At 43.4% G+C, this 288,358-nt stretch overlaps 1 protein-coding gene and 1 long non-coding RNA gene across 2 annotated transcripts; both read right to left on the bottom strand.

Annotated features, from left to right (window-relative positions):
• Nucleotides 1–123,601: 123,601 nt before the first annotated feature.
• LOC120928671 lies at nt 123,602–145,212 on the bottom strand. The gene is made up of 3 exons (XR_005747293.1): nt 144,798–145,212; nt 142,425–142,480; nt 123,602–123,952 (listed from the first exon to the last, which is right to left on the bottom strand). It is a non-coding gene; the product is annotated as an uncharacterized LOC120928671 (long non-coding RNA).
• A 12,232-nt stretch (nt 145,213–157,444) lies between these two features.
• On the bottom strand, nt 157,445–240,237 carry MYL10 (myosin light chain 10). Its single transcript, XM_040338417.1, has 7 exons — nt 240,148–240,237; nt 196,941–197,027; nt 194,009–194,084; nt 184,732–184,836; nt 162,964–163,042; nt 160,319–160,367; nt 157,445–157,680 (listed from the first exon to the last, which is right to left on the bottom strand). The coding sequence occupies exons 1-7, from the start codon at nt 240,148–240,150 to the stop codon at nt 157,576–157,578; spliced, it is 504 nt and encodes a 167-aa protein (XP_040194351.1). The 5' UTR covers nt 240,151–240,237; the 3' UTR covers nt 157,445–157,575.
• Between the last annotated feature and the right edge of the window lie 48,121 nt (nt 240,238–288,358).

Genomic DNA, 288,358 nt, shown 5'->3' with positions numbered 1-288,358 from the left:
GAATAGCACCTCAGGAACACAGAATGAACCCACAGTACAGCCTAGCTGAAACAGAGGCCTGATTTGTACAAATCACTTGGATGAGAGCTAACTAACTCTCTCATCCCACTTTAAATTTAGAATAGCACCTGTACTGAAAGTACACAGGCGCTACATTTACAACCCCTTTAATTGCAGTTTTTCAGACTGATGGAACATTGTATGAGTTTAGTCTTATGATGACTTGTCTAGTGGACAGATTACACAAGTGAAAGTTAGTTAATGAGATTTGGACAGCCCTGAGTCTTCTTTCTGGGGAACTGGTCTGGGTGGGCACTGACCTGAGTCACCTACACTTGTCTAGGTGACTAGTTGTTATTTAGCTTACTGTTAATTAGATAACTGTTAGCTGTTAGTTTATAGCTGTTGGTTAGCTGTGGGTTTTTTCTTACTTTAGCTGTTCATTAGGTGTATTGTTAGATGTACTAATGATATTACTGTATACAGTTTGTATTGTTTAGGATAATTTGATCAAGCTCTTATTCTGTGTGATATGCATTCTGGGTGAGTTTTCAATAAAAAGTTCCAGTTTGCACCTAAGCTAGTGTTATATAGTTCTTGGGTGCAATTCTCAGCTAGTTCCTGATTCCAGAGTGGAGGACGCTGTACCTGTATCTCAGGCGGTCCATCACACATTGCTCTTTTAAGTGCTTCAAAATAGAAAATTGACTCTAAGTCCCCGTACACACGACCAAACATGTATGCTGAAACTGGTCCGCGGACCAGTTTCAGCATACATGTTTGGTCGTGTGTAGGCGCGAGCGGGCAGATTTCCAGCAAACATTTGCCCGCCGGGCCTTTTCTCAGCAGACAAATATTCCTGGACGTGTTTTAAAACCGTCCGCTGGAATCCTGCCCGCTCGGACATGTACGGTCGTCAGTACAGACCTACCGTACATGTCCGAGCGCCCGCCGTCCCTCGCATGCATCGAATGAGTTTGACGCATGCGTGGAAGCATTTAAATGGCAGGCCCGCCCACGTCGCCGTGTCATCGCCACGACGACGACGCGGCCACGCCCCGCGTATTGTTTACGCGCGGACTTCTGTACGATGGTTAGTACAGCCATCGTACAGAAGCCCTCGGGCAGACATGTACGGTGAAAACGGTCCGACGGACTGGTTTCATCGTACATGTTTGCTCGTTAGTACCCGGCCTAAGGAACAACAGGCCACTGAAGCTAGGGAGAAGGCCTTAGGCCGCGTACACACAATCGGTCAAACCGATGAGAACGGTCTGATGGACCATTTTCATCGGACCAAACTGGCCCCATCGATTATTTATCCATAGGTTTAAATTTAACCGATGGATACCTAACCGATAGAAAAAAAAAATGATCGTTTGTAGGCACGTCCATCAGTTAATAATCCACGCATGCTCAGAATCAAGTCGACGCATTCTTGGAAGCATTGAACTTTTTTTTTTTCAGCACGTCGTTGTTTTTTTACATCACCACGTTCTGACACAATCGTTTTTTAACCGATGGTGTGTAGGCATGACTGACCATCAGTCAGCTTAATCGGTTAACCGATGAAAACGGTCCATCAGACCATTTTCATCGGATGGACCAATTGTGTGTACAGGGCTTAAGCAAAATGGGTTGTGCGCACCAGATTACCAGTCAGACTGATCTGCTGCTCTATGCTGTTTGGGGGGATCCCCTGCCTAGGTCTTCTGCAGAGTTTTGAAATAAATAAAAAAACTGTCTGCTTTGATGTGGATGATGCTTCTTCCACTTCCTGTGATTTTTATACTCTCCTTTTCCACATCATCTTAAGAGTCAGACAGTTCCTCATCTTGTGTGTGGGCGATGTGGATTTTCTTATGGCACAGGCATACTCATCTGCCTTTTGAAGTAGTTCCTGAATATTATCATCAGCCACATCAACAAGGGTTTCACAGATAGTAGGGTTGACAAAACAAGCAGCTGCTGCATTTGGCAAAAACATTTCATCAGTTGGATTTAAGAATAAAGCAAAAAGCTGGTTCACATTCCCTTTCATTCTCTGTGCAATTCTGGCAACTGTTGGTAGCTAGTGTTCTGTTTAAAGTCCTCAAGGTGGCTGAGTAGATCAAAGAGGACAAGGACAGCCAGGGACATGCACATGGTATCACTGGAGGGTTTTAGTATGTTCTACAATAGGCAGCAGTAGGTCATGGAATGATGTGAGCTTTTGCCATTCACTAGGGAGCAAGCTGTCTCATCCCATGTTGTTTGTGTTTTGGCAACTCTTTCAGTCTGAGGAGTTTAGGGATCATGTTGAATGTACTACTTGACCAGCGTGTGTGGCAGTCATTTAAAAGAGTTAGGCCTCGTACAGACGACCGAACATGTCTGCTGAAACTGGTCCGCGGATATATATTTTTTTCAATAGAAAAATGCAAAATATGCAAGGATAGTCAAGATGCCAGGGCTATGCGACCGCATCATTATAAGTGGGAATAGAGGGCGCTCAATACTAAACACAAAACTTAATTAGTGCTAAAGTGTCAAAATCCAAAATCAGCAACCTGATCCGTGATTAGATAATAATTAAATCAACGTATGTGAACAATATAAATAAATTATAGGATTGTCTAAAAAATAATTAATAAATAAATTCCCAAAATATTGCAGACAGCGCTGCGCATTAATGAAAATGTGATTCAAAGTGATCAAAGATAAAGAGTCTTTTAAAAGTCCCAAACGTAAAAAGGAAGAAAATTGTCCAGAACTCTTCAATTAAAGTGATCTTCTTAAAAGGGAAGAAAAGGAAGGGTGCCACCACCACATTTATATCTTCAATTCCACCCAAGGTGTAAGTATATAGATTGCTCTTACCAGAGCTTGTTGACCACTTTAGTGAAAAAGATGGTCACACAAGCTTATGCAGGATTGTGCCTGCGCACATGAGGATAAGGGAAAACCGATAGTAGATCCAGGAGCTCCAAATAGGATATATGTATAAAAGGAAAACCAGAGGAGATGCCAATAGCATGATAACGTTTAATTAAAAATACATTAAAAACATGGAAAACAGCCAAATGGCCTCTTACTTAAAAGGGTGCCCACCCGGCACTGAGGCTGCAGACTTGCTACTGCCAATATGCGGTTCGAATTACCGGCTCAAGGGGAGGAAGCTGCCGCCGTCACACCACCATGGAAACCTCGCTGTCAACACTCTAGAGCGGGGGGACGTCATGTGACCAGGACCGCCTCCGACGTACGTTTCGTTGTGAGAACGTCTTCAGGGGGGCTGGACCGTGGGACAGGTGAGTGTCTGTTTATTAAAAGTCAGCAGCTACACTTTTTGTAGTTGCCACTTTTAAATGAGTGGAACTCCGCTTTAAGGCAGGTTTCGCAAACTGTTTTGGCAGGAAGTGTAACAGCTCTGGTGAATGGAGTGAACCACAACTGCGGTTAGCAAGGATTTCAATGCACTTCTTTATGTGAGAATTCAGTATTGGACCCCAGGCATCACTCCACGCAAACAGGAGTTTGGGGGTTCTCTACATCATCTCTCTCTCACCTAAATAAAGGTGTTGAGCTACTATGCCTGGAGGCATTACAACATGGGATCAGAGGTTAGTGTTTAAAATTATAATATACACTTGGAGATTCCAATGCACAACTGTATGCAAGTGATTATCAGTTAAACATAGCATCGTGCATTAGGCTACTAAGGGAGGAGGTATAAAATATGTCAACCCTTAGCATAGAAAGTTTAGGCGAACATGTTCAGCAACTTAGGGCATAGGCCCATAAACAAGTAGCACTTATGTCAAGCACATAGTAAATAGGAGTTGTAGAGACAACTAATAGTTGCATAAGAGTGGCAAATATAGCACAGGTATTTTGAGAGTGTATGTCCCTTTAAGATACTCCACAGCTACAGCTAAAGACAGACCAGCCAGTCCCAAGAAGTATGTTAATAATTAGCAAGCCAAAATAATTACAATAATTGTTTAAGAGCAATTATATGTAGCAAGTTTTCCTGTAGAACTACAAGTGAAAGAATTGCTACTTATCCATTTGCAGACGCTGAGTCTTGTTTGTTCAGCTGCTATGGGATTCCGTGATGTAGGGATCCAAGAAGGAAGGTATCTTTAGGGTGTGCAGCGCAGATGCAGGAGAGGATGGTTTCCAGCCTAGGATTGCTGATACCTGTAGTTCGTTGTAGCCCTAATAGTGGGATACCTCCAGGTCCAGGGAAGTATGGTAGCCTAGCCAGCTACGGCTGACAATAATAGAACACTGTTTCTATGAACAGTGAATGCCTTTATAGGCAAGGGAGAGGTGCAGTGCATTAGCACTGATTCGAAGCAGGTGTATGGAGAACAGCCGTACACCACGGCGCACTTCCGCGTTCCAAGCTGGAATGCACTCGGCGCTGGGCAATGACGTCATTGCGCGAGCGCCATATGCGTTCCAGCATGGAACGCATTACGGCGCTGAAAGTGCCTGTTACTACAGGAAACAAAAGGCGCGCAGAGTGCCTGTTACAGGAAGTGACTCCTTTGGACAAGCCCAGCACATCTGGATCCAAGCTTGAGAATGGTGAGATGGGCTTCGGGTCCTCACAGGGGAGCTGGACCTCGATCGGGTCGGTCTCTTGACCTTTCTCTGGGCTGGTTACCCCTGGATCTAGAGCAGTACTCTTGTTCTGAATAGCCTCTCTCTGAGCAGGGAGATGAATGGTGTCTTGATGAGCTGGCGGAAATATATATATTTTTTAAATAAGTGTAAAAAACATCCCACGTAGCGGTGGGTGAGCCTCTTACCTTCTCGGCATACACTGGTCTTTTGGGGTTGGCATTATCTCATCTGCAGCGATAGGGGATGCAAGCTGTTGAGGAAGCACAGGAAGACAGGTCATCTATTGTTCACATAGCCCACAAACTCTGCAGCAGGCACCCCTGACTACCACACTTTCCTGCTTGCAATCACAGCAGCGCTAGCACTGGTTCTGACAAGACAGAATCATACTGAACCTCCACCAGCTTAAATCCTGTAGCAAGACGTCTGGCCCCTTCCCCGCGACATCTGATTGGTCACTAACCTCATACATGCTCTGTCCACCCGACTTCCTGGAACTACTGTGGAATGCAACATCTTTAGTATGCTGTGCCCAGGATTCCCTCTGCCTAACACCCGGACACCAGTACCATGGGGCCTCCTGTAGGGGCCCCAGCACACAGGGGGACCCGGACAGCAGGGGGATCGAAGCAGAGGACGGGGGCAATTACAGAGCAATCAAAACATAAGGGAGAAAGAGAGGCGACAGGCAGCTGCTGGTGCGGAAGTTTTTAATAAAATAAATTCCTCCAGCAATTTAGTGAAACAGCAGCATGGATCGAGGGGAGAATGGGACATCGGAGTGAGTGGATTGTTTTTAAACATTTATTTTATTAAAAATTTCCGCACTAGCAGCTGCCTGTCGCCTCTCTCTCTCCCTTATGTTTTGACTCCTCTGTATTTGCCTCCCCCCTCCTCTGTATTTGTACCCCCCCTCCTCTGTAATTGCCCCCCATCTCTGTAATTATCCCTCCTCTGTAATTGCCCCCCACGCCCGCCGCTCCGATCCCCCTGCTGTCTGGGCCCTCCTGTGTGCTGGGGCCCTGTGGTACCCCCTGCTGGCTGCCATAAGGGTATTGGAGGGGTGCTGGTAGGGAAAGAAGATTTGTAATAGGAGGGGATGGGGATAATGGCACACCAATCGTGAAGCAAAACTTCATTTGGGTGACATGCATCACACGATTCTGTTTACGTGATTCATGCCTTGCGCCGCTAAAGTGTTTGGGTTTGGCTTGAAGAAAAGGTGGCAACCTTAATTGCTGTTCAAAATAAATTGCCACCCTATGCACATATAGTACTTTATACTGTATATATATATATATATATATATATATATATATATATATATATATATATACTGTATAGTGTAGGACATTGCATTGACAGTTTATTTAAAATTAATGTTGCCTTTACTGCATAGAGGCAGACAAAGTGCAATGGTGATTTATCTAGCAGAGCAATGCAAAAAGACAGTCAATATTAAAACCTATTTACAGTACTAGAATGTTTTAGCTTGATTTATAAATTCCTCCCTCTGCTGCTCAAAAGTAGAACTGCACCAGTAAAAAAAAAAACATACTGTTGAGTTCTTATTATTTTATTTGAGTTTTTCGGTAAAAACCTTTTCGGATCTTTGCAGAATTGCCTCAAAAATGTGTTAGTTGGCTGTCCGGGGCTGCAGCCCCAGAGGTTGCAAATATACATGCTTGATAATAAGTTTAATAATGCTCTCTTTCCTGTTCTGCTAAGAGACTGAGGAATTTTTGCCTTCACTTTTAAAGAAGAACTATCATTAAAAAATGTTTAATGTTATTTTACTTCCCATGGGACCAAGTGCATATAGCACCTGGTTCTGTTCAAATGTGTCCCTTAGTTTCTAAGCAGCTTGGTAGGACAGGTTTCCACCCGCTGTCAAACGACACGGATTTGTGAGTAACAACTCTACTCTCTGTCAGAATGCGCTTATGTGGCATAAACCACCTGGGGCCCTTTTTAAAAAAAGCAGAGGTTAATAGTTTATTACTGCTTTAAAGGTACTTGTCAGGAATATCATATGAAAGTGCACACAAAGATGTGCACGTGGATGCACAGGTACATCCACCACAGATACTGGTCCTTAGAGGGCTATTAAAACCACGTCTCTGCATGAGGTCACTGCTGAATGGTCTTTTAGCTTAAGTTTCTATTATCCCTGATCTTGAATTTGCTTGACCATATTGAACCAGCTTTCATCTGATCTGCTTCTGAATAACCCTGGCCTGTGTAGCACCCTCTAGTTAGGTAGGTGCTATAGTGAGGATTTTTTTGGAGAGTAGGAAAAGTTAGGCAGGCCAAGCTGGTGGCTAGGCCTGTTTGTTTTCATTCTGGGCTGGGAACGGCCTAGGGCAGGGCTGGGTGACTCATAGGTTGCATCACTGTCGCCTCCCTCTTCTTTCTCATGAGTGCTAGAACTGAAGGAAAGGAGGAGAGGTGGAGCTGCCTGGGTTTTTTTTTTATGAGCCTTGACCACTCCCCAACTTGGCCTCAATAACCACTTAAGGACCGGAAGGATTTGCCCCCTTAATGACCAGAGAATTTTTTACAATTTGGCACTGCGCTGCTTTAACTGGTAATTGCGCGGTCATGCATATTGTACCCAAATGCAATTTGCATCCTTTTTTCCCACACATAGAGCTTTCTTATGGTAGTATTTGATCACCTCTGGGATTTTTATTTTTTGCGATATAAAATAAATAAATTATATTTTCTACTTTTTGTTATAAAAAAAAAACAATAAACTCAATTTTAGTCATACATTTAGGCCAAAATGTATTCAGCCAACTGTCAATAAGCATATATTTATTGGATTGTGCAAAAGTTATAGCGTTTACAAACTATGGTACATTTTCTGGAATTTATGCAGCTTTTAGTTTATGACTGCCTATCTCATTGATTGAGGTGTTAAAATGGCAAAGCAGTACAAAACCCCCCAAATGACCCAATTTTGGAATGTAGACACCCCAAGGAAATTGCTGAGAGGCTTGTTGAGCCCATTCAATATTTTATGTTCTTGTCACAAATGATTGAAAATTTACAAAGATTTTTAATTTTTTTTACTCAAAGTTGTCACTAAATGATATATTGCTCACACATGCCATGGGTATATGTGAAAAAATAGTGAATTTGCCTTTGTTAGCCAACAAGACTGTCTGTTGATCCCATTCCCATATACATATACTACAAAACAGTTTTCCTCAGAAAAGTGGGACTTTGAAAGGATCACAGACAGAAAATATATAGAAATATATATTGAAATGTTATTACATAAATAAACAAATCATGATGACAGGCATGATACATAACATTGGATAAAACCAAAACATATGACTGAAAAACATGAAGTTAAAAAACAATTAAGAACCAAAGCCCAGAAGCTGTCAGGATGACAGACATTCCAACGCGTTTCGAAAAACACTCATGGTTTATATCTTCTTCAGGGATTAAACCAGGCTTCATTTTTCAAACCTGAAAGTTGGATCGCCGTTAAGAGTGTTTCATCAACCCAAATACGATAATTCACTTAGGAGTAGAGGATCAGAGGAGAATATCCATCGATCACATACATGTGTATGTTAAATTGTCACACACCCAGGGGGGATTTTCTCCCTATGTAGAAGCTATTGCAAGACCTTTTGGGGATGTTTCTGCCAGCTTTGCACATCTCGAGAGTGACATGTTTGCCCATTCTTCTTTGCAAAATAGCTCAAGCTCTGTCAGGTTGGATGAAGAGTGTCTGGGAACAGCAATTTTCAAGTCTTGCCACAGAATCTCAATTGAATTTAGTTCTGACTGGGCCATTCTAACACATGAACATGCTTTGATCTAAACCATTCTATTGTAGCTTTGGCTGTATGTTTAGGGTCGTTGTCCTGCTGGAAGGTGAACCTCCGCCCCAATCTCAAGTCTTTTGCAGACTCTGACAGGTTTTCCTCTAAGATTGACCTTTGTTTGACTCAATCCATCTTCCCATCAACTTTGATCAGCTTCCCTGTCCCTGCTAAAGAAAAGCATCCCCAAAACATGATGCTGCCACCACCATGTTTCACAATGGGAATGGTGTGTTCAGGGTGTTTCAACAATGGCTTTCTTCTTGCCACTCTTCCATAAAGGCCAGATTTGTGGAGTGCATGACTAATAGTTGTCTTGTTCACAAATTCTCCCACCTGAGCTGTGGGTCTCTGAAGCTACTCCAGAGTTACCACATGCCTCTTGGCTGCTTCTCTGATTAATGCTCTTCTTGCCTGGCCTGCCAGTTTGGGTGGACTAAAATGTCTTGATAGGTTTTCAGTTGTGTCATACTCTTTCCATTTTCATATGATGGATTGAACAGTGCTTTGTGAGAGGTTCAAAGCTTGGGATATTTTTTTATAATCTAACCCAGCTTTAAACTTCTCCACAACTTCATCCCTGACCTGTCTGGTGTGTTCCTTGGCCTTCATGATGCTATTTGTTCACTAAGGCTCTCTAACAAACCGCTGAAGGCTTCACAGAACAGCTGTATATATATATATATATACTGATATTAACCTCCCTGGCGGTATGATTCTGTCAGAAAAAACATGCTAAAAGCGGTACCATTATTTGCAAGGAAATTTGGCGTTTTATATTGTAGGTCTGTAATTTTTAGAAATAACTCACTTAAATCTGACCAAACAAGATTCTAATAGGCATCCCAGGTATGACATTTTTTTAAAAACAAAATTATAAATTATAATATAATAAATAATTATAAATAATTATAACAAATAATAATATAATTATAATAAAAATTATTCAATAATGTAATCAAATCAAAATCACTGAAATTTGCTCAGTTGCAGAATTGTTGCTGTCATTATTTTTTTTTTTTATGACGAATTTCCCCACAAATCGCTATCGCACAATTCTGCAAGTGATTATAATTTATTATCGCTGTTTTTTAGCTGATCTAAAACTATTTTTGACATAAAGGGACACTTTTGGTTGCTATGGACAATCTACAGTTTGCAGGGAGAAAGAAACGTTTTTATTATATAAAATGACATGCATGACACAGGACAGACCACTAGGGACAAGGGGGGTGTGTTTTTTTTACATACAGTACTGTAATCTATAAGATTACAGTATACTGTATGTAAGGTGTTTGTTTACTTTTTTGAATTTGGCGCCGTTCTCCGTCCCCGTGCGTCGTAACGTCGCAGGGAACGGAGATCGGCGTCACACGGAGGCACTGTGTGAATCGAGCGAGGTTCCACTCGCTCACACAGCGCGGTGGCATCGCTGGATCCAGGGACAAGGTAAGTAACTTGTGCCTGTGGATCTAGCGAGGCAAGCCCGAGTCTGACTCGGGGTTTCCGCTCGCAGCAGGAAAATCTAACCCCGAGTCAGACTCGGGAAGACCGCCAGGCAGGTTAAATTACACACAGTCTATTTACTAATTAGGTAACTTCTAAAGGCAACTGGTTCCACTAGATTTTAGTTAGGGGTATCAGAGTAAAGGGGGGATGAATACAAATGCACGCCACACTTTTCAGATATTTATTTGTAAAAAATGTTGAAAAACATTTATCATTCTCCTTCCACTTCACAAATACAGTAATGGCCAAAATTGTTGGCACCCCATACATTTTTCCATAAAATCAAGTATTTCTCGTGGAGAAGTATTGCAGTAACACATGTTTTGCTATACACATGTTTATTCCCTTTGTGTGTATTGAAACAAAACAAAAAAAGGGAGGAAAAAAAGCAAATTGGACATAATGTCACACAAAACTCCAAAAATGGGCTGGTCAAAATTCTTGGCACCCTTAACTTAATATTTGGTTGCACACCCTTTGGAAAAAATAACTGAAATCAGTCGCTCCCTATAACCATCAAAAAGCTTCTTAGACCTCTCACCTGGAATTTTGGACCACTTTTCCTTTGCAAACTGCTCCAGGTCGCTTTTATTGGAAGGGCGCCTTTTCGCAACAGCAATTTTAAGATATTTTGACAGGTGTTCAATGGGATTAAGATCTGGACTCATTGCTGGCCACTTTAGAACTCTCCAGCGCTTTGTTGCCATCCATTTATGGGTGCTTTTTGATGTATGTTTGGGGTCATTGTCCTGCTGGAAGACCCAAGATCTCAGAAACCCAGCTTTCTGACACTGGGCTTTACAGTGCGACCCAAAATCCTTTGGTAACCCTCAGGCCCCGTACACACGTCCAAGGAACTCGACATGCCAAACACATCGAGTTCCTCGTCGAGTTCAGTGTGAGAAGCCGCCGAGATCTCGGCGGGCCGACTTTCCTCATTGAACAACGAGGAAATAGAGAACATGTTCTCTTTTCGGCCCGACGAATTCCTCGTCGGCTTCCTCGCTGAAAAGTGTACACATGACCGAGTTTCTCGGCAGAATCCAGCTCCGACCGAGTTTCTGGCTGAATTCTGCCGAGAAACTCGGTCGTGTGTACGGGGCCTCAGATTTCATGACGCCTTGCACACATTCAAGGCACCCAGTGCCAGAGACAGAAAAACAACCCCAAAACATCATTGAACCTCCACCATATATCACTGTAGGTACTGTGTTCTTTTCTTTGTAGGCTTCATTCCGTTTTCGGTAAACAGTAGAATGATGTGCTTTACCAAAAAGCTCTATCTTGGTCTCATCTGTCCACAAGACGTTTTCCAAGAAGGATTTTGGCTTACTTAAGTACATTTTCACAAACTGTAGTCTTGCTTTTTTATGTCTCTGTCTCAGCAGTGGGGTCCTCCTGGGTCTCCTGCCATAGCGCTTAATTTCATTTAAATGTTGACGGATAGTTTGCGCTGACACTGATGCTCCCTGAGCCTGCAGGACAGCCTGAATGTCTTTGGAACTTGTTTGGGGCAGCTTATCCACCATCCAGACTATCTTGCGTTGCAACCTTTCATCAATTTTTCTTTTCCATCCATGCCCAGAGAGATTAGCTACAGTGCCATGGGTTGCAAACTTCTTAATAATGTTGCGCACTGTGGACAAAGGCAAATCTAGATCTCTGGAGATGGACTCCTCAGACGGTTCTCTTCTGCTCTTTCTGTTGTCCATGCTTAAGCCCCATACACACCATCAGATTTTCTGCAGATTTTTGTCTTCAGATTTACCAAAACCATATAATATGAGGTCAAACCTTAACAGGCACTGCGTATACTCCTAGGATTGTTCCTTCTCAGCTCCGGTCTCTACTGATCATTATCTGGAAGGAGGGAGGTGTTTTTTCTTGGTTTACAAGAACATTATCTATGCACTCTTGTTTATTTATATGCACATATCTTACATATTTATTTCACATTGCACTGGATTGATACTGTTATCCTATTTGGGTGCTATTTGGCACATGTTATTTACTGTATTTAAGGGCAACAAATGTTGGTACTAGCGCATCACTTATATTTTCATTCACTGTTTTGGTTTTGTAAACCTTATGTGTATGCAGCTTTTACCATTTGGTTATTTTTGTTGTATGTGTTTTTTTCTGATTTAGTAGTAGCGCTGTAGTACCACTTCACTTATATCACACTGAGACTGTCCTCAGTTTGATGATACTCTCTTTATTAGTTCCGGGTACATGGGGGTTTTATAGATAAGCTACTAAGGCGGTGAGCAAATGTATCATTAGCATTATGTTATCTAGGTATTAGTAGTTTGTGATTGGTTGTGTCTGTGTAAGGTGAACTTCCTCCAGGATCTGGCCGTCCCCAAGTCGGGCATAGTCCTGGTCGAAGGCGTCATGTTTTAGCTACATTTTTGACTCGATGGGAGGGGGTGTTACTAGCGGCCATTTTGAGCAAGGAATATAAAAGCAGTTTACATGGCAAGAAAGATAATGGGGTAGATTCATAGACAAGATACGACGGCGTATCTCCAGATACGCCGTCGTATCTCTGAGTCCGGCCGGTCGTATCTATGCGCCGGATTCATAGAATCAGTTACGCATAGATTTCTATTAGATCCGACCGGCGTAAGTCTCTTACGCCGTCGGATCGTAACTGCATTTTTCCGCTGACCGCTAGGGGCGTGTATGCTGATTTATGCGTTGAAATATGTAAATCAGCAAGATACGCGAAATCACGAACGTATGCCCGGCCAGCGCAGTACATTTACGCCGTTTACGTTAGGCTTTTCCCGGCGTATAGTTACCCCTGCTATATGGTGGCGTAAGTGCGGCGTACCAATGTTAAGTATGGCCGTCGTTCCCGCGTCGAATTTTGATTTGTTTACGTTGTTTGCGTAATTCGTCCGTGAATGGGGCTGGACATCATTTACGTTCACGTCGAAACCACTGACGTCCTTGCGGCATACTTTGGAGCAATGCACACTGGGAAATTTCACGGACGGCGCATGCGCCGTTCGGGAAAAACGTCAATCACGTCAGGTCAAGCCTAATTTACATAACACACGCCCACCTCTTCACTATTTGAATTAGGCGGGCTTACGCCGGCAACTTTCTTTTAAGAATACGGCACTTGCCTGTAAAAGTTGCGGAGGCGTAACGTAAATAGGATACGTTACGCCCGCACAAAGAAACGCCAATCTACGTGAATCTACCCCATAGACTTTATAGTATAGAAAAAGATGAATAGAAAATGGGCAGTTTACCTAATCCATCACAGTTGATGTTTTTGAGAAAAAAGTGGCTGATACTCTCACTCCTCATCGAGATTATGATTGTCCTAGTGAATTGGTACCAGGGGCTCCAATACCTTATGGCAGAACATATCGTCTTTCAGAGTCTGAAATACAAGTTTTGAAAGAATACATTGATGGAAGTTTAAAGAAGGTTTTTTTTACCTAATTTAAAACCTATGTAACACACCAGGCTGACCTGGCATATGCAATGGTGACTCCAATCTTAGGAAATTTCAGTATCCAATCAGACTCACTCACAATGGTCACCGAGAGCCCATTTCAGAGGAAAATGTAGTCCTCTGTCAGATTCCAACTAGGACCAGAGATAAGCATCATACACATGATCGCTGTGTTTACTTCTGGCTTTAACCTGCGAATCACTGTTCACTGTTAATGCTTTTATTGTTAGTCTTATCACTGTTCACAGCAGCACCCTCCTACAATGTCATAAAGTTAAAGGGGTTGTAAAGGTAAAAAATGTTTTCCCTAAATAGCTTCCTTTACCTTAGGACAGTCTTCCTTCACTTACCACATCCTTCGATTTTGCTTTTAAATGTCCTTATTTCTTCTGAGAAATCCTCACTTCCTGTTCTTCTGTCTTTAACTATACACAGTAATGCAACACTTTCTCCCTGGTGTGGAGGGGGAGAGCAGGAGGGTCAGGATGCTATCTACTTTGCAGATAGAGAAAGGAGGTGTCTGTTAGTGGGCATCCTGACACAGGAAGTGAGGATTTCTCAGAAGAAATAAGGACAACCCCTTTAAGTCAGAACTTCTAATTGGAGTGGTTTAAAAAGCACTAAAGCCCCTGGATCATCATGAAAACCAGGGAAATTGTATTTTCAGAATAAGAAATGTTGCCTTTAATATTTGGATTACTTGGGGTCGGGAGTAAATTATGCTGATTTTATGTACATACACATGCAGCTACCAGATTGAATTTTGACAGGTATTGACAGAGTTTGGACATCAAAACACATAAATATGGGCTTGAGTGTTTCATATGCCAAAGCTGCCTTTCATTGCTAGTTTGTCTCAGATTTTTTTGTTTCAGACGTTTGGATATTATTCACCCATAATTAGAAATATCCTTCATAGATTAGGTCTAAACCAGCCTAAACAGCTATTGTAACCACTCCCTGTAGGCTTCCTTTGGTTCAGAAAATCCGCTAGTAAAAGCTATAAGTTCGGCATTACAAAAATAAACATCATTCACTTGCAGCCACCAAAGGTCTCTCAGGAGTAATCATCCACCTGAAAGGTAAACAGAACCTCCCTTAAACATTACATAGTCCACTAGGTGCAGGTAAAATATTTTGACTGAGAGCATTGCATCAGCGAATGACTCATGTGTGTCAGTCCTTTTATAGGTGTAAATGGTTATTCAGCTGGAGCACACCATTTCTTTATACATTTACACACTCTATATTATTTGCCGTTACTTCCTCTACAGTGCAAACACTTGACGGCAGCCCCTTCCCCCATACACTTTTCCCTCCCCCCCCTGCATTACTCAAGTGTAATTTATCATTTGTGACAAGTCCCAGATGGCTTTTTCTACATTATACACTGCTGACGATACAGTAATGCTTAAGGATTTAGAATATTGAATAATAATATTTCCATTGAATTAACTTATCACTGTCAATAAATTATGAAGACTTAACACAGTGCCTTTGACAATGAGATAATTTTGCTATCATTCTGTCAATCAGATAAATGATGATCAAGCAAAGAAAAGTCTGAAAGAAGAACTCTAAAAATCGACACTGTAATATAACATAACTCAGATGTATTTTTAGAATAATACATCTCATTGTGTTAAAAACAAACATATGGCGTTCCCACGGATCGCACAAACATACACATGTAGTAGTTTGTGTGCGACCACTTCTTCTCCACCTCAGCACGTCATACCTGTCAGTGTTAGGGATGCGCACAGGTAATACATTACTCTGTGTATATGTAAAGGAAATTTGTAAGTTCTGTATATAATTGTATTCTATTTTGTATGTATTGCACACTGCCTTCACTGTGCACACAGCACTAATAATGTTTTCATTACATGTTTGCATTCTTTCGAGTCCTGATTAGAATTAGTCTGCCTATGTTACGCCACTTGTTACCGTAAACGTACAATTGTAATATTAATGTGATACCTACATAATTGTATATAAAAACCTTCAATTGCATCATAATAAAGCAGAACAGTTATTTGGAAAGATGCGGAGTGTATCTTTTGTGTCTGTTCTCTACTGCAGTAGTTATTCACTTGGAACCACTAATCAATATGAGGATAGGAGTTGCCTATCTATAAAATTTCAGGTCAGTATTTAATTTACAGTAAGAGATCAGGTAAGGAAACGGGAGGAGCAAAATAATTTGCTCCGCCCACCTATGGGGACGGGGCAGACTACGGATTAAATGACAGTTATGTTTTAAATAAAAATGTTTAAATATTATTAACTAAAAAGCTAGTCACATGATAATAGGGCACAAGCTAGCCATTATATAAAGAATTAAAGCTGCGTAGGTGAATCTGACAGCGGCGGATCAGCAGAAGAAGAAGGAACATTCCGACCTCCCTCCCATCGTCAAGGCCCTTATTATGTGGTTTGGTCCTTTTCTCACGAAAAGGGACAGTTATAGAGATATTGAACTGGTTATAGTATTAAAGGAACACTAATAGCTGGATTCACGTAGGGCGGCGTATTTTTGAGCCGGCGTAGCGTATCGTATTTACGCTATGCCGCTGTAAGTCAGAGAGGCAAGTGCTGTATTCACAAAGCACTTGCCTCCTAAGTTACGGCGGCGTAGCGTAAATGGGCCGGCGTAAGCGCGCCTAATTCAAATTGTGAAGAGGTTGGTGTGTTTTATGTAAATAAACCATGACCCGACGTGATTGACGTTTTTAACGAACGGCGCATGCACCGTCCGCGGACATATCCCAGTGTGCATTGCTCCAAAGTACGCCGCAAGGACTTATTGGTTTCGACGTGAACGTAAATTATGTCCAGCCCCATTCACGGACGACTTACGCAAACGACGTAACATTTTCAAAATTCGATGCGGGAACGACGTCCATACTTAACATTGGTTAGGCCAGCTTTTTGTTCGACTAACTTTACGCCTGAAAACGCCTTACGTAAACGGCGTATCTTTACGGGCAAGCGTACGTTCGTGAATAGGCGTATCTCGCTGATTTACGCATTCTAGGCGTAAATCAGCGTTCACGCCCCTAGCGGCCGGCGGAACTAGACTGCTAAGATACGACGGCGCAGGCAGTGGTATCTTAGCTACATTTAAGTGTATCTCAATTTGAGAATACACTAAATGTACGACGGCTTAGATTCAGAGTTAGGACGGCGTATCTACTGATACGCCGGCGTAAACCTCTCTGAATCTGGCTATAAAGGTTTGTTTTTTATTAAATCAATTGATTGCTGTAAGCAAGAGCATTTAAATATTACTTACCTCGTTTTTCCTTTTGACCTCCAAAATACAGTAATCCAGGTTTGAAAATGCCATTTCCTGTCACTCCTCTTCTTGCTTTCCACCAGCATCTGAGCTGTTTTGCATGGTGGAAAGCAGAATGTGCTCACCCCCTCCCTATGACTACAGCCCTGCGTGAAGATGCTCTCTTATCCCTCACAGGCATGGAGGCTAAGCCTAATGGGAACTGTAGTTCCCATTAGGCCGTGATATAGCAAGAATGAATGTTCACCGCAAACCAGGAAGTCAGTGAGAATAATGATTCAGGAGTGACGGAGGTGAATAAAACAGCTAGATTTCAACAGGTATCAAACTAGTTATAATGCAAAACATTACTTTTTACTTTATTAGCTACTGTCAGACTTTAATTTAAGAGAAAAATATTTTTGTCTTTACAACCCCTTTAACTCGAGCTGTCATGGCTGAGTTAAAGTGATTGTTTATTGTAAGTTGTAAGTTGATAAATAAATATAATACCAATAATAAAGGGCCCCGGCCATTCAAATCCATTGTTAAAGTTTTAAATAAAATGTTTTAAATATTAATATATTGGTTTATTATTGATTATTATTGTAAATGTAATTGTTCTGCAAACGGTCCCATATAGTATTATCAGCTTTGTGAACATCAGAATCTTAAAAAAATGTTGATAGGTTTTATTTAGAGATATTTCATGGAATACCTATTTACTCACCAAGCTCAGATGCATGTGCAGGCCAATTTAACTTCTTTTCCCTTATCTTCCTGGGTTCATAGACATGCCCAGTGAAGATAAGTTTCTGCTTTCCTCCCTCAGCAGCTCAGAATGGCCACACCCAGTGAGGCAGAGATAGCCGGGCAAGTGATCTGCAGCCAAGTAAGAGGCCCTCCACTTCAGAACTGGCATGCTGGCAGGCCAAAGTCTGATTACATGAAGCTTCTCCAAAAGACCCAGGTACTGTGGGAAGCCTTTCCCTGATTGCTACCAGAATACTTGAATTCCAACGAGGTGGTACTTCATCTATGAGTCTTGAATACCTCTAGCTAATCATCTGTGTTACCATAGCTACCCTGGACTTTGCTGTGAGGGACATAAAGTCTTATGGAAACATAGAAAAGTGATGGCAGAAAAAGACTGAGTAGTCCATCAAGTCTGCCCATTTTTTTTTTTTTTTACTTTATTGTCTGACTATAGATCTGTTTGTCCCAAGCATGTTTGAAGTGATTTACTGCTGACTGTCTCACTACCTCTGTTGGAAGTTTATTCCAAGCATCATCTACCCTTCCAGTAAATAATGCTTTCTAAGATTAGAAAAGAATAGAAAGTCTTATGGAGACTATGCTATACAGCTGCATGTTATACTGAGTCTATGTTTGCACAGATTTTTTATGTTTGTGGAACTTCAATTTTTTGCATGGTATGCATGTATTTGCCATGCTGGGCTTGTTTTGCATTATTGTTTCTAACTTTGCAGCTATTTAGTAAACTGCAAGTAAATCTCTGTCTGATCATTTGGCCAATTTCCAATCTGTGGTCATTGGTGTCACAAATAGGATCAGAGTGGTACAACAGCAGTGCTCAGTAGTAGTACTCAAGTGGAAAGCATGGAGCCTCCTGTCCCTGCAAAATTAAGGCCTTATTTCTGGGAGAATTCCTGCCCCAAGAAATACCCAAGAACAAAGGGACAGGTCAGGACTTGGGAGATGGGGCCAAGTGATTGTGGGGTCTGAGTCAACCATATGCTAAATTGGCTGCTCAACAGGCAGAACTGGCTTTAGAGAGGAAAGCAAAAAGCTTAAAGCCAAAGTGTAACACATTTTTTTTTTAAATCATCACAAGGGAAATACTTTAACTGGTCATACTATAGCTACTATTAATGAAACACTGGTCATACTATAGCTACTATTAATGAAACACTATCTAAGAATGGAAGACAATCACATGATTAATAGTGATAATTTGCCGCCTCCATTTATAGATCACATTTCATTCATAGAAACGGTAGTACTGGCTTCCATGAATGGAGAAGCTGCATGTGACAGCCCCTTAGTTGTATTAACCCTTGCTGCAACAGGGGGAATGGACAGAGGAGGATTTCAACTAAAAGAATAGGCATCAGCACAAGGGGTACATCCTACTTACTGTAAGGCCCGGTACACACGAGCAAACATGTACGATGAAAGTGGTCCGTCGGACCGTTTTCACCGTACATGTCTGCCAGAGGGCTTCTGTACGATGGTTGTACTAACCATCGTACAGAAGTCCGCGAGGAAACAATACGCGGGGGCGTGTCCGCGTCGTCGCCGCGACGATGACGCGGCGATGACGCAGAGACGTGGGCGGGCCTGCCATTTAAAGGCTTCCACACATGCGTCGAAGTCATTCGACGCATGCGAGGACCGGCGGGCGCCTGGACATGTACGGTAGGTCTGTACTGACGACCGTACATGTCCGAGCGGGCAGGATTCCAGCGGACGGTTTTAAAACACGTCCACGAATATTTGCCCGCTGGGAAAAGGCCCGGCGGGCAAATGTTTGCTGGAATTCGGCCCGCTCGCGCCTACACACGACCGAACATGTATGCTGAAACTGGTCCGCGGACCAGTTTCAGCATACATGTTTGGTCGTGTGTACGGGGCCTAAGTTATGTCCCTTGTGTTGAATTCTCAGTTTTTTTTATTTTGGCTGCACTTAAGCTTTAATCATGCATTTAACTGCTTAGAAGTGGTATATAGCCAAATGGCAATTTTTTTTTTTACCTCAAGGTCCATTTCATCAGCATAAAACAGAGAGTGTGTGAGTACATTTTGCAATATGCATCAGGACTGCAAGACATAGCAGCAGAGATTAGCCATAGGGAAATGTCCTGGTGAGGACAAATGGCTGAAGGAACATTATATAGGCTGTCCAACAAGGTTAAATAAACTGGGTTGTCCTCAAAATATTTACCTGGATCAAGAGAAGACTTGTGTGGGGGTCTGTTCCAGTTGGTTGAGCAAGTCTACTGAAATTGTGTGGTGTGTTCAGTGTCAAAGGTTGCAAGACGGATAGCATCATGTTCTAGCCATGGTTGATCACTTTACCAAGTTTTCCGTGGCAGTGCCGACCCAAGACCTGACTTCCAGGACCACCTCTTACAAGATGTGGAAGCTTTTTCTGCCTTCCTTCTGGCTTCCTCAGAAAATAAATTTAGACTAGGGACCCTGTTTCAAAAGCAAGTTCTTCCAAGAATGGTGCCACTCAATAGGCATTACAAAGTCACACAGTTTCCTGTACCACACACAAGGCAATGGGACATGTGAAAGGTTCAATCGCACACTGATACAATTGCTGAGAGGCTCATTACTTAGCCACAATGGTCTGGGAATACAATCATACCGTATACAATCCTCGAAAGGCTGCTCAACTTACCATGTTATGTTTGGCTGTACTCTCTGGGGGCCCACAGGCCTATGGGCCACAGTGCCCACAAAAGAACTTGAACACACTCGGACTTCCTGAATTTGGAAATGGAAACGACACCTGTCGGACGTGCATGCTGGAAAAGCCAATGGCAGAAAGTGCTGATCGGAGTGTTCTGGCAGGAAGGCCGCCCTCCTGTCAGAACACAACAGCTCAGTGGGGGATATCACTGCAAATATTTTGCGCTGCCCTCGATTCACGGAGCAGTAGCTCCGTAAATTGCGAGGGCGCGCCGGCAAAATTGCCCGGCGTAAGCACGCGCAATGTAAATGATCCCGCCGGGGGCGGAAATCATTTATATTAGGCGCGCTCCCGCGCCGAGCGTACAGCGCATGCTCCGCCGGGAAACTTTCCCGACGTGCATTGCGGCAAATGACGTCGCAAGGACGTCATTTGCTTCAAAGTGAACGTGAATGGCATCCAGCGCCATTCACGAATCACTTACGCAAACGACGTGAAATTCAAATTTCACGTCGCGGGAGCGGCAGCTATACTTTAGCATTGGCTGCCCCTACTATTAGAAGGGGCAGCCTTGCGCTAAAGTTGCCGTACGGAAACTCCGTACCTGGCTTGCGCAGGGCCCGCGCAAGTTTGTGAATCAGTGGTAGTATGCAATTTGCATACTACACGCTGATCACAATGGGAGCGCCCCCTAGCGGCCCACGCAAGAATGCAGCCTAAAATCTGCGTGGCATAAGAGCCTTATGCCGCGCAGATTTTAGGCTGCAGTCGGTGTAACGAGGTTCCTGAATCAGGAGCATTCGTTATAACGGCGCAAGTAAGCAATTGCGCCGTGTAACCTATGGTTACACGGGCGCAATTGCTTCTTGAATCTGGGCCAGTGTCTCTGACCGGAGCTGACAGTTTTTTTTTTCATGCAACCCAACGGGTTGAGTGTACCAGGCTTTCGGGGCAGAATTTTATAGTGCAAGCATGTTTTTAATGAAAGGATTGGCTGAGAGCGCTGATTGGGATGGTGGGCTGCTGGTTTTGCAGGATGCACGTCCGACAGAGGCTTTCTGAACGTCGGCTTCTATCGTTCAGTTGTACAGGCTTAGCAACTGCCGATGACTGGAACACCAGTGGTTCCAGCCGGAGGTATTTTCAGTATACATGCCTCAGAAATCTGAAGGAGGGCTCTTTTTGCTCTTGGGGAAAAGGTCTTAGAATCATCTCTGATCTAAATTCTACAATTAATTCTGTTCCATTCACAAAAGTTATTTTTTAAGTTAGTGGTAAAATATAGACAGAGGTGGTGAAAGTTACTCTTTTCTAGTATAAAAATATAGATGTTACTCTGACAAATGTAAGCACTACTGGATAAGGTCTGTAAAATGACCTGAAAACCGCAATTCTCTAGATGGCTATAATGTCTAAATTAAAAACATTCCTTACATTTAAGATCAATGTCTCACCACCTCATTTCCTTTACTTTCAGAAAGGTCTTTTACATAATATATTTTCCAATAAAATATGTCAGTATAAAGTAATAAACAGCTGTAACACAAAACAGGACCTAGGTTTAGTACAAAGTCAACACTGTTATTGCAGCTAGACCCACAAAACTGGCTGGGTGCTTTTGAAAATCTGTGGATGGTGTTGTAAAGGAACCATAAAATCAACCATCTATATCCCCACTCTCTTTTCTCACCTTCACACAAGCCAATAAATCTGTCTTTAGAAACCTGTTTAGAATTTTTCAATACATGTATGTGCCTTTTCATCGCCTCCAACAATACAACTGTAGAATGCAAAAAATGTAATTTCCCAAGCAATTGTATTAGTTTTGTTGGTCAAAATTATGTGGCTATATGGTGGCATTCGATAATTTTCACCTGTAGTCTACTTATTGTTTGTGGCCACAAAAGTGCATATAATATATATAATTGTGTGTGTGTGTGTGTGTGTGTGTGTGTATATATATATATATATATATATATATATATATACACACAGTATCTCACAAAAGTGAGTACACCCCTCAGATTTTTGTAAATATTTTATTATATGTTTTCATGTGACAACACTGAAGAAATTACACTTTGCAACAATGTAAAGTAGTGAGTGTACAACTTGTATAACAGTATAAATTTGCTGTCCCCTCAAAATAATTCAACACACAGCCATTAATGGCAACAAAAGTAACAACATCCCTAAGTGAAAATGTCCAAATTGGGCCCAAAGTCTTAATATTTTGTGTGGTCACCATTATTTTCCATCACTGCCTTAACTCTTGGGCATGGAGTTCACCAGAGCTTCACAGGTTTCCACTGGAATTCTCATCCACTCCTCCATGATGACATCACGGAGCTGGTGGATGTTAGAGACCTTGCGCTCTTCCACTTTCCATTTGAGGATGCCCCACAGATGCTCAATAGGGTTTAGGTCTGGGGCCAGTCCATCACCTTTACCCTCAGTTTCTTTAGCAAAGCAGTGGTCATCTTGGAGGTGTGTTTGGGGTTGTTATCATGTTGGAATACTGCCCTGTGGCCCAGGGGATCATGTATATCACAGTACACGTTGGCATTCATGGTTCCCTCAATGAACTGTAGCTCCCCAGTGCCAGCAGCACTCATGCAGCCCCAGGCCATGACACTCCCACCATGCTTGACTGTAAGCAAGACACACTTGTCTTTGTACTCTTCACCTGGTTGCCGCCACACACGCTTGACACCATCTGAACCAAATACGTTTATCTTGGTTCCAGTAATCCATGTCCTTAGTCTGCTTGTCTTCAGCAAACTGTTTGCAGGCTTTCTTGTGCATCATCTTTGGAAGAGGCTTCCTTCTGGGACGACAGCCATGCAGACCAATTTGATGGAGAGTGTGGCATATGGTCTGAGCACTGACAGGCTGACCCCCAACCCCTTCAACTTCTGCAGCAATGCTGGCAGCACTCATACATCTATTTTCCAAAGACAACCTCTGGTCATGCCTGTGCACTCAAGTTCTTTGGTCGACCATGGCAAGGCCTGTTCTGAGTGGAACCTGTCCTGTTAAACCGCTGTATGGTCTTGGCCACCACGCTACAGCTCAGTTTCAGGGTCCTTGCAATCTTCTTACAGTCTAGGCCAGTGATGGCGAACCTTGGCACCCCAGATGTTTTGGAACTACATTTCCCATGATGCTCTTGCATTTTGCAGTGTAGTTGAGCATCATGGGAAATGTAATTCCAAAACATCTGGGGTGCCAAGGTTCACCATCACTGGTCTAGGCCACCTTTATGTAGAGCAACAATTCTTTTTTTCAGATCCTCAGAGAGTTATTTGCCATGAGGTGCCATTTTGAACTTCCAGTGACCAGTATGAGAGAGCGAGAGCAATAACACCAAATTTAACACACCTGCTCCCCATTCACATTTGAAACCTTGTAACATTAATAAGTCACATGACACTGGGAGGGAAAATTAATAATTGGGCCTAATTTGGATATTTTCACTTAGGGGTGTACTCACTTTTGTTGCCAGTGGTTTAGACATTAATGGCTGTGTTGAGTTATTTTAAGGGGACAGCGAATTTACACTGTTATACAAGCTGTGCACTCACTGCTTTACATTGTAGCAAAGTGTAATTTCTTCAGTGTTGTCACATGAAAAGATATAATAAAAAATAAAAAAAACGTGAGGGTGTACTCACTTTTGCGCGATAATGTATATACTCTACGTGTGTGTTTAGGATGTGGATAAGCAGGCAAGCATGCATCAGAGGATTGTATACCAAGACCACCTCTGAAACTCTAAACAGGTAACCTGTAAAAAAGCGTTGCCTATGGAGATTTTTGAGTACCGAAGTTTGGCGCCATTTCACGAGCGAGCGCAACTTTCAAGCATGACATATTAGGTATCTATTTACTTGGCGTAACATCATCTTTCACATTATATTAAAAAAATTGGGCTAACTGTAGTGTTTTTTTAAATTCATGAAACAGTTTTTTTTTTAAATGCGTTTGAAAAATTGCTGCACAAATACCATGTGACATAAAAAGTTGTAACAGCCGCCATTTTATTCCCTAGGGTCTCTGCTAAAAAAAAATATATAATATTTGGGGGTTCTGAGTAATTTTCTACCAAAATAATTATGATTTTTGCATGTAGGAGTGAAGTACCAGAATTGGCCCAAGTGGGATATAGTAAATTTACAGTATTTGCATGACAATTTATTACACAGTGATTTATATTTATCCATTCCTTAGTTTCTGTTTCCTGAAGGAATTTTCAATGTCATATCTCCTCCACACTTTGAACAATTTCAGAAGAAGCCAACTAACCTACCAGAAGCATCCGGAGAAAACACATGAGAACACAGGGTGGACATACAAACTCTATACAGATATTGTGCAAAATGGGGTTTAACCCTGAAACCCAGAAGGTAAGAATGCTAACCAGTTATCAACCAGGCTGACCGCTCTATAGATTTTGAAACAATAAGACCAAAATCTTTCCCTGTGTAGTTATGAGTCATTTCAAATGCAGGTCTGATAATTTATGTGCTCATACCCTTCAAGTTTTAATTGACTGCAAACTGAGGCAGAGTGTGCTAGTAGATCAATAAACAGAAATGTACGTTTCCACAAAAATTCCAAACGTTCTAATTAGACTGTTACCCCTAAATGATGGTTCCCTTTCGTACAGCTGCCAATGTTGTATTAGGCCTAGTACACACGAGAGGATTTATCCGCGGATACGGTCCACCGGACCGTTTCCGCGGATAAATCCTCTTGAGGATTTCCAAGGATTTTGATCCGATGGAGTGTACTCACCATCGGATCGAAATCCGCGCCGAAATCCCATCGCGATGACGTGTCGCGCCGTCGCCGCGATGATGACGCGGCGACGTGCGCGACGCTGTCATATAGGGAATTCCACGCATGCGTCGAATCATTACGACGCATGCGGGGGATTCATTCGGACGGATTGATCCGGTGAGTCTGTACAGACCAGCGGATCAATCCGTTGGGATGGATTCAAGCGGATAGATTTTAAAGCATGTCTTAAAATTTTTATCCGCTGGAAATCCATCCCAGGGGATAAAAATCCGCGGAAACAGATCCGCTGGATTGTACACACCAGGGGATCTATTCGCTGGAGCCGGTCCGCGGATCAATTCCAGCGGATGGATCCTCTCGTGTGTACGGGGCCTAACAGTATAGTTATTCTAAAGGTCCCCCTAAACTTATTGAAGTTACAATTGTGGAGACAACAGGCATGTTTTCTCTTGGTTACATCCATTTATTTGGATAAGTACCATGGTACCAGCAGTTGTTCTTTTTATTTTGTAAAAATAATTACTTCAATCAATATATGTCCTGCACACCACACTTGGGCCACACTATGAAAATGTGGAAATCCATGAACCATGTACCAACTACCCAATATTGTTCTCCTTCATGTCATTTGCCAGACTTATTAGGGCTGATCCATTAAAATTGGAGAAAAGGAGCAGCAAAATGGAGTTTTTGTCAATAGCAACCAATCAGGGTTTATCTATCATGCTGCGGACATGAAACTACATTTCTGATTGAGAGTTACACATTGTATAAGCAAAAAATACACTCGTTTTCTGAATTTTCTTTTTCTCAAGTTTTACAAATCAATCCCAATCCTGTGATAAGTAGAACGACTTCCAATCCAATTTTTCCCTATGACTTCATGTCCGACCTCCATGCGACTTCAATGAATGGGATCCGAATTTGATCTTACCATACCAGGCCCTTTGAGTCTGGTATGAATCTTGACGAAAAACCCACTCCAAAAAAAAAGCATGGCGCCCCCGCCCAAAATCCATACCAGACCCTTATCTGAGCACGCAGCCCAGCATGTCAGGAAAAAAGGGAAGGCGAGCGAGCGTTCCAAGCCCACATGCCCACAACATGGGGGGGTGGGAGCTTTGGGGAAAGGGGGGCTCTGCGCCCCCCCCATCCCAAAGCACCTTGCCCCCATGTGGATGGGTACAGGGGTCTCTTCCCAACAACCCTGGGTGGTGGTTGTGGGGTTCTGTGGGCAGGGGGCTTATCAGAGTCTGGATGCCCCCTTTAACAATGGATCGAAGGGTCTGGTATGGTCTTGGTGGGGTCCCACACCACTTTTTTATTTTTATTTTGCCGTGGGGTTCCCCTTCAAGATCTTTAGAGCACAAGTCGCATGCCACAATTTGGATCAGTTAAGATGATGATCGGACATAGATGCACTGAGATTCAAATCAATTGGCTGAAATCATGCCCAAGTCAGACCAAAGTAGTGCAGGAACCTTTTTCACAGTCCAACTGACATGTCGGACCAATTAAGATGGCTCTTATAGGGAACCATTGATTTACACTCGTCATGCGTCACGTGTTTCCGAAGTCGGAGCCTTTGTCACATCAGTGTGAACCGGGCCTCAAAGAGTGTAGCTTTCACACTGGCCTTGGTATCCTGTATTTAACCACTTAAGGACCAGCCCATGTACATATACGTCCACAATATGGCACGTACAGGCACATGGGCGTATGGGTACGTCCTCGCCTATTAGCGGGTGGGGGGTCCGATCGGGACCCCCCCCGCTACATGCGGAGGTCGGGTCCGCTCGGGGAGCGATCCGGGACCACGGCGCGGCTATTTGTTTATAGCCGCTCCGTCGCGATCGCTCCCCGGAGCTGAAGAACGAGGAGAGCCGTGTGTAAACACGGCTTCCCCGTCCTTCACTATGGCGGCGCATCGATCGCGTCATTCCCTTTATAGGGAAGACACGATCGATGACGTCATTCCTACAGCCACACCCCCAAACAGTTGTAAACACATACTAGGTGCACCCTAACTCCTACAGCGCCCCCTGTGGTTAACTCCCAAACTGCAACTGTCATTTTCACAATAAAGAATGCAATTTAAATGCATTTTTTGCTGTGAAAATGACAATGGTCCCAAAAATGTGTCAAAATTGTCCGAAGTGTCCGCCATAATGTCGCAGTCACGAAAAAAATTGCTGATCGCCGCCATTAGTAGTAAAAAAATAAAAAAAAATAAAAATGCAATAAAACTATCCCCTATTTTGTAAACACTATAAATTTTGCGCAAACCAATCGATAAACGCTTATTGCGATTTTTTTTACTAAAAATAGGTAGAAGAATACGTATCGGCCTAAACTGAGGAAAAAAAATGTTTTTATATATGTTTTTGGGGGATATTTATTACAGCAAAAAGTAAAAAATATTGCTTTTTTTTCAAAATTGTCGCTCTATTTTTGTTTATAGCGCAAAAACTAAAAACCGCAGATGTGATCAAATACCACCAAAAGAAAGCTCTATTTGTGGGGAAAAAAGGACGCCAATTTTGTTTGGGAGCCACGTCGCACGACCGCGCAATTGTCTGTTAAAGCGACGCAGTCCCGAACTGTAAAAACCCCTTGGGTCTTTAGGCTGCATATTGGTCCGGGGCTTAAGTGGTTAAACAATACATGACTTAAAGAGCTTATTTTTTTTTTTTTATTATTAAGCTGATAATTGCTTTAGAGTTTTGTGACTTGCATATCATTAACAAAGTACCCTTTCCATGTGGAAAGCATGTGGCCTGGTATGTTTGTAGGAGCTGGAGCAAAGGGGGATACGCTCTTACCTCCTCTTCTTTCCTGTCTTTCTGGGCTGCATACTCAGATAAGGGCCTGGTATGGATTTTGGACACCCTATGCTTTTTTCTATGTTTTTTGCATGGGGTTCTCCATTCACATCCATACTAGACCATCATTAAGGATAAGGGTCTGGTATGTATTTTTAGGGGAAACTCCACACCTTTTTGTTTTTTGTGTGGAGTGCCTGATTAATATCTAGGATAAGGGTCTGGCATAGATGAAGGGAATCCCTGGCTGTTTGGTTACAGTAGATAGAATTTTTTTCTTTGTAAATGTTAGCTCTGCTGTAGTAGGTTGTGTAGACATGTTCAGGGCAACCACCTCGTATGTTATTTAAAGGAATTTTGCATTTTATTTTGTTTCATTTAACCAGTATTAAAATCAATGTTCCCTGCAAAACAACATTTTCAACTTTTTTACATTGGGACAATGTCCAACCCCCCCCCCCCCCCCCTTGCCATTTGTTTGACAACCCTTTACCTATTAGACTAGAAAATGTCCATTGCCGATTTGTAAAATTAGTCTCTCGTTAATTTCAGTGAGGTTTGCATTTGGCATCCCAACTTTGATTAATTTTCAGTAAACCCACCCTGAACCAAGCCCAGGTATGTTTGGTTTATCAATATTCAAAACAAAAAAAAAAACATGTTTTTTACATTTACCTTCATGTGTATAAAGACATATATATTTTTGTTTTGGAGAGAATTGGGTGCTTAAGACACCTAGCAGTTTTTTGTTTTAACATCTGTGTCCCATCGGGAAGATTTTCCTTATCTTCCTTATCTTTCCTTATCTTATCGTCTGAGAGTGAACAGGAAGAGAAATCTCTCAAAAGCAAGGGGAGACCATCTTGACAAGCAATAGGCCATGGGATCCTATATTTCAAGAGTGAATCATATGGTTAGATGCATTGACACTATAAATACAGGGTATTGCCTAACTCAGTGTTTCTTAACTCATGTCCTAAGGCACCCCAACAGGTCATGTTTTCAGGCTTTCCATTATTTTGCAAAGGTGATTTAATCAGTTTCACCTCCGTAGTAAATTCCACAGCCATTTCATCAGAGGGAAATCCTGAAAACATGACCTGTTGGTGCACAGTTGAGAAACACTGGCTTAACTTTATGAGCAGCTATGGCAATATAGGAAATAAGGATGTGGTGCTTTGGTGTACTTAAAGCAGATTTCCACCCAAAAGTGAAACTTCCGCTCATTTGTCTCCTTTCCCCCTCCGGTGCCACAATTGGCACCATTTGGGGGGAGGGGGACAGGTATCCTGTTCCCACTTACGGGAGTCCGCGGTCCATGACGTTACAGAAGGGGCTCCCTCCTCCTCCCTTTTTTTTTGGCGGACCTCCGATTTAACAATGATGTGATTTGGTGCATCACATGGCTGACCCCGAAAATAAAAAAAGGCCCTAACAAAATTATATTACAAAAATTACATCTAAACACTAAGACTTAAGTGCCAGTTCACACTACAGCGACTTGGGATCCGACTTGTGTCGCCCCAAGTCGCGCGACATGAGAAATTCCATTGAAATGAATGAGAGCCGTCTTAATGTACACTACTGAAGTCGCTCCAACTTCAGAAAGGGTTCCTGTACTACTTCAAGGCGACTTCTAGGCAACTTGTAGGCAACTTGTACTCATTGATTTCAATAGAAGTTGCCTCCAAAGTCGGATCACTGTCTTAACTGAAGCAACTTTACAGGAGAAGAAAATAGTTTACTCAGGCAAACCCCTCCCTCCCACAGAGCAGATTATTCTGGCAGCCGCTAAATAGCAAGAACTGCAAAGTTTTTTTGACGAGATAAATCAAAATCCATGTGGCATTACGTTCACAGGCACCTGGAGCAAAGAAAGCATAGATTACCTTGACCTCCAAGTATACAAAAATAATGGATATCTAAACACTAAAACTTTTTCAAGAAAACAGACAGAAACGGTTACATTCCAACGAAAAGCTGCCACCACCCGCAGTGGTAACATACCCAAAGGGCAACTTATGCGAGTGTACAGGAACTGCAGTAATTTGAAGGAATATGAACAACAAGCAGATACCATCATCAAAAGATTCATAGCAAAAGGATATAAAGAGAGAGAATTACTAATACTGAAAGAAAAAATCAAGAACATGAATAGAACCACCATGATAGAAGGTACCACTGATACCAAAAAGTGTAAAAATAAGAACCTTGATATTGCCTTTCTCACAGGCTTCAACAGACAACACAAAACCTTTGAGAGGGTCATAAAGAAACATTGGCCAATCCTCCAATCTGACAAAATTCTGAGAACTATCCTACCATCAAAACCCTCTTTCATTTATCGCAAAGCACCGAATTTAAGGAATAAACTGGTGCACAATGCACTGGACCCACCAAAACAAATTAAGATTCTCAAGAATCTAAAAGGATTTTTCAAATGTGGGCAATGCCTTCCCTGTAGGATTATTAAAAAAACGAATAAGAAAACATCAAAATTCACTTTAACAACCAACGGTTCTGAGCATAACATAAAATAATTAATAACCTGCCATAGTACACATGTAACGTATGTCATAGAGTGTCCATGCCACAAACAGTACGTCGGGAGAACCACTAGAGAACTGCATGTTAGAATAAGAGAACATATAAACAATATTAAGAAAGGTTTCCCAAAACACAGTGGGCCGGATTCAAATAGGAGATACGACGGCGTATGTGTCTTACACCGTTGTATCTTAGGCTGCATTATCACGCTGGCCGCTAGGTGGCGCTTCCGTATAGTTGCGCGAGGAATATGCAAATTAGGTAGTTACGCCGATTCAGAAACCTACGCATTTTTTTACGTCGTTTACGTTAGGCTTTTTTCAGCGTATAGTTACCCCTGCTATATGAGGCGTAGCTAATGTTAAGTATGGCCATCGTTCCCGCGTCGAGTTTTGAAAATTTTACGTTGTTTGCGTAAGTCGTTCGCGAATAGGGCTGGACGTAATTTACGCTTACGTCGAAAGCAATGACGTTTTCCGCCGGATTTTTGAGCATGCGCACTGGGTTTTTTTCACGAACGGCGCATGCGCCGTTAAAAAAATACGTAAAATACGTGGGGTCAACTCAAATTTGAATAAAACACGCCCCCAACATCCCCATTTGAATTAGGCGAGCTTACGCCGCCACACATACGTTACGCCGCCGTAACTAAGGGCGCAAATTCTTTCTGAATACAGAACTTGCGCCCAAAGTTACAGAGGCTTAACTAATCTTAGATACGTTACGCCGGGCGGACAGATAGACCATTCTATCTGAATCCGGCCCAGTGTCTCAAGTAGGGGTGCAACGGATCGTCACCGATCTGTGATCCGAACGGGTCACCCTGTTCCGATCGGCACACCCCGCAATCCGCGGAGCGCTCCCGAGCCTAGGCCTAGGAAAGTCCCCGGCTTCGGCCTAGCTCCGGAGCGGCGGCCATCTTCCTCCACCCAGTCTGCTTGCCAGAGCCCAGCGTGACACGCCTCCCCGGGGAGGCGTGTCACACTGTGCACTGGGCTCTGGCAAGCAGACTTGGAGAGGGAATGTTAGTGAAGCACTGGTGTGAGAGGAGGGGAAAAAAAAAAGAGCACAGTAGCAATTTACAAGGGTGGATTAAAGAGGCTGTTTGGACAGGACTTGTTAAAAGTACAATCTTGCTGTTTTTACAGCAAGATTATTTACTACTACTGCATGTTATTTCCCCCCCCCCCAGTTCTGACAATGACTATAAAGTGTTTGTGTGAATATATATATATATATATATATATATATATATATATATATATATATATACATATATATATAATTATAATTATTTTTTTTTGGACCGATGAAAAGGGTTTTTTTTTTTTTGCTGATCCGAAAATGATCCGATCCGTGACTCCTGATCCGAGGATCGATCCGATCCGTGAGTTTTTTGATCCGTTGCACCCCTAGTCTCAAGACATTTCAGGGACTATCATATGAAAGGACCCTCCTGCATGGTGTTCTATGGGATTGACAAAATTAAGGGCCACTGGAGAGGAGACAATAAAAGAATAAAGATTTCACAAAATGAAACAAAATGGATTTTCCAGCTTGAGACCCTCCAGCCAGCAGGAATGAATATAGATTTAGATCTGAACTGCTTCCTCACTAATTTTTAGAACATAATCATATTCATATCACAAGTCATTTTTAGTATTCTATTTTAGACTATACTCATATGTCCACTTTCATTCACCTAGTATCATTTGTCCATATACCCGTCTTCTAACGGTTCCGTACTACAGTTCATACACGTATTCCCATCTACTGCTATATTTGTTTTTAATCTTTTTTAATTACTATTTTTTTAAATACTATTTTTATTTCTATTTTATGTCTATTTTTGCATATTAAATTGTGGCATCTAAGGTTTTGTTACAAACATGGAACTCATGTGCTGCCAGACTATATCTACCCCCCTTTTTTAAACATAATTTTCATGTATTGGCTTGCATCCCCTTAAGCGGGCTCAGCAGTGTGCTGCAATTTTCTTTCTCCACGGCCGTCATGCTCCCTTTTTGGTACTAAGGTAAGAGGACTTCGGTCTCCTAAAATCCACCCTAAAATGGCCGCGTGAGTTTTTTCTCATTCACACGGACTTCGGCCTGCAAAATCTCTCCCAAAATGGCCGCCATTAATGGTTTGACCCAGTGCGCAATCACACATGAGATTCCATGAACTATATTTAGCAGAGAAGTGTAGCCTGACGTTACGCTCCCGATGACCGATGACGTCAGACAGATGAAACGCATAGGGCGAAGTCAGAGGCACATCGGTCTAACACTCCTGGTCTGGGCTGCAAACACAGTTTGTTCAGCGCCAGTTGACTTTCCTTTTTGCCTATTTTTGTTTATGTATAATGTGAGTATTCAAATGCTTTGCACATTAAACGTTATTTTTAATGGATTTACACTATGGGCATTCTTTCTTCTCCCGTATAAAACACCTTGGAGGATCGCAAGCAGCGCCTAGAGCCGGCCCCAATTATCCCCAGGTTGCTACACAGTGGCACTTATACTGTGACTGCGTCATACCCCAGGAGGGGGAGAAGTATCTGGTGAGTGCAATTTTGTACAGAGCACGGTGTGTCACGCACAGAGCAAGATCTGAAAGGTTTACCCAGCAACTTTTTAAGCACAAAGTCACTTTATCACTTTATTTGTTTTCACAAATCTTAATTTGATTCACTGGACTGAATTTTTCTGGACTCTATTTATGCATTCTAAAAGGATTTATTTATGCATTTTTTCACTTAATTTCTAATTCAAATACACGGCCGAGGGTTCAAACTAGTAAACACCCGGCAGGGGGTATATCCATTTATTCATTCATTGTGTTTGATGTTATACTTTGCTCACTGTGGTTTGTTGTCACATTCACAAACAGCATCAGTCTAGCACCTACCAACACCCGGCCGAGGGTACATTGCATCAGTAAACACCCGGCCGAGGGTCTAACACATATATACACATTTATTTTTTCATTTTTGTGTCATTCATTTTCCACGCTACACACTTCATTATATTACACATTTTTCATAGTCAATACCCAGCTGGGGGTAACACCACATTTATTTTGAATCCACTTGGATTCACCTGTCTTTCATCAGAACAACGCCATACCTACATCCCCCCCTTTTCTCTCATTCTTTTTACTCCACCTAGTGGTAGTAAATCAGTAGGGGCAGCAGTTCTCCTCCCCAGCAATCTCCACTCGCTATTGTGTGTTTGTTCTCCGCTGCGCGGATCCAACCCACACCTTTTTTCAATTAGCAATTTAAGTTATTTCTGACAGACACAAAAGGGTAATTCTGGGGTGCCTTATGAGTTCTTCAGATGTGTCTTGGGAAAATGCCTAAAAATTGCCACAAATTGCCCAAATATTGTCAAATTGTCTGCCTGTTTGTTGCACAAAGCCTCAGGTTTTTTTATTGCGCAGCATTACAACCTTGGGCACTGTGCGGGCCCATTTGTTGGCATCCTAACAATAAATGACATCATCGGTCGATAAGGAGGACATCGGGCGTCGGCACAGCATCCTTGTTTGCCCCACCACTACCCCTCTCCGTTATTACTGGGGTCATGTTAGCAGAGAGACGGAGATAAACGCTACAAAACTAGTCAATACCAGTTTGCAAAGGTATAAAACAATTTGTAAAACGATTTTTTTTAAATCTTTTATATTTTAGAATGGGGTGCCTTGAGATTGTGCATATTTTTACAGGGTGTCTTGACTGAAAACATGTTGAGGAACACTGATATATGGTCTATCTATGCACTGTCAACACATGGGGGTACATAATAATATGTAGGCCACCACACTGCAGTTCATAATAATGTAACACAATGTAGCACAGTAAACATGGGTGTGGGATATTAGACACTATGGCCCGGATTCTCAAACGAGTTACGCCGGCGTATCTCCAGATACGCCGTCGTAACTCTGAGTCCGAGCCGTTGTATCTATGCGCCTGATTCTTAGAATCAGTTACGCATAGATTTGTATTAGATCCGACCGTTGTAAGGCCGGGTACTCACGACCAAACATGTATGGTGAAAGCGGTCCGTCGGACCGTTTTCACCATACATGTCTGCCAGAGGGCTTCTGTACGATGGTTGTACACACCATCGTACAGAAGTCCGCGCGTAAACAATACGCGGGGCGTGTCCGCGGTGTCGCCGCGTCGATGACGCGGTGTCGCCGCGACAATGACGCAGCGACGTGGGCGGCCCGCCTTTAAAATGCTTCCACGCATGCGTCGAAGTCATTCGACGCATGCGAGGGACGGCGGGCGCCTGGACATGTACGGTAGGTCTGTACTGACGACCGTACATGTCCGAGCGGGCAGGATTCCAGCGGACTGTTTTAAAACAAGTCCAGGAATATTTGTCCGCTGGGAAAAGGCCCGGCGGGCAAATGTTTGCTGGAATTCGGCCCGCTCGCGCCCACACACGACCAAACATGTCTGCTGAAACTGGCCTGCGGACCAGTTTCAGCAGACATGTTTGGTCGTGAGTACGGGGCCTAAGTCTCTTACGCCGTCGTATCTTAACTGCATATTTACGCTGGCCACTAGGGGCATGTACGCTGATTTACACCTAGAAATATGTAAATCAGCTAGATACGCGAATTCACGAACATACGCCCGGCCGACGCAGTACACATACGCCGTTTACGTTAGGCTTTTCCCAGCGTAAAGTTACCCATGCTATATGAGGCGTACATGCGGCGTACCAATGTTAAGTGTGGACGTCGTTCCCGCGTCGAATTTAATTTTTTTTACGTCGTTTGCGTAAGTCGTTTGCGTCATTTACGTTCCCGTCAAAAGCATTGACTTCTTGCGGGTTAATTTGGAGCATGTGCACTGGGATACTTTCACGGACGGCACATGCGCCGTTCGTAAAAAGTGTCATTTACGTGGGGTCACATAAAATTTACATAACACACGCCCACATCTACCACATTTGAATTAGGCCGGCTTACGCCGGCCTATTTACGCTACGCCGCCGCAAATTTCGTTTGAGAATATGGCACTTGCCTGTAAAAGGTGCGGAGGCGTAACGTAAATAGGATACGTTACGCCCGCACAAAGATACGCCATTCTACGTGAATCCGGGCCTATGTAGCAATTGGAACAAAAGAAAACCCCAACATTGGCCCTTCTATGCCAGCTGACTACAGTTCAGAGGCTGTAACTGGTTGTTACAGTGTTTAGTGGGTGCAATAGTCCACCATTTTGGAGAACTGAAAACTATTTGATTTTGAGCAAACTCATATTCAACCCAAACCCACAGCTCATTCCTATTCATTAATGCCAAGCAGTTACTTAACCAATAACATAACTATATAACTAAACTTGTCCTAAAATATGCTGAGCTTCCAAATGTAATATTTTTAAGCTGAAAACAATATTATTGACCAGATCCTCCAGGGGTCTCGCACTGGATTGCGGAGGTTAATGCTGTATTGCCTTAGAGCAGACCTGGGCAAACTACGGCCCGCGGGCCATATACGGCCCAGCGGACCTTTTAATCCGGCCCCCCCCCGCCGCTGCCACGTTAATCACCGCGGCGGGGAACATTACAGACAGCGTTCGTTTGAACAGCTGTTTTCCCCGCCGCGCATAGACACTCCCCCTTGGACGGATCTGTCCAATCGCGAGCAAGGGTGAGTGTCTATGTGACTCCCCCTTGCTCGCGATTGGACAGATCCGTCCAAGGGGGAGTGTCTATGCGCAGCGGGGAAAACAGCTGTTCAAACGAACGCTGTCTGTAATGTTCCCCGCTGCGGTGATAACAGTAGGCAGGGGCGGGAGGGGTCACTGTGCCCATCACACGCAGCCACTGTGCTAACACATGCAGACACTTGTGCCAACACACGCAGCCACTGTGCCACCATAAATTGTCGCCACTGTGCCAATCACACGCAGCCACTGTGCCAATCACACGCAGCCACTGTTCCCATCAAACGCAGCCACTGTGCCAATCACACGCAGCCACTGTGCAATCAATTGTTGCCACTGTTCCCAAACGCAGCCACTGTGCCAATCACATGCAGCCACTGTGCCAATCACATGCAGCCACTGTGCCAATGACACGCAGCCACTGTGCCAATCACATGCAGCCACTGTGCCCATCAAACGCAGCCACTGTGCCAATCACACGCAGCCACTGTGCAATCAATTGTCGCCACTGTTCCCAAACGCAGCCACTGTGCCAATCACACGCAGCCACTGTGCCAATCACACGCAGCCACTGTGCCCATCAAATGCAGCCACTGTGCCCATCAAACGCAGCCACTGTGCCAATCACACGCAGCCACTGTGCCAATAACACGCAGCCACTGTGCCAATAACACGCAGCCACTGTGCCCATCAAACGCAGCCACTGTGCCAATCACACGCAGCCACTGTGCCCATCAAACGCAGCTACTGTGCCATTAAATGCAGCCACTGTGCCAACACACGTAGCCACTGTGCCATCAATTGGCGCCACTGTGCCCATCAAACGCAACCACTGTGCCATCACACGCAGCCACTGTGCCATCACATGCAGCCACTGTGTCCCCAGCCTCTGTCCCCCTCCTGTGCCATGTCCCCAGCGTCTGTCCCCCTCCTGTGCCATGTCCCCAGCGTCTGTCCCCCTCCTGTGTCATGTCCCCAGCCTCTGTCCCCCTCCTGTGTCATGTCCCCAGCGTCTGTCCCCCTCCTGTGTCATGTCCCCAGCCTCTGTCCCCCTCCTGTGTCATGTCCCCAGCCTCTGTCCCCCTCCTGTGTCATGTCCCCAGCGTCTGTCCCCCTCCTGTGTCATGTCCCCAGCCTCTGTCCCCCTCCTGTGTCATGTCCCCAGCCTCTGTCCCCCTCCTGTGTCATGTCCCCAGCCTCTGTCCCCCTCCTGTGTCATGTCCCCAGCCTCTGTCCCCCTCCTGTGTCATGTCCTCAGCCTCTGTCCCCCTCCTGTGCCATGTCCCCAGCCTCTGTCCCCCTCATGTGCCATGTCCCCAGCCTCTGTCCCCCTCCTGTGCCATGTCCCCAGCCTCTGTCCCCCTCCTGTGCCATGTCCCCAGCCTCTGTCCCCCTCCTGTGTCCTGTCCCCAGCCTCTGTCCCCCTCCTGTGTCATGTCCCCAGCCTCTGTCCCCCTCCTGTGTCCTGTCCCCAGCCTCTGTCCCCCTCCTGTGCCATGTCCCCAGCCTCTGTCCCCCTCCTGTGCCATGTCCCCAGCCTCTGTCCCCCTCCTGTGCCATGTCCCCAGCCTCTGTCCCCCTCCTGTGTCATGTCCCCAGCCTCTGTCCCCCTCCTGTGCCATGTCTATAACAAGTACTCGTACCAGCTGTCCAACAATGATATTTACTGCTTTTTATAAAGAAATACAATTGATTTTATGCAGTATTGAGTTTAGCCTTTTGGCCCGGCCCTCCAAAATATTTTTAGTTTCTCATGTGGCCCCATCGAAAAAATAATTGCCCACCCCTGCCTTAGAGTGTCCCTCCAAATCTGTCCCTGGGACAGATGGCTTAAAGCCTCTGAAACCTGTGTATAATTGGTCAGGATTTATAGTATGTTGTTCCCTTTTTAGTTTTCTTATGTTGCCTTGGTGGGAATGTGTGGGGGGGATAGGGTGGGGCCTCTGGCGACATAGTGTGCTATCATTGTGTATCATATGCCTGTTAATGGTACCGATAATGCTGACTTCTGTCTATGTATGTATCCTAGTATAATGTTGCTGTTTGATATTGCTGTAACGGAATGACCCGGGACATCCAGAGACTTTGTGAGGATGGGGGATACTCCTGTGTCAGCGTCCCTGATAAGTCTTGGGTCTGAGTCCACTCTGTGCCCTTTGGGCATGGAGTGGCAAGTGAATCATAACTCATGTATTACATGAGATGGGACATCACTGACAGTTCGTATTGCAGGATTTTGAGACACTGCAAGATGTTGGATTGTTCTGGCATGGATAGTGTTTTACAGTATATTCCTTAAAATGCCTGCAAAGAATATTCTATGATTTCTAGTGACATGCTAATTGAATCAGGGCCTGGGAGGCAGTCCATTGTCCTTGTGTAAAGGTGTTGTAACGGACAGGTGTTAATCCCAGGTCTGCTCCCAGACCTATAATTATGCATGCTAAAAACTGTTATGTGTGATAACACTGTCTCTGTATGCAGAGACGAAACGTCTGCCTAGGAGACGGAGTGGGTGAAGGTTTTGTTGTTATTAAAGAATGTTTAGTAATTAGCCTTAGTGTGTGATGAGGGGGGGGGACAGTTTTATTGTTCCTGTAAATTCTGTGACCTGTTGTACTATATAAAAAGACTGAGAGAAATCATTAAAGTGTCATTACATTTGGAACAAGCACAGAGCGTGTCTCGTCTTGATTCTGAGAAAATGGGATGCCTGCTGGTCTGTCTGTGTGTCAGATGAGCTGTTGTCGTGGATGGAAGGTCGTAAACGGTGGTGACCGTTACAATTGCTAAGAGATATTGTCATATGCATGTACCACTGCCTGACTATTCTTTTGTATGTGCTGTCTCTCTTGTTCAATAAAAAAAAGACTTTGATTTAAAAAAGAAAACAATATTATTTCAAAAATTATTCTCTCGGGCCGATAATACCACTTGTATAGCACAAAAATGTTCTTACAAACTCTAATGCCGTGTACACACCGTTTTTCATGATGTGAAAAATGCAATTTTTTAAATTGGTCATTAAAAGTGATTGTGTGTAGGCTCCAGAGAATTTTTCTCGACGTGAAAAATGGGCATTAAAAATTTAGAACATGCTCTATTTTTCTTGTTGTTTTTCATGTCGTCGTTTTTCACGTCGTGTGTAGGCTTTAACGATGGGGAAAAACGTGTATGTTCAGAAGCAAGTTATGAGAAGTGAAATTTGCATAATCTGCCCAAAGGGTGGCGCCAATCGAATGGAACTTCCCCTTTATAGTGCCGTCGTACGTGTTGTACATCACCGCGCTTTGCTCAAGCATTTTTTTTCACCATGTGTATGCAAGGCAGGCTTGACCAGAATCACGTAGAGAAAAACTTTTTCCATGACATGAAAAATGGTCGTGTGTACGCAGCTTAAAAAAGTTGTGATGAATCTCAGTGGCACATTCATAGCTATTAATCCATACACTTACTTTTTAATCACTAGTAATTACAATTATGTATGTATTCTTTACTTATTATTATATTATTCTATATGATGGGATGCATGAGACATCCCTTCCCACGTAAGCACTGTCTATGCATAATATCTATGAGAAAAAACTGTGAGAATCAATTTAGTATTGTGGGAGCATGAAAACGTATTGTCCCATGAGACAACCTATATTAACAATATGTAAACCCTTTCCCACAGCATTGGGATGTTCAGCATTTTTACTGAACAAAGTGACTGTGGATATTGCTGCACTACAGTCCATGATCTTTAAGGCCTCATGCACACCTAAAAAAACTTCTGTTTTACAGGGGTTGAAATTCGTTTTTCCTGCCTCTAAATGCCCCTTCATATTAGAATATAGGGTTGATTTACTAAAACTGGTGAGAGCAAAATCTGGCATAGCTCTGGATAGAAACCAATCAGTTTCCAGATTTTATTGTCAAAGCTTAATTGAACAAGCTGATTGGTTACCATTCACAGCTGCACCAGATTCTGAGTGCTTCAAAATTTGTAAATATAGCCCTCTGTGTCCATTTTTTTTACGCACACACATTGTCGTTTACAGGAGTTTAGGGGCAGGGAAAAAAACATCATTGTGCCTTTAAGAAAGAAGCATTTTGGCAGAAACAAAATGCCTAAACGCATCTCAGTGCACATAAACGATAGGTGTGTTTAGCACTTGAAAGGTTTTTTTTTTTTCATTTCAAAAGTCAGAACAAATTGATATTCTGGCCCATTAAATAAACAAACGTCCACTTGACACGCCTAAACATACCTAAGCGCGTTTGCCTGCTAGGAGAAGAGGGTTTTTCAAAAGTCCCAGTGTGTATGAAACCTAAAACAATGGTGCTTAACTATGTTCCTCGAGCATCCCCCCCCCCCCTGGGCGCCACCCTCTCTCTCACGCCACCACCCTATATGCATAATGGATAGATTCATGCATAGCATGAATCTATCCATTGCTGGTTCAGCCACCCCTTATTTAATGCGGCCGGCCAGCCCTTTTTCGGTCACTGAACACATGAATTACAGTGGCAGGTGATTTTTTTGAAGCACCCGATTAGAGCCAGAGGCTCTAATAGGATTTAAAATAGGGTGGGCTCGGGGTCGCAGAGCATGCGACCCAGAGCCCTCCCAGGTTTATTACAACAGAGAACGAATATTCGCTGTTGAAACACTGATCCTCAATCTGGCCTTTCAGAAGCTGGCCAGAGCCGTGAAGAGCAGGAAAACGGGAGGCCGTCAAGCAGGGACTAGCTGCCGCCGACGTGGGGAGCAGGAGACCAGGAGGCCGCCGGGCAGAGGAAACCACTGGTGATAGAGAGCACGAGAATGGAAGGCCGCCGCTGCCTAACGGGGGGAAGTCGCCGGTGATTGGGTAAGTGCAACCGACTGACACCAGCCGCCACTGCTAAGTTTCTTTTAATGACCCTTATAACTGTATTTTAAAAGAGCATAAAAGGAGAACAGAAAATATCCACACCCAAGCATTCTTTAAGGCTGATCTCCAGGCATACGGCAAATACACAGATGAAATACAACCTCCTTGTTAGCATATGAACATTGCAGTACAAATGACAGGCTCCTTTAGCTGATTCTTCATCTCCCAGTCTAGGCTTTGTTTTATAGGAGACGGCAAAAGGTTGCTATCAAATCAAATTTAAGTTCCTACAATGCTTGTGCAGCATCCCACTCAGGACATGTGGGAACTGCAAAAGTATTACTTCTTTGTCATTGCTATATTGCATGTCATTTTGCATTGCTACACCTGTGGTATCCCTGTTCATAGGCTGGTCAAGTGTGCTTCATACTTCCCACCACAAGATGGGGATAGCACCACTCTGGGATATCTATCCCAGCTCAGGTTTATCTGTGGTCAGTTGTTCAGTTCAGGAGGTCAGTGTGCAGAGAGAGAGCAGAATGTCAAGGTGAGAGAGAAGGTCAGTCCAGAGAAGGGACAAATTAGAACTGCTCAAATCAAAGGGTAAAAGCCATCAAGCGGCAGCAAAGACCTTTGAGTATAAAGGTGAAGGATTTCTTAGCCACTGGCGACCTCACCAATGTCACTGGATTCAAAAGGGACCAGAAACAAGTAAGCATTATACTGAACCACAGCCTGAGTCCAGGATTACTAAAGCCTATTAACAGTGGATCAGCAGAACTCCTCTATTTACCCGGAGACTGTATTCTAACTGGATGTTTGTACTGCAACCAAAACCAGTCACAGTAAAAGTTGTGAGTTGTATCCTACCACTGTCTACCTCCTTCTTCAACATTGCTACTACAACTGGTTGTACCAGCATTAACGGTACTGGCGTCACGACAAATACCATCAAGGGACCCAGCCGCCACAAGCACTCTAACACCCCTGTCATCACGGGCACCTCAACCACCATCTCGGCTGGCGTTTCCCTATCACAGAGCGTGCCCCGGAGGATTTCGTGCTGTCTTCCTCTTCACTGTGCGACCGGCCCAATGAGGCTTTATGCTAACCGTGAGTAAACCGTTGAACTGTATTATCGCTGTCTCTCATCGGCCCACCGTGCACCTCACGTGTTCCCCCTGTGGTTCTGGCACGTCGCACTTGTATTTAAAGTATAACTAACGACAAAACTTTTTTTTAGTTCTGGACAGAGTGGAGATTAGAACACCTACTAGGTTTTTATTGCTGTCTGTGCCCCCAATTTGAAGATTTCTCCTCACCTCTTCTTCACCTCTAAAAGTTTTGATTTTTCTTCACTTTTTTTTTTCTCAGTGGCATTGGTCACCAGTACAAATAGAGTGGTAAACTTCCCTAGTGGGGACAGTGATAAAAAGCTTGAAAGATGGTCTAATCCTTTCTTCGCATTTGCATTAATTGGTGTCTTTTTAAATACACATGGAGTATAGTATTAATTGGTGCTTGTCATTGCAGATCAGAACAGCAAAATGAACATTTGCAAAGCATTTAACATGTTTAAAGCAGTGACCATAAAATGCATGTGTGCTTTATTTGTTCGTGGCATAGCAACAAGTATACAGTATGTAAACCGCTAAAATTTCATATAGGCTTTAACATATTAGAGTTTTATAAGTCATTGTTAATATTTGTGTAGCGATGGTGGACTATAATCGTGATACAGTATGTTTCCTTGTCATTCCCTACCTGTAGTTGTGTCTCTTTAATGCTGGGTGCCCGTGACTGTCGTAATATTGGAGAGCCCAACCCATTGAATTGTAGGATTAGTAGTCTTTCTGACCAGTGATTCCATTGCCTAACCATACACCAGGACTACACATCCCAGGGATCCTTGCTACCAGTCAAGAAGACTGCTGGGGAAGCCTATAAAGGAGACCCGAGATCCACCCCACATTCTCTTCTTCCTGAGACTTGCGGAATGCACACCTTTCCGTGACAGGGAGAGAGAGGTTGTGGCCTACCACGGGGTGTCCAAGTGAATCCAGCCCGGCCTCGGAATGGCCCAACTCTGCTTACTGTTCACCAGACATCCACGCGGCACCAATTCAGCAGCTCCGCACCTAGGAACCATAGCTGGCAGTTCCATTGACGGACGTCTATTCCTGGGTCGCTGTCTGCAAGGCATCTAGTTCGGTTCAGTCGTTGGTGAGAGGGCAATCGCCCAGCTTCTGCAATGTTTTCCTGGTTACTTTATTTGAACACTGTGTACAGACACCTTTACCTACAACCATTTTCAGGAGTACCATTAGCCTGTTTAAGCCAGTCAGTCAGTTATTTCATCTCTGTGCCTTATTGGATATAATCTAATGAGCTCCAACTGATGGTGAAGACTATCAGGCCTGCACCTTGGACATTGCTGTTGTTACTATTTAAAGGGCCCTACACTATCCTTATTCTGTCTGATCTCTCAATTCGATTCAAAGGTTAAATAGGCCGGACCAGGGTCCCCCTTTAGAGTGTAACCAACTGCATTCAACATTAACCCTTTATTGTCCTACAGGTCATGCTTCAGTTGGTATCTCATTGTACATACGTGTGTTGTATCCTCTCACTGTTAGACAAGAAAACAAAAAAGGGGAAGCGCCACCTAAGTGCAATATGTCAGATACTATGTTTAATATCAAAAGAAATGCACTTACAATACACAATTACAAAACAGGCTCATCATGGTCTCATGATGCGCGGTGTAGTCCAGTCTCAGGTCCATCTAGATCTACGGATCTGCAGGCAGGGAGATAAAACCATCCTGTGGACACCAGGAAACAGCCAGGTTCAGTGTGGAGGTGCAGATGATGACGTTACCAGAGAGCGGGACCAGGGAGAGCACCGGAAGGAAGGTGAGACTAGAAACAACAGGCTATGCGCTCTGAGACAAGCTCCTTGAAGGAGTTTTGTAATTGTGTATTGTAAGTGCATTTCTTTTGAGATTAAACATAGTATCTGACATATTGCACTTAGGTGCCGCTTCCCCTTTTTTGTTTCCTTGTCTTCCCCTAACAGAGTTGGCTTTTCTCTGAGGACAGCTGCCGCCCACCATCTTCCCATCTCCTTCCTTTTTGGGACTGGTCATTTTGTACCACTATATGGACTAAACAACTGTGACTGTTTTCTAGACATATACATTGCCCGCTTTTTAAGTGTTCGGTAGTACCACCGTTTGCGCTAACAGTTTATTCCAAATTTCTGTACTCCTCTCACTGTAAAACTGTTCTTAAGCTGTCTTTGGGGGAATTCCTCTACCGAGTCTGGGCTGTTATCCAGAACTCCGTTGATCTATTGCCCTTCCTTTTCGTAAATTAATACTACTTTTCTTACTCCAGTAAAAGCTGAGATAATACAAATATATTGACTTGTATGACGTATTATTTAAAGGTGCTTGTGAAAGATGTCTGAACCCAGAGTGTCCAATGTGCATGCGCAAAAGAATGTGTGCACTCACTGGAGCACGTCCACAGTCCCCATTGGCGCCAGATGGCCTATTTAAAGGGTGCTCTGACTCCTGCTCAGTGCTGACTGGTCTTCAGCTGTTTCCTTGTGCCCTGCTTGAATCCTGCTTGATATCCATTGCTGACCTGGCTTACCACTGACCTGACCTTGGATTCTATTTTTGCTCTTGATTATCGGTTACATTTTTGGCATACTTCTGACCAGGCCCGTCGCTACAGGACAGGCAAAACAAACAACTGATTGGGGCCCCGAGCTGGCCTGGGACCCCCAACTTCCCCTTCCCAGGCTGTAGCATGGCCGAGCTCCTCTTCCTTCCTCCTGGAGTGCCGTCAGTTTGCGCACGGTACAGGAGATTTAATTTCCTGTTCCCGGCCAGACTGACAGGAAGTGCACACTGAGTGCTTACTTCCTGTCAGTCCGGCCGGGAACACAGGAAACTGAATCTCCTGTACCGCGCAGTACCAGGCCCAGGCACTATCTGATAGGGGGCTGGGGACCCATAATGATAGAACAGAGAGGAGCTCAGCCACGCTACAGCGGCAGCCTACAGGGAAGATGCGGAGGTGAGATTAAAAAAACATAGGGACAAGGCGGGGGGGGGGGGGTAGTGTAGCGCCAACGTAGGCTTTGCCTGCGGTGGGGGGGGGGTGCTTGGGGGCCCCCATTTTGCTTGGGGCCCCCAAATTCCTTCAAATGGCCCTGCCTCTGACCTTGCTCCTGTCTGATGCCCTGGTAAAACGTCTGTATTTCATGACGAGAAAACGAGAAAAAAACGACCGTGTGTAGGCTCCAGAGCATTTTTCTCGACGTGAAAAACGGGCATTAAAAATTTAGAACATGCTCTATTTTTCCTCGTCGTTTTTCACATCGTGAAAAACGGTCGTGTGTAGGCTTTAACGACGGGGAAAAAACGTGCATGCTCAGAAGCAGGTTATGAGAAGGAAAATTTGAATAATCAGCCCAAAGGATGTCGTCAATTGAATGGAACTTCCCCTTTATAGTGCCGTCGTACGTGTTATACGTCACCGCGCTTTGCTTAAGCATTTTTTTTCTCGATTGTGTGTATGCAAGGCAGTCTTGACAAGAATCACGTCGATAAAAACTTTGTTTTTTCCATGACATTAAAAACGGTCGTGTGCACGCGGCATTAGGCTTCATGCAAACAGACGCCTTTGGGCATCCAATGTAAACTGTGGTCGTATTTCCACGACCCCACAGACACAACTGCAACACACAGCCACCCATAATAATGGTCTGTATGCTAGCTGTACACGGCATGTGCCATGCATATGTAAACCCACGCATGAACATGAGCTCCCTGAACGTGAGAAAAATGGTGACGAGGAGGGAGCTCCAGCTGATTGACAGCCTCATCTCTGTTCCTGTGAGCTGTGTGAAAGGGGGTGTGTCCTTTCCCTCCAATCAGCGCTCTCCTCACTTAGATCTAGAGAGTGCAACTTCAGCTCTCCACCCCCTTTATTTAACTCTTAGACAAGCTTTATAAGTTAAGCACTTACAGAAGTATGTATATATGTATGAGAAGAAAGTGCTGCAGAGAGACATGTACAACTTTTGTAGGAGGATTTAATTCTTCTGTGTATCATCCGAGGCCAGTCACTTCACTGGGTATATGTAAAGGGTTTACAACCGCTTTAAACATCTGAGAAATTATCTAAGAAGGAAAAAGCAGACATTATGCACCTCAGACCAAGTTCTACTTATGTAAGTTTGCACACATTCATAATATCTAATCTATCCCTAGATTTATTGAATTCTATTTTCTCTAAATGCAGCTAAACTGAATGCACCCAAAGACACAGTGTAAATTATACAATTTAAAACCATTACATCCATTTATATGCATTTAGAAATGTTCTATAAGCGCATATATGTTACTACCAGTGCGAATGAGTATTTAAGATAAAATATGTCCTTGTATAAAATATTTCTTAGACATGACTTAAGTTGTGCCTTAAAGTGGTTCTAACGCCTTAAGGCGGTTTACCTTAATGCATTCTATGCAATAAGGTAAAAAACCTTCTGTGCCAGAGGATCCCCCCAGTCCCCCCTTATACTTACCTGAGCTCAATCTCGATCCAGCACTGTACAGAAGAGCAGTTGATTACTCTCTTCTCACTGGGCAGATTGATAGCAGTTAATCATTGGATTGCTATCAATCAAATTCTGTGACATGGGAGCAGAGTGTAAGGGCGAGCCGCCCCATTTGTGTCTAAAGACACAGACAGGGTAGCTCAGGATAGAGCCCATGCGATTGCCCCCATAGACAGTAGCTTTCAATAATGGGTACTCGTCAAAGAGGAGGAGCGCCAGCGGGGGACCCCAGAAAAAGAGGATTGGGGCTGCTCTGTGCAAAACCATTGCAGAGCAGGTAAGTATGATATAGTGCCTTGAAAAGGTATTCGTACCCCTTACAACCAAAAAAGTAAATGTTTTTTATTGGAATTGTATGTGATAGACCAACACAAAGTTGCACATAATTGTGAAGAGGAAGGAAAATAAGAAATGGTTTTCCAAATATTTACAAATAAATATCTGAAAAGTGTGGTGTGCATTTGTATTTAGCCCCCCTTAGTGAATACGTTGTAGAACCACCTTTTGCTGCAATTACAGCTGCAAGTCCCTTTGGGTATGTCTCTACCAGCTTTACACATCTGGAGAGTGAAATTTTTGCCCATTCTTCTTTGCAAAATAGCTCAAGCTTTGTCAGATTGGATTGAGAGTGTCTGTGAATAGCAATTTTCAAGTCTTGCCACAAATTCTCAATTTAGGTCTGGACTTTGACTGGGCGATTCTAACACATGAATATGCTTTGATCTAAACCATTCCATTGTAGCTCTGGCTGTATGTTTAGAGTCATTGTTCTGCTGGAAGGTGAACCTCCACCCCAGTCTCAAGTCTTTTGCAGACTCAAACAGGTTTACTTCTAAGATGGTCCTGCATTTGGCTCCATCCATCTTCCCATCAACTCTGACCAGCTTCCCTGTCCCTCCTGAAGAAAAGCATCCCCACAACATGATGCTACCACCACCATGTTTCACGGTGGGGATGGTGTGTTTAGGGTGATGTGCAGTGATCGTTTTCCACCACACATAGCGTTTTGCTTTTAGACCAAAAAGTTCTATTTTGGTCTCATCTGACCACAGCACCTTCTTCCACATGTTTGCTGTGTCCCCCACATGGCTTCTCACAAACTGCAAACATGACTTCTCATGGCTGTCTTTAAACAATGTCTTTCTTCTTGCTACTCTTACATAAAGGCCAGATTTGTGGAGTGCACGACAAATAGTTGTCCTGTGGACAGATTCTCCCACCTGAGCTGTGGATCTCTGCAGCTCCTCCAGAGTTACCATGGGCCTCTTCGCTGCTTCTCTGTTTAATGCTCTCCTTGCCCGGCCTGTCAGTTTAGGTGGACAGCCATATCTTGGTAGGTTTGCAGTTGTGCCATCTCTTTCCATTTTCGGATGATGGATTAAACATTGCTCCGTGAGATGTTCAAAGCTTGGGATATTTTTTTATAACCTAAGGGCCCTTTCACACGGGGCGGATCAGTAATGATCCGCCTCCGTGTGTCCGTAAGCTCAGCAGGGATCGCTCCGTATATCCCCTCTGAGCCGTCGGATGACAGGGCGGTCTCCGCACACTGTGCAGGGACCGCCCTGTCTTTTCTCCGCTCTCCCCTATGGGGGGATCGGATGAACACGGACTGTGTGTACGTGTTCATCCGATCTGATACGCAGACGGAAGAAAAAATAGGACATTCTTCCATCTGCAAAATCTGATCTTTGCAGAGGCGGGTGATTACGGGTGTCAGCGGATGTTTATGTGCTGACACCAGCAATCATATAGGGACCAATGTATGTCCCTTTTTCATCCACAAACGGATGGATGAAAAAGCGCACGTCTGAAAGGGGCCTAACTCTTCTTTAAACTTCTCCACAACTTCATCCTTGACCTGTCTGGTGTGTTTCTTGTCCTTCATGGTGCTGTTTGTTCACTAAGGTTCTCTAAAAAAAACTCTGAGAACTTCACAGAACAGCTGTATATGTATTAAAATAAATTACACAAAGGTGGACTCTACTTACTAATTAGGTGACTTCTGAAGGCAATTGGTTCCACTAGATTTTAGTTAGGGGTATCAGAGTAAAGGGGGCTGAATACAAATGCACATCACACTTTTCAAATGTTTATTTGTAAAAAAAATCAAAAACCATTTATCATTTTCCTTCCACTTCACAATTATGCGCCACTTTGTGTTGGTCTATCACATAAAATCCCAATAAAATATATTTACGTGTTTGGATGTAACATGACAAAATGTGGAAAATTTTAAGAGGTATGAATACTTTTTCAAGGCACTGTATGTTTATTAAAACAAGATTCTGAAGCTTTTCAATCACTTTAACCTACACTTTAGTTTTTTTTTAGAAAGAATTCACTTTATTTGCAGTTGTTTGCAAAATCACCACTAGATGTCAGGACCACTCTTTCACAGCCTGTTTGTGATACATAAAATATTTAACAATCGACCTTGAAATGAGCATACAATCAAACTGGTTATATAATATTCATTGTAGATACTGTGGGCTTTCTGGATAATTTTGGTGCAACAGTTTAGTCAGATTGCAATTTTATGGCAGCCATTGTTTTTTTGGTTGGGGAGGGGGGGGGGGGGGGGGGGGGGGTTGTAAATGCCAGACAGAAGTTCTTTGTACTTGAATACATTGGAGTATTGATAAACTGCATGATTTGGTATAATTATGAAGCCTGTAATAATTGTTTACAGTAATATCTTTTTACTAATGGCCTTTATACAGTCCTCCTAAATTTAACATGTTATGTACATTGGCAAATCCAATTGACAGTGGGCACCAAAACGTGGAAGAAAACACACCTGGTTTGTCACCTTTCTTTTTTGGATGCCCAAATGCAGAGATGTGCGTGCATTGCATTGCATTGCATCATGTGGGAGGTCTGGGTTGGATCTGGGGGTTCCCTGAGCATGCAGTAAGGAACATTTGCCAATCCAGCGGTAAATCACAGCACCTTATGGTGCCTGCCTCTACCTAGATAAGTAGGTTTGTACTTTCTTTTAAAATGGTAATAAAACTAAAAGCAAACATGTATTATATTTATATGTCCTCTCATTGGTAAAGATAAGTGTTTCTGATTGAAACATTACGGACTGAGGCAGTAGGTGATGCCACCAGGGTAGAGGATTTTTTGTTTTGTGCCTTCTTTGTATGGTGCTCACCCCGGAAGAGGCAGCTGGATATGTCCCTTACTTGTTCAGAGGCTGCTAGGCCCAGACACCAGTTCCCAGCACACTGACAAACACAGGCTCAGACTAGGGGTTGTCTTTTTGTTGATGTATTGCCGCAATTAACAGGAAAGAGTGGTGATGGTAAAGGATACGCCAAAACACGAAAAAGGTACAGAAGGACAGATTCTGTTACGAAACATGTCGGGAAGGACTGCTGTCGTTATTGCTACCCTGATTTTATGAGCTTGTTTTACCACTGCAAAATGTGAGTCTCTCTCTTTTTATAAATTCCTTGTTTTTTATACGGAATTATGCTATGTGTGCTTAAATAGGCAGCTTGGTGCCATTCCTGGGATTGGGCATTCACGGGCGTGTGCCAATGTGTGCTGACGAGTATGTGCATGAGGATGTGCACAAGCATTAGCTGTAAGAGTATTACTTTCCTGACACACTGGTAACAGCTGAGACCTTACTGATAAACATGATTGTTGCCTTTGAACAGATTAGTACAGTATATCTGTTGCAGCTCTATCTATATTTAACCACTTCAGCTCTCGAAGATTTACCCCCTTCATAACCAGGCCATTGCGATACGGCACTGCGTTAGTTTAACTGACAATTGCACAGTCGTGCGAAGTGTACCTAAATAAAATGTATGTCCTTTTTTTCCCCACAAATAGAGCTTTCTTTTGGTGGTATTTAATCACCTCTGCATTTTTAAATTTTTTGCACCAAGTTATATATTTTTTACTTTCTGCTATAAAACATATCCGATAAAAAACTGCGATATTGCGGCGGACGGTCGAGAAACTAACTGACACTTTTGATACTTTTTGGCGACCAGTGACACCAATACAGTGATCAGTGCTAAAAAAAAAAAAAAAAATGGGGGGCCAGCATACCCCCCAAAAGGAAGTGGTGGATCACGTACTGGATACATGATCCAGCTCAGGATAGCCACCTTACCACCTTATATATACAGTATATGGTCGGCAAGCAGTTAAAGGATCCTGTGATTCTGTTGCTAAGGGTGCTGGACTATCACAAGTGTGAATTATTATTGCTTTTATTTTATTGATTAACAATTCACTCCTGATGATTTTGTGTGGAGTTATATATATACCAGGCAGCTTTTGTATTCTTTTTGAATAATAAGTGCAAGCACGACCTAACGTTTCTTTTAGTTATAGGTTATTTGTCCTTTGTGAGGATAAGGGTATTTAAGAACACAGCTGCAAATTGTGTCTAACAAACAATGCATAACTTTTTTTTTTTTTACAATTTTTTTACAATGTTTTAACTTAAAGCGGTGGTTCACCCTATAAACAATTTCTAACACTACATCCAGCCCAGTTCTGCAAATAAAATTACACTGACCTTTTTTTTTTTTGTCGCCGTAGATAGCGTTTATCGTCAGAATTCACCGCGGCTTCCGGGTAGGGAATCCCACGGGAGTGGGCGTTCCTATTGACATGCCAATTGATTGACATGCTAAACGACCGCATACAGCGCGTCACGACTTCCCGAAAGAAGGTCGGCTCGGCTCTATTCGGCGCCTGCGCACCGGCGCCGAATAGAGCCGAGCCGACCCGAGCTTCTTTCGGGAAGTCGTGACGCGATGTATGCGCCGTCGTTTAGCATGTCAATCAATTGGCATGTCAATAGGAATGCCCACTCCCGCGGGATTCCCTACCCGGAAGCCGCGGTGAATTCTAACGATAAACGCTATCTACGGCGACAAAAAAAAAAGGTCAGTGTAGTTTTATTTGCAGAACTGGGCTGGATGTAGTGTTAGAAATTTTTTATAGGGTGAACCACCTCTTTAACATTTTTACCATTACATAGGGGACTAAAAGTCTGTGATGATTTTATGGTGAGAGGTTTTCTTTAATTAAACATCCTGGTCCAGATTCACATACATTTAGATAGGCGCAGTGTATCAGAGATACGCTACGCCGCTGTAACTTACTTTTTCATTCTTTGAATCCACAAAGAATTTGCGCCGTAAGTTACGGCGGCGTAGTGTATCTCTCGGCGCGTAATTCAAATTGGCGGGTAGGGGGCATGATTCATTTAAATGAAGCGCGTCCCCGCGCCGAATGAACTGCACATGCTCCGTTTCGAAATTTCCCGCCGTGCATTGCGCGAACTGACGTCGCAACAACGTAATTTTTTTTACTTAGACGTGACTTACGTCCAGCCCTATTCACGGATGACTTACGCAAAAAAAAAAAAATTCAAATTTCGACGCGGGAACGATGGCCATACTTAACATGGCAAGTCTAGCTATACGCCGCAAAATAGCAGCTTTAACTATACGCCGGAAAAAGCCGACTAGAGACGACGTAAGAGAATGCGACGGCCGCGAGTACGTTTGTGGATCGTCAGAAAAAGCTCATTTGCATACCCGACGCGGAAAACGATGCAAACTCCACCCAGCGGATGCCGAAGTATTGCATCTACGATCTAAAGGCGTACGAAGCCGTACGCCTGTCGGATGGAACCCAGATGCCGTCGTATCTTGGTTTGAGGATTCAAACTAAAGATACGACGCGGGTAATTTGAAAGTACGCCGGCGTATTAGTAGATACGCCGGCGTACTCTCTCTCTGGATCTGGCCCCCAGTGTCTAAAAGACCCCTGATGGCTCAACTGTCCTCCAGTAAATCTAATGCAGTGTAGATTGCACTGCATTAGATTCTTCTGAGTTTTGGTTCACATATGTGGGACATGACATGCAAATGTACCTGGCTCTCAATGGAACCGGTTCACACAGGTCTGGAGCAGCCACAGTCCACATTCCAAAAGGGTCCTGTGCATCTTTGGGTCCGGTTCAGGTGCGAGATCAGGCAAAAATTCCGACCTGATTCCGACCTGAACCGGTGAACAGGGACGCGCTGGACCCCATGCTGGCAACACGCATAGGCCAGCATGAAGAAAATTATTGGTGAAAGTTAGATGGTATGTACATAATATAAAATAAGTTTAAAAAGCTATAAACCTAAGAAAAAAGTTTACCAAAATAAGAACTAGTCCATCCTCCCTAGCCCTGCAACCCAAACTAACCTAGGAACCATTCCACCTTGCTCCTCCTCTTGAGACTGGAGGCACTCTGTGTACATCCCCTATTCAAGTTTATGGGGATCATGGCACAGAGATACACCCTGAGGATGTAAAAAAAAGAAGATGTCATTGTTGACAAGATCAGCCATGTAAGGAGCTGGGTGGGGGTGGTCTAGATTAGTTTAGGTTATGGGTCTATGGAGGGTAGACTTGTACATTTTTTTACTATAATATCACTTGTACTTTAAGACTTTAAAATACCAGAAAGTCTTGAAATGTCATATCACTTTTGCAGGATAAATAAATTAATCTTCTTCTAAAAGGTCACAACAAGTTACTTCAACCACTCGAAGAGTAAAGCGTGGTATAACAGTGGATATGTATCCGTGTACTTTGCTTTCTTGACAGCTTCAAATGCAATCCCCACTGCAACATCACTGTAAATGTTAGAGCTGAAGGCAGCAGCACAAACATAACCGTAATGTAATTTAGTTCACTTATTATCTTGAAAGACCCCAAAGTCCATCAGTACTGAAGAAGTATGGAGACTGCCACTAAGAATTCTAGTCCTCTGGTTGTAATGTTGATTCAAAGTCTACAGTAGCTTTAGGCCCCTTTCACATTGGGGCGTTTTTCATGCGGTACAGCGCTAAAAATAGCGCTGCTATACCGCATGAAAAATCATGCCCTGTAGTCTTCAATGTGAAAGCCCGAAGGCTTTCACACTGAAGCGGTGCGCTAGCAGGAATGCTCCAAAAGTCCTGCTAGCCGCATCTTTACCGCGGTATAGGAGCGGTGTGTTCACCGCTCCTATACCGCGCCTTCCCATTGAAATCAATGGGAAAGCGCGGTAATTCCGCCCGCAGCGCGGGCAGTATTAACCCTTTTTCGGCCGCTAGCGGGGGTTAAAACCTCACCGCTAGCGCCCGAATATCGCGGTAAACATGATGGTATAGCCGCGCTACAAATAGCGCGGCTATACCGTCACCGCGGCTCGACGCTGCAATGTGAAAGCAGCCTAAGTTACCGGGAAATATTGAAAGTTATGACCTCACTATGAATTTCCCAATTTGCATGCTTATTACAGGTCAGAAATTCATAAAGTACTGAAGTCACAGACAGCCATGAAACTACCACATTTAAAGGTTAGCAATGGTAGCTTCCCATGTTTCCAGGGAAGTTAAAATGTTCTACATAATAATATTAGCATATTTTCCAGACTGATATGTAAGAGGGTGTAACAGGATCTTTGCCTCTGCATCCATCACCATGGTATGACAATAGAGATTCTATTTTTTGATCAGTGAATGTTTTCCTCAATAAGACGAAGGGCATCTGTTGCTGAGATGTGAAGGTCATTTTGAACTGGCATTTAGAAAAGATACACTTTTCTTATGCTGAATGGTAGTTAAGGCATGCACACTGTGAGGACTTTATAGAGTTTGCCTGTCCTCAAGGAGCACAGGGCTGGAATCATCTTCCCCCAGGTATTTCCAGAGATTCTGGGAGCATGTGAAAGACTCTGGTGAGCAGAACTGTTAAACAGCAAGAAAGTGCACTAAACAAGTCATGTTATGGACCTTAAAGTGAGTGCCTGATCTGAGGTCCAAGATGTTATCATGTTCATGGTTCACACTTGAAGCAATTAGTAGAGCACCTAAGCATGAGAATAAAAAATGTGGCCCGGATTCACGTAGAACCGCGTATCTTTGTGCGGGCGTAACGTATCCTATTTACGTTATGCCTCCGCATTGCCGTATTGTCAAACCAAAGTTGCGGCGGCGTAGAAAAAATAGGCCGGCGTAAGCCCGCCTAATTCAAATGTGGTAGATGTGGGCGTGTGTTATGTAAATTTAATGTGACCCCACGTAAATGACGCTTTTTACGAACGGCGCATGCGCTGTCCGTGAAAGCATCCCAGTGCGCATGCTCCAAATTAACCCGCAAGAAGCCAATGCTTTCGACGTGAACGTAAATGACGCCCAGCCCTATTCGCGAACAACTTACACAAACGACGTAAAACGCGAAAAACTTGACGCTGGCCCGACGTCCATACTTAACATTGGTACGCCTCATGTACGCCTCATATAGTAGGGGTAACTTTACGCCAGGAAAAGCCTAATGTAAACGGCGTATCTGTACTGTGTCGGCCGGGCGTACGTTCGTGAATTGGCGTATCTAGCTGATTTACATATTTCTAGGCGTAAATCAGCATACACGCCCCTAGCGGCCAGCGTAAATATGCAGTTAAGATACGACGCCGTAAGAGACTTACGCCGGTCGGATCTAATACAAATCTATGCGTAACTGATTCTAAGAATCATGCGCATAGATACGACGGCTCGGACTCAGAGTTACGACGGCGTATCTGGAGATACACCGGCGTACTTCGTACGAGAATCCGGGCCTGTGTGTATACCCTGCTTTAGGACTTAAAGATGAGCTTAGGGATTGAAGGGTGAAGGCCATTGTAAGCCTTCAGAGAAAGATAAGAGGTTGAGTCCCAGATACCCCCACTCAGCCCCTGACCAACCATCTTACCATATCACACAAGACTGCCAGCTTACAAAAGACTCTCAGGCCCCGTACACACGTCCGAGGAACTCGACGTGCCAAACACATCGAGTTCCTCGTCGAGTTCAGTGTTGAAGCCGCGGAGGATCTCGGCGGGCCGACTTTCCTCATTGAACAACGAGGAAATAGAGAACATGTTCTCTATTCGCCCCTCGTCGGCTTCCTCGCTGAAAAGTGTACACACGACCGAGTTTCTCGGCAGAATCCAGCTCCGACCGAGTTTCTGGCTGAATTCTGCCGAGAAACTCGGTCGTGTGTACGGGGCCTCAAAGATTTCCAAAGTTACAGAGAGATTGCAAGTAACATAAAAATTGCTATAATTGCTTCACACAGAGCGACTGCTAGAAACCGAATTATGCAGAGATTCTGCTAGATAGAGCAGTACAGAGATTTTGTGAAAATTAGTTTATGAGAATTTCTTTAACCACGATGCACTGCATGGTCTTTGAACCATGTCCAGCAGGCTTATAAGGGCCATTAAGGGGGCTTTGGGATAAACCAGCTCCTTAAAGCGAAGGTCCGGGAAAAAAAAAATTAAAAGTCAGCAGCTACACATACTGCAGCTGCTGGCCTTTAATAAATGGACATTTACCTGTCCTGCAGTCCAGTAGCGAGTGTACCGCTCTAAGCCCTCAACCACCAGTGAATCGCTCTCTCCATGTTACACTGACAGGTGCTGGCTCTGCACTAATCCATGGAGCAAGAAAACCATCCTGGACTGCCGCACTCTGTGAAAGCGAATTTATTGCAAAAAATTACAAAAAAAATTATAAAAATGAAATCCAAACAATGCAAAGCAATGCAAAAATATCAAAGAATTAAGCAAGCATAGCCAAAGCCAAAAGTGGACATGCAGGGACAAGAACTAACTTACGCGTTTCACATCATGGTTGGATGCTTACTCATAGCTGAGGACAGCTATGAGTAAGCATCTAACCATGATGTGAAACGAGTCAGTTAATTCTTTATTTTATTTTTTTCATTTTTTGCAATAAATTCGCTTTCACAGAGTGCGTCAGTCCAGGATGGTTTTCTTGCTCCCTGTCCTGCAGTCCCTCAATGTCAGCACCGAAACTGATATTTCCATCAGCTGTCGGGTGCTGCCGCCGCCATTGCGGGTAAGGGAACCCGGCAGTGTAGCCTTTCTGCTTCATGCTGGGAACCCTACTGCACATGCATGAGGCCCCGCTCCTCTCTCCTATTAGCCCGGCGGCCAGGGAAGGAGGAAGAGTGAGCCTCGCGGTGACGTCACTGCCGCATCACGGCCACGGCCGGACTCCCGGAAGTGGGAAAGGATACCTGTCAAAGACCAAAAGTTCCACTTTATGGTGGAGCGCTGCTTTAAGCACAGAGAAGCCATAGTGTCAGTGAATTGTAAGCTGTTATAGCAAAGCTATAGTTTAGTTATTATAATTCTGATTACTAGCTTTTTGATAATCAAACTCTTTGGGGCTCTTTTGTTATTGATTTTATTTTGTGATTGATTTGTGGTCAGTATTCACTTTTTACTGCTCTTTAGCTGCATTTATTTTATAACAGAAACGAAGAAAAAAAACCCGGTGGTGAGAAAAAAACACCAAAAGCTCTACCTCCAAAAAATAATACAAATTTCATATGGGTACAGTGTTGTATGACCGTGCATTTGCGATTTAAAGTGTGACAGCGCTGAAAGCTAAAAATTGGCCTGGGCAGGAAGGGGGTAAGAGTGCCCAGTAGGCAAGTGGTTAAATTCTAAATTTAGTAAAATATGTCAGCATAAGGGACACGACTTAAAGTCAATGTGTTGTGTCTTTTGTGCTGATACCCTTGTGTTGAAACCTTCCATTCTACAATTCCCCCACCCTATGGCTGGGTTGGGGGATTGCAGCAGAGGTTAATAGACCTGGGGGGACCTGTCATATGCATCTATTGAGTGCCGATTATGCCCACCTTTCCAACCCACCTCTTCTTCCTAGGAGCCATACTACAGCTTCTATGAATGAAGAGCAATCTATGAGCGAAGAAAGTAGACCTATCATTCATCTACCCATCCTCCATTCATAGATCATTTTTCATTCATAGAAGCTACAATATGGCTTCAATGAATGGAGGAGGTGGGTGGAAAAATAAGGCATAGTCAGCACTCTTGATGAGTGCATATGACAGGTCATTTAGCTCTATTAACCCCTACTGTATTCCCCTCTCCCGCACTGTAGGGTGGGGAGATTGCAGGATGGGAGGTTTCAACCAAAGCAGCAGGCAGCAGTTTATGGGATGCATCTCATTTATAGTAATTACTGTCTCATGTGTTTTTTTCTTTAACATTTTTGACTAAACTAAGGCTTTATTTTAAAGGAGTTGTAAAGGAAAAACATGTATTTGCTGAAATGACTGTTTACAGGGTATAGAGACATAATAGTTAACTGATTCCTTTTAAAAATGATTAAAAATAGATAAAAATCAATCATATAATGTATCTACAGTTTCTAGTTTCGTTTTTGCATGTTGTTTCCTGCTTCTGTGATGTACAGAGCCACAGAGCCAATACAGGGCAGTGATGGTTTGGAAAACGAAACCGATTGGTGCTGAGGGGTTTTAGACACACAGTAACCACACCTCCTTGATTAGTGACCACAGAGAGAAAGCTCCCAGTACTGTGGTCATCAGGAAACAGACAACCAGGAAGTGTGGAGATCAGAGAAGAATTACAGAAACTTGAGTGCAAAAACGTACAATGAGGACATGAAAACAGCACTGCATTAAGGTAAAGGAAGCTATTAAGATAAAAAAAAATCCTTTACAAACCCTTTAAAGAGAGAAACTTCTTTAAAATTAGATGAAATCTATAGATGGCATCATCTAATACATGAGGCAGTTGTTGTGCTAAGTATAGTAGCACGCACAACCAAACTGCAATAAAAAAATATTCTAATATATACAGGCACCTATTTTTTGTTGCCCATTATGATTACAAAAAAAAATCTATTTAAAAATGAAAAAAAAAAGTCAACCGAAAGTTGTCTGGTATTTATCTGAAGCTGCGAGTTAAATCTGCCATGAAAAATGTACATCATAGCGATGTTATTGACAGTTACAGATTTCATTCTTAGACAGTATAATTATTCAAAGTCTCTTCTGTAAATCCTCAAATTTGACTTCACCCTTTTTCTGAAGCATTAAAGCAATGGTATATAATTATGGGAGGTAACATTTTGCTAAATCTGGCATGTTTATCTTATAGGGTTGGTGTTTTAGTGTGACACTACTAAATCTGGGACACATCAATTCATATTTATGATCACAGTTTATCTTCAACAGATCCTTGCATGTTTAATTAGTAAATTTAAAGGCTTCAGAAGTCGTTGGAGAGTCCTGGGCCACACCTTAGCCACAAACTTCCCAGGGCGAAACATAATATTTTCCTACTTTTTTATGAGGTCCACATTTTTTTCAAGAAAACAAAAGGTGATAATTATATATGCCTAACATTTTTTAAGACATTAAACAAGTATGTTACATGTTTCGCAGCATGTTGAATTTGCATAGAAATCACTTTTGCTGTTTAAATTCACCCTGCCATTATCAATGATTTGGATCACAAGACCAAGTAACTCGGTACTGAATAAAAAGGACACAAGGAGAGGGTTTAAAGCTGAAGTTTAGTTAAATTGTATTTCTTTTTAAATTAGCACAAGGGACAGTACTTTGAATGAGTAGCATCCCGATAGTACTACAGCTGGGATCTTAGACAGCAACCAGACCTGGCAAAGGCCTTCATTGAAATTACCAACTATACCCACCTGTTCCATTCATAAAAGCTGTACTGCTGTTTCCCACAATGAAAATCACTCTATGAATGGAGGAGACTGACCTTTCATTCATACACCCATCCTCCTTTAATCTTGGGAAATGATAGTACAGCTTTTAAGAATGGAGCACAGGGTGGAAAAGTGGGCATAAAGAGGACTTTTGATGAGTGCCTGTGACAAAGAGTATGAGATCAGAGGAATGAAAATTTCATTTTACCAAACAGAGCAAGGGAAACTTCTCAATTAATGTAAGTTCTATCCCTTGTGCTGTTTACAGAAAATTTTAACTTAAAGTGGAGGTAAACCTGCGAGACAAAAGCATAATGAGCTAGTATGCATAGCATACTAGCTCATTATGAATTACTTACCTTAGATCGAAGCCCCACAGCAGTCCTCGTCCCCCCTCCAGTGGCGACATCTCTCCCGGGGGTTACTTCCGGGTATCGCGGCTCCAGAAATGTGATTAGCCAGAGCCGCGATGACGCCACTCCTGCGCATACGCAAGGGAGCTGTCCGTAACGGCACACAGACTGAAGCAATGGCACATAGGGATCATTGCTTCAGTTTGCCCCAGTGCGCATGTACCAATGACATTGGCACATGCAGGGGACAGGGGGATATCTCCTAAACCGTGTAGGTTTAGGAGAAATCCTGGGTAGCTACAAGTAAGCCTAATACAAGCTTACCTGTAGCATACAGTGTTTGTAAAGGGTTTACAACCACTTTAAGCTTTAACGGTAAAGGGATCTGCTGCCTATGCCACCGGTTTTCACTTTCACAAGGAGCTAAACCTGACGAAGAGTCGTCAGCAACCAACACTTGTTCGCCATTGCATGTTTTAGTTGCTTCTGATATCCTCAACATCTCCACTGTGTCCTTTAGTGAAATAGTAGTTGGTGTAAGGAACCAAAAAGCGCACAGAAGGATCCGGGCCTTTTAAGTCTAGATCACCACAGGATCACTGGGTACCAGAGAACTCTAAAATACAAGCAGCAATCTACTTTGGTGGTCTCTATCTTTGGTCAGGCCCTTTCCACACCTCGTTATTGGTTAGTGAGACTGTGTTTTACATTGTTGGGCCAGTACTAAGGTGCTGGTGAACCAGAACCAGGAAGCTGATTGATGTTTAAACATTATTTCGACTATTCAGGGGTCCCAGAGTGCTGTGATGATGAAGACAGCTATCATACAGGCTCCTGAAAGTCTCTGCAACACAAGGTAAATATACATTTTTATTCATCCACAGGTTTACTTGAAAGAATGTAATGATTTTCTTTGAAGTTTGTAAAATAATCATTTATCGCACAGTGAATCATGTACAATAATTCCTCACAGCCTGTGCTCAAGTATTAAAGGATACTGTACTGTCCTGATGGTTAATAGATGTCAAAAGTACCTTCACATGTTTAAAAAAGAAGTGAAAAGTTAGGCAATGCTGCCCTCCAGCTCTGCCTGGACTTGATAAATCACCAAACAACACTAAGGCCGCATACACACGATCAGTCCATCCGATGAGAACGGTCCGAAGGACCGTTCTCATCGGTTAACCAATGAACCTGACCGATGGTCCGTCGCGCCTACACACCATCGGTTAAAAAAACTATCGTGTCAGAACGCGGTGACGTAAAACACGACGTGCTTAAAAAAAACTGAAGTTCAATGCTTCCAAGCATGCGTCGACTTGATTCTGAGCATGCGCGGATTTTTAACCGATGCTTTTGCATACTAACGATCGGTTTTGATCTATCGATTAGGCGTCCATCGGTTAAATTTTAAAGCAAGTTCTCATTTTTTTGACCGAAGGTTAACTGACCGATGGGGCCCACACACGATCGGTTTGGACCGATGAAAAGGTCCTTCAGTCCGTTTTCATCGGTTTTTACCGATCGTGTGTACGCGGCCTTAAAGACAAAAGGAAAGCACACTGGTCTTGTGCAACACTATCAATATGTTTTTATCACTTAAAATACTCACAACAGTACTAGAAAAAGCAACATTTAAAGTGGTTGTAAACCCTTACATATACCCACTGAAGTGACTAGTCTCAGGTGATACACAGAGAATAAACAAAGCCTCTCACATAAGTTGTACCTGTTTATCTGCAGCACCATTTGTTCTCTACAGTCGTTCAAATGGCATAATTTATCCAGCTTGTCTGAGATTTCAGGAAGCAGGGGGCAGGGAGCTCTTGTTGCAGATCTTAGTGAAAAGAACTCTGAAAAAAACAACACATCTCAAAAAAAGTTGGGACAGGGTCACATTTACCATGGTGTAGCATCCCCTCTTCTTTGAACACTGTAAATATCTGGGAACTGAGGAGACCAGTTGCTGGAGTTTTGGGAAAGGAATGTTGTCCCATTCTTGCTGTTATAGGATTATAACTGCTCAACAGTCTTGTGTCTTCTTTGTGGTATTTTTCCTTTCAAGATGCACCAAATATTTTCTATTGGTAAAAGTTCTGGACTGCAGGCTGGCCAGTTAAGCACCCGGACTCTTCTACTACAAAGCCATGCTGTTGTCATGGATGCAGTATGTAGTTTACTGCTGAAACATGCAAAGCCTTCCCTGAAAGATGTTGCCTGGATGGGAGCATATGCTGTGGTAAAACCTGGATATATCTTTCAGCATTGATTGTGCCTTTACTGATGTGCAATCTGCCCATTCCATATGCACTATGTACCCCCATACCATCAGAGCGGCAGGCTTTTGAGCTGAGCACTGATAACAAGCCAGAAGTTCCCTCTCCTCTTTAGTCCAGAGGATGAGGGGCCCATGGTTGCCAGAAAGAATGCCAAATTTTGATTAGTCTGTCCACAGAACAGTTTTTCCCATCGCAACAGAGCATTTTAAATGAGCTTTGGCCCAGAGTAGATGGCAGTGTTTCTGGATCATGTTCGGATATGGCTTCTTTTGTGCATGATAAAGCTTTAACTTGCATTTTTGGATGGCATGACGAACTGTCTTCAAAGACAGTGATTGCTGGAAGAATTCCTGAGCCCATGTTGTTCATCACAGAATCATGCCTGTTTTTCATGCAGTGTAATTTTACGTTGCGGAACATTATTCTGAAATCGTTCAACAATTTTTAGATGCAACTTTTTACCGATTGGTGGACCTCTGCCCATCTTTAGTTCTGATACACTCTGACTCTCTGTGATGCCCTTTTTATACACAATCATGTTACTGACATGTTGCTAATTAACCTAATTAGTTACAAAACGTCCTTCCAGTTCTTCTTTGTTTGTTGCCCCTTCCTAACATTTTTGAGACATGTTGCTGCCATACATTTTTAAAATTACCTTTTTTTAATTTTTTTTTAAATGTTCTCAGTTTAAACATTTGATTTTCTTTTCCATTTTCTATTGAGAACAAAACATAGGTTTGCAAATCATTGCATTCTGTTTTTATGTAGATTTTACACAAGGTCCCAACTATTTGGATTCGGGGTTGTATTTATTAAAGCATATTGATGATGTTGTACAAGGCAAGGACCGGTGTTCTCTCGTTTTGTCTTTTATTATGTGTAGCAAGGTCCCGGACCTCTAAAGGCCTAATGATGACCTCCAGAGTCAGGAATAGCTGGCATCTATCTTTTTATAGCTAGATTCAAGTAGACCGCTGCATCTTTGCGGCGGTCTAGCGTATCGTATTTACACTACGCCGCCGTAAGTAAGCTAGGCAAGTACTGTATTCACAAAGTACTTGCCTGCTAAGCTACGGCGGCGTAGCGCGAATAGGCCGGCGTAAGCGCGCCAAATTCAAATGAGGATGTGGGGGCGTGTTTTATGTAGATTAACTGTGACCCGACGTGATTGACGTTTTTTTCCGAACGGCGCATGCGCAGTCCGTGTACATATCTCAGTGTGCATTGCAGGAAAGTACGCCGCAAGGACGTATTGGTTTCGACGTGGACGTAAATTACGTCCAGCCCTATTCACGGACGACTTACGCAAACAACGTAAAATTTTCAAATTTCAACGTGGGAACGACGGCCATACTTAACATTACTAGTCCAGCTATTTGATGGAATAACTTTACGCCTGAAAATGCCGTACGTAAACGGCTTATCTTTTCCTGCGACGGGCGCACGTACGTTCGTGAATAGGCGTATCTAGTCATTTACATATTCTACGCCGAATGCAATGGAAGCGCCATCTAGCGGCCAGCCTAAATATTGCACCCTAAGATAGGACGGCGCATCTTAGATAGGTTTAAGTGTATCTCAGTTTGAGAATACACTTAAACTTAGGTCGGAGCAGATTCCGAGTTAGGTCGGCGTACTGATACGCCAGCCTAACTCTTTCTGAATCTAGCTATTAGAGTGGGTTACAAGGCATGTTGTGTGTGATGCAAGATGGAGTGATGGGCGCCAGACACTTTTTGAATGCAAAAGAGATTCACTGGGCCTGATTTACTATGCTATGTGCGCTGCGCTGGTTCATGCGTTAATTAGTACTCCGGGTGGAGGCTTAATTGGGCGCATGAACTCCCTATAGAAGTCTATGGGAGAAATCAAAAGTGTTCATTTTAAAGGCTAATCTGCAAGTTTTGTCCTAAAAAGTGTTTGGGGACCTCAGTCCTGTCCCAGGGAACATGTATCAATGCTTTTTTTATTTTTTAAAACGGCCGTTTTTTCGGGAGCAGTGAAATTAATAATTCTTAAAGTGAAACAATAAAAGTGAAATATTCCTTTAAATTTCGTACCTAGGGGGGGTGTAATGTCAGCATGTGAAATAGCGCATTTTTCCCGCACTTAGAACTCCCCCTGCACAAAGTGACATTCAGAAGGAAAAAAGTCATTTAAAAATTCACACGCGGCTATAATGAATTGTCGGCTCTGACAATTCTAAAGGGATTCATTCATAAAACAAACAAAAAAATGTGTAGGGGTTCCCCCAAATTAAATTACCAGGCCCTTCAGGTCTGGAATGGATATTAAGGGGAACCCCGCCGTAAAAACCAAAAAAAAAAAAGACGTGCGGTTCCCGGCAAATATCCATTCCAGGCCCTTCAGGTCTGGTGTGGATTTTAAGGGGAACTCCACCCCAAATTGAAAAAATTCAAACGCTGGGTCCGGGGAAGAAAAAGATGTGGACGAGAGGGCTGGCGGACCGAGAAGAAGACCGGAGAAGACACAAGATGCGAGGAGGCTGGCGGAAGGACGGAGAAGAAGACAGGACAAGACAACGGGCAAGATGCGTGACCAGAAGGCTGAAGGACGGACGGAGAAGATAGAAGAAGACGTCGGGCAAGATGTGGACGAGAAGACCCGAGAAAGAAGCAGCGGAAGAAACCCGAAGGAAAGAAGAAAAGAAGATTTTATTAAAAGATTTGTCAAAAACCGGCTACTGTCATTTTTAACACTTTGACATTTTTTTTGGGGTGAAATGGTAGAGGTACAATGTACCCCATTACCATTTCACATAGGGGGGGGGGCAGGATCTGGGGGTCCCCTTTGTTAAAGGGGTCTTCCAGATTCTGATAAGCCCCCCGCCCGCATACCCCCACAACCACCGGGCAAGGGTTGTGGGGATGAGACCCTTGTCCCCATCAACATGGGGACATCCTCCCCATGTTGAGGGCATGTGGCCTGGTGCGGTTCAGGAGAGGGGGGGGGCCGCACTCTGTCCCCCCCTCTTTTCTGCGGCCGGCCAGGTCAACGTGCTCGGATAAGGGTCTGGTGTGGATTTTTAGGGGGACTCCACGCCATTTTTTTTTTCAATTTGGGGTGGAGTTCCCCTTAAAATCCACACCAGACCTGAAGGGTCTGGTATGGATATTTGGGGGGACCCCACGCCATTTTTTGGGGTTTTTTTTACGGCGGGGTTCCCCTTAATATCCATTCCAGACCTGAAGGGCCTGGTAATTTAATTTGGAGGGACCCCCTTTTTTTTTTTTTTTTTTTTATGAGCAATGACTCTATTCTTTATAGCCATGAGTACTTTAACCACTTGCCCACCGGGTTAATTCTGGCACTTCTCTCCTTCATGTGAAAATCACAATTTTTTTGCTAGAAAATTAATCAGAACCCCCAAACATTATATATTTTTTTTTAGCAGACATCCTAGGGAATAAAATGGCAGTCATTGCAATACTTTTTGTCACACCGTATTTGCGCAGCGGTCTTACAAGCGCACTTTTTTGGGATAAAAATCACTTTTTTGAATTAAAAAATAAGACAACAATACATTTTGCCCAATTTTTTTATATATTTTGAAAGATAATGTTACGCCGAGTAAAATGATACCCAACATGTCACGCTTAAAAATTGCGCCCGCTCGTGGCATGGCGTCAAACTTTTACCCTTTAAAAATCTCGATAGGCGACGTTTAAAAACAGGTTGCATTTTTTGAGTTGCAGAGTAGGTCTAGGGCTAGAATTATTGCTCTCACTCTAACGATCGCGGCGATACCTCACTTGTGTGGTTTGAATACCGTTTTCATATGCGGGCGCTACTCGCGTATGCGTTTGCTTCTGTGCGCGAGCTCGTCGGGACGGGGCGCCTTAAAAATTTTTTTTGGGGTTTTCTTATTTATTTTTATTTAGTTTTATAATTTTTTACACTGAAATAAAAAAATAAAAAAAAAATGATCAGTTTTCTTCCTATTACAAGGAATGTAAACATCCCTTGTAATAGGACTAGTGTGTGACAGGTCCTCTTTATGGAGAGAGGCGGGGTCAATAAGGCTGGAAAGCATGGTATTGAAAAAAAAAATAAAAGATCTCATGCTTTCAGCTGCAATCATGTTCGTTCACCACAGTGGTGTAGTGTATAGCACTTTGACCTAGCAGCAAAAGAGTCGTTGGTTCGAATCCCGCCCGTGACAGCATCTGCATGGAGTTTGCATGTTCTCCCTGTGCCTGCGTGGGTTTCCTCCCACAATATAAAAACACGCTGTAAATCGGTTCCGGTCTAAATAAGCCCTAATATGCAGTAGTATATTTAGGTTTGGTTCTGCCCTAGGCCTGACTACATATCTGCACCTCCTAATAGAAAAATGACCCACCCCTTCCTGTCAAGGTCACACCCTGTTTTTGTATAACCCCGCCCAGTAATTTTCAGGGGACCCACACACTAGTTCTGGGGGGGCACTGGATTCCCTTAACCACTTCCATACCAGGCACTTACGCACCTTCCCGCCCAAGCCAATTTTCAGCTTTCAACACTGTCGCACTTTGAATGGCAATTGCGCGGTCATACAACACTGTACCCAAAAAAAATTGGCGTCCTTTTTTCCCCACAAATAGAGCTTTCTTTTGTTGTTATTTGATCACCTCTGCGTTTTTTTTTTTGCGCAACAACTAAAAAAAGACTGCAAATTTTGAAACAAAAAAACGTTTTTATTTTTTTAGGTTAATTTTTTTGTAAATAAGTTTTTCTCTTTCAATTACAGGCACTGATATGGCGGCACTGATGGGCACCGATGAGATGGCACTGATGGACATCGATGAGGTAGTACTGACGGGCACAGATGAGGTGGCATTGATTGGCGGCGCTGCTATGCGGCACTGATGGGCACTCATAGGCGGCACTGATGGGCACTCATGGGCGGCACAGATGGGCGGCACTTATGGGTGGCACTGATGGATACTTATGGGCGGCACTTATGGGTGGCACTGATGGATACTTATGGGTGGCACAGGTGGGCACTGATAGGTGGGCACTGTGCATGGATGGGCACTGTGGGGTGGCACTGATGGACACTGTGGGGTGGCACTGAATTTCCCAGTCAGTGCCCATTTGTGGGCACTGATTGGCATCTTTTTTCTTATTTTTTAATGCTTTTTGTTTTTTTGTTCTATATTTTTTTTGTTTTTGCACACCCTGGTGGTCCAGGGTGGGCATCCCTGGTGGTCCAGTGTGGTGATCCGAGGGGGGGCTGTGCTGATAAACAATCAGCGCGAACGCCCCCTGTCAGGAGAGCCGCCGATCGGCTCTCCTATACTCGCGTCTGTCAGACGCGAGTGAGGAAGAGCCATCGATGGCTCTTCCTGTTTACATCGTGATCAGCCGTGATTGGACACGGCTGATCACGTGGTAAAGAGTCTCCGTCTCCGTGAGAGACTCTTTACCGAGATCGGAGATGCAGGGTGTCAGACTGACACCCCGCATCACCGATCGCCGCGCTGCGTGCCCCCACAGGCGCGTGCGGCATGAAATCCTGCAGGACGTCCTGTCAGGATTGTGTAACCACTTCCCGGACGTAAATCGGCCATAGGCTGGGCGGGAAGTGGTTAATTTGCATAGTTTTTCTCTCACTTCCTGTTTGGCTATGGGGCAGGAAGTGAAGGCAAATCTCCCCAATTGGACACATATAATACAAAATAAACTGACAGGGCCTATAACCCTCCCTCACTCTATCCAAAATTAAAGAAAATAAAACTTGTTGATTATAGTTCTTGTCAGGGGCGGACTGACCATTGAGTCACTCGGGCACTGCCCGAGGGCCCCATGCCACTAGGGGGCCCCATCCGGGTTGCCAGGCTCAGTAAAACCAGGGACAGTATGTAAAAATCTGTGTTTTTTTTAGATCTGTCCCTGATATGTCCGAAAATGACATGCTTTTAATGTGAATATCCCAAGATTTTAGCTGCCCGCCTCTGCACTACCTCCTGGCGTGGTGGCCATCTGTAAGCCAGAGGGGCCCCATAATCTTCTATTGCCCGGGGGCCCCATGAGTTGTCAGTCCGCCCCTGGTTCTAGTTTAAGCACAAATTTCATAGAGTTTTATTGAGAGCCCTAAGAAAATATAACCATGCCAATAGGCCAGGATACAGCGTTGCTAATATGTAGGAATGTGTGTGTTAGAGCACCCCACCCAATGTTAACTAAAAAATTATTAATTTGCAAATAAGTATTATCTGCTCATTTTTTTGGGGATGTCTGCACCCCTGATAGTGACAACATTTGTGAGGTGTCTTCACCCTTTCTAATTCATTCACTTCCTGTCACATAGCCAAACAGGAAGTGAGGGTAAAACCTTACTAATATATTTTCTTGGGGACACAGAGATCAATCTAAATAGTTTCCCATTATGTAAATTGCACTCTAGCATTTTGCTGTGTACATCCCAAATTATTAGGGATCTTGGACTTTGGGGTCCATTTACTAAAGGCAAATCCACTTTGCACTACAAGTGCAAAGCAAGGAAGAAAGAAAACAAAACAACTTTGCTTCTACAGGATTGGATGTTAAAACCATCAGTGCTTCCTCTCTGATTTTCAGCAACTATGCTTGTACTGCAGAGTGGCTTTGCCTTTACTAAACCCCAAACTAAATAATCATTTGGGGCAGGGATCCTCAAACTACGGCCCTCCAGCTGTTGTAGAACTACACATCCCATGAGGCCTTGTAATGCACTGACATTCACAGACATGACTAGGCATGATGGGAATTGTAGTTCCTGAACAACTGGAGGGCCGTAGTTTGAAGACCCATGATTTGGGGTGTACACAACAGTGCTGGAGTGCAATTTGCTTAATGGGGACACTAGTTAGATTGACCTGTGTCCCCAAGAAATGACACTGGTAGGGTTTTAACCTCACTTCCTGTTCAGCTGTGTGACAGGAAGTGAAGCCAATTTTAAGAAAAGGGACACAAAGCTCAACACAAAATTAAAAAAATACACAAAGCAGGGGTTCTAACACTCACTTGGCTTCCCTCAAACACCCACAATTTGAATAGGATTGCCTTGCGCTAGATTTAAGCACAGTGCTGTAAATCAGCACGTCAAGCCTGTCCACCAATAGCAACCCCCCCCCCCCCCCCACAGGCCATGTTTGCAGGTTTTCCTTCATCTTGCACATGTGCTTTAAAATACAGTCTGGACAGCAATTCTTGATAAGAGAATTCCACAAAACATGTCCTGTCGGGGGTACTTGAGGGCTGAGGACCACTGCAGAAAAAATAAAATACTTACCAGTTTTTGTCTTTAAAGTCATGGAGAATAAACATGGCAAACATTTCATGATTACACACCAGGAAAGAAGCTTAGACAAAAATCACACATAATTTGTTAGGCCCTAACCTAGTTCAGCTGCAGCTGTCAACATATGTAGCATGAAAAAGTAACAAAAGACAAACTTAACAATTTTAAAGTAATTTTTATTGGTCAACAAAACAAGGAAAGCAAAAAAAGACAAACAAACAAAAATACATTTCAAAATTCTAAATAACCATAGCTTCACACATTTTTCATAAAATAAGGCCACATAGACAAATACATCAAAGTGAACATCATTTAAAAATAAACCAAAACCATTGGCAAAATAAAACAAAACCCATGCAACAAACCACATTTGTGTTTAGCAACAGCATTTCTGCCAGCCTGCCCCTTCTGAGGGCAGCTGAGGACTGATCGATCCAAGCTTTTTATAACAGTGCTAGTAATGAAGCAATTGAAATCACATGAACAAATTGCAGTCTCTAGTTTGGGTGAGCTTGTAATTGGGCACACCTGCAATTAACCCAAACCACGCTCTATGAGCATCCAATGAGTGTTTTTCACCTTTTAAAAAGAAAGGATATTTTTTTTCTAAGTGTTTGAGCATGCTCAGTTCATCACACATGTAGGAACCAAGCTGCAATGGAATGAGAGCTTTTTTTTTTTTGTTTCCCCTGATCTGATGCTTTCCAGCCTGAAGGGGAGGTGTTAAAGACAGAAGTAAACACGCACATTTAATAATCTATTTGTGTGAAAAAAAAGGTTGCCAATTTTGTTTGGGAGCCACGTCGCACGACTGCGCAATTGTCAGTTAAAGCGACGCCGCGCCGAATCACAAAAACTTGCCCGGTCATTGACCAGAAATATGGTCCGGGCTCAAGTGGTTAAAAATGAACAAAACACAAAAGTGAGCCCAATTTTTGGGGATAATGTGAAAGATGATGTTACACTGAGTAAATAGATACCTTACATGTCACGCTTTACTATTGGAAACACTCCTGCAATGGGGCCAAAATGAATTCCGTGAATATCCCCATAGGCGACCTTTTTCTTTTTTTTCCAGGTTACCAGTTTATAGTTACAAAGAAGGTCTAGTGGTAAAAGTATTGCTCTCGCTCTAACGCACGCGTCAATACCTCACATGTGTGGTTTGAACGATGTTTATATATGTGGGCGGGACTTGCGTAAGTCCCGCCCACATATGTAAAAATTATTTTTACTTTTTGCTATAATAAATATCCCCAAAAATATATATTAAAAAAACTAAAAAAAACCTCAGTTTAGGCCGATACGTATTCTACATCTTTTTGGTTCCAAAAAATCGCAAATAGCGTTTAGTGTTTGGTTTTTGCAAAAGTTATAGCGTCTACAATTTTTTTTTTTTGTTGTTTTAACTAGTTATTGGGGCGATCAGCGATTTTTATCGGTACTGCGACATTATGGCGGACACATCGAACACTTTTTTGGAACCATTGGCATTTTTCTAGCGATCAGTGCTGTAAAAAATGCATTGCTTACTCAAAAAATGCCACTGGCAGGGAAGGGGTTAACACTAGGTGCGAGGGAGGGGTTAAATATGTTCCCTGGGTGTGTTCTAACTGTAGGGGGGGGGTGGGACTGACATGTGTAAATGACAGATCGCTGTTCATGAAGGGGAACTCCAGACCCCCCAAAAAAATAAGGTGGGTTCCCTCCAGGTGCATACCAGGCTCTTAGGCTTGGTCTGGAACATAAGGGGTTAAACCCGCGCAAAAAAAAATAGCGTGGGGCCCCCCCCAAGATCCAAACCAAGCCCTTATCCCAGGCACGCAGTCTGGTCAGACAGGAATGGGGGTGGGGACGAGCGAGCGCCCCCCTCCCTCCTGAGCCATACCAGACCACATGCCCTCAACATGGGGGAGTGTGTGCTGTGGGGGAGGGGGGCACTGCCCCCCCACCCCAAAGCACTCTTGTCCCCATGTCGATAGGGACAAGAGCCTCTTCCCGACAACCCTGGCCGTTGGTTGTCGGGGTATGCGGGCGGAGAGCTTATCAGAATCTGAGAGACCCCTTTAATAAAGGGGTCCCCAGATTCCGGCCCCCCACCCTATGTGAATGAGTATGGGGTACATCGTACCTCTACCCATTCACATGGGGGAAATGTAAAGTAAAAAAAACACACCACACAGAATAAAATATTTTATTAATCTGCTCCGGAGCCCCCCCTTTCTTCTTTAGCTCTCTTAGAAGGGGGGGTTTCTTCTCTCCCGATCTTCCGCCGGGACCCTGGGCTTCGGTGATTTCTGCCGGGGGAGGGCGCCATCCCTTGGTCCTCTCCGGAGCCTTCCGCCGGATGCCCCCACCCCATTTAAGCTCTTTTTCATTAGGGAGGGGCATCCGGACTTCGGGGTCTTCTGCCGGGGGATGGCGCCTATCCCCCGGTCTTTCCGGTGCCTTCCGCCAGGGTTCCGGTCTTCCTGGTCTTCTGCCGGGGGTGCGCCAACTCCCCGGTCTTTTCTCTTCTGTCTTCTCTGCTCCCTCTTCTGCCTGGCTCCCCCGCGGAGCCAGGGCTTTCTTCCGTCTTCTTTCTTCTCTCTTCCTTCTTCTGCCTGTCTCCTCCGGGAGCACAGGGCTTGTCTCCGCTGTCTTCTTCCTTCTCTTCCATTGGATGTTGACACGACGAGGTTCCGCGCTGATATGCCGTGTCAGCGGCGGGCATGGACTTATATAGGGTAATGCCACCATGTGACCTCAACCCATGTGACATCACATTCCCTGGGCATGATGGGAATGTGATGTCACATGGGTTGAGGTCACATGGTGGCATTGCCCTATATAAGTCCATGCCCACTGCTCAGACGGCATTCCAGCGCCGGACCTCGTCGTGTCAACATCGAATGGAAGAGAAGGAAGAAGACAGCGGAGACAAGCCCTGTGCTCCGCGGAGGAGACAGGCAGAAGAAGGAAGAGAGAAGAAAGAAGACGGAAGAAAGCCCTGGCTCCGCGGGGGAGCCAGGCAGAAGAGGGAGCAGAGAAGACAGAAGAGAAAAGACCGGGGAGTTGGCGCACCCCCGGCAGAAGACCAGGAAGACCGGAACCCTGGCGGAAGGCACCGGAAAGACCGGGGGATAGGCGCCATCCCCCGGCAGAAGACCCCGAAGTCCGGATGCCCCTCCCTAATGAAAAAGAGCTTAAATGGGGTGGGGGCATCCGGCGGAAGGCTCCGGAGAGGACCGAGGGATGGCGCCCTCCCCCGGCAGCAATCACCGAAGCCCAGGGTCCCGGCGGAAGATCGGGAGAGAAGAAACCCCCCCTTCTAAGAGAGCTAAAGAAGAAAGGGGGGGCTCCGGAGCAGATTAATAAAATATTTTATTCTGTGTGGTGTTTTATTTTTCTTTACATTTCCCCCAGGTGAATGGGTAGAGGTACGATGTACCCCATACTCATTCACATAGGGTGGGGGGCCGGCATCTGGGGGCCCCCTTATTAAAGGGAGCTCGCAGATTCCGATTAGCCCCGCCCGCATACCCCGACAACCAATGGCAAGGGTTGTCGGGAAGAGGCTCTTGTCCCTATTGACATGGGGGCAAGAGTGCTGTGGGGTGGGGGGGCAGTGCCCCCCTCCCCCACAGCACACACTCCCCCATGTTGAGGGAATGCGGTCTGGTAGGGCTCAGGAGGGGGGGGGCGCTCGCTCGTCCCCTCCCCCATTCCTGTCCGGGCCAGACTGCATGCTTGGGATGAGGGCTTGGTTTGGATCTGGGGGGGACCCCCGCGCCGAAACGGCGCGGATTTAACCCCTCACGTTCCGGACCAAGCCTAAGAGCCTACTGTAGCCCTGAAGGGGGACCCGCGCCGATTTCAAGTTTGAAATTTGGCGCGGAGTTCCCCTTCAGGGCTGAAAACAGCTCGGAGATTCTCGTGCGCCGCGTCACGCAGCGCAATCACGGGTACGCCGCTTGGTATTTACCAAGATTTTCACGGCGTACTGACAAGGCGCACGGGAATCCCTGACTTTTCTCTCTGCGCATGCCCAGTATGCAAATGAACCTCCCGAGGTTCAGGCGCACTGTGCAAGCGTGCGGGGATCTGTTTTCAAAAAACACTTTCCCTTTCAATTCGGCCCGCTAAACACTTTAAAACACATGTCACTTCACTTCCCCTGCATCCCCCCACCTCCCCCCCTAATAAACTCCCGCCCAAACCCCCGCAATTTACAGTTTAATGTGCCGTGCGCCAGGTCTGTACTGGTGCACAATGCACCCTCTCCTGGGCGCACGGAGCACATTAGTAACTAGGGAAATACACTGCACTAGCAGCGTATTTCTTTAGTAAATGGCCAAACGGCTGCTACTCCGGCTTTTACTCCATGAGTCATGGAGTAAAGGCTTGGTAAATCAGGCCCACTGTCTCCTAACAGAACTGTGGGAGAGTGGGTTAGGGCCAGGACTCCCTTAGGTAGATGCAGTGATATTTGGCAAACTCCAAGACTTCCATAGGTAGACAGTTTTAAGAAAATTTTCAGGCCATTGAACTGGAAAGTTTTATGGCTTTTTCAAGATGGATATTGTTTGCCTGTATCACTCAAACAGTCACTTCATAAATATTTCAAGCTTGGCGTTCAAAAAATGGATCTGCCAATCATAAAACAGACATGTTTAACTGTGGCCAAATGAGATGACCAGTGCTTATCTAGTGATAACTGTGCTGTCAGAGCAGGTATTATCTGTCTGCAAAATGACATTTTGAATTCTGTTTCATGAGTGGTATGACAACAGGTTTAGCAGTCTATTGACACGCTGTCTACCAGTCATACTACTTCTGTCACAACCATTTTAGAATATGCATTATACACAGTGGCCCCAAACAATCACCGCAGAAGTACCAATTCATAGCATCCTGAAATTACCTAGGGTCACTTTCTTTTCCTCCACGTTGCTATTGTCTTCTTTTATCGTCTGGTCATTTGTCTTCTCCTCCGTGGTTTCGTGTCACAGCTGAACAATGTACAAAGCACAAGACCTAAGTCCTGTTTGAAAAGAACAATTGTTAGTTGTTCCATGAGTTACTTGTGTTGTAATGTCAGAACTAATCTGAACAGAGGCCATCTGTCTCACCATTACTGCCAATCCTTCAGCCTTCAGATTCTGTTATCTTTCTGAATACGGTCATTTGCTGTATGTGCCTTCTTTTGCCATTGATTGACTATCTATTGAAAAGTCAGTACATTTCTCTTAAAGATGAGCTCAAGGTGTATATAATAAAACCGTATATACTACAGCTATTAATTCTTTTACAATCTTTTGCATACAGCTAGCATATTTAGCTGATATCGGTATTGATATTGGCTTCCTGGCACAGTAGCGCTAATCACAATAAAAAGAAATCCAGAATTCGCTGAGGTTATGAGTAAGAACTAGCCACAAAGTGAAACGCATTAACTTATACTGTACCCTGCACTGTCTGTGATGACTTTTGCACAAAGGATCAATAAAGGTGAAGTGTTTTCTTTTGGTTGTTTATCTGCAGACGCGCTGTGCTAGCATCTTCACCTAAACCCTGGCTATGCTGTGGGTGGATGGCTAATGTGCTCACCTGGAGTGACTTTCTCTTTGGTGGTGAACAGTAGCGCTAATACTCAAAAAAGTAAGGACAGTGCTAGGAGACAATCAGGCTAGCATAACGTCATTATTTTCTTGTTCATAAAAGGGAAAACTATGCATTTTAAAACCGATTTGAAGAGCGTATTATATATAGATAAGACAGATATAAAAGCACATAGGGCTATAATATATATATATATATATACTGTATATATACACTCCCCCCGTATATCAGTGACCCCCCTCAGACTGGCCTGGCGGTGCTGTCACTGACCTCCTCTCAGGTGCACCTTGCAGGGCTCAGTCGGTTCCAGCTTGGTGGCTCTCGTTTTCCTATAGTCTCTTCTCCACAGTTCACACAAGTCTGACTTCTACCATGACCCCCATCCCGGCGGCGCTCCCATTCTTGACTCCTCTCCAGACTCCCTCAGAGACTGCAGACATGATATAAGACAAGAGATAGTTAGAGACTGGAGACATGATATAAGACAAGCTGGTCAGAGGTTGCGGACATGATACAAGAGATGGTTAGAGGCTGCGGGCATAGTACAGTAGATGGTCAGAGGTTGCAGACATGATACAGGAGATGTCAGAGGCTGTGGGCATGGTACAGGAGATGTCAAGATGTCAGAGGCTGCGGGCATGGTACAGGAGATGTCAAGATATCAGAGGCTGCGGGCATGGTACAGGAGATGTCAGAGTCTGCGGGCATGGTACAGGAAACTGTCAGAGGCTGCGGGCATGGTACAGGAGATGTCAGAGTCTGCGGGCATGGTACAGGAAATGTCAGAGGCCGCGGGCATGGTACAGGAGATCAATGCAGCCTCACCAGTGCCCATCAATGCAGCCTCGCTGTGCCCATCAATGCAGCCTCACTGTGCCCATCAATGCAGCCTCTCTGCCAGTCCATGCAGTCTCACTGTGCCCATCAATGCAGCCTCATTGTCCATCAATGCAGCCTCACTGTGCCCATCATTGCAGCCTCACTGTGTCCATCAATGCAGCCTCACTGTGCCCACTATTGCAGCCTTACTGTGCCCATAATTGCAGCCTCACTTTACCCATCAATGCAGCCTCACAGTGCCCATCATTGCAGCCTCACTATGCCCATAATTGCACCCTCACCGTGCCCATAATTGCAGCCTCACCATGCCCATAATTGCAGCCTTACTGTGCCCATCATTGCAGCCTTACCCTGCCCACAATTGCATACAAAAAATTGGCAAAAAAACAAAAAAACAAAAAAAAGGGACATACATTTTGTTTGGGAACAGAGTCGCACGATTGCTCAATTCTATTTTCTCCATCAGTTCATTCCCCAGTAATTACCTTTTGTATCACCTGAACGCGTCCGCGGGTCAGAGCACCAGTAAAGCCCTGCCCCCTCCCTTCCTGCACACAGACTCACCCACCTATGTGTCTACATGGCCACCTTCACCTGCTTCTCATCACTGGAGCACCCACATAGGCAGTGGCGGTGCTGCGCATGAATTGTATAATAATTGTCCTGTCTGCCCTCATTGTAAAGTGTAAAGTGCTGTGCAAACTGTTGATGAAATTATAAAACCTGTACAGTAAATAAATTGATTGGAGGGAGGGGCCGCTGGTGCTCTGACCCGCGGACGCCTCTCCCTCGGTTTAAAGTTGTTGCCGCCGCTCAGGGAAGTAGCCTGTCGCTGTCGGCAACAGGCGAGGGATCGGGACCTACCTCCAACCGTCTCCTGGCGTCGGCGACTATGCTGCTATCTCGACCTTCCCTCAGCAGGCCACGCTGCCTGTGACAAAAGTCTCGCCCTCCTCCTTGGCCAGCTCTTGTGATAGACAGAACACTGTGTCTATCACATGAGCTGGTCTAGGAAGAGGGCGGGACTTTTGTCACAGGCAGCGCGGCCAAACTTTTAACAATAAACTCCGTGCCCCAGTGCCTGCTGTGTGTGACAGGAGGAGGGAGAGGAGCGGGGCAGCCGCGGCTTAGCCTCAGAGCAGGCAGCCTACCGGGAAATCTCCCGGTATCCCGGTAGCATTTTGGATAGCTTAGGGAAGGGTTATCATCCCTGTAACATTTGTTTTGCTGTCTGTGCCCCTGTTCAGAAGATTTCACCTCACTTTCTCTCCCAGTGACAATTGGATTTTGAATATTTTGGGTTATTAGGGTAACAAGGATTGGTGATAAAGCTTCAGTGGAGACACCTTTTTCCCATATTAACTCTTACAAGAGAGAATTTTCCTTCCTATGGGGTAGATTTCCTCTCACTTCCTGTTGTCTCTGTGACGAGATCCTTCCTCGCCCAGGTCCTGCTCTCCCGACACTCCTCTGCTACCAGTGAGTCAGCTTGCAGATTGCAGCGTCTGATGGTCCAGTCATCCAAGGTTCCGGGGTCCGAACTACAGCTATGTGCCATTCAGACCCATTAAGAACAAACACCAGGCAGGCTGTATGTAAGTTCAAGCAGGACTCTTTATTTCAAGTACACAGCACACTTTTATACAGAATTTTGGAACATCCCACTCCCAACAACCGCTTTCCTATTGGTCAATTGTAAAGTATATCCAGTCTTCACTCAAGTCCTCCTTGACCATGCAAATGAGGACTTGAAATTGTCAACAGGGATTGGTCCAATAGCTTGGATAGAAAGACTTGTGTATTGAGACAGAAGCCCCAGGGGGTAATCAATGTACACAATAACCCGGTCTACTTAATTACTACCTCTGAGAGGTTACATTGCTTTAGACAATAGAATGCTAATTCAATACAGCTGACAGGAGGCTTCTGACCTTTAGAACAATAAACACATACATCTTCACACATACATTCTAGATTCAATTAACCTTCAATCCATAGTTTTTTAGCCAGACGGAGTGTCTCCGACACCCGCTCTTAGCCTGCAGAGCACAATAAAAGGTATTTCTCTAGCTGGTTCCACTTAGCATTTCAATAGCCGGTGTCCTTGCATTGAATGTCCCTCTCCTGTGTAACAGATGTCAAGTAGAAACACTTTAATATCTTAAGATCCATGACATTACTTCCCCTGGGAAACAGTCCAACAGCCGCAGTGGGACCCAAACGGGTCAACTCGAGGATGTTGGAAAAGTAGTCTTAAGGTTCCAGGACTGTCTGCCGGGATAAACCATCCGCATTCCCATTTTGAGGCCCTGGCCGATATTGTATGGTGAAATTGTACGGTTGCAAAGCCAGGCTCCATCGTAGTAATCGCCCGTTCTCTCCCGCCACCCGGTTAAGCCATATCAAAGGATTGTGGTCCGTCATGACGGTAAAAGAGCGTCCATACACGTAGGGCTGCAATTTCTTTAACGCCCAGACTAAGGCCAAACACTCCTTTTCCACAGCAGCATATCCAACTTCACGGGGTAACAACTTGCGGCTGAGATACGCCACAGGGTGCTCTTTCCCGTCATCACCAACTTGGCTTAGTACAGCTCCCAGTCCGAACATGGAGGCATCTGTATGAACGACAAAGCGTTTGTTAGCATCGGGTGCCGCCAGTATGGGAGCTTGCGTTAGGGCGGTTTTTAACTGATGAAATGCTGTCTCGCACTCCGGGGACCACAGGACCTGTTTAGGGAGAGTCTTTTTGGTCAGGTCCGTTAGGGGTTTGGCTATGTCACTATAGTGGGGTACAAACTTCCTGTAGTACCCTGCTGTCCCTAAAAATGCAAGTACCTGGGTCTTGGTTCTGGGAACCGGCCAATTTAGGACGGCCTCTATTTTTGCAGGTTCTGGCCTCTGCTTCCCACATCCCACTCTATGTCCCAGATATTGCACCTCAGACATCCCAATATTACATTTGTCTGGCTTGAGGGTCAGGTTTGCGTCTCGGATCCTATCCAGCACTATTCCCAGGTGTCTAAGATGTTCCTCCCAGGTCTGGCTATAGATTGCGATGTCGTCAAGATAGGCACATGCAAAATCTTGCAGACCATCGAGGAGTTCATCTATCATCCGCTGGAAGGTAGCCGGAGCATTCTTCATCCCAAATGGCATCACCAGAAACTGGTAAAGGCCAAACGGGGTGATGAAGGCCGACTTCGGAATTGCTTCCGCATCCAAGGCAATCTGCCAGTAGCCCTTACACAAGTCAATAGTCGTCAGATACTGTCCCTGAGCTATTTTGTCCAGCAATTCGTCCACTCGGGGGCATAGGGTAGGCATCTGTCACAGTACAGTCATTCAGTCGCCTATAGTCCACACAAAATCGGGTCGTGCCATCCCGTTTTGGGACTAATACTACAGGGGACGCCCAGGGGCTTGCTGAGGGTTCGATCACCCCTAACTCAAGCATTTCCCTAATCTCCGCTCTCATCCCTTCTTGCACTGCTCCGGGAATCCTATAGGCTGGCTGTCTCAGGGGCTTCTGCCCCGGAGTCTCTACCTTGTGCACAGCTATGTGAGTGTACCCAGGGAGTGCCGAGAACATCTCCTGTCGGTCCTGGAGTAATTCTCTGGCCTGTTCTCGTTTTTGGGATCCTAATCCGTCTCCTAGCCGTATATCCTCCACCCCCCCGGAACAGTTACTGATTTCGGGAAGCTCCAGCATCGGTAGATATTCAGAGTCCCCGGTGGCCGGAGCGCATATGGCGGCTACTGCCTCAGCCCTTTCATTAAAGGCCTTCATCATATTAATGTGGAACGTCCTCTTGATTTTTGTGTCGGCACAGCTGGCAACCACGTAGGTGGTATCGCACAGCTGTTTTACCACCTGATAGGGACCCTGCCAGGAGGCCTGTAATTTATTTTGCTTCAGGGGTTTTAGTACCAGGACTTTCTGTCCGATATAAAAGGTGCGATTCCGCGCAGCCCGATCATACCAAACCTTCTGCTGACTCTGGGCCGATTGCATATTCTCATGGACTAGATCAGTAAGGTCCCGCAGTCGCTCCCTGAGTTCCAAGACATAACTAAGGATGGGGAGGCCTTCCGGATCCTCTACCCCCTCCCACTGGGCCCTCACTAAGTCTAAGGGCCCCCTAACCCTTCGCCCGTATAACAGCTCAAATGGGGAAAACCCAGTGGACTCTTGGGGTACCTCTCTATATGCAAACAGTAGATGGGGAAGGTATTTCTCCCAATCCTTCCTACTCTCCACGAAGGACCGAAGCAGCTGCTTCAGGGTCCCGTTAAATCTCTCACACAGCCCATTAGTCTGAGGGTGGTAGGGGGCACTTTGGAGGGGTTTAATCCCACAGAGACGCCAAAGCTGTTGCGTCAGCTCAGCTGTGAACTGAGTACCCTGATCGGACAATATCTCCTGGGGAAACCCTACCCTAGTGAATACCCGCAGTAAGGCATCTGCTACTGTATCTGCCTGGATATTGGATAAGGGAATGGCCTCCGGGTAGCGGGTGGCGTAATCCACCACCGTAAGAATATACTTCTTCCCGGTGGCACTGGGGCGGGCCAGTGGGCCTATAATATCTACTGCTATGCGGCTAAAGGGTTCTCTAATAATCGGAAGGGGTTGCAGCGAGGCTTTTGGGTGATCCCCTGTCTTCCCTACTTTCTGACAAGTCTCACAGGTCCGGCAGTATTCTCGCACCTCAGCATGTAATCGGGGCCAGAAGAAAGCATGAGACAACCGACTCCGGGTCTTGGCTATCCCTAAATGTCCGGCCAAGGGGATGTCGTGAGCCAGTCGCAATAGCTCCCGTCTGTATTTCTGGGGTACAACTAGCTGTTTGTGGGGGCCCTGTCGCTTCCCAGTGCCCATTCCCTCAGTGTAACGGTAAAGAACCCCCCCTCCCACTCTATTCTGTCTTCCCCCAACCCACCTGGATCCTTGCCCGCCCTGTCCCGATAACCAGCTAAAGTTGGGTCACTCTGAGTCTCTTGCCTAACGTCAGAGGTCGAATCCCAGGACATGGTGTTGTCAGGTTGGGGTAACGTAGGAGGATTTGATCTTACCTGGGTCCCCATAGAAGTGGAGTTGCCTTGAAGTTGGCTCTGACGTCTGGTGGTGACGGCCATGGCGGCCTCTGGGGCATATGAGGAAGTTAAATGGCCCAAATCGTTCCCCAAAAGTACTTCTGCAGGTAACTCGCGTAGTAATCCCACTCGCACATGTCGCTCCCCTGAGCCCCAATCCAAGAGGACTTGGGCGGTGGATAAACGTAGCACCTTGCCCCCTGCTACCCTGACTGCAACAGTCTGGCCGGTCCGGGCTGACTGGGGAATCATGTGAGGCTGAATGAGGGTAATCGTAGCCCCGGAATCGCGGAGTCCCTGGGCTGGCTGCCCATTGACCCATACTGCCTGGCGATGGTGCTGTCGGTTATCTCCGGCAGCAGCTTGGACAGGATCCGCTTCGAAAAGTTCGCCGCACTCTTCCTGAACATCTCGATGGTTGGGCTCATTCTGGAAGCAATGAGCCGCTGGTCTGGATGGATGATTAGTCTCTCGATACCTCGTGGATTGGGTAGGACAAAATCGTTGTAGATGACCGATTCGGTTGCAGGTATAGCACTTAGGTCCGGTAGGAGGGTTGGGTCGGGCTGGGGGTCTAGAGGCGGACCACTGAGGTACTGAAGTTGGCTTAGAGGCTGGTAAACTGGGCCGAGATAGTGGATAGCGCTCATTTTCGCCTGACCTTCGAGAGTCCAGATATTCATCGGCCAAAGTAGCCGCTTGCTGTACCGTCTGGGGTTGCTTGTCTCGCACCCAATCCTGTACTACCGGAGGGGTGTGATTAAAAAACTGTTCTAATAGTACTAGCTGGGTGATGTCCTCTATGGTATTAGCGTGGCTTCCCTGGAACCAGCTCTTAAGGTTCCGCTGCAGACGATGTGCCCACTCCACGTATGTTGTGTCGGTTTGTTTCCGGGATTCTCGAAACTTAATCCGGCTGGCTTCGGGTGTAATGGCAAATCGGGCTAGCAAAGCTTCTTTTACCCGGTCATAGTCTTTAGCGTCCTCGTCCTCCAGGGCCCGATATGCATCCGCCGCCCTGCCAGTTAAATTACTCGCCAGTAAGACGACCCAATCTTGGGACAGTACTTCATGTATCTGGCATAGTCTCTCAAAGTCCTGCAGGAATGCTTCAATTTCCTCCTCTCCTTCCTTAAATAGTTTGAACGCCCGAAAGGGCAACTTACGAAAAGTCGCTGCATCTTTAGGCGTTTTCTCCGATTGCCGTATTTCTGCCATTCTCTGCTCATGTTGCCGCTCTCGTTCTCTCTCTTGTCGCTCATCCTGCAGCTTGATGTCTCCAATGGCATTCTGTATGGCGGTCTCTGATGGGTTAGCACCATATAATGCCAACCGCTCTCGAACTCGTTGCTGAAACAAGTCTTCAACTGACCGGGGTCCTGCATCACCATCCCTCTGGTCCATCTCGGCTAGCTCACTGATCAGGGTGGCCTTGTTCTTTGTCCCACCGGTCCCTCCACGGCTCTCAAGCAAGTCTTTTAGCGTGGCTCTCCTGCATGCTGCATAGCTGGTCATTTATGGTGGTGGTTTGGAGTTGTCCCAGTAACTGGAGAGCAAATCCCACCGCTGCCAACCAATGTGACGAGATCCTTCCTCGCCCAGGTCCTGCTCTCCCGACACTCCTCTGCTACCAGTGAGTCAGCTTGCAGATTGCAGCGTCTGATGGTCCAGTCATCCAAGGTTCCGGGGTCCGAACTACAGCTATGTGCCATTCAGACCCATTAAGAACAAACACCAGGCAGGCTGTATGTAAGTTCAAGCAGGACTCTTTATTTCAAGTACACAGCACACTTTTATACAGAATTTTGGAACATCCCACTCCCAACAACCGCTTTCCTATTGGTCAATTGTAAAGTATATCCAGTCTTCACTCAAGTCCTCCTTGACCATGCAAATGAGGACTTGAAATTGTCAACAGGGATTGGTCCAATAGCTTGGATAGAAAGACTTGTGTATTGAGACAGAAGCCCCAGGGGGTAATCAATGTACACAATAACCCGGTCTACTTAATTACTACCTCTGAGAGGTTACATTGCTTTAGACAATAGAATGCTAATTCAATACAGCTGACAGGAGGCTTCTGACCTTTAGAACAATAAACACATACATCTTCGCACATACATTCTAGATTCAATTAACCTTCAATCCATAGTTTTTTAGCCAGACGGAGTGTCTCCGACACCCGCTCTTAGCCTGCAGAGCACAATAAAAGGTATTTCTCTAGCTGGTTCCACTTAGCATTTCAATAGCCGGTGTCCTTGCATTGAATGTCCCTCTCCTGTGTAACAGATGTCAAGTAGAAACACTTTAATATCTTAAGATCCATGACAGTCTCCCTCCGTTTGTAAGTAGGAGTCATTTGTAAGTAGGGGACTGCCTGTACCATCAGCAGAGCATTCAGCCCTATCCAGCTGCAGCATAGTTTAGTCATAGATGTTAACAATTTACAAGCAATGGGGCTGGATGCTCCACCAATACCTCCTGAGTGGACTAAGATGACATGATTTCACTCACAGCAGCTAGAAGTCCCGTGTTTAAAGCGGAGCTCCACCAAGAAAAAAAATCAAAAATATCTCAAGTGCCTGTTGCTAGGCAGATTGTCCTAATCTGCCACTTCCTGATCCGCGGTCCATCTTCTTTCTTCTCCTCCTCGCCTGCCTCCTCGGGAATGGGGGAGCGGTGTCTTCTGGGAGCTTGTGAGTGTCCCAGGAGACATCATCCATTCACATTGCGTCGCGCGGCTCGCGCATGCGCAGTAGGGAATTGGGCGGTGAAGCCGCAAGGCTTCACTTCCTGATTCCCTCACCGAGGATGACGGGCGGGCAGCCGAGACCCGAGCGTTTGCTCGGCTTCTGCTGCTGTCATCGCGGGCACCCTGAACAGGTAAGTCTCCTTATTAAAAGTCAGCAGCTACAGTGTTAGTAGCTGCTGACTTTTAATTTTTTTTTTTTAAAACCGGACATCCGCTTTAAGTGGTTTTATTATAATATAGGAATATTGCAGCTATATATAAAGGGCCTAATTTTCAAAATATTGACAATAACTTAAAAAAAAAGAGAAAAACTCATTAACCACTTCCTGACGGCCGTACGACTATATACGGCCGCAGGGTGGTTCTACTTCTCTGGGGCGCCGTCATTTGATGTCCGCCGCTTTCCGCGCTCCCCGCGCGCGCTCCCGAGCGCGCATCGGGGAACTTCTGTGCTGGCCGTGTCCCTTGGCCACAGCCAATCACAGATCGCCGTGAACGGCCAATCGGAGTGACCGTTTGCTAGGTGATCTGTGCGGCCAATGAGAGATGATCTCATATGTTTACATATGAGATCATTTCTCATTGCTGGCTCTCACAGACAGCGGTGCTGTCAGGGAGAGAGGAGACCGATCTGTGTCTCTTGTACATAGAGACACAGATCGGTCACCTCCCCCAGGCACCCCCCTTTCCCCACAGTTAGAACACTAATTAGGGTACACATTTAACCCCTTCCTCACCCCCTAGAGTTAACCCCTTCCCTGCCAGTCACATTTATACAGTAATTAGTGCATATTTATAGCACTGATTGCAGTATAAATGTGAATGGTGCCAAAAATTGGTCAAAAGTGTCCGATGTGTCCGCCATAATGTCGCAGTCGCATTAAAAATCGCAGATCGCTGCCATTACTAGTAAAAAAAAAAAAAAAAAATTCTGTCCCTTATTTTGTAGGCGCTGTAACTTTTGCGCAAACCAGTCGCTTATTGCGATTTTTTTTTTTTACTAAAAATATGTAGAATACGTATCGGCCTAGACTGAGGATAAAAAATGTTTTTAAAAAATTGTCGCTCTCTTTTTGTTTATAGCGCAAAAAATAAAAACCGCAGAGGTGATCAAATACCACCAAAAGAAAGCTCTATTTGTGGGAAAAAAAGAACGTCAATTTTGTTTGGGAGCCATGTCGCACGACCGCGCAATTGTCAGTTAAAGCGACGCAGTGCCGAATCGCAAACAGTCCTCTGGGCAGGAAGGGGGTTTAAGTGCCCAGTAAGGAAGTGGTTAAACACATTTTTAAAAGTCTGTTATTTTTTGTAGGTACTTTTTAGTTTCTGGCAACATCTCAAGGCTGGCCCAAAAGAGGAAATGTAATGCTGATTTTAATGCTCATTTTATCCATCATCGCTACCAGAACCACCAATTCCCAGAGTGAAGACAGATTCCTCAAAGCCACTCCTTTTCTCCAACTGTGCAGCCACCCCTCTCACCGACAACATCAAGTACTATGCAGGACCACTGGCCCTACATTGTACATGATGACATCAAGGGCCAGCCCTCAAAGAGAAGAAGGTTGGCACATCAGCTCCCATGGGTCCTAAGAATAAGGTGTTACTCTTTATTGAATCCTGCCTAGACTAAGCAAACATTTTATCTTAAATATAGGAGGGACACAGCCAGCCAGTGACCAGAGTTCCGCTTTACATCTCAAGCTTCAGTGATAACCTGAACAGAGTCAGGTGCTGTTGACACTGTTCCATTGCTGTATACAGGCGTACCCTACTTTTAAGTACACAATGGGATTTATTTAATAAAGCTGGAAAGTGAAAATCAGGCTAACTTCTGCATAGAAACCAATGAGCTTCCAGGTTTTATTACCAGGTTTAATTGAACAAACTGGGGTTAGAAGCTCAATGGTTTCTATGCAGAACAGAGCCTGATTTTGTACTGTTCAGCTTTAGTAAATAAACCCCAATGTGTACTTAAAAGTGGGGTACTGTATGTTGTACTCTAGCAACTCTCCCAACTTTCTGAGATGAGAAAGAAGGACACATTTCAGTGCAAATATGTTTAGGAAAGAGACATGGCCTTACTTCACCTCATGCAGACCATGAAGAATTCATGAGCAAAAGACACATTTTTGTACATTTACTCACACTGACAATTGTTAAAATCAGCAAAAAAGGTGCTATAAAAAATAAGCTATTTAAGGGAAAAAGCTTTAACAACAAAAAAATAAATAAAAGTGACCATTCATGCTTTTTTTGCAGCAAAACGCATACCTATTACTGCGTGAAAATATATGTGATATGCAAATACTATTCATTCGATTGTGGTTAGAAACTCACTGTTCATCATTTTTAAAAACAAGGAATGTAGCATTTTTGTGTGTTTAAACACTTTAAATGGAGCTATTAAAATGAATGGTTAATGCACAAAAAAACATACATACCATTTTCTATTAACATAATCATAGACAAGGTTTACTCCTGCAATCCCCTCAATCCCTATTAATACTGTATGTAGGGCAGAATGTCTAGAGCCTGCAGCTATCTGGTTAGGTGAAGTGGATGTGATTTGCAGTTAGGTGAATATTTTGGTTGTTTTTAAATATATTTTTCTCTGTTGTCACCAGAGCTGGATTAAGAACAAACAAGGATGATAACTTTGGGTGTCCCTGCTTTCATGTTTGTCCTTAGTGCTTTAAAAATTGTCAAGATGGAGAAAAGCTTTGGTGAACAAAAGCACAGAACTGTAAATGGGGCCATAAGTGCTCCTAAAAACACTTTTTTGTGGTGCTCTGTAACACAGATACAGTGTGTTGGAGTTCATTTTAAAATTAAAGTGGGAGTAAACTCTTATGGACGATTTTTACATATAGGTAAGCCTATAGTAAAGCTTATGCCGCGTACACACGATCGGTCAAACCGATGAGAACGGTCTGATGGACCGTTTTCATCGGACCAAACCGATCGTGTGTGGGCCCCATCGGTTATTTATCCATAGGTTAAAAAAAAGCAATCTTGTTTTAAATTTAACCGGTTAAAAATCCACGCATGCTCAGAATCAAGGCGACGCATGCTTGGACACGATCGGTTTTTTAACCGATGGTGTGTAGGCACGACTGATCATCAGTCAGCTTCATCGGTTAACCGATAAAAACGGTCCATCAGACCGTTGTCATCGGATGGACCGATTGTGTGTACAGGGCTTTACCGATAGGTACAGTAAATACCTCCTAAACGTGCACCGATATTTACTTGTGAAACCGCCGGTGACATCACCAGTGCATGCAGTCTGAAGGAACGTCATACCGTGGGGTTCCTTTAGAGCCTGGGGCGTGAACATGCGTGGGAGTGACATTATCGTGGCTCATCCAATCAAAGGACCGGAGCCCACCAACCCAGAAGAAAGACCGGGTGAAGATGGAAGCCCATTGGAGGGCTTCGTTTTAAGGTAGGTTCACATTATAACTTTGCCCTGCAGGTTTCAAAAAATAAAACAACGGTTTACTACAGCTTTAATGACACCACAATGAATTAAATAATGCAGCACTACTGCCTGTTATCACAACGCAAAAGTGTGACCCTGCTCTGAAAATTTTTTGTATTTCTGGCATCACGCTTGCAGAGTCCTATATGTATATACTGTTCAATGATAGTGCCAAACATACATTCAAGAGTTTAACATTTGTATTGATGATTAAATTGATTCATAGCAGAAAAATGTAAATGAGAAAAAGACCCCCTTCATCAGTGTTCAGGATTTTGACTGTGCTTAAGTCGATATCAGACAAATCTGTATTGTGGTATTCTGCTTGCAACACTTTCAAAAGGAAGGTAATGCCAGTGTTAATAAATACAGCAAAGGCAGAATTGCTGAGCCTGGATGAAAGGGAAAGCTGTTTGGGCCCCAAAACGCATACAATTTTATGCTATAAACCAATATTATCTATTAAAACTTTGGACTCTTGGACATTTGTTTCGCATTCTCATTGGACTGCATATGCTTGAATTATGCCCCTTTTATTGTGGAGTGGTGCCAAAGTAGAGCTAGTGTTGATAATTAGTTGATAATTGATAATTCAATTGATTCATACTAAATCTTTTTTCCAGAATCAAATTTTTCTTCTGAGTGGGATATATGTGGCATTATAAAATGTTTATTCTCATGTCAGGAATAGTAAAGGATCTGGAACTGATCTGATTTGTGATTGATCTACAACAGGCATGTCCAAAGTCCGGCCCGCGTTCTGGTTTTGAACGTCACGCCTGGTTACTTGGACATATATATCTTTTGTGGCCTCCAACGATCTCCCAGCGCCAGGGCCACAAAGAAGTATATGCCTTGGAACGGGACAGGGAGGAGACGGGACGAAACAAATTTCCTGTTTACAGGCGGCCTCTGTAATAGAAAGTGCCACGCTGCCATTGGACGACTGTTCTGTCCATCAAAGGAGGTGGGATTTTCTATTAAAGAGGCCACTGTGTAACAGGAGATTCTCCTGTAATTAATCTTTGGCTATGAGTAAACACTAAAGTTAGTGTGGAACTCGTCAGCTGTCCTAGGTTCCGTTGCTGTGACTTGTAGTGCCTGTTTCCATTTTTTTACATTAAAGTTACGTTGGATTGGAGTGCGGCTGTCCTAATCATCTTTTGTTCTAAATTAATCTTTGGTGCTCGTGAGTGCATTCCTGGCAATGGTGCTGCATTCCTGGCAAAGGTGCTGCATTCCTGGTAATGATGAGTGTATTTCTGGCAATGGTGCTGCATTCCTGGCAATGGTGCTGCATTCCTGGCAATGGTGAGTGCATTCCTGGCAATATATTGTATCCATTAATCGATTGAATTATTCTGTCAAGACGTGCTTGGGAAGCCCTTTTTTGCAAATTGCAATTTAGAAAATACCAGATAAGTGCAAGCAAATCTAGTTCCACCCTGAAAAAAATCTTTCCACCAAAAAAATTAAATAAAAATAAATAAAATGAAAAAAATATATATATATATATTTTACTTACCCTAAATAGCTGTTGCTATGTGGAAGTCCCAAATCTGCCTCTTCATCTTCCGCGGTGGATTCTCTTCCTCCTCCTACACTCGGTTTCTTCTTGTGAGTGGGGCGCGCTGCATTCTGGGAACTGTGTGTATCCCAGAAAGCAGCCGGCCCATTCTCAAATGGAGTCGCTGAAGGTGTTTTACCCTGGTTCTCCTCCTTCTTGGAAAACCGATCACAAACAGTGAAACTGGGGTCTTTCACTTCTGAAAAACATACGGTGTCATGCGGAGTCCCTCAGGGATCTCCCTTGTCGCCCGTATTGTTTAATATCTATCTTCGCCCTCTCTTTGAAATTATCAGTAACCAGAAGTTACTCTACCACTCTTATGCAGATGACACACAACTGTATTTCCGTATCTGCAACAACATCATTCTCTTGGACTATAGAAATCCCTCTCTCTAATAGATAACTGGATGACATCCAGTTATCTTAAACTTAATGGTTCAAAAACAGAACTTCTTCTGTTTCGCACAAACCGGAAAAGTCACCCTGCGCCAACATGGACTCCCCCGCCCATTCTGGGCAAAACCATTACCCCCAGCACCAAAGTCAAAAGTCTCTGAGTCATTTTTGACACCTACATGACAATGGATGCACAAATAGGATCTGTAGTCAGCGGATCCCATCATCTGCTGCGCCTACTACGCCGTCTCACCCCCTTCATCCCGAAAGAGGACATTGCAGTCGTGGTGGGAACAATCATCAATTCCAGACTTGACTACGCAAATGCCCTCTATCTAGGACTCCCCAAATACCAAATCACTCGTCTGCAAGTCGTCCAAAATACGGCAGCTCGGTTAGTGACTGGCAAAAAATCATGGGAGTCAATCTCACCTTCGTTGAGATCCCTTCATTGGTTGCCAGTAAAAGACAGAATCACTTTCAAGGCACTCTGCCTAACCCATAAGTGTATTCAAGGCAACGCCCCCAAATATCTATGCGAAAAAATAAAAGCCCATAACCCCAATCGCATTCTGCGATCAACCGATCAAAACCTACTCCAAATACCCAAAACCAGATACAAGTCAAAAGGAGATAGAAGATTTGCAGTCCAGGGACCTCGACTGTGGAATGCGCTACCAAACACCATATGTCTGGAGTCGGACCACTTGGCCTTCAGGAGAAGGATTAAAACCCATCTCTTCTGAGGTCAAGGGGTTTTCCTTACCCAAGAAATGGAAACAGCGCCCAGAGGCGATTCAGTTCGCATGTGTTGCGCTTTACAAGTTTCTCACTCACTCACTCACAAAGCACCGCGCTGCTCGCACATGCGCAGTAGGAAACGGGCAGTGAAGCCGCACGGGCTTCACTGCCTGTTTCCCTTACTATGGACGGCGGCGCCTGGAGCTGCCAGGATCGAGGATCAGCCTCGGCGGGGGCTGACATTGCTGGTGACTAGGACAGGTAAGTGTCCTTATTAAAAGTCAGCAGCTACAGTGTTATCAGCTGCTGACTTTTAATCTTTTTTTTTTTTTTTTACCGGACCTCCGCTTTAATATTTAAATTACTTTTAAACATGCTTTAATTGTAAATTGTTAAGTAGTTGATGTTATTGCAAAAGCGTTAAGCATAAAAAGCTGTGACTTTTCATGGCCATTTTCCTCACTGTAGATGTCTGGTGTAAGAAGGAATGTGTTAAATCATACAGCACCATCTTATCAGCATTATTTCTCCCCTTAATAAAAACTGTTCTCCTTTACTCCCTGACATTAAGGAATTAATGGTATCGGTTAACTCATTGACATATCGGTATCATGTAGAAGGCCTGAACACAAATTCTGTGATTTACACTCCATATTGGGAGTCCATCCTGGAAGATACAGTGCCTTGAAAAAGTATTTTAACCCCTAATTATCAACATTTTGTCATGTTACAACCAACAACGTAAATATATTTTAGTGGGATATTATGTGATAGACCAACACAAAGTGGCACATAATTGTCAAGTGGAAGGAAAATTATAAAAAGAAAATCTTTTTTTTTTTACAAATAAATGTCTGAAAAATGAGGTGTGCATTTGTATTCAGCCCCCTTTACTCTGATGCCTCCCAACTAAAATCTATGGAACTAATTAATTTTAAAAGTTACCTAATTAGTAAATAGAGTCCACCTATGTGTAATTTAATCTCAGCAAAAATACAGCTGTTCTGTGAAGCCCTCAGAGGTTTGTTAGAGAACCTTAGTGAACAAATAGCATCATGAAGGCCAAGGAACACACCCGACAGGTCAGGGATAAAGTCATGGAGAAGTTTAAAGCAGGATTAAAGGAGTTGTAAAGGAAAAAAAAATGTTTGCCTAAAATTAATGTCTGCAAGGTAGACAGACAGAATAGTGTAATGATTCTGTTAAAAAACGAGTAAATACCTATTAAATTCCTTCATCTATATCACCTCCGGCATTCTAGTTTCTATTCTCTCATTCACTTCCTGGTTTGCATTGTTTGTTCATGTAAGAACTACATTTCCCAGTATGAATTGCGGCACGCCCAGTAATTCACACCTCCTTGAAGTCTCTAACACGTAGAGAGCGTCCTGCCGCACAGATGTAGTTCCCAGGAGGGGGTGAGCACATTACTGACCACCGCAGTAAAGCCTCCCATCACGGTGGTCAGTAAAATCAGACAAGCAGGAAGTGAACAGAACAGAGAAGAAATAGAGCAACTTCTGAGCAAAAATGAACAATGAGGAAGTGAAAAGAGTAATGTCTGCAGGTAAAGGATGCTTATTATGAAAAAAAAAAATTCCTTTACAACCCCTTTAAGTTATAAAAAAAATATCCCAAGCTTTGAACATCTCACGGAACACTGTTCAATCGATCATTCAAAAATGAATAGAGTATGGCACAACTGCAAACCTACCAAGACATGGCCATCCACCTAAACTGACAGGCCGGGCAAGGAGAGCATTTATCAGAGAAGCAGCCAAGAGGCCCATGGTAACTGGAGGAGCTGCAGAGATCCACGGCTCAGGTGGGGGAATCTTTCCACAGGACAACTATTAGTTGTGCCGTCCACAAATCTGGCCTTAATGGAAGAGTGGCAGGCAATCTGTTTGCGAGAAATGTGAGGAACACAGCAAACATGTGGAAGAAGGTGCTCTGGTCATCTGAGACCAAAATTGAACTTTTTGGCCTAAAAGAAAAATGCTATGTGTGGCAGAAAACTAACACTGCACATCACCCTGAACACACCATCTCCACCATGAAACATGGTGGTGGCAGCATCATGTTGTGGGGATGCTTTTCTTCAGCAGGGAAAGGGAAGTTGGTCAGAGTTGATGGGAAGATGGATGGAGCCAAATACAGGACAATCTTAGAAGAAAACCTGTAAGGCCCCATACACACGATAGAATCCATCCGCTGAAAAATCCCAGCGAATGGGTTTCAGCGGATAGATTCTATGGTGTGTACACTCCAGCGGATCTGTTTCCGCGGATATTTATCCCCTGGGATGGATTTCCAGCGGATAAATATTTGATGACATGCTATCAAATCTATCCGCTGGAATCCATCCCAGCGGATGGATCCGCTGGTCTGTACAGACTCACCGGATCCACCCGTCCGAAGGGATCCCCCGCATGCGTCGTAATGATTCGACGCATGCGTGGAATTCCTTATATGACAGCGTCGCGCACTTCGCCGCGTCATAATCATAATTATGACGCGGCGACGGCGCGACACGTCATCGCCAGAGGATTTCGGCGCGGATTTCGATTCGATGGTGAGTACACTCCATAGCATGGAAATCCGCGCAAATCCTCGAGAGGATTTATCCGCGGATACGGTCCGCTGGACCGTATCCGCGGATAAATCCTCTCGTGTGTATGGGGCCTTAGAGTCTGCAAAAGACTTGAGACTGTGGCAGAGGTTCACCTTCCAGCAGGACAATGACCCCAAACATACAGCCAATGCTACAATGGAATGGTTTAGATCAAAGCATATTCATTTGTTCGAATTTTCCAGTCAAAGTCCAGACCTAAATCCAATTGAGAATCTGTGGAAAGACTTGAAAACTGCTGTTCACAGACCTCTCCATCCAATCTGACAGAGCTTGAGCTATTTTGCAAAGAAGAATGGGCAAAAATGTCACTCTCTAGCAAAGCTGGTAGAGACAAACTTGCAGCTGTAGCAAAACGTGATTCTACGAAGTACTGACTCAGGGGGCTGAAAACAAATGCATGTCACTTTTTTCAGATATTTATTTGTAAAAAAAATTGAAGAACATTTATCATTTTCCTTCCACTTCACAATTATGGGCCACTTTGTGTTGGTCTATCACATAAAATCCCAATAAAATACATTTAAATTTTTGACAAAATGTGGAAAATTTCTAGGGTTATGAATACTTTTTCAAGGCACTGTAAGTAGCAGATGAAGACAGATGGAAGTCTTCTCCCTTTCCCACATTTGCACAAAGGTCTTGACAATAAAAGAGAGGAGTGAGGTGGTTGTGGGTTCTGCTGTCGGCAAACACCAAACACATTCCTGCGATCCACTGGTAAAGTCTCCTTAAAGTGGAGCTCCACCCTAAAGTGGAACTCCCGCTGATCGGAACCCTCCCCCCTCCGGTGTCACATTTGACACCTTTCAGAGGGGAGGGGGGTGCAGATACCTGTCTAAAGACAGGTATTTGCACCCACTTCTGGCCACACAATCTCGGGTAAACTGCGGGCATGACGTCACCTCCCGTCCCCGTCCCCCCCCCCGTTGTGTTCTGGGAACACTCAACTCCCAGTACACAGCGGGAGCCAATCGGCAGGCGTAGAGCGACTCGTGCATGCGCCGTAGGAAACCGGGCAGTGAACCTGGAGCGCTTCACTTCTTGGTTCCCTCACCGAGGATGGCGGGGGGCAGCAGAGTGACGAGCGATCGCTCGTCCTCTGCTGCGGACGGCGCTGGACTCCAGGACAGGTAAGTGTCCTAATATTAAAAGTCAGCAGCTGCAGTAAAAGTAAGTACTCACAAAATGCAACTGACAAAAGACCATCAGCACAGTGCATTAACATGCACAGAACACGGGGTACAGCTAACATGTATATAATAAATTGCTATGTAATTAAATAAATGCAACACTTGTAATACATATGATGTATAATTTTAAATTAATTGATAATTACATGATTTTGTTTTTCTGTTTGTTTCTTCTGTTAGTAGGCTTGCACTTATAAACTGGATAGCCTCCCCTGAAGAAGCCTGACATATGGGCGAAACATGTTGGGAAATCCACCTTATAGCGATGTCCTGCTAAAACTGTGATATACTGTACTTGCCAACTGTTTTTTTTTTGTTTCTCAAAATAAAAAAAAATGATGTTTAACCAGTTCCCGACCCCCGCACGTATGGCACGTACAGGCACATGGGCGTACACGTACATCCTCGCCTATTAGCGGGTGGGGGGTCCGATCGGGACTCCCCCCGCTACATGCGGAGGTCGGGTCCGCTCGGGGAGCGATCCGGGACCACGGCGCGGCTATTTGTTTATAGCCGCTCCATCGCGATCGCTCCCCGGAGCTGAAGAACGGGGAGAGCCGTATGTAAACACGGCTTCCCCGTCCTTCACTTTGGCGGCGCATCGATCGCGTCATTCCCTTTATAGGGAAGACACGATCGATGACGTCATTCCTACAGCCACACCCCCCTACAGTTGTAAACACATACTAGGTGCACCCTAACTCCTACAGCGTCACCTGTGGTTAACTCCCAAACTGCAACTGTCATTTTCACAATAAAGAATGCAATTTAAATGCATTTTTTGCTGTGAAAATGACAATGGTCCCAAAAATGTGTCAAAATTGTCCGAAGTGTCCGCCATAATGTCGCAGTCACGAAAAAAATTGCTGATCGCCGCCATTAGTAGTAAAAAAAAAACAATTAATAAAAATGCAATAAAACTATCCCCTATTTTGTAAACACTATAAATTTTGCGCAAACCAATCGATAAACGCTTATTGCGATTTTTTTTACTAAAAATAGGTAGAAGAATACGTATCGGCCTAAACTGAGGAAAAAAAATGTTTTTATATATGTTTTTGGGGGATATTTATTACAGCAAAAAGTAAAAAATATTGCATTTTTTTCAAAATTGTCGCTCTATTTTTGTTTATAGCGCAAAAACTAAAAACCGCAGATGTGATCAAATACCACCAAAAGAAAGCTCTATTTGTGGGGAAAAAAGGACGCCAATTTTGTTTGGGAGCCACGTCGCACGACCGCGCAATTGTCTGTTAAAGCGACGCAGTCCCGAACTGTAAAAACACCTTGGGTCTTTAGGCTGCATATTGGTCCGGGGCTTAACTGGTTAAATAATATATTTGATATCATTTTTGCACCTAAAAAATCCCCAAATATCTTCCCCGTTCATCTATTCAATCCAGGGATGTGGTGCCAAAATAAAGTTGGTGTGTCCACAATCAAAAAAACTTTTCTCCTTTCAAATTTGTTTTCTCCAATTACCACAACTTCACCATGATTCTTATGAGTTTATTATATACAGTAGATGGAAGCTCACCAGAAAATATTGGCATCTTACTAATAAGTGAGCCAAGAAACACTTTCCCAACTGGATTTTTGGAGCAGTCAGGATGATCAAATAAAGTTCTTGACTGGATGGATCACTTCAAAGGCACAAACTGGCTCAGTTTTTTTGCTCCACGATTTGGAGACAGGTTAGAACAAAAAATATCTCCATAGTATTGTATATTATAAACAATTGGAAAAAACTTTTAGACTATTGTATTTACAAAGCAAACTAATATCACTATCAAAAGTAGGGTCTCTTAACCACTTCTGCACTGGAAGGTTTTACCCCCCTTCATGACCAGGTAATTTGTTTGCTATTTATCACTGTGCTACTTTACCTGGCAATTGGACGGTCATACAATTGGGACTGAGAGCCTTGGGGTGGATTCAGCAAGCAATTACGCCTGCGTATCCATAGATACGCAGCGTAATTTCTAAGTAGCGCCGGCGTATCGACTTTCTGTATTCAGAAAGCTTGATACGCCGACTGTAGCCTAATGCCTAGTACACACATGAGGATTTATTCGCGGAAACGGTCTGGGGGACCGTTTCCGCGGATAAATCCTCTGGCGGATTTTGATCTCATGGTTGTACTAACCATGAGATCAAAATCCCCGCTGAATTCCGTCCGCGGTGACGTGTCGCGCCGTCGCCGCGATGATGACGCGGCGACGTGCGCGACGCTGTCATATAAGGAATTCCACGCATGCGTCGAATCATTACGACGCATGCGGGGGATGGATTCGGACGGATTGATCCGGTGAGTCTGTACAGACCAGCGGATCAATCCGTTGGAATGGATTCCAGCGGATAGATTTCTTAGCATGTCAAGACATTTTTATCCGCTGGAAATCCATCCCCGGGGACAAAAATCCGCGGAAACAGATCCGCTGGATCGTACACACCAGGGGATCTATCCGCTGGAGCCGTTCCGCGGATCAATTCCAGCTGATCGATCCTCTCGTGTGTATGGGGCCATAGATACCACTGGCATAAGGCTCTTATGCCGCCGTATCTTAGGCTGCATTCTGACGCTGGCCGCTAGGTGGCGTTCCCATAGTTGTCAGCGTAGAGTATGCAAATTGCATACTCACGCTGATTCACAAACGTACGCGCGCCCGGCGGTCATGTTTTACGTCGTTTGCGTTCGTCGCTTTCTGCGTAAGGCTGCTCCTGCTATTAGGAGGCGCAGCCAATGGTAAGTATACACGTCGTTCCCGCGTCGCGATTTTCGAAATTTACGTTGTTTGCATAAGTGAATCGTGAATGGCGCTGGACGCCATTTACGTTCACGTCGAAGCAAATGACGTCCTTGCGACGTCATTTACCGCAATGCATGTCGGGAAATTTTCCAGACGGAGCATGCGCAGTACGTTCGGTGCGGGAACACGCCTAATTTAAATGATCCACGCCCTACGGGATCATTTAAATTACGCGCCCTTACGCCGGCCACTTTTACGAAACGCCGCCGCAAATTACGGAGCAAATGCTTCGTGAATGAAGCGTAGCTCAAGTAATTTACGGAGGCATAGCGTAAAAACGGTACGCTGCGCCGCCGTAGTAGTGCGCTCCCCTACTTGAATCTACCCCCTTGAACACATAAGATTTGCCTCAAACTCAGGGTAGCAGCAAACCTGAATCTCATCTCACTGTACACTTGGTATCTTGATGTTTTGATGCAAAGAACGTCTTCTGTTTCCAAACTTCAACCACATGGCGGCACTCTTCAATTAGTCTACTGCAAATCTAATGGAGAATAGTTTATGGTAACTCTCCTCATGTTAATGTATGTATGTATATATGCCAAGCAAAAACATGCCAAGCGCTGGATAAAATATCATATATTTTACTAAACATTTACAGGAAGATAAATACACGTTAACTCCAAACCCCAAAATAAGATGTTATTTCTTTAGTATCAGTTTTCTTTCAACGGTGTTTTGCCCAGATGGTAATATGGCATCTGCAAAGCTCTGTTACTTGTTTTAAATGATTTTACACTTCTTTTTCTCAGGGCATAATTGACGTTATTATCAAGTCAGAATTTCCACAGTGCAACAGCCCTCCTCAGTCACAGGTGCAGATGGGCGCCAGCATGCTGAACAGATCAAATTTTCCATTTAAAAGGGCAGTGTAATTATAAGCGATTAAGCATACCTAAGCCAAGAAGGCCTTAGTAAAATGAAATCAATGGTGTAAATCCACTTACAGCGCACACCTATAAACCTAGTTATGACTCTGCAGAGCTCAGTGCTAAGTGCATAGTGCAGTTTACAAGGACATTAAACGTTACCGTATTTATCATCTATTAAAAATAAACTGTCATGGACAACTGATTTTGCATTTTTCTCATTAGATTTTATTTACTCGCAATGTATGGACCCATCTGCACTGAATATTGTAGGCATAATAGAGCAGTTACTTATACAGTCGGAGGGTTAGGAATTGTTTCTGGAAAACAAACAGGGCTGTGTTTATCATAATGGCACTCTTGGGCCTGTGTCTAGGGCAGCAGTTTAAAAATGAAAGTTTGTTAAAGTAAACAACTTTATTGTTACTCAGCTTTCCTCAAACTTTTTCTTCATGAAGGTCCTCGTAAAACAATTTTCAGTTCTCATGGAACCCCCACTAAAATTATTATATCTATTGGTAATGAGACATTAGCATAATCAATAGGTTGCAGAGTCGCTTAAATAAAATAAGGAATACAGTGTTTAATTAATCAACCCCCAGTCATAGAATGAAACATAAAATTTGGAGTATATAGTATAAGTATAATTATTAGAGCTCCGATGGATCGATTTACAAAAACAGGGGTTTGTTCCTTTAATTTTGTTTTTTATACCTCTGACTATAGAGTAATCCCTTCATTGGAACCTAAGTATTGTTAGAATGTAATGTACTATTAATATATGAATTTCTATATCACAATGTATTGATATTTATCTAATGTATAACATCTGATGTACCATCTACTTTTCATAATAAAATTAAACTTGATTGAAAAAAAAAAAGAATGAAACATAATTATTGTAATGGCCAAAAAAGGAACAGGCAGTAAAAATTATACTGACCCCTTATATTGGTGGTCATTTTAGAAGTGACCCTGTATATTGGGAGCAGTCAAGGAAAGAAAATGATCCTTCGCAGTGGTGGTCAGTGACGAAGAGACCCCTTACAGTGTTGGTCAGTGATCAAGAGACCCCTTACTGTGGTGGTCAGTGATGAAGTGACCCCTTACTGTGGTGGTCAGTGATGAAGTGACCCCGTACTGTGGTGGTCAGTGATGAAGAGACCCCTTACAGTGTTGGTCAGTGATCAAGAGACCCCTTACTGTGGTGGTCAGTGATGAACAGACCCCTTACTGTGGTGGTCAGTGATGAAGTGACCTCTTATTGTGGTAGTCAGTGATGAAGTGACCCCTTATTGTGGTGGTCAGTGATGAAGTGACCCCTTACATTGATGGTCAGTGATGAAGAGACCCCTTATTGTGGTGGTCAGTGATTTAGAGACCCCTTACTGTGGTGGTCAGTGATGAAGTGACCCCTTACTGTGGTGGTCAGTGCAGGCAGGAGGAGATCAATCTGTCACCAGTCTCTCCCTTAAAGAGGTTCTAAAGGCATTAAGATAAAAAATCTTTTGTATGCAGCAGCTCCCCTAATACATACCTGAGCCTATCTCAATCCAGCAATCTTGCACGTAAGCCTCGTCTGTCCGGGGAGTCTCCCTCCCCGGACAGACGAGGAGAAATTAGAGAATGCTAAGAGAAGTCAGAAGACCCCATATAGCACAAGAAAACGTGTAAACGTGTACTAAAACTGGAGAGTGTAAAATCTGGTGCTGCTGTGAATGGTAGCCAATCAGCTTCTAACTTTAGCTTGTTCAGTTAAGCTTTGACAAAAACGCCTGGAAGCTGATCGGTTTCTATGCAGAACTGCACCAGATTTTTCTCTCTGCAGTTTTAGTAAATCAACCCCAGAGTTTCCTTAACCTGTTCCGGACCAGCTCATGCAGATATACTTCGGCAGAATGGCACTCCTGAGCGAAATCCCGTACATATACGGCTTTGCTCAGGACAGCCACCAGAGGGCACGCGTCCACCCCCAGCCACGCACGGTTGTGTGCACGAGGGCCAGCACGGGGATTTACATTGTGTAAACACACAAATCTCTGTGCTGTTAGAGGAGAGGAGACAGATTGTGTGTTTCTACAAAGTAGGAACAACGATCTGTCACCTCTCCTAGTTAGTCCCCCCCACACAGTTAGAACACGGTGAGGGAAAACACAGTTGACCCCTTGATCGCCAGTGACATTTATACAGTAATCAGGACATATTTATAGCACTGATCGATCTATAATTGTCAATAGTCCCAAAAAGTGTCAATAGTGTCCGATCTGCTTGCTGCAATGTTAATACCGCTAAAAATCGCAGAACAGAACGCTATAAAAATGCCATAAATCTTTCCCATAGTTTGTATATGCTATAACTGCTGTGCAAAGCAATCAATATATGCTTATTACGATTTTTTTCTAACTTCTTGAGACCCGCGCTATAGCCGAATGACGGCTACAGCGCGGACCTGAATATCCAACTGGACGTCAATTGACGTCCGCCCCTTTGGGCGTTCCCCGCGCGCGCTCGAGAGCGCGCAGCGGGGAAACTCTGTGTTGGCCGTGTCCCTTGGACACAGCCAATCACAGATCACCGCGAACGGGCAATCAGAGTGGCCGTTAGCGATGCGATCTGTGCGGCCAATGAGAGATGATCTCATATGTAAACATATGAGATCATCTCTCATTGCCGGCTCACACAGAGACAGCGTCCTGTCTCTGGAGAGGAGACCGATCTGTATCCCTTGTACATAGGGACACAGATCGGTCACCTCCCCCAGTCACCCCCCTTCACCTACAGTTAGAACACTATGCAGGGAATACATTTAATCCCGTCCTCACCCCCTAGTGTTAACCCCTTCAATGCCAGTCACATTTATACAGTAATTAGTGCATATTTATAGCACTGATCGCAGTATAAATGTGAATGGCGCCAAAAATGTGTCAAAAGTGTCCGGTGTGTCCGCCATAACGTTGCAGTCCCAATAAAAATCGCAGATCGCCGCCATTTCTAGTAAAAAAAAAATAATAAAAAATAATAATTCTATCCCCTATTTTGTAGGCGCTATAACCTTTGCGTTTATTGCGATTTTTTTTTTTTTTACCAAAAATATGTAGAAGAATACGTATCGGCCTAAACTGAGAATTTTTTTTTTTTTTAAATTGGCATATTTATTATAGCAACAAGTAAAAAATATTGTATTTTTTTTTCAAAATTGTTGCTCTTTTTTGTTTATAGAGCAAAAATAAAAACCGCACAGGCGATCAAATACCACCAAAAGAAAGCTCTACTTGTGGGGAAAAAAGGACGTCAATTTTGTTTGGGAGCCACGTCGCATGACCGCGCAATTGTCAGTTAAAACAACGCAGTGCCGGAAGCTGAAATTTCACCTGGGCAGGAGGGGGGTATATGTGCCCAGTAAGCAAGTGGTTAAATGTGGGGGATATTTATTATAGCAAAAAGTTCAATAATGAGCTGACCCACCCTTTGCAGTCATGCAGCACTGTACCCAAATTAAATTTATGTAATTTTTTTCACACAATTAGAGCTTTCTTTTGGTGATATTTGATCACCACTAGGTTTATTATGTGTTATTTTATTTATTTTCTATTGATGAAAAAAAATAAATATTATTTTTACTTTCTGCTATAAAACATATTCAATAAAACAATTTAAAAAAATCACATTTATAAATGGCCAAAAATGTATTCTACTACACATGTCTTTGGTAAAAAAAAGAAAAATCCCAATGAAGGCAGTCCCAGAGTTACAAACATCTGAGTTACAAACAAATCGAACTTACAAACGAAGAGAGAAAAAGGAAGTGGAAATAAATCTACCCCTAGGAAGGGAAATACACTCCTCTTATGTCGCGTACACACGATCGGAAATTCCGACAAGAAAACCGTGGATTTTTTTACGACTGAATTTTGGCTCAAACTTGTCTTGCATACACACAGTCACACACAATTCTGACCATCAAGAACACGGTGATGTACAACACTACAATGAGCTGAGAAAAATGAGGTTCAATGATTCCGAGCATGCGTGATTTTTTTGCACTTTTGAATTGCATACAGACGATCGTAATTTCCGTCAAGGACTTTTCCTGTCTGAAAATTTAAGAACCAGCTCTCAAATTTTTGCTGTCGGAAATTTCTGACAGAAAAAGTCAGATGGGGCCTACACACGGTCAGAATTTCTGACCAAAAGCTCACATCAAACTTTTCTTGTCGGAAATTCCGATCGTGTATACGCGGCATAAGAGTTATCGTGGGAAAAAGGGTTTTCCACTGAAGGTTTATCATAAATCCTTGTTTCCACAACAACCCAAAATTTTCTTAATGCTATTGTTATTGGGACAGAAAGTGAGGTGACATTTTTTGAACAGGGGAACAGACAGAAAAACAAACGTTACAGGGGTGTTAACCCTTTCTTATGCTTTCCAAAAAACGTAAAAATATTTTTTTGAGCTGGAGTTACACTTAAAAAATGTACCTGTTCTAATTTACATGCAAATACGACTTAAGAACAAACCTACAGACCCTTCTTGTTATAACCCAGGGACTGCCTGTAAGTGTATATATATCGATTGGTTTGTATGAAAGTTATAGCATCTACAAACTATGGTATATATAATGGATTTTTTTGTAGTAGTAGTAATGGTGGTGATCAGTGACTCATAGTGTGACTGTGATAGTGTGGCAGAAAATCTGACACTAACTGACACTGGGTAGGAACTGACAAACTGGCACTGACATCCCCAGTGACACTAACACATTGATCAGTGATAATACTATACACGTTCACTGTACTGATGACAGATCTTGACAGGACATATGTCTAACAAATCAAACAGGTTGAAGCATTAGACTGGAGAGCCCTTTATTCAGTATAATAGAAAGTGCTCAATAAGCCAACAACAGGCACTCACAATCCAATAAGCCACTGATAGAATACCTCGGTAGAGGGTGAAAATACAATCAGAGTAGGAATGGGGCTGGAGATCCCCAAAAGTTTTCCTGGAGAACCTCAATGTATGGCAGTGTGGAACTAGTAGTGAGACTATGTGTACTAGTCTTGTAAAGAAGAATCCAACAAGACCCGACCAACAGAGCCTCCAGCCTAATGCTTAAACGTGTTTTATCCGTTAGACATATGTGCTGTCAAGATCACCCGAATATTATCTCCCGTACTGCTGCCTACGCCCTAAGCCTGCTGTTTTAATGATCTGATCTTATTTTTATGTGCAATATCCCATATGAACTATTCATTTTTTCCTTTCTCCTGAAGAAGCACAAGGCACGTAACATGTAGAGCCCAGGACATCTTTTTCATCTACAGCTGATACTTAGCCTCAGATCTGGACTTTAATATAATGATGGATTGACCCATGTTTATCTTCAAGCTTTCGTAATTGTTACCAGTGGCTTTGTACAGTATAAACTTTGTAACAGTTCTTTACTGACTTTTCAATATGGATATTTTTAATGTTTTCTTTTTGATATATGTTTAATAAAAATGTTTATACATTTAATACTCATTGGGTGGTGCCTAAAAAGTCCAAGCCTTTTTCTAAATGTTTTTGTATATTTCAAATAATAGGACGTGGCACTTATTAATTTAGAGGTATCCACAGGACCACTCTGTGTTGATACAACCTATATTGTTCAAAAAAGAAGTCTAAACACATAATTTATGAAATATGAAAATGTAATTAATTGTGCTCATCTGTAATTAAATGGTGTGGCGAGGACGGCTCCTGGAAAGCAGTGTTGGATGCTGCCCTGCCTATGTATAAACTTATGTATATTAATTGAGGCTGCCCCTGGAAATATGATAACGGTTGGTCTCCTTGGACCCCAAGCTGCTATTGACTAAACCCCTCTTTCGCCCCAACTCTTTTTTCTTTCCCCTACCCCCCCCTCTTTTTTTTTGCTTCCCCTCCATTTTTTTATTCTCTTTGCTGCCCCCTCTTTATTACCTGTTTTTACAGTCATTTTTGTTGATAGATGAATACTTCACGAGGTGTTATTTTGTCTCTCATGTGTTTGTGCAGATTTTTTGTTTTCTGTTAATGTATGTGGTATGTGCTTCATGGCATTGTATGGTTGGGTCTTGTTGACTTGCTCTTAATTGTTAATCATGTATGGCACTGTATTCTTTTTATGAGACTATTTATGCTGTATTGTCTTGTTCTTCAATAACGCACTCCTGATTTGTAACGAAGAAAGTGCAGAGTCAGGGAATATGAAGTGTTGTTTCTGGTGTTTTATTTTGTCCAATTTTTTTCCCTTTTTTGTTGTTTTTAAACATTTTATAACATTTAGTCTAAGTTTCTTTAACCTACATGTACAGTTTCACACTCCTCCCTACAGAATTGTAGTTTATACTGAAAATTAAATCAGTTCTAATTATTAGCAGTCAGTAGCAGCCATTTGCACATGCTGATGATATGCAACATATCCGCCAAAATCAGGAATGTATTAGCATCTGCAGAGTCCAAGTTTGCCCAAAAATGTTTATTCTATTTAGTACAGTTCGTGGTTTTCTAGGGAATGCAGTACATCATAATGGGCTGCAGTCATGATATGCAATCTCAGACGTAACATCATAATATCAAGGTATTGAAACTAGACTTAAGGCCCCACAGACAACTCAAAATGTGGCTGATTCCTGTTGAATCAGTTAGTGGTCTGAGGAGGCCTGTAACGCTGCAGTGTACTCTGGACTGTGGTCTCAGGCAGGTCTGAGGGATGTACTGCACAGTGCCCTGGATGCAGGTGGTCTATGGAAGCCTGTTGTAATTCTGCACAGTGCTGGAGGGATGGCCTGTAGTGCACAGTGCCCTGGATGCCACTGGCAGTGGTCAGTGGAGGACTGTAATGCTGCACAGTGCTGCATGGTGATCTGAGGGATGGCCTGTAATCCACTGTGCCCTGGATGCCACTGCCAGTGGTCAAAGGAGGCCTGTGTAATGCACACACAGTGCTCTGGATGGACAGTGGTCTGAGGGGAGACCTCAGGCTACAGTCTGCTGTAATTGTAATGTACTACACACTCACAGTCTGCGCTGCTATCTGCTCTGGACGTGGGCACCTAATGGGAGTAGGAAAGTCTTGTCAGGACTCCTAAGACCTGGCTGTAACACACAGTGTTTCTCTGGTCTCTGGCAGTCATCACGGTGCACACAGTCGCTGCCTTCAACTCGCTCACATGCTAGGAGAGGAAGCAGGCGAAGCTCCATGGAAACCGGAAGTTAGTTCACAAGGGTAAATGTCCCTTCCTCACACTTTGGTCCCATTTTGTTCGTTAACAAAAACAGATTTGATTTTCATCATAGTTTTCATCAGTGGACGAAAATGTGCTGTACTTTTTGTTTTGTTTTTGTCGCTGTAAGGGCCCTTTCACACGGGGCGGATCAGTAATGATCCGCCCCGTGAACCTCCGTTTGCACAGCGGGGATCGTTCAGTTTATCCTCGCTGAGCCGGCGGATGACAAGGCTGTCCCTGCACACTGTGCAGGGACCGCCCTGTCTTTTCTCCGCTCTCCCCTATGGGGGGATCTGATGAACACGGACCATCTGTCCGTGTTCACCCGATCTGATCCGCAGACGGAAGGAAAAATAGGGTTTTCCTCCGTCTGCAGATTCTGAGGAATGCGGAAGCGGGCGAGATCGGGTGTTTTAGTGGATGTTCATCTGCTGACACCCGCGATCTCATAGGGACCAATGTATGTCCCTTTTTCATCCGCACACGGATGGATGAAAAATCGGACATACGGTCCGCAGGTGTGAAAGGGGCCTAAAAATGGCACTGATGAAAACTTTGAATTAGGAACCACACTACTCTTGGTATTTTGGCACTTGCTCTCACTATACCTGACATGTAACAAATAATACTCTTTACAGAACCCTTTGGAATTGACAACCATGTTACCATGAATCACATTAATGGAGATTTGCACCCTTCATGAGGTCCTCATGTTGTGTGCCTTGGCGCCTACGAGTTATGCTCCCACAATTCCCAGTACAGATGTCCCCAGTTGACCCCTGTCCATTACAACATGTATCCAATCTAGAGCTGACCTGTGAGTAGTAATTTTTCCAATAGGGTTCGGTTTTCTTTTCCCTTTTGCCCTTCACTGTTTCTTGGTATACTACTAGACTACAATGTTTTTTTATATATTTTCAGTTTCGCATATTACATTTCCTCCTGAAGAAGTGGAGTATAGACCACGAAATGCGTCGAGCCCTAAGAATGTAATTTTGTATACTACCATCATGTGTTTTCTTATGAATTTTTACCTCATATATGAATTTTTACCTTTTATGAACCCACTATGTACTCTTTTTCCATCCACACGATCAGCTCTTTACTTAACATTTATGTATGATAACATGTTATGACCTAACCATTGATAAACGTGTTTTTAAACTGTATATGAATTGCTTCAATTATGGATACATGTTTTACAATTGCTGATGAGGTTTTTTAATAAAATTCTCTCTCAATATTAATTTCTACAAAATTCGCTGTGTCATGAGTCTACCTGTATGCATGTACATTTTTGTACTATTTATATATATTTCCCTATTTACCAACTGTTTGTGCACACACCTCATTTAAAGTCCCAACCTTTGCCTTTATCATACATTCATGCCTGACTTCTCATACATTGTGGCGTATACAGTAGGCATTTAAAATGAACAGGCTGCTCTAACGTAACTCCTTTTGGTCAATGGGCATATTGGGATGCCGGAAACTTTGTTTTATGACTAACTACTGTATGCAAGGCCAAGTATAACCTCACTTTTTCATTCCTTATTTTAACCCAAATAAACCAATCATAATCTTTCATTGACTTGAATACAGAAAATGTATTCCTGATTAATGCATTGCTGTAGGTTACTGCTCTTTTTGTTGCTTTTTGAACCACTTTACTAAATAAGCTTGCTTGTGTAATTGTTTTTCCACTTAATAATTTACGGGAACAGGCTATAATTTTCATGTACTTGTGAGAACAATTGTATTTAAAATGTATGCAGTGTTAAACATGATAGATTGCCATATGTGATAGGGAGAAGCTGACAGCACATTGTGTTGTAATTGATTTTCTTGCTCCACCTACGAGTGATAACCATACAATGACACGGTGTAATAAGAGCTGGGGTGGATGCTCATTTCCCAGGCACCATTGCACCAGCCATTGATGGAGATCCTGCTACTTAGAATCGATACTGTACAGTGTACAGGACGTTTCCTTCTCCTCAATGGGTCTTTCTTTGCAGACAGTTTACATCATAGGAGGGGGTGGGGTATTAAGTGACATGCATGCCTGTTCAATTTCTCTCCAGACACATTTATAGTCTATGATGCTATTAAAATGCAGTGCTAAATCTTCCAGAAAACTGCTAGTGTAATCACATTTGGGCTCCTGCCATCTTGGCAGATATGGATAAGCCTCAGGCATTCCGTTGACTATCAAACACACATAGACAACAAAATGAATGCGTTCAAACAGCAATTGGAAGCAATACCCGTGTTATCATAAATTATCCTTCCCAGTATTTCTTCAGACTTGTTACACAACTCTTGCTTATTTAAATCTTTGCTAGAATTCAAGAAAAGAACTAGGAAAACCATTATTTTAAGTGTATAATTACTCGCATGTCGCACCTGATTGTTAACAGCATTTTAAGCCGTGTTTGTGGATTACAACACACAAACAAAAAATGTAATTGTTTATGTGGCTTGACTTGTCGACCATAAAATCATTCCTAGCGAGGCTGAGACTTGTTATTTTTGGATTGTTACAAAATGAATCTAGTTGTATTTAAAATACATATAAAGCATTTATTTTTTTCGTTTTTAGAAGCTTAGGGAAGTTTTTATTTATTTATTTTTTTGGATGTGTTAGGAAATGTTATCACGGGGACAACTGGGAGATCGAAAATTATACTATGAGGAGGGAGTTTGAACCAATTCTCAGTACTGTAAAAGGTCTAAAAATATAACAATTGGTGGTTACAGTGCAAGAATGGCCCAGATTCACTGTCTGGTCTCTCCTTAGGCCGCGTACACACGATCAGTCCATCCGATGAGAACGGACTGAAGGACCGTTTCATCGGTTAACCGATGAAGCTGACTGATGGTCTGATGTGCCTACACACCATCAGTTAAATAACCGATCGCGTCAGAACGCGGTGACGTAAAACACAACGACGTGCTGAAAAAAACAAAGTTCAATGCTTCCAAGCATGCATCGACTTGATTCTGAGCATGCGCAGGTTTTTAACCGATGCTTTTGCATACTAACGATCAGTTTTGACCTATCGGTAAGGCGTCCATCGGTTCAATTTCAAAGCAAGTTCTCTTTTTTTTGACAGAAGGATAACTGACCGATGGGGCCCACACACGATTGGTTTGGACCGATGAAACGGTCCTTCAGTCCGTTTTCATCGGTTTTGACTGATCGTGTGTACGCGGCCTTACTCTTTGTTTAAAAGCCATATGTGTATCTATTTAAAGACAGATGTAATTCTTACTGGCTGCTATGGGTATGAGGGGAATCTAATTCGCCACTGGCGTAATGCAGATTTTTTTAAAGGGTTGGTTCATCTTTAAGAAAAAATCTGCCTAAGCAGATAAGGGTACCTGTGGATAAAAACAAATGGCCAGATTCAGGTACAATTACGTTGCTCCCCCGCGGCGTAACGTATCTGATTTACGTTACACCGCCGCAGGTTTACAGCGTAAGTGCCTGATTCACAAAGCTCTTACCTGTAACGTAAATCCGCTCGGCGCAAGCCCGCCTAATTCAAATGGGCGCGTTCAAATTTCAAATTTAAAAATTCAAAATTTAAATTAGGCGCGTTCCCGCGCCGAACGTTCTGCGCATGCCCCATGTTTAAATTTCCCGACGTGCTTTGCGCGAAATAACGGCACCCCGACCTTTTTTCTTGAACGGCGATGTGCATTACGGTGTTTCGTATTCCCGGACGTCTTACGCAAAAAAAAAAAATCGAAATTCAACGCGGGAACGACGCCCATACTTTAACATGGCTGATCTAAAGATAAGTCATGTTAAAGCAGGTGTAACTTTGCGACGGGAAAAAACGACTAGCGACGACGTACGAGATTGCGACGAACGTGCAGATCTTCGTGGATCGCCGTAACTAGTCATTTGCATATTCTACGCCGACCGCAATGGAATCGCCACCTAGCGGCTGGCCTAGAATTGCATCCTAAGATCCGACGGTGTAAGTCAATTACACCTGTCGGATCTTAGGGCTATCTATGCGTAACTGATTCTATGAATCAGCCGCATAGTTAGGACGGGCGGATCACAGAGATACAACGGCGTATCAGGAGATACGCCGTCGTATCTCTTCTGTGAATCTGGCCCAAACTATGCAGCTTTGACCAAAGGTAAATAATGCCCTTGGTATAGGTGTAGACCATTTAAATACTGTACTTCCCAAAGCCAGGACGAGAAAGCCCCAGAGTTGGCATTGTCTCATTCTGCCTTGTTGCTAGGATGTTGCTAAGTTTGGGAGCTATCTCCTATGATGGTGGGGCTGAGAGTGTTTTTGAATCATCCTAGTGACAGAGCAGGACAGGGGGATGCCAGCTCTGGGAGTTTTTCCACCAGGCTTCGGGAGATACCGTATTTATCGGCGTATACCGCGCACTTTTTTGCCCAGGGCAAAATCGTGGGTGCACGATATACGCCGATACCCACTTCCCGCGCCGCGTTTGAATGCCTGCGCCGACATATACCGAGCGCAGTACGCTCGGGTACATTCTGCCAGGCTCGGCTTCGCTCGTAGTCACGCTCTGTGACGTTTATGCGTGAGAGGCCGAGCCTGGCCGAATATACCCGAAAGTACCGCGCTCGGTATACGTCGGCGGAGGCTTCAAACTGAGCGCGGGAAGCGGGGATTCGACATGAAGACAGCGCGGGAGAAGCCGGGAGGACACCACCAAGGCCGCAGACGAACGCCGAACCGGACGAGGCCACTGATGGACGCCAGGCAAGACACCAAAACTGTAAGTAGTAAAATGGAATAAATTTTTTTTTTTTACAGGATTTTAGGGTCAAAATTAGGGGTGCGCGCTATACGCCAGAGTGCGCAATACCCCGATAAATACGGTACATAAATGGCCTAAACATCTAGCAAGGGCATTTTTCAACTTTAGTCAAAGCTTCACAGTTTGCTTACATCTACAGGCACCCCTTACCTGCATAGGTATTTTTTTGTTAAAGGCAAGCTAACCCTTTAAAATAGTTTGGTTGATCTTGTTTCTTGCAAGCCAAAGCTGTAAAAGGAGTGCGTGACACCACCAAATTACATCTGTTAATTGCTGTGTCTTTAGATAGATACACAGTGAGTTGGTGCAAACCCCACTTGTGTTCCTCCTCATAGTAAAGATGTTTTTTTTGGTGAACGAACCCTTTAAAGACAATTATTGAGTGTTTTGATCCTATATAAGGACAGACGGGATAGGAGCCTAGAAGGTGGCTATCAGGGATGTCAGGCTTGCGCAAAGTTGATGATTTAGAAAAATATGACAATTTGTGTTAGTTGAATATTTCATTGATGTACACAGATTTCTTTTTACGGTTTTATTCAGAGCTTCTTTTTTTTTCAGAAAATAGGTGCAGGAACTCAACCACGACCCCGTTCAGATTTCACAAACAGTAGTTGGGTCTTAAAGGGGCATTAAATACCAGAATTGCATTACATACAGAGTGCAGAGTTCAGGGGGGTTACACACAGAGTGCAGAGATGTCACTTGTAAACACAGAAACCAGACTTCGTTACAAGTGATTGTGGTTAGCAGGCACCAAAGGGTCTGAGCCAAAGGTGGTGGAACTGAGTTCCCCCAAGTTCCCCCTGAAAAAAAGCCCTGGTTTTATTACATTTGTACTAATAAAATGCAGATTATAATAATTTGAGACCAGTTGTTGTTGACCTCTTTAAAGGCTCATATAGACTTATGTACCTGTTTTTGTCTTTGTTTCTGGGGCCGTTTATACATAGGGGATGTGGAGCCTATTATTTATGGGTCCAACCACAATAAGCAATTTTACTGTTTGTGCTACATTTGGGAGATTTTCATTTACTAAATGTCCTGGGGATAAAAAAGGAAGTGAAATTAAATCTTTCCAAAGTATGAGGAAATTCCACTTTAGACAGTTGTCTCTGTAGCACCCTTGTCCCTAGAATAGGCCTACAGGTAAATTTAGTTGTGCCGGGTGGTAGCCAGCCTGGCTAATTTGTAGTGTTTAGTAAATACATGACTTATGTTTAATTCCATTCAATTGTGGCTTCTCCCTTTTGTTAGTAGATGGCACTGTTGCCTTTGACATTAATTTGATGAGCTACAGTACATTTTAGTTATGGCTAAACATACTTTTCTCAGCCATCATATTTTCTGCGATGCATGCTGGGAAAATCGATTTAATGGGAAGGAAGTCAGGTGATCAGAGTCAGTGTTCCCTCCTAGGGCTTTGGCCTGGGTGGATGTGGTTACAGTTCCTGGCTGCTAGGCCTGAAGCCTGGGGGCTATCCAGGAGGCTTATGGCTACTATGCCTATCCAAGGCCTATCCGGGTGTTCATGTTTATGCAGAGGAAAGCCTGCCAAAGATCCAGGAAACTATTCTAGAGGGACTTTTCAGGAGCTGGAGGCTATGAAATGGCTGGGAGGACTTCAGAGAGAACTCATCCAAGGAAATCAGTGTATGAAGCTGTGAGTAAAGTTCAGTTACTATAGGAGACAGCCGGTCCTACAAAGTACAGATGTGCTGGTTCACCTTAAAGGCTCTTTTTCCTGTACTGCTGTCTGCCATATCTGACCTATTGACACCAACAATGGGGCACTATTCTATTTACTATTCCTATTCCTCCAGGGCATGGTTTACTCCCACTGGACACTAGGACATTTTCTACTCCCACCGGCCCTAGTCTGGCCCTCCTAAAGCCTGAAGGACAGTAATCTGGCCCTTTACTTAGAAAGTTTGGAGACCCCTGGTTTAAAGCATAAAAGTGACTGGAGCCCAATTTCTTACTTGTTCATCAACCACCATGCCCACAAACCTGCACCCTGAGAATGTATGGCAGCCATCCCTTCCCCCAGTAGTCACCGTCAGGCATCATATTTTGAATACACGATTCAATTTTTTTACACAGGTTTAGCATTTTATGGGTACCTTTTTATTTATACGCACAACAGACTTTAAAAACTAAAAGTACACTCCCAAAACAAAAATAAAATGCCATTTTTAAAGTGCACACAGGTCAGGGAGAATAGCCTACCTGCTGCCATGTATTGGGAATTTCTCTTAGATAAAAAAAACTGTCCAAAATACCAAGCCATTGACTCTGATTTAAAGCACCTGTGCAAGATAAAGGAAAACCTGCAAACATGGCCTGTTGGGGGTACTTGAGGACTGAGGTTGAGAACCACTGATGTAGAGAACCCCTGCTTATCATATAGATTACGAAATTATAAACATACCCATTTCAGACTCATTCCTGTCTTCTGAATATGGGAAACCTTATAGAAAAATATCTACCAATCACACTTTGATCTTGGGGGTCTGAAGGTGGTGATTTGTGATACAGGAGGCTGTTACAACCAGCGGTCCTTCATTGTATATGACGTGGTAGAGGGCCCACTCGCTTTCTGGGAGCATCGGAGGAGAGTAAAGAACACCAGCCATGGAGAAAGTGAGGAATAATTAAGTACTGTGCTTATTCATTACACCAAAGACAAAACAAGTATTTAACCCATAAAGTGTGTTAACATTTTTTAAGTGCTGCAGGGAGGTCACATTACCTAGAGGGGATACTTTAATTTAGAGGAACCTTGGGAAAAGTTAAAACACAGGCATGAGATCCAGAACAAGTGTGCAGTGACTGATGTCTATTACACTCTACTTGCTCCTTGAGTGGAGTGAAAGATGGCAGCCCTGTACTTGGCACTGTATTTGTGCCATTTTGAGCAGTACAATACTATCTTAGGTATATAGATTCAGTCATTACCACATGTTTGAAATATTTCAGAAAGGTGTAAACAAATAATATTAAAGCAAACAAATGGATGTAATGACAGATGTGCTTTAAGAGAACATTTTTTAGTGTTGCTTGACAGGCCTTTAAATAATCAGCAACGTTAATAATTTTCGAGTTAAAGACATGTCGTACCAGGAATAATTATTTTCTAATTTCCAGACTACACCAGCCAAGGGGCGAAAGGCAGATAAACAATAATTAAATCAATTATAGAGAATAGTTAAGGGTGTGTTCCATTTTATTGTGTTTAGGTAACGAAATAACTTTTTTTCAATGCATGATTTCTTATATTTCAGAAGTAGCAGACTTTTTAGTCCCATAATGTACAAGAATTGCATGCCTGAATGAAAACCTCAGGAGTCAGGACAGGTACAGTGATGGGGTTTAAAGAGGAAATGAAAATACAAATCCCAATTTTTTTATACATCCACTTGCACTACAGAGCACCCCGATATAACAAATAAAAATAAAAAATGGGAAACAAATATCAGATTAGGCATTTCAATTTAGTGTTCTTGAGTTGGCTGACCATGTACTGTATGATCTCAGTGACTAACCCACCCATAGAGGTCTGCAGTATTGTGGTCAGCCAGCTTAGAACAGCTGATGTGCACGGAGCTACTGCAAGCTTCTAAAGTTAAATGCCTCACCTGAGGTCTGCATTTTTAATTAATATAGATTTTGGGAATGATAAGGGATGGACATATGTTCAAACTTAAGTTTTACTTTAGTTTCACTGCTATTAAAGGGGTTGTAACGGTAAATGTTTTTTCACCTTAATGCATCCTATGCATTAAGGGGAAAAAACATCCGACAATACCGCCCCCCCCCCCCCCAAGCCCCCGTTATACTTACCTGACCCCTCGAAAGTCCAGCGCTCACCCCGACATCCTCTTCGCCGCTCAGCCTGGCCATTGATTGGCTACACTGGATGGATTAAAAGCAGCGCAGCCATAGGCTCGCGCTGCTGTCAATCACATTCAATGATGCGGCTATGGCCGCCGGCTGTATCACGGGAGCGCGCCTGAAGGCAATCAACACCATGCAAGCTCGCATTAAGGTGTTGAGTACTTGCAGGGGTGAGGCCGAGACAGCTGCCGGGGGACCCCAGAAGACCAGACTCGGGGCCACTCTGTGCAAAACGAGCTGCACAGTGGAGGTAAGTATAACATGTTGGTTATTTAAAAAAAATATACTTTACAACCCCTTTAAGAGAAGTTGTAAGGACCTCTTTAAACCTATGCATTTTGGTAGTCACAATGCATGGCAACACACATTAGGGGGTGTTAATGTGTTGACCACCATTCATTTTCACAGACAGCAATAAAACCATTGTTAGAAGCTCTAACTCTTCCACATTCAACTAAAAGTGTATTTCTTAAAGGAGAAGTACAGCCAAAGCTTTTTTGGCCCTACGTCTATGGATCCTAGGAGTGCAGCTAATTTTTCATTCCTGTGACCCATTTTCAGCCGACAGCAGACTAAAACCCACTGTTGGCTGACGTCACTCAACCAGTCCAGGTGCTGAATCAACCCACCCAGCAGCCAGCCTGGATTGGTATCTGGCTCAGCCTTTCAGCGCACCACTAGGAGACTGATCAAGCCCCCCTGAACAACGCAGTGCTCTAGTGAGTGCTGGAGGGGCAGAGCAGAGAGCCAGTGGAATATAGTCATGGCTTTCTGCTCAGAGTAGATGGGAGAAATTAGTGATCACTCAGTTCTCAATGTAGAGGCAGCGTGGGCAGATGCAGCATTGGATCTATGCTGCATCCACCTAGGTGAGGTTTTTTTTTTGCGGCAAAGCCTCTCTTTTAATCATAGATTAAGGGACATGGGATGATGTATTCAGGTACATTGAGTTATGCTACTGTATTCAGGAGATAGGACACTGGCAAACTAAGCTGAAAAGGACAGCCCAATATAACCTCTCCTACTTTTAGCAAGCCTCAGTTTATTTCTAGTGTCTGGAACCTCTCATCATTTACAGCATCTGGGTCTGAGTTTGGAAACAGCCCTGTCAGGGTATTCTATACCCTGGACAAACTCCAGGCTTTCCATTTCCTTAGTAGGACTCTTCAATATAGGAGCCAACCAACCCTCCACCTTTGTGTTTTGGACTTAATGGGGTCCTCCTTTTGATGCAGTCACTAATGCCCTATTTCTTTTCAGATTGTTGCAACATTTTGGCAGCGTGGCATAGGAGAGTGCAGTCTCTGGATCCTCCTAATCCTCCCACCAGCAAAACCAGGCTTGCCCTGGCAAGGTGAGTCATGAGATTAACTCTGGAATCAGGGAATTCCTCCTGACGGTTTTGAATGCACGTTTATTAGACTGGGGAGGGGCCCTAGATGCTCCTCGTAGAAGCTTGTCTCCTGACCAATTCAGGGTAATACCACATTCTTTTCATTGCTGGACCTCTCGTCTGCAAGGTTATCTGACTACTATTTGGCCAATGTTAAGACAGTAGTGTCTTGCATTAACCATCAGGGAGGAATCAGTAGTTTAGTGGCTCAAAGAGAAACAGATTTGTTTCTGGCTTGGGCAGAACTTCACATTTCAGTTCGGTCTGCTTTGCACATTACATGCTTAACAAACTGTTTGTGGGAATTGTCTGGTGGAGCTCCTCAGCTTGGATTCTGGAGAATGGCTTTTTCAATCCTGAGGTGTTTCAAAATATCTGTCACAGGTGGAAGACACCAGATGTGGACCCCCTAATTTCCAGGTTCAATAACAAGCTGAATAGGTTTGTCTTCATTCAACCTAATCCATGTCTTCGCTCCTCTCAAACACCTCCCTTGCTTGCTCCAAGGAATTCAGGTGATTGGCATTCCGGTGATTCTCTCACTCCTTAGTAAAGGCTTTCATGCAGGGTGTTTCTCACATTTTTGCTGCTGTGTCAACCTAGACCTGTTGGTTCTTCAAAAAGCAGTGGTGGCTGGTGCTCAAACCTCTTGGGGAACCCCCACCCAGCCAGCCAGACACCCCCCCCCCAGCCAGCCATCCAACCACCACCAAACCCCCCTTCCAACCCCCCGTCGCTTGATCGATCACCGCTACCACTCACCACAACCCCCCCGTCGATCACTGCTACGCTCGCTTGCCATGCCCCCCCTCCAGCCCCGCTCTTACCTTCATCCCTGTGTCTCTCTTCCTGAGTCCTGGCGGTCTCCTTCCCGGCCAATCAGGAGTCCTGGAATCCGGTCAATGGGGTCTTAGGACTCCCAGCCAATCGGACCCACTTCCTGATTGGCTAGGGAGGAGAAACAGGAAGACATTAGCAATTTGCTAATGTCACACAACTGGTTAGGCCTCGGGGCACAGTGCTCTTTGCCCCAAACCCACCCTTTTTTTTAAAGCCAATTGTAGCCTCCGGCTCTTATCATGTGCATTCCCACAAAAATAAATAAATAAATACCCATTGGAATCCATGCGTCCGGCACCCTGTATGTAGATTAGGGGCCGGGCGCATAGATTAGGGGGGGCGGTGCCTCTGCGCCATGCATGAGTGGCCACCACTGTCAAAAACTATCCTTTAAACCCATCAGTGGGTTGTTTCTGGACATCCTAATGTACTTGAATTACTTTATCTTGTTTTCTTTAATGTAGGAAAATAGGAGTTTTGACATACTTTAAAATTTTGGCATGATCTATTCAGCACTGTAAACAGGCCTGGAAAACATGTCAAAATGAGCCTATAGCACCACCTGTTGGAACAATTGATATGCAACATTTTACATTTACCTAAGTAAAAACAGAATATTATTTCTTTACGTGCCGGTTCGCATCGGAAAGTTCATAGAAACACCCTGCGTGTTACACAGCAGCTGTATAACAAGGCTAGATACAGTATGTTTCTCCAAAAGCAGGTCATAGGTTATGGAAGAAGCCCTTCTCTGACTCACAGACTAAAAATTATACCCAGGGCATTATCTTAAAGCGTTTGCTACCCCAACACTTCATATTCATGATATGTGCCTGCTGTACCATGTACTTGCATGAGAAAGTATCCTGTTCTCTTTGTATTGCTCCCATTATATGAAATCCCTTCCCTTGTTTTCCTGCTAGTCCCCTTGCTTTCCTAATAAATACTGTTCACACTAAGCAGGAGAGCACATTATGGTCAATTCTCTAGCTATGCTGGGAACTCAGTGCACTCTCCTCCAATGATCAGATTTGTCCTTACTCGACCCCGCTGCACAGCCATTCACTGGGAAGTTCAATGTGTTGCTGCTTCTCCTCTCCCAGCTCTTATGCAGCTGAGAACAGAGGGAATGTGATCACTTATTTAAAAAAAAAAAGGAAAAATGGTATTTATAATGTTTTTTTATATCTATACAACAATGTTTGCCTTCCATTGTTATTTTAAACTGAATTGGTTGTTTTACAAGGTGATCGTTTACAATCACTTTACTTTTTACTGAAGCTGTTCAGATTCAACATCACTGCAACAGGACTAGAATGTGGCTTGTGAGTCTGTCAAAGGCAGCTTCAATCTGAGGTTTTTAAATATGTATATTGCTTTTTGAAAGTTATTTTTAAAATCATGTCTGTATAGATCAAATTTATGAAGCAACAAAGTTAACTAAGTGAATATAACACCTATGCAATGTAGATAGATTTGCAGTCGACTGTAGTGACAGCTGTACATATTATCCCTCAGATCAGAATAGCCTGCCATGATGACAGGTGTCTAGTATCTCAGTTTAGCCTTAAAGATTACATTGGAATCAGAAGAATGGATTTTGAACAATACTTTGTTTTTATCTGCTTCAAAATAACATTAGATGCAAATGAGCAAACATTCAAAGTATGTTAGAAGCTTTTGGTCAGCCTTTTAAGGTCTTTCGCCAGGCAAATATATTCATATGAGGAATTTGTTAACTTCAATGGAATGTTTTCTGCAGAAATTGCTAATTAATGCAGCTAAGGCAGCAATAGATATTTCACTGAACACATTTACTGGTGATTTGTACTGTGTGATGTATGTGTGCAATTAGGAAACAATTCTTCCGGATAAAGCCTATCAATAAAACGGCTTTGTTCTTTTCTTGTGCTTTCCAAATGAAATATGAAATAAATATGCCTTAACAGATTTATGAATGGAAACAATCAGATGAAATTGCTTTAATTAAACAAATTATTGAGGCTCGCTAGCAGAGGCGAGCAGGTCTTCTGAAATCTCTTTCGCTGAATTGTTTGTCGCTTTTGTCAGCCCTCTTGCTAATATGTAGTGCCTGTGTGTAATCATACCATGGTCAACTGAACTGATGAGTACATTAACTTACTGTATATCACCACGAGGTTCATATGCTTTTCCTTGGCACACAGGTTGTGCATAGTAGTAATAAACTGGTAACCAACCTTAAAGTGGATGTAAACCCTCTCCTTTACCCAGTGAAGTGAACAGCCTCAGATGATGCACAGAGATGAAACAAATCTCGTTACATAAGTTTTACATGTATATCTGCTGTCTTCAGCTTGCTAGACTCTTTAGAAAGTGCATATCATGTTAGAAATGTTTCTTTATTTCTGGTTTAGCAATAGGAGGGGAGTCTGGGCACACACTATGTGTGAGGTGATTGGAAGAAAGGCACCCCCCACATAGGCAGAGCAATGAAGAAACTTGCAGAGCTGTAGTCTGAATAGAAAAGCTCTCTGCTTATCTGTCTCTAAGTTCCCTCTCCAACACAAACTTCCTGCTGCTTTTATCTCCTGTGTCTGAGAACTTGTCAGAAGTTATAATGGTGATAACAGGGGAACGGAGCAGCAGAAAGACACAGGACTTAGAGCTTTGGAGAGATATAAGTAAACACTACAGATATGTGTGCCCAAGTCAGATTTCATGAATGGGGTTTACATCCACTTTATTTTAAATGAGACATATTGTAGATGACAAATCTACATATTGTAAATTGTTTTCATACAGTTAATGTTTTCACGTTTTTCATTGGCAAGTTGAATGTACAACAGCAATGTTGCCAGGTCAGAGCCTAAACCGTAGTATTATTTTTTGGGATCTATTCTACTTGTAGTGGGTGGTTTCTTCCAGCCAGAAAGTTGACAAACGGTCAGCATGTCTGGGACATATTTAATCACTTCAGCCCCAGGAAAATTTGACTGCTCAATGACCAGGCCATTTTTTGCGATACAGCGATGCGTCACTTTAACTGACAATTGCGTGGTCGTGCAACACTGTACCTAAACAAAATTGCAAAAATATGTAAATGGGTGCTACAGCGCTACTAGTGATCAATAATTATAGTACACAATCAATAAATAAATGATAAAGCTGCAGTTATAAACGGTGAACCAAACCAAAAAGAGCAAAAAAAAATATATATATATATAATGCGCTATATCAACTGATCATGTGAAATATCAACACACCAAAGAAATGCTGGAAAAAAGGAGATCAATATATTATGAACAATGAGTTCCGCAGTTCATATAATGCTATAATGTTCCATTGATGCTGCAATCATGGATCAGCTCAGCGACACACTCCCAAACCACACATACACTGTGTATGGGGTTAAAACGACTTGATGATTTGAAGCAGTGTAATCACAGAAATCAAGCAGTCATGTCAGAATGTGCTTTCCACCAGATATTCAATGCTCACCAGATATGCAGGGAAAAAGAGAGAGACCAACATAGTATAATACTGCAAGGATAAGGCAATATCGTTCACAGTACAAGGAATATCACTCACGAATCCCCAGTTAGTATAAGGCTGAAACGTTGTGTGCGTGTGCTGCTCAGTTTGTCAGGCTCCTCATCCGGCACATCCGTGCGTCCCGTCACTCAAGCTCCTCCCCCATGCATATCGTCACCAGTCACGTGACTTACTCATGGGTCAATGTGTGACTGAAGATGACTGAAACTATAAATAGCCAATCACACGCCCGCGAGAGCGGGAACGGACCAATGGGGAGGCACCAATGACTACATCATTGCTAGCAACAACAACACAGCAAGATCAAGTGTCATATACAATATAACAATAAATACATCCATATGATAATTTTAATCGATAAAACTACTACCTAACAATCCCCCCAAATTGGAATCAGCTTCATTCCTATTATTACTTTATACAACCATGCGATCCATGTTGCGCGGCTCTCAGCCTCTCTCGTTAACATGTATTCATATGCCACTTGGAAACGCATATATGGACTGTTATAGTGCAAACAAACAAAACAGAAGAAAAACAAAAAATCTGATTCTAGATGCCGCATATGTTGCACCAATGATACCCAGTGTATTAGAATCAGCATTACTTTTAAAATAGGAGTAAAATCACCATACCAACAAAATCCATCTGTTAATAATTAACTAATAGTCAGAAATGAAACAATTGAGATCAAAATGTTAAGGCCATTGGGCGAGAGTGATCTCATCTCATGAATCCATCTGGATTCAGCCTTACTGATCCCTCTCACCTTATGGCTTCCTCTCCAGTGGGGGCTATATTTCGGAATACCCCAAAATTTCATTCCCTTAGGGTTTTTTTGATGGCATAGCTCAAAATGACGGGAGACAGTGGGGGTTATTTACGAAAGGCAAATCCACTTTGCACTGCAAGTGCACTTGTAAGTGCACTGAAAATGCACTTGGAAGTTTAGTCGCTGTAAATCTAAGGGGGACATGCAAGAAAAATAAAAAACAGCATTTTAGCTTGCACATGATTGGATGATAAAATCAGCAGAGCTGCCTTTCATTTCAGAGCTTCCCCTCAGATCTACAGCGATCTACAGTGACTGCACTTACAAGTGCACTTTCAAGTGCACTTGCAGTGTAGAGTGGATTTCCCTTTAGTAAATCAGGCCCACTATGTTTTGGAAATGCCTTTAAAATATTCTGGACATGTTCTCTTAGGCGTTTCCAAAGTGGACGTTTGGTACGACCTATGTATTGCAAAGAGCATGGACACTCCAGAACATACACGACTCCCTCTGTTCTGCAGGTGATTAAATCTTCAATGGTGTACTCCTTCTTGGTAACGTTAGACGAAAATTTCTAACTATTAGTTAATTATTAACAGATGGATTTTGTTGGTGTGGTGATTTTACTCCTATTTTATTTTATTTTATTTTATTTTATTTTTTATGTGGATAATTATGATTGTTTTATATATATATTCCAGTGTTTATTATTCTAATAGTTCCTATTAGTTTTTGCAGCAGTTTGGTATACACATGAATGTATATACAGTGATGAAAATAAGTATTTGAACACCCTGCTATTTTGCAAGTTCTCCCACTTGGAAATCATGGAGGGGTCTGAAATTGTTATCGTAGGTGCATATCCACTGTGAGAGACATGATCAAAAAAAAAAAAATCCAGAAATCACAATGTATGATTTTTTTAACTATTTATTTGTATGATACAGCTGCAAATAAGTATTTGAACACCTGAGAAAATCAATGTTAATATTTGGTACAGTAGCCTTTGTTTGTAATTACAGAGGTCAAACGTTTCTTGTCGTTTTTCACCAGGTTTGCACACACTGGAGGAGGGATTTTGGCCCACTCCTCCACACAGATCTTCTCTAGATCAGTCAGGTTTCTGGACTGTCGCTGAGAAACACGGAGTTGGAGCTCCCTCCAAAGATTCTCTATTGGGTTTAGGTCTGGAGACTGGCTAGGCCACGCCAGAACCTTGATATGTTTCTTACAGAGCCACTCCTTGGTTATCCTGGCTGTGTGCTTCGGGTCATTGTCATGTTGGAAGACCCAGCCTCGACCCATCTTCAAAGCTCTAACTGAGGGAAGCAGGTTGTTGCCCAAAATCTCGCAATACATGGCCCCGGTCATCCTCTCCTTAATACAGTGCAGTCGCCCTGTCCCATGTGCAGAAAAACGCCCCCAAAGCATGATGCTACCACCCCCATGCTTCACAGTAGGGATGGTGTTTTTGGGATGGTACTCATCATTCTTCTTCCTCCAAACACGGTTAGTGGAATTATGACCAAAAAGTTCTATTTTGGTCTCATCTGACCACATGACTTTCTCCCATGACTCCTCTGGATCATCCAAATGGTCATTGGCAAACTTAAGACGGGCCTTGACATGTGCTGGTTTAAGCAGGGGAACCTTCCGTACCATGCATGATTTCAAACCATGACGTCTTAGTGTATTACCAACAGTAACCTTGGAAACGGTGGTCCCAGCTCTTTTCAGGTCATTGACCAGCTCCTCCCGTGTAGTCCTGGGCTGATTTCTCACCTTTCTTAGGATCATTGAGACCTCACGAGGTGAGATTTTGCATGGAGCCCCAGTCCGAGGGAGATTGACAGTCATGTTTAGCTTCTTCCATTTTCTAATGATTGCTCCAACAGTGCACATTTTTTCACCAAGCTGCTTGGCAATTTCCCCGTAGCCCTTTCCAGCCTTGTGGAGGTATACAATTTTGTCTCTAGTGTCTTTGGACAGCTCTTTGGTCTTGGCCATGTTAGTAGTTGGATTCTTACTGATTGTATGGGGTGGACAGGTGTCTTTATGCAGCTAATGACCTCAAACAGGTGCATCTAATTTAGGATAATAAATGGAGTGGAGGTGGACATTTTAAAGGCAGACTAACAGGTCTTTGAGGGTCAGAATTCTAGCTGATAGACAGGTGTTCAAATACTTATTTGCAGCTGTATCATACAAATAAATAGTTAAAAAATCATAAATTGTGATTTCTGGAATTTTTTTTTTGGATTATGTCTCTCACAGTGGACATGCACCTACGATGACAATTTCAGACCCCTTCATGATTTCCAAGTGGGAGAACTTGCAAAATAGCAGGATGTTCAAATACTTATTTTCCTCACTGTATTTTTAAAAAGTATTTTTAAAAGTATTATCATAAAAGTATATCCATGTATTTTAAAAGTAATGCTGATTCTTATACACTGGGGATCATTGGTGCAACATATGCGGCATCTAGAATCAGATTTTTTGTTTTTCTTCTGTTTTGTTTGTTTGCACTATAACAGTCCATATATGCGTTTCCAAGTGGCGTATGTATACATGTTAACGAGAGAGGCTGAGAGCCGCGCAACATGGATCGCATGGTTGTATAAAGTAATAATAGGAATGAAGCTGATTCCAATTTGGGGGGATTGTTAAGTAGTAGTTTTATCGATTAAAATTATCATATGGATGTATTTATTGTTATATTGTATATGACACTTGATCTTGCTGTGTTGTTGTTGCTAGCAATGATGTAGTCATTGGTGCCTCCCCATTGGTCCGTTCCCGCTCTCGCGGGCATGTGATTGGCTATTTATAGTTTCAGTCATCTTCAGTCACACATTGACCCATGAGTAAGTCACGTGACTAGTGACGATACGCGTGGGGGAGGAGCTTGAGTGACGGGACGCACGGATGTGCCGGATGAGGAGCCTGACAAACTGAGCAGCACACGCACACAACGTTGCAGCCTTATACTAACTGGGGATTCGTGAGTGATATTCCTTGTACTGTGAACGATATTGCCTTATCCTTGCAGTATTATACTATGTTGGTCTCTCTCTTTTTCCCTGCATATCTGGTGAGCATTGAATATCTGGTGGAAAGTACATTCTGACAAGACTGCTTGATTTCTGTGATTACACTGCTTCAAATCATCAAGTCGTTTTAACCCCATACACAGTGTATGTGTGGTTTGGGAGTGTGTCACTGAGCTGATCCACGATTGCAGCATCAATGGAACATTATATCATTATATGAACTGCGGAACTCATTGTTCATAATATACTGATCTCCTTTTTTCCAGCATTTCTTTGGTGTGTTGATATTTCACATGATCAGTTGATATAGCGCATTATATATATATATTTTTTTTTACCTAAACAAAATTGACGTCCTTTTTTTTCCAGCTTCCTTTTGGTGGTATTTGATCACCTCTGCGGTTATTTATTTTTTGCGCTATAAACAAAAGAAGAGTGACAATTTTGAAAAAAACACAATATCTTTTACTTTTTGCTATAATAAATATCCAGATTTTTTTTTAAAAAAATAATATTTTTCCTCAGTTTAGGCTGATATGTATTCTTCTACATATTTTTGGTAAAAAAAATTGCAAAGAGAGTATATTGATTGGTTTGCGCAAAAGTTATAGCGGCTACAAAATAGGTTAATGGAATTTTTATTATTATTTTTTTACTAGTGATGGCGGTGATCAGCGATTTTTATTGGGACTTCGATATTGCAGTGGACAGATCGGACACTTTTGACACATTTTACAGCGATCAGTGCTATAAAAATGCACTGATTACTGTATAAATGTCACTGGCAGGGAAGGGGTTAACACTAGGGAGTGATCAAGGGGTTAACTGTGTTCCCTAAGTGTGTTCTAACTGTGGGGGGTAGGAGTAACTAGGAGGAGAGAGAGATCGGTGGTCATACTTAGTATGAACACACGATCAGTTTCTCACCCCTGAGTGAACCGGGAACTGTGTGTTTACACACACAGATTGATAAAGATACCCCCCGGCACAACTCCAGGGCATAACCCATTCTGCCTCTGAGCCAAATTTCATGACAAAAGTAAGCCTGTAGTCTATAGACAAAATTTCAGACCACAGACCTCCATGTCTTCCGAACCACAAAGAGGCCGAACCTTTATTGGTCTCACAGCTTTATAGATAGAGTGACATAGCAATCATCATTCATATGGGTACATCTGATTCGCTAATACATATATGGTCTTCTCTTGTGACATCTCTGCTTGCCACGAGGCACACACATTCCAGGCTTTCAATCGCCATATTTGCTTCTTCGGTGGGAGGGGGACGAGTAGCAGCTGATTGGGGTGCAGTAGAAGGGGGGTTTGGAGACATCTGTTTTCACTTTATCACTCCTGAAGGGTTTTAACTCTATAATGACTTTTTTAAGGAAAATAATAGTATTGTAATACACCCATATATACATACATATATATATATATATATATATATATATATATATATATATATATATATATATATATATATATATATATATCAAGAAATAAAAGAAACAAAACAATATAACAAAGGAATGTAATATTTGAGTGGCTAGGAGAAAAATAACATAAACACAAAATAATAATTTTATTAACTCCATCACAAGATCCTGGTTCTCACTGTCATGATCGATTGCGGGTGGCTTGCGGTCATCGCGCTTGCCCGGCACTCTCATCGGCACTGGAGGCATGTGCCGCCCCCTAGTGGCCAAAGGGCGAAGCAATATAAGGTAACGTCGTTTTGTCCAGGAGAGCCAACCTGCCGCAGTAAAACTGCGGCGGCTGGTTGGAAAGGGGTTAAGTATTGACACATTGGGGTTGATTTACTAAAACTGGAGCGTGCAAAATCTGGTGCAGCTGTGCATAGAAGCCAATCAGCCGCCAGATTATTTTTTGTCAAGCTGAACTTAGAAGCTGATTGGCTAGCATGCAGAGCTGCACCAGATTTGTACTCTCCAGTTTTAGTAACTCTACCCTTCAGATTGGTCCTTACCAAAAATTCTCCTAGTGGTTCCCCTCTTAGGCCGCGTACACACGGTTGGTTCAAACCGATGAGAATGGACCGAAGTTCAGTTTCATCAGTCCAAACCGACTGTGTGTACGGCCCATCGGGCTGTTGTCCTTCGGACCAAAATTTTAAAACTTGCTTTAAAATTGAACTGATGAACCGCTGACCGATTGGTCCAAACCGATGGTTAGTACACAAAAGCATCGGTTCTAAATCCGCGCATGCTCAGAATCAATTTGACGCATGCTTGGAAGCATTGAACTTCTTTTTTTTTCAGCACGTCGTTGTGTTTTACGTCACCGCGTTCTGACCCAATCGGATTTTGAACTGATGGTGTGTACAAACATCAGACCATCAGGCCACTTCAGCGGTGGGCCGATGAAAACGGTCCGTCGGACCATTCTCGTCGGTTTGGACCGACCGTGTGTACACGGCCTTAGTCCTCTTCACTTGTTGCTGCTGACTGTACCCCACCTGCTGTTGCTAATTCTGCTGCCACCTCTTGATCATCCTTTCTGTGGACATTCATGCACACCGATGCTTGCCTTATATTTCAGGCAGGTTGTGTATTTGGATGGACGTCACTGCACATGCACTTGTGTCAGAAAGGCATTTGCATTTGTCCTGATTGGTCTGGCCTTATTTTTTAAAGACACTAAATTATTCCCCATTCTGGTTCTTCGTTGTTTTGCAGCATGTGATTGTATGTTTTCTGGAGGACCTTGTTGTTTACCATGCTTGCCCTGGTTAAGGTCTACCTTCCTGGACCTCACAGTACTTCCTGCTAACCCTTTGTGTATCATCCTATTGAAAGATAGATTGCACATCTCATCCAAATATTGCCTGATGTATAAAATGCACCCTCATTGGCAACAACAAGAAGAACAAGTCTATAGTTTCCACAAGTAACCTGAAAGCCCAATGATGCAGGTTATTTGTAGAAAATAAAACTGTGCTTTCTGCAGTGTAGTACTGCCTTGTCCAGCTCCACGATTGCTTGCGCACTAGCAGATAATAGCACTCACAATGGTTGGTGCACAAAACTGCAAAGACTGTTCACTATTCAACAATCTAAACTCTAAATGCTTGTAACACTATTGAGCGTTATATCACTGCGTCCTACTCCCTGTGTGATTCATGATTAGACTTTATCAGGAAATGAATGGGTTTTGAGTATTAGGCATGGTATTAATATTGAAAATGGTATTGCCATTCCTAGGATTCAGTTTAATGGCTTGGAAAAAAGTGGATCTGAACACTTAAGACTGGCCATAGACAGTTCGAATCTCAAACCATGTGTGGGCAGGCTGAATGTACCATGCTGGTCGATCAATCAACTTGGGTACAACCAGCTTGCTGGGTTTTACATGTGATTATCGCTAGCGGCTGCTATCGCCACTAGCAATAATCACCGTCTTCTCCTGGCAAGGATGACTTTCTCCAAGCCCCACTGGGACAATACAATGGCTTGGCGGGAAGGATTACCCTGTCAACACTGTCTGTGTTGATGGGGGAATCAAACGAATTTCTTCAAAATCAAAAGAAATTTGCTCCGTGTATGGTCTGTATAAGTCTGTATTGCTGGAAGTCCCAAATATACTTGCACTTGGCACTTGTGACCTGCTCTATTAATGAGAAGGCATACAGTATCTTGCATGAGTTTTTGTCCATTTAAAGGTGAAGGATTGTGGTTGTGCCGGTGAAATTAATTAATTTGATTCACTTGGAGAACAGAAGCCATGAATACATACCCGTTTTTTTGTTGACACATATACAGTACATAGTGATATTCAGATACTTAAAAAAAAAAAAAAAACACTATATTTTGTTATGTGTTCTCAATCACACAGCATACCTAAAATATATATATATTTTTTAAACTTACCTTTTAAGCTGTTTATGTGAAACAGGCCTCAGGCAGACAAGCTACTCTGAACAATTTTAAATGAGAGGAAACTTAAAGCGGTGTTCCAGCCTCCCCCTCCAAAAATTAAAAATCAGCAGCTACACATACTGTAGCTGCTGACTTTTAATATTGGGGCACTTACCTGTCCTGGAATTCAGCGATGTCGGCACCCCAGCTGCAGTTTCCATTGGCTGTCGAGTGCTGCTGCCCCCATTGGCGGCACAGCCAGGTCCTTACTGGCCCGGAATGAGGAGGGAGGAGGGGGCTGAACTTCTGACGTAACTTGTCGCGGCAAGGTCTGACAAAAGTGGGGACAGGGTACCTAAGGTGCCAAATGTTGTACCCGAGGGGGGAGGAATCAGATAAGCGAAAGTTTCACTTTTGGGCGGAACTCTGCTTTAATCCTCACTGAAGGAGGGACACACTGAGTTTTCCATCATTAATACAGAATTCAGAAGCCCAGCATTTAGATCAATGACCCTTAGTTAGGGTAGACAATGTTCAATCCAGTTTACAACTGATAATGAGATCTACCCCACAGTACAAACAGAGATAATTATAGTCAACATTAACCTCCCAGCCCCCTCTGCATAGCAGAGGGTTTTCAGAAAAGAGCAAGTAAAATGTAAGTAACCATTTTCATTTTGTTTAAGTTAAAGGGGTTGTAAAGGTTCCTTTTTTTTTTTAAATAACAAACATGTCATACTTACCTCCACTGTGCAGCTCGTTTTGCACAGAGTGGCCCTGTTCCTCCTTTTTCTGGGGTCCCTCGGCAGGTGTCTCGGCTCCTCCCCGCAAGAGCTACTCCCCCTCTGGCAAGCGTTCTCCCAAGGGGGTTAGCTTGCAGGCGCGCACCCGTGATAGAGTCGGCGGCTATGGCCGCTGACTGTATCACTCGGCCCCCCGGCATGCCACGTCGTTGATTTGATTGACAGCAGTGGGAGCCAATGGCTGCGCTGCTATCAATCATCCAATGAAGAGCCGAGAAGCTAGCGTGTTTACGTCGCAGGACTTTTGAGGGCTCAGGTTAGTAAACGGGGGGCTGGGGGGGCCTGTAAGCATCAGATGTTTTTTTACCTTTATGCATAGAACAAATTAAGGTGAAAAAACGTGATGCTTTACCACCCCTTTAAGCTATGTGAATGAGAACATGTAACAAATATAAGTAAGCTGTTTTCCCAATTTGGCTGTAGAAATGGAAATATATTTTAAAGTGGTTCTAATGCTAAACCTACTCACAGCCACATTCTAAACCTTCTCTATCTAGCCCTGTAAAGAAGAGATCGCTATACTTACCTATTCTGCAGCCGCTCCGGTCTGGTCCCGCGCTTAACTGTCAGCAGAGGCTTCAATGGGAGAGTGCAGGAAAGGCAGCCGACAACAGAAGCCCCATAGTAAGTCTATGGGTGATGTCACTTCCTATTCATTTCACAGCCATTGTAGGCTTTCTCTCTGTACACAACAGCCACCGCTGGAGACCTTACTGGATCAGCTTCAGAAAGGCAAGTATAGTGAGTTTTTTCTTTAAAGGGTTAGATAGATTAGGTTTAGATTGTGGCTGAGAGTAGAATTTGGCCCCTTTCACACGGTCGGACCGTTGTCGGTGGACCTGAACTGCCACTCCATGCAATCCTATGGAGCGTCGGATGTCAGCGGAGACATGTCCGCTGACATCTGACCTGATCCAATCTGCTAAAATCAGACTATGGCGATACTTACCCACCTGTCCATGGCGAATCAGATCAGGTGAGATCTGATGAAAACGGACATGCTGTGTGTTTTCATCAGATCTCTCCACAGGAGGCCGTGCTGCACAAGCCCCTCCCCGCTCAGTGAGCAGAGAGGGACCTGTCATCCGCTGGCTCAGCAGAGATCAGCGGAGAGATCTCCCGCTGAGCTGGCGGGAGCTGGCGGAGTCCGCCTCATGTGAAAGAGACCTTAGGTTTTTGCTGAACTTCTGTATTTCTTTTATTTGTTTTATTGGCATATATAACGATTTGACCAATTGCATACGATTTTGACACAAATTTTCCAGTGGGTGGAATAATTTTTGCACTGTACTTGTATTTTTGTATAATTCAGTGAAGCATGAAACTGTATGTTTCAACTGGCTACCTCAGCATACCTTAGTATAAATTCTTACAGCTGGCATATGATATAATAAATACATTATAGACCGGTTGGTGAAATCCAGTTACACTTCTGTGTCAAATGCTGAGCCTCTTAAAGATTCATCCTAGTCCTACTTGTTCTCTGTGACATGCAGTAATAAATTGTGGGGTTCCTTTTACATCCCTTCTCATTTAGGTCAATAAATCCTTATTGAGGGATCATATACATCAATCTTTCTATGTGGTATACAAGTACATATTGGGGTGTTTATGCTAAAAGCGATACATTGATGAAATTTAAATTTTATTAACTCCAATCAGATGTCCATTTCTGAACCATTTTGAAAAATTAGAACATTCTGAGAACCACTTACAATATATAGTAATTGATCATATTCTTTCTCTTTATCGGCTGGGAATAATACACTTAGGCTAAGAAACAAAGACTTTAAATGGATTTACAGACCAGACACATTTCCATGGTATGAATTATGATAATTTATTTTTGTTCCTGTGAACCCTTGCTATTTTGATGCAAATACTTACATTATTCTTTGCAGATGTGTATTTGCTTACATACATGTAAACATAAGAGGATGTTTGTAGAACTGAATTAATTTTACAGTATGCCATTGTTTTGCAGTGCTTATCCAGGCCCAATTACATGCAATGATTCTGAGAATGTCATTATGGTTATTGTATGCTGGTTGTGCTGCATGTTGCTTTGGTTACACTTATTTTTTTATTTTTACATTTAATTCACAAGGGTCACTTAACTTATTCAAAAAGAAATTCCAGGCAACAAGTAAAATTCAGTATTTATTAGACATGTGCACACTGAAATATTTCATTTCGGAATTTTGTTTTCGTTTTTTCGTTTCGTGTTTTTAGTTACTCCCGAAATTCGTTTTTATTTATTTAATTTCGTTAAAAAATGCATTTGTCCGAAAATCCGAATTAATTAAGGTCGAATCTGCCATTGAAGGCTTATGGTGTCTGTAGAATGTTCTAAGAAGATTTGACGGAGCAGCTAAACTGTACGACGCCACAATTGTACATTTCCGGTCGAATGTTCTGCCTACAAGCTATAGTAGAATTCTAATGTTGTATGACTAGTAATAATTATGGGCCAGATTCTCGTAGAATCGGCGTTGGCGTAGTGTAAGCCATTTACACTACACCACCGCAACTTACTGGAGCAAGTGCCGTATTCTCCAAGCACTTGCTCTGTAATTTGCGGCGGCGTAGTGTAAATGGGCCGGCGTATGGCCACGTAATTCAAAGGGGGCGGCTTGTATTCAAATTAAGTGCGCCCCCGCGCCGATTGAACTGCACATGCGCCGGGCTGAAAAATAGCCCAGTGCGCATGCTCCAGCTCACGATGGAAAACGTCAATGACGCGGACGTGAGTGTCATTGACGTAAAGTCGTATTCAAGAACGACTTAGGAAAACGACGTAACCGACGGAAAAAGACGACGCGGACCCGACGCCATACTTAACATGGCATACGGCGGACTGGCGTAAGGTTACCCCTCATATAGCAGGGGTAACCTTACGCTTACGGAAACTATGTAAACGACGAGTACATGACGCAAATTCGTTCGGGAATCGGCGTATCAGGCTCATTAGTCAAATGAGACCTGAACGTAAACGCCACCTAGCGGTCAGCGTTGTATTGCATTTAGGATCCGACGGTGTAAGTGACTTACACCAGTCGGATCCTAGCCTAATTCCCGTGTATCTTGTTTTGAGAATACAAAACAATGATACGCCAGCGGGAATTTCGAATTACGCCGGTGTATCAGTAGATACACCGGCGTAACTCTTTTGAGAATCTGGCCCTATATTTATAAACTATTATTACTAGTCGACTGTAACGGTCACCACCGTTTACGATATTCCCATTCCATCGCCTCACGACAGCTTATCCGACAGTCCGACAGACATCAGACACGATCCATCTAATTTCCCAGAATAACGAGGCCGTCAAGCTCTGTTACTGGTTTCAAAATGTATGAATGAATCTTTAATGGTACACTCTCAGCTTTTTATGCAGTTACAGGCATGTTACAGTAATCAAAGGAACAAAGACACACTCCACCCACACATCACACAATGGGGCTTCAATCACATTCTTTTAGACAATGACATTCAGTTGAGTAATTATGAGTCATCCCCCAGACGTCCTATCTCTGCAATAATATATTCACTGCTACATAATGCACATTCCTTTGTAGACGTAGTTGACATGCTAATCTATTACACCTGAAAAGAGACGTCTGACCTTTAGAGACTTAATTAGTACAATAGACACAGAATGTAATCACAGCAAGATACTTTAACATCCCATAATGGCCAGCCAGGCTAACTCTCAGCTTCAATCCACCTCACCACAGTAGCAGACTTAGTTAGCATCTCAACAGTGATTGAAGGTCTCTTATTGACAGGTTGTGGGTCAGCATGAAAATCACCTGTATTATGTCCAGATCTCCTGCAATACATGAATTATTATTTCTCAGTCACCCTATGCCCAAAAGGGGCACAGGGTGACCATAGACCCAAGAGTCATCAGTGGCGCTGGAACAGGAGTACCCCACATCCTTCAAATGTCTCTGGGTGTCACGGGCCATTCCATTACATCGACCAACATTCAAATTCTTCTATAGCCTATGGGCCGAGCATTTGATCGGAAATGTACAATTGCGGCATTGTACAGTTTAGGTAATTATTGAATCTTCTTAGAACTTTCAACAGACACCATAAGCCTTCAATGACAGATTTGACGTTTGTATGTTTTTCGCTGCTTCGTCGAATCTTCGTCGTTCATGTTGAATTGTCTACCCCAACACTGTCTCTATAATGTCAAATATTTCCTCTCTATGTAGAATAATCTTAGACTAATATAGTTAAGGTTAGGCACATTCGACCACAGGTTCGATAGACACAGATTGCTATTGTCAGCGTCATGTCGAATCTTCTATCTATATTGAACTGTTGTAGCAACAAAAACGAAAATAAACCCTTTTTTTATGTCAGATCTTTTGGATTTCGGATTCTGCGCGTTCGTTTTCGTTTGTTAAAACGATAACGAAAATACCCAAAGTTCGGATGAAAATGCATTCGAACGAAAACTAATGCACATGTCTAGTATTTATTTGGTCCTGACAGCCAGGGAACACTAAAGGTGCACATAAATGAGAAAGACCACCATTCTTCTGTAAACCCATTTTTTAATATCCTTTCTAACTTTATGCAAAACCATTTACAGACACATAAATTATAGTAATACTTGAATGAATACACAGGCCCTATACATGGGTAAGGTGTTTCATTGATTAGCCTCAAAGCTAAAAGCAGAACTCCAAGCAATTATTTGAAAAACAAAACAAAAAAAACACACATGCTATTTTATGAGTGTCAACAAAGGGTTAATAAACCACTTCAAACACAATAGGGTGCTATAAATCCCCTAAAAAAGTGTAAACATTATAAGCAGTCAACCCATAAGTCAAATATATACAAATTATATAGACATAATGATAAACATACTATGGGGTTGATTCACTAAAACTGGAGAGTGCAAAATCTGGTACAACTGTGCAAGGTAGCCAATCAGCTTCTATTTTCTTTTTTTTTTGTCAAAGCTTAAAGTGGATGTAAACCATACAGCAAGTGAAGTGAACAGCCTCAAATGATACACAGGGATGAACCAAATCTCCCTACAAAGGTTTTACATGTATATCTGCTGTCTTCACATTTATATACTGTTTAGAAAGTTGAGATCGTGTTAGGAGATTTTCTCTTCCTGTTTAACACAGAGTGTGATGTTCGGGCATACAGCCAAGATAGCTAAAATTGCTGATTGGAGGAAAGGCACACACCCCCTCTCATCATAGGCAGAGACTCTCAGAGGTGTTTTGTAATAGGGCCTGCTCCCCGCTAATCTATTTTTTTCAGAAGATTTAGGCTGCTTTTGTCTAACATGTCAGAGAATTTGTCAGGAGTTATCAGGCTGATAGGAATGGTTCAGGAGAGAGCTACGGGACTTAGCTCATTGAAGAGAGATAACAAAATACTGCAGATATATCTGCCCAGCTCAAATTTCATGAATCAGGCTTACATCCACTATAATTAAACAAGCTGAAGTTAGAAGCTGATTGGCACAGCTGCACCAGATTTTGCACTCTCACGTTTTAGTAAAGCAACCGTACTGTGTATAACATAGTCCAATATTAAGTGTTCAAATACATTCCCTTAGAGCCCATTCACACAGGGCCACACGACTTCTAGCATGACTTTTAGAGGCAACTTGGACACGACTTGAGTATGAATCATCAGGCAACTTACAAGGCAACCTCAAGTCGCCTCCAGGACAGGAGGCTTTCCAGGGGCCAATCAAACAACAATCAGCTCTGTGGGAGGGAGGGGGAGGGGGGGGTTTGCCTGAGAAATGTATGTTATCTTCCTGTATTGTTGCTTCAGTTAAGACAGTGATCCGACTTCTGAGGCGACTTCCATTGAAATCAATGGGTACAAGTTGCCTACAAGTCGCCTAGAATTTGGATTGAAGTAGTACAGGAACCTTTTCTGAAGTCGGAGCGACTTCAGTAGTGTACATTAAGACGGTTCCCATTCACTTCCATTCATTTTCTCGACTGCGCGACTTGGGGCGACTTGAAGTCGGATCCCAGGTCGCCCCAGTGTGAACCGGCTCTTAGGAATAGAAACAAAATTGTCAAAATATTAGTAAACAGTCACAGTGATCTTCTACCCTCTCTGTTGAAGATGAAATACAATTACCTCCAGTTCACAAAACTCTTCTTAAACCAACGTTCTCTGTACAATCATCTTGTGCGTCTCACCACCACACTGATGGACATGCACTTACTAGATTTGTTTACCAATCTGTCTCAAGACAGGCAAACTACACTTCAAAATGCTTCCCTTGATGATCCTTCTCTCATTAATAGAAACTGCTCTCAAGCTCAAGACAGGAAATCTTCATCCATATGCACATGCCCACCGCAAAAAGAGACCCATATACAGTAGTGTAATATGCTTGTCTAAAAACATTTATTAACCACTTGCTTACTGGGCACATAAACCCCCTTCGTGCCCAGGCGAAATTTCAGCTTCCGGCACTGTGTCGCTTTAACTGACATTTGTGTGGTCGCGCGACGTGGCTCCCAAACAAAATTGACGTCCTTTTTTCCCCACAAATAGAGCTTTATTTTGGTGATATTTGATCACCTCTGCGGTTTTTATTTTTTGCGCTATTAACAAAAAAAGAGCGACAATTTAAAAAAATATATATATTTTTCACTTGTTGCTATAATAAAATATCCAAATTTAAAAAAAAAAAAAAAAAAAAAAAATTCTCAGTTAAGGCCGATACGTATTTTTCTACGTATTTTTGTAAAAAATAAAAATAGATTCGCAAATAGAAAGCGCAAAAGTTATAGCGCCTACAAAATGGGGAACAGAATTATGATTTTTTTTATTATTTGTTTTTTACTAGTAATGGCGGCGATCTGCGATTTTTATTGGGACTGCGATATTGCGGCGGACCTATCGGACACTTTTGACACAAATTTGGGACCATTCACATTTATACAGCGAACAGTGCTAAAAAATTTACTAATTACTGTATAAATGTGACTGGCAGGGAAGGGGTTAACACTAGGGGGTGAGGAAGGGGTTAAATGTGTAGCCTGGGTGTGTTCTAACTGTGTGGGGGGAGGGGGGTGACTGAGGGAGGTGACTGATGCTGTGTCCCTATGTACAAAGGACACAGATCGGTCTCCTCTCCTCTGACAGCACGTGGAGCTCTGTGTTTACACACAGAGCTCCACGTCCCTGCTGTGTTCCCGAAGATTGCGTGTACCCGGGGGACATCGCGGCCGCCAGGTACACGCATCGGCTCTTCAGCGATGCGCCGGGACAGTGTTTACCCGCTGCGCGCCGCCAAGAGGCGCGCGCGGGTAATTCACATAAAAGGATGTCTAAAGACGTCCACTTGGCACTTGAGAGCCGCGCTGTTGACGTCTTTTGTCAATAGCGCGGGTCTCAAGTGGTTAAACACCATCTCCATATGCTCACATTTTTCCCATAATAAGTAAACTCATTCCTAAAAGGTCAGAGCAGTCTCCCCCTAGAATCTCCAGCGCTCTTCGGATTGATGCAAACATAGCTGGCTGTGCTCTGTGTCAGTATCACTGAACAATCGCAATAATCCCTAAGTACACGTTCATGGAAATAATGCTGGGTGCTGTAATGACGACAGACTGGAAACCACCGACAATCTGAATAGAGAAATGTCATCAGCACATCAAGGATTCCTCAGAAGGGTCCAAAGCTTTATTTACATGGTCACAAGGTACACATACTTCAATGTTTCAGAGCCACGCAGCGTAGGACCTCTTCATCAGGTCACTTGCCTGACGAAGAGGCCCTGCGTGGCTCTGAAACGTTGCCGTATGTGTACCTTGTGACAATGTAAATAAAGCTCCATTCAGTATCACTGAACACTCTCCGGGATGCCACTCTGTCATTTGACTTATACAAACACCATCTAACCCCACCTCAACATGTTTCGTCGCAGTGGCGACTTTTTCAAGGTTAGGGGGTATGTGTGTTGCTATTATTTATGCACTAAAATAGCAACCCCCAAGATGGCAATGGCACAAAGAGGGAATCCTACTGAAGTCAGAGATGATGTAAGGGGGGGGGGGGGGTTTGGGGTTGGGGTTTACTTAGTAAGGGAAAATAGAGAGTTGCATTCTGCAAGGGAATTTGCTCCAGAACTTAGTAAAAAGGGGAAGCTCTGCTGACTTCCATTATCGAATCATGTGCAAGCAAAAATACTGTTATTTTAATTCTCCATTCATGTGATTGAGTATTCTTTGCAAAGTGAAATTTCACGTTTACTAATCTCTGCAGCAAATGCCCTTGCAGGGTGCAACTGCACTTGCAAAGTGCAAATTCTGTTTGCCTTTAGTTTAGTCGATCAAAAAACATTTTTGGATTTACAAAAACTGAAGAGTGCAACATCTGGTGCAGTTGTGCATGGTGGCCAATCAGCTTCTAACTTCAGTTTCTTCAATTAAGCTTTGCCAAAAAAAAATCAGATTGGTTTTCTTGAAAGGCTGCACCAGATTCTACACTCACCCGTTTTAGTAAATCGGCCCCAGTACTATCAAATGTTCTGTAGCAAGATAGAAGCTGATCAATTCAGTTGTTGGGCAAAAAGCAATAGTGAACCCAAAAACAACATATATTACCAAATATATTACCGCTTACCAATCCGTAAATGTGTTGGCTGCATCAGTTTTCTTTTTTTAGTTTTTTTTTCTTCTTTATTTTCACCTGGTGATCCGGCTGGTAATACACATTCTGTCTTCGTTTGTGATTGAGGTTCAATGAAGACACCATTGGAAAACATAATTTTTCATTTGGGGAGAGGGTAGTGTTAGATGCACTAGCAGATTTAGACATAACTAACAAATCTGAACACAAAGCCGAACTCCAGCTAATGCCTGTTAAGCGGTTACAGAAAATGTTTATTTTACTTTGCGATAAAGGTTTTGCATAAGTCATTAAAAGCTGACAATTGTAAGCACCCATGTCTGCAGTAATTGGTTTGTCTCAACCCTCTACCTGTTACTTTTACTGGTTAACTTGGTCTGGAGATTGAAAAATAACAGACTTATTGGCCAAATAAGGTTAAAACAGAAGCCTAAAAAAAAGAACTAATGTAGCCACCACATCTAATTAAATTGGTAATGCTTTATAATAAATTTTATTTTTTGAGTTTATTACCTCTTTAACACTGGACCCAGGCTGTCTTAGACTGAAAAAATAACTCCCATTGCTACAGTCACTTATGCCTAGTATCCTTTTTTAGAAGCACAAGTTGGATAGAAGGAATGCTAGTGCCATACAATAATAAAATGGCACCCGGGAAGTAAATGGTTAAACTGCTGTGGACACTATGAGAAAATAGCTACTACCAAATGTATCACTGTACTATATATAGGCACTGTTTCATTTGAATACATATATGCAGGTTTTCTCTGCACTGAAATAGCTAAAATGTGACCACATAACCCATTGGATATGAATTTTATGTCATATTATGATACATCCAAGTATGATAATGTATGGAATACACTGGATCTACTTTCATATCCTTTTAAAGACTTTGTCATACAAGTACTCTGGACCAAACATTTTACAGAGCATGAAGTCAGATTTATGGCTTCACTGATTTAGACCCTTAGTTATTTCCACATCTGTGTAACAACGATGACTATTTGAGGTCATTCCTTTTTACATTTCCCACAAGTTAGGTATTTTCTGTTAGATTTATGTTCCAATCTATCACATGACTTTGGACTGGTTGAGGAAAAACAATTAAAATATTTGCAGAGTTAGACTATTTTTTTTTTTTTTTTAAGTAATTTCTCTTCGCATACCTTCTGCATTTAGGATTCATTTACACTGTGGTCAAGGTGTTATTATCATAGATTATAAATTAACTAAAACTAATCAGACTCAGCTTTGTTGCATTTCAGATACAATTTATGTAAATATGTAAATGTAATCTATGTAGCTTGTTTCTGAAATTGCTAAAGGAGAACTGAGTTTGACACAGTAATGGGAATAATAGAGGTATCAACTGCTACCAGGCCTATGACCCCCCTGAAGCCAAACTTTGTGGCAGACTATGTAAAGCCACCCTCTTGTCCTTTAATTTAATTTATGATAGCAATGTCATGGAGTTTCGTTAGCCACGAGAACCTTTCATGTTTGCAAGCGCCAACACTTCGTGTAGTACTTGTACTGTATGTCCTGTAGAATAATTTTAGGCTTGGTACCTATCTATAAGTTGTGCATTCCTGCTGCAAGCCACGCAGCATTGGCCATTGTAATTATTGGCTGTTGTGAGAAAGGGTAAGTGTCACCAAGGCTAGGGTTCTTATCTATACAGGTTAAGGGGCAAAGGATGAAAATGGATGTGTAATGTCCTGAGTCTCCAGTCCTTGGATTATGTTCAGCTAGTACCCAGCACCATAAAGGGGTATGTGTGCACAGTCCTTATAAATCGGGTGTATGAAACAATTCAGGGATCCTCCCTTTCCAAAGTACCTGTGTGACTGCAGATGAAGGATCTGAGTGGACGGAGATAGCAAGGAGGTTGAATCTAAACACTCCTGTGAGAGTAACTTTGGTCTGAGCACTGACAGGCTGACCCTTCACCCCTTCAACCTCTGCAGCAATGCTGGCAGCACTCATACATCTATTTTCCAAAGACAACTTCTGCATATGACGCTGAGAGCATGCACTCAACCTCTTTGGTTCGACCATGGTGAGGCCTGTTCTGAGGGGAACCTGTCCTGTTAAAACGCTGTATGGTCTTGGCCACCGTGCTGCAGCTCAAGTTTTAGGGTCTTGCCAATTTAGGCCATCTTTATGTAGAGCAACAATTCTTTTTTTTCAGCTCCTAACAGAGTTCTTTGCCATGCGGTGCCATGTTAAACTTCCAGTGACCAGTATGAGAGAGTAAGAGCGATAACACCAAACTTAACACAAGTGCTTCCCATTTACACTTGAAGCCTCGTACCCACGACCGAGAAACTCGACGGGCGAAACACATCGTTTTGCTCGTCAAGTTCCTTGTTAGGCTGTCGAGGATCTCGGCGAGCCAAATTTCTCCATTCCCGTCGAGGAAAAAGAAGACATGCTCTCTTTTTGGCTCGACGAGATCCTCGTCAGTTTCCTCGTCGAAAAGTATACACACGACCGGTTTCCTCGACAAAAAAAAACCCCAGCAAGTTTCTTGGTTTTTGCAGAGAAACTCGGTCGTGTGTACGAGGCCTGAGATGTTGTAACACTAACAAGTCACATGACACTGGGGAGGGAAAATGGCTAATTGGGCCCAATTTGGAAATTTTCACTTGGGGTGTACTCACTTTCCTTGCCAGCAGTTTAGACACTAATGGCTGTGTGTTGAGTTATTTTGAGGGGCCAGCAAATGTACACTGTTATACAAGCTGTACAGTTACTACTTTACATTGTAGCAACAAAAATATTTACAAAAATGTGAGGGGTGTACTCACTTTTGTGAGATACTGTATATGACTAACAGTTATTTACCATGTTAAAACTTTTTTTTTTGGGGGGGGGTGTATATCTCTGTAAAGAATGTCATTTTTTCCTGACTGAGCTGTGCTAAGAACAGACTTTCTGTAGGTTATGCAGAATGGACACTTCTGCTAAGAGAGAGAATTATGGACATAAAACAGTTCCTGTTGGGTTTTTGATTGATGAAAATTGGTGACTGGTTCTTTTTAGGACTGGGTTCACATATGTGCGAATTGGATGCAGGAATCCCCGCTTCCAATTTTCATGACATGACAGTCCTATGTGTGTTTGGGTCTGGTTCAAATGCAAATTCAAGCAAAATTCAAACCTGAATTGCACCTGAACCGGTGAACATGCATACACTTGACCCGCGGCCACACATATATGAACCCGGCCTAAAAGGATGTACTTCAGCACTTGATAGCCAATTATTGTAAGGGTTCATTGAACACACACACAGGGGTTAATTTACTAAAACTGGAGAGTACAAAGTCTGGTACTGCTGTGCATGGTTGCCAATAAGCTTCTAACTTCAGCTTTTTCAATTAAGCTTTGACATACAAACTTGGAAGGTGCAGAGCTGCACAAGATTTTGCACTTTCCAGTTATTATTATACAGGATTTATTCCAGTTTTAGTAAATCCACCCCTCACTCTCAGTAGAGATGTATAATCTACATATACTCTAATGACAGAAAGTATACTGTAGGAGCCACCCTGTGATTGCTAAATGCACTATCTAATGATAGACAATCTACCCCATAACTCCCAGGCCTAGGGGAACTGTACATATCAGTGTGCAGGAGGGGACACAGGAGAATAGAGTGGTTGCCTGTCCCATCACTCAATACATTATATCATAGGATTTTTATTATTGCTTATTATTGGTTTGACTTTTGCATGCCTCAATATGGTCGAGGTTATAAGGTGCACCAGCAACAAAACTATAATATGTGGAAGAAAAGCCCAGATGGGGCCCTTTGGATTCCTGAAAGCATACTTTGGTGCAGGTTTCAGTTTTCAGGTAAAATGTATTTCTGCACAGGCTCTTTGGGGAACAGGAGAGGTGCTACTAGCGAGTGAAAGGAAACTTTTCCAATCTCCCAGCCTATAAACATAATGGTAATTTACTCCACTAACTGGTTAAGGTTAAAGTTTTTATAAAACTTAAATTTGAACCACTTCCCTGACATCTGCAGAGAGAAGTGACACAGAAAAAAAGCCAATGGGGTTAATTTACTAAAAATGGAGAGTGCAAAATCAGGTGCAACTCTGTATAAGAACCAATCAGCTTCTAATTTCAACTTGTCCAGTTAAGCTTTGACCAAAAAAAATCTGAAAGCTTATTGGTTTCTATGCAGAGCTGCACCATATTTTGCATTCTCCAGTTTTAGTAAATCAACCCCAATGTTTTTTTGTTGTGTTTGCCCTTATGGACAACCTGGCCTCAAATTCATTATGCTCAACAAGAAGCAAGATGCCGACTTTCCGTTAACCACTTAACGCCCGCCCACTGTATATATACGTCCTGTTTTTAAAGATGGATATCTCAGTAACGGCAGCAGCTGCTGCCACAACTGAGGTATCCATCTTTACAGTGGGCGGCCGTGTAAACGATAAAGGCGGTCTCCGTGGCGGATTCGTCGCGAGATCGCAGTTATCGGTGGTGGGAGAGGGGCCCCCCCTCCCGCCGCTCTTCCGCGCCCTCCGCCGCTTACCGGAGCCGTCGGTAGCGGCGGAGGAGAGTGAGAGCCAGCTCGTGTGTGAGGACTTGAGTGAGGGCAAGATGGCCCCCACCCGTCCTCATAGCCCTGCTGGGCGGAAGTGACGTCAAAACGTCAGTCCCGCCCAGCCTCTTAAAGAGACAATTTTTTTGTTGTCAATTTTTTAAATGACAAATTTTCCCTTTTTTTTTTTTTTTGCTTTTAAGTCTAAATATGAGATCTGAGGTCTTTTTGACCCCAGATCTCATATTTAAGAGGACATGTCATGCTTTTTTCTATTACAAGGGATGTTTACATTCCTTTTAAGAGGAATAAAAGTGATATTTTTTTTTTTATTTCAGTGTAAAAAATAATAAAATCAATAAAAATAAATAATAAAACAAAAAAAAAATGTTTTTAAAGCGCCCCGTCCCGACCAGCTCGCGCGCAGAAGCGAACGCATACGCGAGTAGCGCCGGCATATGAAAACGGTATTCAAACCACACAAGTGTGGTATCGCCACGATCGTTAGAGCGAGAGCAATAATTATAGCCCTAGAGCTACTCTGTAGCTCAAAAAATGCAACCTATAGAATTTTTTAAACGTCGCCTATCGAGATTTTTAAGGGTAAAAGTTTGACGCCATGCCACGAGCGGGCGCAATTTTAAAGCGTGACATGTTGGGTATCATTTTACTCGGCGTAACATTATCTTTCACAATATATAAAAAAATTGGGCCAAATTTATTGTTGTCTTATTTTTTAATTAAAAAAAGTGAATTTTTTTCAAAAAAAGTGCGCTTGTAAGACCGCTGCGCAAATACGGTGTTACAAAATGTATTGTGATGACCGTCATTTTATTCTCTAGGGTATTAGAAAAAAATATATATATAATGTTTGGGGGTTTTAAGTAATTTTCTAGCAAAAAAAACTGTTTTAGTCTTGTAAACACCGAATCTGAAAAACACCTTCTGTCCTTAAAGCGGGGGTTCACCCTTAGAGGGCACTTTTTCCCCTTAGCTTCCTGCTCGTTTTCTCTAGGGGAATCGGCTATTTGTATTAAAATATGTGCAGTACTTACCCGTTTTCGAGCTGCATCTTCTTCCGTCGCTTCCGGGTATGGGCTTCGGGAATGGGCGTTCCTTCTTGATTGACAGTCTTCCGAGAGGCTTCCGACGGTCGCATCCATCGCGTCACGATTTTCCGAAAGAAGCCGAACGTCGGTGCGCAGGCGCAGTATAGAGCCGCACCGACGTTCGGCTTCTTTCGGCTACGAGTGACGCGATGGATGCGACCGTCGGAAGCCTCTCGGAAGAATGTCAATCAAGAAGGAACGCCCGCTCCCGAAGACCCATACCCGGAAGCGACGGAAGAAGATGCAGCTCGAAAACGGGTAAGTACTGCTCATATTTTAATACAAATAGCCGATTCCCCTAGACCGAACGAGCAGGAATCTAGGGGAAGAAATTTTTTTTTTTTTAGAAATGGGTGAACTCCCGCTTTAAGTGGTTAAGGAATAACTTGGTCTCTAGGAAAAACTGGAACAGAGTTTTTGTTCTTTGGCTAGGCAAAGGTGTGTTTTTATATGCCTAATAAGCCATAACTGGATGAGGTTTCTGTAAACAATGGCAATGGAAAGGGTTGCTTTAAAGCACATCTCTAGGCAAAAATTTGATTCCCTCCACCTCTCCCTCCTACCCTGCTTTATCCCTCTGTGTCTTTTTTTTTAATCTTTTAAATACCTTGTAGCAAAGATCTACTCACTTAAAGTACAACTTTACCCATAACAACTTGATAAAAATGAATGTTCTTTAACAACTACCAACATTACTGTGTGCTGTGCATTGCCTCCAGCATTGCTCCTGTTTCTTCTTGCTGGAGACTGCCATTTTGCTGAAGCCCAGAGCCCCTAAACAGCAGTAAATCATAAAGCGGAACTAAACTTGACGATTTTAATGGTTTAAAAAATGGATACATTTCTGGAACGCCGGGATTGCTAATTGTCATATTTGCTTGTGTCCTCAACCAAACCTAAGACAGAAAGTGTGTTACTGGCAGAATCACCAGGTGAAATAAAGGAAAAAATAAAAGTAATTCAAGCACCACATCCAAGAATTGGTAAACTGCATTATAGTACATTTTGGTTTTTATTACCACTTTAGACAATGGGAAATGTCCAATATGCTAGCAATTTGCTGACAATGTTTTATTGATGTAGGTATTCTTGACTGTAATAATGACATACACATGTAAAGCCTATCATACAAGATTATTTATTGCTTGCCTTGCTAAAAAAATAAAAATATGCATCCAGTGCCAGTATAACTGGCATGGAGAATCTTTTATGCTTTGGTTCTCATGTATCGAACAAAGGTTACATTGGGCAACAGGGGTTCCTTATATAAAATATATCACATATATTTAACCTCAAAATTATTTAATGTGAAACATTAGTCAACCATTTCCAAATAGCTTTCAGCCAAGAAAACATCCCTCTGCACTCGCTAAAAGAACTCATGAGGGTAAGTTGATAACCAGCATGGGAATTCACACTCATGCGTTGCAATGCTGATGAAAAGGCCTTTAAACATATTGTAGAGTTTCACGTTTTGTTATCCTAGTGCTGAGGAACGATATATCATGCAATGGAAAAATCAAAGCATTAATAGGACAATTGTTTTTTTGTTTCTGTTTATACTTTATTGCCCTTTGTTCTTGTCTTCAATGAGTCACATGTGCCGCTATTGAACATTCCTTTTCAGCATGGCACTTATTACACGGCAACATTTTCACAGCAGAGAACACATCAATTGATGTGGCGATTCTGTTGTTTAATTGAAAAATCAAAACCTTCCTGTTATGTTTGTTTTACAAGGACTGACTTCTGAAAGTTGTTTGCCTTCCAAAGCAATGGAATAAATATTTTCATAAAGACAGAAAGTTGGAATTTGCCAGTCTGGAATATAGGCCTGTTTTCGATCATTTTGTTTACTATAGCTATTTTCTCTTGTTTATTTCTCCAGGTATGTAAAGGTTAAAGGTTTCTCAAAGTGGAAATTCTGTTGTTTATCCAATCAGATGTGATATATGTAGCTATATAGGTGACATTATTGTGCAAAGATGATTGTGAATTCAATTAAATTGTTTTTATTTCATTGGTGTCTTATTGCCCGATTCACAAAGAGTTACGCCGGCGTATCAGTAGATATGCCGTCGTAACTCGGAATCTAAGCCGTTGTATGTTTAAGTGTATGCTCAAACTGAGATACACTTAAACCTAGCTAAGATACGACGGCCTGCGCCGTCGTATCTTAGCTGTCTAGTTCCGCCGGCCACTAGGGACGTGAACGCTGATTTACGCCTAGAATGCGTAAATCAGCGAGATACGCCGATTCACGAACGTACGTGCGCCCGTCGCAGTAAAGATACGCCGTTTACGTAAGGGGTTTTCCGGCGTAAAGTTAGTCGAACAAATAGCTGACCTAGTCAATGTTAAGTATGGCCGTCGTTCCCGCATCGAAATTTGACAATTTTACATTGTTTGCGTAAGTCGTCCGTGAATGGGGCTGGATGTAATTTATGTTCACGTCAAAACCAATACGTCCTTGCGGCGTACTTTGGAGCAATGCACACTGGGATATGTCCACGGACGGCGCATGCGCCGTCCGTAAAAAATGTCAATCACGTCGGGTCACGAGTAATTTACATAAAACACGCCACCCTGTTCCTCATTTGAATTAGGCGCACTTATGCCGGCCCATTCACACTACGCCGCCGTAACTTAGGAGGCAAGTGCTTTGTGAATACAGCACTTGCCTCTCTGACTTACGGCGGCGTAGCGTATATGCAATACGCTACGCCTGCCTAACGTTGCGCCCGCCTATGTGAATCTGGCTAATAAAGTGGAAGTCCAGGCAAAAAATAACTAACTCTAAATATGCTCACACTCGGGGAATACCGCTAAGAAGATTAAATAAAAAGTTAAAATTTCAAAAGGCCTAGTTGTTGTGTATTATTTTTATGTATAACACTGCAGATTCTGCTTCCTACTTTACAGTGCTATCCCATGTTTCTACTTTACAGCTTCTTCTCATAATGTAAGTCTATGGGACTGATTTACTAAAAGGAAATGCAGGAAAGCAGGGAGAAAATTGTTATTTCATACTTGTGTGGCAAATTCTCATTAGTGTGTGTATATCGAGAGAATACAATTGCTTAAAGCATATGTAAATCATATTGCTAAAAAATAATTAGTAACATACTTACCAGTGCTTTTATGTTCCTTCATATAAAATAAAACGTATAAATACTTATTTCCCAATTTTATTAGCAGTAGTGTGACTGTTACCTTCTCTCCTCAGCTCCGAGCTACAAGGGTTGTGGGCAGAGATTAATATTGGTGCTCAGCGACCTGTACAGTTACTGACTGACTACAGGAATGTTGTTCATCAGCACGGCATCCTGTAGTGAGATGAAGGAGTGCGCTTGGCAGGCTAACAATGCGACCAAATAAATTGGACCCTATAAATAGCATTGTCACCTGCAAGCAGAAGATACTGGCAAGATCAACCGATATTTCAAGGTACTAATTACTCACCCATAAAAAAATCTTGCTATTATATATATGTAACATAATGAAAGGGACCAAGTTTTGAGGTTTACAAACAATAGCTTAGACTTATAATCAGTACGTATGTTGTAGTCTCCATTTTGCAATGTGAACTGAATGTTAAAATAGTGCTTTCAATGCAGATAAGTTGAATTAGGTAAAATAATGTATATGTTAAAGCGGAGCTCCGCCGTAAAAAAAAAAATATATATATTAAAAGCCAGCAGCTATAAATACTGCAGCTGCTGACTTTTAATAAATGGACACATACCTGTCCTGGAGTCCATTGACGTCGGCAGCAGAAGACGAGCAATCGCTCGTCTCTCGGCTGCCCCCACCGCCATCATCGGTGAGGGAATCAGGAAGTGAAGCATTGCGGCTTTACTGCCCGGTTCCCTACTGTGCATGCGCGAGTCGTGCTGCGCTGTCCTCACTGTTCCCTGCTGTGTTCTGCAGGCTCTATGCCCGGAAGTGGGTGCAAATACCTGTCTTAGACAGGTATCTGCACCCCCTCCCTCCTGAAAGGTGCCAATTATGGCACCGGAGGGGGGGAGGAATCCAATGAGCGAAAGTTCAACTTTAGGGTGGAATGAATAAATGAATGAATGAAAAACTTATATAGCGCGGCACATGCGAACTGAATCGCCTCTGGGCGCTTGATGTTTCGTGTCTCATGACATCAAAAGAGCAGAGTTTTAATCTGTCTTCTGAAAGTCAGGTGGTTTTCCTCCAACCGAATGCTGGTTGGTAAAGCGTTCCATAGTCTCGGACCTTGAAAAGCAAACCTTCTTTCTCCTTTGGACTTGTATTTGGTTTTTGGCACCTTGACCAGATTTTGGTCAGTGGATCGCAGAACGCGATTAGTATTGTGAGGTTCTATCTTGTCGCAAAGATATTGCGGCGCCTTCCCATGGATGCACTTATGTGTCAGGCAGAGTGCTTTAAATACAATTCTGTCTTTTACTGGCAACCAGTGAAGGGTTCTCAGCGAAGGTGAGATTGATTCCCATGTCCTTTTCCCAGTCACCAGTCTGGCGGCCGTATTCTGTACGACTTGCAGACGAGAGATTTGGTACTTTGGGAGCCCGAGGTAAAGGGCATTTGCATAGTCCAGTCTGGAATTCACGATTGTTCCCACCACGACTGCTACATCTTCTTTGGGGATAAATGGAATAAGTCTGCGTAGTAGGCGCAACAAATGGTGCGATCCGCTGTCTACTGACCCTATTTGTGCGTCCATTGTCATGAAGGTGTCAAAAATGACTCCAAGACTTTTGACTTTGGAGCTAGGGGTGATGCTTTGGCCCAGAATGGGCGGCGGTGTCCAGGTTGTTGCCAGTTGACTCTTTCGGCTGGCGTGAAACATAAGAAGTTCTGTTTTGGAACTGTTGAGTTTAAGATAACTCTTAGTCATCCAGTTTTCTATCGAAGAGAGACATTTCTCTAAACTGAGATGATGATCCTTTTTGTTGCAGATGCGAAAATACAATTGCGTATCGTCTGCATAAGAGTGATAAAGTAGTTCTTGGCTACTGATAATATCAAAGAGAGGGCGAAGATAGATGTTGAACAGTACCGGTGACAGGGGGGATCCTTGGGGGACTCCACATGGCACTGTGCGTTTTTCCGACGTGAAAGATCCCAGTTTCACTGTTTGTGATCGGTTTTCAAGAAAGGAGGAAAACCATGGTAAATCACCTTCTGCGATTCTGGCTACCTCGGCCAGTCGCATCAGTAACATTTTGTGGTCTACTGTGTCAAAGGCTGCGCTTAGGTCTAGCAGAACCAGGAGACAGGATTCTCCCTCGTCTGCGGCCTCGAGGGCATCGTCCCATATTTTGAGTAAGGCCGTTTCTGTCCCGTGTCCGGGACGGAAACCTGATTGAAATGGATCGAGTAGATTGTGGGTATCCAGATGCTGTTGCAGCTGTTGTACCACTATTTTCTCCATTATCTTGGAGAGAATATTTAGGCCTGTTATGGGGCGGCGGTGAGTTGGGTCCTTGGGATCCAAGTTAGGTTTTTTCAAGATGGGCTGGATTGTGCCCTCTTTCAGCAGGGATGGCACTATGCCTTCCTTAAATGACTGATTTATAAGCTGTGTGATGGGAGGCGCCAGAATGTCGGCGCATTCCTTCAGCAGCTTGGTGGGAATGATGTCATTGGGTGCTGTGCTGTTCCGCAACGCACCAATGATATTTTTGGTGGTATCGATGGAGATGGGTTCCAGAGTGAACTTAGTTGATTGTAGAAGGTTTCTGTTGGTGTTTTGTAGTTGATTGAAGAGGGGGCTGAGGGGGGTACTATTTTGCAGAATACTTACCCGGATTCTTTCGATTTTGTCGATGAAGAAATCCGATAGTTCATTACAGAACTCTTGGGTGTCTGAATTGGGGACTTCAAGACATCCCGGATTCATGGTCTGGGTGACCATCTTGAAGAGTTCTCGGGGGCGGTTCATGGCGCTGTTAATCGTCATAGAAAAATGATGTTTCTTGGCTTTGAAGATTTCTTTATGATATTGTGTTGTTATTGCTTTGTAGATGATGAGGTGATCTTCTGAAGGGCTTCTTTTCCAGGCGGCTTCCGCTCTTCTGCGCTCTTGCTTCAGTAGGGACAGCTGGTTGTTGAACCAGCCGGACTTTTTTTTCCGGATGCGGACTTTGCGTTTCGGTGCTACTAAGTCGGCTGATTGTAGCAGAGCTGCATTTATGGCATCCAGTGTATCTGAGGCTGTTAACTGAGAATGAATAGTTTCGATTCGGTTTCCCAAGGTAGATTTGAAGAGTTCCGAATGGAGCTTCTTCTGAGATCTAGCCCAGTGTATTGTCACCGGCTTGGGTGCTTTTATAACTGGTGGAATTTTGGAAATTATGAAACTAATTGCATGGTGGTCTGTCCATGGCAAAGGTTCATTTCCCAAAATGTTTATTTTCAGATTTTGTCTGAAAATTAGGTCAAGTGTGTGACCTGAAGCATGCGTGGGTCCGCATATAAGTTGCTGTAGTCCTAATCCTTCCAGGTGATCGATGCAGGCATCCGCAATGGGATCCTGTGAGGAGTTGGCCCACAGATTGAAGTCCCCGAGCAGCAAAAGGTGTTTGCTGTTAAGGGTATAAGTGGATATGAACTCCGTTAAAGATGGTAGAAGCTGCGATTTTGGCCCAGGTGGCCTATAGCAGAGGAGAATGTGAACAGTCTCCTGGGGGGAAGTTTGAAGTTGAAGAGTAAGGGTTTCCATAAATGGAAGAGGATTTTGAAGGACTGGCTTAGTGATTGTAATATGAAACTTGTGGATCACCGCCAGGCCTCCTCCTCTTTGCCCTATTCTGTTTTCCGTTATAATTCGATAATTTTCTGGCACCAATTCTCCAAGAATGGTGTTGCAGTCGTCTGAAAGCCAGCTTTCTGTGATAAAGAGGCAGTCTAGATCGTTTTGTAGTAAGAAATCGTGGATTTCTGATCAGTGTTTTACTGCCGATCTTGTGTTGATCAAAGCACATGATGTGTGCTTGAGCTGGGTTAAATGGTTGAAATTTTTGATGGTCGATCGTTGATCGAATCTCAAAAGTTGGTCTATTTTTAAGGCCTTTTTGGTGACGGCTGGTAATACTGTTGCGAATTGTCTCAGACCCCAAATCGTTTCTGCAGAGTATCGCAGTTTAACCATTGTTGCCAGTCACCCGGGGGGGGGGTAGTTGCAATAGAGGGAAGATTCGCTGAATCCTCTCGCTTGGCCTTGGTCCAGAGGAAGGCAAAAAAACCCTGGCAATGCTAAGCCAATGTGCTGCCGCAGGGAAAGAAATTCCTTCCTGATCCCTGAAAGGCGATCGGACGAAACCCTGGATCAAGTACTGTTTGGAATGGGGGGGGGGGGGGAAGAAGGGTGTCACTGTAGCTGAGGAGTACCAAGATGCCCGCCGACCGGGCCACAGGCCTCAGGTTTGGGGGCTGTTTGGCTTGGTGGGTATGAGCTGGTTGTTAATCCAGGGGAGGATGGGATCCTCCAGGGATAGGGGGATGATCCCTGACAATTCCAGGAAAATTTCCAGGCTGTCAGTGCTCCTTTTTGCGGCGCGCCGCTAGGCCGCGGCTGAAGCCGCGGTCTTTCCTAATTGCGGCGGCCGCGAATAAGGCCTGGTCTGGCGCGGATGCGGGAAAGAGCCGCAGATCGCCAGAAAAAAACGCTGCTATGCGCGGCGGGTGGCCGGGGTGATTATGGGTGACTGATTGGGGTGCATGCGGCTCTAAGAGAAGGTAAACAGCCGCAATTTGGATCGCTGGAGTGGCTGTCCTGAAAAGGACGGTCACTAGCGATTCCTGGGGGTGGAAAGATGGCCCTGAAAGACAGGGTCTTACCTGAAGAGAGGGGCCCACGAAGGGAAGGAAGGAGCCGGTCCTATGGGCTGCAAGTTGATTCATGCAGCAAAGATTGTAGGAGCCTGCCTGCCTGTCTGCGGTGTCTAGCTGGCTATCTGTCTGGTCCCTGGAGAGAGCAGACTCGTCGGGAAGCGTCCTACTCCCTCACTGAACTGACACTGACTGATTATCCAGCTAAGCCTTGTCAGCTGTTGTTGTGGAGCTCCGCTTTAAGATTCTACCCTATAAAAACAAATGATAATGTGACACCATGTTTACTCATTTTAGCTTTCCATCAATTAAAAGCAATATACACTTAGCAAAATTATAAACGCAACACGTTTGTGTTTGCCCCTATTTATTATGAGCTGAACCTAAAAGATCTATGACTTTTTCTATGTACACAAAAGGCCTATTTCTCTCAAATATTGTTCACAAACATGCTGATTAGACAGTATGATTATTGTAAAGGTGTGCCTTAGGCTGGCCACACTAAAAGTCCACTCTAAAATATGCAGTATTACTGTATTAGGTATCGGGGGCCCGAAAACCATTCATTATCTGGTGAGACCACCATTAGCCTCATGCAGTGCAGCACATCTCCTTCGCATATAGTTGATGAGGTTGTTGATTGTGGCCGGTGGAATGTTGGTCCATTCCTCTTCAATGGCTGTGCGAAGTTGCTGGATATTATCAGGAACTGGAACACGCTGTCGTATACGCCGATCCAGAGCATCCCAAAAATGTTCAATGGGTGACATGTATGCTGGCCATGCAAGAACTGGGATGTTTTCAGCTTCCGGGAATTGTGTACAGAACCTTGTAACATGGGGCCATGCATTATCATGCTGCAACATGAGGTGATGGTCGTGGATGAATGGCACAGCAATGGGCCTCAGGATCTTGTCACTGTATCTCTGTGCATTCAAAATCCCATCAATAAAATGCACCTGTGTTGGTTGTCCATAGCATACGCCTGCCCATACCATAACCCCACCGCCACCATGGGCCACTTGATCCACAACATTGACATCAGCACACTTCTCACCCACACAACGCCATACATGCTGTCTGCCATCTGTCCTGTACAGTGAAAACTGGGATTCATCCGTGAAGAGAACACCTCTCTAAAGTGCCAGACACCATTGTATGTGAGCATTTGCCCACTCAAGTGTTAGTGTGGGCACCCAGCCGTGACAGCTTTTGGCTTCCTGGCCAGGCACTCACTGCGCATGCACAAGCGGCGCTGCCCCTGTGATTGGTCATGCGATCGCCTGGGACCTGTCACGTGTCCCAGGCGATCGCCTACAGGGAGGGGCCTCCAAAAGGCGATATGACATATCGCCTAAGCAGTCCCTGGACGGAAGGAGGAAGTGGGACAGGATGTTTCACTCCTCCTGAAGCCCCCCCCCCCAAAAAAAAATTACATGCCAAATGTGGCATGTCAGGGGGCAAAGAGTGGATTAAACAGAAGTTCCATTAGAGCTGATGGATTGAGAGCTGATTGGCTAGAGCGGATGGATTGAGAGCAGCGCAGCCATTGGCTGGCGCTGCTGTCAATCACATCCAGTGACGCGGCGCGCCGAGGGGCGGGGCTGAGTGATACAGTGAACGGCTATGTCTGCTCGCTGTATCACAGGAGCGCGCCCGCAATTACTCACCACCATGCGAGTTCTCTCGCATGACTGTGGTCAGTACTTGCGGGGAGGACCAGAGACAGCCGCCGAGGGACCCCAGAAGACGTGGATCAGGGCCACTCTGTGCAAAACAAACTGCACAGTGGAGGTAAGTATAACATGTTTGTTATTTTTTTTTTTTTAATGTTTGTTATTTTAAAGGAAAAAAAAATTCCTTTACTAACCCTTTAAGGTATGACAAGGCACATGGGCAAAACAAAGAAGCAGATCCAAGAAACCACTACCCCATACTCTTGACAATACATAAGGCAGTGTAACTATGTGCATTCATGATTACAACAAGCATTATCAAGCCTTGTAAATACTATGACAATATGATTGTTTTTCAGCCTGGTTCGCTGACTTATCAATCCAATAGCATACAAGCAAATCCCTTTAGTAAATCTGACCCTATGAGTTGCTTGACCCTTTGCAAGCAATGCTTGTGTGTCTTGATATTTTATCTCAACACCAGAGGTGTAACTAGAAACTTCAGGGCCCCGGTGCAAGAAACCATAAAAGCCCCCCCCCCCGACACCCTTACATCACAGTCCGCAGCGTTCCCATTTACATCAGAGCTCTCCCTTACATCAGGGTCTGTAGCATTCCCCTTTATGTCAGAGTTCCCCTTTAGATCAGGGTCTGCAGAGTTCCCCTTTACATCAGATTCCATAATTCCCCTTTACATCACAGTCCACAAAGTTCTCCCTTCCATCAGAGTCTGCAGGGTTCCCCCTTACAGTGTACCCTGATGAAGATGAGAGCTCTGTGGATCCTGATGTAAAGGGGAACTCTGATGTAAAGGGGAATGCTGCGGACCATGATGTAAAGGGCACTGCTGTAGCCTGCAGATGTAGATGTAAGCACTAGCAGGGCTCTGATGACCATGGTCCCCAGCATTCCCCTTTACATCACAGTTCCCCTTTACACCAAGTCTGCAGGGTTTCCCATTACAGTGTAAGGTAGAACTCTGCAGGCCCTGATGTAAAGAGGAGCTCTGATGTAAAGGAGAATGTTGCGAACTCAAGTGTAAAGGGAAACTCTGATGTAAGGTGGCCCGTCCCGTTAGATCAGAGTCAACAACGTTCCCTTTTGCATCATGGTCCACAGCATTCCCCTTGACATCGGAGTACCCCTTTACATCAAGGTCCACATAGTTCTCCCTTGAACTGGGGGTAATATTTCAGACTTTGATGTAAAGGGTATGATGTGAAGGGGGACTCTGGTGACCACAGTGACCCCCCCCCATAGACTCTGTGTGAACTGGCTGGGGCTGTCAAACTGACCTCACCTCCTCCATTGCTCGGGTGCAGGACAGGCTCAGACAGACCTTGACTTTGATCTTTGATCCTCTTCTCTTCTCCTCCCAGCTCTCCCACTCCCCCTCTTCATAGCACCCGTCCGTTCAGTGTAGTTTGTCTCGTTCACAAATAACATTTGTCCCATAGTGGTGGGTTTTGGGCGCCATTTTGTTGAAGACCAACTACACGCTGTGTATATGGGCAAACAAAATGGCTCCGGCAATGAACACATTTGCTTGGCAGGGGGGCGGGCTCCAGCTGATGGAGAGCTGAGGGGAGATGTCCCGTCCATCCGGAGTGTGACTCTGCAGACGAACTGCAGGATTGGTGTGTTGGCATCCTCCTCCTCCCCGAAACGTCACCACGTGGCCGTCCCGCCCCCTGAGTCTGTCCAAACCCAAGCACTATTTGGCCGTCCTGGGGCCCCCCACAGCGGCTGAATGACAGGGCCCAGTTGCGGGGGCAACTGTTGGCGACCCTGATAATTCCGCCACTGCTCAACACTTATTTAATCAAGACAGAGTGATTGCATGAAAACACAGTGTTCCCCTTCATGCTTAATCTACAAAGCATTTAACACAATTAAAAAAACTTAAGTGGAAGCATGTAAAAATGTAAAAGCCATATCAAGATATATTTAAAGCTGGACATCGGGCAGATACAGAAATAAAACAGCAAATAACACAGATATGTATTCATTAAAATAATTTTTATTTTTATTTTTTTAAACAGATACATGAATTTGACTTGGTATGAGCTTATTACTATTCCCTATACAGCGGCACCCAGACCAAGAAATAGTGGGGCAACGCGAGGAGCCAATCAGGTGTTCTTTAAGGCATATGGTGGGTTATTTACTAAAGGCAAATCCACTTTTGCACTACAAGTGCAAAGTGCACTTGAAATTGCACTTGGAATTGCTGTCACTGTAAATCTGATGAGTAGATCTGAAATGAGGGGAAGCTCCGCTGATTTTATCATCCAATCATGTGCAAGCTAAAATGCAAGCTAAAATGCTGTTTTTTATTTTCCTTGCATGTCCCCCTCGGATCTACAGCGACTGCACTTCCAAGTGCACTTTCACTGCAATTTCAAGTTGTAGTTTGCACTTGTAGTGCAAAGTAGATTTGCCTTTAGTAAATAACCCCCAGTGGCTGCCAAGTAACATTCTGACAGGGAGATAGAGCAGAGTAGCAGAAGAAAGACTCATCATTGTCCAAGGTGACCGTGCTGTACTGCTTAACTTCAATAGAGAGAATTTAGGTCACCATCTTGACTCTGCTGCCTCCTAAAACTGTGCATTTTAGGACTGGATAGGCAGAATGAACCTTTTGAAAGATAAAACAGCTCCCATGTCTGCATTTGAACTGTTAAGCCCTGTTCACGCATATTGCAGTGACCTGCATTTTACCACATACAGAAAACAATTGTGTTCTATGTGTCCTATTCATACCGCAACGCATGTCATGTTGTGTTAAATTGCTACATCTATGCATTTTAACGTAACACAATGCATGTAAATACATATGCATGCATATTAAGGCACTGCCCATATGGCATTGGCAGGCTGACAGCCACCTTAGAGGTGAAATAGAGAGTGTGCAGTGAAAAGCTTGTTACAGAGATGTCTCAATGGCAGGGTTTATGAAATAGATAAGTGACTGTTATGGTAACTATCTTATTTACCAATGTCTCCATTTTTCTCTTTCTCGCTCCTTCCCTCAACCCACAAATAGGAAAAAAGGTGTGATGTCAGAGGAAAAAAACTGCAAATTGCATAGCAAGTTAACATGCATAAAAATGAGTGTCAACGCACATCAATGGAAGGAAATGTACATCCAGTTTCAAGCATTTTTATGCATTTTAATGCACATTTATGTGTGAAAAGGACATAAATGAAACATGAATTGCAGTTTTAATGTAGACACTGCAATATTAGTTGAAAATATGTGCTAACTGAAAATACTGCTCACTTTCAGTGTAAATTTAGTTTCTGTTGAATAGAAAGTCAAAGCACAATTCTAAATCATGTCATAATGTGATGCACAGATCAAATGTGCAACTATTTACCACTATATTGATGCTTTAGTATTAACTTCCCTGGCGGTATGATTCTTTCAGAAAAAAGGTGCTGAAAGCGGTACCATTATTTTGCAAGGAAATTTGGTGATTTGTACTGTAGGCCTGTAATTCTTAGGAATAACTCACTTAAATCTGACCAAATAAGAGTCTAGTAGACATCCCGGGTATGAATTTTTTTTAAAAACAAACTTATAAATTATAATATAATAAATAATTATAAATAATTATAACAAATAATAATATAATTATAATACAAATTATTCAATAATGTAATCAACTCAAAATCGCTGAAATTTGCTCAGTTGCAGAATTGTCGCTGTCATTACTTTTATTTTTTTATGACGAATTTCCCCACAAATCGCTATCGCACAATTCTGCAAGTGATTATAATTTATTATCGCTGTTTTCTAGCTGCTCTAAAACCATTTTTGACATAAAGGGACACTTTTGGTTGCTATGGACAATCTACAGTTTGCAGGCAGAAAGAACAGTTATTATTATATAAAAGTACATGTAGGGCACTGGGCAGACCACTAGGGACAAGGGGTGTGTGTATTTTTTTACATACAGTACTGTAATCTATACGATTACAGTATATTGTATGTATTGTGTTTGTTTACCTTTTTTAATTTGGCGCTGTTCTCCGCTCCCGTGCGTCGTAACGTTGCACGGAACGGAGATCGGCAGCACAGGAGGACACTGTGTGAATCGAGCGAGGTCCTGCTCGCTCACACAGCGCGGTGGCATCGCTGGATCCAGGGACAAGGTAAGTAAACCAAGCCTGTGGATTCAGCGAGGCGAGCCCGAGTCTGACTCTGGGTTACCGATCGTAGCCAAAAAATCTCACCCCGAGTCAGACTCGGGAACACCGCCAGGGGGGTTAAAGAAGAAGTTTAGCCAAAACTTGTTTAGCTATATTTCTCTCATAGGTCACAGGAGTGCAGTTTGTTCTGCTAAAGTCTGCTGTCGGATGATATTACTCAGTTGGTCCAGGCTCTGAAAAGATCCTGACCATTTCATCAGGATCTACCTAGAACCCTGGATCAGCACCTGGCTCAGCCTTTCGGTGATTCGCGAGAGCCTGAGCCAGCCTCTCCTGACCCCTCCATAGCTCAGTGCTCCAGTGACCGCTAGAGGAGAGAGCAGAGAGCCGAGAGCAGAGAGCCAGTGACTGATGGTCCCAGCTCTCTGCTCAGAGCAGAGGGGGATAACTGAGTGATCAGTTGAATTTAATCACTCACTACAGAGCCAGCAGGGACAGATGCAGAATTGGATCAATACAAAATCCACCTAGGTGAGTATAAATCTTTATTTCAAGTTCAAACTTCTCTTTCAAATACTGGGCCTCCCCTTTGAACTTTCTTCTCTTTTTTTGCTTTAGGCCTCGTACACACGGCCGAGTTTCTTGGCAAAAACCAGCAAGAAGCTTGCTGGGTTTTTTTTTTTGCAGAGGAAACCGGTCGTGTGTACACTTTTCGACGAGGAAACCGACGAGGATCTCGTCGAGCCAAAAAGAGAACATGTTCTCTATTTCCTTGACGACAATGGGAAAATTTGGCTCGCCGAGATCCTCGGCGGCTTCACAAGGAACTCGACGAGCAAAACTATGTGTTTTGCCTGTCGAGTTTCTCGGCCGTGTGTACGCAGCCTTACATTTGTGTCTTTTTTCCTTGCTGTGACAGCACTTTCTGTCCTGTTCAGCCATAATTTGTAAGTAAGGCATTCACAAATCATGCCAGTGGTGCGTGCTGACTAATGTCACCTCTGGGACCAGCTTTCTGGCCCCCTGATATGTTCTGAACGATATGAGAAAAATGTGGCTTCTCAGAAAGTAAACAAATAATCCAGAATTTTTCTCACATCAGATTTAATATTTTCAGAAAAGATTGGCACAGATTTCCTTGTATCTCAGTGTAGTAAAGAGATGATAATATGAACCATTTCACTTGAGGCTTAATTTTACAGCATATGATAACGAAAATGAATTCATTAATAAGGCACTAACAGAGGACGTACTGTGCAACCAACAATTCATGTCACTCCATTCCCCTAAAATAGGTTGCAGTCTAATGTCCCTGCCATGTTCATATACACACATATAGGGCAAATTCAGTTAAACACCAGCTAAACTAAAGTACAGTATAATATTTAACAGATTCTGGTGTCATACATCAACCATATCAACTTCATCGGTATTCAGAAGTATGAGATATATCTTCTACTTAATGCTCTGTATTTACTAGAAAATAGTTGAAGCTTTAGGGCCCTTTAACACTGGGCGCATCAGTGATGATCCGCCCCGTGAACCTCCGCTTGCTCAGCGGGGATCGCTCCATTGATCCCCGCTGAGCCGGAGGATGACAGGGCTTGTAGGGGGCGCTGAAGGGGTTAAGTGTTTCCTAGGGAGTGATTACTACTGTTTGGGGGCGTGGCTGGGTGTGTGACGTTACTGATCCTCTTTCCCTATGACAGGGAACAGACAATCAGTGACACTCACACTAGGATGAACGGGGGAAAGGTTTATTTACACTTACCTCTCCCCGTTCTTCAGCTCTGTGACCCGATCGCGGGACACCGGCGGCGATCGGGTCCCGCGGGCATGGTCATGGAGCTCAGGACCGGATCGCAGCACGCACGCGACCCACAGCTGGGCTCTTAAGGGGCAATGTACCTGTACATGCTTATGCCCAGCCGTGCCGCTCTGCCGACATATATCGGCGTGAGGCAGTCCTTAAGTGGTTACTTGGTATTTGTAACCCCTTAATATTGTAAAGTTATAAACTGCAGATGGCACTGTCCCTAAATAATTTTTTTGAGTTTTGTCTATTTTATGCTCTAAAGGAGATGCCTCTGACTGTGTAAATTCTATTGGTGTGAACAATTTTTGTGCCTTAAACCTGTCAACTTCCGAATACACCAGTTAGAACATGTTAAACTCTGAACAAACACGCAATGACAATGCAAACACTGGCAGTGAATAGTTGTTTTTATTACTGAGACAGTTAAAAACAATTTAGGCACTTTGATCATCACAGTAAATTAGGCAACATGTTGAAATGTTGTTCCCGTTGTAGAAGCTCTGTCTTTAATTGTGTCATCTTACTCCTGGTCCTTCTCTTCACCATGGGTGATAACATAACATAGATTCTTGTAATCCAAGTTCCCAGCAACATCTGGGGGGAAGGCATGGAACATCTGGCTGATCTATGACAGGAACACAATATAAGGTTACATCAGATCTCAATAAAATCCCAGTAATATCTTTTTTTCATGATTTCAGCATTTTCTCTTGTGCAACATGTGGCAATGTGGTACACACATGTGACGTTGGCAAGAATTGTTTGTGTTGCTTTGTTCAAAGGGATATTTGTCTGGCACCAGCCTTAATAACCAAAAAATCTGATTTTACCATCTTGCTGAGAGAGCAAAAAAAAGAAAAAATCCTCAGAATTATAATGATCATCAAACACTAGAAAATTCAGCGAAATGTGATGCGAAAGCTAGTCTTGTTTTTAAAATAATTCCTTGGGCCTCGAAGGTGCTAAATCTGATATTTTTGGAGCATATTACAGTCAGTAGACACTATGGAGTTGATTTACAAATAGACAGTTCAATTTGCAAGGGAATGTTTTTCTTTACAAGAAAATATCCCTTAGTTTAGTAAATGTGAACATTTGTGGGATGTGGTGAAAATATAAAATATTATTATTTTTTTTTTGCTTGCACATGATCAGATGATGAAAGTCAAGTGTTTTTTTAAATGAATTCATTAAAATTTAGAAAAATGTCAATTAAATTATTTGCAGAGTTGTGGCATTGGACTGGATCCACAGAGGATGCAATCACAAAAACTAAAGCTAGTGGTACTGGTGATGCCAATAATGGTGCTGAAGCAGTAAATGGTGACAGGTGATTGTAATAGAGACACAATGGGGGTGCAAACAAAAACTTGAAATTGCACTGAAAGTGCACTTGGGGTGAAGCAGGCATAGCCTAGAGGTTAAGTACTCTTGACGGTCAAAGAAACCATGGGAGACTTCCTGAACGACGTGGGTTCTAATCCCCATGTCTGCCTTTCACCAGTGAAGGGGCCACCACTCGCAGGTTAAGTACTCTGAAGGCCAGTGTAGCCATGGGAGACTTCCTGAAAGGCGTTGGATGTTATTCTAGCGTCGGCTCCTTGTGACCTTGGACAAGTCACTTTATCACACTGTGTCCCAGCTCTCAATCCTAAGATTGTAGGGAATAATATACTTGTGTTGCTGCTGAAGGCATGTAGAAGATTCTACTTCTATATAAAAAAAAAAGAAAAAAAAAAAAAAAGAAAGTGCACTTGGAAGTGCAATCGCTGTAGATCCGAGGGGGACATGCAAGGAAAAAAACCCTGCATTTTAGCTTGCACATGATTGGATGACAAAATCAGCAGAGCTTCCCCTCATTTCAGATCTACCCCTCAGATTGCTCAAATGATCATCTTTTTGAGGGTTCCTAATGTTCAACATTAGCTTAAGTTAAATAGATGAGTGGGTGGGCTAAGAGAAATATAGGGCCTGATCCACAAAAGGGATACGCCGGCGTATCTACTGATACGCCGCTGTATCCCTGTTTCTATCTATGGAACTGATCCACAGAAACAGTTTCTCATAGATAGGCAGAAGATCTGACATGTGTAAGGGACTTACACTGTCGGATCTTAGGATGCAGTACCGCAGCCGCCGCTGGGGGCATTTCTCGTCTAAATCCAGCGTCGGGTATGCAAATTAGCACTTACGGAGATCCACAAAGCTTTTACGCTTCGTTTTTTCTCCGTAAGTATTAGTTTGCCGTCGCAAAATTAGGGCTGCTTTTACAAAGTGTAAAGTTAGTACACCTTGTAAAAGTAGACCCTTCTTTCCCGCGACGCTGTCCAATTTTTTTTAAAAAAAAAAATTTCCCCGCTGCATCTCTTTTTTTTCCCGACGCAACTTTTTTTACCCGGCGCGATTCACAAAACTCGGCGTAACGTAACTTCGCGCAAAGCACGTCGGAAAAATCGCGTCGGGAGCAAGCGCAGTACGTCCGGCGCGGGAGCGCGCCTAATTTAAATGGGACTCGCCCCATTAGATTGGGCACGCCTTGCCGGACAGATTTAAGTTACACAGCCGAAAATGTCTAGGTAAGTGCTTTGTGGATCGGGCACTTAGGTAGAGATTTTGCGGCGGTGTAACTTAAATCCCAAAAATTAAGTTGCGCCCGCTGTACGTGGATCTGGCCCATAGTGTGGGGTTGTTTAGATATATCATATATAACCAGGCTGACTTTGTATTTTTTTAACTGTTTGGTTATCCATGTACAACCTGACTTTTGCTAGCTGTAACAATGATACCTGGACCCTATAGAGCAGTGGACTTGGGGACGACTTTGTATGCAGGATTGATTGAAAAGTTTTCCTGCAAAAGTGGGAAAATCTCTTGCAAAAAATGTTCTTTTGCTTATACTGTAAGTGAGTACAATTGCAACAAGCTTGAACAGCAAAGAAAGCATAAGTCAGAAGGGATTTTTCTGGTGGTGACGAGCAGTGGGCAGTTCCTTCAGGGACCTACTCTATTATTTAACTGCCTTCAATAGTGCAACATCTGGCTTTAGAATGGACAAATAAATCAAATCAGCTTACATTTTACCCGTGACATTTCTCATGGATATTGTGAACAAACCTGGGTAGCAGGAGTTCTTATTTGCTAATTAGACCTACCTAGATGAAAGCAATGCAACCCATGTGTCTTGCACCATAAAACAAATAAGTCTATACTGGTTTAACCATGGTTAATTTTTTGCAAATTACAAGATAAATAAGCATTCATACCTCTTCTTGGCTGAATCTGTCCGCTTGAGTTGTTAGCATTTCCCTGATGCTGTTACATAAATGAATACAAAAATTAGATCTGTTGTTATAGTATATATACATCAGATATACAGTACAGACCAAAAGTTTGGACACACCTTCTCATTCAAAGAGTTTTCTTTATTTTCATGACTATAAAAATTGTAGATTCACACTGAAGGCATTAAAACTATGAATTAACACATGTGGAATTATACATAACAAAAAAGTGTGAAACAACTGAAAATATATTTCATATTCTAGGTTCTTCAAAGTAGCCACCTTTTGCTTTGATTACTGCTTTGCACACTCTTGGTATTCTCTTGATGAGCTTCAAGAGGTAGTCTCCTGGCGCAGCACTCCATCACTCTCCTTCTTGGTCAAATAGCCCTTACACAGCCTGGAGGTGTGTTTGGGGTCATAGTCCTGTTGAAAAATAAATGATGGTCCAACTAAACGCAAACCGGATGGAATAGCATGCCGCTGCAAGATGCTGTGGTAGCCATGCTGGTTCAGTATGCCTTCAATTTTGAATAAATCCCCAACAGTGTCACCAGCAAATCACCCCCACACCATCACACCCCCTGCTCCATGCTTCACGGTGGGAATCAGGCATCCGTTCACCTTTTCTGCGTCGCACAAAGACACGGGGGTTGGAACCAAAGATCTCAAGTTTGGACTCATCAGACCAAAGCACAGATTTCCACTGGTCTAATGTCCATTCCTTGTGTTCTTTAGACCAAACAAGTCTCTTCTGCTTGTTGCCTTTCTTTAGCAGTGGTTTCCTAGCAGATATTCTACCATGGAGGCCTGATTCACATAGTCTCCTCTTAACAGTTCTAGAGATGTGTCTGCTGCAAAAGGTGGCTACTTTGAAGAACCTAGAATAAGAAATATATTTTCAGTTGTTTCACACTTTTTTGTTAGGTATAATTCCACATGTGTTCATTCATAGTTTTGAAGCCTTCAGTGTGAATCTACAATTTTCATAGTCATGGAAATAAAGAAAACTCTTTGAATGAGAAGGTGTGTCCAAACTTTTGGTCTGTACTGTATAAATCAATAATGCAATACTTAGGGCCCAAAGTTATAAAGATCGCTGACTCAGGTCTTTAAGACTATTATATTTCAGTACTGAAAAGAAAATGTCTTTACATGTTTTTTTGTAGTTTGCATTTCAGAAAGTAGCTACACAATAGTGGAGGTGCAAAGTAAAGTTAAAATAAAAAACATGATTACATACATACATTTTAACTGCATACATACAATTAAAAGTGGCAAAAGCATCTAGACCTTTTACATCATAATGCATACATGCTAAACTTAACTAGAAAAGTGTTTTTTTTTAGATAGCAATGATGACGTGTGACCTACAGTTTTCTATGTTTCTAATAGTTTTGCCTGGTGGATGGGACACTTGTGAAAGCATCGCACCCATGAAGTGCTCTTTGAAGATCAATCTTAGACTACTTAGATTAAAAAAATATAATTTGTTTTAGGCATGGTATCTCAGTAGCTAATACTTTTTCTCATTCCCTGGCTTTTTTCAATAGTAGGATCTCACGATCTTTTGAAACCTTCTGTTGCATTCTCCATAATATAAAATTATTGAAACATTCCCCAGGGAGAGTGAGAAACCCGCCATAATGGCCATAGAAGGTGTACAAATCCAAAAACCCAAGTGCAAACATCTCACCAGTAGAATAAGATAGTGTTAACTGACTCAACTTTTCAGCATCTACAAGAACCTTGGTATTCAGTTTTGGGTAGCCTAAGGCCTCGTACACACGACCGAGTTTCTCTGCAAAAACCAGCAAGAAACTTGCTGGGAGATATTTTTTGCCGAGGAAACCGGTCGTGGGTACATTTTCGCCAAAGAAACTGTCGAGAAACTCGACGAGCCAAAAAGAGAGCAAGTTCTCTCTTTCCTCGACGGGAATGGAGAAACTTGCCTTGTCGAGTTCCTCGACAGCCTAACAAGGAACTCAACGAGGAAAACTATGTGTTTCGCCCGTCGAGTTCCTCGGTCGTGTGTACGAGGCTTAAGCCTTTGAAGACAAAATGACACCTTACCTAGGCAAGGAAAAGTGACAGTGTATACAGCCCTGGATGGCTGTATGTTTACATTTAAGTGGGTGGTTGGGGGGGGGGGACTTGTTTGGAAAAATCATGGTTTAACCACCTGTTTTAACTGCCCACCCTGCCTCCCATTTGTACAAGGCCTAAAGATGTGAGATCTGATTGCTAAATTAGAGTTATAGAAGGCTAAATTGTATTTATATTGTGTCAGGAGCTCCCACGCAGTTGTGTTCTCTCTTCCCAGGGACAAGCAAAAAAACAGCAAATGGGCAATATTCACAATATTCACAAGGTGGAATGAGTTTCAATGAGTTTCATGAAGTGGAATGAGTTTCTTCATTATAAATGTATTTTTGCAAAAGTGCATTCCCTTTTAATATTTCCTAAATCCTGAGATGAATACATAACTACCCAAACAGCCAATATTGATATGCTACCTTTAACCTAAAACTGTACATAGATGCACATTGAAAATAACCCTTAATGCATAAAAATTGATTGGTTACTATTAATTTATTAAAATAATGTTATAAAAATGATATACTTACTAATCTGCTTTTATATGGCCTTTTGCATCAGGATCAAAAATCTTGAAAGCATTTAGAATAGTTTCTTCTGGGTCTGTGCCTAGAACAGACATAATTCATAAAACATCTGTCTTCATTCACATCATTTTTAATGCGAGGCAAGTCAGTTCCATATTTAACTATCTCCCTAGATGTCTTAATAAATGATGAGTTATCTTTAACATTCTACTCATTCCCTGCTATACTGAAGAGTCCACTACCAGAAACTCCTTTAGCACCTTGCAAAGTTTAAATTACTAAGAGAGTGACAGGGCCTGGGGGAGAGCTGTCAAGCTCTGCTGAGTGATAAGAGCCTATTAGACAGTGCCATCATTGATGTCTCACTCAATATTTGCAACAAAGTACATTACTGTTTGTTACCTGGAGGCTAATATCGTTATTACATTTTCTTTGCTGGACACAGATAAATGTACTGGAGGGGTCAAGGAGTCAAATGTTCTACTGAGATTCCTTTTCTTAGAAAACTAATAATGTACAAGAATGGCTATAATTTTTAGATGGTCTCTATGATATATCTATTATGTTACAATATATAATAACAACGGGCAATCTTCCATTAAATTGAAGTTACCGGTTATATACAATTTTTTCTGATCAACAATGGTTAAGGTTTTTTTTATTTTTCTTTGATATAAAAAGTAACTAATTTAAAAGAGAACGTCAGCTGCAAGTTGATTTTGGAAGGAACTTTGAAAGTGGAAGTTGAATACATTAAGTGATTTAACTATTGATTGTGGCTTCAACACACATCTCAGCTTGATCATATACCTCAGAGGTCAGCAACTTTTTCCACAAGTGTTAATTTACAAGCATTTAGCAAATGGCACGTCGGTGAAAAATAGCATCCTGAGACCTCAGTATCAATTCTTGCACCTCCAGACCTCAGATCAGATGCAATACATGCACCCCAGACCTCAGATCAGACTCAATACATACTCCTCCAGACCTCAGATCTTCTATAATTCCTGAAATTTTAATCCCCAGATCAGACCCAGTTCCTGCACCTTCAGTCCTCAGATCAGATCCAATTCCTGCAAGTTAAGATTCAGATCATCTCCAATTCCTGTGCCTTCAGACCTGAGATCAGGTTCAATTCCTGCACCTTCAGAGTATCTTTAAAAAGATAATTAGCATCCGCCTGGGTATGCATACTTCTAATAACCTGAATTATTATCTACTAATGCTTCAGGTGTCAGAGCACTATCTAAATCTATCTTTCTCATTTTGAATTTTTTTTTTACATTTTTGAAAAAAAAAACTTTTTTCTTAGCTTTTGTTGTAAAACGTAGCATATTTTCAAAAGGCCTACATTTTCAGCCGTTGTTTACTGTCTATCTCATTTCTTGAAGCTCTAAAATGCCAGGATAGTACAAAAACGCTGGAAAGTAGACAGTCCACAGCATTTAGTAAAAATGCATTGTGAGGTTTTTTTTATTATTCTTAATTGACACCAAAAAACAAAACAAGGCAGACACCCAGTCTAACAAGTCAACATACCACACAGCTAGGCAGTACATATAAATACAGTCCACATTTCAAATCCAGTTTATAATATTCTCGCAAAATTGGTATATTTGCTAAGTAGTGCGACCAGAAACATAAAAAGTTAAAATTTACTGATGTCTTCCTTGACACGGTCTGATTTAGAGCTTTATGGGGGGAAGGGCAGAAAATGAAATATAGTAAAATTGTAAAAAAGGGGGGGGGTGGGGTATTTATCCCCGCTAAGTTAGAAAGGAACGATTTAAAAAGTCCCATGTACTGTATGTACTCCCCTCAGGGAGCATGGTGAGTTGTCTGAAGTTATGGAGTTATTTGAAGATAACATTTGTTGACACAAGTATTTGGAAAATGCTTAAAGTGGTAGTAAACTCTGTACTACCACTTTAGGTAAGCCTATAATAAGGCTTATCTGTAGGTATAAAGAATATCTCCTAAACCTGACTGCAGCGGCGCATGCGCAGCGGGGATCCTCGGCTAAAGGGCCGGCAGCCGCTGGACCTTGCCGGAGAGAAGTCTCTCGCGCGCATGCACGGGAGTGATGACATCGCCACTCCAGCCAATCACATCGCTGGAGCGGCGATACCCAGGAATACACACCGAGGAAAGATGACATCTCCATAGGCGTGGACCAGATAAGTTCCTCTCACCTCGTTCCAAGGTAAGTATTTCATAATCATTTGGTATGAAGTGCATACTAGCTGATTATGGCTTTTGCTTTTCAGGGTATACAACCGCTTTAAGATATTTCTCAAACACAACATAGTTACTTAGGGCCAGATTCACAGAAGAAGTACGCCGGAGTATCTACTGATACTCTGGCGTACTTTCAAATTTGCCGTGTCGTATCTTTAGTTTGAATCCTCAAACCAAGATACGACGGCTTTTGGCTTCGATCCGACAGGCGTACGGCTTCGTACGCCTTCAGATCGTAATACTTTGCGCGGGAATGCGCCTAATTTAAATGATCCACGCCCCCTACCCGGATCATTTGAATTAGGCGGGCTTGCGCGGGAGGGATTTACGCTACGCCGCCGCAACTTTACAGGCAAGTGCTTTGTGAATCAAGCACTTGCCCGTAAAACTTGCGGCGGTGTAACGTAAATGCGATACATTATGCCGCCGTAAATGTACCTGAATCTGGCCCTTAGTACTTAGATTTCCACCCAAAAACACATTCTACACTTTTACCAAGTATGGTATCTAACCATAAGTGTAGGCGGGACTTAGGCCCAAGGCACCCAATCAGTAAGTGACCACATACAATCCTTTTGTAGTAATTATCTTGTATCTTGTAAATAGTGGTAATGAATCATGAATAATACCAGATCTTATAGGAGTTAAGATATTCACACAGTATTACCAGGTTTGGGCCTGTATACTGCTGGAGGGGTGGCAGTTTGCAATGTACCAGTCCAGGACAGCCCTGTAATACTGCTGGGAAGAGCCCCACATTACTATTCTGGATATCAGGATATTTCCTCTAGGCAGGCGGTGTACTTATTCTGTCCCTACTCGCCAAGAACCTCTGCGTGCGCTAAATACTTTCCCTCACCAGTAAGCAACCTCTGCCCCTGACCTACCACTTGCTCCAGGCATGCCTGCTTGACATAAGTATATTATATATTATATTATATGGGGTCCCACACCAAGATGGCCGACTTCAATCTTGAGAGATAACAGCTTCCATTTGGACAACTGGTCTCTCTGAGAGCCCGATGGAGTCCATGCGGGGACAATTCCCCTAACAGACTGCTCTTCACCTACATGTAAGCAGGTGCTTCCAAGGGGTTACTCTGTGTTGTGTGTTTATTTCAGATGTTTTAATCATTGTAGTTTTGGTTGCTTGTTTAAATTTCTGTGTGCAACTGAATATTCTAATGTGAGTATATTTGCATTGCTAAGTTATATTTGTATATTTGTCTGGCTGAGGTGTACTCCCTGAGAGGTAAGGGTTAACACTGCTGTACTTTTGAGGGAAGTACCACCCCCTACCTGAGCAAACATAAAAAATGGAGAGGGGACCACCTCTTAGGGTGCCATAATTAGCAAGACAGCCGAAGGTTGGTTCCAGACTGGGAGTTTGAGTGAAGGAAAAAGAATAAGCACGGATGTAGTTCAGCTTCCTAGTTTTCATGATAAACATGAAAACTGGGAGTGAGGTGACAGCTTACTGGGCTGGTGGAATCTGGTACAGGCTCAGCAGTACTGGCTCAAAATGCCGCACAACTTAAGTGAATGAGGAATTATGATGTGTATTGAAGAAATATTGTCTGGAGTGCATGGAGTTAATTATGTATACTTGCAGAGAAGCGTTGCTTTAAGTTGAAGGGCTGCCTTCAACACCAGCCTTGTGTTGTTTGGCAGCTCCAGCCTGCCTTTTGGGGGCACTAGTGAGTGCTTACTCTGGGTCTCCACTTGGGTTTAGTAAGTTCCGCCAACATACAGGACAGAGGGAAACCTTCATGTGCCTTCATATGTTTTATGTTTTTTTTTTTTTAATTAAGGCTTGTAACTTGTACAGTATAGGATTTCATGTCATCTGTGCCAAGTCTTGCACGGAGAGTTAATCCAGCTCTGAGCAATCCTCTTATCTTTTTTCAGTGAGATAAAAATGGACAGAGAAATAGCAGTCAGTTCTTCCCCCGTGCTGTGAGTGACAGGTGATTTACATATCTCATGCACCAGCCTTAGGCCCCGTACACATGGTCGGTTTGGTCCGATGAGAATGAACCGAAGTTCATTTTCATTGGACCAAATCGACCGTGTGTATATGCTATCGGTCTGTTTTCCTTCGGTCCAAAATGTTAAAACATGCTTCAAAACCGAACCGATGGACCGCTGCCCCATCGGACCAAACCAATGGTTAGTACAGAAAAGCATCGGTTCAAAACCCGCGCATGCTCAGAATCAAGTCGACGCATGCATGGAAGCATTGAACTTCGATTTATTCAGCACGTCGTGTGTTTTACGTCACCGCGTTCTGACCCGATCGGATTTTGAACTGATGGTGTGTACACACATCAGAACGTATGGCCACTTCAGAGGTGAACCGATGAAACCGGGCCGTCGGACCATTCTCATCGGTTTTGTCCGACCGTGTGTACGGGGCCTTAGAGAGGCATTATGCGTAATTCCCATTCCCCCTCCTTTCTTCTTCAGCTCTCCCAGGATTGGCTGTAGGTCTATAGAATTGCCCTATGTAGACTGCGAAGTATGTGCACATGCGCAGGAGTGACATATGCACTCTGCTTCTTCACAGAAAACGCTCTGCCACTCCTGTGCGTGCACTTTAGTCTCCAATGTTGTGAAGCTCGTCCTCGCAATGGAGTGTAGTGATGGGAGGAGGAGTTCTCTGATGCGCCCACAGATTCGGGAATATTGTGTGGCTCCACTAAGCTAAAGGGGTGAATTATGACAGGTAAGAATACATGCAGGAGGCATGTATATCCTTCTAGATATGCACTATGTTATTAAATTAGAAACGATGACAGTGGGTTTACATCCACTTTAAATTCAACCCAATACATCAACATTAAAGGGCATTGGTAATAACAACTTAGCCATCAATCTTCTTGTGTACACTGATAAACAGCTGTAAATTGCTATAACTAGAAGACCTCGCACTTCATGTAGGCAACCTGTTAATAGTGAAAGGCCATAATAGTAAATAGGTGGGGTAAGGGTAATAGTAAATCGAGTAAAATACTGTATGCGTTGCCAAATGCTGTGCTATGTCTATAATAATTTTAATAAGAACAACCAATTAAAACTTACATTATAAAATGTGAATTAAGTGTCTGTTTAAGTTTATCCTAAATATGCTCTATTTTTTTTTTTTTTTTCATGCCAAGTTGATAAAGCAAATGTTTTTTTCCCTGGGATTTACTTGTTCAGTAGCCAAGTGCATCACTTAAGTTTCACTTGAGCAGACTGTCGATAAAGGAAATAAAAATCTCCTGAAATATACTTAAGGGCAGAAAGATGCATTATTGTAGTTTGAAGATTGTGTTCTGTGTGCCTTCAAGGGATCACTGAGCGTCTTTCCTTTTCAATCAATATCTCTTTACGCTCAGTTCCCTATTGTCAATCATACTGCCGGTGGCAAACACAAGGCAGTTCACAAAGCTCGGGCTCCCACCATTTCATACAGTGTTCTACATTTGTCTCTCGCTATTTCTCCAGGCTTTGTCTGAAACAATGTCATATATAACTCATCCTTTATTGATTAGCTGGTAAATAAAGTGGTCCTTTTGATGTGTATCAAAGGTATTTTCTCCACAAGCTGTAAATGCATTTTTCTAGCACTCAATAGAAGAACACCATGCGGTTAATATTACATAAATAGTTTCTGATATGAGTTTTGGCATAACAAATCTTCTTGCAAGCTTCTACAGCTTCGCTACTTTAGTTACTGCTTACAATAAAAATCCACCAGTCTCCATTTTTATATTGTTTGGTTCTATAACAGTTAGTAGAGTATGACAAAGACGTTACAGTCTATGTAAATACTGGACATTATACTACTGATGTCAGCTTTAGAATTTGTAATGCTAAAATCTGCAACAAACGCGTATAAATAAAGGTTTCCCAATATCACAGACATTGGCGTCCTCTGAATTTTTTTCAGGGGGGGGGGGGGGGCGCTTCGTAAGCGACAATACACAGTCACATTTAACCCTGTGTTTAAACCCCCCCTCTAGCGGCCGAATAAGATGGATGGTGTCAGTAGGGCAGTGGACGGTGTCAGTAGTTTTTTTATAATTTTTTTTTACAAATGTATTTATTTAAAAAAAATATTTAACAGTCTTGTTGGGGGGCTTTGGTGAAATACCAGGGGACTAAACAGACCCCTGATAGTCCCTTTCTATTTTTCAAAAGTGAGCTGAGTGTGAATTCTCTAGTTGCTTTCTCTGAGAAATAATAAACATAGTAAATTGGAACAAATATACTCTCTGGGCCGGATGAGCGCATCTTTCTTCCGGTGTAACGTATCTCCGATACGTTACGCCGCTGTAACTTTGGGCGCAAGTTCTGTATTCTGAAAGAACTTGCCCCCTTAGTTACGGCGGCGCAACGTATGTGTGGCGGCGTAAGCCCGCCTAATTCAAATAGGGATGTTGGGGGCGTGTTTTATTTAAATTTTACTTGACCCAACGATTTTGACGTTTTTTTTTAACGGCGCATGCGGCGTCCGTAAAATATCCCAGTGTGCATTGCTCTAAAGTACGCCGCAAGGATGTATTGGATTCGAAGTGAACGTAAATGACGTACGGCCCTATTTGCGAACGACTTACGCAAATGACATAAAATTTCAAAACTCGGCGCGGGAACGACGGCCATACTTAACATTAGCTACGCCTCATATAGCAGGGGTAACTATACGCCGAAACGTAAACAACGTAAAAAATTGCGCCAGCCGAACGTACGTTTCTGAATCGCCGTATCCACCTAATTAGCATATTCCTTGCGTAAACATACGGAAGCGCTACCTAGCGGCCAGCCTGAAAATGCAGCCTAAGATACGACGGTGTAAGACACTTATACCTGTCAGATCTTAGGGAAATCTATGCGTAACTGATTCTCTGAATCAGGTGCATAGATACGACGGCCCGCACTCAGAGATACGACGGCACTTCATCATCCTCATTATACCATACAGGGTTAATGTTCCTGTATGGTATGCAATGATGCTGAGGCTTTGGGTTGAGGAGGAGAGCAGTACAGCTGGCTGGAACATGGAAACATAGAAGTAAAAGTGGTAATTTCCCCCCAGCAGTGCAAGGGTGGACTTTTCCCTTTCCTGGAGGTGGGCTGTATTTTGTATGTCTCTTTATACTCATGACAATGTCAGGAATATACTGGGACTTTTCAGGTTCTACATGGAAAGTATTCCACATTAATTAAAATAATAATTTTTAATAAGATATTGTGTGTGTGTCTGTGGAATGCATCCATGTGGAGCCTGAAAAGTGCAGTCCACTCTGAATTCCAGGGGGGGGCAATTGACCCCCCTTGCCCTATGGAGCAGACGCCCATGATCACAGACATTTACAATAGTCTTTTAGTGGAAGAAAATCTTAACTATAACTATTCTTAAAAATGTTCCTCATTTCTAGGAATAGTTATAGTCAGGCTTTTCTTCCACTCTAAGGGGCAAATCCACAAAGCAGATGCGCCGACTTAACTCGAGATTTCTAATTTTACTCCGCGCGTATCTTTGCGCCCGATCCTCAAAACGAAAAATCCGGTTTTTCCGTCCTACTTAAAATAATTACTCTGGCGCATCCTCTGACGCAAATTACGCTAGTCACGCCGCTTTATTTGATAGGCAGAGATGCAAATGAGGGAGATAGGGCGATCCTCAAAATTAAGTGTGTGCGCCGTAGATTACGCCCTGTGCGCCGTAGATAACGCCCTGTGCGCACCTGTTAGTTTTCTGGAGCAAAATTAGACTTTATAAAAGCAGCCCTAATTTTACACCAGCCCTGTAAAGGTCTGCTGAAGCAACACCATTTAGGAAGAGCTGCCAACACTTCTTTGCTTGACTTCATTGTGACTGCCAAAATGCCTGGGCCATCAATGATTATAACGGCACTCGCAACTTTACAGGCGCAGAGAAGGAGGAGGGCACAGAGGAGGAGGAGGAGGGCACAGGAGAGGATATACCGCCCACGCCAAGATCTCTTTGGCATGACTGCGTCTGAGGTCATTGGCAACTTCAGATTTAACCAGGAAGCCATCCTGGACTTAACCAGGATCCTGCAGGATGATCTGAACACCCCAACCCAACGATCCCATGCCCTGCCAGCTCACATTAAAGTTATGGCCACCCTGCATTTTCTGGCCACTGGGTCTTTTCAGAGAACATGTGGAGGTCTGGCTGGGATGGTACAGTCCTCGATGAGCAGGTGTGTGCACCAGGTTGTCCCTGCAATACTGAGACGCATGGGCAGTCAATTTGAAAAGCCCACCCAGGAGGACCAGCGAATGAAGAGCATGGCTGATTTCTATCAGATTGCACGATTCCCACGGACCATCGGGGCCATTGACTGTACCCATGTGGCACTACAGCCCCCCCATGATACAGAGCACCTGTTCAGGAATCGCAAAAACTGGCATTCCATCAATGTCCAGGTAATCGTGGATGCCCATGGCCTCATCTGGCATGTGTGTGCCAAATTTCCAGGTTCGTGCCATGACAGCTACATCTTTAGGCAGACCAACATAGCACGTCAATTGGAGCAGAACGTGTATGGAGACAGCTGGCTGGTTGGTGAGTGACATGTGTGTCAGGTATGACTGTCCCCCCCCATGATGCAGACATCACATGGGGCACATGCATGACTAATATCCTCCTGTCTTTTCCCTTCCAGGTGACTCTGGATATGCCCTGGGCCCTCACATGATGACCCCATTCAGGAACCCCCAAACCCCAGGAGAGCAACGCTACAACGAGGCTCATATTCGCACCCGGGCAGTAGTGGAGCGTACATTTGGCCTGCTGAAGTCCCGCTTCAGATGCCTGGACAAGACTGGGGGTACACTGCTGTATTCCCCAGACTTTGTGTGCCAAATAATAGGGGCTTGTTGCATTCTTCATAACTTTGCAACGAGAAGGGGACTGGAGATTAACTTACGTGCTGACCTGACCCCCCACCCAGGCAATCCCCCCCTAGCCCACTCTACCCGGTCTACTGAGGGCACAGTAGCCAGGAGACGCCTCGCAGAAGGCATCTTTTCTCAGTAAATGGCCAGAAATCATGTCACAATGTTATTATTTGTTTTCAATGCAAACGCACATGAATTATGTGACAATGTTATTATTTGTTTTCACTGCAAACGCACATGAATTATGTGACAATGAGAATGTTGCTTTGCACAGTAAACGCACATGTTTAATGACACATTGAGAATGTTTTTGTCTCTGGAAACGCACATGATTTATGTCACAATGAGAATGCATGAATGCACACCACTGTGGTCCCTAGCACAAACACATCACATGCACATCGAATTGGATTAGATCCAAGTACCCCCCCCCCCCTTTGGTACTTGGGAGCAGTAACGCCCCGCCACGGCTCCAATTATGTCACTGTGCATTCATACACCATTCAGGAACCTAGGATGACTTCTCCCTGGTCCTGGGGATCCCTTCTCCACCAAAACTGAGGGTGACACCCTTATTTTGTCAGGAATGCCACCCCCCCACATTCACACATCATTCACACACATAAACCAAATCATAAGTACAGTATAATAACCAAAATTTTAAAAGAAAAAAAAAAAAAAAGTACCCCTGGTATTTAAGTCCGGCGGCGAGTGCTCCGTCTAGGCTGCCCACAGGCAGGGGCACGGCCACGGCCACGGGCACCTGGAGGATCTTCACGGGGGGGGAGCAGGGGAGGGAGTATCTTCATTGGGGGGGGGAGCAGGGGAGGGAGTATCTTCATTGGGGGGGGGAGCAGGGGAGGGAGGAGCCTCCCCTGGTGTCTGACCTCCGGCTGGCCTGCCCTCCAAGGCCACTGCTATCCTGGTCAGGCAGTCAGTGATGGCAGCCGTATTGGCCTGGCCAGCCCGTGTGTTCTCCTGCACAGCCCGGGTGTTGTCCTGCACAGCCCGGGTGAGGGCAGTCACCTCCTGGCGGTATGCAGGGACCACAAACAGGTGATGACACCCAATGAATTGGTGGCCACATCACTGAGTGACTCCCTCATTACATCCAGGCTGTGCTCCATCTTGGCCATAGTTTTTTTGATGTCACCCAGACTGCGGGTCTGCTTGGCATTGTCCCTCAGCAGACTGGCCGGCATATGCTCAGACCCCACCCTGGTGTCCTGGGTCGCCATCCTGCCTGCCCCTGAGGCTTGTGGCCAGGTAGGAGGGGATAGAGTGACCCTTGTGGGTTGCGGCATGTTGTGGGAGGAGTGGGAGGGGCTACCCCTGATGGTGGCCTGACTGGTGCCAGCCTCTGGGGGATCCTCTGGGGTAGCCTCAAGGGGAGCCTCTGGGGTAGCCTCAAGGGGAGCCTCAAGGCTAGCCTCAAGGGTATCGTCAAATGTCATCAGATCTGTGGCAATAATGATTTCCCGGCCAATCTGGAGATCTTCTTCCTCCTCCCCCTCATCCTCCTCCCCCTCATCCTCCTCCCCCTCAGCCTCCTCATGAGGGGAGGTTTGGCCACTCCCCTCCCCTGGGGACTCCTCAGCAGCCTCCTGTCTTTGGGGTGGTGCAGCAGCCTGGCCTGATGGCCCAGCAATCTCCTGGTCATCTGTGGAAGACACCAAACAATCACAGGTTTGAGGATCCACACACTTGGCACATGTTCCCTTCCCCCACCCACACATGCTAATCACCAAATCCAAAAAAAAAAAAACCTTACCTGGCCTCACAGGAACATCAGACTGATAACCAGGCAGGCCCACCACCTGCTCTGGCTCGAAACACCGGGCCACTGCCCATTCCTCCTCAGTCAGCCGGATGGGGCATGGTCCCCCTCCTCCAGTGCCCCTCCTATGCGCAGTGAGCTTGGCCACCTTATTGCGGACCACGCTCCTCAGATCATTGATCTTTTTCTTAATGCCAGCGGGGGTCCTCGTCTCCCCTCCCCCCGCCGCATTTATGTGATCTGTTATTTTGGCATAGATCCTCTTCCTTTGGGCCGGGGAGGTGTTCCGGCTATCAGGCCCATGTAAATATCTTCCATATTGGATGATATACCTGGCAAGGATTTGCTTTTCAACATGTGAAAAATTCAGCTTCCTGCGTTTGGGGGCCATCACAGACACCACCCAGCAACAAGAAGCCAAACAGGACAAACACACAAAAATACACACACAAGCAGACAGCTACTACAAAGTCAAATACAAACACACAAAAATACACACCAAACAAATACACCAAAATACACACAGAAGCAGACAGCTACTACAAAGTCAAATACAAACACACAAAAATACACACCAAACAAATACACCAAAATACACACAGAAGCAGACAGCTACTACAAAGTCAAATACAAACACACAAAAACCAAACACAAAATCCAAGCAGAAAAAAAACAAACAAAAAAATTAGCAGAAACAATCAAACAAAAATTACACTTATCACAAACAAACAACAACTACTATCTACTACTCCTCCAACACTTCTCTATCAAACACAACTTACCAACAAACACTGACAAACTAAGAGCAGAAGCAAATTGCTCATGGAAGGGAACACAGGGAAATACTTTTGCAAATGAAGTGTGTTTGACTGGAGCTAGTTAAGCACAGTGCGATCCTCAAACTAAGTACACTTGGCCTTTTACCTATCTCACTGATTGCGCCAAGCAAAGTTCTGCACATGCGCAGTGAGCAGCAGATTGGTGCGCGCATGCGCAGTACGGCCGGACCTTCATTTGCATGGGGTCACGGCTCATTACAATGAAGCACGCCCACTTCCTTCCCACTTGCCATAACCCCGCCTTACGCCTCCGAATTTACGTTACGGCAGGCGCACTTTTGTGCGCAAATGCGCTGTGGATACGGCAATTACGACACCAACTTAGGGCGCCGTAACTTAAATGACATAAGTTAGAAAAAACTTATTTTGCGCCGCTGGCTGTGGATTTGGCCCTAAGTGCTTAAAACCTTATTCTTTTGTTTGGATGCAGTATGTTTTTTCAATTTGTATTGCTGTCTGTGTTACTGTTGAGAAGATTCCCCCCTTTCCTGTATGAAAACTAGAACAGGAAGTGGAGCAAAAATTTCTCAAGATGAATACAGCAATAATAGACTAGAGATTCTAATTTTTAGAATCTATTCAATTCAAAAGATCTATTCAATACAAAATACAAAGGATTGGTGTCTTACTTTAACCACTTGACTACTGGGCACTTAAACCCCCTTAATAACCAGACCAATTTTCAACTTTCGGTGCTCTCACATTTTGAATGACAATTACTCACATGGTCCCGGAACCAGGAACTCTGCGTGGCACGCACACCCCGACCCGGTAGGCCATAACGCTGGGGCCCCGTGGTGCAGACACCCTAAAGGTGGATGCCGCACTTGAAGAATACCCAGAACCAATAGCTTCTGCCCCATAAATACCCTCTCCCAGCATGCACAGTGAGGCTCAACCCTCCTGTTTCGCTGCTGGGGAAGAGCAACCAACTGCTCCACTGCTGCCACCTACTGTCCTGGGGTGGGAAGAACACCCCAGTAACAACAGAATAAGCCCACAGCACAGCCAAGCTGAGACAGAGAGCCAAATTTGAACACATTAACAAGATCAGAGTTTAACTAACACTCTGATCTCCCTCTAAATTTAAATAGCACTGGTACTTTGAAGTAACCAGGCGCTACACATGTAAGGAAGTGAAGGTGTGGGTTAGGTTAGGTTAAGTCGCAGTCAGGAAACACACAGTCCAATTTCGGCAGAAACAGTATATTGTAGAACAATTCTGCAAAATAACAGGCTAAGCGCACACCCAACAGGAGCCACTTACAACTGAGACAGCGGTGGACCCACACAATGCAGAATGGAAGATGCCGTCAGCGTCTGCCACAGAGAAACGGAATGCAGCCTGGCTGGGCCACACCAGAATGGGAAGGCTTCCTGGAAGGTAGTTTTAGTCCCTGCACTGTCCCTTCTTCTCTGGAACCTGTCCCTATGTCTAGTACTGTCCCTGACAGATGGGGTTCCTTTCCCTAAGCTAGGCACTCACATAAAACGAGCCAAGCCTGGGAGCCAGGGCCTTAAATTGCTCTGCTACCCCATCCTATATCCTGCTGACCTGTATCCTCTGCCCTGCTGACCCTGTTCACAGCCCCGCTGTCCCTTTCCTCAACCCCGCTGACCCTTGTCCTTTGCCCTGCTGACCCCTGTCCTATGTTTTGCTGACCCCTGTCCTATGCCATGTTCATCCCTGTCCTATGTCCTGCTGACTTCTGTCCTATGCCCGCTGACCCCATCCTATGCCCTACTGATGCCCTCCCATGCCCTGCTGACCACTGTCCTTCCCTTCCGGCCCCTATCCTATGCCACACTGACTCCATTCTATGCCCCTCTAACTGCTGCCCTATGCCCTGCTGATGCTATCCTATGCCCAGCTGACCCTGTCCAATGCCTCTCTGACCTCTGTCCTATGTCCTTGTGACCCCTGTCTTATGCCTTGCTGATGCCATCCTATGCCCCGCTGACCCCTGTCCTATGTCCTGCTTTCCCCTGTCCTATGCCCCACTGACCTCTTTCCCATGCCCTGCTACCCTATCCTGTATCCTGCTGACCTGCATCCTCTGCCCTGCTGACCCTGTTCTCAGTCCCGCTGACCCTGTCATTAGCCCCACTGACCCTTGTCCTCTGCCCTGCTGCCCCCCTGTCCTATGTATTGCTGACCCCTGTCCTTTGCCCTGTTCATCCCTGTCCTATGTCCTGCTGACTTCTGTCATATGCCCTGCTGACGTCGTCCTATGCCCTGCTGACCCCTGTAGATTTCCCTGCTGACCCCATCCTATGCCCAGCTGACTCCATCCTTTGCCATGCTAACACCTGTCTTATTCCCTGCTAATGTCATGCTATGCCCTGCAGACCCCTGTCCTCTTTCCTGCTGACCCTGTCCTATGCCCTTATGACCCCTGTCCTATGTCCTGCTGACCCCTGTCCTATGCCTTTCTGATGCCATCCTATGCCCCTCTGACCCCTGTCCTATGCCCTGCTACCCTGCTACCCTGCTACCCGATTGGCTGCTTGATTCTGCTTGGCAGTTGGCTCACACGCACAATGGCACATGATGATAATCAAAATCAAGATCAAGAAGTATGTTCCCCGTCATCCATTCCTTCTCTGGTCTCTTCTCCTGCTCCTCACGTCACAGTCCCCGCACCAGGGAGAGAGAAGATGTTTCCGCGCAGTGGAGGGTAGGCGGAGCATTAGGCTCCGCCTCCAGCAGTTACCCTATCCTACATGGACCCCGTCTGCCCAGTTGTCATCGGCCATCATGGGGGTGCCTTTCGCTCTTCTCCCCAGGCCAAGTAACTATAAGCAAGTGCCAAGCTGGTGCCGCGCTCCAGCAGGCTGGCCGCGGCAGGGAAGCGGCCACGAGAGCCAAGGGTGGCCGCCGGAGGATGGCCGCTTTTTTTTGGGGGGGGGCAGCTTTTTTGTAGCCCCCCCATGGTGCCAATGGCACTTGAAATGGCTGCCATACTTTAGATACGCCACTGTGTGACAGTGCATATTTTTAAGCACTGATCACTGTATTACAGTCCTGATCAAAAGTTTAAGACCACTTGAAAAATGGCAAAAAATCATATTTTACATTGTTGGATCTTAACAAGGTTCCAAGTAGAGCTTCAACATGCAACAAGAAGAAATGAGAGTGAGACAAAACATTTTTTGAGCATTCAATTAGTTGAAAATAACGATTAAACTGAAACAGGCTGTTTTTCAGCTGATCAAAAGTTTAGGACCACATGCCTTTAAAAGGCCAAATCTGTGCAAAGATGTGGATTCATTGTCATTTTCTGTCAGGTAGTCACTCTCCCTTTTTGAACGTGGTCAGGTTGCTGAACTGCATAAGCAGGGTCTCTCATCAAGACACTGGACGATCCTCGACCCAAATTAAGGCCCTTACTGGTGCTGACTGCAGCCCCATAACCATCAGACGGCATCTGAGACTGAAGGGCTTCAAAAACAAAAAACGTCTTCAAAAACCTTGTCTCCTTGAACGCCACAGAACTGCTCGTTTGGACTTTGCAAAAGAGCACCAAACATGGGACATTCAAAGGTGGAAGAAAGTTTTATTCTCTGATGAGAAAAAATTTAACCTTGATGGTCCTGATGGTTTCCAACGTTACTGGCATGACAAGCAGATCCCACCTGAGATGTTTTCTACGCGCCACAGTGGAGGGGGCGCCATAATGGTTTGGGGTGCTTTTTCCTTCAGTGGAACAATGGAGCTTCAGGAAGTGCAGGGGTGTCAAATGGCCGCTGGCTATGTCCAGATGTTGCAGAGAGCATTCCCCATGACTGAGGGCCCTCGTCTGTGTGGTAATGACTGGGTTTTTCAACAGGACAACGCTACAGTACACAATGCCCGCAGGACAAGGGACTTCTTCCAGGAGAATAACATCACTCTTTTGGCCCATCTTGCGTGTTCCCCTGATCTAAATACAACTGAGAACCTTTGGGGATGGATGGCAAGGGAAGTTTACAAAAATGGACAACAGTTCCAGACAGTAGATGGCCTTTGTGCATCTGTCTTCACCACTTGGAGAAATGTTCCCACTCACCTCATGGAAACGCTTGCATCAAGCATGCCAAAACAAAATTTTGAAGTGGTCAACAATAACGGCGGAGCTACTCATTACTGAGTTCATGTTTGGAAGTTGGATTTCTGTTTTGGGGGGGTTTAGGTCTTTTTTGGAGGTGTGGTCCTAAACTTTTGATCAGCTGAAAAACAGCCTGTTTCAGTTTATTCGTTGTTTTCATTAAATTGAATGCTCAAAAAATGTTTTGTCTCACTCTCATTTCTTCTTGTTGTATGTTGAAGCTCTACTTGGAACTTTGATAAGATCAAACAATGTAAAATATGATTTTTTGCCATTTTTCAAGTGGTCTTAAACTTTTGATCAGGATTGTATTTTTACTGGTCCCCAAAAAGGGTCAAAAGTGTTGAGTGATTGGACTTAACTCCTCCCAGACACAAACATAATAGGCGCTAGATAATGCAGGCTTACCAAGTAGCAGCACAGCAAGAGGGGGAATAGAGAAAAGTATATTTTTTTATATACTATATATACAGAGTATATATGGATCAACCGTGAAGTGAGCAGCACAAGTATTGGCTGTAATTGATGGAATGGCCCTCAGGGATCCACTCTTTTATAATGATATACAGGAATCAATAGAACAGATGTACAACAAAGGCAACAGTTTTAGGCCAGTAACCTTGCCCACAAGCAAAAAACATAAATGCATGAGTTTTTATTTTTGAGGTTCTTCGGCAAAATCAAAAATATACCATCATTGGATGTTATTTAATTTATTATTCTTTCATGGACTGTTGGTAGGTTTATTTGGTTATTGGACAAGGTGTGATTCCTGTATTATACTGCTGACACGCAGACATGTTTATCACTAGAGGGCTTGTAGAAGAGTTGGGCTACTAGCCTTAAACTATCACACGTGTGGTATCCCCTTGTATCTAATTCATATACTACATTTGAAGCTATTGGAGTAATGCTATGATCCCTGTAGATATATAAACTTATATAAAAATATATACAATATACTGTGTATATATATATATATATATATATATATATATATATATATATATATACACACACACATCATGCTATATATAATTATATAAATAAGAATTATGATCATTTATGCATTATATTATCTTCTATCTGCTTTAAAAAGATCTCTGCCAAATCTGTGGGAAGTTAATGATCTGTGTTAAATCATGTAAGAAGATTACATAACAAGCTTCTTACATTAGATGCAGAAATGACAAAACAAAGCTGGATCAAACCAAAAACACCTGTCTCGGCTTCACTCCCATACTGGTAAATGTAAGTTATTTGTTTAAATAGAAGCAAAATTCCTTCACAATGCTTTTATTCTATGCACATAATAGAGGCATATCACTAAGAAAAAGTGGTCCCAGACGTCCAGTACTGGCAATAGAACTTGCCCTGATGATAGTCAGTCTGTGGGACAATCTAGGCCTCAGTCAGAAACCTCATGTGATAAAAGTCGATGGTGCAAGGTCAAGTCAGGACTGCACAGCAGGACAGGTGATGCCAGACTGCATAGTCTGTAGTTTTGTCTTGTCGTGATGCTTCCAGATAGTCCTCATTTTACACCATAGTCAATGAGCAACATAAAGGTACCCATGGGCGACACTGGTACAGGTTTTATATAATCATCAGGATAGACGTCAGTCCCTGTATCCTGTTAATTAATAAATGTAAATAAAACATGACTTTACAAGCATCATCCAAGTATGGATATACAGTATAAATTAAGTAATTCCAGCCATACAGTAGGGTGACCTGACATTCATGATTTCTGGGGACTGTCCTTGATTTTAAGGAGGATGTTGTGGTTCCACGTGTGTCCCCTGCTGTAGCTTTGGCAAGCAGCCTCTTTAAGGTTTGGGCACCACTCAATCCAGGCATAGTGGCTGTGAATAAGGATCCCTCTCTTCTGGCACAGTGGCGTTTCTTCCTTCCCCACCATTATCAGTATTTTGCGAGTGCAAGGACTGCGGCATATGGATGCAGTGTGTTCAACAAATAGGCACAGGTTCCATTTTATCACCCCCTTTAGGCCGCTCCTACCATCAGCTACAATCCTGTCATACCCACTATTTATCACACTTGGTGCACAACAAAACTAGTTTCTGGAATCAATCCCAGGATGCCCCAGGTGTTTCTTAATCCTAGTGGTTCTCACTTGTCACATTTTTTCAACTTTATAACTTAAAGCTAGGCAGATTGCCCAGATTACCCCTATGGGTATTGTTAAAGGGGTTGTAAAGATTTGTTTGTTTTTCTAAATAGGTTCCTTTAAGCTAGTGCATTGTTGGTTCACTTACCTTTTCCTTCGATTTCCCTTGTTTGTCTGAATTTCTCACCTCCTGTTCCTCTTCAGTAAGCTTGCCCCCATCATCCGAGCTGTTCTGGCTGGGGGTTAGTCAGCGTGCTCGCCCCTCCCTTGGGACTACATCCCTGCTAGGAGACGCTGTGAATACAGTATCTTCCCGGAGGGATGTTGTCCCAAGGGAGGGGGCTAGCACGCTGAATAACCCCCAGCCAGAACGGCTTGGATGATGGTGGCAAGCGCAGTGCCTTATCGCAAAAAGGGGTTTTGTTATTTTATGGGGCAAATCTTTCCAGGGCTGAAGTGGTTAAGTAGACTATTAGACGGACAAAGCTCTTCAGGACACCAGCCAATGTTCCCTTTAACTAAACCTATAGCTGACTCTCTAGCACCTGAGAGGTAGCAACAGTACAAAGGTCCACAAGATACCTTATAAGCATCTGTACTCACACAAAGACCCAAGGCCAGCTGATTGCCTCCTTCCAACTTCCAAGCGACACCGTACTCCGGTGATACCATACCAGATCTTCAGTGGACAGTCCTCCTCAGTCAGCTCCCTTTAGTTCCAGGGTCTCAGCATGCAGGCCCTCAGGTCACCCACCTGAGGCCTTATGACAAGAGACATAGCAGCATTGCCTAGAAGGGCAGCGTGTCCTCCAGGCCAGACTTCTTCTCAGGGGTGTCAAACTCAATTTAATCATGGGCCACATCAACTTTGTGCTTTCCCTCAAAGGGCCCGTTGTATCTGCCATGGTGTTCTGTCTGAGCAGTCTCCATTAAAGTTTCTTGTGGATAATACCAGCAGTGTGTGGCCCTCCTGTTCAACTGGCATTGAATGTTATTATTCTCATAATTATAAACAGATGTCCAGAACACCTCCTCAACTTACATTAGATGTCAAGAAGAGTCCCCCACACTCCCTTACATCACATTGCACCTTCTTTATTATGTGCTGGAGCTGGGGATGGAGCTGGAAAGCAGAAAGTGTAGGGTCTCGAGGAGGACCAGAGGAGGACTGGAGTCAGTTTTGACACTTTACTGAGACCAGGGGAGGTGGAGATGAGGGGGTACTGCTTTTGCACAGAGAGGTGCAGTATATGTAGGAGGAGTTCTGTCCTCCTCTTTGCTGCCGATTGCTGAGGGGCAGAGACGTGTGGGAGTGGTGCAGGAGAGGTGCAAGAGTCACTTGTGTTTGACACATGGGCTCTACTTGAAAAGACCCCAAACTAAGTGTGCTCACAGAATATACTGTATACTGTCTCCCAGCATGCCTTCAGAGCTGTAACGCCACACTAGTAACTTTGCACTAAGTACTACTACAGTTGCTTCTTCCCACACAGCTGCCATCCGTCTCTCTGAATATCCTCTCACTTCCTCTGCAGCCGTGTGCTCCACGCTGGTTGCGGAGGTGCGCCACCTAGCTGCACTTCCTGATGCGCTCCTGCGTGGCCTATTTAAACCCCCAGCACTGACAGTATGGGTTCCTCTATTCTGTCAGGATGCCACTGTCAGCTGGGGTTCCACTCTCACCTGTACTGTCCAACCATCCTCCTTAACTGGACCACCAGGATTCCTAGCAGAGCGCAACCGCTTACATCAACCAGGTCCAGACCCCAGGACGCTCATCCGTTCCCATCAACCTGTAAACCGCAAGTACACTGCTAATGATACCAATTACTTTGCACCGCTCTCCATGCCTGATGCTTTGCTCTCATGCCTGTGTTCATTGCTAATGTTACCAAGTATTATGGAGCTCTCCTAAAGCCTGAACTACAGCTCTCATGTCTATGTTCACTGCTAATGATACCAATTACTATGCAGCGCTCTCCATGCCTGATGCTTTGCTCTCATGCCTGTGTTCACTGCTAATGTTACCAAGTATTATGGAGCTCTCCTAAAGCCTGAACTACAGCTCTCATCTCTATGTTTACTACTAACCATACTAAGTATTACGGAGCCCTCCTCAAGCCTAATGTACAACCCTCATGTCTGTCATTACTGCTAATGATTCCAAGTATTAAAAAGCGCTCTCCATGCCTGATCCTTCCCTGTCATGTCGCTGTGCACTGCTAGTATATCTAAGTAATGTGGACTGCATCTCATGCCTACTCAGTATCTTAAATGCTACTAACCTCTACTAAAGTATCTAACTATTCTGGACTGCATCTCATGTCTACTCAGTTCCTTACATGCTATTAATCTCTACTACAGAAACTAACTATTGAGGATTGCTTCTCATGCCTTACATGCCATATATACTGAGATACACCTATCCCTTCCTCAGTAATTCATCCCATTGAGCTCTGCCAATGGTGTCAGTTATACTTGTATACATTCATGGCAGCCATGTACTGACTGCCAACCAATCAACTACGATGCTCAGACCAATCAGTCCATAAGGACCCCATATCAGTCCAAACAATACGCACACCACTGAACTCACTCTCCCAGGTCAGAGAGACCCCTAGTGTGCAGTCCTGGTACTGCGACTACTCAAAACCCCTTTACCTTATTCATGTCTTTGTTACCAAGATATACTTTAATGTCGCTTATGCTGGAATAAGCGCCATAAACCTTACTGAGGCTGTGATGATAGAACCCAAACTCTCAACATAGTTAAGAGTGAAACCTGGGTTCGAACCTGAGAAGTCTCCGCAGTTGCGATCCATAGATCTAAACCCAATTTGGCGTATCGTTACAAGAGCTTGCCTCTCTGGGATAGGCCAGGGCTGCATCAATATTCATGATGCCATCTGCATAGCTCCACACCTATCATCTAGAAACTTTCAAGTTCTCTGGATGAAGATGGCGTGATTAGACTGGCAGCTAACCTGACCAGCAGAATGCAGCTACATTGAATAAAGTAAGCAAACTATGCTTTTACCTAACAATCACAGCCACACTGGCTACACGGTGACAACTAAATTTACCAAAAACACATACTAAATCTCACTAACTAAACCAAGAACCTATCTAAGAGGGTATGTATATGTTTTAAAATAGCAACTTGCATTATGCAGTAGGGTGGAAAAATTACATCAATATACTGTATACTTTGCTACATCCTTGATTTATTTCATGCTTTAGTTGTCTGCCTTTGTACTTAAAGTGGTTGTAAACCCTCTCATATACCCAGGGAAGTGAACAGCCTCAGATGATACACAGGGATATAACAAATCCTCCTACATTAGTTTTAATTGTTTATCTGTAGTCTTCTGCTGTTCTAAATAGAAAAGCTCCATTCTGAGCTCTTCCTACCCGTCCCGACTGAGACAAATGTATCTCATGTGTTTGGAAAACATCTCAGAAGTTTAATGCTGATAACAGAGGAACAAAGCACCAGAGAAAAACGACACTTGAAGATATGGAGAGAGATAACAAAACACTGAATATATATGTGCTTAGTTCAAATTCCATGACTGAGGTTTAGAACCACTTTAAGTGAACAATCTCATCTAATCACAGTAAACAGCAGATTTCTATTATTTATAGATCTGTGGAACAGACAGGTGGATATGGTAAACAGACCCATACTGTACTACATAAATATCATCACCGACAGTCTTTCATTTTTAGTATTAACCTTGTCCTTCAGTTAGGTGGTCTATATGAAAGTACATCAGTCCATACCTTTCAGTTTTTCTCCAAACATTGTAAGAAAGATAGTGAAGTTGATAGGCCCTGGTGCTTCCTTAACCATGTCATCAAGCTCTTCAGATTTCACATTGATCCTCCCTGTGACAGAAAGACATAGGACATGTATAAATTAGCCAACCAACTATATGTGTCTAAATTCCCTTTTTGTCATGTTGTAGGAAGCTAACAGCTTTGCTTAGCTTGACTGTATGTGTCTGTTGGGCCCCTTTCACATTGAGGCGTTTTTCACGCGGTACAGCGCTAAAAATAGCGCTGTTATACCGCATGAAAAAACCTGCCCTGTAGTGTTCAATGTGAAAGCCCGAAGGCTTTCACACTGAAGCGGTGCGCTAGCAGGAGCGCTCCAAAAGTCCTGCTAGCCGCATCTTTACTGCGGTATAGGAGCAGTGTGTTCACCGCTCCTATACCACGCCTTCCCATTGAAATCAATGGGAAAGCGCGGTAATACCCTTTTTTAACCCTTCTTCGGCCGCTAGCGGGGGTTAAAACCTCACCGCTAGCGCCCGAATATCGCGGTAAATACGACGGTATAGCCGCGCTACAAATAGCGCGGCTATACCGTCACCGCGGCTCCACGCCTCAATGTGAAAGAGGTCTTAGTGTTCTCTCAGCATGGAGTATAGTATCACTTGCTATTTGAGCTGGCTCCAGAAGTGAGTGCTAGAATTGACATTCTGTGTTATGGATATTCGATGATCAATAAGAAAGGCTTGGGGAGGCCTGGTTTGCTGGCTGGGAAGACATTTAATATTTGAGACCCTTCTTGGCATGTGGTCTATTTCCTAGACTTTATTCTGGTAAGGTCACTACTATAACAACCATCTTTCTCCAAGGACTTAAGGCCTAAGGATTGGTGTGCTGTAAGAATCTCTCTTCTGAGTAGGAGCCCTTGAAGATGTTGGCTGCCATTTCCAGAGGTTTTTGGTCTAGTGCAAGCATACTGATGTTAGTGACTGGCTGTTGAAAGTGAAATACAGGAACCTTTCCTGTCCTGCATTGGAACATAAAAGAGGAGCTACCTCTTGAATCTTTAAGCTACATTCTAAATTTAAGTGTCCAGTCAGCCAGAGGCGTCGTTAGGGCGGGGCTTGGGGGGCTGGAGCCCCGAATGGGTCCCCGAAAAGCCCCGAGTCTATGCAGCATTGCAGTAAATTGTTAGCCCCGAGTGTCTGGCGAAAAGTGGCCGAGTGCGGCCAAGTGCCGCCAGTGCCGAGCCACTGGCCATTCCGGGCGCCGGTCATTAGTCCCACCCCTAAGCCAGCTTCTCAATGGCTCCCTAGTTACCTGTCATGAAGTTCCAACTTCTTGGGAGACGAGGCAATGCCGAGGGAGCAGCGACGGCCGGCCGTGATTGGTCGGGTGACAGGCCCGCCCCCAGGGGTGGACTGACCATTCAGGCTCTCAGGCTGAGTACACGTGGGCCGAGGCAAGTAGAGGGAACTATGGATCCGGACTGGGCAGGATGGATTCGGCCGTGGGATGCATGGCATGAACGGGCTCCTGGTCCTGAGAGGAGAGAGGGACCGAGAGAGCCCGGGAAGGAGGACACTTCCTGGACTGAATTAATTGCTGACTGTAACGGTGGGAGGAGGGACAGGCGAGCAGCGAAGAACTGGAGTGTGACAGCCCGCCTACACGGAGAAGGGTGAGTCCACTCTGAGAGGAAACCTGTGTATATGTGTGCAGGATCTGTACTGTGCTTAAAAAATAAAAAAGTTGTAAAATGCCAAGTCCTACAGTATGCATTGCCCCCATGTGTCATGCTTTCTTTATTGAATGCCATGCTACAATCTGGGCAGACTTCACTTACAATCCTTTCCTTTGCTGTAACAATTTTATGAAGCATTCCTGTTCTGTATAATGGTGGGAGTGGGACATACATAGCAGACATACTGATCAACCCACCCTCTTTCTCTCAACCTCCCTCTACCTACACCCCCTCCCTCACTACCCCCCCCCCCCACTTCCTTACACCCCTCTCTCACTACCCCCCCCACTTTCTACACCCATCTCTCACTACCCCCCACTTCCTACACCCCTCTCTCACTACCCCCCTCTCACTACCCCCCACTTCCTACACCCCTCTCTCACTACCCCCCCCCACTTCCTACACCCCTCTCTCACTACCCCCCCACTTCCTACACCCCCCTCTCACTACCCCCCACTTCCTACACCCCTCTCTCACTACCCCCCCACTTTCTACACCCTCTCTCTACCCCCCCCCCACTTCCTACACCCCTCTCACTACCCCCCCACTTCCTACACCCCTCTCTCACTACCCCCCCACTTCCTACACCCCTCTCTCACTACCCCCCCACTTCCTACACCCCTCTCTCACTACCCCCCCACTTCCTACACCCCCCTCTCACTACCCCCCACTTCCTACACCCCTCTCTCACTACCCCCCCACTTTCTACACCCTCTCTCTACCCCCCCCCCCCCCCACTTCCTACACCCCTCTCACTACCCCCCACTTCCTACACCCCTCTCTCACTACCCCCCCACTTCCTACACCCCTCTCACTACCCCCCACTTCCTACACCCCTCTCTCACTACCCTCTACTTCCTACACCCATCTCTCACTACCCCCCACTTCCTACACCCCTCTCTCACTACCCCCCACTTCCTACACCCCTCTCTCACTACCCCCCACTTCCTACACCCCTCTCACTACCCCCCCACTTCCTACACCCCTCTCTCACTACCCCCCACTTCCTACACCCCTCTCTCACTACCCCTCTCTCCCTCCCCTGACCTAAAGCCCCTTGTCTTACACTCCCTTGCTCACCCTCCCTCTACTTCTCCCTCCCTATCTCTCTTACCCCCCTTGTTTCCCCTCCCTCTCTCTCCTACTTTCCCATCTCCCTATCTCTTACTCCATCCTAGACATAGTGTATGTACGACAGGTCAGTGTATGTAGGACAGGTCACTGTATGTAGGACAGGTCAGTGTAGGCAGGTTAGTGTTTGTAGGACAGGTCACTGTATGTAGGACATGTCAGTGTAGGCAGGTTAGTGTATGTAGGACAGGTCAGTGGGTCAGGTCACTGTATGTAGGACAGGTCAGTGTAGGCAGGTTAGTGTTTGTAGGACAGGTCAGTGGGTCAGGCCAGTGTATGTAGGACAGGTCACTGTATGTAGGACAGGTCAGTGTAGGCAGGTTAGTGTATGCAGGTCAGTGTATGCAGGTCAGGTCAGTGTATGTAGGTCAGGTCAGTGTATGTAGGACAGGTCAGTGTAGGCAGGTTAGTGTTTGTAGGACAGGTCAGTGGGTCAGGCCAGTGTATGTAGGACAGGTCACTGTATGTAGGACAGGTCAGTGTAGGCAGGTTAGTGTATGCAGGTCAGGTCAGTGTATGTAGGACAGGTCAGTGTAGGCAGGTTAGTGTTTGTAGGACAGGTCAGTGGGTCAGGCCAGTGTATGTAGGACAGGTCAGTGTAGGCAGGTTAGTGTATGCAGGTCAGGTCAGTGTATGCAGGTCAGGTCAGTGTATGTAGGACAGGTCAGTGTATGTAGGACAGGCCAGTGGGTCAGGTCAGTGTATGTAGGACAGGTCAGTGTAGGCAGGTTAGTGTATGTAGGACAGGTCACTGTATGTAGGACAGGTCAGTGTAGGCAGGTTAGTGTTTGTAGGATAGGTCACTGTATGTAGGACATGTCAGTGTAGGCAGGTTAGTGTATGCAGGACAGGTCAGTGGGTCAGGTCACTGTATGTAGGACAGGTCAGTGTAGGCAGGTTAGTGTATGTAGGACAGGTCAGTGGGTCAGGTCAGTGTATGTAGGACAGGTCACTGTATGTAGGACAGGTCAGTGGGTCAGGTCACTGTATGTAGGACAGGTCAGTGTAGGCAGGTTAGTGTTTGTAGGACAGGTCAGTGGGTCAGGCCAGTGTATGTAGGACAGGTCACTGTATGTAGGACAGGTCAGTGTAGGCAGGTTAGTGTATGCAGGTCAGTGTATGCAGGTCAGGTCAGTGTATGTAGGTCAGGTCAGTGTATGTAGGACAGGTCAGTGTATGTAGGACAGGCCAGTGGGTCAGGTCAGTGTATGTAGGACAGGTCAGTGTAGGCAGGTTAGTGTTTGTAGGACAGGTCAGTGGGTCAGGCCAGTGTATGTAGGACAGGTCACTGTATGTAGGACAGGTCAGTGTAGGCAGGTTAGTGTATGCAGGTCAGTGTATGTAGGACAGGTCAGTGTATGTAGGACAGGCCAGTGGGTCAGGTCAGTGTATGTAGGACAGGTCAGTGTAGGCAGGTTAGTGTATGTAGGACAGGTCAGTGGGTCAGGTCAGTGTATGCAGGACAGGTCAGTGTATGTAGGACAGGTCAGTGGGTCAGGTTAGTGTATCTAGGACAGGTCAGTGTAGGCAGGTTAGTGTATGTAGGACAGGTCAGTGGGTCAGGTCAGTGTATGCAGGACAGGTCAGTGTATGTAGGACAGGTCAGTGGGTCAGGTCAGTGTATGTAGGACAGGTCAGTGGGTCAGGTCAGCGTATGTAGGACAGGTCAGTGGGTCAGGTCAGTGTATGTAGGACAGGTCAGTGGGTCAGGTCACTGTATGTAGGACAGGTCAGTGTAGGCAGGTTAGTGTTTGTAGGACAGGTCAGTGGGTCAGGTCAGTGTATGCAGGACAGGTCAGTGGGTCAGGTCAGTGTATGTAGGACAGGTCACTGTATGTAGGACAGGTTAGTGTATGTAGGACAGGTCAGTGGGTCAGGTCAGTGTATGTAGGACAGGTCACTGTATGTAGGACAGGTCAGTGTAGGCAGGTTAGTGTTTGTAGGACAGGTCAGTGGGTCAGGCCAGTGTATGTAGGACAGGTCACTGTATGTAGGACAGGTTAGTGTATGCAGGTTAGTGTATGCAGGTCAGTGTATGTAGGACAGGCCAGTGGGTCAGGTCAGTGTATGTAGGACAGGTCAGTGTAGGCAGGTTAGTGTATGTAGGACAGGTCACTGTATGTAGGACAGGTCAGTGTAGGCAGGTTAGTGTTTGTAGGACAGGTCACTGTATGTAGGACATGTCAGTGTAGGCAGGTTAGTGTATGCAGGACAGGTCAGTGGGTCAGGTCACTGTATGTAGGACAGGTCAGTGTAGGCAGGTTAGTGTTTGTAGGACAGGTCAGTGGGTCAGGCCAGTGTATGTAGGACAGGTCAGTGTAGGCAGGTTAGTGTATGCAGGTCAGTGTATGCAGGTCAGGTCAGTGTATGTAGGTCAGGTCAGTGTATGTAGGACAGGTCAGTGTATGTAGGACAGGTCAGTGTAGGCAGGTTAGTGTTTGTAGGACAGGTCAGTGGGTCAGGCCAGTGTATGTAGGACAGGTCACTGTATGTAGGACAGGTCAGTGTAGGCAGGTTAGTGTATGCAGGTCAGTGTATGCAGGTCAGGTCAGTGTATGTAGGACAGGTCAGTGTAGGCAGGTTAGTGTATGCAGGACAGGTCAGTGGGTCAGGTCACTGTATGTAGGACAGGTCAGTGTAGGCAGGTTAGTGTTTGTAGGACAGGTCAGTGGGTCAGGCCAGTGTATGTAGGACAGGTCACTGTATGTAGGACAGGTCAGTGTAGGCAGGTTAGTGTATGTAGGACAGGTCAGTGGGTCATGTCAGTGTTTGTAGGTCAAGCCAGTGTATGTGGGTCAGGCCAGTGTATGTAGTACAGGTCAGTGGGTCAGGTCAGTGCATGCATGTCAGGTCAGTGTATGTAGGTTATGTCAGTGTGTGTACACACGTACGTAAGTCAGGGTATGTGTGTCAGGTAGGTCACCCCGCACCACTCCACGACCGCGCCCGAACCCCCCCCCCCCCCCCCCGCCGTGCCGGCTTGGCTTTGGGCTGAAGCCCCTGGTCTTTTTGGCACCTAGCAACGCCCCTGCATTCAGCATAGTCATGTGGCATGGGGACCTAGAAATTTTAGAAAGATGTGCAGAAGGCCAGAGATTTTGTTCTATGTAGAAACCTTTAGGCCTTGTACACACGACCGAACATGTCTGCTGAAACTGGTCCGCAGGTTTCCAGCAGACATTTGTCCAGCCGACCGTTTTGCAGCGGACAAATGTTTCTTAGCATGCTTAGAAACATGTACGCTGGAAGCCTGTCCGTCGGACATGTTCGGTCGTCTGTACAGACTCACCGTACATGTCAGATCGGCCACCATCCCTCGCATGCGTCGAAGTGATTCGACGCATGCGTGGAAGCATTGACCTTCCAGCGTCGCGCACGTCGCCGCGTCATCGTCGATGCGACGGCGCGGACACGTCACCGCGCTGTCTGTCCGCGCGGATTTCGGTTTGATGGTGTGTACAACCATCAGACCGAAATCTCCCAGCGGACATGTCCGATGAAAACGGTCCGGCGGACCGTTTTCATCGGACTGTCCGCTGGTGTGTACGAGGCCTAAAGCATCCTGTGTTCCCTCCACCCTCCCACCTATTTTCCATATACTAGTGCAATAAACCTGGTTAAGTTAAATTCTGAAGTGAATGGCATCCATCTTTCTTCCATCCTGAGATGAGAATCACTCCCTGAGACAAATGTGCCTAAGTCCTTATTACCAAGTACGGTAAACATTTGCAATGCAGCTATTTGTTAGCTGAAAATCGATATTTACTGCAGATCATTCAGAATAGGGATGAGCCAAACACCCCGCGTTCAGTTCACACGCGGACCCTATTAAAGTCTATGTGACACGAACATAAAAAATCGAAAGTGCTAATTTTAAAGGCTTATATGCAAGTTATTGCCATAAAAAGTGTATGGGGACCCAGGTACTGCCCTACCGTCTCCTTCCCTTTATGAATGAACACCGTGAGTGATCATTAGTGTGTGTTTGGGCTTTGGAGTGCACACCCTAATGCAATAGGCTGCGCACACCTATGATAGATATATACAGTGTAGTCAATGTAGAATATATATACAGTGCAGGCAATGTATTAATATGTATATATATATATATATATATATTCTGTGTAGTTGCTGCGGGCTGCGTGTTTGAAGATGGATGTACATCGCGGGACATATTTTTTTTTCCTTATTTAATAAAGGAATTGTCAAAAACTGTCGATGGTGGTTTTTACTTTTTGACACTTTATTTGGTGAATGGGTAGGGGCACAATGTACCAGCACAGAGCACTTCCCATTCATTCACTGTCCAGTGCAGTTGAGGCTGCAGAGAATGGGACTGGGGAATATCTGTTCTATGTCACAAAAGTGAGACATCAGGTGTCAGTTTAGAACCCTGAAATTTTACCAAAGCCTCCCAATGGGGCTCCTAAAAAAATTGTAAAACATACAAATATATTTTTTTTATAAAATATGAAAAATAAAAAAAACTACTGACACTGTCCACTGCCCTACTGACACCAACCTTTTCTTCCCTGATGACATCAACATCTGCTCTACTGACAACATCCTATGCCCTACTGACAAAGTCTAATGCCCTACTGACACTGAGCACTGCTCTACTGACTGACACCATCAACTGCCCTACTGACACATCCACTGTTCTACTGACACCATTCACTGCCCTACTGACACCATCCACTGCTCTTTTGACACCATCCACTGATCCACTGACACTGTCCATTACCCAACTGACACCATCCTCTGCCCTACTGACACCATCCTCTGCCCTACTGACACCATCCTCTGCCCTACTGACACCATCCTCTGCCCTACTAACACCATCCACTGTTCTATTGACACCGTCCATTGATCCACTGACACTGTCCACTGCCCTACTGACACCATCCTCTGCCCTACTGACACCATCCTCTGCCCTACTGACATTGTCCACTGCTCTACTGACTGACAATGTCTGCTTTTAGGTAGGCCAAGTACATATTCTTACAGAGACATTTGTTTTAATAATCTAAGCATATCTTTTGTGTACAAGAATGTTTTTGTTTCATTTAACCATGCTCCTTTAAGCCCCTGCCACTGTTAAACCAATTTGGCCACACCCATTGTTCACTATGGCAAGCTTGCCACACTGCATTGCTATTCCCTTGGGGCACCCAAAGGTGTCCAAGTTATTTTACAGTCCTTTAGTGTATACTACAAAAAAATAGCTGTGTCGTGTAAACTGGTCGGGTTTGGCTTGAAGAAAAGGTGGCAGTCCTAGCAGCGCTTTAAAAGTTGATTTTTATCCACTTCTGTGGCAGAGAGGCGGGGCAACGCCACTACAAAAAATGAGAGCTTTGAAGCGGGTCCTTAATAATTCACTTCTTCTCCCCTAGTAGAGCCCCTCCTAATCCACACCGGAGGTAAGGCTTGAAATAGCTGCATTCAATCCTCACCTCTGCAGTAGATTAGAAGGGGCGCTGCTGCAACAACAACAAAAAAACAGCCCAATGAGGTGGGCCTTTAATAAGCCAGCCATAACTGTAGAATGAGAGGATTTCAAGCGATCTCCATGCTGGATTAAGAGGGGCACCGCCAGGAAGGAAGAAGGGGGCACAGAAGCATGCCTTATTAAAGAGCCGCTTCTTATCCCACTTTTTCTTTACTAGTGCCGCCCCTCCTGCCAAATGGAAAATCAAAAAAGCAAATGCGTTCACCGTTCCGACAAACAACTGCAGTTGTCACAACTGTTTGAATTTAATAGCTTGCAGTGTGGATGGATGAGTTTACTGGTGAGTTGAATAAGAGAAATCTGTAAAAGTATGGCTAACCTCAGTCACATTGCTTTTACTGTCACTGCAAATCGATAGGCAACCAGACAACATTTTTTGGGGCAATTAGCAGTATTTGATGTGACACTATTATTGAGAGAATTATGTGGGCCGCAGTTGTTGACCTCGCGAAAGAACAATGCTAACTGTCTGGCTGTCATGATGACTTTCACTGAATTTTAAGATCCTAATAAATAAACATAAAGTGACGTCAGACCTATTGGACTGCATACCTATTCAAGGTCAATGTTCAGCACATACTGTATATATTTAAATACATTTCTATATATATATTTTTTATATATACAGTATAGAGAGAAAGGTGAGCGTGTGTTTACAAAGGTTACCATTCTTGAACACATACAATCATATATATTCAAAGTGATTGCTCTTCACTAAACTCCTAATGGTTCCAAACCCATAAACAAGAGGATCACATTAAATCAGTTTGGCAGACTTCCCTTTTGGCTCGCTGCACTTGACATATCTCCTTTGACTCACGCAGCTTCGGTTTAAGTATAATCATTTCCTACATACTTGAGCATGTGAATTTGATTTAGATATCACGTTTCTTTTTCTTTACCCAGAGCAGCGAATGTGTCTCTCAGGTCTCCTTTATCAATGAAGCCATCTCTGTTCTGGTCCATAATGGTGAAGGCCTGGTGACAAGGAAACAGCACAGCATTAGTTAGATCCGCAGGATCTCCCATCCTCTCTGATCTTCGCTTACAGCCTGTGACACATTTCACTTTCAGTTAAAAATAAGCAACAAACAAAGCCTCTGCGAATTACACACGTTTAGTATGCTAATGAATCCTGACAAGGGGTTTAATTAAAATACAATTAACCCACCCCTAGTTCCGTGAACTAAATTAATACTAGGCACAATATGATACTGGATGGCTTCCAATACATGATTAGATACAGCCAATGTTAACCCTATATGAGAGTTTGGGTGAAAAAAGACAAAAATACAATACTGTAAATATGAGGTTGAAAAAGAAAAGTTGTCTCGTTTTTCCAACATATGAGAAAAGAGGATGTACAAATGTTCTCAGCCCTAAGCAGTATCAGATCAACAAAATGTAGAGTCTTATGTGAATGTATAACATGAGGTCTGATCTGAAAGGATTGAATGGTTTCTTTCTTTAAAAAATCAATCCAGCATTTACACCAGGGAGGGCTGCATTGATTATCATAGTCTGTGACTTTGTGACTGAGTTGTGACTACAGAACTGGCAACCTTATGTGGTTATACAAAGCTTTTAGCAGATCCAACACCTTAATATTGAGGAAAAGCCACTATCTGCCTTGTCTAGGAGGATGCAATTTGGGGGGCTGAAAGAATATATATCTTCATGAAAAATACACATTTCTCTTTTTTATGTATAAAAATCATGTTTACACAAATATCCCTGATCATAGGTGATGGTTGCAGCAAAAGATGGCTAAGGCTGGCTTTAGATAATACGATTTTCTTCTCTTCCACCATGGATGTTAGTAAAGAAAATCACTCGATTCCCCCATTAACACAGTCAGTGTTGGTGGGGGAATGCCTCCCACTGCACCATCGTATTTTGCCAGCAGGGGGCACAGGGAGTATTGTGGGCCACCAGCATATAATGGCTACTGCTAATGGCTATAGCCGCTGGCAGTAGCCGGATCAAAAAAAATCCAACATGCTGGTTGTACCCAAGTTGATAAATCCATACATGGTTAGAATCTTGGCTGGTCCCTGCTGAGCCAACTGAAACTCGAACCGTCTATGGCCGGTCTAACCTGCCTCTGCCAACTTTGATTACTAATGTAAGAGAATAAAGTAGTTTATAAAAATGTACTGAGCAGACCATCTGGACTTCAACCTGATCTCATGGAATAAATCAGTAGAGAAATCTATACTCCTACCCCACGTCCCTCAGCCCTTTTGATTGGATGGTGTGGGCTCAATAAAACCCTCCTGAGTGTTCATAAAAAACTGCTGGAATTGGCAGCTGGAGCTTTCAACTTTGCACAAATGCTAAGATTACTTACTGAATTGGAATCTGCCTGAACCAAAGACCAGGCAAACTTTGTGAAGTACTTTAATTTAGTTTGCTGTTGATATTGTCTGTTTCTGTAATATATATTTTGTACATTTGTTTCTTGTGCCGCTTTCCTTGTCTTTGCATTTCATGATAGCTGAAAATCATTGAGCTTCAACTCTAAATGCTCTAAACCAGATTGTATGCCTCTTGAAGAAGCTACTGTACACTGAACTAAACTTTACTTTATCCATGTCTGGAGTGTCAGTGGGTGTCAAAGACATTTTTTCACAGTAACAATCCCTCTCAGTCTACTGGCAGTTAAATTGTTGTCCTATAAGCTGGAAAATCTCTGTGCAGGGCTGAAAGTGGCGTCATCACATATTGGTGGCTAAAGCAGAATAGTGCGGTTACCATCATAACATATTGATGGCAGCGGTGGGATTGGAGATTTTCATCGTCTCCCACACACACAAGCTGTGTATGCTTTGTGAATGTGAACAGATAACAAACATATAGAAAGAGTTTCTGAAATTGGGCTGTAAAAGTAGAAATACATTATAAACCATCCTATTTCTAATACTATTCCCCATGTATTGAATTGTATACTAACTGTATTGGCTCCCTTTACATTATAAAATGCTGTGCAAACTGTATAAAGCCTGTTATTTAATGATAATAATAATAATATTAATAAGCTAAATATATTATATAATGCAGCAAATAGTAGTTTTACCAATATTGCTGTTTTTGTTTTAAAAAAAAAAATTGAACAATTTGTTAATCACCACAAGGGTAACAGTGTGCTTTTTACTCTTTTGTTATTGGGAGGAAAATCAGATTGTAAATTCAGTTCAGCAAACAAATGTGAAATTAAAGAGCAATTCCAGGCAACAGCCAATCATAGAGCAGCTAATGATATTGAGCAAATGCTTCAGTTGTCCAAAAAACAGCAAAAATTACTTAAAATACATTAGTACATATTGCCCTAAAAAAGGGTCAGGAGGAGTATGTAACCAACTGAATCTGTCTCCTGCATACCCAATCACTGCTAGACTGCTAGAGGCAGCAAGTAATCTGCAGTGTTTGTTCACCAAGTACTGTAGATGTTTTTTTAGGACAGAAAGAGTAGAGCAAACTCATGCATTTCAAAGTTTACTATTTAAGTTTTTCTGGAATGTACCTTTTTAAGGGCTCATTACTCCGCAATTCCCATGTTCAGTGTGCAATTTGCTTTCACATTTACTTGTATGCAGTGCATTTTTTTTTTTTTTTACTTTTTTTAGTATGTTGAGTTTACATGCAACATGCTCTACATTATTAAACATATGTGTACACTAGGCTCATTGAAATACAGTACTTACATTTTTTTGCATATACGTTTGTACTGCATTTAAAAATTAGTTTGACTGCATATGGTGTAAATGAACCCTTAAGGTTTTATATACTGTAGAAAGCAGACCACATGTTATGCCAAATGGGAAAATACTCTACCTCCTTAAATTCCTGTATTTGACTTTGATCGAACATGGAGAAAACATTTGAACCTCCATCTGCCTTCTTTTTTGCTTTCTTAGGAGACTAGAAAAGATAAAAATAAGTGTAGAATTAATATCTGTACTTCAGTAGTGTACAATGATTCCGAAAAAATGCTTATTATACGAGAAAGAACCATTAAAAGACAAACTTAAAAAAAAAAAGTTTACGTACAGTGTTTTGCTTTTCATAAATACTTTGTATCCATTTCCAGGATAAGCCTGCTAGAAAATTTGACTTGTCCCAGAAGAGTCAAATCTGTAGTACAGACCCTCCCTCCTTGCACATGATAGCCCTCTCCTCTTCTGGAATTTGTCTGTGCTGACCAAGAATCTCCACTCCTCCCTACAAAATATTTTTTCTGTAGTTGCTGAAGGAGGAGCAAATGGGAATAATACAGAGTGTCACTTGAGTCACAACTCTGATTCTGCTGGGACTGCTGACATCACATACAGTGGTGATTTTAGGACATTTGGATGTCTAGATGTAGCACCTTCTAGTGTGCTCGAATATATTTTTCAGTAGTGTAGGAAAAATGTTAGGCTTGGCTGGTAGCCAAGTCTGTATTTTTTATTTGGGTCAAGTGAGTGACTCAGGGGGGGCTGGATGACTCACAGGTAGCATCTCTGAGACCTCCCCTAACTTCTGGAACTTGCTGGAAAATTCTAGAAGAATGGGCATGGAGGTAAGGAGGAGCTGTCTAAAGTATTCTGAGGGCCCTGACCAATCCCCAACAGATGTGTTGGCAGGGGACAGGCCCCCTTAAATTCTCTTGGTCAGCCCAGCTGGGGCAGTGGAGTTTGAATGGAAGATGGAGATGGAGTGTTAGGCTCTTGAGGGTAGCTCCCTAGTCTTGGGGGGTGACCTCACCCTGGGCTCGGGTGTGGAAGTAAACCTTTCCAAGACACACATGTGTGTCCTGACCGGGAGCAGGAGAAGCATAGCAGGAGAACACTGCCCGGAAAATCTCCAGGGAGGAAGACAGCCAGGTGGGCTGGTGAGTGTTACCAATGGGGAGAGCACTTAGAGGCATTCTTGAGAGGACTGGGGGAGAGTCCTAAGTGGGCTGGCAGTGCCTCAAGAGGTGGTGCTGGGTTCAGTAGCCACAGAAGGACAGCTGGTCACTACGACTTTGCTACAAAAACAAGGGGCCTGTAGTCCCTGCCTGTAAAGGGCTTCAACTACCAATCTGACTGAGCCTTTTTGTCAGATCATCCAACAGTGCCAGCTGGTCCTGGGAGTTGTAGCTCTGCAATCAGGATTTGTGCAGGAGGCAGAGGAGAAGTGTATATATGGACTGTAAATAGTATTGTCCCTGAAGAGTTTTTTGCTGAAAGTCAAGTGGGCGTCCTATAATACCCTAATCTCTATCTAAGGTTATTCCCCTAAATAAAACACAAAACAAAGCATTGGACTGTTCTTTGACTCAAGTGCACTGTGAAGATGCAGTGTGCCTGGCTGTGCAGGCTGGGGGATCACTTTCTACTTGCGGCTCCTTAGGGGGTGCGCTACATACACAAGGGAGGCTTTTACAGATAATAACATACCTAAGACGCAATCAATGCACATACTGTATAATCCTATGTAAAACATATGCCTATTAAATATCTCAGCCAGTAAAAGGAAGCCGGATAATGCTGCTTATTCTACACTGGACCTGGTAAATCAAAAGGGTAATTTTTCTATCAAGCAGAACTGCAGGAAGATATAAATGCCAAAAATAAATGCAGCTGAGCTTTGGATTTATACATCAATAGATTTTTTTTAATGTAACTAATATCTTGATAATTACATCTATAATTTTCGCTTTAAAAATAAGAGCTAGTTAAATTACCTATCCACTTATGCCTCGTACACACGATCGGAATTTCAGATGGAAAAAGTCAGACGGACTTTTTCCATCGGAAATTCCGACCGTGTGTATGCCCATCAGAGTTTTTCCATCGGATATTCAGATGAATTCCATCGAAGTTTAGATAGAGAACATGTTCTCTTTTACTCCGATGGAATTCCGTCGGATTTCCAACGTGAGTTTGGTCGGACAAAGGTCCGATCGGGTGTACAGGGCTTTACAGATCAGCTACATTACTTTCAGGTCACGCACCTCTCTCACTCTGGCCAAGGGTGCTGGTAAACTATAGGCTCCGTTACTAACCCAGTATACGCTAAATACAAAAATATGAAACTGCACACTGCTAATGTTATAGAGCTTGAACAACTTTATTGGTCAGCTATGACAGATGCACTCCACCCATAACCTCCCACTGATGCACTTGGCTGATTACTGGGGCTTAAACACAAAACCCCAGTAGGGCACAAAACATGTCAAAGGAGTTCATGGGTGGAATTATGTGGTGCTGTTGGATCAATAAAGAGAGTAATGCTCTGTGGAATTAGCAATGTGCAACTTTCCATTTTTGTACGTAGTGTTAGGCCTCATTCACACGAGGCGGACTCCGCCAGCTCAGCGGGAGATAAGTCCGCAGATCTCTGCTGAGCCGACGGATGACAAGCTCCTCTCTGCTCACTGAGCGGGGAGGGGCTTGTCGGGCACCGCTGTCTCCTATGGAGCGATCTGATGACATGTCTCCACTGACATCCGACGCTCCATAGGGATGCATGGAGCAGCTGTTCAGGTCCGCCATCAAAACTGACAGGCGGAAACCGAACGGTCCGTCCGTGTGAATGAGGCCTAATACCCGACTTGGTATCAGCCTTTTACAACAACACACAGACTTGGAAAGGGAGATTCAGGATTGTGAGCCAATCAGGTGTGTTGTAGACAGATGTGTTGAAAAGGAACTTACGGAAAGATGGAGAGAGCAGAGTGATGATTTCATCAGTCTGCTGCTATTCCTTCACTGTATAATCGGAAGACTGGGTGGAAAAATGGCACCATTGTATCCATTAGCTGAAAATACTATAATCCACCTGGCTATGTTGCATGAGGGGGCTATGAAAATCTCAGGACTGAAAGGACAGAAATTTAAATGCTTCGGAAAGTTAAACATCTGTGTTTTAGCTGTTTGCCTTTAAAAAAACAAAACAGCTCAGGTATACCATACTACTGATATTTACAACGTTTCCAGCATTACTTTCAACTGCTTCATGTACAGTGTGTACCACATGTATGATAATTGTCAAGTGCTCAGTCATGCTTGATCGTGTCCTTACCATAAATAAGGATAAGGAAAAAGCACACCTTTACTGCAGCAGAACAGCACCATTCAGATAATGATGTAACAAAGATGTCAGTAATGTGCTAAAGGAGAGTATACCTAAAGCCTAGTACACACAGGCCAAATGTTGGGCGGTATCAGCCAGTTTAATAGAAACCGGCCAACATTTGGCATGTGTGTACTAGAGTCTGATAGAAGCTGGCCTTCTGTAGAAGGGGCATGCCTGAAAAAGGTCTGCCAACCGGCCAATTGCTGAGAGTGCTGACCGGAGTGTTCTGGTGAGGGGCCATTTCCTGTCAGAACAGAACAGCAGGGGAGATCGCTGTACTAAAGTTGAATAGTTAGTACAGTGGCTCCTCCTGAGCTGTCAGTTTTTTTCTCGTTCAGCCCTGCTCTGTTGGAAAAAAAAAACAAACTGCTAGGCCCGGATTCAGAAAGAATTTACGTTGGCGTATCTATTGATACGCCGCGTAAATTCTAGCATGCGCCGGCGTATCTTCTTTCTGTATTCAGAAAGCAAGATACGCCGAAATTTGGCTAAGATACGACTGACGTAAGTCTCTTACACCGTCGTATCTTAGTTGCATGTTTACGCTGGCCGCTAGGTTTACGCGTAGAATATGCAAATTAGGTAGATACGCCGATTCAGAAACGTACATCCGCCCCGCGCATTTTTTTACGTTGTTTACGTAAGGCTTTTTCCGGCGTAAAGTTACCCCTGCTATATGAGGCGTATCCTATATTAAGTATGGACGTCGGGCCAGCGTCAAATTTTCCGTCGATTACGTCGTTTGCGTAAGTCGTTCGCGAATAGGGCTGTACGTAAGTTACGTTCACGTCGAAAGCATTGACTATTTGCAGCGTAATTTAGAGCATGCGCACTGGGATACGTTCACGGATTATACAACACGCCCACTGCATGGATAATTTGAATTCCGCGGGCTTACGCCGGACCACATACGCTACGCCGCCTTAACTTAGGGTGCAGGTTCTTTCTGAATACAGAACCTGCCTCACTAAGTTACAGCGGCGTAGCGTATCTGAGATACGCTCGCACAAATTTACGCCAGGCTTTTTGAATCCGGCCCCTAGTGTGTACTAGACTTTAGACCATCTATCTGTCTGATACAAAAAGTCATCAGGAAGTTTGTGGCTCATAGCAGTAATTGGTGATTAGTATGGGGATAGGCAGATCTCATTGTTACCAAGACCCGCCGATGTTCCCTGTTTATATTCTGACTACTTATCAATAAATAAAACTTTATTCAGATATAAAAATATGATTGACAATATTAAATTCTTGGGAAGAGCAATTGTATATTTTTAAAGATCACAGCGCTACTATTAAAATTCCTAAAGCAACCTTTTTCACACCCCTGTACTTTATCCGCTATATATGCTCAGATAATGACACCAGCCCATATCCCCAGTCATGGGTAGAACACACACACTCTGTGATTTCAGCTGTCTCTGCGAATGCTTTGTATCAACAACTTTTCTTTTAATAATGAACCCCTTACACGGCAGTGCAAAGTTCAACTACTACTAACTCTGGATGCACTCCTTCATTTTAAAGAATTCTAAATTAAATATATATATATAATATATATTTAAATATTGATATCTTTCATCACTAATGCAAGCACCATGTGTAATTGCATTTACAGGGTATGTCTGATAAATTATACATGCCTATTAAACAACATAAATTAAGATAACACATAAAAAGAGCAATGGATCAGGGTGTGTCTTTACATTCTCATGAATCCAAGAGCCTCAAAGTCTCCCCATGATACTCCTAATCTCTAAACGAGGAGAATCATTGAGGGTGGTTTCAGTTTATTGGATATTGTTCTTCCAAAGTTTACTGTCTTATAATTGCTCAACATCTGCAGGAGGAGTTTTGGCCTGAAATCTGTTTATGAGTAAAATCATTATAAAAGCTTCAGTATGAGGGACGTCTGTTATCGTTTCCACTCCTCATGCTAGAAATAAATGTTCACTGAAAAAATATACCTTATTATTTCAATAGGGCATATTCTGTTATTAATGGTTCAAAAACCTTTTCTTGTCTTTTTTTTAGCTTTTTGTGGAGCCCAGACCAATGCAGGGCTTCAGTGTTAGTGCACCATTGTTCTAGGTGCCATATGTCAATATCATTGTCCAGGAAAAAAATAATAATGCCCCTTTTGTTCTGGAAGCCCAAGTGTTAGTATTTAAAGTGGAGGTTCACCCAAAAATACATTTTTAACATTACATTCAGCCGAGTTGTCCTAATGACAATCGGCTGTTTTTTTTTTCCCCGTACATACCTTATTTTCACCGCCGCTTCCGAGTATGTCTTTTGCGGGACTGGGCGTTCCTATCTGATTGACAGGCTTCCGACCGTCGCATACTACGCGTCACGAGTTTCCGAAAGAAGCCGAACGTCGGTGCGCAGGCGCCGTATAGAGCCGCACCGACGCTCAGCTTCTTTCGGCAACTCGTGACGAGCAGTATGCGACGTTTGGAAGCCTGTCAATCAGATAGGAATGCCCAGTCCCGGAGAAGACATACCCGGAAGCAGCGGTGAAATAAGGTATGTACGGGGAAAAAAACAGGCGATTGTCATTAGGACAACTCGGCTGAATGTAATGTTAAAAATGTATTTTTGGGTAAACCCCCGCTTTAATTGTTGTTAGACCCTGTATAATAGTGTAAATTTTTCTGGTGCCCTAAGTATCACAATGGCACATTTTTTCAGTATGGCGATGAAATCTGATTACTGTATTTGCTGGCGTATAAGACAACCTACAAAAAATGGCCAAAAAGCAGGGGTCGTCTTATACACCGGGTCAGCTGCTCAGATGCCTGCTGGATGTGCGGTAATACTGTATATAGCTTCGGCTACATACAGTATATACCATTTAGCCAATCCCGGTAAGCGATGTATTCAAATGAATACAGAGCCTGCTTGGATTGGAGTAACAACCTCTGCCAATCCGAGCAGGCTACATACAGGCTTTGAGAGTCAGAGAGGCGTGGGTTGATGATGTTACAGCCTCTGCCAATCCAAGCAGGCTTTGTATTCATTAATAGTATACATCACTCACCGTGATTGGCTCCAACTCCAGCAAGAAGGAAGAAGAATATGGCTCCAGCTCCAGCAAGAATGTAGATGAATATGGCTCCAGAAGGAAGAAATATGAAGCGTCGGAAGCCTCGTAAGGGGGGTCGTCTTATACGGTTAGTACAGGCAAAAAAATTAAAATTAAAATTAGGGGATCGTCTTATACGCCTGGTCGCCTTATACACCGGCAAATACAGTATATCATGTGTTTGTAGCCCAGGTATCACCTCATCATTGTCCATGGAACTTAGTACATGCCACAGCTTTGAGAGCACATACAGTATCTCAGAAAATAGGTGTGTGCAGCCTATTGCATTAGGGTGTGCACCCCAAAGCTCAAACACACATGCAAGTGCAGAGTTCAGGTGTGCACTGCATATAGAGTACATAGTTCAGGTGTGCACTGCATATAGAGTGCAAAGTTCAGGTGTGCACTGCGTATAGAGTGCAGAGTTCTGGTGTGAGCTTGCACACAGAGTGCAGAGTTCAAGACTGCATGGGACTGGTCCACTTTAAACCCAAATTACATTGTTTATCCCCCTTAAACACCCCCTCCCCCTAGTACCCAGTTCTTCTCCCATCCCAAATCCCCCTCCTTGGCTGAATGAATGAATGAATGAATGAATGAATGAAAAACTTATATAGCGCGGCACATGCGAACTGAATCGCCTCTGGGCGCTTGTTGTTTGTGTCACATGCCTTTCAGAAAAGCAGGGTTTTGATCTGCCCTCTGAAAGACAGGTGGTCTTGCTCCAACCGAATGCTGGTTGGTAAAGCATTCCAAAGCCTGGGGCCCTGGAAAGCAAACCTTCTTTCTCCTTTGGACTTGCATTTGGTTTTAGGAACCTTGACCAGATTTTGGTCGGTGGATCGCAGCATGCGATTGCAATTGTGCGGTTTGATCTTGTCGCATAGATATCTAGGAGCCTTCCCATGGATGCACTTATGTGTCAGGCAGAGTGCTTTGAATGCAATTCTGTCTTTCACTGGCAGCCAGTGAAGGGATCTCAGTGAAGGTGAGATTGATTGCCAAGATTTTTTCCCAGTCACCAGTCTAGCGGCCGTATTCTGTACGACTTGAAGACGAGCGATTTGGTACTTGGGTAGCCCGAGGTAAAGGGCATTTGCATAGTCCAGTCTGGAATTCACGATAGTTCCCACCACGACTGCTACGTCTTCTTTGGGGATAAATGGAATTAGTCTGCGTAGTAGGCGCATCAAATGGTGCGCCCCGCTGACTACTGACCCTATTTGTGCGTCCATTGTCATGGAGGTGTCAAACGTGACTCCCAGACTTTTGACTTTGGAGCTAGGGGCGATGATTTGTCCCAGGATGGGAGATGGTGTCCAGTTTGTTGTCGGTGTTTTCTTCCGACTGGCATCGAAGATAAAGAGTTCTGTTTTAGCACTATTGAGTTTGAGATAACTCTTAGTCATCCAGTTTTCTATTGAAGAGAGACATTTCTCTAATCTGAGATGATGATCCTTTTTATGGCAGATGCGAAAATACAACTGCGTGTCGTCTGCATAAGAGTGATAAAGTAGTTCATGGCTACTGATAATATCAAAGAGAGGACGAAGATAGATATTAAACAGCACTGGTGATAGGGGGGATCCTTGGGGGACCCCACATGGCACCGTGCGTTTTTCTGACGTGAAGGATCCCAGTTTCACTGTTTGTGATCGGTTTCCAAGAAAAGAGGAGAACCATGGTAAGGTATCTTCTGAGACTCCGGCGACTTCTGTTAGTCGTCTCAGTAGCAATTTATGGTCTACTGTGTCAAAAGCTGCGCTTAGGTCCAGCAGAACCAGGAGACAGGATTCTCCTTCGTCTGCGGCCTCGAGTGCATCGTCCCATATTTTCAGTAAGGCCGTTTCTGTCCCGTGTCCGGGACGGAACCCGGATTGAAATGGATCGAGTAGGTTGTGGGTGTCCAGATGCTGTTGCAGCTGATTTACCACCACTTTCTCCATTATCTTGGACTGTACCTGATAGAAGAGCAGTTAAGGCTTGCCTCCATAGGAGAGTGGAGAGTGCAGGCTGCAGGGAGAGCACATGCTTTGGGAGGTGCTGCTTGACCAGCATGGCTGTGCACAACCCCTGCTCCCTCCTCTGCTCTCACTTGCATGTACTGGGGCAAGAAGCCGTGAGAGGAGAGCTGTCACCCGTTGACACAAAATTCCTTACTTCTGTGTTTATAGATTACATTAGAGTGCAGCAAGCACCGTAGGTAGTTATGGTTAGGAAAATACCCGGCCGCTGGCACACTGAGCGATATGTGCATGGGGTAATTAGGGTGTGCCCAGGCATATCTGGCACACCTTGTATGCATGCCTATGTTTCAGTGTGCTTTTCTTCTAGGAGCTTAGGTGCTAGTGTTTCTCTGACCTTTTGCTTCAAGTGTCAGTATGCCATGCTTCAAGGATCCTGACTATCAGCTTGTCATTGTTTTGTGAGCCCATGAGTGCTTCTGTCAGAGATTTCTGAGATATCAAGCAGAGCTGACCAGAGGTGGATACTTGCAGCAACAATCCTTGCATCATTTCTGTCTTCTAGTGGTGTTTTGTTTGCTTCTTCATTGTGCGTTGTATGTCCTCCTGTCTCTCAGTGCCTTTACTGTACCATTTACTGGCAGGCCAAGAGGAGTTGTTTTAAACTTGTTCTTCGTTTCTAGACTGATCTGGTAATAGAAAGATCTGTCCATGGTGCTCAGAGTCTTCATAGTCATGGGGACAAGATGATCCAGACTCCATAAGCTGGTGAGCTTTAGGGATATGTTAAACCCAGAACTTTTTGAAAGTCAGTAACTCTCCCGATATGTTGGTTTTCTCTTTCAGGCTTATTTGGAACACATGAGAGAAAAGGGACAGAGAAGCTGCTGTATGTAATGTTTCTGCTGAACATGGCAGATATTCCTTCAGAATGACATGGAAGAAAATAATCTACTCTGGGAATTTACACTGCACATTCATTGTAATACCACTTGTACTGGTTCATTCTATCATTGCTGTAGTGTTTTTTTCTCATTTTTTACTTGCTAAATTGATCTAGTTAAATAATAAATAAATAAATAAAACAAGCACTGCTCCTGGCCATAGCTGTTGCTTCATGTGTAGTAGCATCTACTTGGACTTGCCACATACAACATAAGACATCCTGCAATGGATAACTAGCAATGTTTGGGAGGAGGAGGACCATGCCTTGGTAAGCATCACAGACAGTCTCCTGCGCTCAGGAGCTCGGTCACTTAGTGGTAAAAACAGAGCCTTCTGTTGGAATGGTAAATGACAAAACGTCTTGCTGCCCTTCTCAGAATAATGGGTATTCTTGAAGCTAAAATAAACAAAAGAAAAAGACGGGCGCACCGACCTTGTGCATTACCAATAGCAAGGTTTAATTAAAATGTACAGAGATAATGGCTTCTCACAAACAAGTAAAAAAGCTAGCGTTTACACCACTCCGTCAATGGAAATAGATGTTTCCAAATGGCTTCGATTGGGACCAGATCGCCGGGGGAGGGGCCAGACGGCATAAAATACGGCTTACGCGTTACGAGGGCGAACCCTCTTCCTCAGAGCCAAAGCTTGGTAAGCATCAGCCTGACCATACATAGCAAATGAACTGGTGTATACCAAATTTCTTTTAAACTTTTAAACTTATTTTAAGTGGTTGTCCATTGTCTTCACTGAATCAGATGACAGGGGATTCTTGTTTCAAAAAGGTCTGATACTACAGTAGAAGCAGCCGTTAGAGTGCACATCTCGATTTTCAGGCTCCCCTATTGTATTCAGCAGTATTCAGGAGATGCCCTGTTTAGATTGTTATGTGATTTGTGAAAGAGTAACATTAGGAGCAGGGTTGTGCCCACATCCACACTTTCCCTGGGGTTTGTAAAATATTGCATTCAGCAGATGTGGTACCCGTGGGATTCCTGAATACAGGATGCAGTCTTTGTTCGGCAGATAATTTTCCACCAGTCTTTTTTCTAAATCAAACTTTGGTGGTCCACAGCCTAAGTCTCAAATTTAAGGAGCCATAGGTGGCCCTGCAAGAACCATCTAGTTTGACAAAAGTGGAAGGGGAGGTGAAGGACGAGGAGGAAGGTTTTAGAATCAACTCTTACATCTGCATATATGTCATGTTGTGTTTCATATGCTATATGAGAACTGAAATTCCCAAATATGATTCTGCACGACCACAACATAGACCTTTTCTATATGTGCCTGTAGATATACCATCCAGTGAGGTGGAAAAAAATTCCACATAGGAAAGATCTCTGAAATATGACCACTGCTCCCCAACTTCTCTAGCTGTAGCTTGTTAGAGATATGGCACTCTAAAAGCCAAGGCTAGAGCTCCTTGGATCTGGAATACAGCCTCCTGCAACCAACACCAGTGCTGCCTTTCCTTACAACCGAAGCAGCATGAATCAGAGTAATCCTCTAGGCCAGTGGTCATCAACCCTGCCCTACAGGGCCCACTAACAGGCCAGGTTTGCAAGATAACTGAAATACATCACAGGTGATATCATTTGCTGCTCAGTGATTGCAGTATTCTAGTCTGCATCTCCCCATGGTAATACATAAAACCTGGCCTGTTAGTGGGCCCTGTAGGGCAGGGTTGATGACCACTTCTCTAGTCTGAGGGCAGGATAAACTTGTACTTCAAGAAAGAATGTTTGAAAGGAATAAGAAGGATTGAGTACTAACCTGACAGAAAATCACAATTTTAGAATCACCATCCTACTGTGACTGCAAAGACAAATAAATCATCCAGTTGATGTCAGCTGCTTAGCTGGCATGAATCAGCCTGCCAAAAATGTGTTTTGTCAAGTCTAGGAATTGTGGTATCTTCTCGCTGTCTATATGTTTGGTGCTACAGGAGTTACACTTGTTTTTCATGTGTATTTTACGATGAGGTAGCACTGGGTCTTTTTCTTTCCAAAGGTCACAAATTACAATACATTTCAATTTGCGTATTTAATTAAAGTGGATGTAAACCCCCCCCCCAAAAAAATTTTTGGATGTCACAATGTAGAGAATAAGATTTCCTATCATCTGTTCCCAGTCTTGCCACACAGAGTTAATCCAGCTCTGAGCAATCCTCTTTTTATTGTTCAGGGAAATAAAACAGACTTCCAGATAAAAACCAAAGTCCTTGCTTGAGTAACAGGTTATTTACATATCTCGTGCACTGCTTGCAGACATACACAGCTTCTGTAAAAAGTGCTCAATTCACATCCCCCTCCCCTCTTCCCTCCAGCTCTATGTATATTCTGATGGCTGTTGCATTTTCTCATGGCACTGAACTGTGACTCACCCCATATTTTGAAAACATTTAATCAAAACACAGGGGAGGGGATGTGAATTGTGCACTTTTTTTCAGAAGCAAGGACTTTGGTTTTTATCTGGAAGTCTGTTGTATTTCACTGAACAATAAAAGAGGATTGCTCATAGCTGGATTAACTCTGTGTGGCAAGACTGGGCACAGATGATAGGAAATCTTATACTGTACATTGTGACATAAAAAAAATTACATCCACTTACATCCACTTTAAGACACCCCATTATATATGCATGGAATAGAACATGCATAGAGTTTTTTTCCATGCTGTCAATAAGACCTCAGATAGAGCTGTGCTAAATGAGCTGAGGGAAGTTATTTTAGGAACTTCTAGTAATTCAGCACTAAAGTGTCATATGACACAGTCGAAGGGAGTACTTCCCCTCATTCTGTTCCTGGCACTGCTCTATGTACAATCTGGTGAGTATTTGAGTGAGAGAAGTGGGGGAGATTTTCTACTAGGAAGAAATCTTCCTAGGAGAGAGGGATATCTGCTGGTGGGGAGGTTTGCTGCAAAAAGAGGAATTTGTCACAAACTGGATTGCCCATTTCTTGTCTGCATATTTATTTGCCCACATATTGCCATGATTGCCTGTTTGTTGCCTGCATATTGCCACAATTGCATTTGTAACTCATGCGTTGTCAAGAGTGCCTTTTTCTGCCTAGGTATTTTTGGAGAGAGGGGGGGATTTTTGTTTTGAAGACCCATGAAATGTCATGATTAGTGTGCCCATTTGTTTTCCACATACTTTCCTTGATTGATAATTTGTTACCTACAAATAATGTTGTCATGATTGCCCTTTGTGTATTGTGCATGACTTCCTATCTGTAGCCCATGTATTATTAAGTAACTGCTGTTTAGAGAACAACTATAATCTCTACATAACCGCTACTGTCCCAATGCCATAGCGCACTATGGGGCTGATGTACTAAAACTGGAGAGTGCACAATATGGTGCAGCTGTGCATGTTAGCCAATCAGCTTCTAACTTCAGCTTGGTCAATTAAACGTTGACAAAAAAAAACCTGGAAGCTGATTGGTTTCTATGCAGAGCTGCACCAGATTTTGCACTCTCGGGTTTTAGTAAATCAACCCCTATGTGCGCCACTAATAAAAGTCAGAATTTTTTTTTTTTACCAATATAATTACTGTATATATACATAATTCACATAAATAATATCTTCACTGCCTCCAATTGTGTATACCAATTATTAATATTCATGTTGTTACTATAAATAATTTTGACATAAAGATGAGAATTGGGGGTGTGAAAAATAATCCACTCTGGGTGTCAAATGTGCTATGTACACCACTGCTCAAAACGCTATGGGCATTGCCAATAACAGCACTTCAGTAAATGTTTTTACTTTATTGTTTTGCTTTTTTTACTGACAGTGTAGAAGTGTGAACTGTGTTTGAATTTATGTGAATGTGTTTGAAATACTGTTGCCAGACACAGTATTGAACAAAAACTAGGCTGTTATTTCTGTCTCAGAAACAGTAGGATAGTAGGGTCGTTATTTCCTTATATTATATTCGAGCCTGGTAGCAGAGAAGTTTTCTTTAAATTTCAATTTAAGAAACTACAGGGAAAAAAAATTGGTTATAATATACTATATAACAGCCCTAAAAATTTCCACTCATCTTCTCGAAATAAGCTGAGGGCGAGTGTGGGAATCCCCCAAGGCGTGGCATCTCACTATTGCTGTTTGTGTGGATGCGATCAGTGTACTGCTCCATTTTATGGGATGATTAAGAGAGTGGGACCAGCGGGGATCAGACCAAAACACGTACCTGCCCACACAAGCAGCAGGGATAAGATCATGGTCAGATCTAGGGGGCTGCTAGGGAGGGCTGGACCCCCCAGATGTCAGTTGCACCTCCCAAAGCTCTCCACCACCCATGACACTACTCTGACAGTCTCCCATCCCTGCACGGTTCACAGCTGAGCTTGAGCACAGGTACTGAGAGCTCCTCCCCCCCCATCTGACAACTACGATATTCTCCCTGTACATACATATTACCTAAACCAAAAGTATAAAAATATAGGTGAACAGTGGAGCTCTATGAACATTTATAAGCATAGTGTAAATAATGAATTAACAGTGTTAACTGTAATGTAGAACATAAGTAAATACACAGCGATAACCAAAAACACTAGTGATACTTATTGAAATCAACCAAGTGAAAAAAGGAAAAAACTATTGAATCCAAAAAAGAGTCCATATATAAATGAATGTGCTGTAATACATAGATAGAGTCCTTCATAGAAGTAGAGATCTTCACACCACACCGAAAGTGCTCCATATACCTGTCCCAATAAGAATTAAACTTATTTTCCTTTTTTCTTTTTTCACTTGGGTGATGTCAATGAGTGTCACTAGTGTTTTTGGTTATCACTGTGTGTTTACTTATGTTCTACATCACAGTTAACACTGTTAATTCATTATTTACACTATGTTTATTGTTCATAGAGCTTCGCTGTTCACCTATATTTGAATTATATTTTTGGGTTAGGTGATTTGTATGTATATGTTTGTAATTTGAAAGTGGCAGCTATTACCTATGAGGGTCTCAAATCCCGACATTACTAAATCACTGTTTAATTTTGCACATACGTCTCACCTGATTTATATTTCTTTTGTTTACAAACTTTTTTATTGGGTACAAAATGATGGTACAAAACATTAAATTCGTCTGATTTATATGTCTGTGGCACAGAAAGGGTGCTGAACAAAATTTTTCTTATGACTCATTCATAGTTTGGATATTTACAGTGCAAAGCAGGATACTGCAAATTGAGCTGCCATTCCAAGTCCGACTAGGGAATTTCACAGGTCAGAATTGTAACACAGTAGCCAGCTATACACTGTGTGCATCCTGTCTGCACCATTCTGCCTCCACCCTATACTGTGCCCTCCTTTCCACCCTGTACTGTTCCCTCCTTTCCATCCTGAACGGTTCCCTCCTTTCCATCCTGTACTGTTCCATCCTTTCCATCCTGTACTGTTCCCTCCTTTCCATCCTGTACTGTTCCCTCCTTTCCACCCTGTACTGTTCCCTCCTTTCCATCCTAAACGGTTCCCTCCTTTCCATCCTGTACTGTTCCATCCTTTCCATCCTGTACTGTTCCCTCCTTTCCATCCTGTACTGTTCCCTCCTTTCCATCCTGTACTGTGCCCTCTTGCCCATCCTGTACCGTGACCTCCTGCCCACCCTGTACTGTTCCCTCCTTTCCATCCTGTACTGTGCCCTCCTTCCCACCCTGTACTGTGCCCTTCTGCCCAGGCTGTACTGGAAGCAAATGAAAAATAAAAATTTGTATTCTGCAGCAAGACATTGGTTACTTTACAAAAAAATATACATTTTTCGGGCTTCCAGATCTCAGGTTCTTTGAAGTATATAGAGGCCAAGTAGGTAACTATCAAAGCAAAAAGGCCAACCACTCAATTTAGAATCAGGCCAGGATATGACTACATGGGTAGAGAAATCCCTAGAAAAATCTAAAATTCACCAAACATTTACCAATTTGAAGCAATGCTGTCCTATTCTGCGTATATCCAAGCTCACCGAGCCATTGCTCTGTAATTTCAAGATCAGCAAGAAATAGTTTTAAGATTTCAATATCAGTGTGCCATTGTTCTGTGGTTTTTGTGATTCCAATGTCACTGTGACATTGTTTTGTAATTTAAATATTAGTGTGACATTGTTCTGCGATTCAGTGTGGCGTTGTTCTGTGATTCCAATGTCAGTGTGACGTTGATGTTTGATTCCAAGATTGATGTGACCTTGTTCTGTGATTCCAAGGTCTGTGCAGCATTGTTCCATTATTCCAAGGTCAGTGTGGCATTGTTCTGTGTTTCCAAGGTCAGTGTGGCATTGTTCTGTGTTTCCAAGGTCAGTGTGGCATTGTTCTGTGATTCCAAAGTCAAAGTGGCATTGTTTTGTGATTCCAAGGTCATTTTGACATTGTTCTGTGATTTCAACATTAGTGTGGCATTGTTCTGTGATTCCAAGGTCAGTGACATTGGTGTGTGATTCCAAGGTCAGTGTGGCATTGTTCTGTAAAATCCAAGGTGAGTGTGGCATTGTTCTGTGATTCCAAGGTCAGTGTGACATTGTTCTGTGATTCCAAAGTCAAAGTGGCATTGTTTTGTGATTCCAAGGTCATTTTGACATTGTTCTGTGATTCCAACATTAGTGTGGTATTGTTCTGTGATTCCAAGGTCAGTGACATTGGTGTGTGATTCCAATGTGAGTGTGACATGAGGTGTGTGGTTTCAAGGTCATTGTGACATTGTTATGTGATTCCAAGATAAGTGTGACATTGGTGTATCATTCCAAGGTCATTGTTACATTTTTCTGTGATTCCAAGATTAGTGTGACATTAGTGTATCATTCCAAGGTCATTGTTACATTTTTCTGTAATTCCAAGATTAACTTGGCATTGTTCTGTGATTCCAAGCTCAGCGTGACATTGGTTTATAATTCCAAGGTCATTGTGCCATTGGTGTGTGATTCCAAGGTCAGTGCAATGTTGTTTTGTGATTTGAAGGTCGGTGTGATATTGCTCTATGACTCTATGACTCTAAGGTCAGAGTGACATTGTTGTGCAGTTTTAGGATAAACACACTATTGTCCCATTATCACAAGGTTAGTGTGCCATTTTGGTGTGATTCCTAGCTCAGTGTGACATTCTTTTGTGATTTCAAAGTTAGTGTAATATTGTTCTGAGTTTACTGATTGTTCTATGATTCGTAGTTCAGTTTGGTATAGTTCTGTGTTCAGGTGGATCACCCCCCAATGATGTATTTGTGAGGTGGGCCTGCAAGAGTGACATCATCACGCACCACAAGTAATTGGACGAAGAGGACGGAGTTAGGGCAGCCCATAGAATCGCTATATGTTTGTCATTTATGCGCTGTGTAGCCAGTTCGGCCTGCAGATGGTGTAAGTATTTTATGCTCAATAAACTATTCTATGCGGTTTTACGCTATGGGATGGTTTCTTGTCTTTTATCTCTAAGGCCCCGTAACACACGACCGAGTTTCTCGGCAGAATTCAGCCAGAAACTCGATCGGAGCTGGATTCTGCCGAGAAACTCGGTCGTGTGTACACTTTTCAGCGAGGAAGCCGACGAGGAACTCGTCGGGCCAAATAGAGAACATGTTCTCTATTTCCTCGTTGTTCAATGAGGAAAGTCGGCCCTCCGAGATCCTCGGCAGGTTCAACACTGAACTCGACGAGGAACTCGATGTGTTTGGCACGTCGAGTTCCTCGGACGTGTGTACAGGGCCTGAGAGACATCATGGTTGTTGTATCCAGAGCACAGCCAATCTATTGGCTAAGGGTTGGCCAGATGAACCCTAAAACCGCTGTTTGACCCTTCGCTGTGACAGTGATGGTCAATGCCATCTGGTAAGTTGCTGATTTCTCCTAAATTTTTCCACTGGTGGATTGAAATCTGTTTTACACACTGGGTGACTCCCAGAAGACTTATAGTGTACTGCAAGACTTCTAGAATATTTGTTTTTTCTGGACTCTTTTTTTATATTTATAGTTTGCTGTTGATTACATTGAGAAACAAGCACCTCACACTAGAACTTTGAATACCTTTATCTTGGTTCTTTTTGGGACTGTTTTTTAACTTTTAGACCACTGATAACCATTTTGTATGTTATACCTTTTTGACATTTTGATGTTATTAACACTTTTTGTGGTTGGATATAATACAAGTAAAACCTTTGATTGCGAGGATAATTTGTTCCAGAAACATGTTTGTAATCCAAAGCATTTATCGAATATCCCCATAAGAAATAATGGAAACTCAAATGATTCATTCAACAACCATTTATTTATATGTCCTTCAGTTTATAGTCCATATAAAAAGATTATAGTAATTTAATAGGTTGTGTAACCATAACATGTCCATCTACAAATGGAAGCCTCCCCAAGGGGATTAGAAGCAAAATCCAGCAGGAGCTACAGAGTATAAAAGAGAAGAAAGGCGCCTGTAAGGCCCCTTTCACACATGAGCACTGTATGTCTGCTTTTTCATCCATCCATTTACAGATGAAAAAGGGACATACATTGATCCCAATGAGATAGCGGGTGTCAGCGGATGAACATCTGCTGACACCCAATCTCATCAGTGTCCGCAATCCTCCGATTCTGCAGACGGAGGAAAATCTTAATTTTCCATCCGTCTACGGATCGGGTGAACACGGACAGACGGTCCGTGTTCATCCGATCCCCCATAGAGGAAAGTGGAGAAAAGACAGGGCGGTCCCTGCACAGTGTGCAGGGACTGCCCTGTCATCTGCCGACTCAGCGGGGATCAGCGGAGCGATCTCCGCTGAGCAAGCGGAGGTTAACGGGGCGGATCATCCTGGATGCGTCCTGTGTGAAAGAGCCCTTAGGCCTCATACACACGATCAGTCCAAACTGATGAAAACGGATTGAAGTTCAGTTTCATCGGTCCAAACCGACCGTGTGTACGCCCCATCGGTCTGTAGTCCTTCAGTCCAGAAACAGAGAACTTGCTTTAAAATTGGACCGATGGACGCCTGGTCAAATCCGAGGGTTAGTACGCAAAAGCATTGGTTCCAAACCCGGGCATGCTCAGAATCAAGTCGACGCATGCTTGGAAGCATTGAACTTCATTTTTTTCAGCACGTCGTTGTGTTTTACGTCACCGCGTTGGACTCGATCGTTTTTTGAACTGATGGTGTGTAGGCACATCAGACTAATAGTCTGCTTCATCAGTGAACTGATGAAACTGAACTTCAGTCCGTTTTCATCGGTTTGGACTGAACGTGTGTACGAGGCCTGAGGCCCCGTACACACGACAGAGGAACTCGACGTGCTTGGCACGTCGAGTTCCTCGTCGAGTTTTGGGATGAAGCCGCCGAGGAGCTCGGCGGGCCGGCTTCTCCCATAGAAGAACGAGGACAACGAGAAAATAGAGAACATGTTCTCTATTTTCTCGTCGAGTTCCTCGGCGGCTCCATCGAGCCAAAACTGTACAGACGACAGAGATTCTCGGCAGAATCCGGGTTTTGACCGAGTTTCTCGGCGAATTCTGCCGAGAATCTCTGTCGTGTGTACGAGGCCTGAGTGTAGCAATATGTTGCACCTTCATTAAATGTAACAATATTGCTACACTAAAGCCCTGTACACACGATGGGATATCTGATGGGATCTAAGCCGATGGATTTTTTTGTGATTCCAAAGTCATTGTGACATTGTTCTGTGATTCCAAAGTCAAAGCTGACTTTCATCAGTCTTGCCTTCACACCATCAGTCAAAAATCCGATTCTGTCCAAACGCGGTGACGTACAACACTACGACGAGCCGGAAAAAAAATGAAGTACAATGCTTCCAAGCATGCGTCGACTTGATTCTGAGCATGCGTAGATTTTTGACCGATGGAGTTCCATACAGACGATCTGATTATTTTATCGTTTTTTTATCCATAGGAAAAATTTAAAACATGTTCTTTTTTTTCACAGATGGAAATCAAACCGATGGGGCCCACACACGATCGGTTTGTCCGATGAAAACAGTCCATCGGTCTGTTTTCATTGGACAAGCCGATCGTGTGTACATGGCTTTAGAGTCGCCTCTTTTCTCTTTTATACTCAGTTCTGACATGATGCTACTTGTATATCAAGACATCACTTGTATATCAAGTCAAATTTAATTTAAACACTTTCCTTGTCTTGCAAAACGTTCTCAAACCAAGTTACTCTCAAACCAAGGTTTTACTGTATAGGGAGTAATGTTGCACTGCTTTATATAATGATTAATCTGTGTTTGCTAGGGTAGAGTGATGCCGCGTACACACGATCGGTCCATCCGATGAGAACGAACCAATGGACCGTTTTCATCGGTTAACCGATGAAGCTGACTGATGGTCCGTCAGCCTACACACCATCGTGTCAGAACGCGGTGACGTAAAACACAACGACGTGCTGAAAAAAACGAAGTTCAATGCTTCCAAGCATGCGTTGACTTGATTCTGAGCATGCGTGGATTTTTAACCGATGGTCGTGCCTACTAACGATCGGTTTTGTCCTATCGGTTAGGAATACATCCGTTAAATTTAAAGCAAGTTGGCTTTTTTTTAACTGATGGTTAAATAACCTATGGGGCCCACACACGATCGGTTTTGCCCGATGAAAACGGTCCATCAGACCGTTGTCCTCTGTTTAACCTATCGTGTGTACGAGGCCTAACTTTCCACAGCCACTGCATTATTGTATTGTGATCACGAATATTAGTAACATTTGTTCTGGAAGCTTAAAAATAAATTTGCATTTGTTCTTGGATCTTTTATGTTAACGTGGCATCGTAGTGATGGAGCAAGTGTCAGTGAGAAACTGTAGATATACACATTTTGTTAAACCAAGAGCTCCTTGCCCTCCTGACAACCTGTCCACAAACCTTCTAAAGCCAAAGACGTTGCTGACGGCTTTTAAACCAGATGAAACAATCAAGCAGTTCTTCAAAAATTTCTGCTAAGTCTTATGAAGTATTTTTACAGGGACATGTTGATTTCTCAGTTCAGGTGGTACATTCCAGACAGTTTATCAGAAGCTCATCTATTTTCAGACACATGAATCACTGCCCCCAAAATTCTCCTGCATACACAGCTCACTACAGAGTGTCGCCAAGCCCAATAAACCCTCCCCGGACTCACTGGAATATAAAAATAGAGGAATACTTTTATGTCACCCTCAGTTACATTCCAGTGTTCTAGTTAAAATAACACAGCCTCTGCTCAGTAAATTTGTGTGGTCTATCATTGCGCACGTCATTACTGTTTGTCAGTATCCAACAGCTCAAGCTAAACGTGTAATTATTTTCACTCTGCTGCCTTTGTGTGGACTAATCCTTTGAAAGTAGATTTACCAGGCATTTTGAAATATTATGATGCCTTCAACATTTCAATAATATTGAAGAATGCCTTCAGACATCAGAAAGAACAAATTCCCAGCAGAGATCATTTGACATAATTACTACTTGAACATTTCTAAAGGATTAAAAAACAATTATCAGCTTTTTTTCCACATCCTTCTAATGCTAATACAAATACACTTATTTCATACTTCAGGTTTTAGCCATTTCCATCCATCTGGGCTAAGACTGGAAATATAAAAAAAGAAGTAACAAAAAATCACTTTATTGATTTTGACCTAAGAAAGAAAATTTATTTGCAGTAATCAAAAATGCCAGTCCAGGTTAAAGGGGTTGTAAAGGATTTTTTTCCCCCCTAAATAGCTTCCTTAGTGCAGTCCTCCTTCACTTACCTCATCCTTCCATTTTGCTTTTAAATGTCCTTATTTCTTCTGAGAAATCCTCACTACCTGTTCTTCTGTCTGTAACTACACACCCTAATGCAAGGCTTTCTTCCTGGTGTGGAGAAAGCTCCTTGAGAAGGGCGAGCAGGAGTGTCAGGATGCCCACTAATGCCGCGCACACACGATCAGTCCATCCGATGAGAACGGACCGATGGACCGCTTTCATCGGTTAACTGATGAAGCTGACTGATGGTCCGTCGCGCCTACACAGCATCGGTTAAAGAACCGGTTGTGTCAGAACGCGGTGACGTAATACACAACAACGTGCTGAAAAAAACTAAGTTCAATGCTTCCAAGCATGCGTCGACTTGATTCAGAGCATGCGTGGATTTTTAACCGATGGTCGTGCCTACTAACAATCGGTTTTGTCCTATCGGTTAGGAATCCATCGGTTAATTTGAAAACAAGTTGCCTTTTTTTTAACCGATGGTTAACAAACCGATGGCGCCCACACACGATCGGTTTTGACAGATGAAAATGGTCCATCAGACTATTCTCATCGGTTTAACCGATCGTGTGTACGCGTTATAACACACAGCTCCTTTCTCTATCTGCAAAGTAGAGAGTGTCCTGACTTGCCTGCTCGCCCCTTCCCCCCTCAAGAGGCTTTCTCCACACCAGGGAGAAAGCCTCACATTACGGTGTTGAGTTACAGACAGAAGAACAGGAAGTGAGCATTTCTCAGAAGAAATAAGGACATTTAAAAGCAAAATCGAAGGATGAGGTAAGTGAAGGAGGACTGCACTAAGGTAAAGGAAGCTATTTAGGGAAAAAAAATTCCTTTACAACCCATTTAAGTTTTCTTTACATACCTTAAGCAGAGCTCCACCCAAAAATGGAGCTTTCGCTTTTTGGGAACCTTCCCCTCCGGTGTCACATTTGGCACTTTTCATGGTGGAGGGGGAACAAATTGTGCGGCAGAAACGCCCCGACCCGCTCCCCCCCCTCCCTCGCTGCCTGGAAAATACACTGTTCCCAGGAGAGACCGGGGACCAGTGACGGTGTGGTGCACTGCTCGCGCATGCGCAGTAGGGAACCGAGGATGGCGGCGGGTGCACCCGAGGGACGAGCGTTTACTTGTCCTTGGCTGATGACATCGTGGGCACGCTGGACAGATAAGTGTCCATTTTTTAAAAGTCAGTAGCTGCAGTATTTGTAGCTGCTGGCTTTTTATGTCTTGCCTTTCTACAGTACCATGAAACTTCAAAAAAGCCTCAAACCATTTCTTTCTACATTCGATAGGATGTAGGTACCACTTTACTACGTGGTTCTATATCTGGCACCCCTTTTTCTTATATTGAAATCCAGTCATTTTGGATAGAGTAGGCTTAGAGGCCTTGTCAGTTTCTTAATCGGTGTCTGTGTCTCTTTTGGGGAGGTTCACTCTCCTAGTTTGTCCAGGAGAAGGAACATCTAAACAAACTTTTTCTGGTAATGTCTGCCTAAAAGGGCATTTCCCTCACTTTGGAGAAATTCCCTTATCTTCCTGTTGTGTCTAAATATCAGGAAATTAAGAAAATGTCCCAAATGGGGCACAGATGGCAAAAAAATACTAACTGGGGTTTTATCCATTCCATTCTCTATCAGAAAAAAAGTCTAGGTTTTAGATATAATTTAAGAATTTCAATTATTTATTGATTAAAGTCCTTGGGCTGGATTCAGATACATAGGCGTATCTGTCCGCCCGGCGTAACGTATCTGAGATACGTTACGCCGCTCTAACTTTGGGTGCGAGTTCTTTATTCAGAAAGAACTTGCGCCCTTAGTTAGAGCGGCGTAGCGTATGTGTTGCGGCGTAAGGCCATGTAATTCAAATGTGGATGTAGGGGGCGTGTTTTATATAAATTTCCCTTGACCCCACGTTTTTTACGTTTTACTTGAACGGCACATGCGCTGTCCGTAAAATCTTCCAGTGTGCATTACTCTAAATGATGTCGCAAGGACGTCATTGCTTTCGGCGTGAGAGTAAATTACGTCCAGCCGTATTCGCGAACGACTTACGCAAACGACGTCAAATTTCAAAACTCGGCGCGGAAACGACGGCCATACTTAACATTAGCTACCCCTCATATAGCAGGGGTAACTATACGCCAGAAAAAGCCGTACGCAAACGACGTAAAAAAAAAGCGTCGGGCGGTCGTTCGTTTCTGAATCGGCGTAACTCCTCATTTGCATATTCCTCACGTAAACAAACGGAAGCGCCACCTAGCGGCCACCTCACTTACACCTGTCGGATCTTAGGGATTCTATGAATCAGGCGCATAGACACGACCGTCGGAACTCAGAGATACAACGGCGTATCAGGATATACGCCGTTGTATCTCTTTCTGAATCTGTCCTGTTGATTATAAGTAACTTCAAGAATAATAGCCAGTCAATTTGAAAGACTTTTAACAATGGTTGATAGCAGAATATAATTTGGCAGCTATACACAGAGGCAACCAATAATAGGATTTTTAAGGGCAGTTGCAACAAAATATCATAATCATAATCATAAGTTGTATGACACCTCATCTTCTGCTACAACAGGAGAGCTGCCCTTTAACATGGGGTTCTGATTTCTGTGCCCAAAGACAGGTGCAGAAAGCCCAAAGCAGATGCGAAAACATGTCCCAAATGGGATATAGAGTACATATTGGTAGGTGTATTCCTGCATTCCTGTTGAGAGAAAATTGAACCACGCACATTATAGTACAGCTGTTCTGATCCAGTCTGGAAGTGTATTCTACATACAACACAATGTGAATGAATCCAGTAAAAATCAGGGGTCTGCAAATCATATTATTAGGTATCTAATTGCTGATTGCTGATGATCGAAATATAAGATCAGTTTGTTCTAAGCAATAATGAGTTTTTATTGAAATAAAAGCATATCACCAATTGCCTTTTGGGGCAGTATAAAAACATATGCTCAGCATGTCAAGGTTATTTCCTTATGGCTTAATAAAACCTGTTGACCCAGAACTGTACCAAGCACAGTGTATGTATTTTCCTATATTTGTGATCCATAATAAATCTTACTAACCACCAGACACCATCTCAGCAAAAGATAGCTGTATTAAGTGATTACTCATAATTATAGGTAACAGTTTTAAGGCAGTGATCAAATTACAATGTGAAAATTCCATCTGTGAAATTATAAATATCCTATTAGTAAAAAAAAAGTTAATTATACACATTGACGTAGTTTATAACTTTCTTCCCATGCATTAAAAAAACGAAGTAATAATAAACGAAATTGAACCAAAATATCAATGTTTCCAAAGCCAGCCCAAAAATTCTATTAAAATCAGGGCATTTCGATTTTTTTTTTTTTTAACAAAATCATTAAAAAAACATTGTTAACCCCCTAGCAGGTGTTGAATGGGGATGCAGTTACCATGGGTTGGATATGAATATTGCATGTTTGTGGTTCATTGACCCAGCAAAATTAGAGAATTTGCCATAGTAACTATACTACATTGCCTAGTCTTTGATTTTAAGACAGTTGGATTAGAAGCACCAATAACAGGGTTTTGGATAAGACAACCCCCTCACAACACAAGGGAGGGTTTTCAGAAGCCATATTGAGAATTTGCTTCAACAGGAAAAGCTTGGGGAATGCTGCAAATGCAGTGGAGAGGGAGAGATATGGGTAGGGCTCGTAGGCACTGGCAGGCAGGCCCGGACTGGCCATAGGGCATACCGGGCATATGCCCGGTGGGCCGCGGCGGCCCGCGGGCCGGTAGCGGCCCGCGAATGGCCATTGGCGGCCCGCGGGCCGATCGCGGCCCGCGAACGGCCCTCGGCGGCCCGCGAACGGCCCTCGGCGGCCCGCATGTCACTTCTACCCAGAGGTGTACCAAGGCCCTTGGGGCGGACTGGGCTGGGTTGCAAGAATGCATTTGCCCCCTGGGCTGCTCTAATGTCCTGCAAAAAGACCACTGAGCTGGCCGAGTGCGCCACCTGACACAAGTTGTGGATTGTCCACTGGCCACGTCACCTGCCATGTCACCTGGCTACGTCACCTGCCACAAGTTGTGGATTGTCCACTTGCCATGTCACCTGGCCACGTCACCTGCCACGTCACCTGGCCACATCACCTGCCACATCACCTGGCCACATCACCTGCCACAAGTTGTGGATTGTCCACTGGCCACGTCACCTGCCACATCAACTGGCCACGTCACCTGCCACAAGTTGTGGATTGTCCACTTGCCACGTCACCTGCCACAAGTGGATTATGCACTTGCCAAATCACCTGGCCATGTCACCTGCCACAAGTTGTGGATTGTCCACTGGCCACGTCACCTGGCCACGTCACCTGCCATGTCACCTGGCCACGTTACCTGCCACAAGTTGTGGATTGTCCACTTGCCATGTCACCTGGCCACGTCACCTGCCACGTCACCTGGCCACATCACCTGCCACGTCACCTGGCCACGTCACCTGCCACAAGTTGTGGATTGTCCACTGGCCACGTCACCTGCCACGTCAACTGGCCACCTCAATTGCCACAAGTTGTGGATTGTCCACTGGCCACGTGACCTGGCCACGTCACCTGCCACATCACCTGGCCACGTCACTTACCACAAGTTGTGGATTGTCCACTTGCCACGTCACCTGCTTCAAGTTGTGGATTGTCCACTGGCCACGTCACCTGGCCACGTCACCAGCCACAAGTTGTGGATTGTCCACTGGCCACGTCACCTGCCACGTCACCTGGCCACGTCACCTGCCACAAGTTGTGGAATGTCCACTGGTCACGTCACCTGCCACAAGTTGTGGATTGTCCACTTGCCACGTCACCTGCCTCAAGTTGTGGATTGTCCACTGGCCACGTCACCTGGCCACGTCACCAGCCACAAGTTGTGGATTGTCCACTGGCCACGTCACCTGGCCACGTCACCTGCCACGTCACCTGGCCACGTCACCTGCCACATCACCTGGCCACGCCACCTGCCACAAGTTGTGGATTGTCCACTGGCCACGTCACCTGGCCACGTCACCTGCCACAAGTTGTGGATTGTCCACTTGCCATGTCACCTGGCCACGTCACCTGCCACGTCACCTGGCCACGTCACCTGCCACATCACCTGGCCACGTCACCTGCAACAAGTTGTGGAATGTCCACTGGCCACATCACCTGCCACAAGTTGTGGATTGTCCACTTGCCACGTCACCTGCCTCAAGTTGTGTATTGTCCACTTGCCACGTCATCTGCCATGTCACCTGGCCACGCCACCTGCCACAAGTTGTGGATTGTCCACTGGCCACGTCACCTGGCCATGTCACCTGCCACAAGTTGCTGATTGTCCACTTGCCATGTCACCTGGCCACGTCACCTGCCACGTCACCTGCCACATCACCTGGCCACGTCACCTGCCACGTCAACTGGCCATGTCATCTGCCACAAGTTGTGGATTGTCCACTTGCCACGTCACCTGACCACGACACCAGTCACAAGTTGTGGATTGTCCACTTGTCACGTCACCTGCCACAAGTGGATTATCCACTTGCCAAATCACCTGGCCACGTCACCTGCCACAAGTTGTGGATTGTCCACTGGCCACGTCACCTGGCCACGTCACCTGCCACAAGTTGTGGATTGTCCACTTGCCATGTCACCTGGCCACGTCACCTGGCCACGTCACCTGCCACGTCAACTGGCCATGTCACCTGCCACAAGTTGTGGTTTGTCCACTTACCACGTCACCTGACCACGACACCTGCCACAAGTTGTGGATTGTCCACTTGTCATGTCACCTGCCACAAGTGGATTATCCACTTGCCAAATCACCTGGCTACGTCACCTGCCACAAGTTGTGGATTGTCCACAATGCAATGCAAGCAATTACATTTTTTAATGTTTTTTTTATGGTTTTTAATAATTTGCCATCATTTTTGAGATTTCTAATGTAAAAAAATAGGTCACCTTTAAAAACGCCTATAAACGAAATCGTGGAAAAACGCCGGTACCGCTTTTTGCCGCGTTTAGCAGCGTTTTGCCGCGATTTGCGTCTGAAACGCGAAAACTTTTGCGTCTGAACCCAAAATTTTGCTTCTGAAAAAACAAGCCTAAACCCAACTGCTTTAAAACGCAAAAAAAAAACGAATGTGTGCATGGACACATAGGATAACATTAAATGTGTTCAGGGGCAGTTGAAAAAAATGCCCAAATGGCCTGCTGGCCTGCATTTGATGGGACAAAGTGGCTGCATTTGATGGGGCACAGTGGCTGTATTTGATGGGACACAGTGGCTGCATTTGATGGGGCACAGTGGCTGCATTTGATGGGGCACAGTGGCTGCATTTGATGGGGCACAGTGGCTGCATTTGATGGGACAAAGTGGCTGCATTTGATGGGGCACAGTGGCTGCATTTGATGGGACAAAGTGGCTGCATTTGATGGGACAAAGTGACTGCATTTGATGGGGCACAGTGGCTGCATTTGATGGGGCACAGTGGCTGCATTTGATGGGGCACAGTGGCTGCATTTGATGGGGCACAGTGGCTGCATTTGATGGGGCACAGTGGCTGCATTTGATGGGGCACAGTGGCTGCATTTGATGGGACAAAGTGGCTGCATTTGATGGGACAAAGTGCCTGCATTTAATGGGGCACAGTGGCTGCATATAATGGGGCACAGTGGCTGCATTTGATGGGGCACAGTGGTTGAATTTGATGGGGCACAGTGGCTGCATATAATGGGGCACAGTGGCTGCATATAATGGGGCACAGTGGCTGCATTTGATGGGACACAGTGGCTGCATATAATGGGGCACAGTGGCTGCATTTGATGTTTTTGTTCAGTTTGATTGCTTCCCCCCAAAAAAATGTTGAGCACCAGTGTGAGCCAAAAGGCTTGCACTCACAGATACTCCACTGAAAAGTTATCAATTCTCATGTCACTTTTCAGAGGCATTTGACTGACAGTAAGGAGGTGATGCCTAATTTCCTCCCTGCCTGTTTTAACCTCAGCCAGTCCCTCCAGATATTTCACTTTGTACTCCACCTTATTTTCATTACTCTTTATAGGTATTAGATGTTCTCTCACCTTATTCTTTGCACATCTAATACATAATGAGAGTTCTGGAAATAAGGTGGAGTTCAAAGTGAATTTCTAAACCTAAGTTGAGAACCCCTTTCAGAAGATTTGAGGATATTATTAAACTCAGAGACTGGTGGACTTAGACCTTTATAGATAGATTGAAATTCTGCCAGTTCAGCAGAAATTTCAATCTATCAATGTGCAGACTGGTTATACAGACTCCGATCTATCAACTGACTTCAGTACAACAATGGGAAATGTCCAACGATTTCTCTCTGTTCCAACAATGTGGAGTGATTTCTCTCTCTGTGCCACAAATGTGGAGCAGTCTCTCTCTCTGTGCGGGCATTCCATCATTAACCCCCGCCGCGTGCCCCCCCCCCCCCCCCGGGCTGCTCAGTCTAAAATGCCCGGGCCTATTTTTTGTCCCAGTCCGGGCCTGCTGGCAGGTCTTTTAAAGTGAATGTAAATCCTTACTTAAAGTGGTTGTAAACCTCCATGGGGAAGTTGTACCTTATACCTAGAATAAGGCTTACCTATAGGTACTGCAAATATCTCCTAAACATGTGCCGTTCAGGAGGTATTTATGCACTCTAAGGGAACTCCCACCCGTGCCATTTCTTCAGGCGAGTGTGCCAAGACCAGTGGTTCCCACGCACATGAGCGGTAGTGACGTCATGCAACTCCATGCCAGTCACAGAGTCAGAGCCTGTGGACCCGGAAGGAAGACGGGCAAAGATGGATGTGGCCTGCAGCAGGGACAACGCAGGCTTCATTTGCAGGTAAGTGTCACATAATGTGCAAGTATACAATGCATACTAGCATATTATGCCTTTACTTTGCAGGGACGAAGAAAGGAAGAAAAACCATTCCAGTGTGACTTTTCACACTGGGGCGGTGCGCTTTGCGGGACGTTCTGAAAAGTCCTGCAAGCATCATCTTTGGGGCGGTTTGGGAGAGCTGTATTTAGTGCTCCCAAAAGCCCTGCTCATTGGATTGAATGTGCAGTGCTTCTGAAGTGCCTGAAAGTGCTTTTCGAAGTGTTGCATCATGGGAGTTTTTAACCCCTTTTTTAGGCCGGAAAAAAAAAATGATTGGACAGCGATAAATCGCCGACTCGGCTGCAGCCCTAGTGTGAAAGGGGTCTGAAAAACCAAACCACCAGCAAAGATGATTTGAAAGTAAAGCTTTTGCTTAATAAAGTAAAACATACATCTCTGGCTGTCAATATTTCAGGGAGGCATGGAAGACATCACCGTGCCTCATGTGCCTCATACACTACAATAACAACAAGCTGCATGTGTTTTTTTCATAGGGCATATTTCCTAATCATTGTTGGCTGCAATAGGTTTTTTTTCAATACTTCAGCGAGGCATGAAAGACATCACAATGCCTCATCGCTGACATAGCTGGGTACACAAAAACCTGCAGGACAATGCCCTGCAAAGGGCTGGAGTGCTTTTTGTGGAATTTAGAAAAACACAGCTATCCCAGGAGGCAGTATTGAGGCACAGTAACTCAGTGATGTCACTCATGTAAAAGGGTAATTCCACAGGCTTAAATAGGAACAGCTGCAAACCCAGCAGTTTGCCCAAACTGGGATTAAGATCGGCATGGGGATCATTTCAGGACATGTATTGATTTTACTCCAGCAGGCCAAAAAGACCAACAATGCAGAGCTCTGTGGACCAGCCCTGGAAATAGTAGTCACCTGTCTCCAGAACTTAATGTAGTTGTAAAGGCTTAGGGTTTTTACCTTAGTGCATTCTATGCATTAAGATAAAAAGCCTTCTCTGGTGCATGTGTGTCCCCCCCCCCCACCTTATTCTCACCTGAGCCCGATCCTGATCCAGCAATGTGCACGAAAGCCACAGTTCTACAGGCTCTGTCCAGCCTCACTGCACAGAATGATAGCAGCAGGCACCATTGGCACCCGCTCAGGTCAATCAAATTCTGTGATGAAGCTACCCTGTCTGTGTCAATGGATGCAGATAAGGCAGAACAAAAGCGAGCCCACACTAGTGCCCCCATGGGAAGTGGCTTCCCATAGGGGCACTGGCCAAAGAGGAGGAGCCAGGAGTGCTGTCAGGGGACCCCAGAAGAGGAGGAACGGGGCTGCTCAATGCAATACCATTACACGGAACAGGTAAGTATAACATGTTTGTTATTTTAAAGGAAAATACCTGAAGGTTTAATGTCACTTTAATAGCTAGGTTTCGGCTATGATTGGATTAATGAAGAAGGAGGAGAATAATAGCACATTGGCAACACTTGCAGAGAATTGGCTGCTGTGTGCCTTGGAACAGGAAGAAGGGAAAAGCTTATCTGAGCCTCTGCTCTTACCATAATCACATTGGAGGAGGAAGAGGTGAAGAAGAAAGGTGCGAAGGAGTAGAGGGAAGAGGAGGGAGAGAAGGAGGAAGTGGTCAAAGAGGAAGGAAAGGAGGTAGTAAATGAGAGGGAGGAGGAGAAAGAGGTCACATTACAAAGGCTCACCTCTTTACAAACATATACAGCTGGTTGCTGAGAGCCTGGGAGAAAAAAAAGAATGCTGATTTGCAGATGTGCCTGGCCACTGCTGTCTGCAGCACAACTATCCAATTATATGTAGCGCCCCCTTTACTTTCAGTAAGGGCACTACGCTAAAGTTAGTGGGGGAATGAGAGAGGTAAGTTGCTCTCATTCCTGATTGTGTTAAATTTGTCTGTCGCCAAATCTGGATTGTTCTGTGGGTCAGACTGCGTTCTAGGGATGCGGTACCATCCCTGGGCGGCAGGTGGCGCCAGAGAGTTCCAGGCGGAGCCGCTTCTTCTCAGCAGCCGATTGGAGGAGTTTTCCCTCGCGGGGCATGCTGGGGAGGAGTATTTCTGTGGCGGAAGCTGTTGTTCTTGGTTCTTCGTGGGTTCCTGGTTCCAGGTGAGGCACCCACCTTTAGGGTGTGCGCACATCGCGGGCCCCACCACTATGGCCTACCTGGCCTGGGGTCGCGCGCAACGCGGAGTTCCTGACTCTGGGCCCTCCTGCCCTGGAGCAACTGATGCCACAAAGGGGCCCCAGTGACTGACTGGGTCCCCCTTCTACTGAGGAGATCCCAGGCTGTATGCCATTCGGTGGGGGATCGGCTTGAGAAGAACCCGGAGGCAGGTTGTCCAAAAGGGCTTGAACGAACCATCGGGGGTCTGGTGAAAGGGACATTGACAGGTACACTTCCACTGTCAACCGGTGACCCTAGCGCAAATTAACTGGGAGGATAAGCTCAACTACTTATCTCATCCAAGTTCTAGGCCTGTGGTAGAGGCCCCATCAGAGCCAGGTCTGTGGCAGAGACCTGTTCCTCCCAGCAACCTTAAAGTGACACTTCGACTGCCAGGCCTGTGGCAGGGGTCTGTCCGAGGGCACTTCACCCACTCTGGCTGGAGTGGCGACGAATGGTACTACTATTGCTGAAAGCAGGATTGCTTTCTTCTTCATCCAAGCCTGATACCGCAAAGTTCTTCACTTCATCAACCTTTTCTGTCTACCTCAAGTTGATGTTGGTCGTGTTGGGCCAATAAATAAAGCATTCAGAAAAACTTATCTACTGATTGGACATTCGCTTATTGCTCTACTCACTACCTTCACCCCTAGACAACACATAGAGGTAACTTAATACGCCGATCCCAAAACAATCAGCGGCTCCTCCGGGAGTAGCGCTACATATACAGACAAAAAAAGAAATAAAAAAAGGTGAACACTGATTAAAATAAAAATAACATAGGTAAAAAAAGAAATTGCATCTGGGAATCTTCCACACTGGGGCAACCAAGGAAATTTCCACTAGATTATATAGAGAAGGGGTTGCAGCTCCAAAAGCTTTAGGCAAAGTAGGGCTCAGACTATCAGACTTGGAGATACAAGGATGGGACGGGGTTCAAGGAATTTGGAGTAGTATTTTTTTTGTACACTGACATTTTGTTAAACCATTAAGACAGTACAGTGTGGCACTGTGAAAAGGAAGATCACAAACTATACTACTAAAAGTGGTTTCAAAGGCTATAGGTTTTTTAACCTAATGCATTCTCTGCATTAAGGTAAAGAACCTTCTGCTAGCAATTTCCCCCCCTGCCACTCCCCCCTTTACTTACCTGAGCCTGATCTTGATCCAGCAATATGCACGAGAGCAGAGGCTTTCCCCGTTCTCCATAAGACATACAGAGCACAGATTAGCCCCGCCCCCTGGTCCCACCTCATTGGCTCAAGGACAGCTATGGCAGCCATTGGCTCCTGCTGCTGTCAATTACAGACAGTGAGGAGGTAGCAGGGAGCAGGGGGCGGGGGTAAGCTGCGCTCTGTCTGTTTTATGGACACATAGTCAGCTCGGGACCAAATACGGCCTGAGTGCCTGCATAGCAACTTTGAAATTTAAGATTTGCCCCTAAAGACTCCAATGCAATTTGCTGCTATATTTGACAGAATTTCACAAAATCCTCTGCCAATCAAACCCAGACAAATTCACTCAACCCTAGGGTTGAACTTTCATTCACCTCTATAGGAAATGGGTTTTTTTTGTATACTATATACAGTGCAAGTCTGTGTTACAAACAACAGGCATTTGCATTCTTTTGCCCACTGATTATGATAGAGTTTAACAGAAGAAATCCTAAACTCACTAATGTCTGGTATATCAGACAGACCTGGACAGGAGTCAGGCTTGGTGAGCTTGAAGCACCTTGGCATGAAACCTCAATACTATTGTTTAATACAGTTGTTTTCCCGTCTAGAGGCATGCAGTCATTCAAAAACATAATAGAGTAAATTTATCAGACAATTCTGATTGATTACTAGCATACTTCACATTTATATGCCTTGATAAACCTCTCTGTGCTACTTACCTTAATTCATTCATTCATGCAGATTAAGGCCTTTGTGGAATTTGTTACATGTGTGATATTTTAATCAATCAATAAATAGCATTAAATTAAAGGTCCCCCTAGATATGAGATGAGGGTCATCTGACCCAAATTATTTCAGGAAGATCAGGTAACCATTATTGTGTCTTTCATTAGCTGCAGACTACTGAAAATGCTGAAAACATCCAAGGCCAATCATTCTTTGGGAAATGACAGGTACACTAGTGATTGCTTAAAAAGATTATACCAATAGTATAAATAACACCGCGCTACTTAAAAACAAATATATATGGCTGCCAACACAACAGAAATAGATCAATTCTGTGAAAACATACAAAAAACAACAAAGTGTAGCGCTAAATATACGTGCAAAAGGGAATGTAGAAATAAACCCTGTGAGGAATAATCAAAGTGATGATATGATGAAATATAATCGTGAGTCCAATAGAAAAGAGCAAAAACTTATGAGTGCAGTCTCTAATAAAAAAAGTCCCAAACGGTTGGTGAATCAATCAGCAGTGAAGTGATTTGTCATCATGCACATATAGTGACAATCCGAAGTGTGTCCACCACCAGGAATGATTGGAGGCTTACCGGATTAAATGGACCCAAACAGGTTTATACCTAATGGATCATATAAGCTCAAAATTGATGTTATCCAACTTCCAGAGGCGTCTTTAAATGGTATGCAGTAGAGAGAAATCCGATGCCATAAAGTAGAAGTACCAAGAGAAGGATATTCCCAATATCAGCTTTAGGATGTATAATGATTTGGACCCAATGTGAGGTTCAAAATCTCAGCTCGAGGAAAAGGAATAAAAAAGCAAAGATGCACATAGTGTAATTCTGTATAAAAAGTTTACTTAAACAGTAAAAGTATATAAAAATTACACTCACATTTCAGTAGTATAATCAGGCATAGAAACTATCAGCAGTAGGATCAGCAGATTCCCGACATGTTTCGATCCAAATAGATCATCATCTGGGGTGCTGACCTACTGCACACACAGACCCATATATATACATAAAAGCCCCATACCTCAATAGTGGCTCCACATGGAACAATCAAGTGAATCAGATTAATTCCGGATAAGTGGGAAAAATGACACTGGCGTGCGTTCCACGCCTCACTGTGGAACTGGAAAAGCCGGAAATATAAAATGCAGCTAACGTATGGCCAATCAAAAGGCTAGAAAAACGTCCATCCTATGAATGTCGACGGATGCAATTACGCATCACGTCGACGTGCGTTCCAGCCATGCGTTTCAAGCCTCGATAGGCTTGTTAACATACAAGTGAATGAGTATAACCATCGTGCAACTCAGAGAAACCAGACCAAGATGCACTGCACGGATGACTCATATCACATGACCTACAGACATCAAATCAGCAACAGATCAACCGAGCTTGAATACTAAATTAGTATGCGCTCCAAAACACACATGACGATAGCAATGGAGCGCAAATCAAATGGAAAACGACGAACCAAAACGTTAAAACAGGCTGTAAAACAATTTAATCACTTCAATCAGCGCACTGCCAGCAGGTCAAAAAATGATTAACGTTCGAGGGGGTCTAAACTATGACATTATGAATAGTAATAACCTTCACAAAAACGAAATCATCCATACACGGCCTGGGTCAATAAAGCCACTGATAAAATGATTGTTTAATAAAAAGAAGAATAATAAGGTATGGGGATAGAAAAATATATCTAATATGTATAAACAAATAATTTACATTTTGGAATGCCACTGTAAAGTGGACATTCATAATAAAAAGTAATAAAAAATATATTAAAAAATAGCCAACCATATATAAAACATCTACCGATAATAGAAATCCTGCGCAAACACACATTGCGATTAAACCAATGAAAACGCTAGGACAAGAATAAGCTAAAATAAAATTGGAATTTAGGAATTTGGAATGGGGCTTAAAAACAAGTAAAGTAAGGAGCCACTATTGGATATAATTCATAATGTCACAAATCAAGCTTGATTAATGAACGCATTTATGTCCCACTCGACATTGAGGCCGTGTGGGACATACGTACGCAGCTCATAAATCCAATATGCCTCAAGACGGGACACCCCTCTTGTCTTGGCTCCTCCCCTCCAAGGTGCTACATATTTATCTATGATTAAAAACTGAGAACCTTTTGGATTACGGTTGTGACATTCCCTATAATGCCTGGGGACTGTATGTTTGGTACAGCCACCAATGATTTTAGTAACATGTTCACCTACCCGTACGGAAAAAGCACGCACGGTGCGACCAACGTACTGCTTACCGCACGGGCAGGTGACAAGATACACAATGTGTGTAGTTGCACACGTGCAAAAAGATTTTATAGGGTAATAATGACCAGTGCTCGTAGAACTGAATTCCAATGTTTTAAATCTCCCATTAGTGTTATACAGGCAGACATTACACTTCTTGCAGGGGTAATATCCCTTCATATCCTGGAAAAATACCACGCGATTTGGGGGGTCTACCACATTGGGAGCAATGGCGTTTCTCAATGTTGGTGCACCTTTAAAGATGACTTTGGCCCGTTCGGGTAGATTGGGGCCCAAAACTTTGTCATTTTTAAGAATGTCCCAGTGCCTGTTAATGATGTTTTTGACATCTCTATGTTGGCTTGAATAAGAGGTCACCATAGAAAATTTGAAGGCCTCATCACGAACCCGTGGTTCTCGGTCACTTAGAAGAGTTTCACGTTCAATTAGTGAAACCCTCTGTATCTCGAGGTCAACCATAGATGTCTCGTAGCCCTTCTCAACGAATCTTTCTTTAAGCATTGCTGCTTGTGAAAAGTACATGTCATCACTGGTACAATTTCTGCGTATACGCAAGAATTGACTACGGGGAACCGAATTTAGCCATGATCTATGGTGACAACTGTCGGTAGGGATGAAACTGTTCCTGTCAGTACCCTTGAAATGGGTCCTGAACATGAACTTTCTGGACTCAAGCTCAATTTCCAAATCGAGGAAGGTGACTTTACTGGGACTACAATCATGGGTAAATGAAATACCCCGATCATTAGTATTTAAAACTGAAAAAAAGTCATCAAGGGATTCCTGTGGGCCATCCCATAGGAGGAGGACGTCGTCTATATACCTAACCCATAGAACAAGGGAAGGTGGTCTCTCAGAATAGACGACGTCCTCCTCCCATTTAGCCATGAAGAGATTGGCGAGGCTGGGGGCAAATTTAGCCCCCATAGCCACGCCACGCCTCTGAAGAAAAAAACGCTGGTTAAACCAAAAATAATTGTGAGTAGTGGCGAACACAAGCAGTTCGACAATAAAAGACTTCTGCTCTTGCGTAATTGAATGTTCAAGACTCAAAAAATGTTTAACTGCTTCAATCCCAAGATGTTGGGGGATGCAGGTGTATAAAGACGCCACATCGGCAGTCGCAAGAAGATAATCACCCTTAATCACAATAGCTTCCAATATCTTAATTGTGGAAGTTGTGTCTTTAAGATATGAAGGGGTAGACCTAACCAAAGGTTGTAAGTAGAAGTCAATATAACGACCTATGCGTGACGTAATCGAGTCGATACCACTCACGATTGGTCTACCGGGTGGGTTCAGTGGATCCTTGTGAATCTTCGGTAAATAATATATGGTTGGGATCCTTGGGGCAATAGGTACCAAAAAGGCCTTTTCTTTCTTGTTTAAAATAAAAGAATTAAACCCCCTGGATACTAATTGTATTAATTCTTTTTTGAAATTATTAGTCGGGTCATTAGCTAAAACCTGATAGGTTTCTGTATCACCCAAAATACGGTTCATTTCAGCAACGTAATCAGTTTTGGTCAAAATAACTACACCACCACCTTTGTCGGCAGGACGCACGACAAGATCTTTACGGTTACACAAAGAGAGAAAACCCTCCTTGGGTATAGGTTGTGTGTGGAATTTCTTGACAGATAAAGTTTCCAAGTCCTTGAGAACCAAGTCCTTGAATACGTTGATGGAAGAAGAAGCTGGGACAGCAGGGTTAAATAATGATGGGTTTGAAAGCCCCGAATGTACCGTCCCTGAAGTAGCAGCTCGTTCCATATAAGGAGTTGTGTCTGAAATAAAATGTCGCTGGATGTTTAGTTTCCGGACAAATTTGTTAACATCTATGAAGGTGTCAAATTTACTCAATTTGTGTGGGGGAGCAAATTTGAGACCCTTATCCAAGACTGCCAATTCATTAGTGGTGAGCTGTTGACCACTAAGATTGAACAGTCCTAGACCTAGTTGACCTTTCTCTTTTTTCCTTTTGTGTCTTTTACCTCCCCTGTTGCCTCTTTTGGGTCCGAAGGTCTTTTTTGACCCTTCCCAACCCAATGAAAATCCTTATTGGAATGACCCTCAGGTCCATAATAATCACGGCTAGACTGTGGTCGCTGGTAACCTCTGAAATTATCCTGAATATCCTGTAAAGGTAAAAACCTATTGTTGGTATATACTGGAGGATATTGATAAGGATAAGGTACAGTCTCATAAGGGGCAACATAGTCCCCTGACCTTTTAGGTGAATCATTGTATTGTTGGTAACTCTGGTTGGGATAAACAGGGGTTCTGTAATCAGGCATATTTCCTCTAGAGCGATCTCTCCCCCCTTTCCTGTTTGAGTTGTTAGTATGATTTCTCACAGGAGTATCAAAGCTGGAATGTCTTCCTCTTGGAGGGGGACCCCTAGGAGGAGGTTGGGATTTATGTTGTACATGACTAGGACGGTGAGTATTGGTGGACTGTTCACCAGACTGGAAGTCATTAGTATCCATCACGGGAGGAGACTCAGAATCAACTGTAGTTGTTAATGACTTTTGCCAGTTAAAAACAGTCCTAGATTTGTAATCTCCCGCATCCCTAGAGTATTTATTATGCTTTTTGTTTTTCTGATCCCTGTCCTCCTTCTCCAGATGGGATTGGAGATTGGAAGAGAGGGAGTTATATTCAGTAGAGTTCTTAAAAGTAGAAAGCTTTTCTTTCAGCACCTTAATCTCTCTATCAAGCACCAAAAGTCTTGCCTGTTTCCGAGAAATGAGAAACTCAAGAAATTTGGTGCCAGCCTCATTGAAGTAGTGGTACCAGGAGTCCAGGTCCAGATCACCCTGTTGGGGTTGAACCTCCCACCTCTATCAAAGTGCCCCGATGCCATCAATCCCTTGCTGGCCAAGCCAGTGAAGTGTTTTTGTTGCTCTCAGTCCCCACTAACAAGCTAGATTTTACAGCAAGTTGACCAACTAAGGAGTAATGCCATTGAAGCAGTTATATGTGCCCTATTAAGTGATTAAGTTGGCACTGTGGGTGTCTGACCACTTAATCTCTACCTCTCACTGACATTTAGCATATACTGTATGTTTAGGTAAGAATCTATTTAAAAAATATATATTTTAAACTAGTATAAATGTGCCTTACGAGAGCTCTTGCTACCCTGTTTAATTGTTCATTGATCTGTCTATTATATTTTCTCAATAGCTCGCCTGCATAATATCTGTCATCTTTGGGGAGGAAAGTCTGAGGAGAAAATTAAAAAAGCTCAGTGGCCTCTAAAGGAATGGGTCCTGAGCTCTATTCCAACCATCTTGCCTACACCTAATCAAGTTACCAGTGGGCACACCACCACAATTTCAAATGACATGACGCAGACAGGTCTAGGCAATTCCTTTCTTCCGGACCTAGCAACTATTCAGAGCCATGCAGCTGCCCTGGGTCTTGCAACTTGCACTAAGCCCATACTAGAGTCTATTGAGGCCTGAAACGCTACACTATCAGTAAAGATAGACCACCTGGCCACTGAATGTACCTTTAACTGAAAAGATTTGGATTGAATCCAGGGCCAACTCCTCAGTGTGGAATACCCCAGTCCAGAACTGTAGATTAGCTCTGCCCCACACTCAGATCTGCTCACAATAAAGCTGCTTGCCACTAAGTCAGGCAATGCAGAAAACTGGTAACCATGCAGTGTTTAGATCATTGGTCTGCCAGTGCCGAGAAATCCCACCTAGTCTTGGTGGAAGATGGGCTAGCTAAGCCTATTTGACCAAGCAATGGCCAGTCGCTCTGGCCCAGCTTGCTAATCCAGTTTCATCCTTGCCCTGCTGCTAGTGGTAGGCATTCCTTTTTGCCTGCAAAGGCAGCCAATCATGGTTTTCAGTCCAGTCTACCTCAATAACATTCTGTTGAGGAGCTTAAAGGGACCACTGGCAGCCTGCACCTCATGAGAATAGGAAGCTCTTAGCTTTGTTAGTCACGGACCAAAGAGTTCAATCCAATATCAGGACTTGGGATAAATATACAAACCCAGCTGTAATATTGAGTACCTTCTTTTAATTTGTATCCCACCAACCCCCCCCCCCCAACATGATGAGGCGACATTGGAGACCCACTCGTGATCCTTCCAGTATACCCAGCTTGTGTGCAGCAAAACAGGCCTCTGTGGAGGGGAACCTCAAAATCCAGGAAATTGAACATGCCATTCACTCTTTCCCAAATGAAAATTAATCTTGCCAGATGGGTAACAGCACAATAGTACAAATTATATTCTGATCTGCTGCGCCCGAAATTGCAGAGCCATTATAGGCATTGTCTGGAATCTTACAGTTTACCGAACTTTATGTTTGAGACACAAGTTGTATTACTTCCCAAAACTGGCAAAAACCTTTAGCATTACTCCTCATATAGACCCATAGCCCTCTCAAATATGGACCTAAATATCCAGATTAAAGTCTTAGCTATGAGGCTGTCTATCTTCTCTTGTGGCTGTTTAAACCACAGGAATGTGCTGATACCAATCTATGCAGGCTCTTCTCTCACCTCTAGATTACTGATCTCAAGCCAAACGATTGTATCACTGTATATAGAAAAGCTTTTGACTCGGTTGACCAAAAGTATATGTGGAGAGTCCTTGGACAGTTGGGTTCTAGGCCTAAATTTTTCAAGTGAATTGCCATGCTTTACAGAGCACTTAGGGCTGCCCGTACAATTGGCACATCCCCAGCACTCTTCTTTAACATTCAGGCCCCTCCAAGCAAGCAAGTTTGATCTGCCCAGACCTTCATAAATATTATTTAGCAGGCCAGAATTGTTTTGCTTCAGGGTGATGGCTATGCAGCCATGGTACTGGAGACAGCACATCTGGGGTTGTATGAGGCCCTGCATTTCCTGCTCTATAGGGGAGATACCATGAGGGGCCCATTTCATGCATGTCTATCGTGGGCTACACATTCCCCTTAAACGTTATACTTATCCATGGCTCAAACCCCATTCAGAAAACATCCCATATACAACAATTTGGGCTAATAGAAGAATAAAAACCCCGTAGAGCATAGTGCAGACTAACACTTTATTGACCTTTAGCCTAGATTCACATTGGAGCGATTTGTCATGCGATTTGAGAGATCAAATCGCATGACAAGTCACAGCCTATTGACGGCAATGGCACTGTTCCAATCAGTGCGACACCGATTTGCAAAAGTAGTTCCTGCACTACTTTTGCCGATTTCAGGTGCGATTTCAATAGACATCTGTGTATGAAGCCACACAAATGTCTATCAAGTAGCACCTGAAATTGCGCTGACCTTGCTACTTTGAAATCGTGCTACTTCAAGTAAAGTAGCACGATTCCAAAGTAGCATCAATGTGAACCAGGGCTTAATAAATTGCGTGGTGCTTCAACTTTCCTAATTCTTACTTATTTAAATATTTACAACTCATTCATGACTTTGTAGCTCATTTTGGTCTGCTTAGTCTGGAGGCTTAGTCCTCTCAACTTAAATTGCTGCCTGGGGATGCCTTCCTGGAGAAACCCTATCCAGAATCTTCAAAAAACTTTATCCTGCTCCATCTCTAATGGCGCGTACACACGACCATTTTTCATGACGTGAAAAATGACATTTTATAAATTGATTATTAAAAACGGTCATGTGTAGGCTCCAGAGCGTTTTTCTCGACCTAAAAAATGGGCATTAAAAATTTAGAATATGCTCTATTTTCACGTTGTCGCTTTAACGACTGGAAAAAACGCGCATTCTCAGAAGCAAGATATGAGATGGGAGCACTCGTTCTGGTAAAACTAGCGTTTGTAATGGAGATAGCACATTTATCACGCTGTAACAGACTGAAAAGCGCAAATTGTCTCTCACCAATAGTTTCTCTTCAACATCTAAGGAGTCTCTACTTTCCACTAAGGATCATTGCTGCACGAGTGCACGGACATTATTTTTTATTTTTTTTTACATTTATGAACTTTGATTCACAGAATTGTTTATTCGATTATTGATCAATTTTTTATGAATTTCATCTATGAACTTTTTATTTTACCATATGGTCCATTAACCTCTCTGATTCATTTTCAGTTAGAGAACATTTTTGGATCATTCCTCTATTTATTTATGGTTCACATCTTAAGTTTTAATTATTTATAAGTGTGATTTCTTTGGACTATTCACACATTTTATTTGTAGTATTGATGTATTCACTAGGTTACATTTAGATTTGCAATTACCATAGTTTTAGCGCAACCATTTTTTTTCCATAGATTGTACCACACATCTGCCAAAATGTGTGGATATCTCTCCATCAGATTCATGTGAATATTGGCAATACCCTCAATCCTCTGCAAATTCCATCCATGTTTTAAAAAATTGGTAAATGAAAGAGAATTTCAGGACAATAGTCACCCAGTTTATGAATGAGATTACCATATTAAACATTGCCATGCCGCTCTCTGCCTGCTAGGATTGGGGGAAGAAAATTACATTACCCCATACAAAGGGCTTTTAATCTGAACTGGGAAGAACTGGATGCTCCTAATGTTGCATTCTGGAAAGAACTAACAATTCTTCTCTGCAATTTTATAAGTCTACCTATGAAGATTGGGCCTGACCAACAAAGAGTAATATGGTGTGGTACTGCTGGTTGTCCACAGTTCACATGAACTCGGTTTACTCAGGTGACAAAGATTTTCTCTCTTTGTCTGCAGAGGATAGGGGTCTAGGGTTGGCTGCCCTGTGGGTGGGGCTCCTCATGGTTTGGAATTTTAGGACATGCCTCTGACTTTGTCTCCATGGACTACTTTGTACATGAATGCTTACACATTTTGTGTAATGATTACTGGAGCTTGTGTGTGCTTAAAAATGAAATAAAGAAAATGTGTATTTTAGAAGTTGAACAATATCCCTGCATATGACCATCCTCTAATAGCTATGACCTCCCACTTTTGATTTTCCCAGTGGGAGATTGACAAGGTGTCTTTCACTTATAGTTTATAAAACACAATAACATAAGCACCATAGCAATTTACTTGATGCTGCTGGTAGATATAAAATGATTTCAATGATTTTGCTACAGTGTTTCATGAGAGAAGAAGTGTTTCCAAAAATATCTATGATGACGTTTATATAATTGCTGCCAACTGATAGGGTATCATTGGCAGCACAGCCCTGATTGTCCACTGAACCCCTTACTGACAATTGCCCTGTTCTAATAGAAATATAACAAATGATTAAAAACTGACATTTTGCCCATTAAACAATCAGCTCAAGCTTTTATTTTTAAACCTACACTGAAACAAAAATCAGCTGGAATCAGATTAGCTGCTATGGGCAATGCTTACACTTTCCATTTCTGTAGTTTGTATAATACCTTATTATACTTTATGCGCTTCGATCTCTAATCTCCTATTCTAAATAACTTGTAAAAAAAAAACTTTTAATTAAAAGCAGAACAACAAAAATAAATTTTTGTGATCAGTGCTTTATATCTAGTTCATTAAATGTGTTGTGTCCAGCTGGAAATATGTACATTTCTGCCATAGTTAGACACCGTTCTACAGTTGCCTATATTTCTAAATAATTGTCTCTATTGCAGTCATAGAGTGTACACTTCTCCCACTCCCCCAAACTGACACTTTAAGGCCATGTACAAGCATATCAGAACAAACAGAGAAGATCTTTTTTTTCTGTAAAGCCAGCATCCTCCATATCAATTCTACCAAAAAGTAAAATAATGCTATAGAAAATATGTGCTAGCTGCCACTCATACAACCCAGTGTGGTCAAAATGTACCCTTCTTCCATCAAGATCTGCAGTAATATTGTTCATTTGTTACTATTAAATATGAAAAATAAATAAAATTTAAAAAATGGAAATATGTGATATGTTAAACACTATTACAAATATTCCAGTTAAAATGCAGTTGAAAACTACTCAACATCATGATAAAGATAGGAATCACATTACCATAGTCTTGCTGCTCCCTCGTGCCCAGAGTGCCAACTATCAAGCCAGCTGAAGCCATGGTTTTCATCTTTTTATAGTGTCACTCAGGATTAGCTCTGTTTGTTCCAAGTTTAGACAATAGATGTAAGGTTGGAAATGTCCTGTAATCGGATATCAGAATTATCTCAGGCATCTGTCCCTCAAAGCCATTGTTGCAAAAATCCCTTTGAAAATGCACTGGATATGTCTATGGATCTGAAAATATGTTCACAAAATGCAGTCCGAGAGTAAGAATTTCTATGGATTCCATAGCCAAAAAGCTCTTGAAGAAAAAATATAAAAGAGGAAAGTGATTCCATCACTGACCTATCCAGGGCCATATTAAGGCATGCAGGGTCCACTGGACAAAACTACTGTGTGTGGAGGAGCACCCTTTGGATTGTGGGAAATAGAGAATAGAATAACAGGTAATGAAGAATGAGAAGGTAATTCAGGTTTACTGGCAGAGGATTCTCTTCCTATTCCACTGTCATGGCTGGTACATGCTGATACCAATTTATATAAATATGACATTTAGAAACTTAGGAACCTGAGAAATGGCCAGGGGGGTGACAAAGCACTGTGGTGCATGCTTAAAAGAATTAGAGGGTGAATGTGTTTTTTATATGTTGGGAAAAGCTACCACCAATTTGGTAATTACCACACTAGGTGTTTTTAGGGGTATGGTTTAATAGTGTTTAATACAGTATTTTGGTCCCTGGAAAGGTGGTAATATAATTTCAATTACAAACTATGGTTAATTGGTCAACTACGCACATGGTGGCACCAAAGAAATAAACTATGGTAATAAATAGACATACAGTGCTTTGCAAAATATTCACCCCTTGACATTTTGTATGCTTTGTTGCCTCACAACCTAGAATTAACATGGTTTGTTTGAGGATTTGCATAATTTAATTTACAGAACATGCCCACAGCTTTGAAGATGTTTTTTTATTATTGTGAAGCAAACAACAAATAAGACAAAATAACAGAAAAAGTCAATGTACATAACTATTCACTCCCCTAAAGTCAATACTTTGTAGAGCCACCTTTTACGGCTATCACAGTTCCAAGTTGCTTTGGATAAGTCTCTATGAGCTTGCCACATCTTACCACTGGGAATTTCCCCGTTCCTCTTTGCAAAACTGCTCCAGCTCCTTCAAGTTGGATGGTTTGTGCTTGTCAACAGCAATCTTTAAGTCTGACCCCAGATTTTCCATTGGATGGAGGTCTGGGCTTTGACAAGGCCATTCCAACACATTTACATGTTACCCCTTAAACCACTCAAGTGTTGCTTTAGCAGTGTGTTTGGGGTCATTGTCCTGCTGGAGGGTGAACCTCTGTCCTAGCCTCAGATCACACACAGAATGGTACAGGTTTTACTCAAGAATATCCCTGTATTTAACACCATCCATCTTTCCCTCAACTCTGACCAGTTTCCCAGTCCTGAATGCTAAAAAACATCACCACAGTGAAACATGGTGGTGGCACCATCATGCTGTGGGGATGTTTTTCAGCAGTCAGGACTGGGAAACTGGTCAGAGTTGAGGGAAAGATGCATGGTGCTAAATACAGGGATATTCTTGAGTAAAACCTGTACCACTCTGTGTATGATCTGAGGCTAGGATGGAGGTTCACCCTCCAGCAGGACAATGACCCCAAACACATTGCTAAAGCAACACTTGAGTGGTGTTCTGTGGGTGATGTGATGTGTTTGGTTTGCGCCAGACCTAGCGTTTTCTTCGATGGCCAAAAGTAAAATCAGACCAGAGCACCTTCCTCCATACATTTTGGGAGTCTGCTGTTGTTTCATTTGGTTATGATAGATTTGATGGTGCTTCTAGGGATCATCAAAGCTTTGGATATTTTTTATAACCTAACCCTGACTTGTACTTCTCAACAACATTGTCCCTTACTTGTCTGGAGAGTTACTTGGTCTTCATGGCAGTGTTTGGTTAGAGTTGCCTCTTGCTTAGGTGTTCCAGCCTCTGGGGCCTTTCAAAAGGGTGTGTATATGTAATGACAGATCATGTGACACTTAGATTTCACACAGGTGGACATCATTTCACTAATCATGTGACTTCTGAAGGTAATTGGTTGCACCAGAGCGTTTTATGGGCTTCTAAACAAAGGGGGTGAATACATAAGCACATGCCAATTATCAGTTTTTTATTTCTGAAAAATATTTTTACGTATATATTTTTCTAATTTTACTTCACCAACTTAGACTATTGTGTTCTGATCCATCACATATAATTCAGATTAAAACAACATTGAACTAAAGGCTATACTATAACAAATTAGGTAAAAAGCCAAAATACACAGATAACCCAATTGCGACAATATATGTACAACAAAGGTGGGCAACATGCTGTTAACCTTGGCAATACTTGTTAACACTGGCAGTCATGACTATATTTAGACAACAAATTGACAATTGTGCCAATACAGAGCAACACATGGTGATGGAAACATGGATGAGGAGAGTATATTTATGCAAAGTGTATTCCAGAAGGAAAGATGTCCTACAAACACTTTTTTCCCTGGGTGGCATATCTTTAAATTGCAGAGAACAGCTTGAAGGGTGCCTGTGAAGGATGCTTCAGTTTAAATTCTCCCTGCTTGGTTAATGCTGTGTTAGAAGGTGATTTCATGTGTGACTCATCTCTCTGTTAATATGTTAAATAAGGCTAGCTTTTGAAAGGCCTTTAACCCTTTCATGCCTATGCCTATGTATGACATTTGGTGTTTACAAGTTAAAATCCATATTTTTGGCTAGAAAATTACTTAGAACCCCCAAACATTATATATATATTTTTAGCAGAGAATCTAGAGAATAAAATGGCGATTGTTGCAATATTTTATGTCATACGGTATTTGTGCGGCGGTGTTTTAAACACAACTTTTTGGGAAAAATTTACTTTCATGAATTTTAAAAAAATGAAAAAGTAAAATTAGCCCAATTTTTTTGCATAATGTGAAAGATGATGTTATGCCGAGTAAATAGATATCAAGCATGACACGCTTTATAATTGCACGCACTCGTGGAATGGCGACAAACTACGGTAACTAAAAATCTCCATAGGCGACGCTTTAAACTTTTTTTACGGTTACCAGGTTAGAGTTACAGAGTAGGCCTAGTGCTATAATTATTGCTCTCGCTCTTACGATCGCGGCGATACCTCACATGTGTTATTTGAACACCGTTTTCATATGCGGGCGCGACTTCCGTATGCGCTTTCTTTGCTGCGCAAGCTCGCGGGGCGCTTTAAAAAATTTTTTTTTTGGTTTTCTTTTTCTTTTATTTATTTTCTCCAATATTACCTTTTTTTTTTTTTTTTTTTTTACATTTTGATCACTTTTATTGCTGTCACAAGGAATGTAAACATCCCTTGTGACAGCAATAGGTCGTGACAGGTACTCTTTATGGAGGGATCGGGGTCTAAAAGACCTCCGAGCCCTCCTTTGCACTTCAAAGTATTCAGATCGCCGAAAACGGCGATTCTGAATACTGTGTACTTTTTTAAATCCGGCGCCATTGGCAGCCGAGAAACCCGGAAGTGACGTCATGACGCCGCTTCCGTAGTTTCAATGCGCACACTGAATCAAAGCCGTTTACGGCTTTGTTTCAGAGCGCGCCGAGACGCTGGAGGCGCCGGATCGTGGATCGGGTCTCCCGGTGGGACGGGAGGCCCGGTCAGAGCGGCGAGAGGCGGCGGGAGGGGGGGGATGTCCCCTCCCGCTCCTCCGGCATAACAACCGAGCGGCTTTTAGCCGCATCGGTTGTTATGTTTGGAAAGCCGATCGCCGGCTCTAAACAACGGTACCGGGATGATGCCTGCGGCTGCAGGCATCATCCCGGTATAACCCCTGAAAGCCGAGGACGCATATATGCGTACGCTCGGCGTGAAAGGGTTAATTGTGTGATAACACTGTCTAAAACCTATTGATGCTCAGAGGTGTGAATAGGTGTCAAGTGGCATGCGGAGACGAAACGTCTGCCTAGGAAACTCAGTGTGTGAAGGTGGTTTGTTTGATGCCATTAATTAAGGAATGTGCAGAGATTAGACATGATAATTATAGGCCGGTGCCGACCTGTCTAGAATGTTGTAGTAATTAGCCTTAGTGTGTGATTAGGGGGGTGGAGATCTCATGGTTGCTTTAATGCCTGGTACTGTATATAAAGCTGAGAAGAAACCATTGAAGTCTGTCTTGTTCCAGCAGTGAGCTCTGACTCATGTGTGGCTTAATGGGCAATCTCAGGAATATTCCTCCTCATGGAATATTGGGTGATGTTCTTATGGAAGAAGGGAATTTTTGACGGGGATATCATACCAATACCGTCACAATTGGTTGGCAGCAGCGGGATTTTCCCTTCTATTCCCCTTTACACCCGGATTCCAAGCAGACACTGGAAGAACTACTGGAAGTTCGTGGAAGGATTGCTAGCAACAAAACCAAGCGGGTCATCATAGCAGAATTAATGGAGATAGACCAGGAGGACGGGATTGCAGCAACGCCAGCAGTACAAGAGATGGAGACACCAGTGATTCAGGAGGAGGAATCGCCAGCCAACAAAGTAATGAGAGAGAAGCTAGCATGGTTCGGTCCGAACCCAACGGCGGATGTGGTGCTGAAAGTGATGGACCTGTTAGCGGAGGAGGCTAGACAAATAAGAGACGCAGAACTACAGAAGGATAAACAAATCAGAGACGCAGAACTACAGAAGGATAAACAAATAAGAGACGCAGAACTACAGTTAAAACTGGCAGCAGTCCAACAAGCAGCCGCACACTCTCCAAACAGTGAGTACAGCACAGCAGACGCAAGGAAGATTCCGTTTAGCGCTTTTAAAGCTTTTGATGAAAAGGACTGTGAGATTGATAACTACCTGGCAGATTTTGAGCAACAATGTAACCTGCACCGAATAGCTAGAGGAGAGTGGGTTGCAATATTGTCAGGCAAACTGTCAGGCAAAGCTTCTGATGCTTTCCGGACCGTGCCAGATCAGGATATCCATAGCTACGCCCGGGTTAAAGAAGTGCTCCTGGCTCGTTATGCAGTAACCCCAGAGCCCCACCGACAGAAGTTCAGGGATTTACGCAAAACCACGAAAGACTCTTACGCGGAATGGGCATGCCAGTTATCCCTGTCGGCCTCTAACTGGGTTAACAGCAGCCAGGCCACCACCGCAGAGGACATTTTGCAACTAATGCTCCTGGAGCAATTTTAAAATCACATCCAGACGGACGTCAAAGACTGGGTGAGAGATCGCAGGCCCATGACTCTACCAGAGGCCGCGAAATTGGCGGATGAATATGCGGATACTCGCAAGACAAACCAGGTCACACCACGGGTACAACCTCCACAACCAACGGCGCCCTCACACCCACCAGCCGCTAGATACCAACCTCCTAACAGACCGATGACATCTAGCCCTCGCTATCCACGCCAGGAGGACAACGAACAACGCTGCTTCCGGTGCAAACAGCTGGGTCACTTCAAGCAGAATTGCCCCATGAATGACAACACCAGGTCAAATTGGTCTCAACCTCGGTACCGCCCACCAGCAGCAGACCATTGTGTAGACTCGGCTTGGGATCCCCAGGAGCTGGGTCCGGAAGAACCATTGGGCACCCCTTACGAAGCCCTCATGGTACAATTTGTTATTACGGACAACAGGGAACATCATTGTCAGCTGGTCATGGGCAACAGCCATGAGCCGGAGGGGCCCTGGAGGGAGCTGGGCAGAAAGAGGCACCGCCGGCCACCCTCCAAGAAGAAGAGGTCCTGGAAGCCGTATAACAAGCTGACCTGGGAGGAGAAGAAGTGACTGGAGGAGAGGGAGTCGCAGCGGGCGTCCCAGATGCGGGCCGAGATGTTTGCCAAGGGCCCACCGGTGGCCCCTTACACCACCACCCAGTTCCTGATGATGAAGGACCACGTGGAGAGCCTGCAGGACATGAGCAAGCAGGAGCTGATCCGTGAGTACATGGAGCTGGAGGAGTGCATAAGCCGCATGGAGGAGGAGAACAACCACCTGAGGTCACAGCAGGCTGACCCCCCCAGGCTCCATGAACTGGAGATGGTGCTGGAGAAGCTCAAAGAGGAGAACCGGTGGCTGCGGAGGGAGCAGAGGGTGGCTGACCCTATGGGTCCCCCCCCCCGAACTCTGAGCACCAGTGCTACAGCATTTCAACAAATATAACTTTTTCTTTTTTTTTATGAATCTCCTGTGATTGTCACTTCAGAGCCATAACCTACCCCCTCCCATAGCGGGACACCTAGACGGCGGCGCACAGACCCATTCGCCGTCTTCACACTGACTTCTGGTGACTCTGCAGATCGCACAAAGACTTGGGGACTGACTGGCGTGTGATCTGACGACCCGGTGACATACCTGAGTCTGAAGCAGTTGCCAAGGGAGGTCAGTCACGCCAAACGGAGTAAACCTCGGACAAAAAGCTCTGAACCCGTAAACCCTACTGGACCAGGAAAGGTCCAACCGGGTTGCCTGGAGCAGGGAGAAAAAGGGGGGCCATTGTGAAGGATGCTTCAGTTAAAATTCTCCCTGCTTGGTTAATGCTGTGTTAGAAGGTGATTTCATGTGTGACTCATCTCTCTGTTAATATGTTAAATAATGCTAGCTTTTGAAAGGCCTTTAATTGTGTGATAACACTGTCTAAAACCTATTGATGCTCAGAGGTGTGAATAGGTGTCAAGTGGCATGCGGAGACGAAACGTCTGCCTAGGAAACTCAGTGTGTGAAGGTGGTTTGTTTGATGCCATTAATTAAGGAATGTGCATTGATTAGACATGATAATTATAGGCCGGTGCCGACCTGTCTAGAATGTTGTAGTAATTAGCCTTAGTGTGTGATTAGGGGGGTGGAGATCTCATGGTTGCTTTAATGCCTGGTACTGTATATAAAGCTGAGAAGAAACCATTAAAGTCTGTCTTGTTCCAGCAGTGAGCTCTGACTCATGTGTGGCTTAATGGGCGATCTCAGGAATATTCCTCGTCATGGAATATTGGGTGATGTTCTTATGGAAGAAGGGAATCTTTGACGGGGATGTCATACCAATACCGTCACAGTGCCTTTATCTAAAATTTCACAATTATGAATGAGTACAAGAGTACGTGCTTTACCCCTTAAACCACAATATATTTAGTACATCATATATAATACACCACCTAAATGAGAACAACATTTTATACCGTGCGAGCATGCAAAAAATGTATGCTATATTCATAACCATCATACAGACCTCTATAGCTTAAGCTTTCCTTCTGTAACAGGTTTGCCCCCCTAATAAAACACAAAAAAGTAATAATTATAACGCAATATATTTCATTACTAGAGATGAGCCGAACACCCCCCCCCCCCCCCGTTCGGTTCGCACCAGAACCTTCGAACGGACTGACCGTTCGCGCGAACATTTAGAACCCCATTGACGTCTATAGGACTCGAACGTTCAAATTCAAAAGTGCTCATTTTAAAGCCTAATATGCAAGTTATTGTCGTAAAACATGTTTCAGAACCTGGGTCGTGCCCTAGGGAACATGTATCAATAGAAAAAAAGTTTTAAAAACGGTCGTTTTTTTCTGGAGCAGTGATTTTAATGATGCTTTAAGTGAAAAAGAAAAATTCCTATAAATATCATACCTGCTGGGTGTCTATAGAATGCCTGTGAATTGGCATGTGTTTAGAACTGTCCCTGCACAAAATGAGATTACTATAAGAAAAAAAGTAATTTAGGTGCACACTGCAGAGGACACGGGCAGTACACACACAACGTAGCTTTAGCTGCACACGGCAGAGGACACAGGCAGTACACACACCACGTAGCTTTAGGTGCACACTGCAGAGGACACAGGCAGTACACACACCGCGTAGCTTTAGGTGCACACTGCAGAGGACACAGGCAGTACACACACCACGTAGGTTTAGGTGCACACTGCAGAGGACACAGGCAGTACACACACAACGTAGCTTTAGCTGCACACGGCAGAGGACACAGGCAGTACACACACCACGTAGCTTTAGGTGCACACTGCAGAGGACACAGGCAGTACACACACCACGTAGCTTTAGGTGCACACTGCAGAGGACACAGGCAGTACACACACCACGTAGCTTTAGGTGCACACTGCAGAGGACACAGGCAGTATACACACCACGTAGCTTTAGGTGCACACTGCAGAGGACACAGGCAGTACACACCATGTAGCTTTAGGTGCACACTGCAGAGGACACAGGCAGTACACACCACGTAGCTTTAGGTGCACACTGCAGAGGACACAGGCAGTACACACCACGTAGCTTTATGTGCACACTGCAGAGGACATGGGCAGTATACACATCACGTAGCTTTAGGTGCACACTGCAGAGGACACAGGCAATACACACCATGTAGCTTTAGGTGCACACTTCAGAGGACACAGGCAGTACACACACCACATAGCTTTAGGTGCACACTGCAGAGGACACAGGCAGTACACACCATGTAGCTTTAGGTGCACACTGCAGAGGACACAGGCAGTACACCACATGAGAATACTGCAGCTAGCACAATCACCTGCCTGCCTGTCAGTAAATTAGGAAGAGCAGATCTAGCTAAACTATACAGTGTATACATATATATACAACACCTGGGATGCATATACAGTCCTGATCAAAAGTTTAAGACTACTTGAAAAATGGCAAAAAATCTTATTTGTTGGATCTTAACAAGGTTCCAAGTAGAGCTTCAACATGCAACAAGAAGAAATGAGAGTGAGACAAAACATTTTTTGAACATTCAATTAATTGAAAATAACGATTAAACTGAAACAGGCTGTTTTTCAGCTGATCAAAAGTTTAGGACCACATGCCTTTAAAAGGCCAAATCTGTGCAAAGATGTGGATTCATTGTCATCTTCTGTCAGGTAGTCACACGTTGTGATGGCAACGGCAAAAAAACTCTCCCTTTTTAAACGTGGTCGGGTTGCTGAACTGCATAAGCAGGTTCTCTCACAGCGCGCCATCGCTGCTGAGGTGGGACGCAGTATGACAGTCATTTGGAATTTCTTAAATGATCCTGAGGGTTATGGAACAAAAAAGTCAAGCGGAAGACCCAAAAAAATTTCACCAGCACTGGATGATCCTCGACCCAAATTAAGGCCCTTACTGGTGCTGACTGCAGCCCCATAACCATCAGACGGCATCTGAGACTGAAGGGCTTCAAAAACAAAAAACGTCTTCAAAAACCTTGTCTCCTTGAACGCCACAAAACTGCTCATTTGGACTTTGCAAGAGAGTAAAATTAACATAACACACGCCCACATCTACCACATTTGAATTAAGCGGGCTTACGCCGGCCTATTTACGCTACGCCACCGCAACTTTCGTTTGAGAATACGGCACTTGCCTGTAAAAGTTGCGGAGGCGTAACGTAAATAGGATACGTTACGCCTGCACAAAGATACGCCGTTGTATGTGAATCTGGGCCACAGTAATCACACCTCCTTGATTAGTGACCACAGAGAGAAAGCTCCCATGACTGTGGTTATCAGGAAACAGACAACCAGGAAGTGTGGAGATCAGAGAAGAATTACAGCAACTTGAGAGCAAAAACGAACAATGAGGACATGAAAACAGCACTGCATTAAGGTAAAGGAAGCTATTAAGATAAAAAAAAAATCCTTTACAAACCCTTTAAAGCGACTTTGTCATATGAGAATAATGAAAGTTGATATTACTGAACTCTTCTTTTGAGAAAGCAAGTTCCCCGGATGTATAAATGATTACAGAGCTGCAATAATTTGTCTCTTAAATTTTCTCTGTAATGTTGAACTTTAACATAACAGGTTGACGTGAATATATAATACTAAAAAATGAAATGAAAGAGCAGGGCTATGCTTTAAAATTGGGATTTTTTTTTTTATGATGTTTGCATATTACCTGCATGTATTTATTTTTCTGTTTCAATAAGTTTGCCAACAGGTATTCAAGAGGTTTGGAATAGTTTCAGAAACACTCTTGTTTCCTTGGTTAAGTTCTGTGAGAAAGAATAAACCAAATAATTAAAGAGTGGAATGTAAAGATCTGACATCTTCAACTTTATTTTCTTTCATATATCAATTACCAGACTGAAATACTCACAACAGCCATCTGTGTGGTCGTCTTTTGTCAATAAGATAAGATACTGTACAGTACAATGTTGCAAAGCCTGCTAACTTCATGAATAATCCCTACTTAATCCTTGAATGTTCCTGTATGTTTGCTTTTAATTTTTAATGCTCCAAGAAGTATTACTGTATCCTGCTCTCTAATTTCCCTTTGTTAAGGCATGACTTAATGTACACACCATAAACTGTACTCTGGATTTGCAGTAAAAGAAGTTGTTGATGTCTGTTAAATTGTGCGTGTTTATGATGAGATGATTGGAAGTATTTTAGAAATGTAAAATGATTTGTACTACGTTTGTTTCGTGCATACATTGTTTTACTTGCACACAATGAGATCCATGCAAAATAAACAAAAAAATCAAAGTGTGTTGTTTCTGTGCAATCTGCTTATAGCCACCCGTCATATATTAAAGCGGAGGTCCACGCAAAAAGTGAACCTCTGCCTTTTTCGCTTTTTTCGGAACCCTCCCCCCCTTTGGTGTCACATTTGGCACCTTTCAGGGGGGGTGCAGATACCTGTATAATACAGGTATTTGCACCAACTTCAGGTAATAGACTCCCGCGGGAGTCACGCCGCTTCCCGTCCCCCCCCCCTGTTTTCTGAAGAACAAACAGGTCCCAGGAGACAGCATGGACCAGTGAGGACGCACCGCGCCACTCGCGCATGCGCATTAGGGAATCGGGCAGTGAAGCCGCAGAGCTTCACTTCCTGATTCCCTCACTGAAGATGGCGACGGGGACAGCTGATAGACGAGCGATTGCTTGGCTTTAACTGCCGACATTGCGGGCGCGCTGGACAGGTAAGTGTCCATTTATTAAAAGTCAGCAGCTGCATTATTTGTAGCTGCTAGCTTTTAATATTTTTTTTTAGGTGGACCTCTGCTTTAATTGTAGCTGTGAAGTTTAAAATAAGTACACCAATCTGGAATTCAACTTGATGGTCTACAGTAGATCTGTGGTCGTCTAATTATGAAGTGTAGGGGGGACTCATCTGCGGCTTCTGATATCACCAAGGGTTTGCACATAATGTTTAGTATATGCAATGCTAGAGACGACTTTCAGACTTCAGACATACTAGAGAAAATGTAAGCATGTGTTCACACCTGTGATGCACCATGGCTGCAATTATACCCTGTGGGGTTTCCATGATAAGCTGCAAGCGGCAGCCCCATTGAAAGCAGTGTGAGGCTACCCACTCTTGCAGCTACTCATATCCACACTCATGTAATTTCTCATACCGCAATGGAGGCAGGCAGTCTGCATCCAGGGTCAATCACTAACATGTGATCGCAGCATGAACAATTTTATGCGCTTGGGTGTGATTAGCTGCAAGAGCCAGTAGCCTCCCACTGATTTCAATGGAGCTGCCGCTTGCAGCTTATCACGGGAACCCCCTCTGGGGTCTTCCCATAGAATTACAGTCAGGGTACACTTACAAGAGTGAATGCACTCTAAAAGACTGTGGGCATGCTACAAGATTTGTTAGAGACTGGAGACATGCTCTGAAAGACAGTGATTGGGTAGAGATCACTGCTATTTCCCCTTTAAAAATCAGTGCTCCTACTCCCACTACTCCTGCCGTCTTAAGGTCTCCCGGCAGTGACGGAACACCAGGACACTGTCGCAAGTGTGATCTTTATGACCCCGGTAGTTCTGACACTGGTGTCAGTAGTTTTTTTTTGGGGGAGGGGCTTAGGTGAAATATCAGTGGTCTTAACAGACCTCTGATGTTTCACCTTTGAGACAGAGAAAAGAGATTAAGGACACAATCTCAATCTCTGTAGTCTCAGCAGCATATAATGAATGAACAGGAATAGCTCTGTACAGTACAGTTTACCGGTGGTTTCCAGAACTTCCAGACACTCAGGATGGTTCACAGACAGTGGTGTACATCATTTCTGGTTGGAGAGAGAGCGGGAGGAGCATGCATGCTCCGAATGCTAGGCTCCACCCAGCACTCTCTCCAATCGAAAGTGATGTATACCGCTGTCTGTGAGCCGTCCCGAGTGTCTGGATGAGCTGTAAACCACCGGCGTCCCTGGACCCATCAGCTGCCTCTTCACCAGTGAGAAGATTGTCTTTCCCACGAGCGGATGAACCACATTATTAATCCCACCTGCACTGACATCTCATACATCTGTCTACAATTGTCTTTTATGGAACAAAATGTCTTAATCATGCTGCACTTAGATGGCGCTGCTCTCCTTATGTCTATGGTAATATACATATACAGTATCTCGCAAAAGTGAGTACACTTGTCTCCAGACCTAAACCCTATTGAGCATCTGTGGGGCATTCTCAAACAGAAGGTGGAGGTCTCTAACATTCTCCAGCTCCGTAATGTCATCATGGAGGAGTGGAAGAGGACTCCAGTGACTACCTGTGAAGCTCTGGTGAACTCCATGCCCAAGAGGGTTAAGGCAGTGCTGAAAAATAATGGTGGCCACACAAAAAAATGACAATTTGGACCCATTTTGGACATTTTTACTTAGGGGTGTACTCACTTTTGTTGCCAGCAGTTTAGACATTAATGGCTATTTGTTGAGTTATTTTTGAGGGGACAGCAAATTTACACTGTTATACAAGCTGTACACTCACTAATTTACATTGTAGCAAAGTGTCATTTCTTCAATGTTGTCACATGAAAAGATATAATAAAAAAAAATCTAAAATATGAGGGATGTACTCACTTTTGTGAGATACTGTATATTATATTTTGTGGTATGTGAAGTGTAGCACTAAAGATTGGCAACCTTTCAACTTCCCAAACTAAAAGCAGTCACATATGTTCAAAAGCCATTCGCAAATGCTTAAAAAATGCAATGTGCTTGTTTAACCGCTTCTCTACCGCCCGCTGTCATATGACGGCGGGACGAAGACCCTCTCGTTTTTGGCGGACGTCATGTGACGTCGCGCCTTCCCAAGCCACTCGGGTGTGCGCGCGCCGCGTCACTAGGAATCCAATACGTGTGACCGGTGGCCGCGATGTCCGCCGGGCATCCGTAATGCCCAGTAACTGAGCAGGGTCGTGAATCTGTGTGTGTAAACACACAAATCCATGTCCTGTCAGCGAAAGGAGACTGATGGTGTGCCCCTTGTACATACAGACACCGATCGGTCATCTCCCTCAGTCTGTCCCCTCCCCCCACAGTAAGAATCACTCCCTAGGGAAAACATTAACGCCTTGGTCGCCCCCTAGTGTTAACCCCTTCCCTGCCAGTCATATTTATACATCAATCAATGCATTTTTATAGAACGGATCGCTGTAAATATCTGAATGGTCCCAAAAATGTGTCAAAAGTGTCCGATGTGTCTGCCGCAATATAGCAGTCACGATAAAAATCGCAGATCCCCGCCATTACTAGTAAAAACTAAATAAATAATAAAAATGCTATAAATCTATACCCTATTTTATACACGCTATAACTTTTGCGCAAACCAATCAATATACGCTTATTGCAATTTTTACCAAAAATATGTAGAAGAATACGTATCGGCCTACACTGAGGAAAAAATGTTGTTTTTAAAAAAATGGGATATTTATTATAGCAATAAGTACAAAATATTGTGTTTTTTTTTTTTTCAAACTTGTCCCTCTTCTTTTGTTTATAGCGCAATAAATAAAAACCGCATAGGTGATCAAATACCACCAAAAGAAAGCTCTATTTGTGGGGAAAAAATAATAAACATTTCATTTGGGTTCAGCATTGCAATAACGCGCAATTGTCATTCAAATTGTGACAGCGCTGAAAGCTGAAAAATGGCTTGGGCAGGAAGGGGGTGAAAGTGCCCTGTAGGCAAGTGGTTAAAGCATTTGTGAGCATTGAAAATGTAACGTAAATGGAGACAACCCCTTAGATGCCAGGGGACAGATAAGCCATCAGCACTTCTCCTGGTATCTCTCTGAGTGGTGACAAAATCTTCCCTCTAGTAATGGGAAGCACACAGAGAGGATCCAGTATAATTTCCATTATTTGAGAATTGTAGCACCCTCCTAGTTAGGATATCAAGCAAGTGTCCTGCTGTAAATACTTAGTGAATCTGGAATATCCCGGGAACGATGGCCATACTTTAACATGGCTCGTCTAAAGTTAAGCCATGTTAAAGCAGGCTTAACTTTGCGAAGGGAAAAAAGGAGTAGCGACGACGTAACGAACGCGAAAACCTTCGTGGATCGCCGCAAAAGCTCATTTGCATACCCGACGCTGGAAAACGACGCAAACTCCACCCAGCGGCGGCCTAAGTATTGCATCCTAAGATCCGATGGTGTAAGTCAATTACACCTGTCGGATCTTAGGGCTATCTATGCGTAACTGATTCTATGAATCAGCCGCATAGATACACTCAGAGATACGACGGCGTATCAGGAGATACGCCGTCGTATCTCTTCTGTGAATCTGGCCCTAAATACCTAAAATACATCCCCTAGACTGATCATTGAGCTAGAGTGAATTGACTGTTGCTGTGTGCCTCGCTGGATATGCGATGTCATTGGGGAAGAACTGGTGACTTTACAGCACCTCTTCTTGAGGTAGTGTCACAGAGAGAAGAACCAATCAGATTGATGTTATAGGAAAAAGTCACCAAGTGGATTGATGTTTTATTTAAAAGGGATGCTTTGTTCACCCCCCCCCCCACATCATGTGTAAGGTAAAGTCTACAGGCTTGGAAATATCAGTTTGTAAATGGATAGAAAACTGGCTAAAAGACAGAATTCAGAGAGTAGTAATTAATGATTCTTACTCTGAATGGTCGAAGGTTATCAGTGGTGTACCCCAAGGTTCAGTGCTGGGACCCTTACTTTTTAATATCTTTATAAATGATATTGGGTCTGGGATCAAAAGCAACATTTCTGTCTTTGCAGATGACACCAAGCTATGCAGTGGAATAATGTCCTTACAGGATGTTTCCAATTTACAAGCCGACCCGAATGCTCTGTCTAATTGGGCGACTATGTGGCAGATGAGGTTTAATGTTGATAAATGTAAAGTTATGCACTTGGGGGCTAAGAATATGCATGCATCATACATACTAGGGGGAGTACAACTAGGGGGATCCGTAGTGGAGAAGGAGCTGGGGGTTTTGGTAGATCATAAGCTCAATAATGGCATGCAATGCCAAGCTGCTGTTTTCAAAGCGAGCAAAGTCCTTTCTTGTATTGACCCTCCTAGCGCTATTCCCGAGTCTGACTCGGGGTGAGATTTTTATACCAAAAGCGGTAACCCCTTATAGATTACAGTACTGTAAAAAATACACACCCCCCTTGTCCCTAGTGGTTAGTCCAGTGTCCTACATGTTCATTTATATAATAAAAACTGTTCGTTCTGCCTGCAAACTGTAGATTGTCCATAGCAACCAAAAGTGTCCCTTTATGTCAAAAATGGTTTTAGAGCAGCTAGAAAACAGCGATAATAAATTATAATCACTTGCAGAATTGTGCGATAGCGATTTGTGGGGAAATTCGTCATAAAAAAATAAAAGTAATGACAGCGACAATTCTGCAACTGAGCAAATTTCAGTGATTTTGAGTTGATTACATTATTGAATCATTTTTATTATAATTATATTATTACTTGTTATAATTATTTATAATTATTTATTATTTTATAATTTATAATTTTGTTTTTAAAAAAATGTCATACCCGGGATGCCTACTAGTCTCTTGTTTGGTCAGATTTAAGTGAGTTATTCCTAAGAATTACAGGCCTACAGTATAAAACGCCAAATTTCCTTGCAAATAATGGTACCGCTTTCAGCACCTTTTTTCTGAAATAATCATACCTCCAGGGAGGTTAATTATCTCCTGGGACTTCTCTGTGTCATTCACATCTTAGTCCTCCTATTTAAGCTATCGGACCAATCCCTGCTGATCCTGTTTCAAGTGCTCATTTGCATGGCCAAGAGGACCTAAGCGAGGACTAGAGTGTACTTTACAATTGACCAATAGGAAAGTGGTTGTTTGGGCGGGGTGTTCAAACTGCTATGTATAAAAGTGTGTGTGTGCATCCAGTAAAGGAGATCCTGCTTGAACTTACATACAGCCTGCCTGGTGTTTGTTCTGAGCTATCACAACTGGATTCGAATGGCACATAGCTGTAGTTCGAATCCCGAAGCATCGGATGACCGAACCATCAGGTGCTGCGATCTACAATCTGATCCAATAGCAGCAGAGGAATGTCGGGAGAGTGGAACCGAGCGAGCAAGGGCTCGTTACAGTGATGTGATATATTTTTCTTTTTTCATGGTTGAACTGGATGGACTTGTGTCTTTTTTCAACCTGACTAACTACGTAACTATCATGCTAAAGCCCAATTTTAGACATAGTTTGTTAACTTTTGTGTGTAGTGAGGGAGGGTTACAGTTGTATCTTGTTTTTTTATTGTCTTCTTTGTCTCCACTAGGGAACATTTCTTACTTAAAACAATAAAATGGTTTTAAGGTTTTCAATTTCTCCAAAAGACAGATTTCTTGTAAATTACTGTGTCTGTAACTCCCATCAAATTCACGGGAAATGTTGGTAAATTCCCCCAGCACGAGCACAAACGGCAACAAAAGGCAAACAAGGTTTCTAACCGTTGACTACCCAATACAAACCTTAAAAAAAGTTTTGGCTGAATGTGGGTTTTGGGTTAGCAATGGATATGATATTTTATTTTTTTTATCAGTAAAGTCGTAATATCCAATCCAATGTTTTTTTTAAAGCCTGTTTTTAAGGTACCAGCTGTTGCCATTAGTGTTGGCAGAATTAATAGATGTGTTTTCATCTCTCCAAGAGCGCGCGTATGTTTTGAGATTAGGCCTATTTCTCAATTCACATTTTTAGTAATATCCAGCTTATAACATTATTATGTGTTGTTGGACCACCAATATGCTAAGTATAACACTCATCTTTGTGCAATTTCCCTGCCCGCGGTATGCTCTTCCAGACCCATTAGGCTCTGGTATCTTTTAAAATCATAACACGATCAGCCAACAAATATTCATATTACAACACTGTTACTGTATAAGAATGTATTCTTTGTGGGGAACTAAAGCAGCAATGTAGTATTGGCTGCTAACAGCACATGCTTCTTCTTTTATGCTGGTGGAGCTGTTGCTTTTGGATTATGTTTAAAGGAGTCCAGTTCGATGAAATCTATCTTAGTATCCAATCTAATTTGATAGCTCAATATGATCGTTCTTACTGCTAGGCATAGTATTCAATTACATTGCCAAGCCGGTGCCCAAACGTCTCTCGCAAATCAGAGGCAACAATAGTCATTTGTGCTGTACTTGCTGTCTTAGTATAATAGATTGTCTGAAGGGTCTACCAAAGATTTTTTACAGCATTAAACTCAATTATGAAATATGGAACAGACATTGACAAAGTTGTAGCCTAAGCTACTTTAATGTTAGCCTAGTTTTATCATTAAGAATATGTTAAAGTTCAGTAACAGGCTACAAGGGTGATCTGTAGCTTGTATGGAAAAACCTTATATCCTCCAAACCCCCTGTAGCTACATTTTACCTGCTGCCCCCGTAGCCATGATCAGTCAGCCCGCTAATACATTGCTTAAAGGAATAACTGCATTAACTTCCAAAGGGTTGCAACAGCAAAGCAAGGACACACACATGGGCACGAAGCAAGATTGCAGTCTAATTAATGGCATTCCTAAGGTGCCATGTGAAATCAGATCAAGCTTTGTGGTAGAAATGGTCATGACAGGCAATTATATACATTGTTCTCTATAGTTTCAGTACTAAAACCAGTAAGTGGGTAGAAGTAATGGGAAGATGTCTTTTACTGACTTACACATCACATCTTTATTTTGACAGGAAGTGGGAGAATTTATTTCTTAATTTAAAAGATATTCTTTAATATAATTGAGCATATACTTTATGAGGGGAGACTGGGCACAGGACTCAGAAGGAAGGTTTTGCAACAGGAAATTTCACGTCAACATTTTCTTATTCTAAAAACTAATAATAGTTATTAGTTCTAAAACTAATAATAGTCAGATATTTTAAGGTTTCTTACTGTTTTGTCTTAATTTTACTGCTAGTTAAAAAAAAAGCATTGTTTTTCCATTTAACAAAAACTTGTTCTGGAATAGTTTTTCCCTCTCTATCTCTGCCATGGACCATTTATTGTTTTACACACAGCACAAAATGTGGAGACACTTAGCACTTTTCCACAATCCTACTATTGTAGTTTACTAACCGGACACGTCCAACCGACCGCCATCCCTCGCATGCGTCGTACTGATTCGACACATGCGTGGAAGCATTGAACTTCCAGGGCCGCCCACGTCGTCGTGTCATCGTCGCGGCGACGGCGTGGCCACGCCCCGCGTATGGTTTAAGCGCGGATTTCTGTCTGATGGTGTGTACAACCATCAGACAGAAATCTCCGGGCGGACATGTCCGCTGAAAACGGTCCGGCGGACCGTTTTCAGCGGATTATCCGTCCGTGTGTACTGGGCCTTAAAGATCCTGATAAAATTGGAGCAGCTCTGCCACATTAGCTGACAATGGGCAATAGCCTACTTTACGCTTACTCTAAGGCACAGGAGAGAAAAAGTAAGTACACCCCATGTGACCCACAAGATAAGTATGGCCAAAAAGGCTTTGTCCATAATTTTCATTTAGCACAGCTTTTTATGGTTGAATATGTTTTTATTTATCAGATAAAAGAGTTGGGGTACAGAATAAAGAAAAAGAAGGGAGTGGGGGGAAATGCTGGATATACAGCAACATGTTAATGTTACATATAGGTAGGTGAGATAAATGCTAACACCATAACAGCCTGTTCAGTCAATTACATACAGAAAAGAGACATATAAATAGTGTATAACCCAGGATTAGGGAAGAGGAGGAAACAAAATTGAAATAAAGAGAGGGGGGCAGGTATGGGGGGGGGGGAGGGGGTATATATATATATATATATATATAGTATGAATGTTATCTCTTGTACTCAGTACGGCTGAGGGTGGATGTTTAGAGGGCTGGTCACCGGGGTGTGATCATCTTTTTTTTCCATTAACACAGCTTTTTAGGGATTATTACATCTTTAAAGTGTACATATAGAGAAAACATTTGTTTTAGTTTTGAATAGAGTGGCAAAGAGTTAAAACTCTGTGTCAGGTTATTATTTTGCTGTCTATGTACAATTGAGGTAATTTTCCTTCACTTCATGTCCCAGAGATACAACAGGAAGTTAGAAATCTTTCAAAATTAGGGGAATTCACTCTTAGGCCTCGTACACACGACCGAGAATCTCGTCGTAAAAGAAACAACGTTTTCCTCGACGAGGTTCTTGTCAAGCTTGACAAGATTCTTGTCAAGCTTTCCTTGCATACACACTTTTGAGACAAAATCTCGTTGTTCTCAAACGCGGTGACGTACAACACGTACAACAGCACTATAAAGGGGAAGTTCGATTCCACTGGCGCCACACTTGGGGCTGCTTTTGCTAATCTCATGTTACTGCGTGTTAAGTAAAAGTTTGGTGAGAGACGATTTGCGCTTTTCAGTCTGTTACAGCGTGACGAATGTGCTATCTACATTACGAATGCTACTTTTACCGAAGGTGCGCTCCCGTCTCATATTTTATTCTGAGCATGCGCAGGGCTTCTAAGCATACACACGAACGTATTTCTCATCGTAAACCAGCCCGACGAGAAACACGATGAGAAAAATTAGACTCCCGATGAGAAAAAAGAGAGCATGTTCTCTTTTTTTCTCGTGGAGATCCACAACAGTTTTCTCGACAAAAAACATACACACGACCGTTTTTCTCGGCAAAAATGCTCTGCCAGCATTTTTCTTGATGGATTTTGCCGAGGAAAACGGCCGTGTGTACGTGGCCTCAGACACTTGTCCCTAGAACAGATGTCACCATTAAAAGATTTCCAATCATCTTTTGTTCTGGGGACAACTGTAACATTTTGAACTCTCCCTTACGTTCTTTCTTGGTCACAAGTGCAGAAAGAGGGGTACATTTTCCCAATGGGGACAAGGAGGGCAATACAGACCTGGTGGAGGGTCTAACTTTTCCCCACTCTCAAAAGCTACATAAAGGGATTTTGCTTAGAGATATACTTTTTTTTTTTTAACTCAAGTAGCGTAAGTATCTGTATTTGACACTTACATCTACTGTACAGCAGAAAATAGAGAGGGTGAGAAAAAAAAGCAGCACAAGGAGCATCCTGATAGGGGAAGGGGATAGAGTGAGAAAGATAAGCTCAGCAGTGTGCTATTTCTCCATTTACTGTCCAGTCACAGCATGGAGAGTAGCCCTGTAAGTGAAAGGGTAACTGCAGCAGGGAATGTTTAGGTCTGTCCCTTGCTAGCCTGGATTGTGATGTGGGGCAGCGGTGTGTAGATCTCAGACCTGGATTTTTAGAAATTCACATTCTTTGGCAGGTACATTTCCCATATACTGTTTGTATTTCATTTATGTACAGTATATAGCTGTTTACCTAAAGTTCAGCTTTAAGGGAAAAGGTTTGTTTTTTGAGACATCTTCCTGTAAAATGAAAGAAAAGGTGTGTACCAATTATACCACATATTAAATACACCACAGTATCTACTTTCATAAATGGATTGAATTTCTTGGTTTGAGAGCGTTTTGCAAGACAAGCAAACTGTTTTAATAAATTTTGCCTTGATATACAAGCGATGTCTTGATATAAGAGTAGCGTCATGTCACAACTGAGTATAAAAAAAACTCTAAGTGTAGCAATATGGTTATTGGTTATTGCTACACTTAGAGGTGCCTCTCTTCTCTTTTATACCCTGTAAAAAAAATGTTTTGATATACAAGCTTTGGATTACAAGCATGTTTCTGGAACTACCGTATTTATCGGCGTATACCGCGCACTTTTTTGCCCTAAAACTCAGGGCAAAATCGTGGGTGCGCGATATACGCCGATACCCGCGCCAAGTTTGAACTACTGCGCCGGCATATACCGAGCGCAGTACACTCGGGTATAGTCGGGCAAGCTCGACTCCTCTCGCGGTCACGTCCTGGACGTACAGGACGCACAGGACTTGACCGCGAGAGGAACCGAGCCTGCCCGACTATACACGAGTGTACTGCGCTCGGTATATGCCGGCGCAGTGGTTCAAACTCAACGCGGGAAGCGGGGATCGAGCGGGGAGCACACCGCAGAAGGACGCCGGACCCGACGAGGAGGACACCACGGAAGCCGCAGACGGACGCCGGACCCGACGAGGCCGCCGATGGACGCCGCGCAAGACACCAAAACTGTAAGTACTAAAATGTTTTTTTTTTACAGGAATGCGGGTCCACTTTAGGGGTGCGCGCTATACGCCAGAGCGCGCAATACCCCGATAAATACGGTAATTATGCTCGCAAACCAAAGTTTTACTGTATTGAGTTTTGCTTCTTAGGTCATCTTAAATAAAGTATATTGAAACTAGTCAGTGCAATGCATAGTAATAATGTGAAGAACACCTAGATTGTATTGTGTTTAAATGACGAAGGGCTCTGTGAAGTTGTATGTCCAGGGTGATAGTTACACAAAAGAACCTTTACCTAACAAAGCAGGGTAAGATAAATTTACTATATACAATTTGCCAACGATTTCTGTTAATTTCATCTTGTATAGTCCTCTCTGGACATTTGTGGGTAAAAGTGATAGCTGAGTCTACACAGGGGAGTCGCAGGACTCTCTGCAGACCAATTCAATTACAGCTATATTTCTGTGTAGTTTGCCAAATAAAACATGGAGCCTCGGCAAATAAAGCAAATCTCCTGGTTTTAATTTTATTACAGCAATTACATAACACGATTGGCAACAGATGAATGGAGGCTGTGTAAAAACGGCAGCATGAATGTTAAATTTATCTTTCTTTATGTATATTTTAAGTTTCACAAAACCCATCCTTTCACACAAATCTATAACAGTCCTTGATCTAACTTAGACTAGAACGTTTTTATGGTTTGTGCAGCGTACAGTTTTGATATGCTCAATATATAAATTATCTAAACAGCACTCAGTGTCAAACACACAAATATGAAGTTTGAGTAATCTTCTGTATTTATAGTATCTGCTATTGTTCTCTATTTCTAAGACATGTCTTAGCCACACTGTATAAAAACACGTTTTTTTTCTGCAAAGCCCTGGGTCCTCACGAGGCACAAAGATTCAGAAAATAGAGTAATTTTCATTTTCTGCTGCTTTCCCACTTATATATATATTAGATGTAACTGCATCAAATCGGCAGTATTATTATTAAGAGTGCCTCCTTACTTCAATTTCCTTGCATTAAGTCTTCACTTAGGGCACTTCCACTGTGATTTTACTTAACTTATATTTGCTATTCACATGTATTTGACCTACTACATAAAAAATAACATACAATTCTGTGTAATTCACTGTGGTTAGATTACCTTGAAAATAGAGAAAATGTTCCAGAAAATGAATATAAATCATGATGTAAAATATGTTATAGAACAGAATTTGAACAGAATTTTTTTAAACCGATAAGCAATTATGGTTGTGTTCCTTCCAAAGCTGGTAAATTACAAATTTTCAAGTACCTTAAAAAGCAAGCAACAGAATGGCAAGTGTCATGTTTTTTTTCTTTCAACCAAAAACAATATACAGTAGGCTACATGTATTCTGTACAGGTCCAAATTAACTTGTGCTCTAAAATGAATAATATTCTGCAATGCACACAAATAAGGTAGATTTACTAGTGTGCAGGGCTGGACTGGGACACAAATTTGGCCCTGGACTTCATCCAGACTGGCCCACTTTTACAGGTCTCTCCCATGGCAGCCGGACAACCAGCTGTTGCAGAACTACCATTCCTCTGCTTGTAAATGTCAGCCTTGCAATGCCTCATTGGACTTGCAGCTCCGCAACAACAGGATGGCCGCAGGTTGAGCACCCATGCCTTAAAGTGACTGTAACATGTCATACTTGTAGGTTAACACACAGTCCCAGTGCAATGAAAGAACTTGAGATTATTGATATAATACAAAAATATTGAGATAATAAAAAGTTCACAAATACCCAGTGGAAAGGCAACCCAGCTGGGAGCACTCACAGTTCCAACAGTGTGTAGACAACTGGATGCAGCCAAACTGACAATGCCTGTTGAGAGGGGCAGAATGCGGCCTTTCCATCTTGTGCCCAAGCAGGAGGTGTCCAGGGAAGTTGCGAAACCCTTCACTTTCCCTCCTGGTCAGGAACCTTTCCCTGCCATTAGTTCTATCCCTACCAGGTGGGGTACCTGTCCCTACTGTACCAACTCGAAAATATCACATAACAAAACCCACTAACCGTAAGAGAAATATTCACATGTTGGAATTGACATCCAGTCTGTTAAAGCCATATTGACATATTTTATTAGAAATAGCTACTAGTTTCAAACATTGACTTGATAGGAAGAGTAATGAAGGCAATGTTACTACCAATTCCTTTTTTTTACTATACCACCACTATGGCTACCAATGCTTGATGCTTGTGGCCAAAAAGTTCCATATACAGTATCTCCTATAATCCACCATCCCTTCTCCTAAACCAACACAAATCTAGTTGACAAAAATCAACTAACATTGTAAGAAATAAGGACAGATCAGACATATTCTGGCCTAAAGTTACCCAAGCATGGCTTTCAAATTTTACAGTTCATTGATGACTCTAGTATAGCAGTAAAATATTCACATTTTTCAGTGTAAAGACGACGAAACAATGACGGAAAACACATAACCTTGGAGCTGGAAAAGTCAATCAGATAGGTTGGAAATGTGTTCCCAATTCCGTTTACTTGGGTTTCTACTGATAATATAGGGCAACAGCTTATCCAAAAGGCTGTCCGAAGAAACATTTGTAGAAAAAAAAACGTACTAAGGTAAAGTTTTGGTAATAAAGGGAGTTTTCTATGCAGTGTGACATGGAGGTTGGTAGATGCGTTTTTAGTGAAGTCCATGCCAATCAGAACCATGTTTTGAGGGCCCAGTAGCCCACATTTATTAAAACAGATTAACGTAAAGTCCTCAAACTTGTCCACACAGGTTTCTGGTTGCACACAGTATAAACATGTAACAAAATACCAAACCACCGGGCCCTCTCTCTTCAGCAGTACTTCTGCTCTTAGTAATGGGTCCCTCAGGCCATCGGCTCTTCACTGCACATAGCTTAAAGCTCTTCAGTGCACACAGATCCTTGTTAATGTACACAGCAATACTGGCCCCCACCTGCCTCCTACAGTGAAGCCCTCTTGTCAGCACACAGTGATACTGCCCACACCTGTCTTCTGGCTGGAGCCCTGACCTATCCTCAGCCCTTCATTATGAGGCGTCATGCACACTGGACAATAAAATAACGTTATAAAAACAGCAGTAGCTTTGCAGTGAGTTTTTCAACTTTTTTCAGCTTTTTTCAACGTTTTTGCAATAAAGTTTTTTAGCGTTTATTCGTGTTTTTCACATTTTTGCAATAAGGTTTTTTCGCGGGTTTTTTTAAGGCTTTTTTTTTCAATGGATCAAAAACGTTAAAAAACGCCGGTGAGCAAAGTTTTTGAGCGTTTATCGATGTTTATCTGCGTTTATCAGTGTTAGAGGGTTTTTACAGCTGAAAAACATCTCTCAGGGGTTTTTTCTTTTGCTCAAAAACGCCACTGCCCAAAACTGCTGATAACAGCCTATGTGAGCATTAACACATAGGATAAGATGATGGGGAGTTTAATGACTGTAGAAAGAAAACGTCTACAGCCAAAAACAGCTGCTGTAAAAATGTCCAAAAACTTCCAGGCCCAGATTCTCAAAGGACTTACGATGGCGTAGCACCATGTACGCCGTCGTAAGTCCGAATGAGAGCCGTCGTATCTATGCGGCTGATTCTTAGAATCAGTTACGCATAAATTCGGCTAAGATACGAGCGGCGTAAGTCTCTTACACTGTCGTATCTTAGTTGCATATTTACGCTGGCCGCTAGGTGGTGCTTCCGTAGATTTCCGTGTTGAATATGCTAATGAGCTAGATACGCCGATTCACGAACGTACGTGCGCCCGGCGTAGCAAGATACGTCGTTTACGTAAGACATACGCCGGCGTAAAGTTACCCCTCATAAAGCAGGGGTAAGTCATGTTAGGTATGGATGCCGGAAACGTCGGAACAGCATAATGTTTTACGTCGTTTGCGTAAGTCATCCGTGAATGGGGCTGGACGTAAGTTACGTTCACATCGACTAGGCATGGAGCGGGCGAAATTTAATTTGAAAATTCGGGTCACGATACATTAACATAAAACAAGCCCACACTAGCCTACTTTGAATTACGCGGGCTTACGCCGTCAGTTACACTACGCTGCCGTAACTTTGGCCGCAAAGTCTTTGAGAATACGGGACCTGCCTCACTAAGTTACGGCGGCATAGTGTATCTGAGTTACGCTACACCCGCCTATAGATAGGCGCTTTTTTGAGAATCTGGCCAGTGTGCATGAGGTCTAAAGATTATGTGCACCTGCACACACCCTGCTGGTCTTCAACAAAACCTGGACAATGGATTGGAGATTTTTTGTCTCCCAAGGCACTTTGAAATCTCCAAACTATGGAGCCCATTCGGGGAATACCTACAACATTTTTGGAGAAAGCTGTAAAAACTGTTTTCTCTGCTCAAAATCAATACTCCCTCACTTTGCACACATGTAAACCCTGCGTCCTTTTTCCAACCATTTTCCTGGTGGCAGGGAATTGTATTGTCACAGTTGGTATTTATTTGCAAAACCTGCCATAAACAGAAACAGGAAAAAATAGGAAAATAATGCAGCAGGATGTTCTTTTCTTGTGTATGGTAGGTTGTTTCTGTGCAGTTAATATGGGACAGCATAGAGAACAATAGCTTGCTGTGTTGCTCTAATCTGCCCTCCATCTCCTTCACTTGTCATGTCTGTTTTATTATGAACACATTACAAGGAAGAGAAAGTCCTTCATATGACCATGTGAACCTCATCTAAGCTGACACTGCTGTTTACAGCCTGTAGGGTGCTCACCCAACGTTAACTACCTGATGCATATTCATGCAAGAACCATCAATGGTATATGGTATCTGCCTTACAAGAATGTGTATTAACTTACACTATATTGTGTTCTTTCTGTTTAAATGCCCAATTGTTCAGCATCCAAGGAGTGATGTTTAAAATAAATGAGGGAAGATTGGAAAGAATGATATTTAATTCTGGATATGTTCAAAGCAGTTTGCTTTTTAACATATTGTTTTGACCTGTTTTCAGTTGTGATTGTGATATTAGTTCACAATTACTATTGATTCAGTAGTGATGGATGAATGTTGGGTTTGTGTTATGAGCGCCTCCCAGTTATATCACAGTTTTAACAATTCTAACCCAGAGAGTAGAGTTTATTAAACATCATACATACAATAGCTACATGTATAGCTCCTTAATAATGCTGCATAATGAATACAAAATGTTCCCTGACCTCCGATAGTGTGATACTGTTTAAAACATTTATTTGTCTTTATCTGGGTCTCTTCGAGGTTCTGTACTCTGTATCCATAGGTTTCGTAAGAAGGCTGTGTTGACGAACTCCGGCAATGGTGAAATGTCAGGTAACATGTGCACCTACTCACTCATAGCTCTTGAATTGGAGCCCTGTCTCATTTTTCTACAGTACAGGACCAGTGAGTTGGACCTAAGAAAGCCCACCAAGAAAGACCTAGGAAAACATATTACCACTAACCCTCCTGACTGGGGCAGCAAAAAACTGCTTACAGGTGCACATGGTCATCCTGGACATACATGAACCCTACAAGAGACTCCACATTTGGTCAAGGTAATGCTCCTTCCTAAATTGCTACTAAGACCTACAATAGTTAAAACATTTTGGTCCACAGTTTAGATCAACATGACTCTCCATTTGTCGATAACTGTTAATAGAACTGAGATATTCTCACATAAAGGTAATTTTAGGAGGAACTATATTTTTTGCTATTTTTCCGATATGCTCAGTAAATGTTAATTATTTAAAAATGTTACATCTATGTATAATTTGTGGTTAAATATGTACATAGAGGCAGCTTTATTTGCTGATAATATTTATAGGCTCTGTGTCCTCGCTGTACCTTTATGATTATATTACCTTCAGTCTACAGGACGAGTATGTCTGATTAAAACCAAGATTTTCTGCAGTCTTTAAATACATAAAATGCCCACAGTGCTTGTTGGTTGTCACTGACCATGTGATCTAAGCTGAATATTTTTTGGGTCACACTGCTTTTCTTTATGGTGTGAAAGAATTGTTTTCTTATTCAGAATAATAATGTGATTTGGTGATGCTAAGCTTTTTTTGATTCATGTAAAGTGTACATTTTAATAACAGGTATATTTAACTTTGCAGCATAGCTTAAAGCGGAGCTCCACCCTAAAGTGGAACTCCTGCTGATCAGAACCCTCCCCCCCTCCGGTGTCACATTTAAAACCTTTCAGGGGGAGGGGGGTGCAGCTACCTGTCTAAAGACAGGTATTTGCACCCACTTCCAGCCACAGTCTGCGGGCAGGACGTCACCTCCCCCCCCCACGTTGTGTTCTGGGAACACTCAGCTCCCAGAGCACAGAGGGAGCCAGTCAGCAGGCGCGGCGCGACTTGCGCATGCTCCGTAGGGAACCGGGCAGTGAAGCCGGAGTTTTTCATTTCCTGGTTCCCTCACTGAGGATGGCGGGGGGCAGCAGAGTGACGAGCGATCGCTCGTCCTCTGCTGCTGACGGCGCTGGACTCCAGGACAGGTAAGTGTGCCGATATTAAAAGTCAGCAGCTACAGTATTTGTAGCTGCTGACTTTTAATATTTTTTCTTTCAGCGGACATCCGCTTTAACTGTCAGACAGGAAGCCCGGCCATTTAAGTCATAGAGCAGACGTTTCTTTTCCTAGGGACTCTAATGCTTTGCCTTGTTAGACACAGAGTATGTATTTACCATCTAGAGCAGGGGTCTCCAAATGATCTAAACAAAGGGCCATTTTACTGTCCTTCAGACTTTAGGGGACAGACTTTGGTCATCAGGAGTACAAAATGTCCTAGCATCAGTAGGAGTAAAAAAATCCCCCATCATTGATGTCAGTGGTAGGAATTGTGTCCCATCATTGGTGTTATTGGAACCCTTTGTTGATGTCATTGGGAGGAATTGTGCCCCATCATTGATGTCATTGGTATGAATTGTGCCCCATCATTGGTTTCATTGGAAGAAATTGTGCCCTTCATTGGTGTTAGTGAATAAAATGGGCCAGATAAAAGTAACCAAAGGGCCCCAGGGACAGTTTGGAGATAAAAAAAAAAAAAAAACAAACAACATAAGCAGCAATAAACTTAACACAAAACCAATATTTCATGTTTTGTGCGGGTGCTTCAAGATGAATCCAATATTGGCCTCTATTATCACTCAGGGACGCTACCAAAATTCACAATGGTTCTGATCAAAAGTAGTTGTTAGAAAGCAAATGATAGTTGTGACCCCTGGAATGAATACTCCATAATGTAAAAGAAACAAGTAGCTGAGGATTTCAGCTGCATGGGAAAGACTTATTTGTTATGGCTTTATGAGAGATGTTGAAAATATCAGCTGTTGAGGGTGGAGGGGCATACCTTGGGAGTCTCTAGACCCTATAAAAGCCTAGTGAGTGATTCAGCTTAACAGTACAGACCCAGAACCAAAATAACCTTGTAGGGGTGGAGTTTAATACAGTACATGGTTTATAACATTATTGTGTGATGAGAATATTCTGACATCCTTTTAAAGTTTTGAGGAAACACATATTTTAATTCACTTGCAACTAAATTTAAAATGTCACTGACCTTTGATTCGCTTGTCAAATTGGGATCAATCCAAATGAGATTTCTTTGCATTTTGTTTGGGTGTTATGACTGATGAGTGGCTTTTATCTTACAATGTACAGCTTTCAATGGGTGTTTGGCACATGCCTGGACTAGGCAATAATAACGCTTGTTCCAGTTAAACGATTGTTGTTGATGGCTAACTAAAAATAGGTTCAGTTATCAGCTGGTGGAACTTGTTATTGCTTCGTACTGACAGATGTTACTTGGGAATTGTACAAGAGACTTTTATAGATTTATAGAACCTTCACCAAGAAAACAGTCTGGGTTCTATTGAAAATAAATACCTGATAAAGCCTGAAAATTCCTAGGATGGTACAGGGGTGAAATCTTGCTGGCTATTTAGAAGACGATTATCTCCAGCAGTTTGGAATTCCCCTTAATGCAAATGTTTTAAATAAACTCTAGTGATATCAGACGTTAGAGATTTTGCCAGCAGCCTGTGATCATCCATGATGTGACCATGTTAGGAGCTGGATTAAGGAATGATCAACTGGTGGCCTAACAGCTAAGGTCAAGGACTAAAGAGCAAAGCTTCGCTCATTCTTCTGATAACAATGCAGACTGAGAGCTGGCCAAATACCACATCATTATTTGATTCTCACATTAGAGGTCTGTCCAGGCTGTGAGCTCTCATTTCACTGCTTTCCTTTAATACACCATACTCCCTAAGGAGACTACTAGATGCTATTAGTCAATTTAAAGTTCCCTTTTAGACACTAAGTACAATATTTACACTTGAAAAACATCAATTTGAAAAGATTACAGAGAGATTTGCTTGGAAATCATGCACTGTGGTGTATAGTACATTATTCAGACATACGGGAAAAAGATGGTGGTATAATTACATTCAACATGTCATCAGCCTATAGCATCTACAATACCATAGATGATGGGAAAAAAACTCAAAATATGTACACAATAATAGTACAAAATACTGACACTTTGTATGGGTTAACTGAACATGGTGCCACACCCCACCCTTTTATTGCTAGGAGCAACATAATAAATTTGAAGGCATAGTTCTCCTTTACCAAAAATCTGCCTGTGCAAGTAAGGGCCATCTGTAGATAACATCCAATTGTGCAGCTTTGACCAAAGTTGAATAATTGGATTTTTCCTACATACTTACCTGTAATATCCATTTCTTGGAGTACATCACAGGACACAGAGCCAGTTATAATAATTAGTGTTGAGCGGAATACGCCATATTCGATTTCGCGATATATCACGAATATATAGACGAATATTTGTGAAATATTCGTTAAAATCGAATATTCGTGATATTTTCTAAAAAAAAAAAATTTTGCGAAATTTCGCTAATGCGAATGCGAAATTGATTGCAAAATTCTCGTCCGCGCATGCACGCTAAGAACACGCGAGAATGGATATCATTTCCTGGATCTTTGCCAGAGACTAAACACACACTAAACTAAGCTACCTTAAAGAAATGTACACTTACACTAACTACACAGAAATCTATCTAACACTAAGCTACACTAACCTGGACAAAACAACACAAATCTGAGCTTTTAGAAAAGCTGTTGGGTCTTTTGCTTTGAAAAAAGCAGTTGGTTATAGAAGCAGGAAACTCAGAACTGAAAGCACTATAGGAAGCACAATGCTCTAAGCTCTAAGATCGCAATACACTGGAAAAACGCACAGAAACACTCCACTCTCTCTAGCCACCTTGTGAATCTGCACTGAAATACTGCTGGGAGTGATCTTATATACTGGTCGTGCAGGCAGGTTCCTATTGGTTGCTATGGAGGTTGCTAACCTCTGACAACTGTGGTAGGAGAACTCTGATTGGCTCTGATGCAAAAGAAGGGCGGAGAAAGTATTCGCGAATATTCGTAATACGAATATTCTCGAAAGCGAATATTCGTCAACATAAAAGGATCGCCTCAGCTACTCGGCCCAGGGTCTCTAATCATACCAGCAATGCTTTTAGACGTCGATGGAGATCACTAGGATGTGATCTGTTTTAAAAATAAATTTGAAAAAATATGAATATTTGTAATAGCGAATTTTGACCGTGATATTCGAGTTATTCGCAAATACTCGAATATGCAATATTCGTAACGAATATTCGCAATACGAATATTCTTGAGCAACACTAATAATAATAACTATTTGGGTTATGCGCCACCTATAGGTGAATGGACACTGGTAGATCAATTACATCAAATAGGATGTCCTCCCCTATATAACCCCTTCTACATAGGAAGTACCTCAGTTTTGTAGCAAGCAATAAATTCCCAAAAGAGGGGAGGGACCTCCGTGTCCTTCGATGTACTGCAAGAAATTGATTTTACAGTAAGTAAGTAGGAAAATTAAATTTTCTTTATCGTACAACACAGGACACAGAGCCGGTTATAATAATAACTGTTTGGGACGTCCCAAAACAATACCCTTGAGGGGAGGGAGATACCATCACAGAAATTGCCATCAGAGAATGACCTACTCTGCTGTTTGTAATACGCTGAGCCCAAAGGCAGTATCTTCCATAGTTTGGACATCCACCTGGTAAAAACTCTGTGAATGTATGAACCAATGACATAGTAGTGGTCTTGCACACCTGAACCACTGACACCTGATGGTGGATGGCCCAAGATGCACCCACACACCCAGTAGAGAACCTGGTAGAGAACCTCCCCCCAGACAAGGTGGTATTTTGCCCTTTCAAATCATAGGCTTCAATGATAAACTGGCAGATCCAATGCTAAATAGTCGATCTAGATGCCGCCTACCATTCCTGGGCACAACCAGGATTCCTGACCTGCGCCGACAACTCTAGTAAATCCTGAGCACCTAAACTACCTCTTCTCCTGCCGACTGTGGATTAAGAAAAAAAGAAAGGCAAGACACTGTCCTTATTCAAGTGAAAACTAGAAACCACGCTAGGCAATAAAGATGGATGAGGACGCAACATCATCTTATCATGATGCAAGACCAATAACAGCTCCTTACATAAAAGAGCCGCCAGCTCTGACACTCTACTTGCTGAAGTGATATCAACCAAAGAAGCCACCTTCCAAGTCAAAGGACTAACAGGTGGCCTTTGAAAGTACTGTCAAGAGCAAATTCAAGTCCCAAGGACACAAGACTGGCCTGACAGGCGGGATTGTGTGGTATACCCTGTATGACTTATGATTCAAGGAGTGAGAAGCAATGGCCTCTGGAAAAAAAATGGGTAGGGACGACTCTGACCTTTAATGGTACTTAAGGTCAATCCTGCCCAGGCCAATTTTCAGCTTTCAGCCCTGTAACATTTTCAATGACAATTGCGCGGTCATGCAACACTATACCCAAATAAATTTTTTATCATTTTTTTTTCGTCAAATAGAGTTTTCTGTTGGTGGTATTTTATCACCTCTGTGGTTTTTATTTTTTGTGCTATAAACAAAAAAAGAGCAAAAATTTAGAAAAAAAAACACAATAATTTTTACTTTTTGCTACAATAAATATCCCAATTTTAATTATTATTTTTTTCCTCAGTTTAGGCCGATGTGTATTCTTCTACATATTTTTGGTAAAAAAATCACAATAAGTGTATATTGATTGGTTTGCGCAAAAGTTATAGCGCCCACAAAATAGGTTATTGATTTATGGCATTTTTATTATATTTATTTACTAGTAATAGCAATGATCTGCAATTTTTATCGTGACTGTGACATTGCAGCGGACAGATCAAACACTTTAAACACTATTTTGGGACCATTGACATTTATACAGCGATCAGTGCACTGATTACTGTATAAATGTCACTGGCAGTGAAGGAGTTAACACTAGGGGGAGATCAAGGGGTTAGATGTGTTACATAGGGAGTAATTCTAACTGTGGGGGGTGGGACTGACTAGGGGAGGAGACCAACCGGTGTTCCTATACACAATCTGTCTGCTCTCCCCTGACAAGACATGGATCTGTGTGTTTACACACGTTCCTGCTCTGTCACGAGTGATCGCGAGAGCCTGGCAGACAACACTGCCTCCGGCATGCACATCGGCTCCTCTGTGACGCGGCGGGCGCATGTACACCCTCTATATCGCTGGGAAGCCGAGGACGTCATATTACACCCACCCAGGATGGGAGATCCCATCGGTGGACATCATATTACAATAGGTGGGTATTGAAGCAGTTAAAGTGGACCTTCAGTCATTTTCTTTTGGTGATATTTGATCAACTCTGCATTTTTTTATTTTATTTTGCGCTATAAACAAAAAAAGAGTGACAATTAAAAAAAATTATATATATATATATAAATATATATATAGAGAGAGAGATATAGATAGATAGATAGATAGATAGATAGATAGATAGATAGATAGATAGATAGATAGATAGATAGATAGATAGATAGATAGATAGATAGATAGATAGATAGATTTTTTTTTATTTTTTGCTATAATAAATATCCCCAATTTAAAAAAAATAAAAATGTCTTCGTCAGTTTAGGCCAATAGGCCAATGTGCATTCTTCTACATATTTTTGGTAAAAAAAATCGCAATAAGCGTATATTGATTGCTTTGCGCAAAAGTTAGGGGATATATTTATGGCATTTTTATTATTTATTTATCTTTTACTATTAATGGCGGTGATCAGCGATTTTTAGTGGGACTGTGACAGTGCGACAGACAGATTGGACACTTTTGACACTTTTTTGGGACCATTGACGTTTATACAGCAATCAGAGCTAAAAATAGCCACTGATTACTGTATAAATGTAACTGGCAGTTAAGGGGTTAACACTAGGGGGCGATCAAGGGGTTAAATATGTTCCCTCATGAGTGTTTCTAACTGTGGGGGAATGGGACTGACTGGAGGAGACATATCACTGTTCATTATTACTAGGAACAGCAGATTTGTCTCTCCTCCCCTGTTAGAACAGGGATTTGTGTGTTCTCCTGCCCACGAATGCAAGGGGCCAGTCGACATCACAGCCACCGGCCATGCGCATCGGGTCCCCCTGCCTTGCACCGGGTGCACGCGCGCCTACTATGGCTACGCCGCATGAGCTGGTTGGCAAGTGGTTAAATACCATTAAAAGAAAGCTCTATTTGTGTGAAGAAAATTATAAAAATCAATAGTTACAGTGTAGCATGACCGCGCAATTGGCATTAAAAAGTGTGACAGTGCTGAAAGCTGAAACTTGACATGTGGAGGAAGGGGGTGGAAGTGCCCAGTAGGCACGTGGTTAAGAAGCCTTGCCAATCATTTAACCCACATGGTACAGTATCTTCTATTTCCTGCCTAAACTTGACAAGAGTAGGCCTTACTGAGCAACCCTGCGCCCTCTAGTGGTTGGAGGATAACCTGCAGCCCATTACACCTAAGAAGAGCATAACCTGGCCCAAACAGCACACTGTCCCCAGTGGCTACGGGGAGAAGACCAGACAGTCAGATCTCTTCTTTTTCTTTAAAAAAGAGAAACTGTAAAATGCAGACTTACCATTTCTGCTGAAGGACTCTGAGCATAACTTGAGTCCAATCTTTACCCATCACAGGGGGCTCTGTCATAAAAGACCTTCAGGGCCTGGGTCCCACTTAATATGGGGTCCACTCTTCTGGACCTGTATAGCACCCTGCAGGAAAGCACCTTGGTCAGAACAAACACTGCACAAGGTTCCATTGCCCAGGGTCCAGCGCCTTAGGGCAGGGCTGCATTACAGGCTAACCTCAAGGAATCTTCTCTCCTATCCAATGAGGCTCAGATGTCATCCATTTTGGCTGACAGCTTTTTAAAATGGATCCAATTGAAATCCCTGATTCCCAGTAGATACGGTTCCAAACCTCCAAGTATGCGCCAAGAGCACATGCAGAACATCAGTGACCACTGCCTTACAAACACTGGCTAACAACTGAGGTACTTTATGTGTAGGAAGGGTTATAGGGGAGGACTTCCTGTTTAATTGATCTAATTGATCTACCAGTGTCCATTCACCTATAGGTGGCACATAACCCACATGGTTATTCTTATAACCGGCTCTGTGTCCTGTGATGTATGATAAAGAAAATGTCCCTGCTATAGGTGTTAACCATTTACTTACCCCATGAAGCCTGACTGAAAACTCCCAGAGCTTGCATCTCCCCATATTGCCTTGTTGCTAGGATGTTACTAAGACATGCACAACTGTTACTGTTCACCTTCACCATCAGAGGCAAAAGCTCTCAAATTTTGACCTCGGAGCTACTGCATCAGGGGAGACAAAGCACATGTGAGGGGGTTTGAATCAGAGAAAGACCTCATCCCATGCCAAAAACTACCAGGAACTAGGTTTGATGCTGACAATCAATGTACCGGCAAACCAATACATAAATGTCTTCGGACACCTCTGAAAGTTTCTGGTGGTACTTTTGAATAAAATTCAGGGAAACATAAAAAAAAAAAAAGCATGTATATCTGTATCAATTAAATATATAAGGGACCTCTTAGAAATATGAAATACATATACACTCACTGGCCACTTTATTACGTACACCTTGCTAGTACCTGGTTGGACCCCCCTTTTCCTTCAGAACTGCCTTAATTCTTCATGGCATAGATTCAACAAGGTGTTCGAAAAATTCCTCAGATTTTGGTCCATATTGACATGATAGCATCACACAGTTGCTCCAGATTTGTTGGCTGTGCATCCATGATGAGAATCTCCTGTTCCACAGCATCACAAAGGTGCTCTATTGGATTGAGATCTGGTGACTGTGGAGGCCATTGGAGTACAGTGAAATCATTTTCATGGTTCAAAGTCACTTAAATCCCCTTTCTTCCCCATTTTGATGCTCAGTTTGAACTTCAGCAAGTTGTCTTCACCACATCTAGATAGCTAAATGCATTGAGTTGCTGCCATTTGATTGGCTGATTAGCAATTTGTGTTACCAAGCAATTGAACAGGTGTACATAATAAAGTGGCCGGTGAGTGTATGTGTCTTTTGCAAAACCTTAAAAAAAAGACTACTAAGTAGTGTTAGATTTTCAAATACAGATTCAATTTTTATTTTTTCCACAATAATTTTTTTTGAAACGGCATATTGTAACATATATAGAAAATACTGTAAAGATTTTAATTACTGTTAATATTTTTAAAGCCAAAAGACTAAACCATAATCGTTAACAGTAATAGCTGTACTTGAAGGGCAATCTAGTAGGTTAGTCAATAATCAACCAAAAGAAATATAGGTACGGTATGTGTTTTTTATTGTGCAGATTTACCTTACCTGACCTTATCTGTAGAGAGCAACAGTGCAAAACAGCAGGGAATTGTGATGCTGATTTTAGATTTTTTTGTGCCTACAGCACATTTACACTTTAAAGGATCAGAAGCATGTAAGGTTTGCTTTCTTAATACATGTATTTTTCTCTCTATAGCCTAACTGGTACAGTTTCCAAAATATTCATGAAAAACAACTAGACAGATATTTATATAAAAGCCTTCTGGATGAGGAGATCAAAAGAACATAAAGATTTCATCTAGACAAGGATTACTAACTCCTTTCAGGAGCCCGAAAACCAAACTAAACAAATTCTATAACGAAACAATATTAGTAACACAACAAATCTATCCAAAACTAAACGGAACAATTTTTACCTTGCTGCACATGTCTAAGGAAGGGGGCAAAGGACACTGCTATGGACAGGGCCACTCCCATAGCAATGTCCTCTACCATCCTTCACATCACCCCCCAATCCCTGCATTCTGAGCACTATGCACTCCTGATCTCTGCATTGTGAGCGCAATGCACTTCTGATCCCTGCATTCTGAGTGCAACACACTCCTGATCCCTGGATTCTGGGCGCAACGCACTCCTGATCCCTGAATTCTGAGCATAACACACTCCCAAACCCTGCACTCTCTTGTGCTAGTTTTTGTCCACTGCGTTTGCAATTTACATTTGGGGTTAGTTCTGCAACAAAGACTGACCACCGAATGCCTCCTCCACCGGGTGACTGTTCCTAAATGGTTGAGGGAATGGGCCACCTGGTGAGGCCACCAGGTGGCCTCACCCCCTGGTGACGTCACCAACCGAGTATGCACCAGTCAGTGACTTTAAAAGGGGGCAGGACCAACAGGTGATGTTACCAGGTGGCCACAGCTCCTTACCTATTTAGGAACTGTCAAATTGTGGAGAAGGCATTTGGCGACCTGCCATCCTAGCCGGTGGAGTTTTTTGTTTTGGGTCCGGTGACAGGCGTCATGATTGACGATAGATCCACATAGGGGGACATTGTTTTTTTTTTTTTAATAAAGAACTTGTCAAAAACGTGTCTAGTGTTTTTATTTATTTTTGTTTTTTTTCGGTGGTTAATAAGTAGGGGTACAATGTACATGGGTACAAGGTGCTTTGGGGGGGTTGCTTGCCAGGCTACGTGCTTGGATAAGGGTCTGGTAGGGATTTTGGGGGGACCAGACGCTGCTTTTTTTTTACATTTTGGCATGGGGTTCCCCTTAAAAATTCATGCCAGACCCAAAGGACCTGGTATGAACTGGGGGAGACCCCACACCTTTTATTTTTTATTTCATTTTTTTTAAATAGCCAGGTGTCGGCAATTGCTACCGCAAGTTAATTTAAATGTGATTTGATTCTTTAGAAATGTCAGTTTTGCTGCAGCAGGTTCTATACATGGTACAGATGCGCCAGTTTACAAGCAGACTAAGGAGACCCCTCTGGAATTTTTCATTGTTATTGTTTCACTTGAAGCATCAAAATCGCTGCTCCTTTAAAAACTATTGTTTTTTTCTTCTTAAATTGCATTGGTACATGTCCCCCAGAGCAGTACTCTGGGCCCCATACCCTTTGTATGGCCAATTACTTGTATATAAGCCTTCAAAACTGGGACTTTTGATCTCTCATGTTCGGCTCCTATGGAGTTTGCCGTTCAGGGGATGTTCAGCGCATCTCTATTTATAGTAAGTAGACCATGATAAAATGTATTTAAAGAGGAACTGCAGTCTGCTCACATAATTTGTAATAAAAACATCTTTGCCATTCTGAAGCTTGCCTCCAACCACTTTTCATATTATTTTATATATACTGTGATTCTGTACTTGCCAAATATGCTGCAGATATCTCTTTCCACTAAGTCTGGCTGCATACATTTTAACTGTGGACAGATGAAGCCACTGCCTATTCACTTCCTGCATTGACACAGACACACAGAGGCACACCCCCAGCTCTGCAGCCCTGCAGCTTTCTTTGGCCCTCTTATGACTCATCCTCCTCCCTTCCTGGCAAACTCTCACAAGAGTTAGAGAGAGAGCTGTGCACAATGTCATAAGCCTAGGCTAATGACCAGACAAGAAACAGGAAGTGGGCTGTATAAGGTTTCTACTGGCAGAAAAAAATGTTTTACTATCCAAAGTTAAAACAACAAGGGCAGAAGATTTAATAGATGGAAAGATGAAAAAATTACTGAAGGTCTGCTTTAAGGAAGTAGAATACAGTTATTTTATTATTTATTATCTGTGGTATAATAGAAGTTTTTTTCTCAAGTAACTTTCAAATGACCCTGCACTATCTAGTAGTTTACTAGTATAGTTTTAGAATCTCAGTTCTGATTAATAGAGAGCTATAAATGAGAACGGCCAGTGGCAGTTTATTGTGCCTGTTAGCAAAAAACATTCTGGTTGCTGTTTTCTTTGACATATTTTCTTCTGATAAATGTAGCCTTAAACATATTCCATATATAGACGGTGCGGTAAAATATCATATCAATCCAGTTGCAATTATATGTGTTTGCTGCCTAAAAACATTAAAGCTGAACTTTAGCTAAAAAAAAAAAAAATCCCTATGGCTTAAGTCACATCGCTTACCTGTAATGAAGTATGTTCCATGTTGCGCAGGTAGCTGGATCCTGGAGAAATCTTCCCTGCAGGGATGCCCTATCCTCTTCTTGGCTCTGAACATCTGGTGCTGCAATGGTAAAGGCAGGCAGAATAGCAGTGATGTGACTAAAGCTGCAGGGAACTTTATTTTAACAAAACAGACTGGCCCAGATTCACGTAGGGCGGCGTTACATTGAGCGGGCGTAGCGTATCGTATTTACGCTACGCCGCCGGAACTTAGAGAGGCAAGTGCAGTATTCACAAAGCACTTGCGTCCTAAGTTACGGCGGCGTAGCGTAAATGTGCTGGAGTAAGCGCGCGTAATTCAAATGATGAAGAGGTGGGAGTGTTTTATGTAAATTTAACATGACCCCGCGTAAATGACGCTTCGAACGAACAGTGCATGCGCCGTCCGTGGACGTATCCCAGTGCGCATGCGTCGGATAGAATGCCTAAGATACGTCGAACACTGCCTACGAGGTGAACGTAACTTACGGACAGCCCTATTCGCGTACGACTTACGTAAACGACTTAAAAAGATATGCTTGTTCCGACAGCCATACCTTGCATGGGCTGCGCCACCTAGAGACCAGCTTTAACTTTACGCCGACGTATGTCTTACGTAAACGGCGTAACTAATTGCGACGGGCGTACGTACGTTCGTGAATCGGCGTATCTTGCTCATTTACAAATCAACCGAAGCACCACCTAGCGGCCAGCGTAAATATGCACCCCAAGATACGATGGCGTAGGAGACTTACGCCGCTCGTATCTTGGCCAAATCTATGCGTAACTGATTCAATGAATCAGGCGAATAGATACGACGGCGGCCTTTCAGACTTACGACGGCGTATCTGGAGATACGCCGTCGTAAGTCTTTAAGAATCTGGGCCGATGTTCCTTTATTGAAACAGAGGCATGGTACAAAATCAATAATATGGATATAGGCAAAGTAAAGTAATACACACTGACAATGGGTGAGGAGCATAGTTTCCGTAACAGAGTTAGACAAGGTGTAATATAAAAACTACAACAGCAGTGTCCATCCTCAAAACCATTTAAGAGACACCTTTGGAGAGTATAGCGGCCACTCTAAAGCCACGGTCAGAAATTCCGACCAGGTGTAGGCTCCATCGGACATTTGCTGTCTGAATTTCCGACAACAAAAATTTGAGAGCTGGTTGTCGGAAAACTTGTTGTCGGAAATTCCGAGCGTGTGTACACAATTCCGACGCACAAAATTCCACGCATGTTTGGAATCAAGCAGAAGAGCCGCACTGGCTATTGAACTTTTCTCGGCTCGTTGTACGTGTTGTACGTCATCGCGTTCTTGACATTCGCAATTTCCGACTACATTTGTGTGATCGTGTGCATGTAAGACGAGTTTGAGCCAACATCCTTCGGAAAAAAATCCACGGTTTTGTTGTCGGAATGTCTGATCACGTGTACGCGGCATATCAGGTACATAAGGTAAAAGGGAAAGGACAGCAAAAAAGGAAGAGAAGTGGCAGGCAAATCCTAGTGCAGCATTATTTTATTTGACTAAAATACAAATTGTTGACTTTTAAGGTACACTTACATAGTGCTAATGAGGGTAGGTGCTTTCCAGATCCAGGCGGCTTCCCACTCTGACAGCTAAGGAACACTCCTACCCAGAGTTACACAGCCGGCGTCCTCCCCAGGTCCATCAAGGCTTTAGCTTCCTCCTGACACAAGGCACTCGTGGACTCTTCTACAGGAACACCACGGGGGTTATTCGGTGATGCTGGATCTGCAAAGCACCTACCCTCACTAGCACTATGTAAGTGAACCTTATACTGTCAACAATTTTTTATATTGATGAAATAAAATATTGCTGCACTACGATTTGCCTCTTCCTTTTTTGCCTTCCTTTTCCCATAGTGATCGGGTCCCCCAGCCCACGCCTGAAGCAGCCTCACTCCCTTTGCAGCATTTTTTTCAGAGACTCAGAGTTGATAGGGGCGCACCCCTTGGAACTCTAAGGCCTCGTACACACGATAGGTTAAACAGAGGACAACGGTTTGATGGACCGTTTTCATCGGTCAAAACCGATCGTGTGTGGGCCCCATAGGTTATTTAACCATCGGTTAAAAAAAAGCCAACTTGCTTTAAATTTAACCCATGGATTCCTAACCGATAGGTCAAAACCGATCGTTAGTAGGCACGACCATCGGTTAAAAATCCATGCATTCTCAGAATCAAGTCGACGCATGCTTGGAAGCATTGAACTTCATTTTTTTCACCACGTCGTTGTGTTTTACGTCACCGCGTTCTGACACGATCGGTTATTTAACCGATGGTGTGTGGGCACGACGGACCATCAGTCAGCTTCATCGGTTAACCAATGACAACGGTCCTTCAGACCTTTCTCATTTGATGGACTGATCGTGTGTACGCGGCTTAAGTTCAACTTGTTTATTTCAAAACTTTTGTTTTTCGTTTTTTATTTATTTATTTTTATTCAATTGTTTACCTCTACAATATAATTTTATTGTTGCTATTTATGAACCAGCATACTTTTGCGTGTCCTCTCACTATTTTTCATAATCGGGCGATTCAGCGCTGAGCGTTACACCAGTGCTTTATGTTTATGTGTTTTTTCTAATGTTAAAAGGGAAAAGACACCTTCCCTTTGCGGTACATGGCTGCCACACCCTATAAAACTTCTTAGGGCAGTTCCTGCTGATATATGTCAACTTGTACATAGGAAGAGCAGAGGGAATTTTTTTTTAGCTCAACTTCAGCTTTGAAATTTAGGTTTAAGAGAGGTAGAAAGGGAAGGTGGAGGTTCCCAAACTTTTTGAAAGAGAATGATTTGTTTAGACAGTATGCCATCAGAAAAGTGCAAGCATTTACCAGTGATAATAAAATGCACCAAGATAACCCATTGTTTATATTGGCACATGTCAAAGTCTGTTCTTAAAGTGGAGGTTCACCCGGAAATACCATTTTTCACCCTTAGATTCCTGCTCATTTTGTCTAGGGAAATCGGCTAGTTGTTTTAAAATCGAAGCTGTACTTACCGTTGTAGAGAGCGATCTTCTCCGCCGCTTCCGGGTATGGGCTGCGGGACTGGGCGTTCCTATTTTGATTGACAGTCTTCCGACAGGCTTTCGCCGGTCGCATCCATCGCGTCACGATTTTCCGAAAGTAGCCGAACGTCGGTGCGCAGGCGCAGTATAGGGCCGCACCGACGTTCGGCTTCTTTCGGCTACTCGTGACGCGATGGATGCGACCGTCGGAAGCCTGTCGGAAGACTGTCAATCAAAATAGGAACGCCCAGTCCCGAAGACCATACCCGGAAACGGCGGAGAAGATCACTCTCTACAACGGTAAGTACAGCTTCGATTTTAAAACTAGCCGATTCCCCTAGACAATATGAGCATCAATCTAAGGGTAAAAAAAAAATTTTATGGGTGAACTCCCGCTTTAAGGAACACATTACTGTATTGCTTTTGTATTGCACTATAAAAAAAGAAGTTCACATAATTAGATAATAATAATTATTATTATTATTATTATTATTAATAATTAATAATTAATATTAGTAGTATTCAATAGATATAACAAAATTAGAATAAATAAGAAGGTAAAAGATACATGTTATGATTTCTCCAGGAATACATTGCATAAAAGCTTATTTTTACCATCACAAATTTTTCAATAAAACAGCATATTTTTTTTCTAAAAATAGAGGAGTACCCCTGCATTGGTAATTTATCTTCTGGAAGCCAGTGGAAGGGTGGTACATTTTCTGTGGCAGGGTATGGTTGACAATGACCCACTTACAATAAGGAAATTAGTATATGCTAGAGCAGCCTTTTTTCAACCAGGGTGCCCATGCACCATGGGATGCCTTCAGGTTTCTTCAGGGGTGCCTTAGCAAAATGCCTGAAAATATCCTAAAAATTGTATACAAACCAGCAGATGGATCAAGCCTGCTATTTAGTTACACAAAGCCACAGGTTTTCACTGTGCATCATTATAACCTTCAAGCCACCGGCGTCTTAACCAATTACACCATTGGTTAAGAAGGATGTCGGGAGCCATCCTTATTTACCTCTCCTCTGCCCCTTTCTGTCAGTCCTGGGGTCACATTAGTTTTTTTTACATTTTAGAATGGGGTGCCTTGAGATGTGCATATTTTTACAGGGGAAATAAAATATATTAAGCCAGCCACCTATAGATCTCCAACCATCATGCCTCTGTTTGTGAGCAAGCCGTGCATAAGACCAATAGGGACCTGTGTCTCGAAAGATTTTAGAGTAAGCACAAAAATCCTTTTTTTCTTTATTGTCCCTTGAGAGACACAGGAATAGTACAGTAGATATATGTAGGCTAATGATATGTCCCAAAGCAACCCAACTGAGGGTTTTGACTTGCATTACAGAAATCTCTTTGAAAAGATGTGATCCTTTGAAACATTGTTTTACAAATGATAGTAATGCTGTGCCGAAACGCGTTAGTTGTCATTTTAACTTGGTCATGACCTAATAAAGATCGCAGATGGATTTTCCATTAGTGTCGGCTCTTTCATTTCATTACTTAGGATATAGTTTTTAGATGTAGGAAGGATATCCTGAGCCTTGGAGCACCTAGATTTGGGTCTACCATTTTCCATACCTTTCATAGTGGGCTTCACAGATCAGAGCGGCTTTTCTTTTGTGCTTGCCACCCCCCCCCCCAACAGAGGTGTAGAGTAGTTCCAGTTAACTCTAGCTGAGACCAAGGGGCCTGTTTATGAAAAATTTGTTGTTTGAATGTGACTAAAATTTGCACAGCCTCAACAAAAAATTGCCGTATTTTTTCTAATATCATTATTTCCTATGATCATCAGTGTCATCTAGTGGCCATAATGCAGTTTTTTTTTTTAAATGGAATTTCAAAAAAACCTCCTGCATTATGGCTATTAGATGGTGCTGGTGGTCATGTTAAATAGTCTAAAATAATCATATTAGAAAAAATACTGCAATTTTTTTAGTTGCAAGTGTGCAAATGTTTGTCAAATTCGTATAGCGAATTTTTTCATAAATAGACTCCTTCAATAAGGAGTCTAACCGTCTAAGGGTAAAGGTACCATCAGCCAGAGTGATGAGGTGCTCATTAGTGCACAAGAACTGGAAGGTGCACATATGAAATTCCTTATCAAAGGAAGAATGCGTTTTCATGTGATTAGGAGGAAGCAATGCATGCATTGTAATTTTCCATTCCTAGAGTACTGCGTGTCTTTGCAGTAGTATAGGCTCTAAAAGACCCTATACATGATACCACCAAAAAAGCAAGGAACAAGGTCACCTATTGTAGCATGACTGTACTCTGAGCATCTTCTAACATATATGAGCTGTATAGAGGCCAGCTCAAATAGAATAACAGAGGGGTGTGGTTTCAACATGCAGCAGTGAGGACACGTCCCTCTCGAAGTCCAGCGCTGACACTAACTTTCACAAATTTACCTAGCTATCCGCTACTACTATCCCCTTGAGAATCATGGGCAAGAGGATGGGTAAGACCATACCCAAAAAAGGCACCCCTACAGGCTCCATAAAGCGATTCCTGGCCGCGGAACAAGAGGTCTTCATGGACCTGGATGGCCTAGGCCGCTCTCCGCATGGCACAGGCTCCGCCTCCCAACACAGGCCTGAATTTAGACGCGGGTCTCTAGCTTCCTCAGCCGGTTCGGAGGGAGGAGGTAGCCCATCCAGGCACTCGGAGTCTGCAGCATTGGTCAACAGGCTGCCTTCTAAAACAGAGCTGGCGTCCATGCTTCTGGGCCTTGAATAAGTCATTAAGAAGGAGGTCTCCGCAGTGAGATTGGACTTGTCTTAGGTGTTAGAGCGCGTGGAAGAAACTGAACAGCGTCTGGACCGCCACGCGACTGCTATTAGAAGCTTGCAAGCCTCCACCCATAGCTTTACCATCACACACAGAATGGTCCTCTACATGATTGAGGACCAGGAGAACCGCAACAGGCGGAACAACAAACGGATCAGATGCCTACCTGAAACGACCAGAGATGATGACCTTCCTGCCTCCGTTCGGGCATCTTTAATGGCCTATTGGGCAACACGGCTGATCATCCTCTGAAACTAGACAGAGTCCACAGGGCCTTCCATCCCCATAATCTTTCCCTGGACACCCCACGAGATGTCATCTGCTGGGTCCACTACTATAAGGGAAAAGAGCTCATAATGCGGAAGGCCAGAGCAGTGGGGCAACTCTGTCTTTCTTTCCTGACCTGGCCAGAGAAACACTGGAGCGACGCAGGGCCTTGCGACCCATGACAGAGAAGTTGCATGCTGCCTTCATCAACTACCGGTGGGGTTTCCCAGCTGCCCTCATAGCAAAGAGGGATGGTAAAATGGCAATACTCCATTTCCCGGAAGACCTGGAAACCTGGAGATGTCAGTATCTCTCCCCCAGTGCTCCCCGGGTTGGCAGTACGCCATCCCTCAACTTCCCAACAATTCGGAAGTGCGTTGGCAGAAGGTAGACCGTAAGCAACACTCTGCCACCCCTAGCACCTCTCCCCAACTGGGGTGAATCCCAAGGTGGATGGCCTTTGCTCCCCATGTACAGATCTACCCAGTACCCACCTAATGCAAGTATACGGCTGTCCATTGGGTCATATTGTACCCCACATCACAAAATTTTGGTTACCTTTGATATTTACTGACTGTAAACTGTAAAACATTGTTTTTACCAATGTTTGTTAAGTGGTGGTTATCGTTGTTCCTTGTTCAAAGTTATGGTTTTATTATGAGAATGCAAAGTTTGTGATTGAATGTTGTCAGTGTCGGCGCATCGAGATGGCGCCTACACCTGTTTTGGTGAGCACTGTCTGATGCCGGGGCTCTTAACCCCCCATAGGGCACCATGTGGACTCATGCTCCCATGTACCTGACTCCTCCGGGGTGGCGTGCACGTGGGTGTTGGGTCTCATGTGTGCCCTATCTATGCACCGCAGAAGTATGCGTGCACATATTACAAATTTCCTAAAGTGGTTTATGGTTATACTGTTTCAGTATGTTAACTGGTTCTTTTTCCTACACCTTGTCTGCTTTTCTTTCGCCTTCATCCCCTCTTTCCTCTCTTTCACCCCCCTCCCAACTTCTGCCTCAGATCCAGCTCCTCCGGAGGACTGTGCACAAAGGTCCCCCCAACGGTTCCCATGGCCATGGTGAACTTCATATCCTTTAATGTGAGGGGACTCCACGCCCCAGGTAAAAGACATAACCTTTATAGAGGGCTGGGTCGCCTGTTGGGGGACATTGTCTTCCTATAGGAGACCCAACTCACGCATACTACCTCAGCTTATCTGATGTTAATAAAGCGAAGGGTGTGGCCGTTGGATTCCGCAGAGGTACCTCTTTCACGGTGAACTCCATGTTAAGTGATCCCATGGGTCTTTTCTGTTCTTGCAGGGCAGCCTGGGCTGCATGCTATGCACTTTGGCTACATTATATGCCCCCAACCATGACCAAGCAAGCTATATTGCAGCCACCCTTAGCAAATTACGTGATTTCGCCCGCGGCTGCAAATTTCCTAGCTAGGGACTTTAATACTCCATTGGAGCCCCCCTTTGATACTTCACAGGGAAGCTCCAGTATCACCCATAAGCGTTTCTCGTTCATACGCAAACACCTACTTGAAACTCAGCTGATGGATGTGTGGAGGATTATGCATCCACGGACGAGAGATTACACCCATTATTCCCACCTACACCACACTTACTCCAGAATTGATTACTTCTTCATAGACCACCACCATCTATCCCTTTCAAAACATTCCGATATTGAGATCTCAACAATTTCCGACCATGCCCTGATTAGCCTCAAGCTACAAATCCCCTCCCTGCCCCAAAGGGCAACGAATTGGAAGCTTAACGATACCCTCTTATCTGAGGAAATTGACAAAAAACTGATTGGTGACAAACTCTCTCTTTATTTTAAGGAAAACGTGCACCCAGATATTTCGCCAGGAGTTCTCTGGGAAGCACACAAGGCACATATTCGTGGGAAATATATAGAATTAGGCTCTAGGAAAAAGAGGGAGTGGACTCACCAACAGTTAGAACTTATCCAAGAAATTAGTGCCCTTGAAAAGCAACACAAAGCAGGACAGACCCAGACGGTATTCCACTCTCTGACCCTGAAAAGGGAGGAACTGAAAGCCCTCTTTCATGTGGAACAGAAACAGCAATTTTGCATAGTAGCCCAATGTTTGCATGAGTGGGGAAAGAGGCCTGGATGGCTTCTTGCTCGTCTATTGCAACAGAAAAAATCTGCATAGCTAAAATTAAGACCACACCTGAAACCCAGGTACATGAAACTCCTACAATTGCTAAAGAATTTTGTTCTTTTTACCAACACTTATACCATGTTCAACACACAGATCAAGACACTGGGACTACTTATTCAGATCTACTTGGCACTTGCTAATTTGCCTAAACTCCGGGGATGGAGGGCCCTGTGGACTCTCTAGACTGTCTAGTTTCAGAGGATGATCAGCCGTGTTGCCCAATAGGCCGTTAAAGATGCTCTGAATGGAGGCAGGAAGGTCATCATCTCTGGTCGTTTCAGGTAGGCATCTGATCCGTATGTTGTTCCGCCTGTTGTGGTTCTCCTGGTCCTCAATCTTGTAGAGGGCCATTCTGTGTGCAATGGTAAGGCTATGGGTGGAGGCTTGAAAGCTTCTAATGGCGGCCGCATGGGGGTTCAGACACTGTTCAGTTTCCTCCATGTGCTCTAATACCTGAGATAAGTCCAATCTCACTGCGGAGACCTCCTTCTTAATGGCTCATTCAAGGCCCAGAAGCATGAACGCTAGCTCCATTTTAGTAGGCAGCCCATTGACCAATGCCGCAACCTCCGAGTGCCTGGATAGGCTACCTCCTCCCTCTGAACCGTACTGCCCACTTTTTCGCCCATGCTGGCTGACTGTTCTCCATTGGATTAAAGAGATCCAAGGTTATGAGCTTCCTAATGATCCGTGGGTCATATTACTTCATTGTACAGGCAAATCAGTGGGAACGTATAAGAAATTTGTAACACCTCATCTACTCAATGCAGCAAAAGCACTTATCCCCCGATACTGGAAACAACCAACTGTACTTACTTTACACCAATGGCTACTGGAAGTAGGTCATATATACCATATGGAAGACCTCACCCACTCCCCTGATAGTTTGCCTTCAAATTTGCACCCGCCTATGCGGAAATTATGTCCCAAATGTTATTGGATAGTTTACTGAGTAAAAGGGATCTGTCTGAGGCAGAATCCCCCCCCCCAACCCAACCCTTCCCAGTCCCCCCCCCCCTTT

This window comes from Rana temporaria, chromosome 2 (assembly GCF_905171775.1).
Source record: "Rana temporaria chromosome 2, aRanTem1.1, whole genome shotgun sequence".
NCBI lineage: Eukaryota > Metazoa > Chordata > Amphibia > Anura > Ranidae > Rana > Rana temporaria.
Note: the sequence above shows the minus strand (reverse complement) of the source record. Positions and strands in the feature narration are given on the sequence as shown.

Excerpts from the sequence above, each read along its gene's own strand:
- MYL10 (XM_040338417.1), bottom strand. Across the intron at positions 184,837-194,008 it reads AGACACATTCGCTGCTCTGG|GGAGGATCAATGTGAAATCT; the intron begins GTAAAGAAAAAG and ends TTTCTGTCACAG. Across the intron at positions 160,368-162,963 it reads GGCCATATAAAAGCAGATTA|CATCAGGGAAATGCTAACAA; the intron begins GTAAGTATATCA and ends TTTATGTAACAG.